Below are 288,358 nucleotides of genomic sequence, written 5' to 3'. Positions count from 1 at the left end.
GGCCCTTTGCAGATGACATACTTTATTGAAAAAAATGCTCAATTCATCTGACAACAGTAAACCCGCTGGAGAAAGTTTCCTTTGAGTCTGTTTAGAAACACGCACCAAAATATATCTTGCAGAGAGGGCCAATAAGTGTCTTAGTAACACTGATGACCAGAGAGAAGCCAGAAACGCTACATGGTGACAGAATGTAAAAATAATCTATAGTGGGCCTTCAGCTGCCAGACATAACCCTACCTGCTCTGCCAGGCAGCCAGCTATAAAACACTGTTACCCTAATTTGTAAAAATATTTTTACTTCTTCACCAGTTACAGAGAACAGAAGCTTCTTTATTGAAGCCTCCCAAACCACTTCAAACGTACTGGCAGAGGTACAGCAGAGAAGCACAAGTAAGGACAGTGTGGCAGCTTCCCTTTAGACACCTCTTTGTCTTTCCATAAGGATTTAAGCACAAAGAACTGCCTCAGTGAAGTGCCTTACCTTTACCAAGGCTGAGCCAGGCACAGGCAGAAGCTGCTTGTTGCAGGGCTACAGACAACACATGCTGATTTGATTAATCTAGCACAGCCCAAGGAGCACAGGGCACAGCATTGACCTGGCATGCGTGGCATTCCCTCTGTTACACCACCGTTTTCAAGCACTGTGTGGTCCGTCAATGCAGCTCTTATCTTTATGTGCAGGAAGCCACCACGTGGTCTTTCTGTTTTCGTCAATCTGAGCACAGATTTGAGACATAACTCCAGTAACACAGGATGAGAAACAGGTACCTGCCAGTATTACCAGGTGACTGCATCCTTGCTGGCCGCACAGCTTTTGGATTCAGTGGGCATACGAGCTTAAAGATCTAAAGGTCAGAGCAGTGTTAAAACACATATATATGTGATAAATAGAAAGGACTGAAATCTAGTACTCACATCTGACAAGTCAACTGAGCAAAAGTGAGCAAAACTGAGCCAAGAAACCAATTAATGCACAGTGGAGATGACAAAGCTTGATGCAACAGATCTTCAAGCATCAAGAACAGCAGCAGCAGTGGTGGGAAGGGACATATGGAGGTCCCCAGTCCACCTCCTGCCCAGAACAGGATTGCCACTGCCACCATGAGCTCAGGGCATGCGTGGCTTTCTCCAGCCAAATCCTGAAGCTCTCTAAGGACAGAAATGCTCTGCATTCCCGCCGCGCTGCATTAACCTGTTGTTCCTCATCTCCTACCTGAGTTTGGCTGATCCCACAGTTTCACGAGAGAGCTTCAGCTGAGCTACAGACAGAAAGAAGCACCACTCTATACCAGTACATATGTTTCAGTACAATTTCCACCATGGTAAAACAGGCAGAGTGGAAATTCAACAGTTCTCAACATTATTCTCTAAAATTATGCTTGCTCCTTTCTCTTCAGAACTTTCACTTCCAGTTTCTTGTTACTTGCTGTAGTAAAATGGCTATGCAGCACAATTTATAATGCCTGAAAGAAAAATCCCCTAAAAGCCCAAACAGCAGGGGCTGAAAAGCCTCAGGTGTCTCAAGGCAGAATTTCGTACTATCTAGCTGATGTGGAAATTACTTATGATATTTTGACACTGACAAGAAGTGCCCAATGTACAGCCTCTGAAAACAGAGTGGATGTCTCTAGCCACACTAGAGAACTCAACAAACATATTTGTCAGACGATTAAAAAAAACACCAGTTGTAGTGAGCTTTATATGACACAGCCAAATTGCAAATTACAATTAATGACTGCAGAAATTCCCCACTGCTTGAGTAACTTCTTTCTGTGGTGGAAGGGAGATCAAGAATGCCAGTGAGCATCCCTCATCTCTGATATCTTCCATACTTGCTCAAATTAGCAAAGGAGTCCCTGTGTGATTTTACTCCTTGCACTGCTCTCAGAATACTCCTCAGCTACAGCCTCAAACTACAGCAAACACCATTCAGTATGATTATTTTGGCCAACATGCTTTCCTTCTCAGAGGAGTTTCATGAACACTCCTGTCACACGTGCAGTTTTTTCACTGGGAAAGAATGAGAAAACTCCAGGCTAAGAGTTGGAAGGTAGCAGAGCCTTTCAGAAAGCAGCAATCCTGACCAATGTAGTCCACTTTTGTAATTCAACTACCATTTTCCCGTACTCCTAATTTATCAGAATAGAGATCAACAGACATCCACAAAATAAAGGTTTTACAGCCTGTTAAAGCAAAATTAAAGTTATTTTTAGCATTCAAGTGTGTGCATTCATCAGGAACAGGTTGTACACGAAGGTACACAAAGGATCTGGTCAACCGTGTTCAGATTCCAAAATAAATGAATAAAGTAGGAAAAGGTTGGAAAGAGCTAGAAAAGTTACCCTGAAGGCTTGGACGCATCTTGTTCAAGGAAGCCCCCGTTCATCAAGGTACACAGACTCACTTCATTCCCAGTATGAGTATTTTCAGTAAAATGGATAAAATCATAAGTGCACTGTGACAGAATCAGCCTAATATCAAATAGTCTACACCTTGAATAATAGTTTCATTAGTAAACTAAAAACAGAAGCCTTAGGAAATCCCAATTTGCATGTTATCTAATGGAAGTGCAGATGTGATATCTGCAACTACACATCTGTTAGGGAGCACTAGTTTCTGCCAGCCTAAATTAATGCATGGTTCCAACCTGTAATGATAACAATTACACAGAAACATCCATAGGGGAATTAGCAACAGCAGTGTTAACTAACCCATGGAACGCATATCAGATGCGATGTGCTGTACGATATGTTTCAGGCTAACCTGGCCCATGCAGAAGAGCTCACATTTCCTGTTTCACTGACATATCATCCAACGGCCTCACTGATTAAGCCAAAGGAAAGCTCCCACTGTGATGTAAAATCACTTAAAATGATAACTCTAAACCAGAACTGTACGTTTCTCTTTGTATACATGGCACCAAACCAACTCTCCCATGCCATTACTTCCTTCGATGCCGTATGTTTCAGGACATGCTGCATTTAAATTAATCATGCCAAAGAGCAAACAGTAATGATTTGTCAGGACAAAGAAACACTGCATGAATTTTATTAAAACAGCTACTTATCACTCCAGACATCCTGTAGATAAAGAATGAGCTTCCCACCCCTGGGGATCATACTGTTGCCACTTTAAGCAAAGTCTTGATTATTTGCCTTCCCTGGAGAGAGACAGAAAGAGAAAGAAAGAGAGGGCTGTCCCAATTAGACAATGTGCATGGACCATATCCCTATGAGGTAATTCAAGCCTATTTTTAAATATATGGGCATATTTGTATTTCAGAGGTCATATTTCACATTTTAAAGTGTTCTGTGCCTGGGAGGAAGAGTGAGAGAAAAGTTCAGGTCTTTGTCAGCGAGGCATTCCTGAAAATTTAGCCATAAGCTGCAAATCCAATCTGGCCAGTACTGTATGAATTCCTCACTAAAGAGGATAGTCTTGAAGAGCCACAGCCTGTGGGCATTTTTCTTTAGAAAGGTAGCAGCTAGCTACCTTTTGTAGTTGCTGTAGAAAGCAAATAGAAATCAGACTATTATTTCAAGATTCAAAAACCGTCTAAAACAAAAACAAAAACAACCCAGGATTTTCTTTTGTTGTTGCTGTTCACAGAAATAGGATTTCAAAAACTGTCGAACAGAGCAGATATTGTGACTCAAATCATATACTTTAACGTTGTTCAAATTGTTTGATTAGAATTAATAGATAGCTTGCTAAACTCAGCACTTTCAGGATTTAGCTAAACCTGTCTGCTTTATAGAAAAACAACTCCTATCCATGAAAAAAAAAAAAAAAAAAAGCATTCTTCAATATATATCAAAGGTTTCCAGGTTAAAAACACTACTAGCTCACACTGAACGTGAAACACTTTTTACACAACACTTCCTACATAACAAAAAGCAGTGACAGCAGGAAACGTTCAGTGAATGACGGCTACAAAAAGGAGAAATTTCTACTTCCCTTTACTTCAGACCAAATCAATATTTGAATTCTTTAGTCAACATTTAGCATGTACTGGGTTATCACAAGCTTTCAGGCACATTTTGGGGAGTCGCTTCATTTGAAAACCTATAAACGTCAGCTGTGATCAACAAATGCTTGAAATAACAACTCTTCCATCTCACCCTGTCTTTAATACTGATTAAAAAGAATAAAGAGAAGGGCCTGACTCACTCCTTGTGCACGCACATTTACATGGAAGTATTTGGCTGGAGTTGTTCGTGGTGTAACTTGTTAAGATATAAAATGATCAGAACTTCAGACATTTGTATACTATATAAAAACAATCCATCAAATTATGACTGGCAAAATAATTGAAGGCTTCAAAAATGTAAGAGTAGAAGAGGAATCTAGCTTTTTTTTTTTTAAGTGTTTTCAGCTGTCAAGGAACCTTCTTGGCTTTCCTGGAATTCAAGATAAGTGGGTGGAAAAATGGTGAAATAAAAAAGCAACATACAGAAATGGAAAATCTAACTCTCTAACAGTCATTCTTATACTCGACACAAAATATAATAGCAATGTACTTTAAAGACACTTCAGTCTAATGACACGTTTCAAAAAAGCAATGTAGGGAAGATTAGGGAGGACAAATGCTTTGCAATGCTGTCTGTCAAGGGTACAGGTTTCTAGCATGAAAACCTGATATGCCTGAGGTCCTGCATTACAGTGATACCTTATTGGTAGGTGATGATTTTGAGCAGTACCTGTTACACTACAGTGCTGAAAACTTGACCTGGCACTGTTATTATATACCAGGAATTCAAGAATAGCTAATAATCATAAGTGATTCTCTGCTCATGTTGTGCAGCAAGAGATTTGTAGTTGACAGTTATTTGATTTGTGTATGTTATCCAAGTAACTAAATGCCACATATGAATGCATAGTACCTCCATATAACATAAGTAGAAGTTTAAAAGCTTTGCAATGATTATCAGTCAAGACCTACTTACAGCACTGGCCTTTGTCCTGTACCAGCATTAGAGTTACTGAACATGCAAAGTTTGCATAGGATTATAGCTATCACAAGGAAAATTACACTTGTCAAAGTCTACCAAGCTGTCCAAGACACCACTGCTAAAGAAGAGAGAGGCCTGGCACAAGAAAACAATGGTTCCTGCAGAGGTTGATAGAGTTTTTGAAATCAATTGCTTCAACCAAACAACTAAAAGGGTAGAACCATTACAGACCAACATCTGAAGGGGTTACTTTGCCCCAGGAAACAGTTAATTAGGTGTCTGTCCTCCCACACCCTTCAAAATGCCAACATAAACATTATTACATACTTTAGGTAATGGGAAAGAAATACAGAGTGCATTCATGCCTGCTTCAGAGCAAAATCTTACTGCCAAATCATTCAGTAGTGTGTAACCATTCAGCAACTGCAGAACCCAGGAACCCAGTGCCTTTCTGCAAAATAGGAGGTTTACTCATGTTCTTACAGCATGCTACAAAAAGTTCTCTTACAGAGCATGCATTAAGTGCCCATCAAATTAGCAAACGCCAAGAAATTACACAAAAAGAGCTGTGTTTGTTTTTGTTTGCATTTCACCCTTCTTTCAGTAACTGCTTTTTATCTCATACATTTATAGCATCTTACAAAATCTATTTTCTGCCAGCTTTCCTCATTTTGCAAGTACAGAATCAGGCCCTGCTGTTACAACCAGCTTCCTCAAAACATTGTCACTTGTCTGCACAAATTTCCCCTGCCTTGCCCTCATGGCAGGTGCTGGGTCACACTCTCTTCTTCCAGGGTTTGCTTTCTGATGCATGAGTTCTTTTAGCTAAGTTTGCTCTTCCTAACTGGCTCTGCAGCTAAGCAAACCCGCCCCTTTTCTCCATCGCTATAATGAGATGAGTGGCTCCTCCTTTCATCTCGAGATTTCTTCCCCATCTGGGGTTTCCCATTGTTCCTTCTCCTATTCTTTTCCACCCTTCCTTTGTCAAGCATCACCCTCTGTAGTGCTCTGGCAGTTTCCACTTTCCCTCATCAGCCACCTGCAGAGAACCTGGGTCACACCGGTTTCCTTCCCCCACACAAAGCCCCCAGCGTGCCTTTTGTCCAGCTAACACACTGTCATTAGCTAATAACGCCTCATTTCATCTACAGAACGAGAAGAATGCACTACAGAAGTAAGAGCTAAGGTGCATGCACATTCACACGCGGCCACCTCAAGCCCCAACACCTGTTTTTATGACTCCATCACCTCCACAGCTCCTCACTGTAGGTGAGACATCTCCTCTTAACACATCACAGCTGGAACCCTTGAGGGCATCTCCCAAACACCAGGTTGCAAGGGTTTACTTACAATCACCAACTCAGAGAAACTGAGCAGCGTTGCTTCTTTGGGATCAAGAAGCCATTCTTTTAAATACAATATTATTGCTCCCTTACATAAGTGTATTACTAACCTTGAACAAGTGATAGTTTCCTCATCTACTGACAAAAGATAGATTTTTTTTTCCAACAGTAAATGATTAGTACCTTACTGTTTACTCAGTCTTCATCAGTAAGACAGTTGTCAAATAAAGAGGAAAAATATTCATAGATAATTTTAACCATAATGTTACACTTACACTAGTGCTCTGAATAAAAAAACAAAACAAAAAAACAACCAAACAAACCAAACAACAAAGATTAGCAAACTGTGCCAGGAAACTTATCTCACAGACAGACATTTCCTAAGTGGATTTTTGGAACTTGGCATATCAGACCAAGTTTCCATGAATACTTTGAGCCTGTTACTAGCCTGATGCTGCAAGTGCTTTATTTAGATACAGCATACTACCAGCACTTTCTGGAATTCTGAAATTCAGAACTAGCAAAAAAAAGTCTGTTTGTTAAGAGACAAAGCAAGTTGGAAGAAAGTTACTATTGGGCTGCTGTAATGGAAGGTGGATCTGTTCACAGAAACACATAAAATGCTGGGGCCTGGGAGGTTAAAATAATGTTTGTGAGCTTCTGTGCATTTTCTTTTATAAAATCAAATGAATAATACCACAACCAGTGATACATATTTGTGGATCAAATGTGATACCAGCTGAAATACCTCTGTGATTTGTTTATTTGAATGTAGGGGACAGATAAAACAAAATAAATCTCAGGTTCCTATTTGAAAATAGAGGAAGTACTATTGGAAACATACACATCTGCATTTTGAACAGACAAGAGCATACAGAAAGTGCATGATCTTAGTGAAAAGATAAACAGCTGGATTGACTGGCTTCCATTAACCAGTGACCCACTTGTCAAACATAAGCTTTTGATTTAGAAGAGTGATTACACGAAGCCGCTTATATTAGACAAAAAAGATCTGAGTTATGAAATCAGATCAAGTCTGAAAACACTTGAATGCAATCAATAGTGTTCTTCTATAAAGACACAAGGTGGGAACCAGTTACTGTTTTGAAAATGTCCAATGTAATGTAACAGTATTTTCTACAGCACTATTCACAGTGTGTTTATTCCATGCAGCCCACTCAGGTCATTAGCGATGAGCCAAATCCAGGCCTCATGTAAGAGGATGAAGCTGATGGAAGCCACTTCATAAAGCTCAGCTTGAGGGCACCACTGTTTTCCTTGTACTGTGGATATTTATTGACAGAAAACTCGGACTGGCACTCCCCACACTGGCACTGTGATGCTCAGCCAGCCCAACTGCTCACAGCAGACTTCTAACAGAGCTGTACCGTTACGGTAGGGTGGCAGGTCTCCAGCTGAGGCTTTGGAGGCTGAGCCACTTGGACTTTGTGTAGGCTTCTGCCTCTACAGGCCTCCCTTCTGCTCCTGCACCACGCTGAAGGACAAACAAATGCAGGAGAAGATACTGGTAATCACAAAAATTGGGCTTGGGTGTAAGCTCTGAGTTAATAGCAGAGTAAACATAAACACAATGAGGGCAGAAAATTACTAGGTCCTAAGAAACTGAAAACCTCTAATTTTACCACCTTGTAACGCAACAGCGGAACACACAGCAGCAGCTGTCCCACACCCTACTTCTGGCTAATCAAGCCTCCAAGAAGGCTGAAGGTGACATTATTATAAGCAACATTTTTAACCTAAGGATAACTCCTTGAATTAAATACGCCTTGCATCCACCTGACCTCATGAGCCTGCTGTGCATTGCTGGCAGCTCATGCTTTACTGTGACTGCATACAGGGTGATTTTTTCTGGAAGCCACAGATCATGGGGCAATTCACTGACATCAGAGACTAAGAAGCCAACTAATAAAGCATAAGTTTCCACCCACACTGATTGCAAAGAAATACTGAAAATGCTGAAATTTGAATTAAAAAACAACAAAAAAAAGAACAAACCAACAAGCACCACAACAACTAATTAACACGAAAACAAAAAAAAAACTAAGAAAACTACCTATAACCCAGCCCAACCATTAAACCTAAAAATCCCCATCAAAATTCTCTCCTCGGTAGAGGAAGAATTTTCACATAGCTTTTCTAAGCCCTTCTTTGGGCTCCTGGCAGGCACCGTGCTCTTCAGGGACATGTCCAGAGGTCAGAATCCTTCCCACTGGATTTTTCTCGGCTTGGGGAGGCCCTAAACACCCCGGCATTTGCTGCTCAGGTTCTTACTTCAGTCACAGCATCAGAGAGAAGGCTACCTGGCACCCAGCACATCACAGTACAGGTCCACTTCACACAGAATGGGATACAGGCAGAAATATGGCCACAGCACACAGCTTCACACTTCTCACCACATCTGCAATAGTCCGCAGGCTTTAGAAGCAGGTCCTCTGTTGCCCTAACTGAACCTGTCTGTCAGCAGATGCAGGATGACTGCATAGAGCCAGCTGAGGTTCTACTTACATTTGCAAGACTATATTTATAAAATCCAGACATTGCTCTGAAAAATGAAACAGCTATTTTACAGCATCTGGATGCACTACAAATACCTCATATTTGACACATCTGACAAGGTTTTGTGTTTTTGTCTTTTATAAAGGTACTACAAAAAAAAAAAAAAAAAAAAAGATTGTTGGTAGAATAAAACCAGAATCATACTTGAGTTATTCTTTATCAATTATTCACCAATTTATAAATGAGCCATCATTGACAGGCAAAACACAGAAGGCAACAACAACAAAAACACAAATAGAGGTATCATTCTTATTTCTGTTGCATACAAAATACAAAAGGTTGTGGCACAAAATAGCAACACTCATACTGTGTATAAATGAAAAAGGAGGCCTCTGTAACATTTTGAGCACAAAAGGTACTAGTGGCATAAAAACAGCATAATATCCTCATTACAATAGAAAATTAGTTTTCTATTTAATAAAAACTCCAAGCACAAGCCTCTGTGTTATCGTGATTGTGAATTTATGTCACTGCTGTTGTCAGCTTCTGCATTTGAAAGGATCTCATTATTAAGTCTTAGCAAACCCACGTGCTATCGTTCAGAAAAGCTAAGTTATATTCCTGATGAATCACTGCTTTGCTGTGATTCTGTGGGATAATTTTTGGTATGGGATGCTGAAAAAATAAATATCACCCCAAAGTTCATAATATTTTCAGACAATACCATAAATGGCTATTCAAACTAACCAGTTCCCAAGTTAAGAAGGGAACAAGGACTGGTGCTTACAAAGCCATACGCAAACATTCCACTTCAGTTAACTTTTCTCCGTTAGGTTCAGAATTTAGGTCTCCCGTTTTCTCATGTTGGATCAAAACAACATTATAAAGCAGCTGTGTCCTATACAGAACTGACTCCCAAACAGATGTCCTCCACTGCTTTTCGGGGGACCTGACATTGTTTCCACAGGATGAAAAGGCTTTCAAAGCTGTCCGCTCAGCCCAGAAGTTCAAATATTTCATACATCTGAATTCTTTTGGCTGAAAGTTCAAAGCAGCCCTTAGGGAAGTCAGGTCTTCTGTGGTAGGAATTAAGGGGACCAGTCTGGGGAAGCAAGCAGGGTTCCTACCGAGCTGGAAACAGAGCTCACTTATCTAGAAGCAGCATTTATTCTACACCACTGCTGGTGCTGGCATGCAAGGAGAATGAAGTGAGAGGGAAGTGCCTTTATTCTTCACAGTTTACGTAACTCAATGCAGCATTTGCATGAAGAACCAGGGAGTATTTGTTTCTGCACAGGAGAGGAATGAGAAAAGATCATACAAGACTTTTTGTTCAGGTCCCCCCCTGAACAAATCACAAATCAGTAGTTCAGCCTATGTTATACATGGATGTGTGTTTATATATAAATAAAATTTGTTTTCTGTTCTCCTACCCACAATCCTAACACCAAATTTCTGAACTCATGTGAGAACTACAAAATTCTTGGATGCTCCAACATTCATTCCTATGTTATTCTCCATGTAACTTAACTCCAGCAAAAAGTATGCCTGTTTGCCAGCCTCAAATGCACCAGAACATGATTGGAAGGTTTCCTGAGCAACAACTAGCATATAGCAGTATGTTACATGGATTTACTTTCTGCAGTTCCAAGTTCAGCTAATTCTCTAGCAATAAAAAGAACCTCTGGTGTTAGAGGCTGGTGGATACACTTTTATTTTGACCATAGGTCATAAGAACTAAAGGATTTGGAGAGGAACGGTTGCACAGTGAGCAGCAACTCATGGAGAATACACTGGAGAGCTTCAAGAAGTAGGGTTACTAATTCTAGGAAAACTGCATGTTTCAGATAACTTCCTATTAGAGAGACAGTACATGACCACCAAATGAACATCTGTATGACCAGACTACATCCTATCTCAGTGCTCATAGCATTCTTCAAATTTCCTGTAGCTCCAAAATACTTGTGAGAATGCAGTATAGCAACAATAATGAAGCTGCATTCCTGCAGGAATAGAGCTAGATGAAATTTGCCTCAGATGAGTACAGGGCACTGCCCCACTGCAATTCCATCTGCCACACCTTCGAGGGAAGGAGCATGTCCACATTACATTTTCCTGGCTCTTGGTATCACATTTCTCCTGTAGTTCATCCCTGTTTCATCCTTGCTGCTTACAAGCCTCTTTCAGCTCCAGAGTATATACTGTTCTTTTCATGAGGATTTCTGGGTGCTCTTGAGACCTGAATATCTTGTAATTGCTCTGAAAGCAACCTGATGATTCTGAGGCTCCTGTTTTAACTCTACCAGTGTCAGCTTCCTCAAGTGTATCTGTGCCAGTTAACACAGGCAATTGTTATATTTCCCATAGAGTTTATCCTGAATAATTACTTGTGTTTATTATGAATCTGGATCATTTTTGCAAACATTTAATTTTTTTTTTTTTTCAGGACACTAAATAACTTGGAGCAAATCCCCAGTTTCACTGTGAAATGAGGCTTTAAAATAGCCGAGACATAAACCTCTTACTTTCAACTTAACTACATGAAAAAGTATGAATGAAAGTACCACCACAAAGTGCAACGTCTCCTACCCCCATCCAAAGTTAGGCTTGTAACAGCTTTTCAAGCACTAACAGAAGCAAGGTGGTCCATTTTAAAGATGAAAGTGCTTCATTATACAGCCTCAGGATCGTTTCAGTGCTATACATATTTTCAGCACTAGCTACAAATAACCACACCCCCAGCCCTGTACTGCAAACTATTAATGTTGCCAAGAGAAAAGGCATACACAGTACACACCACAGCACAGTGTGCAGTGCCACTGGCTCATTTATTCCAACAAGAATTATATTACTGGGCATCCTGCGCTGCATTTTGACAACAGTTATCACTTCTTGTGTAGCTGCAGTAATGCACAGCAAGGATAGAAAGGGAGCAAGTGATAGTAGTTGGAAGGAACAAAGATCTGCTGGAGGAGCATCCTTTCTAAACATTGCCACCTTGTGGGCCTTGCATTTCTCCACAACGTTCATCTCTTCACAGGTGACTCACTGAGAGGATTTCAGAGAAATCAAGTTGGAGGCTGGAAAATTTAAGTTTGCATCCAGCTTGGATGGGATGTGGTCTTAACTCACATATAAGGGAATTTAAAAGAAAGAAAAAAAAGGACAGTACTTCAGATTTCATCTGAATTACTAACCCTGTACAACAGCATTTGGTGTGCTTTTCCATTTCATGTCAAAGGAAGCACTAATAGTGTACAGAAGTGTAAACATTAAAAAAAGGCAACAAATGAAAATAAGAATATGATTTTCTTCAGTGTTCTCAGTAGTAATAGTAGTTTTCTCCTTTTATTCCTTTCTGCCAGCATCTCCTTCTGACACCAGCCAAAAAGACAAGCTACATCCAAAATGTTTGCGGCACCTAGTTTAGCTTCCATCATTTCTGTTGCATGAATGAATAACTCTTAATGACTTGAATCTTTTAATTACGTGGTCAAATGCATTGCAAAAGAATATTACTAACTATTGGTGTCAAATCTATTTAGCTACTGCATTAAGAACACAAATCAAGTGCAAATTCTTGAATATTTTATCAATCACAAACACAGTAACAAACACATACAAAGAAACAGTACTTACTTTGAGCATCCAAACACTTTGCCTGTTTGCTGGCTTGAACTACTCCTTGCAGCAATTTGGTACTGGAAAGAAAGCATGAAAACATTTAGTTCAACAAGCAAATAGGAAATAAATAGATACATCACTGAATGGTCTTTGTCCGTATTGGTTGGGCAGCGACGCAATAGCCGTATTCTAAAAATGAAGCAAGAGGAGAAGTCCCCCATTACAATAACCCAATTCAGCTGTGTACACAATAGTTCAGTGTCTAACACATCTGCACAACAATCAGATGTCCCTCTGATATAGTAGCAAGTCTATGAGCTCCCTTGTGCAGGGCTACATTCACAGTTCATTCTTAATTGTTGAGCACATCGCTGATTCTTCATCTGACCATGCTTCTGCTGAGCACAGACAATCAGTTATGACCATTGTGTCATGCAACCAGGGCCTTGCTACACTTGCCTTAGCAGATTTACAGAGGGGAAAAAAAAAAACAAAACTACCATTGAGAAACACGAACCAATACCCAGGAAAACCTATGGTTTTGCTAATACAAAACTAAAAAAAACACTGGCAATCCTTAGAATTTTCTTACTTAGGAATGAAGCCATGATGCTGCCCCCTTGCAGCAGACAAATTCATGGCCCGATCCTTTCCATATTCTTTGGCACTGTTTTCTACAACTGCTGGATTTGTCCTCACATCCATTTTCTCAAGTGCTACGTCACAGGCTACAGAAATACAAGCAGGAGCAACCACATATGGCTTTCTTATATGGTTTTCTGTTCGTGTTATGAATTGCATACCAGGGTTACGTGGCTAGATTTCTTAATTCACCTTCTCAGTCAGCAGGAAATATCATTCCTAGCAGGTAAACAATGATTTACCCAGATTGAGGCTTTAGTTATTGCTTGTTTTGCATTGATGGCCAACTTGTTGAGACACACACCAGCAGGAAGGGGTATTCTGAAGGCATCCACCTCTGCAGAACAGCATGAAACTACATTAACTACAGATCCCAGTGGTGCTCAGGCTGAATCCGGTCTGAGTGATACAAGAAGCTCCAGCAGGTGAATTTACATTCACCCTAACCTCTATTTTAAGAGGAGGAAAACAAAAAACAAGTCTCTCTCCAATACGTTATTATCTGAGAAAGGTAAACAGACCTCTAAACACAGCTTGTCTGTTTAGAGGGCTGGATCCCAGCTCCAGGAGCTGTGAGTCATTCTGGCAGAGAACTTAGGAATCCTGCTAGCAGACTGGAAAGCTGAAGCTACCTTAAAGCCAAACCAGAATAGGAATTAGCTATTAAACGTGTTATTGTTTCATTTCTTTGAATCTCTCCAAGCCTCTTAAGCTTTGCTTTTCAATGTACTTTTTTTTCTCCATTTGTTTAATGTGGAAAGTGATTCCAGCACAGCTGACAAACCTCAGGCATCCTACTGGCATAGGAACAGCAAATCTGACATGGTATGTTAGCTTTTATTCAAATAGACCCTCTGAACTGAACTTGGGATCTAACAGCACTGCTTTGAGAACTTGTAAGGATAGGACAACATCTAAGACAATGCTGAAGAGAAGTGATCTTGCATCAGAAGTTGTTGAGCAGAACGAGCAGGTAAAAGCAATGGAGAAGCATGGTTATTCCCTTGGAAATACAATAGACAATCTGATCATGGAACAACTTCTCAGCTACATTTTCTGAACAGAGTGCTATTCATCAAAGGCAGGTAACTATTTCATTGTCTTCAGTAAGCAGACAGCGATTTGAGAGTTCGTTTAATGATGCCACACTGAACTTCACCCATAAACAACATAATCATAAAAAAAGAGGAGGGAGGGGGAAAAAAAAAAAAAAAGTCATCATAACAGAGGTGACTAATGCCTGAAAACTGATGATTTACAGACAGGTCAAACCAAGCATGTACACCTCAGCAGCATCTCCTGACTTCTACCTGCATGCAGGTGCTCACCTGAGCCACAGGTAATGAGCAGCATGGTGGCTTTGGCCTGGTGAGATAATTGGCATTCATTTGCCGCCGTGTGCAGCAGCACTCCCAGGCCTCCACCTGCTCCACAAGTCATGCCAACACCTCAACCTGTACTTCTAGCTTGAGATGCCAGAGCAGCATCCAGGCAAGGGAGTGGTAGGAAACACCGGGTCATTAAGGTAGAATTTCATTTAGGTGGACAAAGGAATGCAGAAGAGGTCCTAGTTTCTGAATGTGAGGGAGCTAACCATGGGGTGCTGGAGTCCTCTTTAGAATGGTTGAAGGATAAAGGCATGCAACAAAAAAAAAGGGAGAGGTAAGGATGCTCCTTCCCTCCTCCACATGCCAGGCCACACTGCTCACAGCTGCAGACTCAGGCATCATAGCACTGCTATGCATGAAGCAGCAAGCACAATTCAGCCCCTTAATACTCCCCAGTACACACACAGGCCACTCTAACATTAAAATAGGTGCCCACCTCCTAAATAGTTAATTTATCAAAACATCTAGAGAAGTCATTTTTTTCACTGGTAAACGTGGGGAAAAGGCCAAGAAGTAAAAGTGGAGAGAATAAATACCTAGAGGATCTCAAAGTCGTGAGTCCAAGCCCAGTCAAAGGCTGTTGGACTGGCAGGCCACAGGCTTCCAGGAAGGAGATCAGAAAGAACTTTGCGGGGCTCCCCACTTCACCAGCTGTATCCACAGCCCTGCACCCTACGTTTGTCTCTTTCTCAGATGTAGATGACTTCCAGAACATGATCTTCATGATAGTGCATGTTGGTGGTAGCCTTGGACAGATTCAAAAGACTTTTGCTCTTGGGTGTTTGTTGGATCTCGGGACAGTCAGTTGATTCAACAGGACCACTGCCCTCCAGGGCTGATCTGCTTACCTCAGGAAGCTTTCACAAGCTCTCTCTCAGTGCATGCTTTTCCCCTCTATGAACTTGTTTTCTGGTAGCTATTGCTACATCCACAAACAGAATCATCTACTGAAAGCATTCACACAAATCAACTCAGAATATGTTTCTGTAACAAAATCCCTTCAAACACAAAAACTTAACAAAACAAGGAATGAGCAAGATGGATTTGAGAAAGCAGGCCAAAAGCCAAGATACTAAGCCAAAAATAAGATGATAAAAAAAAAAAGGCCTCTCCAAAAAGCAAGGCACAACAATTTTTAGATGCACCTCACATACTCATACTAAGAGAAGAAGTAGCCATAGCTGTAAGCTGAAAGGATCAACAAGGAAAAGTTAGAATAGAATGGTTTTTAAAAGTTCTTTCAGCCAAATGCCTTCTATCACATTTTACTATCTTTGCACAAGGCTTTGTCTGAGGGAGATGTATTTCCCCTGGTTGCACAGCCCTGTGTCCTGCCCCTGTGTCTCAGTGACTGCATGATCTCTGCTACTCTGCATATATATTTTTCACTCCTCCCAGTGATGACTGGGAAAGTGATGTTGCGTGAAAAAGATTTGTAATATAGGCTAACAGTCACCTATTATTGCTTCAGATATCTGCGGCATTTACAGAAAACAACTTCAAAAATAACTTATTTTTAGCAGCTGAAAGAATTCGAGCAAACCCACTGTGGCTGCTATCCAGGCATTTACTGACTAGAGAATAGTTTGACAAAATTCAGAATGGATAAACTCAGATTTTAACTTAGAAAATAGTGTTTATCACTATTTTTGTATACTTTCCTGTTCAATAAAAATGAACTGAAATATTAACTTTAGGACATCTTGTGTCAAAGGAAAGAATTCTTTAGTTTTCATGATCTATACATGAATTCAAAACATTAAAAAGTAATAATAAAACAAGAAAAGATCCACATATTTAGCAGTTGGATTTACTATTAATTTACTACTAATTACCAGCCCAATGATCTGTTGTCTCATCATTCTTGGGTGAATCCTCTGCACTTGCCCACAGGTTTCTGCAAAGTCAGATTCTTGCACAAAGACACAGATTCAAAGCAAACAGATTAACAGAGTTGAGTTTAGTACCGTTCACAATTCCAAAACCACGAGAAATGCTGTTTTGGCTCAGAGCTCTCAAGAAGGAAGGCAGCTACAGAAGACACAAGATGCCGCTACTGAGCGCCCATCCAAGCTTCCCACCTCTTTTATTGTCGCCATTTCTAACAGGGCTTAGTTCCAGCGGTTCTGCTTCTCAGTCACTGCTCTGATTTCAAGTCACATACTGGCATGAAAGAAGTCTAGAGACTTCCTTTAGAACTCAGCTCCCTCCCTCTCATTTATAGTGCAGCCAATCTTTTTTTGCTTGTTTACATATAAAGTAAATCCAAGCACATCCCGTTTAACAACTTAGTAGCAAAGGACATGCATCATTTCTCCAAAAGTCTCCTTCCACCCTACTTTACTCCCCAGAGAGCAGTAATCATCTTCTCCTGTTTCTGTTGTCTTCTCCCCTCCATTCTGGAAGCTGGAGTTTCCCAGATGCAGATGTCTTAAAGACAACATTGGGTTCAAAGCTGTGGCCAGCTACAGCAGAACATCCGCTTTTTGCAGCAGCTCACCTGCCCTCCTCCCATCAGTAAACTCCTCTGCCTTCCTGCCCATGAAACTGAAGATGCAATAATCATCTTCTACATGATTTTGGTTAAAGTTTGGCTTTTTTTTTTTTTTTTGTTATTTTTTTTTTGACACAAGCAATGCCAGGCAAGTGCATCAAGCAGTAGGTGGCAGACTTAATAAGAAGAATACAAAGTGTGTCATTCTCTGTACTTAGCAGCAGGCTGCCACATCATACTTAGCTCTGTTTCAGCCTAAAAAAGATCTTCCTTTACTTCTTATCTTACTTCAATTATTGGAGACACATTCTTGTTAAACCTTTACCTCAGATTCACTGATGCCTCCATTTCAACTTCTATCATGTTAGCTGAAAGTCTGTTCTACTTGCATTGTCAGTGCCTACACCTGTTGGTTCCCACAGCCAGCACAGCCACCAGTTTTGTTAAGCACCCACTTACATTCTGCACAGCTGACTGCAGTTTGCTACTGACTCACTTCTGTGTGCAATAAATCTGCTTTTTGATTTCATTTCTGGTAGAGATTATACCATGTTCTTGGCTTAAGAATGGCTGGAGCTTATCAGCATTGTTTCATACACCAGAATCAAAACACACTAAAATAAAGTCCAGGGAAAAGCATTAAGTTTAAGTGTACCTTTTACCCTTTCACTTCTAGATGTGCCCAAGAAAAATGCAAGTGGCTTGGTAGGGGATAAGATAAAAAGGGTTGAATCTTTCTTTCTTGTGACATTAATTTTTTGGACCTCTGCAGCAAGTGAAGGAAAATAAGCGTATCAGAGAGTATTCAGCATTAATCAGGTAGGTGTTCCCAAGGAGGGGGATAAAGCTCCTACCAATCTTCTGTTCTAAAACACCACTCTGCTGCTGGCATGTCCATCTGATAGAGTAGCAACCTCTGTTGAGGTGAGCAATTCAGTGTCTTTCTTCAGAAAGTAAAAATAATCTCCACAACAGTACAGGATTCACTACCTGTGTCTATTTCATCACAGGAAAGAAGCAGGCATAGCCTGGAAAGCAAGTGCACAGATGTTTGTCCCTGAGAGGGAAACAACCCTGATGGACTACACAGGCTGGGTGCCAGCCAGCTGGAGAGGAAAAACAAAACAAAACTGAGGGCTTTGTGGGCTGGATTTGCAGATCCAGAGCAGTGATTTTTCCCCTATAATCAGTCCTTGCGAAAGCAGCATACCTGAGTCCTGGGCAACCTCAAACCAGAGACAGACAAACTGGAGCCCAGCCCACTACACCCAGGTGGTGTAGGGGCTGGAGCACATGGTGCAGGTGAGGCTGAGGGACCTGAGCTTGCCCAGCCTGATGGAGAGAAGGCTCAGGGTGTGGGACGATGTCCCATTGCAGCCCACAGCTACCTGTGGGAAGGGCACACAGAAGATGGGACCAAGCCCTTCTTAAAGATATGCATTGGTAGTGAAAGAGTCAACAGGCAAGTTTCAACAGAGCAAATCCTGATTACATGTTAGGAAAAGTGTTTTTAGCATGAGGGTGGTTGAATATTGGGTTCAGTGAAGCTGTGAAGTCTGTTCTTTGAGACATGCAGAGCTCAACAAGTCCCTGAGCAAACTAATCTATTGGGATTAGGTTCAACAGGGGTTGGACCAGACAACCTCCAGAGGCCTCTTTCAACTTGTATCATCCTATATTTCTGTATGAAAGTACTACAACTGCAGGCTGCTCGTGGCTCACTCAGGAAGCAGAGTCCTAGCTGGAGTGCTAGACTCCATGACACATCACATATCTCTGTCCTTTTAAAACCTTTGGTGTCTCTCTGCCTGAAGTTCCTCAATATCAAAAAATTATAGAACTAACTCAACAATGTAAAGATAGATTCCAGTACCTGTGGAGATGGCAAAAACAGAAAAAATCTTGTATCAGAATTTTTATTTTACTCCTTAAAAGTCTAAATACGCAATGCAGAAGTATAGTTATAATACATAATGCACAATGTACTCATATGTAAGATACCAATCTGAAAACAAATCTTTGCTCTCTATAGCACTGGTCAAACAGCTAAAGAATTCTTGGACTCCTCTCTCACGTGAGTGGAATGGTTGGCTCGCAATAAATTACAGATGTACACACTTGTAAAAGCAGTCAGGCCACAGTTTGTGGAATTCTTCCTGTGAATCCCTGATTAGATAAGGTACATAAGAGCCATTTTTCCATAGATATGCAAGGGGACTAGTGTCCCTGAGTATCAAACTTTTTTTTGAAGGACTGTGCTCACAGCCAGGTGGCCATGAAACTCCTTGGATAGCCATGTTTTAAGCCTTCTCCAAGCTGCTCATGGGCAGATCCTCAACAGTTTCTCATGTTTTGAGTCAGTCCTCCATCCTCATCTACAAGGATGAAGACTGGCACACCATCACTCCATACCCTTCCATAAATACTTTCAATGAAAGCAGTCACTGATTGCTATGTGGCACACAAGTAACATGATCTGAACATGCTGATAGGACTGGACCCCTTAGGAAGAAGGCAGAGAAACACTATTTAGTATCTAATCCACACATCACAACGGTGAGTTCTGAGCTGCTCAGCCCTCCCAGGTGGCAGTAGCTTTGATCACTTGAAGAAGCAAAACTTCACCAATGAGTGCAGCTGCCTAATATTCTCAGTAAGACCTTTTACAAGTGCAGGCTTCTGATCTGATTAGCAAGTGGAGGCAACCTCACATCCTGCCTGCAAACTGGTAAAGCTAAAATGCATGGAAAATTGAGTGCACTTGCATTACGATAATGACACCATAGAAGTAACTAGTATAGATGAAATTGCAAGACCTGTATATTTGACACAGGAAGCACAAATAATAGTGACAGCTTGTTATCTCATTTAGTTAGACTATGATATTACACACGGTTAAAACAAGTCACATGGAAGGGGGCTCTCAAGGCCAGGTGCTAGGCTTCATCCTTTCAAGTTAGCATTGCATTGTTTTGAAAGGGCAGTTTGTATTTAAATTTCAAATGAGAAATTTCTGGGCTGCATTTGTGAGCTGTAGTATTTCCTCCAAGAAGCTACAGTACAAAACTAAGTGGAATTTTTACTTTTCTTTATTTGTTCTGCTGACAAACGCCACAGAACAAAGCAGACTGGCACATTAACTTGAAGACATGCATTATTTCTGCTCATTAGATAAAAGCTGACTGGGAAATTTCCAAGTTGTTCTATCATATCAGATTGAATTTGAGCTTCCACGGTATTTTGGCTTTGAAAAGTCTTTGCCTTCAGCACACTGCATGCAAATATTGGTCTGGAGGAGTACTAAACTCCTTTTAGTAGCATATACAATGTAAGTGTGGATACTTCTCATACTGCCTTTCCCAGACACGCTTTGTTTTCTGTTTGCTGTCCAAACTAAGCAAGAAAAGCAACAACTTAACCAGAGAAACAAATACTGTGGATAGATTCACCATTTACATATCTACTATTTCTCTAGCTGACAGAACTTCCACACTGGCTGATTTTTCACACCTAGAAGGCAAAATCTTTTAGCTTGGATGGAAAAACAAAACACTGGCAGTTGTTCTTCGTCACTCCTGTTTTGTGGAAGACATTATGATGGAGTATGCATATATCTGAATCAGTCTTACTGGGAAATCCACCTCTCTCTCAACACTGTTTTTAGTAGTGCTGCCCTGGTCTCAAGTGTCATTTGAAGGCTGCAGTAGGCTACACTTGAGTTTGAATACATGAGACCAGGCAAGGTCATTTCTGGTGAGACATTCAGTGGGACAAATTCTAATTCACCCAGATATTTTGTTCACATACAGACAGCTGGCAGTCTTTGCAACGCTCTCAAATGACAATGTTTGGCAACCTACCAAACAAGCTAAATGCCTTTTGCTTGTCAAAGCACAAGCACATCACTTTACTTCAGTGTAACTCTGCTCTCCCTCAACACGATGTGTCAGCTTAGACAAACTGCTGTATCCTAAAGATGACTGCCAGGATTCAGCTTGCCTGCTCTTTTTTGATGACAAATTGATGTTGAATTTCCAGAATATGAAAATGACCATGATAATATATTTTGACATACAAGATATGCAAAGAATAACACAGCTGAAGCTGTCTCAACTTTACTGGACCGATGTTTAGTTATATTTGGAATCCAATTATTTTTATTCCCAGAAATACTTTTGCTTTCCTCAAAGCAGATGCTTATAATCTCTTCTTGCTGAGGTGCTGTGCTCTTTTTCCTACTGTTCCACAGCAGAAAGCAGGCCATGAACGAGAACCCATAAACTCACAAACACCAGTTGCTGCCCCTTTCCCCTGCCAGTAGATTTATTGATTTGCAAGGAGATGATGGAAGTTTCACTGCTTTCCTCCAGTGCAATTTTGCAGTGAGACACTGACAGTCACCAACACTCTTTAAGACCAATCTCCATGCCTGGGATTGTGAGACAGGGAGAAATACACCATGCAGTTCTATCTCAGATATTGCTCTCATCAAACTTCCTTCTGCAGTTTCAGATTTTAGAATTCAAATGTAAGTAGATAACACACACACACAACACCATTAATAATCTATACTGCACAGAGGGATACATACAGGAAATAACAGCTCCTGCACCACTGTCTTGGAGGATTTAAATTGATGCATTTAGGCAGCAGCAGAACCTATACATTTATCTTATAGTGCATTACCAAATTCAATAAAACTTCAATAGGATCTTCATGCAGAGCGAGGCGATACTCTGAATTTTTCACACTAAAGCACAGTGAACAAAGTGGTGACAACTCCTCAGTGCCACATTGTTTTAATGGACAGACACTGTACCAGTAGCTACGCGTTCCTTTCAAAGGAAGACAAAAGACATCACTGCCATCAGTCAGACAAATGGTTCTTGTTGGCCCACAGCTACATAATAAGCTCCCTGTCATTTGACAAGCCCATCATAGCATTTCTCTATCTGGTTTTCTAACATGATCATGTGTTATAGTCCCTGCATCCCAATGAATGATTATCGCTGCTGCAGACAATGCATCACCCTAAAAACATAAGTATAGCACTAATCACATCCCTTGCCTGATGTGGCCTTCAAGCATTTAGCACACTTCACAAAAGCTATTTCAGGTCAATAACATCTGGCTGGGTGACTGGCAGTTACATTTATTTCTCAGTTTTATCATACACAGACAAATAAAACCTCTTATGATCTTAATTACTGAAGGAGAATTTTCACTGCCTCTGCTACAATGCACAGAGAAGCTAAACTTCAGGCTCCTGCCTCATGATGAGAAATGTTGCTCATTTGCATGATTGTCAGGTAGATAAAGAGATAGCAAAATTTCAAATCCACTAGAGGCAGCATCTTGTTTAACCTTTGCAGCTTGGCTTGACTTGAACTTACCCAGGGCAGTAGAGGCCAGCTCACACTTCCCTCTAACAACACCCTGAGAAAAACTACTACTAAGAACATCCAGTCATCTTGAGGAAACTGCAGTGACTTTAGAATCTGTAAAAGCCTTCTAATTTCAGGTTCTTAAAATCTAAACAAACCAAGAGAATCAGGAGAATCCATAGAGGTTTTCTTGTTCTCAAGGTAACAAGGCACCCAGTAAGCAGGGCCAGCTCAGGTCCTCTCAATGGTATATTGAAAACTTGCTGACCCAAGAATATAGATAAAATGCATTTCCATCCTCATGCAGGAGTTAGAAAGCTCAGTTTCTTGGTGGCAGCAGAGCACATTATGGGAAACAAGGAGAGTCACTGGAGACTGTTCAGGGCCAGCAAGGCTTAAAAGCTGGGCAAAGTCCCAGAAGACACCATCGGGATGGGGCCTATCTCCATCCACTTTGCCCTCTTCATCCCATGGGGCTACCCTTCCCTTCAATCATCTCTCTTCCCACTAGAGCTGATACCTGTAGGCAGCCCCACACTTCCCTCAGCTTGATTTTGAATGCTCTCCTGCTGCCATACGAGGACAAGGAAGGGAGAGCCAGAGGAAATTTAATTTTAGCATCCATCAAGATACAATGAAGTTTTATGCTTTAAACTTCTGATAACGAAACTATTTAAATATGACAGGACTAACAAAACACCAGTCTGGAGTAATCTAACTGCCAGTGCCATTCGTCACTGCAGGGAAGTTGGACTAGATGACCTTTAAGGGTCCCTTTCAACTCAAAGAATTCTAGGATTCATACACCACACCAAATAAAATAAGTTACTGAAAGGTTTTCATCATTCGTCACTTAATTACACAGCTTACTACCAAGAAAGTCCATCTTTGTGAACTTTCTGCACTTAGTACTAACACAGCTCCAAAACATAAAAAGAATCAGGAGAGAAAAATGACATCCTTATGTTTGCAGTTTGGCTACTCAAAAATAGTCTATTAAAATTACCTAAATTTGATCAAATACAGAAAATAATCTGTGATAGGATAAGTGTCCTTTGACTCATTTGTGTTGAATAGTAGGTGAGCGTCATAAATACATGGGCTTTATTCCAAGAGTATCACTCTTCAAGTCACAAAAAGACAAAAGTCATTTTAATTCCAGTTTAGAGAGGCGACAGAATGTACAGACACATTAGGCATTGTATCAATATCCTAAATAACTCTACATTGCTCACTTGAAAAAGTTCAGACTTTCTTTCTGATTCAGAAAACCCATCCAAAAGAATTCAAGAGCAGGAACATCTACAATTCTCTGCTGGTATTGAAAGTATCAGGCTGGATATAAGGAAAAATTCTTCCTGGAAAGAGTGGTGCAGCATTGGAACAGCCTGTCCAGGGGGCTGGTGAAGTCATCATCTCTGGAGGTGTTCATGGTTAGTGGGCATGGAGCGGATGGGCTGACAGTTGGACTGGATGGTCTTAGAGGTCTTTTCCAACTGTAATGAATCTATTTTATGATTCTACTTTCCTCTTTCTTCCTCCCGTTTACTGTATTAACAAAACAGATAGTAACAGCAAGTATTTTTGAACAGTTTGTTAATATACCAGTTAGCAACAAAACTTAAAATAAATGCAATGCACTTAAGAATATCTATGAAGAATCCAACCACAGCACGTCAAGATATTGGAAGAATGGCATTGGCTAAGGCCAAGGGACTTCTCTGCAGGATGCTGCTCTGCTTTCAACAAGCTTCCTCCCACCACAACCAGTTTTGTCACATATCAGTAAAAACACATTGTAAAAAGTGGAAATGACCACATGGCTTAAGCACCCTACAAGTTCAATATTGACAGTACCAGCTCCAAAGCAAAACCACAGCATTATCATGGCAGAAAATGTGTCTCCTCAAACTCAGGATGCATTCATTTTCTCATGTCTACCAAGCACACACTGTCAAAATGCTCTGACAGCGTCTCTAACTTGCATCATACCATTTTGCCCAAGGGGCTGTCAGTCAGCTTTTCTTGCCAGATACAGTTTTGCTTACAGCTAGGAGGAAAAAAAAAAAAAAAAAAAAAAAAAAAAAAAAAGAGAGAGAGAGAGAGAGAACCCATAAACAGCACCAGCTCTGTGGAAACCAAGACTTCGGCTATTTTTGTGGCACTTGGTAGTGAAACTTAGCACTTGGCAGAAAAACTTGTAGACTAGTGATCCTCAAATACTTCCCATGTTTTGGGAGCAATGACTGAAAACAAAATAAAATGTGACTTCATTCCTTCTAAACTGGAAGGTCACAAAAGAAAATCTGGATGGCTACAAATGAATTGATTGGAGGAAAAAGTTAACTTTTCACATACATGTCTCTGGTAGCTTATTGCATTTTTTAATAAGTCCAGGCTTTCTTCCATTTTGCCAAAGGCCTGATGGGAGCTCCAAAAAAGGCATTTCCAAGGTTCAGTCCCTTCTTGCTAGTTTCTTGCAATTACACTTTACCAGCAGTAAGCTCAGCTAGGAAACCAGTGCAAGAGAGGTATTTTTATGCTGACCATTACTCTTGATATGTCCCAGCTGCACCCTCTCTACGTTGCTGTGATCATTTCTTAGTTCTTCAGTAGAAGATTACGAATGTTTTCACCCAGGCACCTTATAAACAAATACAGATGCATCTAGAAAAGCATTATGCCAACAGAAGCACCTATGTTGAACAGCAACAAGCCTTCATAGCACAGATTTTCATTTCAGGACATTCATAGTAACTCAAGAGACCTCTGCTGAACAGAATAGTTTCTAAGCATTTACGTGCAGATGTATAAAAGGAAACTGTGATACAATTCAAACGAGAATTATGACAGGATTCCTGGGTGTATCAAAGAGTTCTGACTAAGCCACAGTAATTATGCAATTAAGCATAGCATATCTTTTATTTGTACATTTGAGAAGTTAATATTGGGGTGGCTAACAAACAGCAGCACCATAACAAAAACCACAATAACCTCCATGTTACAGACAGGTGCCACAAATTAGTCTTTAAAGCCATCACTCTTAAAGACCAGATCACCCTATAGCCAATACTAACCTCCCCAAAGTCTACAAAATTTGGGGATATTTAAGGTTGTTTTTTTCCCCCACTTGAATTAGCATTATAGGAATGCAAAACTACAGAGAACAAAACTTCAATTATACACAGCAAAGAAAATACAGGCCTTTGAAATTACAGTAGTACTCAGGTCTCTGCCTCAGATGTATTATGCACAAAAAGGATCTAAGCTAGTAAAGCAAACTCCATGACTTACCTTACTTCGCTGTTTCAAAGATGTATTTGGAGGTCTATCCCCATTACGTGAGTCTTTATGAAGCCTTGACATATTAACAATTGAAAACAAACAAACAAACCTGCTAAATAAAACTGACAGTTGCCAGAGACTAGTAAATAAAAAAGAGCTTCCCTAGAAACCTCCTTATAAACCTCACCATGGGTGTAGCTAAATGTCTGGCTCCACCCTTCATCCCACCCAGAAACTCAGCCTGTAATAAGGTTTGAAGCAAGATGATTGTGTTGTCAACTTCTTGTATGCTCTGTTTACTAATGAAAAAAAAGAAAAGTAGATAGCTAGTTGACAGCTTTACCAGATAATGGTAAAATGTAGATAAATAAAATTAACCTTGTCCCAATATTTGCATTTTCTGCCATATGGTCTAGAAAAGCTAAGTGGGTGAGCTTGCTTGGTTGCTTGCCTTTTAGAAGCACTGATGTAGCAAACTGAGTGAAGCCTAAGAGCTTTTAGTATTTATTTGTATTGGAAGTGCATCAAATTTTAAGCCAACCATATCTATGAAGTTGCAGCAATCTCTACTTACACCAGCACAACCTATCAAAAGTCTCCACCACCAGTGTAGGCTCCTTTCTTCATCACTGCCATCATGAAGATGATGCAAGATTAAAAACCTTTGCAAACCCCATTAAAACACACGCATGCCATGGATACACAGGGACCAGAGCTTCTAAAAATTAGATTCTGTTCCTTTGACTTCTAACTACTACAGTTTTTAAAGAAAAAAACAACAAAACTTTTTCCTCAAGGTCTAATTCAAGGGAGTGAAGAGATGCACTAGGATGTTTACATCCTTAGTGGTTATATACTGCTTTGGTGTGTAGTATAAACAGATCAAGAGGTATATGTTCCTATTTCTTACTCAGTATTTTGTACCCTCCCAATTCATATTTTTTTCTTTTTAAAATTGCAGGTATAAGGAACTATAAATTCACAGCGGTTAGGCTCTTCTTCCGTGAATAATTGAGGTTATCCTGGCACTCCTGCAGGAGATTGGGTGTGAAATTGGAGTTCTTGAGTTGCTTGGCAGGAGCCCAACTATGCTTCTATTATCTGAGTTTGCTGTCAAGGGAGTGATTAGGAGATTATGTTCTTGTTAACAAGATCTGTGCGAGTAATGGCTATTATGCCCAACATTTCCTGTATTTAAGTTGAAGTGATTGCCCCATCTTGATATGGAGAGGTATTTTCCTGAATCATCATCATAGAATGGTTTGAGGTGGAAGGGAACTTAAAGCTCATCCAGTCCCAGTGCCTGCCATGGGCAGGGCTGCCTCCCACCAGCTTAGACTGCTGAGGGCCCCATCCAACCTGGCTTTGAATGCCTCCAGGGATGGGGATCAAGTCTTAACTTTAATAAGTATTAAAATAACATGCATTCCTTCTCACAAAACCAGTCCACTTCTGTCAGAAAATGCTAATTGGCCATTAAAATACATGTATCCATATGGAACTTTTGCTATAACATTAAAATATAAGCTTAATATTGTCTGTGTTCCTCTTCCAGTCCTTACGAAGTATCAGATGGAGGAAAAAAACAATCAAAATAAAAGATATTACTTAATAAGCTACAGCTTTTAATTTTCATTCCTTCCGAACCTCTGCAAGCAAGAGAAAGCATCTTTTGCTTTAAACTCAATAATTAAAGGACAGATACCTATGTCTTCTCCTGTGGCTGAAAGAACATAATCTCATGTCATACCACATGTGAATACAAAATTTTCCAGGGTCAATAAAAGCATTTCATCTTTAAAGAAAGTCTGATGATTCTGAGAAAAAAGATACAATCTTGGTGAGTTCACAAATTAAGCATAGCATGCAAGAGCAAAAAAAAAAAAAACACAGTTATATTTAAATATCAAGTTGGAAGAAAAATAATAAATTGCATTTGCTTTCCTACCACTCTAAGGTCCCATAGCAGGCTTCCTCTCCACCCTTTGCTTCAGCAATGACAAAGCAGACTAGCCATGACACCCATGGTTGAATTCTCCCTTATTTTGGGCTGATGTTCTCAAGGACAGTGGAGGAATCCAGAGGTGTGGGTGAAGGAAGGAGGAACATCACAAGAGATGAGTAAAATCAGAAATCATGAGATAAATACTGCTGTGCTTTGGGCAGTGAACCCTATACCTAGGTTAGGACTTGGATCTGGCTTCTGTTAGAAATACTGGATGGTAAGATAACAGAGAGACTTTAATTTTTACAGGTACTGCTGTCTTGGCTGGTAGAAACTATTCTCTATTACTAAAACATGAAATGGTAAAATGGCATGGTCTGGCAGCTAGCAACTAAAACCAAGGGAGAAAAAACTCTGTGCTTCAGATTGGCTTCTAATAAACCTTGCACATGAAAAAAAAATAATCTGATTTTCTGAGTATTGCCAGTGCCTCTTCCAACTACAAGAACCCACCTGCACTGCCTGCTAGAACTACTTTATTACATTTCTAAAGGCAAACAAAACATTCTGCAGCTGTTCAAGCAGTCACACTTGTTGCTGTTACAGCCATGAGAAATTGGTAAAGCTCAGCTGACCAGATTATATGTTAGCATCCAAAACTAGAAGAGATGAATGCAAACAAGCAAGTAGATGTCCAGTGGATCAACACTTACTGGGAACTCATCTCAGCAATATCCACCTCCATCAATGCCATCTGGCTTTTATCAGCAACTACTGTGCAAAGGCAAGACTTAAAAACACATCTACTTTCCTGGGCAATGGTAATTACAGGTGCTCCCCAACATGTGCAACTTGGAGCAAGTCATAAGTAGGATCCCACCACAGTAGTGTACAAACTAGAGATGAAAAAAGGAGGTGGCCCATTGCCCCAACAAAGCCAGAGATGGGAGGGAAAAAAACAAGCTGGCAAAACTGAGGAATTGGTGCAGTCAGGATGCAGTTAGGAGGAAGAGAAATAGATACAGAATGTGAAAATTACTCAAGAGGGATTGTATGAGAAAGGAGCGCAGCGCATGAAAAGGCAGCAGTGAATGAGAGCCGGGCTCCTCCCAGGCACAAAAAAGAGTATTAAATGTAGAAAGAGCTGAAAGCTAAGACCTTTCATTTATTTATTTATTTATCTTAATCTGGAATTATTTAATCTATACTTCAAAAAATTTCCAAGAGACTGCAAACTAAGAGCTGCTGTTCAGAACTTCAGCAAATGCAGTTTTCCTCTGACATTCCCCAGACTGTTTTCAGCTGCACTTTGCAACCTTTGCTTCTTACAGAATGTATATTCCTAACAAGTTTCCTGTGGCTTGCTAAGGTGACACAAAGATCTTCACAAACAGCTGTCAACGTATCGCTAACTTCTCATTTTCTTCGCAAGCATTTCTCAAGATGATGATTGACACCAAAGCACATTAGGCTGTTAAAGGATTAATGGAGTTGAAAGAAGTGGAAGGGAAGTGCCTATAAAAGCTATTGCAACTAATAATGGCTGAGAACTTAATTCATGAGAAGACGCAGAAAGTTTGTGATAATCAATGAACAGCTTTAAGGTTTAATCTGCATACATTGCATGCTACAATTATGTCAGAGTTTTTAAATATTCAATCATTTGGAAATAATGGGTATTGGTCATATCTGTACAGCAGATACGTGAAATAACACGTTGGAGTGGAACACAGCTTCATGAGTGGGTCATTCCATCCACTAGGGTGCTAGGAAAATGCACTGTGTGCCATGCTGTGTGGGACACCAAAAGCCAAGGCAAGTGTTGCTCAGTTGGCACAGTGCAGTAGCTGGGAACTGAAACAACAATTCTGAGTAAGTATGAGTTACCCACTGCCTCTCTGATTAGTTTAATTACAATCATAAATCACCTGTTTTCCTTTAGTGTATATGCTTCTGTTGATACCAACCAGATGCTATTTGCCAATGAGTTGTTTCTAATGTGAGAAAGCAAAGCAAAAAAATATTTGCAAGTGTTTAGAAATGTATTTATCTGTCCATCAAAATCCAAAAGACCCAAATACTGCCAAACCATACTTGCATTTGCAGTTACTCCTTCAAGATAATGTCCTTAGCATTGTCAGGCCTGAAAAACTCTGGAATCTGATGGACATCGGATAGGACCCTTGCTACAGGAAATACACTGAGGTGCTGGAGCATGCCCAGAGAAAGGCAGCGAGGCTGTGAAGAGATCGGAGCACAAGTCTTATGGGGAGAGGCTGTGGGAAATGAAATTGTTCAGTCTGGAGAAGAGAAGGCCCAGGAAGATCTCATTGCTCTCTCTGCAACAACCTGAAAGGAGGTCGTAGCAAAGTGGGGTTCAGCCTCTCCTCCTAGGTGGAAAAGAGATAGCATGAGAGATAATGGCTTTAAGTTGCACCAGGGAAAGTTCAGGTTGGATATTAGGAAAAATTTACTCTCAGAAAGAATGGTGAGGTATTGGAACAGCCTGCCCAGGGAGGTGTTCAAGATCCGTGTGGATATGGCACTGAGGGATGTGGTTAGTCAGCACTGTGGGGATGGGTTGACAGTTGGACTAGGTGATCTTAGAAGTCTTTTTGAATCATGAAGTCAAGAAAAGTGTTCTCCTATTGCTTCTGTTTTGCTTCTTAGCCTGGGTCTTTTCCTCTGGCTTGCAAATGTTCTTCAATTTGGATTCTTGAGCTCTGCAAGGGATGCTGCATTCCCAGAAGAGATGAGTCATGAGATCCAAGGTTAGTTCCAAGTGCCACATTGCAATGAAAATTCAAGAACAAGTTTATTCATAGCATTTCTATTCAGTCTGAATGACAAAGCCAAACTAAATATATTGTTTTTCTTTGATAAAACTGTCTGAAGAGACTGTTACTGATCTATATTCAGTTTAATGTTAACCAGGACATAAAATGGTTAGTAGATCAAAGCATACTTGAATAAAATTCCTCAAAAAGGAGTAGCCTGAGAATATACTTGTCTATTTCTCATCAGAAGTTGCACAACCAAAGTCTGTGATGAAATCAGAGACAGCTTCTTCTCTGCCGACTTTAACAAGTCTATCAAACGTACAAACAGATTAACTAGATTAGAACAATTTCACTGTCTAAAGATTACATCTAATAAACCTGCATCTTACATCTTCCTTTCCTTCCCACCTGTCAAATATAGGATTTGTATTTTCTAGCAACTTGTTATTTTTACTTGGTCTTTGCTAGGCATTGATAATTAGATCAACCTGAAAGCTTGCTATTTGTGTGAATGGTATTTTACTTAGTGTTAGGCCCTTATTAACTTTATCCCTTAATGAAAATTTACTCAAATTTGTTTAAGTACTGAATATCTGAAAGCATCTGAGTAAATATTTTTTACTTCTTCTTATAAGGTAGAAAAGTCATATAGTCAGCTGTTTTCAGAGGGGATTTGGTTAAAGATTAGGCTCCTGTAAAGCATTAGAACTATTCCTAAGCTTCAAACAGAACATGTTTAAAATGGGGTCATTCAAGGCTCGATGGAATAAAGCAGGGAGAAAAGAAATGTTTTCAACATAAGACTCAGAGAAGATTCTGGGCCTGAAGAGGTGCTCAAATAGGATCATCTTCTTCATCACCCCTTCTCCATCATCCATCTTTACCTGACCAGTATGGACCATCATCCCTTCTTCAGAGCAGTAATGGCTGATCAAATCTGAGCATGCTTGCCCCATCTAAAGCCCTGCTCTTGCTACGGGGACTGTCAGACAGCGGGGCAGGCTTTCTTCAGACTTTTTAAAAACTCTTTCTGGACATGGCCAAGATAAAAATAGCCCAGGGCAGCCTTGCAGCTAGGCTGCTGATGCTGGCTGTTCTCCCAGAACTGCCCTTAATCCTGTCTATCCCACAACTGTGTGCTGGGGATGTGGTTCAGCCTATTGATGACAAATGCAATGTGAAACAGCTCCAAGATCCAGCTGCATTTACAGCTAATCAGACTTGTCCTGACTGCTTTCCTGGAGCACTCTTGTTGTTTTCTGTATCCTTTACCTGCAGTTCAAGTTCTGCCTTCTATTTTCCTCATTCTTTACCCTGCTTCCAGTCTCCTTTTCCTCATTTGACCTCCCCAAATGCAGATTAGATTTTCCTTACCATCCATGAAGCCTTCTCAATCCCTTTGTAAGAAGATGTCCTGTTCGAGGTTTTCCTCACCCACCCTCCCAAGATGGCCAACCATCCCCATTTCCCTCACTCCCCTTACAGTGCACAATGTTCCCAGAGCCTGGCAGCAGGAATGGTGCAGATGCACCTCATGGCAGTAAGGACACAAAAGCTGTGCACTGATTGCCCAGATCACATCACCTTTTCAGCAGTGAGAAATGCAGCCCCACTGAAGCTGCAAGGAATTCCTGTGAGGGAGTTGGAGCTATCCTAAGCTTAGTGCTTTCTAAGCAAAAACACTGACTTTTGCACACACACACACTATGCATTTATAAAATTATATATATATATAAAGGTGCTGAAAGATTCAGGATCTCATTGAAGCCTCAGCCAACACCAATACATGTGCCATCATGCAGTGACTGGACTTTGGGCCACCAGTGACTCAGAGCAGTGCTACTGACACATTCACCACTGGCACTTTCTGCACCATCTGCATTTTCCCTTCCCATGCCTCACACAAACACTGGCCCAGCCCAGCTCTGTGAGCCACAGCTTACAGTTTTTGACACGATATTGTATCACTCTCCAGAGGTGCCTGAGGGAAAAATTCCACTCACCTAATTGTGTTAGTCTGAAGCTTCTCCATCTTGGGATTAAGCTTGTTTTCAAAACACTTAACCATATTAAAAACTTTCAATGTTGCAAGAGAAAAAGGGCCAGGATAATGGCTATTTAAAGCTAAATTGGAAGGATGTGTTTTAGCAAAATTTGCAGCAATTCTGAAGGCTCCTTTTTTTTTTTTTTTTTTTTCCCTCCCCAAAATTTACTGAGCATGAATTCTTGTGATTACCCATTTGGGTGTGTGTATGTATGTGGCACTGTTCGTGGTTTTTTCAAGGTTTGCTCCTCCAAATATTTCACTAGCATTTGGAGAAATGGTCAAAAAAATAATGCCAAAATATCTGAGCAAGGTTTTACAGTAGCCAGAAGAGACAATGCTAAATAGCTTAGAATACTTGAGCTTGTAAGAACTGAATGAAAAAAAAAAAAAACCACATGATTTGACATTCTTACTGTCAATGAGAGGACCTAGATATAGAACATCAGAAGTTAACTGTGACAACGCAATACATATTAAATTCAAAGAGCTGAAATATCTGCGCAAGCCCCCCACTGCCAGACAGATTTGTCACTGTGGTTGTTTCCAGTACATCTTAGAGAACCAGGAATAAAGTTTATGTGCCTTAACCTAGCATGGCTTGAGTTGAAAGGGACCTCAAAAACCCAACCTCATGCCTTGGGCAGGCCTGCCACCCACCAGCTCAGCTGCCCAGGGCCCCCATCCATCCATCCATCCATCCATCCATCCATCCATCCATCCATCCATCCCATCTGGCCTTGAACGCCTCCAGGGATGGGGCACCCACAGCTTCTCTGGGCAGCCTGTGTCAGTGCCATCACCTTCTGAGTCAAGAATTTCCTCCTAATATATAGTCTAAATCTCTGCCCTTTTAGTTTAGAACCACTCCCCTTGTCTTGTCACTCCTTGTCTGTGTTAAAATTGATCCCCCTCCTGCATGTAAGATCCCTTCAAGTACTGGAAGGCTTTGATGAGGTTTTCCCAGAGCCTTCTCTAAGAACAAACCAAAGTCTCCAGGTGTCCTTCTGCATCCCCTGTTCCTGCTGCCCTTGTGGACAGGCTTTGAGGAACAATAGCTTCAGCACAGGCACCTCTGTTTTCCCTAGGGAAACAGACACTACAGGAAAATTTAACCTTGAGGAACAGGCATGTGGTAAGGGGCCAACTGCCAAAACCTTCAAATAAACATAAAACACTCCAAATTAGTAAACCTCACAAGGACACACCAGAAGTTCTTTTAGTCTGTTACTGCAGATGGCTGGCATGTGCCAGCCCACCACATCACACCCCACACAGTGACATCACAGAAAAATACCCACATTTTGTCTCTCTTTGAAACACATCCAAAGGCCGTAGGTATCTCAGAAACAGGCACCAAGTTCATTAGATGCTAACTGCCCCACCTGCTGCTGTCCTACCAAGCTGATCCTTCTCTCCTTGTTACGCTGAAGAATGTACAGATCCAATATGCTGGATTTGAGACTGACTGGGAGAAACCCACACTTGCCCTCAGGACAAGTCGGATTCATGAGCTGTTTGTCACTTCTGAAGCCCAAGGTTGTATTTGAATGGAGTACGGTCAGTCAGCCTTTCCTGCCAGAGGCAGCAAAAAGCACATGTGCACTGGGGACTTGGAGAGTGCTCGATCCGTGAGCTGGGCATCCTGATGTGACAGCTCATACAGCTGCAGAATGAGAAATACCTAAGGATGCCCTTGAGATGCTTCCTCCAAGTACTGAGCACTTCACTGAAGCAATCAGAACCCTGGCTGAGAGATCTACCCTGCAGCAGTGCTGCTGCACAAGTTTTTAAGCAGTTCATTTCACCTTTAAAGACAATATATTTTAAGAGAGCAAGCGCATCTTGTAACCCGTACGCCGTATTTCAAACAGAGCACCACAATGTTCTGCTGCTCCACTCCGGAGATGACACTTCTGTCGGCATTTATCTTCTTGCAGAACACGAAGATTGCTGCGATATTTCTTTTTTGGAAGTTTCTACCTCCTTCACCACCGCAGGTCTCTCACTATTGGAAGTCAGGAGCTTACACCATCGGCCTCGTTCCATCCGCTACCCAGTTTGGGGGCAGAGAGAAAGCTAAGATCCGCGTGGGAAGCCAGGAAAGTACAGAAAGGACCGTAACTCACCACAGAGGGCTGTTACCGGCAGACGCCGTTTAACACGAGTGATGCACTGATGCTTGCTCCGGACAACTGATGCTTGCAGCCCGGCGGCAACAGGCGTGCCCGCAGAACCGAGGGAGTTCGGCGCTGCCAACCGAGAGTCACGGAGAGAATCACACTTTCCTCTTCCCACTGCGGAGAGCCGGGGACGGCCTCTCGCTCCCCTCCACCAAGTACTTTTGGGCCGACGGTGACGGCGAACACTGTACGCAGCCCCCGCCGCGCTACCTGCCCCGGCCGGCCCCACCGCCCCACCGTGACCGAGCGGTCCCGTTATCCCGGGCCCCGCCGCGCACAAAGCCGCCCCCGCCCCGCTCCGCACCGCACGGTTCCGCTCTGTTCCTCCCGTTGCCAGCGCGGCGCGGCGCGGCGCAGCGCTCGGGCGGGGCCGGGCACTGGGCTCACCTGCTCGGCTCCGCGCCGCCACCACCGCCGTTTTTCCTTTCTCCCGCCCGCCCGCTGACAGCGCGGCTTTGTCCGCCCGCCCCGTTCCGCTCCGCCCCGCCCGGGAGGCGTCGCGTGAACCGCGCGGGCACCGCTCGCAGCGGCGCGGCTCGGCACCGCCGACCTCCCTGTGCCCGCACGCTCACGCCGTGTTTGATTCCACACCTGCTCTCCCACACGCGGCAGCCCGGGCCCTGCCTCAGTCCCGAGCCGCAGATAGGCTGTTGTTCCAGCCCTGCCCACGTGGAGCCCCGTGTTTGTGTTTTCCAGCTCTGTCATGCGATCGTGAGCGCCGGGGGAGGAGAGCCGTGTGGGATGCGCTTCCTATTTTTGTGGTGGTAACCGTAAACCGCGGCTTGGAGGAGAGGAAACGGCGCGGATCTCTCCCTCCCTGTTAATGCAACCTGATCGTTCCCACTGAGTGTTAAGTCTAAAGTTGAAAAACTAAAAATACGGGGTGGGAGCGGACGAGGAAAGCTCAGAAACCGTGACATAAATAGGCAGGATTTGCTGCGGCCTCTTATTCTTGACAGGGGAAAGCAGCACGTCTGCTCCAGGAGACTGAGGCTTCTTCCTGCACAGCACTGTGTGGGTCCCAGGTTGTCCCCCAGTGTTTCTGGGACTTCTGCTGTGTGTGTTACACGATCCCATGTCCTTGGGGATGCATGGATCACGTGCAGACCTGGCACAGCTCTGCTCTTCCTCTGAACCGAGGGAAAGGATAGTCCAGCAGTGGGTATGGAGAACACAAGGGTCTCCAGGCCTTCCCGCTGCCTGAGCCTAAGCCAAGGCCCAGAGGACCAGGGCCACCCATTCTGTGGGGTGCGGGCAGACTCATCACCAGCAGATGATCCCAGTGGAAAGGCAGTGATGATGCCATGCTCCCATCACTGCCCCACAAATGGATGTGATGATGCGAAACAGGGCCCAGAGTCCTAGTGTGCTCATGGGCACCCCTACATCTCACACATCTCCCAGAGGGGAAGAGTGTCCCAAATATGAATACTCTCACTCAGCACAGAGTGGCCAACACGCTGAAAACCTCCCATTCAGAGTCAAAAGGATTTCCTGTTTGTTTTTTGATAGTGTTTGAGAACTGCCAAATTTCTTCTTAGTCCTTATATGAAATGTGTTTTTGTATCTATGGAACAAGTGACGGATTTTACTGCATCAGTGGGATTTGCTTAGCAGAGTGTTTAGATGAAAAGATTTGCTATTTTTGTATGATCTTCCTTGGAACCCATCACAGCAGTGTCAGAGCTCCTGGTGCACTATTTTGTTATCAGCATGTGCCTGAATGGCTCAGGAACTACAATTCCTTGAGCAGAAGGGAGCCTGTACAATGAAGCAATGAGCAAAGAAAGTTAAGCCTAAAAATATCCCTTCATTTTTAAGCACGTCCTGTCTAAATGCCCATCAGGAGACCTGCCACCTGTGGAGACCTGTATTCTGCAGATTTAGCTGCAGGTCACCGTGTGGCCCCTCTCTCCTGCTTAAGGCAGCACCCGAGGTCAGAGGTGTGGATATCACTTATGGCCACATGCTCTCCTGTATGCCATGGCTGGTCATGGTGAGCATCTTGGGTCACACTGTGCTTGTACATCACAGGGAATCATGGCAGTCATTTCATAGCACCCCAGAATGGCTGAGGCTGGCAGTGCCCTCTGGGTCCATCAGGCCCACACCCCTTGCTCCATCAGGGACACCAGAGCAGGGACCCAGGCCCATATCCAGGCAGCTGCTGAAGGTCTCTGAGGAGCAGAGCCCACACACAGCCTGTGGGCAGCCTGTGCCAGAGCTCTGTCACCTGTACAGCACAGAAGTGCTCCTGGTGCTCTGAGGGAACACTCTGTGTTCCAGGTTGTGCTCACTTCCTCTTATCCTGGCACTGGCCATCACAGGAAAGAGCCTGGCTCTGTCCTCTTTGCACTTTCCCTGCAGGTATTTTTGCACATTCATTAAGATCCTTCCTTAAGCAGGACTCTACACTTCTCCTTGTTGAACTTTATGAGGTTCCTGTCAGCCCTTAAAACAGCCCTGTGTGGTGGACACTAACTCCCAGAGCCTTCAGGTACTTCAGAATGCAAAGTAATGAGGATTTCTACAGAGACTCACTCTGGAGTCCATGGGAACAGTAGTCACTTGTGCTAATGCAGAAGCTGCCCTTTCTGTTGACATCCTGACATGGATTTCCTTCCCTCAGACACTGTCCACGACTCCGTTCTACTTAGATGTCAACATCAGCGTAAGGGACCATGCATGCACAAACAGTCATTTTTTGTTGTAGTGCCTCTGCAGTAGATTTCACTTCACCTAGTGGACAGGAGTTTGGGTCACATAAATGGCCAGTATTGAGGGGTGCTTGTGCCAGCTTAACAATCTTTTTCTGGCCAGTGAAATTAAATTGATTGGCTTTGTTTAACTTGTTTACCATGTTCCACCAATGATGCTGATATAGCAGCACCTAAACCAAAACTGTTTAAAGAATGAACATTTGTCACACACCTAAAACTAGTTGCTTGTTAGTTACTCCTTAACAAAACTTGCTCTGCATCTTACATATAGATTCCTGTTTAGCAAGTAATGACTCCAGGAAATGACTCCAAATTGAGAAAGCAAAGGGCAAAGCAACACATTTGTGCCTTAACTTTTCTCCAAACACAAAGGGAGAAGCACCTAAAGATGTGGCCGTGACCCAGTCAGGGCTGCCCTGACACAAAAAAAGCCACTGCGCTCACAGGGGTTGGTGAATTATCTGTCCCTGCAGAGCACAAAGGAAACACTTCCATCTTCAGCCACACTTTCCTCGCAGGGAGAAGTAATGACCTTTAGTTTTTTTAAGAGTTCTTTACATTTGATCTTTAATCACTGATGGAATAGTTGCAGTTAGGTTACGGGACATAATCTCAGTGTAATTTATTACCAAAGGCTTTTTCCTGAACTCCTTTGACCCTGCAACCCCCCTGATGTTAATCCAGTGCAGGGTCATGGCTGTGGAGGTAATATGCCTCTCCACTTTCATTCTTCATAGCTGTAATTAATTATCTTAATCATTTTCATCAGAGAGTGCAGTTAAAGAAAGGAGAAACAAAAGGCATGTCAGTCCCTCTAATGCAAAACTGATTTAGATGCTCTTCCACGAGCATTAAGCGCTTACCCAAGACACAAACCATAGGAAAAGCTGATTCTTCCAGCAGACATACACCAAAGCCATCTGTCTGAGTAAAAAACTTAGCATTTCCACTTGTAGTCATTTCTCTGTTTCTTCAATTATTACTTCATTAACAACAGGAAGAGATTTCTGATTTGTTATTTCTTTTTACAGTAGCCAACATGTGCGATATATTTTCCATTAAAAAAAATTGGAAGATTTCAAATGAAAAGACTCTTATAATATACAGCTGCAGCTTTTCTTTTGGAAACACATGACAAAAAAATATCTCAAGAGAAGTAAAAGCACTTCCTAAAAGTCACAGTTAGTCTAGGTTAACAGTCAGTAGAAACTGTCAGAAGACGGGTTTTTTCCTCTCATACAGCATTTCCATCTAAGTTAGAATAAAGCTTTCCAGTCTCTTTTTTTTCCCCTCCTTTGACCAACTGCCCTCCAAACCCATAAGAGTTTCCCACAAAACATTGCATTCAGTCAAAACTTCAAAATTAAATATCTAGGAACTTCTGGATTTTCTTTTTAAACCAGTTGCTCCCAGTGTGCCTATAGCTCTGGTCAGGCACCCCCCCTTCCTCCCTAGGAGGCACAATGCAGTCACCAGGAGAGTATGCTCTGCATGGTGTGGCAACTGGTATTGAAGTCAGCCAACAGCTCTGGCTTAACCTACAGACTTCTGCAGAGTGGTCTCATCTTGAGACAGGAGCCAGGAGTTGGAATTGGTGATCCTTCTTTGGTAGGGGGTTGGACTCAGTGATCTCTGGAGATCCCTTCCAACCCCTACAATACTGTAACTCTGTGATCTTTGTGAGTCCCTTCCAACTCAATATGTTCTATAGTCCTATGATTCTATGGTTCCACGATAGAATCCACCACTCATGCTGTGTGTGTAGCCTTGCACGCTGCTGGGTCCCACAGGGCATACAGCACTTCAAAACACACATAGCCTCATTAAATACAGCACCTCTATTACCTCTCCCTTACAAGAGTTGTGGTGCACAGACCAGAGCTTCAGGAGGGAAGGAAGCTCCAAAAGCTTTCATTATGTCAACATGTACAGTACTTTTATGGAAGTTCTCCCAGCTGAAACCTTGAGGAAAATAAAGATCCAGAAATTCATTAATGGTAAGCTAGGTTATTAGATTGTTCGCTTGGATTCACGTAGCCCATTTTACATGGCATGTGTGGAACAGAAGGGATGTGATATATCATCTGTCATTCTTAATATTTTATAGTAAAGCATAAATCAGCAGGGGGGTAATTCTGACATGTCTGACTCAAGGGCATGCTGATTTCATCACATTTTATGTGATATTGCTCAAAGGTAAGTATGAGTAGAGCAGTTTAGGGTCCATGCAGGATATAATCATTGCTTCTGCTGCTCTCCTAATATGTAATTTCTAGCAGGGCCAAAGCAAGACTTTTTGGTGCAGTCCTCCCTTCACATATTTTACCTAACATGTTTGCCATGGGGAAGAACAGCGTTAAGTGGTAATTACCCTAGCCCTGTCTCAGCTTAAAAATTAGGTTCTCATCTGTATCTACATATTTGCCCACTCTGCAAATATCCCTGGAGAGCAATCCCTCTTATCTAACCTTACTGTGGCCCTGGTATACCATATTACTGGTATGAATGGATGAGTTTTAAGAGCGCATTTAATTTAAAGGGCAACTGCCATGAGGTCAGGCCCAAGAGTGGCCTTTTAAAATGGTTCTCTCTGGGGTGGGGGGTGTCTCATTGTGGAACATTCAGATAGATAGTGGTGAGAAATGCATTCATAGCTAGTGAATCAGCAACATTTGAAGAAACAGATGCTCTAGGCAAGTTCTTCTTTGTGGGTTATGCAACAGCACCTGCCAATCAAGGTCCTTTACAGGAGAGTTCCAAACCCTGCACTTCCTATTAGGCCACACCTAAGTACTTTTCTGACTAGGATGCTTTCTTGAATATGTTCCAAATACCTGATTTACACAGGGATGCCCACGTCTGTTTTGAGCAATCTTTTCCAATTCATTTTTGACCTTAAGCTTTCAGGATTTGGGAATGTTCTCATTCATTTTGCAGAAGATGTTTCTGTCAGCAAGAGCTTGGCTAATTATGTTGTTTCTGTGCTGAAACTGGGGTGGTTAAATCTTTCCAACGTGAAAGGTTTTTGTGGGGTCTGGTGCTTCTTTCCCAGTGCTGCAGGATTTCTGGATTGGATTGTCACTGCCCAAGTCAGGAAAGAAGAAAACCTTTCAAGATTAGTTTAGTCTTTGTCATCATATTAGAGAGGTATTTGCAGCAGTCCAAGCAGACTGTCAATAGACTGCATTGCAAAGGTAGTAGTAGTGCAAAAAGGAGATAGGTCCCCCTTTTTAGTGAAAGCAGACAGTTGTACCTCTGTGGATGGGGACAGTCCCCACCTGCTGGGACCTGCCAGGTGACAGGTAGGGCAACACACTGTGAGAGTGAGGAATGGTAAAGTGAGGCTGAAAGTCTCCTTCCCTTGGAAGCTTCACCGAAGTGGAGGTGGGATCATAGCAATGTGTGTGGGACTGAAGCAGATGACTGAGCAGACAATGTCTGTGGCACCTCGCAGCACAGATAGTACCTAACAGAGTGTGAATCTTTCCCCCATTCCCCATACCCCTAATGCACCACTGTGGTTGCTGAGTTGCCTGAGGAAAAGCAGCAAAGATCTGACAAAATTGTTGCTAATTGCCACGTGGTGCCATCATGCAAGGTCTACTCTTTCCGCAGGTGTCTCCCAAACCCTGTAAAAGTCAGGAAAACTCCTGCTTTGAAGAGCCAGACTTATCCTTATTACAACTGGAAGAAATTCTGCTCCCTGAAGGGATAATTATGAAGCTGAGATGAAGCTCATGTTGAACACATTTTGCCTTTACAGTGTTTTTCCTTTGCATCACCTAATCTGACTTAAAGGGCAATGTTTCTTTGAAAATATTGTGCACATCTCACTGTAGCAGAAGCCTGAGTATGCCAATGCTGTACTTCCCATCGTCATCGGAAACAGAAGCAGTGAAACAAGGAGTAAAGTGAGGAACCATCTATTCTCAACAAAATTTCTTTTCCTCCTAGGCCAAGGTTGTTCAGTGTAATCAGAGCAGCAAGAAGCATTGTGGTAACCAGATGCAAAGTGACAACTTCAGTTAGCATAGTGGGTCAAAATGGTTCAGTTTATGACATCTGACATTGGCATTTCTAAATAAGGAATCACAAGTAACTAAAAGTCTCCTGTTTTAGTATTACCATAGAAACGAGCCACGTGAGGAGTAAATGAACTGTGTTTGCAGAGCTGTATCAGGTCGTAGTGAATCTGCAAAGAGTAAAACTAACAATAGAGGAAGAGTCCAGGGGGCTGAATGTCCTAGTCAGCAGAGCATTGAAAACCCCATCATTGTTCACCCTGCCACCATGTGTTCCTTTGTTCTCTAAGAAATTAATTCTGCACACTATCCATGTATGCACATTTGGCTTTGTCACATAATAGTTACTAACAGTAGAACAAAAATTAACACTTTTTCCTATTAAGCTGTAGATCTTCTGTGAGTGTTTCACGGATGATTTTTTTTTCTATATGATGGGTGAGTTTTTATTAAATATTACATTTGAAAATGTGTGTTCGAACCAGTAACTGCTCATCCATTACAGTGGGTAATAAATAAACGAATGATGAGTGCCTAAACCATTTCCCAGAGGAATTAACAGTTTGAATTAGCAATGCCTACCTCCACAAGTGACTTTCTCTCTTACAAGTCAATAAATTTTTAAGTTAAACATCATATGTGAGGAGCCATAAAAGAAAATCAGGAAGAAGTACCAGTCTCCTGAGCAAATACAATCATTGCTGAACTTAAAAATCTCTCTGCTTCTCATTTACATAAAATTATAATATTCATAGAGTCTCAGTAACACAAGAAAGAAGAGAAAGTATGTATCATGACCTCCTGATTGAAGTCATGTCTTCAAAGTTTGACTGGAACCCTAGGCATGCTGCTTATAAAAGATGGGAACTGGTGTACTAGCAACTCGTGTATCAGTACAGGTAAGATGATTTGAGTTAAAAAGTGATTGTATTTAAACAGATAGCAGAGTTCCTTGATTAAAAAAAAAAAAAAAAAAAAAAGATTGACTATAAATGTAGTGCTGCTTATATGGGGTGTAACATATGCTTTTTTTTTAATTTAAAATTTATTTTAGTTATTAGATATGTTTAAGTGGGCATGATGGTAATGGGTTGATGGTTGCACTAGGTGATCATAGAGGTCTTTTCCAACCTTAATGATTCTATGATTCCATGGTTATCCTTGGAACAGGTTTGATTCTGTTTACGGGAGCAGGCAGAGGGAAATGTTGGTGTACCTGACAGACATATTACCAATCTGAGCTGAAACCTCCATCTCACTACATCCTTTGTAGATGAGTTGGCATCCCCAGCTTTTAGTGACAGCAGAAAATGAACACACATCTTCAAACAAACTGAGAAGAATCGGCATGCTCCATGTCTGCGGAGTTTCAATAAGAACTAAGCTCCCAGAAATGAAAACCCAATTTGGCAAGTGTTGATTAAGCTTACTTCAAAAATAATTAGATGTCCAACATCCTGATATTGAAGGAGACACCTAAATAACTTGAGAGTTTTCTTAAGATTTGGCATAGCCTCCAATCTCTGATGATGATAATAAGGAAAGTCAGATTATGATTCTCATCTCTTACAACCACCATACTGTTTTTAGTTATTTATTTGCAGGCAAGGAAATATAACTCTTCTGTGGTATTGCTTGTTGGGCTGGAGGTTCCAATGTGAGTATAGCTGTCCTGGAGACAGAATGCACATTGTAGCCTCAAACCAGGCAGGAAGAAAAAAAAAATATTGTAGCAAATGTTTTTTTAGTTGTTGTGATGTGATGTGATGGTTCAGGCTTGTAATAAGGGACATCTTCTGTGCTGGAGAGGAGAATTGTCTGGGAGCAAAGCCAGGAGTGGCAGGGGTAGGAGGAAGGAAGAGGAGAACCACACAGCTATGTTTGTTACAAATCGTCCAGAAAGGGGCTGATTGTAAGGATTTAGTTAAACAAATAGTACTCACAGCTCTCTGTGCCACAGACGCCCTGATACTAATGAGGCCCCCGTAGAAAGATGCATAATAACAGTAGCTGTTGCTTTTTACTGCTTCGTGTGCTTTGTGAGAAGTAAACATTAAAAAAAACAACAAAAAAAAAACTGAACGACACAACAAAATAAAACCTCTCAAATCGTCCTCCCCATCTGACCCTATTATGCTTTAAAAATCAGCTGTCCACAAAAAGAAGCTTTCCTTCAGGGTCACGAGGTGTGAGCGTTGTAAGGAAGATAAGACTTGTCATGGCCTGAGATGCTGTGTCAGGGCCAAAGTAGGCTGTTTGTCCTTTACATGCACACATTTGTGTTCCTTCTGCCCTGCAGCTCCCTATGTGTTTAAAAGAGACAACAAACCAAGAGAGAAGTATAGGTCACGTATGTGTGTGTCACTGTCAGGCTGCTCGATGCACTTGAGGTTAGAGAGTGGGGCTGACACAATCCCCGAGAAAGGAACACCGCATACCATTTTAGGGGCTGGCTCAAAGCAGAGCAGCAAAGTCTGGGGTTTGGTAACCAAGGGATCCAGATTTCATTTCAGCTGGCCACAGCAGTGGTGGTAAAGTTTGCAGATATCGATAGCAAGGTCTCTGTATGACTTCACTATCACCCACAGAGCAGTAACACTCCTGTGCAGTGGTACATCTCTTGGCTGATTTAAATCAGTCTTGCAATCAGTCCTACCAAAGAATTCAAAGACCTTTTCAGTAATTGGAACTACTCCGTGACGAATCTCAGCTTTTGGCATGGAAGGACTACGACTGTACAGATATGCTGAAAAGTTACTGAAAACATTCTGGAAAGGAATCTGTATTTTTCCATTTTCCTAGTTCTTACATTTGAATTGAAAGGTCAACGCTGAAGCAGGAACATTTCATTTAGAAACTTGGGAATATTATCTAAGTTTGTCGAGCAGAAAGCAAACATTAAGACCAAGCGCCTAGTTAGCTGATCATTGTGGGCTGACCTATGATTGACATGTCAGACTGGAATTTCTGACATTTTTGACATTTCCATAAGGTTTGTAATTTCTAAAACATGTGTAGTAATTCTCTCACAAGTGCACATTTTTTAATTATGGTAGGGAAGTTGTAAATGCAATTAAAATTTTTTGTACAGCACCATATAAAGCAGATCTAGTGTTTTCTCCTCTATTGCTAATTGGTCTGCAGTACTACTTCCACTCTCTGTTGATAACTTTTGCCATTTTTGTTATGAGTTGCACTCTGTTCTGTTATTTATCATTATGACGTGATATATGGTGCATCTAGACTTGGTTTCTCTCCCACACTTCCCACTGGAAAAGTTTAACAGCAGAGGAAGATCTACACAGAAAAGCGATCAGGAATATGAAGGATGTGGCAGCTTTGCTCGGTTTGTGATGCATAGATGTTTTCTACAGCCAGGAGAAAAGACAAGTGGGGGCATGTGACAGATACCTCTGTTACATCCTTTGTGGCACTGAGGAGGTCATTTGGGAGTGATTGCTCTTTCTCAGAGCTAGAGAGATTGGGATAAAACATGCAGCCTCTGGGTGTCAGACTGAGAAAAAATGCAAGAACAAATGTGCTCTTTGCCCAAGAGGTATCTAAATTATGGATCTCACTGCCACAGAATGTTATGGATCCAAATGGCTTGAAAGGGTTAAAATTGTCAACGTAGATGAATGGAAGAAAAATCCTCAGGGGCTATTGAACACAAAAATGCCATTTCTGGTCCAGGCATTCCCTGCAGTTGCAGAAGGCTGATAACTGTATTAGGAGAACGTCACTATGTTGCTGTCTATTTTTATATTCTTCCCCAAACATATAGTATTTTTTATGGACAGGGAAAGGATCCTGGGCTAGCTGGACCTTGAATCTGATTCAGTGTATCTGTTCTTGTGAACTTAACAGTGACATTAACTGTCAGTAAGAGAAAGAAGTGGGGATGTTTTAATACTAAGGACTTTTAGACTTTGAAGCTTGTACTTTTACTTAGCTACTTCCCAGAGCTAAGTAAAAAGAACTCTAATCTTCCAGATTTCAAACCAAGATTATGATTTCTGAGTGATTTGGGTTTCCCAAACGGGACTATTGTGTGTATTAAACCAGCATTATGATAACCCAAAGGAGTCCAAAAGAGATGGTAGATAAACATATTCATAGCTGTTCTGTGACAATCTTGAAATACAACTGATGTTACCATTCTGATTTGCAGATAAGCCTCTGACAGCATTACAAAACAGTGCTTCTTTCTTTACACATTTTTCTTCAAAGGTACTTGAAGGTAAGGAGCTTCCTTGATAGTTTTTACAAATTGTCCAGAACCTCCCTCTGCTAAGTGTCCTGTTTGTGTTTATGTATTATCAAATGTAACTTCACATGAGTCAAATTAAAACATGCTAATTAAAAGATTAGGAATGTCATTTGCTTTACAGCAGTTCTGAATCCAATGAAGAATCACTGAATGATATTGTTGCGGTAAACTGCAATATGGGACTGTATGTAGCGTTATTTTTCCCTCCTCTTTCATTTGAAGCCCTGATTAATAAGTCATATTCACAGTGGTCAGAAGGGAGAAAGGAAAAAGGAGATTATTGCTAGAAATTATCAGGCTGGATAGGAAGCAGAACTAACCGCCTCTTTGATTATCTCCCCTGGCCACGATGAGATATGGTCTACAGCTCATGGTTCGTTCCTCATAACCAGTGAGGCAGAATGCAGTGTAATGAAAATCGATCTATAGAACATACGCGATTAGAGAAATATGAGAAAAGGAATTACTACTGAAGAAAGTGAAAATTAAGAGGGTATACCGGCACCAGCAGACAGACAGACAGACAGATAGGCATTGTTTTTCCCTCTGGAAAAGGAGATGGGGTAATTACAGGACAAATTCATCAAGCAGAGTTCATTACTAGGCCTACATCTGAATCTCACCCAGTTCAACTGTAGAAATAGAAAAACAAATATGCCTCCCTCCCCCAAATACACACATATTTATGAGTGTTCTTTCATTAATGATCAGGAGGCAGAATTTTTGGAAAAGTAAAGAATGGCTTCCCTGCTAAAGAATACTCTGTTGCAGCAAAATATGCCTTCAAGTCTTCACTGTTTCTTCAACTTCTGTCTGTTAGGCTAAGGCAAATTATTTCTTCCACATCTTTTGTTTGTAAAATATGGGTAAAATACACCAGAGTTCTGAGAGTACAGTGGAATTCTGTGAGAATTAGTGTAACACAGAGAGTGTTTTGACTTCCTTGAGCAACAGGTTTACGACATCTAAAAATATGTTGGGGAAATACATGCATTCCTTCTTATCTGAAATGTGGATCTACTATGTGGTCACTTGTACGTTCTTAGCAAAGCAGTACAACCGATCTTTCCATCCATGCAGGCTCTCTCTTATGGCAGGTACAGAAGAAAAATAACTTCTGTTGTTGAGATGAGCAATGAGAAAACATGGAGGAAATCAGGATAAGCAAACACTGAAGGCTACAGCTCTACAGCACTCGAAAGCATGCACATGCTGAAGTGGGTTCATGCAAAACATTTATAGGCAAATTTAAAAAAGGAAATCTTAAACAATTGAGTCTATTTGTAGAGAAATCATGGAGAGAAAAGAACTGTTAACTGTTTGAAATATATTTTTCGTTGCCAATATCTCAATAATTCCCATGCAGTACTTTGCCAGGAAATGCTGAAAGCATTCGTTGTTCCCTTTGAGTCTGTTATGCCATCTCTAGGGACTTCCCCTTTCCACAGTGCCCCTCTCTCTGCACCTCAATGCGCTTACAGATTTTTGCTACAGCTGCCTCTTGTGAGTGTCTTTATCTGCCAGACGGCAGCAGCACGAGCACCATTAGTCCCAGCTCCAGGATCAGCTCTCATTGCTGCAGTGGCCTGCTGGTCCTGTGCGGGTCTGCGAGGCCTGAGGCATGCCCCACGTGGAGGTTGGGGTTGGAAAGGAGGGCTGCCGAGGAGGAGAGGGGTAGGGGGCACACAGCAATGGGGAAGGTAACACCATCTCCAGCCCTTTCTGAGATCTGCAGGCACTTTCTTGTTCTCCTTTTTTGTACACAAGGTCAGAAGATTTCATGTTCTCCTGTCACCAAAATGATCCCCTAACAGCAGAAAAGCAGTGCACTTCCTTTGATAGAGCGTGTGAACTGAATTTCCAGGATGAAAGTACTTCATCTAGTAGTACAGCTCCTATAGAGGGCAGTTACTGCTTTGTGCCAGAGTGAATTTGGTCCAAAGATCTCCGACTTGGGCTGAGCCTTTCCTTTGTTGTCATGCTCCTGTCCAACAAAAATCAGTCAGCAGCCAAGGGATTGAAGGGCAGCTTCAGCCCTTCGCTTTCATGCTCTCTGAAGGGGAGAAATGTCTGTCAACCACAGAGATGGGGCCCATCAGTAGCAGAGGACAGCCAAGCACACGGTCTCAGGCTTACGGTTTTTGGCAGTGAGATGTAATATGATATATAATTCGGTGAGAAAGAGTACAGAGCTAAAAATGCTGCAGTGGAAGTGATGCTTTCTAAGTGACCTCCACTCCTGCAGGCATAAAATTGTGCATTTTCCACCCCTAGACGTTGCAGGAGCATCCAAAGGAATATTTTCTGAATAAAAGCACAGATTTGCATTAATCTAACACATGGCTGAACACAGCTAAAGAAACCTGGATGACTTACACCATCTCCATGTTCTTGAAGTGGCAGATGCTTGTTGATTCACATTTCACATGCCACATGCCTTAAGTTAACCTCTGTGGAAGTCAGTGGGGGACCTTCCACACATTCAGTCAGCCATGAGACAGGCCTGGAGAAACTCTGGAGTGAGACTACCTCTGAAACACATTGATACGTGGCAGGTTGTGTGTTCCTTGTAGAAACAGTAATGGCTGACAATATGCCAGGGTATTAATATCCTATATTATTTACAGACTCGCTTGCAGGGCCAAGTTAAACACTCAGCAACTGAGTCACCTCAATTTGAACTCTCTCTTGCCTTGAAACTGTTCTCATGGTATCTACTGCACTGCTGTGTTTATTCAGTTTGCTGTGTGCTTCAGATTAACCTACAGTTCTGTCTTTTTCACAGTTAACGCAGCATCATTGACAAATGTGGGCTTCCACGCCCAGCATTACTCATCGCAGAAGAATGACTAGAAGGGAGCACAGAGGCCAAAAGAAGAAGTGCCAGGCCTATTTTCTAATTTGTTTTTATTCAAAGTGTTTCCATAGATTCTCTTTCACTTGCAAAACTATCGTTGTCTGAGAATTTTGCATGAACTAAAAATAAAAGCAGCAGAATCATCTCTAATTTCTAAAGAAAAGATGCTCGAGGTAAGCACAAAGCCATGCTCCAGGTGCAGTGGTACGCTCAGCTTCACCACCAGTGGGATACAGAGGGCAGATGGGGACAACTGTGACTTTCTCAACAAAGCCCCCCAAATCCATGTTGCGATCATACCCCAGTTTTCATTCAAGTTTGGATTCCTGCTGTATCTTGCAAGAATGCGAGGGGGGATTTTCTGTTTCACCTGCCAATCCTGATCTGAACATTTTCCCTGAAAATCTCTGCTGGACTTCAATGGCTGCATTTATGTTACAGAAACCGGAAGCACTTTTGAACCTTTGGAGGTTAGATTTTTTTGGAGCCCAGCTGTACTGTGACTCCTGTCCAATCTGAGTGCAGGAAACAGAAGTGTTTCCTCTCTCCCATCGTAGCAGTGGTGGAACCAAGCATGTGCTTGCTTCAGAAGGTTTTTCATCCCCTACAGTTTCTAATCTGGACAAGTAGATTTTACCCATGCAAAAAACCTGGCATTGTAAGTCCAGCTTTAGAAATTTTGATGTCTCTTCTATTTGGGGCTTTAACCTAATCTTGGCTTAGATCTGAAGAGATGAAAGTGCAGACATAGGCATAGAAAATTTAAAAAAAAAAAAAAAAAAAAGTAGAACAGTGCAAACAGTGGTCACAGTGTAACATGAAAAATCATGCAAGTTTTAGGGTTGAGAACCATGTTTGAGCATCATGATATAAAGACTGAAGTTCAGGACAGTTGGCAGTTACACAGGTACCAAGAAACCAAAAGAGAGAAGGAGGAAAGAGATGACAGACCTCTTAAGTACTACACTGTGTTGTTTATAATTGAATTATACTGTAGGAAGAGAAAAAGTGAAATTCTCCATCTTGCCAAGGGGCAGTTGGTGTATGTGGAACTTCACTGATATACTCATACAGCCCAGGAAATCAGCATCACATGCAGGAATAGCACAGATATGTACCTGGGATATTGAAATGGTTTTAACTTGCTCGATGCATCTTTTCATGCTCTGAGGATATTACTGTGGGTCAGCAGCACTCCATCACAGTCTACTGGTATGTCTGAGATCCTGGGCATGGCTCCTGGATGGTGAGACCCCAAGACCCCAACAGCCAGCAGCAGAAACTGCAGCTGCAGCTGGGGGCAAAGCCTCACCTTGCTCAAGCTGGGACCGAAACTCACCTGGCAATGCTTTGACCAGAATGTTTCCTCAAGACTTTGTTTTGAATGCACAAGAACATATATTCTACCTCTAGTGTAGTACACAACTGGGGCAGAAAAGTACATGTTTAGCTTCAAAGACTTTTCTCTCCTTACCTCTCTCCATCATCTCTGTTTGTCTGTCACCAAGTAGAAGAAATATGCCTTTGTACTGTATGTCATGGATATATTTTTCCTTACTATATATATTCTGATATGGTACATGAAAAAAAAAGAAGCATTCCAAAAACATCACACTATTACAAAAAATACAGAAAAAAGATAATTACACTAACAAGATCTTTCAAAAGAAGATATAATTCATCTGTCAACATCATGTGCCAAAAATTCCATATTTTTACCAAAAAATTTACACCTCCTACGAGCTCAGAATGTTTCCGGACCCAGAAATGAGCAATGAAGCCATCCACCTGCCACAGAAAACTGATTTCTGCATCAGACAACAGCTAGAGCTGCATATTAAAGCCTGATACAATAACCTGAACAAAATATGAAACGTGTCAAAATGAGAAGCTGAGGTTCAGCATAATACCTTCTCTGAAAAGCAGAGCTGAGTATCTTGAATTAATGAAAGTTTCTCATTCCTACTTCTTCAGCTACTTCTTCCGCCCCTACTTCAACCAGAGCTAATGCTGCTGGTTCACCTCTGCAGAGAACACAGTGCACTGTGTTTGAACTGCAAGTGATCACTGCTTAAAAAAAAAAGATCTCAAATCCAGAAGGAAGGAGGAGCAGCCAGGTCTCCCAGAGGCACCTCTCATAAAAGGAAAGCTGAGGATGCTGGGAGAAGGTCTCTTAAAAAAAATTAACCCTTGTCAAACTTCCTTCTCACTGCCTTTTGTCTCTGCAGGAAAGGACCTGAAAGTTAATGGCTGCCCAGCAGTGAGGAAAGTTGTGCTCTGCTCTGTTTGTCTGCTTTCAGCCCCATTTACACCGGCTCACACTGGAAAGAGGGGAAGGGAGCATGGTTTATTCTGCTAATTTTCCTCCCTTGGGTGGTAATGATTTCTCAGAGCTAATATGCCCTGACAGATGCAGTCACACTGGTGCCCGCACTCTGCATCTGTGTTGGCCAATTGGGGTCATGGCTGGGAAAGCCGATCTCCTAATCATCATATCTGATAGATGTCGCCTACTGTAAATCGACAGTTGTTGGAGGTGTCGGTATTGACAGCGGCTGTTCCCATTCACACTGGAGACAGGCTTTCTATGGGACTCATTCAGCCAGACACCAGGGCAGATGAGACAGCACAGCTCTTTAACCATTAACTTCTATGTATGTGTGTATATATTACGGCATTTGATGATTTTGGCAGGGAGGTAATTGGCAGAAACCAAGGCTCTGCAGGGCACGATGCCCACACAGCACTGCATGTCACACCTCCTGCAGGACTTTGAACTAGGTGAACAGCAGCAGCCCTGGGTGGGGTTTGCCTTTCCATGCTTTTAGCAGGCACTGGGTTCCAATCACTCGGAGTGGGTAACAAGCAGTAAAAAGACAGCATTTTCCAACAGCCCAGTTATTCTCTGCAAATGAAATCAGTCTTCACAAATTATGCTGATTTTTACACATACGTGCTACTCATGTCTTTAATAACCATCCAGAGCACTGCTACGTGCAGGTCAGTAGCTAGAAAAAGCCTTCTTGCCTTATTTCATCCCACGGACAGTTTGATAGCTGGCTGTTCAGAGCTGAGTGCCTTTGCTGCCAATGGCAGCATGGTGCAGCTGCTCTGCTCTCAGGGCTGAGGGCACAGGGCAGGGTCAGGAGCTACCCATGAGCTGCAGAGGCAGAAGAGATGTCCTGCATGCAACAGGGCTGCAGCTGGTAACAGTGAGGAGATCCACGGGGAAGGAGGAATTAGCAGAGTGTGGGGATAAGGTTGATCATTGCAATGGACAGTGTGGAATGTTATGTGGCATGAGCAGATTTTATATACAAATCAAAGTAGTATCTGGTGTCAGTAGGAATAGATCAGAGTTTAGGTAAGAACTGTAGCAAGGTCAAGCTGTTAACAAGGCAGCAGGGCTCAAAGGCTCAGCCTGGGCTGAGGGGTGTGCTACATGGTCTGTCCTCAGCCGTGTGAAAATGGTGGAACTGTGCCTGAGAACGCAGAGCCAGAAAGACCACATTTATGTTACTGAAGCAAATTAAGCTAGAAAGTGTTTTCCCCTACAAACAGCCCCCAAGAGATTGATCTAATTAATTAGCTTTCAGTTGCACAACCCCGACCCTCTGCTTCCAAGTCACCCAGCAGGGCGGCTGAGCACAGGGGCCAAAATAAACAGCGCTGTGCTGGGAGCGTGGGGCTGGAGCTGTGCCGAGTGCCCCTCCTGGGAGCACTAAGGATGGGGTGCAGGTGGCAGCGGGCTCCCTAGGGAGAGCTTAGGGGAATGAGACCTGAGAGCTGACAGAAGGGCAGCTGGCACAGCAAGGTGTAGCAATGTGCTCTCTCTCCATAAAGAGCGCTGTTCAAATCATAGATCTCTACTGTGATTCTGCAACACAGAAATCAGTGCATAGAATAGTATAAGCTGTAGGCTGGCTGAAAAAACGACCAACCTTTGAAATGGTCAAAATAAGCAGCTGCCTTGTGTTATGGCAGCTTTGCCTGCATTACCCCTCATTCTGAGGAAACAGGGTTCGATGTGGTAACAAAAGAATGGTGGGAGCAGGGCAGCCACGCTATTGTTACTGACAGCACACTGGAAGTATATCTTGGAAGACCGTGTAAGGGCCTGAAACACGAGGGGCAGTTTGGATATGTTCTGTTTGATGTGAGATCTGAAGGGGAAAATGTGGCTCTCCTGCTCACCTTACCTAGAGAGCTCCACTCTGCAGAACCAAAGGCAGAGGTCTCGCAGCAGGGCTGGGGCCTGCCAGGCAGAATCATGATGCCATGCTGTAACATAGGAAACTCCACTTATTTACGCATATTGCTGAGAAATTTTGATAGAGACTTCACCATTTTTGTCTCTTTCTTTGACTAAGCTGAGGTGAGAGCAGTTCTATCTGTGGTGCTTGGAGGTCTTACTCAAGAAATGAACAAGAAATTTCCTTCATATTGCCCTTCCATCCCATTAAACAAGCTTTTCTTTTTACTAATTACAAAAAAGCTCTCTGAAAAGAAATATTTCTGTCTTACAACCGCTTTTCATTTGAATAAATGTTCAGTCTATAAAACGAAAAAAAATCCATAAATTTTGGCGCTAGAAGATACAAATTGGAAAAGCAGAGTAATTAAACCTTGTATTCAAATAGGTCTCAATGGTTACCTACGAGAAGTATCTCAAAGTGGTGTTGTGGTTCTTTGTGACCATCCATTCTGGTGCATTGTTAAAGGCTTAAATGGAAGTTTCTGAAAAAGAAAAGCGCTCTGTGATTTTTCCTTTGCCCTCAGAGCAGCAGTGAAGGTGGACCTGCTTCCCTCTGTTCCTGCAGGTGTGAGCCTCAGCTGTCACAAGTGCCAGTGAGTGCTGTGTACCCTATAAAATGCAAATTCATCACTGCACTACAGCAGGCACTTGTGAGAAGAAACAAGCATACAAAAGGCTTTTTTACATTTGCACCTCTGCTCTTTTGTACCACTGCTGTGCCACAAGCGACTCCAAGCCTGCACAAGTTGATATTCTCATGGCTGCAGCCAGCCCTAGGAATTTACAGGCTAGCTAAAGCTCTTCCCTAATTGCTTGGCCTTGAAGCTCTTGTGAAGCTGTAATTTTTCCAGCTTCCAGACATCAGCATTTTCAAGGCTAGACAAGAGATAAATGTCTCAGGCAGAAAACAAAGACACTCTTGAGGGAGAAACACTTCAAAGCCATCAAAGTCAAGGCCTTTGCTGCATCACATAAATATCAAAAAGCATAGGGAAAAACAATTCATCTTTTCTTTTCTAGAGGTCGCAGTTCACGTTGGTGAGCCTCACTGAGCTTTGATGTTAAGCTAAATGCCACCTTCTTGAGAAGGATTTGTCCCACATGAGGGGGGAAATGAAAGAGTCCCCTTCAAGAGTCAGGTGGTGAGCTGGGAGGAAGAAGTTCCCTCTCCAACCTTCGGGGAATGCCCTGAAGTTTTAGTCCTGGTTATAGCTATCGACACAGCCCAGCACCATTAGATGGAGAAGGAAGGGGAAGCGGCCACACTGGGGCTGGTTACTGTCCCCCAAGAGTGAGAGTACTGCTCCTGCCTAGCTGTGTCCCACCAGTTGTGGTGACCAAGATGAAATGCAAGATGTGTACACTGACCACAGCCTGGAGAAGGACAGGAGGGACGGATTCTGCTCAGAGATGCTGGAAAATGAACAAATATTAAATTAGGAGCATGAAGGAGAAGAGGAAATACAGCCATGGCAGCGAGGATACTTTTTGGCCACAGGCTGAAAGTTAACAGAAGGGCTTTATATAAGACTGTCTGACCAAGGATGTTTTCAATATCCTTTATGCATGAATTCACAGGTGCCCATGAAAACTCAGGGAAATGCTTCAAAATATTTCCAAAGAGATTTTTATTCTTTCCCAGTCTCCCTTACCACCACACCTTAGCTCCCCTGTAGGAAGACAGAGCAAATTAAGGCACCAAGATTTGCCCCTGGGTTGTACAGTGGCTGAGGTTGCGCAGTGAAAAGAGATGATGGCTGAAAAACTGTGCAGCGTGCCAGGTACTTGGCTCACACTGTGCTAGGATTATTGTCTCTACATGCAGTGAAAGGAGCTGTTCAAAATCCCAGCCTCACATCATGCCAAAAATCTGTGCATGTCAGGTTTTTTGTTTGTCATGGAGAATGTGGCACTACTCTTCCATTCCTATTATTCCTTTCTGTGGGAATACCCTTATCTACAATAAATAAACCCCAGCAGTTTGAGTGTGCTTTATGGAATATTTATTTTTTTCTTGAATTCTTCTGGTTTTACAACTTCACTACTTAATTTCTGATCTGCTAGCAGAAAAAGCCAGGAGACAGCGGTTGGTGGGAACACAGCTGGCTGTTTTAGGAGGCAGATGTGCCAATAACTATGTTAAGATGTGCACACATGTTCATGTCTCCCTGTATTTTCTGCAGTTATTTGATGGGTTTTCCATGTTCTCCACCTTCCATGGTTGCAGGTTTGTACTTCTTTAAACAAAAAAACAACAAAAGCAACTATGATTTCTACAGTTTCAAGTCTGCAGAATGTTGCTTTTTAGATTGTTCAGAAGTGAAAAGCTGAAACTTTCTCCACATTCTACCAACCAGCAAACTATCACAGTAGGCTTGGTCTGTGCTTCCAAATTCTGTATTTTAGATCATTGGTACCAGATCAGCCCAATGCTCCTCTGTGAGGACTGGACTTGTATTGATTATTTTTTTGCAAGTGTTACTATGTCACAGGTAAACAAGAAATAATAATGAATAAACAAATTAACTATGTAAGCGAGGTTAATTTCAACTAGATAGAAAGTTTAACCCCTGTAAACAGGCACACCTATTAATAAAAAGAAGACTTTTATCTTCAGTAGATCGTTGTGTTCATTTCCAAACGAGTAGGTTCTTCCTCTGATTTGCCCTTCCTCAGTTTAAACGTATTTGTGTTCTTGTAGCTGCAAAAATTTTGCAGACAAAGAAAGAAAGTTGTAAGTATTGAGAGATTACCTCTTGTGTGATATGTTGCTACCTAGCTACAGATCTTCAGGGGTTGTAGGTGCTGTGAGATTCCAGACCTTGTGTGACTGTGTGACTTCAGGCAGAAAATACGAAAGAAATGGGATAGGTGGGAGCAAGGTATCCCCAGCATTCACACTGTGACCTGACTTCTGAGCAGCGCCAACTTGGTGGTGAAAATGAGTGCTTCCAGAACAGCAATGTTACAGCTTCACAGCGGAGAGAATTCACACTTTCAATCAATGTTGGATTTTGTAGAATACTTGAGACCTCTTTCAGGACTGCATTGTATGAAGAAGACTTATATTCACACATGCAGAATCATTCACTCACAGAATGGTCCAGGTTGGAAGGACCTCAAGGATCATGAATTTCCAACCCCCCCACCACAGGCAGGGCCACCAACCTCCCCATGTAATACCAGACCAGGCTGCCCAGGGCCACATCCAATCTGGCCTTGAACACCTCCAGGGACGAGGCATCCACAGCCTCTCTGGGCAGCCTGTTCCAGCACCTCACCATTCTCTCTGTAAAGAACTTCCCCCTGATATCCAACCTAAATCTTCCTTCCTTATTTAAATGCCCATCTACTCTACTAAAAGCACTTAATAGGCCTGTATTTTCTGTGCCAACATAACCGAAAACAGAATATGGTTACAATAATGTACAGTCCTTTTAAAATGATTGTGCTCTCCAGCATTGCTCTTGTTAATAATTTCCAAATGGAATTTGCATAACAATCTTTCTTTTCAAACTGCTGGTCCAAGAAACCAGGCTGCAACACTGCCACTGAAGCTTTGTTCTGCAAGTATGCTGGAACAGTAATTTAGTTGTCAGCTTTAGGTTGCATGAGCACAATTAGCTTTATGCAGCCAGAGACAAGTCTGCATGCCTCTGTGAGGAATCAGACGAGGAGAAGCACTGGGTCTGGCTGAACTTGCTAGAATTCATCCCAGAAATTTTAGAGCAAGCTTAAGTATCTCTGTAGATATAGGATATACAGGTTTCCTCAGAGTTTCAGCTACGTACCACTAAATGGTGGTAAAATACATCCCTGTTTTCATTATACTATGCCCTGTGGTCAAATGAGGCTGAGAGGCGAGCACATATGGCTGATAACTGCTGTCTATTGAGATCTTAAAATTAAGTTGGCCTGAAGCTCCCCATTAGTTGTACCATATGATCACATATATATTTAATTTTAATAAATATTTCCTTCAAATTTTTCTCTTCATCCCACCTCCAGAGGCAGTTGGTGTGGTGGCGTTCTGACATCTCCCACAGCAGCTGCTCGCTCCAAAGATACAAAGCCAAGGCCAGAGGGTTTGGTGGTTGCCAAGTGGTAGAACCAGGTCCCTCACACCACTGGGTCTCACAAGTCACACAGTGTCGTCAAGTGCCATGAAAGCAGAGACGGCACCTTGCTGGAGCTGTGCAATTGCCTTGGGAGCTTGGTGTGAGGGCATGTCCAGCACAGCTCTCCTCTGCCCCGTGGGGAAGGCTGCTTGCACACCTTCCTTTGCAGTGGAAATGAGAGCAACCCAACGTATGCAAACGGGGCAGGAGAGCTGCTCTGTGACTCACACATTCTGAAGTGCCGCTTCTTGTTCAGCACTGCAAGAACAGACGCACAGTGCACACGTGCCAGCCGTCACGCACAGCCAGGTGTGCAACGCTGGCTGAAGTGAGCCAGGGAAATGCTGCTGCAGGGGATCTGTGCTCCTGCACCATCACCAGACAATGAACACCCACATCAGTACTACAAAGTGAACACAGCAAACCAAAGCTGAGTCCTCTTCCCTTTAAAACAACTTGGTTATTTCTGCAGCTTATGACTCCTAGAAACAAGCCCCAGAATGTTAAACATGGATACCTAGGCAACAGCAGCTGACAAAGATGCTTGGTGAAATCCTTGCCTTCCTGATTTTTTTTTTTAATTAATGCATTGGCTTAAGTTACACCGGCCGAGTTCAGAGGTGAGAAATAATTTTTTCACATCTGTCTAGGAAGGCTTTATGGCATAGTCCTTCTGAATGAAATGAATTTATTTTATTCTCAGTACCATGGCTGGAGAAAAAAAGAAAAAACAAAAAAAGAGGACTGGCAGGACTGGGTGAGTGTTTTGGAACAACCACACTGTGCTTGCCATTCTTCTCCAGTTTCACTCCCTTCACGTGGGAAGGTGGACACCCAGCTGAACAGAGGAGTCTGATTTTTCAGTCTGCAGCCTTGCAGGGCTGTGACGGCCATTTTCCTAAGCTGACCCAACAGTCAGCCAAAGGCTTGGGGGAGGTACAGGCAGAAGGCTAAGCAATGCATGCCTTACACCCCCAGGCTGGAAACCACATATGTGTTTTTTTAAGCAGCTGATGCACCAAGAGGGCCCCAACCCAAACCACACAGCGATAAGAAAGCTGCTCAAAACACATACTCATGGAGCACTACTCTCCTTGTAGACCAGGCAGGTTACACACAGGACCAGGCAGTTAGAGGCAACAGAGCGGGAGTGGTAGTGAGAGGCCTTCCCAGCTGGCAATTAGCATAACGAGCGGCAGGCTTAGCACATCTGCCATCTGCCCACCGCTAAGTGTCTTGTAAAAAAACTCAATCACGAGGAAACCAATTTGCTGGTGGTAAATCGTGTTGTATGAAAACAGTAAGCCACACTCCATAAGGTTACATGCCAACGGCAGAATACATCATGGCCTCCTCTGATTCCTTCCAAGGTGTGTAACAGCAGCTACTCTAACACATAGCCCGTTCTTTTAGTCTTTAGCAGTAATGACCTTATCTCAAAGCTTGCACAATCGACCTGCAGAACTCCTTCTACTTCCCTTCCCTTCTATGCTAGCTCCGTTTCTCAAAATCAGTTGGAAAAGATGTGAGATTTCTACTCCCTCCCTCACTGAACCCATTTCTGTGATAGGCTTAACCTCTTATTCCTCTTACAGAATACCAAAGGCTTCACCCCACATGAAGGACTGTTTATGAGGCAAATGCTGAGCTACAGGCCTTGGAGACATGCTATGGAAGAGCATCCATCAATTCCCAAGCTGCTGAATGAAACTCCCAGATGCTCTTAAGAGACTTCCAGATGCCTTCAGTCATCTAACTTAGAAATGATGCGGACAAGGTTACACCTTCCCTGACATAAAGACAACTATTCTTATTCTTTTCTTATTCTACTCTACTCTCGTTCTATTCTACTCTTACTCTCTTATTCATTTCTTTTAGCAAATGAAACCCATTTATTCCTTCCTATATAAGTCTATTTTTCTCATGGGGAACAGAAAGTAGAGTAACCAAGAGGCACCAGGAAAACAGCCCGTACCTATAAATTAGTTTCCAGTGGCTCCTCTGTTCCCCACAGGCCATAGGCTGACTGTGGGTTAGGAAGAAATACAGCAAACTGAGATTAAGCATGGATAAAACAGAGTTATCCTCGTGAGCCAACAATATGTCATCATATATTAAAATCCTGAGAATATGAATTTGGACTGGGATCGTGGAGGCAAAGTTCAGACTATCTGGCAAATAGTTTAATATGTAAAATGATCACCTTTATTGAAGAACACCACCGTGCAGACAGGGGAATTAGGGCAAATAAACCTCACGGATTTATAGGCTACCACAGCAGGCAGCTGGGAAGGAGGAGACTGGGTTTTATCCACTTCCCAGATATCGGGATATTTCTCTCTATGATAAGAATTACAGGATATTTTTGATACACTGATAGCACTTTTGTTCTAAAGGAGCCCACTCTTGTGTAATTAACTAGACAGTTAGAAAGGGCTGCTTGCAGCACCACAGGGGAACTATAGAAAACATCTGTCCTTGGGCTCCATGGGCTTTTGAAACCAAAACAAGCCACAAACATGATGCTCCATATATTACTTTTAAAAATCTTTTTAATGAAGAAATAATTCCATTCCAAAATATAGACACACAATTAAATAGTTTAATCACTTCAAAATATAACATGTCCCCAGTAGGTTCCAACACACACACACAAAACAATACTTAACAGCAATACAAAAAACCCATACAATAGCAGTTCTGTTACAATACCAATGAATATTGTGACATCTTTAGTGTCTCTGTATCTGTCTCAAGTGGTGTCAAGTACAGTAGTTTTAAAAATGTCTTGCAGTTAGTAGCCTCAAGATGTAACTCTTCATACATTTGTTTTTGGTTCAAAGGTAAAAATGCCCTTTGCCTTCAGGACACAGTGGAGTGCTTGTTGTTCACAGCTCCGTCTGCTGAATTGAACCAACATGATTACAGCAACCCGAGGTTGCAATATTTACAAAATCTATCTACAGTAATTGCCAAGAACCAATAAAGATGGGAGAAGATGACCGAAAGTAAAGGCAGACACACATGATAAATCATGATGCAACACTTTGGCTCATGCATATAAGAAAATACATATTATATCACAACAAAGGCCACACACCTTTTTATGCAGTTTAGTTAACATTACTACTTACAGACAACCCATTCACCACCTTCGCTTTGGACATTCGAGGACCCTATACATCTTCACATCCCTGTCTCCTGAATCCAAACCACTGGTTCCCTCCAGTGACAGTAAAACCACCCAGAGTTTTGACTGCTGTGGTGGGCCATTGGGAGCTAAGAAGAGGCCCCCGCTGAGGACCTCTTCTGTAACTCTGTTTGCTTTAATGACCGCAAACCACAATCAAAATAATATTCAACAAGCAGACAAAGACCAGCTGGGTGAATATGTAGCCAGCTTGACAGTTGGGAAATGCTTAAAATAGATATTTGGAGAGCTGAGTGAAGGGTGCTTCATCTCGGGGCTCCGGGGAGGCAGGGACCTAGAGCTCGGCTGGGGATGGCCCTGCTGACACCAGTCTGACAGAGAGGCATGCGATCCGCCAGCTTCCCTCATTGCTCCTAGTCTGGAAGCTCTCGCAATAGAGTTATTCTATTGTGTCTATTTTAAGCATAGTGATAATGATCACACAGACATGAAGATGATGGGAGGGAGCTACTACTCTGGGTACAGTTAAACATGACATGGGTTGAATTAGTCAGCCATCGCACGTAGCTGTGTTCCAACTTGTTTGTTCTGTCTCTGTTCAGGAAATGTTTGACTGGAATCCTGAGCTGACAGCAACATCTACAGTTTCTCTGGAGTAGCTCTAAATGTGGAGTGCTAGGCACTAGTGGAGGCTCACCCATTCCTGAGAGGAGGCTGGAGGAGGGGCATCAGAATATGGGGCCAGCCTTGCCAGGCCGGTACATATCCCAGGGAAAGGACCTGTGGCTGCAGAAGTGAAAAGTTTACATGAGGGTATCTGGATACCTCAGAACCTGTTTGGATGTCTGAGACCAAGCCCAGATACGCAAGGAGGTATGGATAAAAGATCTGCATAAGCAATAATGCGATATGAAAGTGAAAAATGGCAGCAGCTCTTTCATACAGATACTCATCCCCTAACACACTGTGCCCAGGGAAACAGCCATAAGCCTGGAGAGTGCATGCAAGCATCAAGTGAACAGAGTTGAGCTACACAGCAATCTCAAGTAAATACGGCAGCGCACATCCACGTAACCACAAAAGAGAGGACAGACAAACCACGTTCACCTGCTCCACATCGGTAACTGACCACCTGCTGTAGGCAAACTGTGCTGGTGTGAAATACCTGTATGAAACGCTACTGTTATCAGGGCTGCTGGACGGCATCAGTTTGGAAGCAGCAATGTCGTATTGGTGCAGTAAAATTACATCTGCCCAGAGGTCGCCCCAGGCTAACGCACTGCGCTTCTCTACTGGGCTGTGCATCCAATGCACTGCCTTGTGTTGACACGGCCGTCCTGCTTCTGGTCTAGCTGTTCATGGGCTGGCTCCAGAGACGTGGCTCTAGAACTAGCCATGGTATGTGATCTGCCATACAGCTGTAAGCTTTATTTCCAAGCAATACGCTGTGTGGGGGACATTCCAGCTATTTTGCATCCGTCCCTGCTCAGAACTGTCCCTCGGTTTGCAGTAACAGTGAGCAAACAGTTCTTAGCTAGCAGTCTCACTTCCTAATCCCAAACAGCAGGATATGTCCCCTTTCTCCTGAAATACCTTTACACTTGAGTTACAAAAATGCACAAAGCTCCAATTCTGTAATTGTATGCCCATCCTTTCGAGAAAACCCACCGCTTCTCTTGTGCTTTTCACTGATAGCTAATTCTCCATCCAGCTCTGAAAGAGTCTCACCACACATTTCCAAGAGTGCATGCAGAACATCTGGTGGCTGGCTAAGGCAATACACATTCAGAAATCAAAAGAGAACAGTTGCAAGCGCACTTTAAGCCTGTACATTTAAAGCTGAAGGCCTCAAAAATAACGTAATGGAGTGGGTGAGACGGAGGGGCAGAGGAATGGAAAGAGACGATTTGTTGAACACATGCTTACTAAAGCTAAAACATCAATGAAACAATACCGTGGAAGATTATACATAACATCAGTCAGTTCAGGGATCTTATGGCACCTGTGGTTTATAAACAGCTTTAGTAACGAGTATTTCAAAACATAGTTCACAGTTTTAAGAAGATCTGTGCTGATTTAAAAACTAGATTCTATATCATTTGAATGTCACCTTTTGTATATGATATCTATTTGGAAAAAAAATATTTACACTAACTTCTATGGCTGATTTGTTAGATTATTCTGAAAGAAACATTCCTAAGTTACACATTAGCCCTAAATTAGAGATTTTTAAAATTGTTATTATTAATTATATTATTATTATTGTTTTAGTACATTTTGTATAAGTCTCAATTTAAAGACTCGCAAACAAATCGCAAATATAAATCCGGTACTTTGATTTTTTGGGCTACTAGATATATACACTCAGGAGTATAATCATTCAGTGTTAATGCGTAATCGCTTTTTATTTCTTCTGTGGAAAAAAATGTACAGTGTATAGTAAACCAATCTACTAAAATCTCAAAGTATTCAGAAATCAAATTTCTATCTATAAACAGTACTGTCATTGTAAACTGAACAGGTTCAATATCATGTGCAAAGGGTTTATGTGAGTTATTAATACTGCCATCCTTTGTAACAGCAGTATGCACTTCAGTCTGTATTCTTCACTGGTAATGAGCCATGTTACAGAAGATGTAGCTAATATAAGTTAGCTTTAAACGAAAGTCTTTTGTCAAAACACACATCTACAAACTACAACTCTTAGAACAAAAGTACTGTGCTACAGTCCTCAGAACTTAGTTATGTGATTTTTTTGTCAAGAGACGCTGCACCTCTTGGTTCCATTCTTCTGTGAAGTTTGCAGCTAAGCTTTCCTCATCATCTGTCCGAAAGCAGCTCTCCTCATCATCAGTTCTTACGTAGCTCTCGTTGTCTGTCTGGCTGCAGCTTGCCTGGTGAGAAATGTTGAGGGAAACTTTTTAAAAAAGAGCCAGTGGAAGACACTGCATGTGTGTACACAGCCACGCAAGCACACCCACAATGGAATGAGAGCAGGCTGCTTGACAGAGAAAGGGAGGAGCTGGCCAACTCTTGTGGCTATGCCTGAAACAATCAAAAAGAAAAAGTAATTGTGCCCAGGTGAGTCATAGAATCGATCCTAGAGTCATTAAGGTTGGGAAAGGCCACCAACATCTCCTAGTCCACCCACAAGCCCACCCCCCCCATATCAACTAACCCATGCCCCTCAGTGCCACATCCACACTAACGCCTCCCTGGGCGGCCTGTGCCACTGCCTGACTGCTCTTTTGGAGAAGAATCATTCCTAACATCCAACTTGAACCTCCAGTGGGACAACTTAAAGCCATTCCCTCTCATCCTACTGCAGTTAACTGGGAGAAGAGGCCGACCCCACCTCACCATAACCTCCTTTCAGGTCATTGCAGAGAGCGATAAAGTCTCTCCTGAGCCTCATTTTCTTACCATGGTGAGAAGACTGCTTTACATGTAGGATACAGAGGTAACTGACATTAACACAGATTAGCAGATTTTTCATTTCCCCTCCCTTTTTACTCTTACAGCTTTCTCTGCAGCTAGACTACTGGCAGCCAAACCATGGATTATTCCCCTTAAGCACAGGGTCCTGAGCCACTCCATTAACAGCCACTTGCCAGTTCCCACCACAAGCCTCCATTTGTAAAAATGTCCTACCCTCATTTAGGCTTGGGTATATTTTACTATGTCTAAGAAGAAATGCAGTTACTTTGGAGGGCAATTCTGGGAGCAACACATCATAAACATCCCAGTTCACTGGCACACCAGTTCATTCTTCTGTTGTGTCCTGAAGAACAACTAAACATCTTATTCAGCTGATAATGAAAAACGCTTAATAGGCAACCTGGCTCCCCCTGAACTACATCAGGACCTGCAACCATTTTCTTTTGGCATATCTACCCTAAAGGCACTGTATTCTCATCCCTTTTCAGAAATAAGGAGCTCATCCTTTTTCTCTTGATCTGTCTCAGAGCACCAGTTCACACTGCATGAGATCTGATAGTAACAGCATAAAAGACCGAACCCTACTGACATGAATTCTTTTCTACTCAGTTCAGGAATAAAGCTGGTCTACCAGATGAGAGAGGAAATGCAAATGGTTTCAGCAAAGAAGGATTAAATGAAATCTGATGAATCAAGAAAGGTCAGGTAGTTTAGCTTACTTCTTCTTCCTGGCACCATTTGATTGTATTAATTATTCAAGCACAAATGCTTCCACCCGATTCCTCAATATCTAAGCGTGTCAAATGGTATGATGATCTTAATTTAGTATCTCCGTGTGTCAGGCAGTTACAAAAGACCTAACATTAACATTCTGTTGATGAATGAAAAGGAAACCTGCATTGCAAGTCTAATGAGGGGTTCACAAAGAATTTCTGACGTGTATTTTAAGCAACTGTTTTTAAAAATCAGGCATGCATCCGCACCACCTAATTGTGCAAACTAATTTGGAAAGCTTCATAAATGAACATTTTGGTCTTTACAGCCAAAAAACACAACCAAAAGCCATGGCATAGGTCAGTTCTCAGCTGTGTGAGACTAATTTTTATTGAATCAATTTAAAAGTTATGTAAATATAGGTACATTTCATACTTCGTGATGGAATCATTATAACCATAAGCGCAAAGCAGGAATGGCTTGTGGAATGTTGGATGCATGAAGATGCATTGATAGTACTGACGATAAACTGGTTTTATTTCTGATTTTCTGGATAAACTACTTTTTGAGTGAGTAGAGGGTTTTTTACATTCTTTCATGACTTCTCTCTGTTTCACATCCAGCATTGTGATAGAGAGGCTCCCATAAAAGTAAAAATGAGCACTGATGAACCTCACAACTCTAATTTCATGGCAGCATTTTGGATATGCCAGAATTAATTCCGATTTGTCATATTATAAAACTGTTTCTCAGTCTTTTTTATAACTGAATCCTCAAGTTCTTAACTGCTACATATCATTTGAAGATTTTCAAGAAACATCCCTGCCACTTGTGTGATTTTAAAACTAAATTAAAAGAACTAAAGTTGCTTCTTCACAGTTAACTTGGTCACAGTCTTCTTGCAGCTTTTCTACACCTACATGCTAAGAAGAGGAGGATTTAAGAAGAAAAAATAAAGAGGAGACACAAAATATAGCTCACAAAGTAGCACACAGTTTTAGAAGTGCTGTGCTGCCAGCCTCCTGTTATTTTCAAGTGGGATGGATCACATAATGCTGTTTTTAATGCATTTCTTCAGTAAGAAAAAAATCAAACCAAAAAAAAAAAGAGACACCGAATCAAATGGTTTCACTAGTGGATTATGCCTTATTGATGTGATCAGTTCACCCAGGGTTTGTAATCTGCATCTCCATCACTGCATCACTGACTTATGAAGACAGGACTGAAGAAACTGGTCTTGCTTACCTCTAGGCAGGGGCAGAAAGGGAGGTTTGGTTAGCATCTGTCTGAAGGGTAGTTGCATGATAACAAAGACAAAATCCCCTTGATAGTGATAGAGTATACACAAAGACAAATTGCATTTCGGGTGGTTTGGTTGGATTTTGGGGTAATCATGAGGAGGGAGATGCTGCACTGGCACAGGATGCCCCAAGAGATGATGAAATCTCCACCCAGGGAGGTCTTCAAGTTTTTGATAGACAAAAGTCACGCCTGATAGGAGCTCATGCTGGAACTGAGCCTCCAGAGGGCCCAACCAAACAGAACACTTGCACCTCCATGAGCTCCTGAGCTTCTGGCTTGAAGCCCACGCTAGGAATGAGCACTAATGCATGAGCTTTAAATCACAGAACCACAGAATGGCTTGAGTTGGAAGAGACCTTAAAGATCACCTAGTTTCAAACCCCCTGCGATGGGCAGGGTTGCCAATCACTAGAAGCAATCAGTCAGCTCTGACTGGCAGTGTTTGGGACCCTGCAGCTGAAAACAGGTCAGGGCACGGATGGGAAATGTGGTGAAAAGCTCAGGCAGTGGGCACAGCAAATGTGAAAACTAGACATCCATTAATTGTGGGCCAGTAACCTAATTTGGACCTTGGGCTACAGGTCCTTCATTTCATCTTTCCCAAACAGTAAATGGCCAGATCTATATCAAAGGGCTGAAAATGTCAATGGCCTGTGAAATGCAGGTTTGCTCTCAAATCTTACATCTTGCCCTGAAAAAAAAGATACAAAGCTGTTATGCTTCCATAGCACTTAAACAAATAATCTATCACACTGTGTCCCTTGGCTTAACCAGCAACCCTTCTCTGGTGAGCAACAGGCAGGCTGAACTGACACACTATCTCCCAAGACCCGTGGGTTTTCTCAACCGGTGTTCAGCAATATTTATAATCACTGCTGATAAACATGAGAACAGAGTTGGAAAAAAGGGGAAAGGTGAGAAAAATTTAATAGTGCTACTCACAAAGAATTTTCCTGTCCTGGAAAAACAGTGAAGTTGAATAAACAATTATTCTTTAGCAATGTCTTCTTAGCAAAAAGTCGAGACAATTTGGGGGTTTTATATTTGAGACATTTCTGCCTGTTTCCATACTAACCATTCAATCACCTCCACAATGGAAAATGTCAACCCTAGTCACCCGAGCGGGTAAAATAATGTCGAAGTTGCATTTTGAGACCTGCCTAGTGCTGGCTCAGGACAAGCTTAAATTCATTCTGCTATTCTATTAAGAACAAACCAAGTGCTATTCAAGTGCATTTAACATACAAAATGATCTCAAAAACATGATTAAATTATATTTTATGTATTACCCGAACCACTTATCTCTTGGGATCTTATTATACTAGATTATACTTATTATACTACTATATGCTTTTTCAAAATCAATTCTGGAGAATTGAACATTAGCACTTTTAAAAAATCAAATGCAAATAGAGCACAAAAAGCCTTTATCAATTGACATCAACATTGCTTATCCATGACTGATAAATAAAGAAATGAACAGAAGCCCGTGGCTGGCCATCAGTGGCAATGCCACTCATATGATGCTATAATAAATTGACATGGTCCCCTCCCAGTTGGCTTTCTGTCTCATACATACAGGCAATACACTATTGACTGTGTCATTATTGATTGAACAATACAATCTTTGAAGTAATAGTCTTGCTGCAATTTGTAAACTTCAAGTAAGAGCCCAACACAAACAGCATAGGCATTTCAGACATTCTATGTGGTATGAACAATTATTTTTCCATAACTACGAAATACTGCTACTGAATAAAATGTGCACGATACAAAAGTCAGTTATTCATAATTGCAATTAAACCCAGCTATATATAACATTTCCATTACACACACAGTTTATATGTACATTATTTCTGAAAGACCTATTTCCCTTTTCAAGCAACATGATCTGTAACTGGCAAGTGCAACAAAATAAAAGAAGAAAACTTGCTTTTCTGTCTGTCTGTGTTTAGGAAACTCTACTCAGCTCACATTTTTTACTGGACTACCAAAAAAATGAATGTAACCTGAGGGGCAACATCAGGAGAAAATTTTACATGCAGTTATTTGGTGTTTATAGCACTCTGGGTATTGCTGTTTGTTTTTCACGTTCGTTTATTTTGCTTTAGCTGTTAGAAACACTGAGACAGATGCTTCAGAAATACCTAACGACTTTTAACACTCAAGACTGGTGGCTGCTTTACCAAGGCCCACAGTTTCACATTCAGATCATAGTACCACCAGAACTTGTAAAACTCTTGAAGTAGGGTCAAATTCTGCTATCAAAACTGCCATCTAAAGAAGAAGAGTTTCAGTCCTTCCTGAAATTCTGTCAGCTCCAGCATAAAACACAGCAACCAAAACGCAACAAGATGAATTCCTGCTATAGCTGGCACAGTGCAGCCTGCTGGTTTTGCTGATCTGAATGTCACCCTGCTTCCACCACCGACTGATAGGGGACCTCTCACTGCAGGGGACTGCACTTTTCCTTGGAAGTCAGAAAAGCAGACCACAGCTTCAGATGAGGCAAGAAGTTAGCCTGCGGTCTCCCATTTCCCAGGGAAATGTTGAGAATAAGAGGCTCCTTCGTAAAAATAGTCTTTGTCTGAGTTTCCAAGTAAAAACACAACTGCTGAATTTGGCATTAAACTCAGTGAGGCTGACGTGTGAAGAACATGACCTGAAAATGGGCCAACAGGGAACTTCTAAACTATCCTGCTTTATCTCTGAATTGCCAGACTTTAGCTAGTACGTGGGTACCTTGCACTTTGTATCAGAGCACTTTAAACCTCCACAACGCATCTGAAGACACCTCTACAGTTAAGCAGCTGGTGGATTGCTTTCTTTGATGTTTGCCTAACTCCTGTTTCCCACGCTACAGCAGATGTTCTGGTTTCGCCAGAAATGATTTATTTTGGTTATACTAGGAAGACTCAACCTTTGTAAGAGTTAAACTCAGGTCTCCTGAAATGTACTCTGATTTCTTATCTTCTGTATATACTTTCTCTGCACTGGCTAGTATACTTGTCATCATCCCCAGAGATGAAAACTCTGCATTCTCACTCCTGTGGCCAACAAATGGAAAAGATGAAAAGTGTGATGGTGTAACGTGAGTCTTTGATTCCACGACCATATTTCAAATGAGTTATTAGAAATGATTCGGTGACACTCCTAGGCATTCTAATACAAGTTAAAAGAAGAAAGAAACAGCATTATCACATACACTCAGTAGTATACAAGGTGTTCTGCAACTAAAATACGTTAGGAGGATTCATTCCAAACATTCTTCTAAATTATAATGATACTTACTTGAGAGGAGAGAGAGAAGGATATTGCACTCAACTTTGCAAACTGACCTGCATAACAAAGGATAGAAAACAAGAACATGACAAATTAAGCCAGTGAGCAGCCAGGTAGTGTATTATTCTGAAGAAAGCCATGCACAAGCCTAGAAATAAAGACTGTAATTACAGACTTGGAAAACAAACCCAATGAAAAGTGCCTTACACAACACATTCAGCAAAAGACTTTAACAAGAACACAACTGCTAACAGATGTGGGAGCATCAGCACTGTTAGCACTTACACTTGTGCACTAAATGTGATTTTTCTGGTACAAATAGTTGTTATTTACAACATGCTTCGGAAAAAGAGAGAAAGAAGCCTCCTTTGAGGTTCCCTGCTCCAGATTCCCTTGTGCATCCTGAGTGTTCTGCTCACTTTACTAATTTTGAGTTTTGCTTGAAAATGTTGCTTGAAGACAAGGTGACACAAAATAACAAGAGTGGGTTTTGACCAACCGTTTTCCATGCAAGGCTACATCTACACGTTTTTCTAAATGTGCTGCTTTTACAAAAAGTGAGATATTTAATAAAGTAAGAACAGTTGCCATATTGTTACTGAGGTTACCATTCTGTAACCTCAGTAGGAGTTCTCCCTTGCAGATTATCTCAGCTGACAATTGCATTATGACAGCTACAGCCACCACTTATTTTTTTGCTATTCAGATTAATTCAGTGTACACATGAGTACAAACAGTAAAATAGCCTGCAATAAATTTCAACGGCTGGATGCACAAGGAGAATAGTTCACCTGACCACTGTTCAATAGGATACCCTAAAACAATAATTTTCCAGCTTTCTTTTATTTTTACAAGTGGAAAGCAAGCCATGGCTTTGTCTTCAGGAAGCACCAGAGACAACAGCGGAAAAAGGAATAGCATAACAAAATACCACAAATTAACTGCGAAGCACAGAGAGCAAGCCAAAGCAAAAACGCATGTCTCAGGAGCAATACATGATATTATTCAACCACCTCCCAGTCATCCTAGTGGTTGCTACTAACTTCATACACAATTTTGCTTGCTTAAACATGTTACATAATCAAGAAGGCATCAGATATTGTAGAAAGGATTTCTCACACACACTGGATCCTTCGGACCTGTGGTTATCAACTAAAAATAGTTTCTACTTATAAGTTACTGCTATCAAATAATTGCCTGATAGCAGCTGACAACCTGATAGACAGTGGAGTACAGTATGAAATTTCTTCTGGAAAGATTTTCTTAAATGGAACATGTCTAGAGTAAGGATTTTCTATTGCCTCAGTGAACACACTTCTGTTCATCTTGGTGTAGTCTTGGCTCACCTATACTCAAGAGGAGTTTTATTCTGACATCATCAAGGAGATCTCCTCCCCTTCTGTCAGTGTTGTTGAAAGACAGTAGAAAAACTATTTTTGACTGAAGCAAGAGTAGCATCCAGGTCTATTTAGCAACATTTGCAACTCCTACTACACAAGGAATACCCTTATTTTGCATTATACTTGTGTATTCAGTTTTGTGCATATACAAAATGTAACTTATGTGTCATGTAACACTGTTACTGTATATTGTACTTCCATAGTGTAATCAAATATCAGTCAAATTGGCCTAATTTCCTACCTTGGATTAAAACACAAACATGACAAAAAAAAAACACCCATATCATCCACTGTTGCCTTAGCATATATACCCCATAACAGTACTGCTGCTGCTGCCACCATGTCCTTAGCAACCTTTGCAACTAAATGAGTTTTGGCAAGTTACCATGAGCCTGTAGCAGACTGAGGTAAACAAGCCCCCAAAAGATGCTCATCAACCTCAAAATTACCTGCAATTTTGATATGAGACAATGAATTTTTTAAGAATAATTAATTCTAGCAGCTTTGCAGAAGAGGCAACTACAAGAACTGCCATTTTTTATTAGACCAAGAGCATGTGAGTCCCAGAATCTTGTATCCAAAGTGACCATCAGAAAACAGAAAATCTACCAGCACATCTCCCATCTAGAAAGTGCTTTTGAATATGATTTCTGTACAGTTGGTCTCTCTGTATCAGCTAAATCCTTTTTTTTTTTTTTTTTTTTTTTTAACATTTATATTTCTGGTCTGTGTTACACTCTATAGGTGAGATCCAAATTTTAATTGACCACCATATGGGAAAATACTTATTCTTGCTTGCTTTAAACCCGCTCCTTAGTAACTGAACTGGGCATGCCCTAATGGAAACATTACTACTATCATTATTACAAGATATGAGTTTTATATTAGTATAACCCAAATCAGAATAACTTAAAAAATTGTGATAGTTTATTACAGCAGGCAGAAGTGGAGACTGCTGCACAGGCAGGACAGGATATCTACGGAATTCCAGGCCCCTCTGTCAAATTAGCTTTTCTTGGATTCTCAAACAAACGCCCTTTGAAAGCTTCCTCAGGGGGTATTTAATGACAAGTCCCCAGGCTCCACTATACTAGATGCTTGTTGAATACTCGGTTCTCTAGGATATAATTCATTCCAGACCCTCTCCCTCCCTTCCAGATTCTGAAAATGACAATGACACACAGACTGTATTTAAGCTTCAGTTCACAGTGGAGAAACCATTATGAATGTTTTCAACTACTGGAGGAAAACAAAATCTAAATATAACAAGAGCTCGGCTTAATGCCATGAACCAGCCTCTGTGGTATGGAGTGTGGAGGTCTAAGCGACGTAGGGGGAACTGGCAGAGAACAAGCTGAGAGGTAATTCTGGCCCACCTGAGGGCCTTGGTAAGGATAAGGGCTACTGTTGTGTGCCTCAGGTGTGGTCCTTCTGAGCATGCACAGAAGCTAGATGCACACATGCCTACAGGAGAGAATAGCAGCAGTTTTCAGAATTTTGTAGTTTTTGGAAAGGCTGAGAGACCTGAGTCTACTTAGCCTAGAGAACAGAAGACAGGGAATCTGATCAATGTTTACAAATATCTAAAGTGTGGGAGTTATCTGGATGAGGACAGACTCCTTTCAGTGGTGCGTAGTAATGCAACACGGAGCAATGGTCAAGAATTGGAACACATGAAGTTCCACACAAATATGTGGAAGAACTTTTTTACAATGAGGGTGACAGAGCACAGGAACAGGCTGCTCAGAATGGTTGTGGAGTCTCCTTTGGAGATGTTTGAGATCTGTCTGGATGCCTACCTGTGCAACCTACTGTAGGGAACCTGCATTAGCAGGGGGTTGAACATGATGGTCTCCGGAGGTCCCTTCTAAGCCCTGAAACTGTGATTCTTTGAACGTGGCTGTTCTAGTAACTGAGAAGAGATTACACCCTAGGGCCCAGGACAGGATAAGAAGGGCTCTGGGAAGCTCTGGTATATAATTATTTCTTGTTTATGGAGAGGTATGGTCAGCTCCTTTTCCCACCTGGTATGCCTCATCCTGCAGCTTCTGCTTCAGGTACTCTTCCATCTTCAGTTCATTCTCCAGCTGGCGGACAGAATCATTCTCATAATTTTCATCATCTGCTCTGACAAAAGGATCTCCGTCTTCTGTAACCCTAAAGACAATTATTCATAAACAAGCTCCTCAGATGAATGACATTCAAAATGAATACAACCTCCCTTTATTGTAAAGTTTGAGGACAGCAGGATACCTTTGCTCCAGCCACATGCACCACCAGGTAATAATAATGTCCTGGAAGTGGAAAACATTGCTGTTGTTTGCCCTCTCCAGTGGTCTTGTATTGATGAAGTAGACCAAAGGGCATATTCAGCTGAAGGTGTTTTGGGGATATGGAAATCAGTCTTCAGTAATTGCTTTGAGAGTAAAACAAAGAGTAAGAGATTGAACTAAAAATAACTGGAAAGATGCCTATTGATAAGATTCTGGTTCTAAAAATAAATTGGTTTGTTGATCAATTTAGTCGGTCAATAAAAAAGCATTCTGTCTTCCCCAGAAAAAAAAAACAATTTCTTTTGTCATTGTTCTCCAATAGGCTCTTAGGTCTCGATAAACAGGGATTGGGACTGCAGAGCATATATGATTAAGGGACACAGCTGTCCCACAGTCTCCACACTACCTGAGTGTCCTAGAGTTGACAGGAGATAGCTCACACCTGAAGGCATCCTAAGTTCTGGCCTTTCAAGTGTACTTGAAAGCAATAACTTACTACTGTCTATTCATAAAGCTGTCCTCATTTGGATTTAGGCTTTTTTGTGTATTCAAATAGTTGAGAGGGTGAGAAAATATGCTGCATTGTCTTCAGCAGAAAAAGAGCGAGAGAACAAAGGTGAATTGAGTAGGTACCCACATGTCACTGCGCATGGATCCAGTGGCAGCAGCACTGTGGATGTACCCTGGCTTCCGGGCATGGATCTGTGCAAGGAAAGCCTTCTCGGATGTTGGAGATGGAACAAGGTCATCAAAATGAGTCCGTCCAAATTCAGAATCCACGTTGCTTTCTGTCTCGCTGCCCACTTCTGTGAAACCAAATTTGACAGATGTTTCCATTTAACTTTCACAAGATCAAGTCTACTTCCAGTCTACTTCTCTAAACCTTTCTCTGTCTCTCCAGCTTAGGGTGGTCATCTCATCATAGTGAACGCAGTAGAATATAGTAGAATATGTTTCTGTAGACTTAATGGTCTTCATCTTGTGGTGGGACAGGATAGTGAACCTTTTGCTTATTTGGCTTATTAGGTAGGATATTTTTATGAGTACACTACATACCGCATTTTACAAAAGTTCCTATACATTCTATATTGAATGAAATTTCCAAAGACTGAAATCTCTCTTCAGTGCCACCCCAGTCATCTCTCTAAATGCAAACTTCTGTTTATGGAATAGAAAATTGCCATCAATCAGGGTGCTTTCACAGCCACTGATAAAGTTTCCTCTCAGGTACAACAATTCCCTGAAAAGGCCATTTCCTTAAGAAACAAGGGCCAAACTTCTCCATGAATTTTCGTTGCATTCAGCCGTATGTTTACAACCACGGCTTTCAAAACCCCTGAATTCTAAAGCTGTTATTTGGAGACTTCTTTTTCTATAAGCAAAAAAACCTTTGAAACTACCTTTGAAACTTTTGTACTGCTTTCTTTATTGGTCTATATGCTCCTAGCTCTAATTTTTTACAAATATACACAAAATATCAATGTGTTGACTATCCACCCTCTTCAGCCTCACTCACCAGAATTTAGTTCTTTTACCAAAGACGACATTGTGTTGGTGATTGAATCTGCTGCTACCAGCAAATCATTTCTTAAGTTTCGTCTTGCACCTGAAGCAAGAGACAGACAAAACAGTGTTAATATTCTTCACAAGACATATGTTTTCCTGTTCAAAGCAGTTTTAACCCTGCTGAAAGCTGCCATTGTGATGATTCAGGGTATCAAAGACCTTACGAGGGACACGTGCAGAAGAGTTCTCTGCAGAATGGCCTCATTTACTCATGCTGTATGCAAGAGCAGAAGCCTACCCTCATGCTTCATTTAATCACAATGCCAGATATGTGGAGATTATTCATTGCCATCAAGCTTGCATTTGTGCAGTGACACCAGCAGACCAGGCCTGGAAGATTAAATCCAGCGTGAACTCATTTAAAATGTCTGTGGGGAAGGAGGAAAGAAATGAAGTGTTTTCTATAAGTTCCCACAGTTCTGTTTCATGACACCATTATTGCTAGGTATTTGCCAGATAATTACGGCAAATGTTGAAGAAACACACTTGACCTCATCAAGATTTATATGGATTTTCCTTCTCTGCTTCCTCTCAGCTTCTGCTCTAGCTGAAGGATTTTTCTGTACATTTCATAATTTACTTTTTTTTTTTTTTTTAATAAAAGAAGCACTATTGCCTCTCTTAACAGCCCCAGGCTGCTTTTAAACTCTTTTTAATAATGAATCTAGAAGTGCTTCCCTGCTGGACCTGGCAATATTCCCTTAATCATCAATCATGAAGGATTCTTGTGAGCTGCATGAAAAACTCCTTCTCTAGGAGCAGGCTGTTGGTAACGCATGCTTCACTCCCCCAGATCCCAAACATAGCTCCTATTGTGGCTGTATAATCAGTATATCCCACAGAACCTCTAATCTTCCAGACTGATTTATTCACAGGAACTTGCAGGATTCAATTGCTGTAGATTCTTCAGAATGGGCTGAATGTAAAATAATACCTTTTAAAAACTCCAAACCCTAAGGTTCTTTCCTATTCCTTTTTTTTTTTTTTTTTTTTAAATATACTGTTGTTAGCAGATGATTCCTGGAGTGTAAATCAAAGTGGTTAATCTCTCTCACACACACACAGGAACACTCAGACACCCACTCCCTCTCTAAAGTTGTCTTGGATTTGTATCTATAAACTATGGCAAACTCCACAGTGAAAAAAAGCAAGAGAAATGGTGCTTTAACCATGGCTTGTGTGCATTACAAGACATGGATATGGACACAGGTCTCTGCTGGTGCAGTGCAGAATGGAGCACAGTATGTCAAGATGTGACAGAGTGGCTGGTTTCGGGTTCTGTGGTTTTGACCTCTCTGCCTAGGGAATGTGGTCAATGACATAAAGCTAGATATTCATCAAATGCTGCAGTTTTTGAACGTGATCACTTAACTTTTTTTACTGCTTTCTTTCTTGAATAAAACACATTTATGTACTTTAAGAACATCTGCCTGGGGCAAATTAGTGTTATTTATGGATAAATTACTGCTGCCACTATCTTATTTCTCACAGTCTTAACTCTGGAAGAAATTACTTAACAACATCATTGGAGTTAGTGGCCAAATTTTTGCCTCTGTCATTTTTTTTTAAATTTTTTTTCACAGCAGAAGAAGGAGAATATGTCTTGACTGTTTCCTTTCTCACAGAAAATGAGATATCCATCAGCCTGGTGTGCTGGAATTAGGAATTACACCTAAATAAAACATGTTCAATATATGAACTGACTAGCATTTTAGTAGAAAGTTCTTCATTGCATTATAGATTTGACCTTGCTGTAAGATACAGAGAGATAGTGCTCAGAGAAGTGCAGGGGTAGGGCTGCATGAGTGCTGAACTGGGTTCTTAGGAACAAACACACATTCACTCTAGCAGGGGAACTAGAGAGTCCTGCTTACAATTTCACTTATACCACTGAAACAGGGCAAAAGAATTGTTTAAATAAAAGAACTGCAATGAGGTAAATATTTTAGAATAAAGCAGATTTTTAAAAAAGAAGGAATTATTTCCTCATTTGGGTCACATGGGCTATTTGCTTTCTTTTGCATTCAACATAATCACTTAACCTGTGGCCTTAGAAATTCGAAACAGTTGAAGATGTATTGCCACTTGACAAGACAGTGGAACGAGAAATGAGAAACACGGTGTAGCCTACAGCAGTATTAAAAAAAAAAACAGAGGAAGGGCTCACTGAGATTTCCCAGCTCAGTTCCTGTTTAGTCTAGTCAGACCTTCTTAGAGGCACAAAGCAAAAGGGCAAGGGACAACAGCCATAGGTTGCATCAAGGGACACTCAGATACAAGGACAAAATATTTACGTAAGAGACAAGGTCAAACGCTGGAGCAGAGGCTGTGGAAGATGCATGATGGGAGCTGTCTGGAGCTCAGCTGATAAAAGTCCTGAACAACTGCATTTTGCTTTGAGGCTGGCTTTCTTGGGGCAGGATGTGTGGCCAACAGAGCTCTTCTTACCTGAACTAATTCTATGGTTGTAGCATATATTCTTCAGCAGTCTTCATGTAAAAAAACCATACTGAAAATATACCTTGCTGAGGTCAGTGACAACTCTTCTTATTCTGGTTAATAGAATTAATTGAATGGCATAGTGTCCAGTTTCTGCTTACCTGCCTGCCTGGAAAGCAAGGTGTGACAGCTGACAAAGTCAATATTTGACAGTGAAACACAACTGTGGATTCACAGAATCATAGTCTCATTCACTGAGGTTGGAAAAGAACTCTAAGTTCCCCTAGTCCAACCATCAGCCACCCACCCCCACCATGCCCACTGACCACATCCCTCAGTGTCACATCCACACGGTTCATGAACACCTCCAGGGACAGTGACTGCACCACCTCCCTGGGCAGCCTGTGCCACTGCCTCACTGCTCTTTTGGAGAAGAAACTTTTCCTAATATCCAATCTGAACTTCCACTGGGACAACGTAAGGCTGTTCTCTTTTCATCCAATCCCAGTTAACTGGGAGAAAAGGCCAACATCCCCTTCACCACAACCTCTTTTCAGGGGGCTGCAGAGAGCAATAATGTTTCCCTTAAGCCTTCTCTTCTCCAAACTGAACAATCCCAGTTCTCTCAGCCACTCCCCATAAGACCTGGGTTCCAGACTCCTCACAGCTTCGCTGCCCTTCTCTGGACACACTCCAGGGCCTCGATGTCTTTCCTGTAGTGAGGGGACCAAAACTGAATGCAGTACTTGAGGTGCAGCCTCACCAGTGCTGAGTACAGAAGGGAAGAATATTTGTTTTGTTTTACTGCATGCAACTTAGAAGTCCGTCATTCATTAACCACACAAACAGCCATTTTCAAATAATTTCCAAGTACCTCAGACAAGCTCCTAATGAGACTTACTTTGTGCAAAGGCTTCCTGCACATCTCCTCCCACCCCAGTCAGAGAGTCCTGAGGTGTGTGGGTGGGTGTGGAGCAGGCAGAGGCAGATCTGATAGGCATCGGGATGGGTCGGCTGATGGTGTGGCTAGGCGAGGAGCGGGGGGAGCCTGCCCCTTGGGTCTGCAAAACAACCAAGCACAGAAATGGGTCTTCGTGAGAGCCCTTGTCCTCAGCTCAAAGGCATCGTGCTCTTTGTAGGCGGGCTGTGTAATGCTAAAAAGAAATGCACTGGAGTCAGTTGTTTGTTTGCAGACAGCAATGCTCCAGTGTAGAAAAATAGTAAGTAGGAAAACATGAGTGAAGATCTGACTTTCTAAAAACATGGGAAAATGCCAGGCAGCTAAATTAAAAAAAAAAAAATTAAAAAAAAATCCATATTAATGAACACCAAAGCATAGGCCCGATCTCTGCCCTGACACACTTCCCCCAGTTCACATGCACGTGTGGTAAAACATAACTGATTTGCACTGTGAGAAGGGGAGTGATGCTGCACAGAGGACAGCAGACCCTCCACCTCCTCACAGAGTCCCATCAGGCCTGGGCAGCCTCTCGGCCACATGGAAGCTGACATGCTCAATAATAAAGCCTCAGGCCTTTCATTTGGGTCTAGAGAACTATTTTAAGCCACATAAATCATACACCTCTAAATTGTTTACTGGAAGCTAACATGTTTTCACACCAGCCATATAAAATGTCATGCTGTTAGCACCTCGCCGTTAGTATCACTTAGTTGAAATTCAAGCAGACTTTACAAAACAATAATTTTTATCAGGGTGAGTGATGCCAAGAGACACAGTGCCCTTTTCTCTGACTGTTTCAGAGCCCCTGGGAATGCACGTCCACATAAGGAAAAATGAATGTCCAAGCCCACGCCAAGCTGCACACATCCTTAACGACTGAAATCCTGGCGGATGGAGGTGGCTGGAGAACTTTTACACAGTGACTATAACACGTACGCCAGTTTACAGCAAAAAGTAACATATGTGCTGTCTCTCCCTTCCCTCATGTTCATTCCGAGAATTTAAAAGGATTTCTTAAGTATTCCCATGCCATTTCTGTTGACTCCTGTAGTGGCTGCCACAGTGGCCCAGAAAAGGGTTGGCAAATATATTCTAAGAAAAGACAGTGGCAGTCCATAATGGAGAGAAGGCAGCATTGCCCTTGAGATTTTTATAAATTCCTGCCATAAATTATGTATCAGAATACTAAGCTATTTGTTCATTTCTATCACCCCCTTCTAAGAGACATTATCACCAGAGAGACATCAAGGCTTATGAGGAATAAGCACATTACTGATGGAAGAATAAAGGATTTAATATATAAAATTTCTGTAATGATCGGTTTTAGAACATTTAAATGATAGATGAAAGAGAAGTCAAATACATAATGGCCAGATGCTCTCCTGTTTCTGCAATCAGCCGTCCCCACAGAAGTAGCAATACTGATCTCTGGTCCAGAAGGAGCTGAGTAAAAAGCACCCTTGAGATGCTTCAAGGTTCTTGGAGGTCACACACCCTGCACGACAGGCAAGGCACCTGGGAACTACATCTTTCATGTCTCAACTCCTCTATCAAACAGATCTGCTAAAGAATTCCTTGTTCCCAGTTCCCTCCTTTGCTTGCTCTTTTTCCTCAGCTCCCCATGGTCACAGTTCTGGGAAACACCAACAGTGGAACTTTCAGAGAATATGAGAAAAAAGGGATGAGATTTGTTTCCTATAACCAAGTCACATTTAAGGAATGAAGTTCATAATAGGCATTTTATTTACTAAAAATAACAGATGCCTGCCAGTACTTCTTCACTGGAATTTTCCCACAAGGGAAATGTAAAAGCTGCACACCAGTGCTTAGCATTGCATTTGCTTTACAGCTATGGCTGACACCTTGTGTTTATGTAAAACAGTATTTTCTTATCTGAAGCTTTCAGTTTCTGAACAAAGTGTTTGTGAAACATAAAGGAGTGAAGCTTTTGGATCTCACTGTCTAGCTAAAAACTTTTCAATTTTTATATTATTTGGGCAACATCATACAGAAGTAATGAAGACAATGCTGAAATAGGTGGGTGCTAGGGAATGCCTGATGAAAGAGAAATAAACGCTTATTCTACTTAGTTTCAGCTCAGCCCAAATTTGTGGGATGGAAGCGCTATTCCTACTTAGTGGCTATCAGACAAAATGTGGTTTTCATGGGCTGGAGCTCCTGAAACCTGCAGAGACCATCAGCAGCGCTAATTTGACACAGAAATGTAGCACCTAATTGCTCCCGAGGTAGCCAGCCATACCAGCTGAGGTCTAGGGCATGCTGAAAAAGAAGCTAGGACAGCGACCACCAAATTGTAGATGACTTCAGGTTTTATGCTGTAATTGGCTGCAGTTGTCACTGTTTTGGTGCCTTTTAGGAAAATCTGTGTTTTAATTAATTCACCACCTCTAGTTAATGGAGTAAGGATTTGAAGCTAACCCTTGCTAGACAGGGGAAGGTTTCCCATCATTACGCACTACGCATGCTTAGGATAAAAGGCAGAGAGTGAAAGCAGGATCTTTGGTGCACTGCTCCCTCTGCCGGGGCTAGCAGTGATCACAGATGTGAAAGTGTCCTGCAGCCTCATCAGGTGGTGAAGAAGCTACACAGACATTAAGAACTCATTATCCTTTCTCAAGGAGGGGCAGCAGAGAAATAGAAAGTTCATAAGTGTTAGATGATTTGCCAGATGGCTCATCCCAATTGAATTCATCCAGAAATTAATTTAATCTTGTTTCTCTCAACAGATCATGAAATGGCACAGTGTAATGAGTATAATTGCATGGAAACTCAGAGTAATTCCTGAGCACCATCACCTCGTATTCAGCATGGCTATTACTCCGTGAAGAAAAACTCATATCCTGTAATAACCCAAAAATGAGCTTCCACTTACACTGTCCAGTGAACATTCTATATGATAGGGAAACTCTTCATGCTGGGAGCCTCTCTTTTGTGAATGGAAGATCCTTTTAACACTGTTACACAGAACTATATTGATGGCTCTTAAACAGAGGTGATATTTCATAGGATGGCTTGGGATGGGGGGGCTTTAAAGATCAGTATTTGGTCAGATTTTATTTTTGGGTGCCACAGATTGATGCTTTATAAAAATTAGCCAAAACGCAAAACACTAGCTATATGATAAGTATTGCCTATGAACTCAGCATGTTGTGTCACAGACAGAAAACTTCAGACTTTTAACTGTATTTCTGCTGATGAAACCTGGAGGAAATGTGCTTTGTCAAAATGCAACACTTCTTTATTAGACTTATAAATCAGACTGCTGTCTGAAAAGGGTGTTTTTTAGCCTAATATTTTTCCAAGACTATTTCCAAATATTTTTCAATACTAAAAAGCTCCAAACCAATGAAATCATCTAAAGTTTAAAACTGCCCTTTCAAACTTAGCTTACAGAAAACAATTAGTTTTCAACTGAATTTCAAATGAATTCAATTAGTTTTGAATGAATTTCAAATTCACTGTTCTAATGTAAAATCAGTTACATTTTTCTGATAGTCCCAAAGTTATCATTACATTTTCAAAACATTTTCTGTGGTGGAAGTGTTCTTTAATTCATGTGCAAGGTCGCTTTCACATCCTGTTTTTTTATATAAAATAAATGTCCTTATTTAGAAGAGTGAGAAAAAGATCAAGACTCCTTGTAGTCATGACTCACATTCTAAGGGGTTTGATTATGAAAATCGCTCCAACATACTTGAAAATAATGTGTGAAAGAAATGCAAGATATTAATTTTGGTCAAAAGAATATGCACACATTTCAAGCAGAGGAAGTAAAATAAATCAGTAAAATAAATCACAAGAACACAATCACATTCAGGAGTTAGTGAGGTCTCCAATAAGTAGGCAACTTACTGCCTGTTTCAATTCTTCTTCCTAAAGAAAAAGAGGATCAGCACATTAGATTAACCAGCACGTAAGTGAGGAATAGAAGAAAAAATGTGGAGTACAAAGTTAAGCTAAAGCCATAGTTGCTGAGAAAGTGGCCAGGTGATGGTCTGATCTCTAAGCAGTCTGAAACACAGAACAGTGTAAAGTGTGCAGAAAGCTACTGCAACCTCCTGCTCTATGTTCCTTTTGTTCAGGCAGTGCAATGACAGCAGGCTGACCTGACCACTAGTTGCAGCTGCGAAGCATTTCACGGATGGAGGGAAAAGTATCTCATCTAATCCTGGCTTGCAAAAATCTGCTGGGTGTTCGGTTGGCCTCCGTGCTCACATGTCACCAATGCACTGTGGCTGCAGAAGACCATGTGAGGAGAGATGCAAATAACTCAAGGGGTCCAACATCATTTAATGCAAATACATGCTGCTTAATGGATTTCCTTGAAATTCTCTCTGCTTTTATCAGAGCCACATTTGACCCAAGCTGCACTGGATTTTCCACGTGCTCATTAAATCTGGCATAGCAAAAAAGAAAACACTCTCACGCCATTTAGAATTCTTCCTTTCAACATGAATTTCCAGCATTGTTTGTGCTGAGGCACAGCAGAAAAATGGAGCTAGACTCAAAGAAAGATGCACTTTCAACCTTACTCCAGCCTCTCTTAAAAGTGCGTATGTTTTGATATTTTGATACCTCAGCTTTTAAGTGAGATCCTTTCTTGAGGTATGTTTCACCTCGTTAACACAGGCTTGTTTCTACATTTGTGAAGATGATCAAGTGTTACTTGGGAAGCACTTTCAGAGACTGATAGACTGAAGTCCAGAAATGCTGTCAAATCCTTCTGCAAATGAGCAAAACAGGACTGTATAGCATTGTGCTATACTGTTATTCAAATGACTGTGTTATTTAGTCCATAGTATGGAGCCTATCTCTACTGTTTCATCCATTTAGCAGTAGATGACAACGATGATCTGTTATTGCAGGAACACTATTTTCTGGTCATCATTTAAAAGCCTTGAATTTGAAGAAAAAAGAAAAAAAAAAAAAGCAAAAAAAAAGGAAAGAAAGGGAAGGTCAAAGAGCCAAGCTGCCAAATTTTATCATGAAAATTGCCAAGTTCTGCAGAATCCTGCACTCATCTCTCCTCTCTGTCAAAGGAAAGGGCAGTATCAAGTGTCAGTATCAAGTGCAGTTCCTTACCTTCAGCAGTTTCATGAGGCCTTCTAACTGAACCATAAGCTCTCTTCGGCTCTCCTGGAGAGCAGACATCCTCTGTTCCAGCTCGTCCTTCCGCTGTCTGAGAAACAAGCAGATACAATCAGACCTTAGCCCTCAGCAGCTTTTAACCACGTTCAGTGCCTAGAAAGCAGGGTTATGTGTAGGCTATGGAGATCCCTCATACTGAGAATGTTCGTGAGGCTGAGTACAGAGATTAGGAAAAAGACAGATATCGACACAGATCCTTCTCCAAAGAGCAAATGGGGTTCAAGATTGTGTACATTTTCCCTTGTGGGAATGCCTGGCAGTGATTTCATTTTTCTATCTGTGAATCTCTCTAGTCAATAACCTCGCTAACTGTCAGGAGAAATTAAAGCTATGCCCTGAAGGGCAGGAAATTACAGCAGGGGCACTGCACAGGGCAAGATATGTGTTGTGTACTATAAGAGTTCAGAAATTCAGCCAGAAAACCACAGTGAATTGCCTTTGTTCCTATCTTTTCAGAAGCAAGCATAAGACTATCACACAGCAGAACTATAATTGCTTGAAAATAGCTGTTTGGGCTCTAAGTCCAGTGCTAGTCCTGTGGCACTGTGAACACTGGGCCACCTCATGTGTGGCAGCCAGTCTGTGCCCCACAGTCAGCAATAGTTTTGATCCTGCATAGCTCCAGTGCATCGCAGGGACGTACAGCACCACATGTTTCACTGACACAGCATTGTATGAGAGGTCCCCAAATGAATACAGTATGGAATTGCTGCCTGCTGGAAGCCAGGATGTAACCAAAACTGTTACTGTTGAAAAAGGTATATCTTGGGTATATCTTATACATTATCATGCAAATCAAATAAAAACACTATGTTGTTATCTTTGTACTACCTGTAAAACATGACTTTATCCTAAAGGCCTCACCTAGAGTACTGTGTGTTCAGGGCTTGACAATACAAAACGGCTGTTAAGTTACTTAAAAGTGTCCAGAGAACAACAAAGCTGGTAGCAGACTTCTAAGGCATGTCCTGTGAGGAGAGGCTGAGAGCAATCTGGAGAAGAGGAGCCCTAGAAGTGACCTCACCACTCTCTGCAGCTCCCTGAGGAGGGAAAGCAGAGAGGTGCTGGGCTCTGCTCTTTGGGAACTGATGGCAGGATGGGAATGGCAGAGCTGCTCCAGGAGAGGGTCACACTGGGCACTGGGAAACATTTATTTACCGTGAGGGTGATCAAACACTGGAACAGACTTCCTAGAGGTGGCTGATGCCCAGTGCATGTCAGTGTTGTAGAGGTGTTTGGATTATGCCCTTGTTAATACGCTTGAACTTTTGGTTAGCCCTAAAGTGGTTGAGTAGGACTGGACGATCTTCGTGAGTCCCTTCCAACTGAACTAGTCTAGTCCAATTCTATTCTATTCTATTAAGGAAGAACAAAATCAACAAACTAAATATGTTTCCTATATTTAAGGAAGCATGAAATTCTGATTTGAGACTTCTATTTAAGATATGCGAGCAGATACATATCATTCATTTCTACAGGTTAGCATGTGTGCTATCTCTCACCTGTACATTAAGACAACAAGATAACAACTCTGCTAGTTTGTATTTCCTCTTCTGGAGGACTAATTATCTGTGTTGGACCTTCTTTTCCAAGAATGTAATGGCTGGAAATGCTATGATTTGTACAAAAGCTACTGAGTTCAAGAAACTGCCATTAAAAAGAAGATATCCACGTAATCCAAAGTGGCACATCCTAGGCACATACCTCTGTGGGTTTTTTTTTTTTTGTTTGCTTGTTTTTTTTTTAGATTTAATCTGCGTAGAGAGAGGATCTAAGCAGGGTACAACACAGTGTACAGATGCACAGATTTAAAGTTACTTACTGCTTCTGACACTGCATATTCAATCAGAAAAGATACTGTAGTCAAGGAACTCAGCACCACTGCCCTAGGGACATCCCACATCAGGAAATTTAAATAAGGTTATTAAGGTTTTATTAAGTGTGGCAAAATTGAAAAGATGTAAAATTAAGTAGTCAATCTGCTAACATTGCACAATCGTTTTGTTTTTTTTTTTAAAGGATAATTTTATTTATTAACTACATAGAAGAAAGCTGACCTCCTAAAACTGTTTAAAATAGAGGTTCAGCTTGATACACAGAAGGAGCTACATCATTAGCATGTTTTGTGCAGCGTATCAATTTTCACTGTGCTCAGTTTTATACCTTAAGCTCTCACAAAATTATCTTTTGCCTGTGGATATCTAGGAGTAATTACATACTAAAACCACTCAGAAATCAAGAAGCTGTTTGTTTCCAGATTGGAAAGCAAATGTAAGTATTTGTGAAACAGAAAAATATTTTAGTGTGGAAAACGTAGCAATAAAACTGTACAGTATTTGTAAAGAAAGAATTTAGCATAATTTTCTACAGTAATTTCCTTCAGTTATGAATTAGGGACCAGAAGTATTTCTAGTGCAAGGAGGAAGAGCTACATGGCCAAAAATTTTCTTTAGTCTTCTCATGAGAGAACTGCTGTTTGGGCGAGGGGAATAAAACTTAATCTAGCATTGTTTCACCAGAAAGAAATGATTTACACTCTATTCTCTAAATAGATTAAGTGTTTTGAATAGTTCCCAGCCTGATTCTCACTACAGGAACTTTGGGACATACAGGGAGCCTACAGATCTGTACCAATTGTTCTTCTTCAACTTGACATATATGGCAATTAGCACACTTGTGTAGAATACCCTAATTAACAAGCAGACACATCCGTATCAACGTTTTTAGCTTAGTGAGATAATGTGAGAAATGATTCTCTAGGTCCTCAGCTGCGGCAGATGTCGTTATTCCTCCCCGCCCTCACATGGCATGGCGCACAACTCCGCAGCCTGGTTATGCACAATGAAGAGAACTGACCTTTCCTTCGAGTTCAAAGCATGGGGAATTTTCCAAAAATTAATGTCTAACTCTGGCTGTATTTTCATGTAACTCTATATTTACTTTAGCACAGATGAGAAGTCTTTGTAGAAGCATTTGCTCTGACAGAAGAACATTTTCCCCCATATGATTAATGACACTTGGACAAGGCTTTGGGGACCTATTCCAAATGACCTAAGGGCCTAACTCTGCAAACACTAATGCACAGGCTTAATTTAATGTAGATGAGTAATATGTGAGATTCTTCATGCATGCTGCTTAAAGCATAAACTTAATTACTTTTAGGACCACAGCCTGCACTGAAATAGGAGAAAAAATACAGTGTTATATTTATATAAAAAAGGTCCCAAATGCATAAGCCAGGTTTATCTCATACTTCTTCCTCAATTGCTACAAGTCTGTCTGAGGAGCTGCTGGAGGTTTTACTGCTGTGCACTTACCTGAGGAGCCGCAGCTCTGCCAGGAGGGTAGGATTTTGTTGTGCCTTCTCTGGTGTGGGCTGAGATGCCTGCTCATGCTCAAGTCGCAGCCTCTGGATCTCCTGCAGGATTTCTCTTGGGAAAGGGAACAAGCAGAAGACCACAAGTCAGTCATTTTCTGCAAAACCAGCTCATTACACACAGCTGGGGGAGAAGAAATGTGACTGTACACAGCTTTTAACCAATGTGGATTTAGTGACTGGGCTCCAGCCAACAGAAGCAGCTCTGGATATTTAAAAAAAAAATAAATTCAGCACTTTGTAATAAAAGGGAAGCATTTCTTCAAGATCCCCAATGCCAGAAGCAGACACAAAATAACTGTATGCTTAATTAAACTGCTCCTTTCTATTTCTTCCCCAGGAATATTTCTAGTACCACATCAACTTAACAAATAATAAAATAATATCTGCCCATCTTGAGTATATACATATATATTGTAGAGTAAGCACAGATCCAAGAATGGTCACTGATTCATGGAGAAGCACATTAACAGGACTTGTTATGGCTGGCATGCCATCCCTGGAATGCTGTCAGAGATCGAACACAAAGCTTGACAGCTGAAGGTTGAAACCTTTGTGATTTTTTTCTCTCCTGCACAATGTGTTGGGTACCAGACGGTCAGGAGGCGGACTCCAACTATGAAAGACAAATCAAGACTGGAGCTGGTGGCTCATTATACCATGACAGAAGGCCATGCAGGGCTTGCAATAGGAAACCATCTGGTTTGGGCTGTCCTGTTTTACAGTCCAGCAGTAAAAGCAGAGCTCTGCTGTCATACATCTCACGACATCGGGCAGTCTGATACTTAGGGCCAGACACTCTGCTGACAGCACATGGGTGTCACTCCTGTTGGAGGTGGCTAGCCCATTTCTCCTGGGCACTATCCCTCAATCTCACTCACATCTGAACCCAGTGTCTCATTTCATCAGTGCCCTCACCTGCTGCTAACCTTTCTGCAGGCCTTTCTCAGGCAAATTGTGTTCTGGGGAGCTTTAACCATCTTCTTCACAAATAAAAGCAGGGGAGCATATCGTTACCAGGAGGACTAATCCTTTTATCGTTTTGTGTTATAGCTCTACAGAGGATCCAGATAAAAATTAATGTGGTTTTGAAACAGAACTGGGCTTTTTTTTAAGACCTGAACAAACAGCAGCTGTGAAAAATAAAGTATCAATGATTGTATCATGTCATTTGACAGGACATTCATTAAAGAAGAGGGTGGCTGGGGATCTTAAAGCCTTTGTCATGTTCTGTGGACCTTTTTGTGCCCTCTGCTTTTTGCTGGGGAAGGCACATAAGTGTGTTTAAGTACAAAGCACAGAAGTGGTGGCAGAAAATAACACACAACACATGGGGCTGAGCAAAACCAGGTACGCTGTGGATCCTTACCGGTTTTTATTCTCAAGCTCTGCAATCAGCTGCCTCTGCTGCTTGTTTGCATCGATGGTGAAGGAGATGTCTGCCGCCCCTCTCTGCTGTGCCTGCTGCTGCTGTAAAAAGGAGGGCTGCTGAGCAAGGGATGGCCAGCGGGCACCCACAAGCTCAGCACAGAGAACTGCTCACAGAACACACAGTACCATGCATGTCCACATACAGAGAGCATACATGTTTTGCTTCATACCAGCATGGCTCCACTGCTAGCGAGTAGTGCAGGTGCTACAGAAAATAATGGAGTGTTTACCATCCTGTCTTTCCACCCTTCCTTTGGGAGCTTTCTCAGCTTCACCATCTAAAAGCTGAGAGAATGGCGCTGCAGCAGGCAGCTGCTGCAGTACAGACACTAAAGACAAGAGAAAGGCACTGACAAAAAAACAGCTTCTCTCTCCAAAAAGAAGAGGATATGCTTCCACTTCAGCAGTGCTTCCTTCCCTCGAAAGTTGGGTTTTGCTCTCAGTTTGAAGGCTTTTGCATCCAGGTTTCAATCTGTCTGCACTGCCCACTCGGCCAAGTTTTCCCATATGCTCCTTGATACTTCTGAAAGCTCACCCTCCAATCCTGCAGAAATAAAAAGCCCTTTTTTTCCCAATAAAATGAAGTGGGAATTGAATTACTTCTTACTAACCTAAGCATTATTCACTTCAGTTTTATTGGACTATGTTATTTTCTTGTATTTTTCAGCAGATGTCAACTACTGGTTTGTTTGTTCGTACACACACCAGTATTTCAGCGCTGCATCAATGACAGTGCAAGGCAAGAATTCACACTGACATACAAAGTTTTATAATTTTGATCAAAGACATCCATTTATGTGACTCTGGGCAGCCTGGTCTGGTCATTGGTGAACCTGCACACAGCAGGGGGATTGAAACTAGATGATCATGGTTGTCTTTTCCAACCCAGGCCATTCTATGATTCTATGTCTAACACGAGGGTGAAAGAATCAGACAATGAAGGTTCCTCTGCTGAGCTGCTGCTGCGATCTGAGCGTTTCTCACTGTCCAAACCCTGTGAGGCCTGGACCAGCTCTGTGTGATGCCAGACACCCCTCCTGCAGGAATGGGCCCTCAAAAAGGATGAAGACAACCCAGTGGTCAGTGGGCTCTGTGCTATCTTTTCTGTTGTGGGTGCATTTTCAAACTGACACTGCAACAACCAGGGAAGGCAGTGCATAAAGACAGGCTGGTGGGTGTCTGATATTGAGGGAGCCAGGGTCACTTTCCTCAGTGTCCAGTGTTATGAGTACATATGTTTTCTTAAAAAGCAGAACGGCCACCAGCAAAGCTTTATACATTCCTACCCTGCTCCTAACTTGGTTCTACTCTTGTGCTCTGCTGAAAGATTTTTGTACATGGAAACCTTCATTTTTTCTTTTGTCTCGTCTCTTCAAAGAGCACAAAGAAATGGGCACTTGGCTGACAAAGAGAAATACATTGATTTTACTCAGACCAGCTCTATTTAAAAGCTACTTAAGTACTGTTTCCTCAGTTCTTCTCCCTTCTATCAAGGAACATGTTATGTACACCTGATTTCTACCAGTTCCTACTCAGAGACTTTACCAGTAGGGAATTTTGTCCCCATGATAAATTACTTCAATAATAGTCCTTCAATAATAGTCAACTGCAGGCTGCCTGAGAGCTGAGTGCTGTGTGTCACACCATGGAAAGGAACTGCTGTGGGATGGCTGGTCGACCACAACCCTTGAACCCACTCCTCGAGACAGAAATTGCACCAACCAATGATGGCTGCATGAGGTGGCCTCACATCGAGAGCACTGCCTGGCTTCACCCTTCCAATTGACCCCACAGTGTAAATCTCGGTGTGAAAGTATGCTTCCTGACATCCTAGACCGGCTGCCTTTCACTTAACTATCATTTATGATTCCTTGTTCTACCAAATGTGCTGAGATGGAAAAAAAGTAACTAGGCTGACCTTACTTATGCCATTTAAGATTTTATATACCTCGATTAGGCTCCCACTTCCCTCTCTAACAGAGTTAGTGAGGTTTCAGCCTGTCACTACCTTCTGTCTCAAGATACACAGAGCAGAATAATCACTGCTCTGAAATGAAAATGAGAGCCGGGGCTAATGCAGTGGGTCATTATGGCCATCCTGCTGGAGATCACTCTTTAAAATCCTGAGCACTTAAGGCCCTGGTGGTAGTGATATTTGAACTAAAGAGTAAAATGGATTCATCACTCATTTTTCCAATGCAGTAAATCATTAACCTTTAGCCAAAGCTTGTCCAGACAATATTTTCCAGTTTTGCCTGAGTTTAAAGTGTCAGATTCCCTTTGATGTACTTATTTAAGTACCATTACATTAGTATACAGATTATATGCATTAACATGTGAATTCTTTGACTTAAATAAAATGTTACTCATAAAATATAACAACATCTGATGAGAAGGATAGTGAAATACAACCCATTAACCATGGAGCTTGTCAAACATAATTTCCCCGATCTTGCCAAGCCCCTGGAACACGACAGAAGGAAAGCACCTCCCTTTAATTAAAACACTTACTGATGAAGAAGTTTCTGCTGCCAGCCTTGCTGCATACCTGGCGATCAGCTTGTGCTCTTCATCCAGGCGACTTGCGCTGTCGAGCACGCTGCTCAGGGTGGGAGAGGAGGAGGGCAGACACATTAGCGCACAGTACGCACGGCAGCTGCTCTGCCACTTTGTCCACTCACACTCCCCCATCACAGAACTTAGAAACAAAACATCGACAACATGTTTACAACAGCAGATGTTAATTGAGCCAAGGAGAAATGTGGGAGAGTAAATTCGTAGGGGCAGCTTTGCAGGGCACTTACCAAGCTCTCACAGAAATCAGCTTTAGAACCACTGATCTAGGAATTTATAATCAGACTTTTTCTTTTATTTTTGTTTTCTTGATATTTAGGAGTAAGTTTTCAGAAAACCACATAAATGTGCCCCACTGATCCTAGCCTTGCACTGGCTTTATCATGGACCCAACTCATGCTGCCAGGATGCAGGAGTTTAGTAGCACCAACTGTAACAGTCTGCTTTGGTCACATACAGAACTGCCATAAAAATTGCTAAGAAAGTGTAAGAACTTCCAGCAAATACACTGCATTTCTTTAAAATATTGCACCTAATTACAATTCGTTTTCTAACAATATCAAAGGCAAATACTCCTCACAGGTTAATCCTTTGCCAGCTGTTCTTATTTTAAATGGAGATTATTACTAAGTTAGAAGACCATGAAAAACTTAACACAGTGAAAACATCTACTTCTTCTAAACATTTTAGAAGTTTGCAGAGAACCACCAAAACTATTCTATATTGCATGATGCCCACTATATACAAGAGAAATGAAGATGAAGCTGCTAAGAGAAGGTAAGAAGAATTGCCGTGTGGAACATGACAGCCCTGCAGATGATCCTGGATAGAGGCAAGCCTGCCCTCTCTTCTGATGCCTTGGAAACTGTGTGATGTTTTGGCTGAAGGGAGACAGGCACGTGCCTCTCTACCCATGTACCAATTACGACATACAGCTTGTTGCTGGAGAATGAGTTTCACATCTCAAAGGAGTGCACAAAACAAGGGCATGGGCATCCTATCCTGTTATTCTGCTAGAAATTTTACCTTGAACCTGAAAAGCCTGCCAGATGAAAATAACGTCTGAGCAAGAAGTTCTGCTTCTGAAGAATCAGCAGATATAAAAGAAAACAGAAATATTTCCCCCAAAAATTCTCAGTGAGTTCATATCCCCAGGTACCTCAAAGAAATATAGTGTGCATCTTTTGGTTGGCTTGATTAAGTCCACTGGGATCTAGAAGTTATGTTGGAAAGATGAGTAACTGTTGACATTCATTGATCATTAAACTAAAGCTGGGAGTCATGTGGATTTGTTATGACTTGCTGAGGTAAGGGAAAAGAGATAAACATCTTTCTCTCATTCTGACAATAACCTGTGAGGCCAAAAACATGAAGTACAGAAAAACACTAAAGCTATGAGAAGTCAGACATGAGAGGGTCTGTGCAACCTAAGCTTGTGCTTTTTTTTTGTTTCAGTTATCCAACTTATTTTATTGCATATGTAGCTTAACTCTGCTCTTACTCAGATTCTTGCAGGATGACAACATACGACGGAGTTACTTTCTGAAAAGTCTCAAGCCAAAGGTGTTTTTTTGATCTTTCTAAATCCATAAATAGTGCTCTTCTTACATACTCGTGCCTACTGTACCAGTATGTCATCCAGAGAAAGAAAAGGAGAAGAAACTCTTACAGACACAAACGATCATGCAAACCAGGTAATAAGGATTAATTTCATGACAATAAAATTCATTTTTAATTTTTCCTTAATGACTAAAACATAACATTCTAACAGATGGCTGTGAAAATAGCAAGCATTGAGCATCAATTTTCTTTTTTACAGCAATGTGCAACTATACTATCCATCCTGGAAAAATAATAGATTATGGTTCTGCTTGCTGGCACAACACAATATGCAGCACAGCTCTGGGATGTGAGCTAACTCCTAAAACAATGACTTCACTGAAAGAATCAAGGCTCTGCTGCTTTTTGATTTTTACTCCCTATTTATGTCTTTGATATACAGTTATGTGTAGGCTGATGTCATCAAATTTGGCCTATGAATGCCAGAAATCAGTGGCATCAACTCTTTGTAAATTAAATTTCAATGTCTGAGAGATATTTAATTCCGAAATATACCTATTCTATGTGATCATTAAGCACAGAGGTCTGTACAGCAGCATTAGCCTGCCAATACTTTTATGTCTTAGATTTCAGATTTGCCATAATCCACTTCTGTTTTTATTTCAGCAATTTCACGGAATATGATACACTGAAAACACACAAGCTTTAAAATGTTACGAATATGTGTGTAGAATGTGGGATCCTCAAGAGAATCTTACAGGCATCCTTTCAAAGGAGACTCATCACATAAGAACAGTCTGCTGACGAGTCTTGTGCAAAAAAAGTTACACAGTTGTTTTAACACTGCTCCTTCATTAGTGACCATTTTTCTAAAGATTTGATAATTATCAGCAAATTGGTCTGACAAAAAACCAGTACTATTCCCTTTACAATAGGACTTTCTGTTTAGGCTTTTGTTCTTCTATTTGATACTTTACAGGCTGAAGGATATCCACGAGAAAAGATCTCAGAACTCCAGGCATAGGAATGATAGCCTGTGGATGAGGAGAGACACTCAAGCTCCTTGGCTATTTCCTATGCTTTAGATGTGCTCAATTAGCCTGTTCAACAGCAGACGCTCTGCACTGGGTGTTACGGATCCAGTGATCCCTGGCATTCTTAAAATTATGCCATCAATGGTTTGAAAAGTCTTTGAATTGCCATTCTCTCATGAAAGTTTTGCAGTATTGGAATCGGCAGGGCCTGCACGGTGTGCTCTTGTTCTATAAAATGCAAACTTTCACTTAGTTAATAAATGAATAATATACTATGAAAAATGCTGACAAAAGCAATGTTAGGTTTCTAAGTATTAGTGCAACAAGAACAATGTTCTAATTGCAACCTATCAATGCACTTTGATGCTTGTTACCTGTGAGACTTTCAAAACTGTTCTGGTCTACAAGCATTTAAAGCTGAGATGTATCATCTCAGATTTACTTTAGAATCACCCATATTTCACCACAGAAATGTCAGTATCAATAAGGTATGCAGAAATCAATTCCACTCGAGGGAGCCCAGTGTCTATACATTTCCTCTGTCATCAGAGCGTCTCTGATTATTTTCTTCTTTCATGGGAAGACTTAAAGCAGAAACCCAGCTCCAGTATTCTGAAAGCCTGTGAAGCTGAGCTGATCCAGAGATCCGCTTTACTTTCCTCCCAGCTAGCTCAAAGTGAGCCCAGCCTTCCTAACTAGTTAGCTCTTCTGCACACTTCTGTAATAAACATCTTCTAAAATAACATGGAATAACATGGCACTTTTATAGTACAGAAATATGACTCACTACATTCCTATACAGCATAACATAAAAACCATAAGCCAGCTCTCTACAGAATAAAAATACCCTCCTCCTCATAATGTATCTTATCTTATTCTGCAACTAAAAGGAAAGACTGGAATATGTGAAATTGATATGCAAAACTAGGTAGAAACTCTAACTTATGAGAACAAAGAGGCGCAGCTAAAGGCTTTTCTTTCAGAATCAGACATTAAAAATGAACACAATTAAATATCATCTATTGGTTTTACAATCTAAAACACACTTTAAGAATAAAATAAGCAAAGCATCTGGGTAAGGGGTGCTATTTTTACCCATACAGTTACTATAAATAATGAAATAGTCTTTATCTTGCTTCTTAATTTGCCCTGCAGTACTGGATCTAAATAAAACCTGAAGTAGCTTATTAGCCTATGAGAGATGGAAAGGAAGCTTGTACTTCTCTTGTTTCAGTGTCAAGTAACTGCAGATGGAAGACAAAGATAAGCACTGAAAAATAATTCAGAAAACCAAATACGAATACTAGCTATGCTTAAACAGACAAAAACACTAACTGGACTATACTGGATCATTAGCTGATCGTTAGCTACTATAAATTAGCCAGAGTCGTTATCTAAAAAGCTAACCTGTTCTGTTCTGAAACACAACTTACAGCTGTCAATAACACTGTTATGTACTGTGCTCATGAAGTGTATTTGTATTTGTCTTTAAGGTGGAGGTCCACCTCCAATCATTTCTCTTTTCAATAACAGATGCCAGCAGCACCTGAAAGCATGCTGTGGCAGATAGGGGTTTGCATACACACTATATTGCAGGAAGACTCAAAGGCTGAGCTGGCTAGCTGCAGAGCTACCTGATTACAGTTAGCTGTGTGCTTCACTCAAGTGACCACATGTTGAGCTGCAGTATCAATGATCTTGAACTCAACACCATCCTGACACAGCTGCATGGGTTTTGAGCAAGATGCATCAAGTCATGTCGGGACCAGGACAGAAGGAATTTCCAGTTTCCTGAAGATGCTGCCCCAGACGATGCAGAGAACTCACCTTCCTCTCCTGGTGACATTTTGTTTGTTCTTCCCATCTTAACCAAAATGTAACCATCCACTATTATCAGTCTCACTGCAGCTGAGCAGAAAACGACAATGCAGCATGGTTTGATGCATGACAGAGACTGCTGTTCCTCTCGGTTATGTTTCTGTCAAAATCTAATTGGTATCTCATATAAATGATTGAGATTGTTCCTAGTTGAGGATGTTGTGACTGCAGTGATTTAAAGTTGGTAATGAGATTGTATGTACTATACTTTGCATCAGTTATTCCAGTAATTAATGCCACTACCAGTCACTGTCCATTCATTCTTTTAAAAACATGACGTTTTAAGGATGCTATGGTACATACATTTTATGTGCATATTTGGATACAAATATGTACTGTGACTTGGTGAGGTGGGTCCACATGCTTGAAGGAACAGGTTGAAGTACTGGAAGTACTGAAGTACTGGATAAAATTTAGAAGTTGAAGAAGGTAAAGATGAGGCTGGACGCTCAAATGGGATCTCACTGGTGATCCTCTCAGAAGCTAAATCAATCACAGGCATGGCATCAGTAGCACACCACCAAAAATGACTCTAAACCAGGTCCAGTCTATGTGGACCTCCTGAATCACCTTATTGAGTAAGTCACTCATGGAAGGCAGGGCAACATTTCCTCCTTCCTCTGTCAAACTAGACACAATGGTAATCTCCTCCTGTTCTCTTCAATCGTAAGTGGGCAAAGACCGCTCTGAATGCCCCAGCACCTTGTTTTCACGGCCACTCTGTAAATATTATTACATAGGCTTGCTTTCTGCAAGTGCTGCTGATCCCCTTTCAAAATGTTTTTGTTTTGAGGAAGTGGTTTTCATTTTCTTCTCTAAAATGCAGCCTTTTTTTTTTTTTCTCCCCTCTGGCAAATTCTAGTGGGATACAGAGTAAAGAAGCAGATCCAGAACAACAAATACAGATTCTCTGCTCCACAGGGCACAGCTGCATGGCAAGTTACCATTTTCAACAGGAGCTACACACAGAAATCAATTTTCTAAGGTTGCAGAGAACCACTGCATTCACCCTCTCTAAAGAAGCTGTTTATTGCCTTCTCTACGTATAACAGTATACAGGGAGTTTCTAACCTGGGAAAACCTCTGCAGTAGCAGTAGGAACAGCTGTGAGGCCATTAGCCACCAGCATTAGGACAGCACATGACTTTAGAAATAGCATGGAGCCCTGTGCTCCATAGTCATAGGGAGGCCTCAGAAATAATGAACTACGTTCAAGGCACCCATTTAAAAACCTTTCATACCTGAATCTGAATGAAATATAAGGTGTGTGTATATATATATACAAGATACATATAAACAAAGCAGAAATCAGGTAAATGTAAAAACAACGCCTAGCATAAGTAAAATTTGAAATTAATTCCTTCACCAGGCTAATAAGCAAATTCCAATTATTGGCATTATTTACATACTACTGCCATTTGTACTATCAAGGTAAGCTGAAGCTACGAATTATGTATCATCTTAAAAATTATTGTCTTGGAAATACAAATTCAAGTAATTGTGTGAACACTACCATCGTCAAGTTCCTCACTGACTGGAGTGTGGCATTCCAAACCAATCTGTAAAGTCACTTTTTATTCAAGTACTTATTTGCAATACCTTGCTACCAGCAATATCTTCAGCTGCTCCGGGAGGACATACCCCACAAGCATACACGTTCCCTTCAGGTTAGTGCTCATAAAAAGCTGCTTCATGGGTAGCCACGAGGAGAGCAAGTGGCCGAACAGCGTCCCTTTCCTGGATCACCCCAAAGTGCCAAACCTGCACTAACCGTGCGGGGTTGCTCTGCAGCATGTTGACATACAACCCAATGAGCACATGTTCATCGGCCAGCCTGTCTGCAACATCGAGGCTGTACTGTAACCTGGAACGGGGTCGGGGAGAGAGGGTGCAGTCCGGACAGACAGAGGGAAATAAACAGAGAAAGCAGGAGCAAATGAGATTGCGAAATGAGAATGTAGGAATGAAAAATTAAGAGCTCTTAGAAAAAAGATACCAAGTGCAGAAATTATTTTGTTATTGCTGTAAGTTACATATTAAATATTTAATGGCTTAGGATGGTAGAACCCAATTCAGGTACAGAGCCAGCCATGGAAATTGGTGAAATGCCAGATCAGGCCAGGAACTGGGGCTATGCAGAACCATTTATTTTAAAATAAAGCAGATTGCAAGGTCAGCTCTATTTGTTTCATTATATTCTGTGGAGTTTAAATACATCAAATATATCTGTGTTACACAGATTATTAACATACTGAAATCACAAGCTGGATTTGCTTGGAAATGTCTGATCAAGACCTCGTGCTCAGGTGCACACAAATACACTTAAGCATGCCCTATAGAGCTCACAGGGTTAATCGGTTGCTAGCATCTTATCAGGAAATATATTTACACAATATATTAAAAACAGGGGGAAGTAAGAAGAACTTTTTGTTTTAGCTGTGTTAGTGCAAGCTACGAACATACTCTCTCTTTAACTTACCCTTTGCCTTTCAAGAAAGCTGGAGCAGCCCTAGCCAGCAGTTTGCTCTGCTCTACTTCAGTGTTCTTGGAGGGAGAGCTAGTTAATAAGACAGGAGAACTAAGAAGAAGGTAATCACTGAAGCCTACCATTTATTACAGAACAATCTGGAGGAACTCATTCAAGAAGCCTAGACTGAATGAAAGAAAAAAAACAACAAACACAGAGCTTTAAAGAAATGTTAGAAAACTTCAGAAATGTGAAGTCAAGAATTAGCTTTCCCTCCTGTTCTTGAAAAGCAAAATTATAAAGCCTTCACTATAGACAAGAGAAACAAAATGTACTTCTCTCAGTTTGCAGGTAGAGTATGATGTAAATACTGAAACGCAGCCTCCAAGTTGGTAAAACTTCCCCATAACAGCTAAATTGTTTTTCTCCATGCCTGCCATGAGGCAGATTCAATAACCTATGGAAATCTGCTTATTTATATGTAGTAATGGGACACAACAATTCTGTTTTCAGAAGTATTGTTTTTCTGTTGATTAAAAAATATACAGTTCATCAAAGCTCAACTGCCCAATTGCAAAATGCCACTTTTTTTCTTAATTACTGTATTCAATGGATTGCAGTAACTGCATCTTTTCCAATACAAAAATATCCATGTTAATAACTTTATAAGTTAGTTCCTTCCTTCACCAGGCTAATAAGCAAATTCCTATTATTGGCATTATTTACATACTACTACCACTTCTATTATCAAGGCCAATAAGACTGGCCAAAAGTAGAGAAATTTCAATATTAGTTTTTCTTTTTACGGCACTGCTGGCTGTAGGCAGCTAAACAGAAATATATTTTACTTTTTTGCCTTTAAAATCTATTTTGGGGTTTGGCTACCATTACTGTAAGTATCTTTGATCAGAAGACCTGTGTGTTAGCATGTATGCACCTGTGCTTCCAGATGTGTGTGTGTGTATAGGCAGATCATTTTGCATAAATATGATACATGATGCTCTGATGGACTGAAGAGCAAAACTTTAACGCTGGGATAAATAAGGAATTCTCGAAGACGAAATGTTGTCCTTCTCCCACTGCTATGGGAGACCAAGGTTATTCATGGAGTTTTGAAAAACATGGCAGTAAAAGGTGTCGCAGGAATCCAAGCCCTACTGTTTTATACTAAATCTGAAAGAGAGCTCAGTGAAATGCAATATAACACAGAACAAGCAAACAAAAAACAACAAAACAACTTGCTTCTAGTTTCTATGTCCATCAGCATGCTGTTTATGTGTGCTGTGCTTCTACAGAAGTAATGTGCACGCAGGAAAGTATGCTCCATTTTGTCTAGAAGGATACATTTTTTCAGTGTTTTATTCCCAGTTACAGAAGGAAAATGCCTTAAGGAGATACAGAATGTGTTAAAGATAAATTTGTTGCCATAATCGGCAGGGAAGATTTCAAGCTTTGCTTTCTAACAGCACATTGTGATGTCCCCTCTATCATGCATAAACTGTCCTATGCTTCAGCAGCAACTTAATTAGGGTGGAGGAACCGATGAACAAACATGACAAATGGCCTCACCTTGTTATCCTGAAAGCATGAGCATCCAATCACAGAATTGTAGGGGTTGGAAGGGACCTCCAGAGATCATCGAGTCCAACCCCCCAATCCAATCCTTTCTCAGGAGCTGTATTTTCTAAGCTTTTTTGATACTTGTGCATCTCCGCTGGACTCTGACATGCTCAGTAACACATTTGTTCCAGTACCATGCCCTACGTAGGGCGCAACCTGCCACCACCTCTGGGTAATGACTTTTCAGTCCTAGTCCTAGTGAGATGCATTCTAACAATCATATTGCTGACCCCAATTAGTTTGTGGTTCACTGCAACTGTAGATCCTCTCTCAAAATATTTCTGTCCATTCAACTATGCTCCATGTTTTATTTGATTATTTGCTTCCTTGCTATAGCACTTACAATTACTGAGTTTCCTCTAACTGATTTCAAATCATTTGGACATCAGTTACTACCACTGCAATTGAGCTGCTTTTTTAATTTAGAAATGGCTCTCTGAGCACTCCTCTCCGTAACTGTTTCAACCTTTGTACCATCTACAAATTGCATACACTCACTCTATTGCTCCAGGTAGGTCATTACAAGAAATAGTGCACAGTGTCTGACTGAAGATAGAACTTTAAGAATCCCAGCTGATACATCCTCCTAGAATGATAGCAAACTTCTGTAAATCTAATTACAAATTTTCAACCGCTTGTGCACTGACTTTATACTAATTTCCCTATGTTCTTATTTCCTTTGGGTACTTTTGTGTCATACAGAGACTATGTCAAAAGTCTTTTTAAGGTCAAGCTGTATCATATCTGCTGCTTCTTTTTCACCCACTAGACCAGCTATCCTTCAACGAAATACATCAATTTGGTTTGACATAATTTCTTCTTGACAAATCTATGCTGGCTATTTCTCATCAGTTTATTATCCTTCAGGAACTTACTAATTCTTTCATAATTTCAGTATTGCTGGATACCAAGGTTAGGCTTCTACTTGCATAACTCTTTGATTTTTTGTCCATTTCCACCTTCAGTTGTTTCCTTCTTTGGAAGAGATTACATTTGCCCTTCCCTGTCTCCCACAGCCTCCTACATACCCAATAATTTCCCCAAAATACAGCTAATAACACAAAGATTATTTTTACCACAGTGAATTTGTCTGGATCCAACAACCTAGAGTACATTTTTCTAAGATACATTCCTGTTGCAATGAGCTGCTGAAGAATGTTTTCCTACCCAAACTAAGAGATAAGGCCTTCATCTCTGGGCAGATGTTTATAAAGATGTACACCTAAGGAGATTTGTGAAAAAGTTATACTCTCTTTAAAGCCTACCCGATCACAGAACACTGGCCAAAAAATCCAAGAAGGATTCTCATCTTTTCCTGAAAACGACATGCAAAGGCATCTAACAGTTCAAGTTTACAACACTCTTCAGACATAGAAATGTGGTCAACAAAGGCAACCAGTATGCTCCAGAGATACTGTACAAACATCTCTCAGTGCTCTACATCCACCTGGAATTCAAAGAAGGCACCATCTACACTGACTCAGCATTAAATAACACTCAATTTCTCATTGGTTATGGGCATTTGATATCACAGTATATTCTTTCTGTCTACCACAGAATTACTGACTAATTTCAACTTTACTGGAACGTACTGCATCACTTCATTTATTCCAGTTGATTATATCCTCAGAAGAACTAAATGTATCAGCTGTGAGGGGGCACTGAAAAACATGCAAGAAAAGCCATTCTGTGTCACCTTATCCTACCTCAAACTCTGTAATTCAATAGTTTAAAGAAGACTGAAAGTTGTATCCATTACTATGCTAGTGATAGACTGCAGCTGGGGAACAAAAGAATCCAAATAGGGAAGACATTGTCAATTCAGCTAGGGATAGAGTTATTCTTCTTGACTAGACAGAAGTTTCTACAATGCTCAATCTACCTGTTTTGGCTTGAAACATTCAGCTCACTGAATTTCTAAGGGCAATGGCTACTCTGCAGCAGTGTTCTGCTGCCCTCTAGTTAATCAGACATCACAAAAATAAGTGTGAGATTAAGAAAAAATAAAAATATTAGCCAGGGTAAGAACAAATCAGCTCTTGCAGTGTTAGTCACTTATTAGCTGTCATTACAACAAACGTCTATCATTTGGTATTTGGGAGAAGATCGGTGATTTTTTGTTCCTTCTTTACTAAGATAAGTGCTTTAAAGTTCTTAAGCTGTACAGACAGGGGTAAAGGACTCAGCTGAGCACGCTGTACTGTTGATACCAATTTGCACATGGTGTAAATTTAAAAGGAAGGCAATTGTTATGCCAAACTTCTCATTAACACTCACTCATGGACATCATAGCTCAAACAGAGCAAGCAGACTGTGATGGAGAAGTGGACTGAAGAAACTAAGAAGCATCTCAAGGAAAGCATAAATCTGACTTCCTTTGTGCTTTGGAATAATTGTGTATCCACCCAAAGCTCAACTAAACTGCAAATAACATCTCACGTTTAGTCTCCTTTCAGCTGTTCCCACAATTTATCATTATACTTGCTAGTTATCAAAGATCTTCTCTTTAATAAGATTCTTCTTCCCAGTCCTTTTCCCTTGTCCACCCAAGAATTCAGAAATGAAGAGCACGGTTTGCTGCATTTATGCTACCATATTCATTTCTAGCAGCAGAGTGACTTGGTGCTGTATTCAGCATTTCCTGCTACAGAGAAAGACTGGCGGTGAATGGCAATGCTCTTATGTGAATGCAGCTATCTGAAACAAATACCACAGGAATGCTACAAATGAGAGTTTGTGCCAACTCTCTTTTGCATAAACTATCCAATCACATAAAAACTTTCTTCAAAGCTATCTGAAACCACTAAACTAGACTGCAACACACATTAAAGTAACCATAAGTTGTCTGCAGTGAAAACAGACAGCAGATTTACCCTTGATTATGTTCAGCTAGAAATTCTACCCTAGGTTTGTACAATTTTTATTATAACATGAATCACTGAGCATTTAATATGAAATCAGCAGAACTGCAAACAAGGCTGTCAAAGTCTGTTTCTCTGATGTATGAGAGGATGAGCTTCCACTAATGAGGCCTGATTCTCCCAGGGCAATAATAACAGTAAAACCTACAAGAACGAACGAAGATACTGTTATTAGTCTAATACAGATTGAAGAAGTTGGCATTTAGGAAAAAAGTACCTTTGTCTCAGTACTTTCTCATTGAATTATAGCTAATCTCATGCACTAATCAAAGAAGAAAAAAAGAAAGGCCGTTACACTCCACAGTAAAAACTTGGGAAATTGTTCTTATCCAGTTGGGTACTTTTACATAACATGAATTTGGCTCTCCCTACAGGTCACTACAGTGAGAGAGAATGTTGGGAGAAGAGCATCAGCTAGAAGCACTGGTCCTCCTCTAAAGCTCCCTGAGGAAATGGAAGGTTTTCACTAACTTCAGGAGTGGATACACACCTGCCTCTCTTTGGCCATTTTGAAAAGCAAAGCAAAGTGGTTCAGGGAGGGTTACTGGCAAGCAGCACAAACTGCTGACCGCTAACTCTCAGCAGCAAGAGCTGTGGACAAGGGAGGGCAGGCTGGCTGTGGGACTTGGAATCGCTTCCAAACTCTTCTGCGAGCCTCTTTCATGCCTCTGTCAGGAATACACCCGGGAAGTCATGCACTGAAGATGCAAACATAGAGGTGCATTTTTTGGCTTTCAAAAACAATGTGTCCAACTTCCTCCAGATGCATAATATTAATCCTATGTGAAAAGGTGAAATGAAAGATTAGTGCTGTGCGAAAGCAAGGAAAGTTGGCAAAGCCCACAGCCAGCAGGAAGTCTAATCAAAAGAATAATTAGAGCCATAAGAAATCCTCCAGCCCGCCAGAGCCCTTCCTTAAAGACTATCTTTAGTAATTGAGCAGAATTGCTAATGATTTAGTGCATGAGCTACAGAACTACGGCAGTTAGTGGGTTAGTGCTCTCATACTGACCGTGAATTGTTGTGAAGCTGATTTACATACAGCTTTATAAGAGAATGCTCATCAGCCACAGGACTGGCTACATTTATACCCCCAAGTAACCTGAATGATTCAAACAATGAAACCTTGTTAATACTCCAAAAAGTAAGCACAGGCAATAGCGTGTTCACAGTGAACTCTTCAAAATAGATGCAACTTATAACCACTTAGAAAGAACACTGACTTGATAGCTTGTAGGTGTTTGTTACTTTTTTTTCTAAATAAATAAATGCAATTGAAATGTATACGAGTTAAAATAATGACAATAAGGTGAAGCTCTTAAATTGCAGTTAGGGAAGTGAAACAAAAGTTACAACAGCACTTATTACACAGAATTGTTTAATATATCACAGTATTGTTAGCTAAAAAAAAAAAAAAAAAAAAAAAAGCCAGAACCAACCATTGTATCATGGAAACTTTCATGGTATAAGGACATCATACTGCGTGCTTAGTCTGAGTACCAATGGTTGTGGGTTTTGCCTCCTGCCTTCAGAGGATTCTCCGTCAATCAGTTCTTCCTCCAGAAGGAAAATAATTCTAATGGCCCAGATATTACCTACATTTAATCCTGACATTTAGGCAGTCAGCTGAACTACTGAAGAAGACAAAAGTAAAATTATCAGGAATTTTTCACGTATAAAAAAATAAATGTTGCACAGAAAACTGTGCTGTAATTATTCCTGCAGGTTGCTGACATACATGGCAAAGCGTACTTCTTTTGAAAGGGACTTCCTGGGCATAAATAGAAGCAACAGCTATATACTCTTAGAGAGCACTGATTTTAATGACCTGTCTTGGAGAAGCTACAGATAAGATTATTCTGCCTTGCTCCAGAACATAAAATCCCACATATGCCAACTCTAGAAACAAATTTGCATTTGCAGTCACACTGTTTGTGCAGGCAGCAGACTAAGGGGCTGCTTTGGGACCGGCTTTCAAAAAGCATTTCAGATGTACCCAGCAGCCTTCTGCACTAAGATAACAATGACAGTTTACAGTTTATAGCTCCCAGTACCGAAGTTCATAAATCGAAGTAGTAACCACACATCTTTACTTTGACATTTCAGTGTTGTACTCTAAGGATTTCTATTCTGTTAGAAAAGGTATCCACGCATACCCAGAGATTGTGTTTGGTTATTAGGGAACACTGAAGCACTGACAAATACAGCAAGGACCAGGCAACAAAATGCACCTGAGGAAGACATAGCACTCATCTTCCCCAGTATAGCAAGATGTTATTTTTCTGCCACTTTTTCATCTATGTACATTGGTAAGCTTACACAGAGATTGGGTGAAAAAGCCAGCAAATGCTACATATGTATTTTGGACATAATGAGCCAAAATACTGGGCCAAAATGTACACACTCAGCTACAAGCACCTTTTCTTTGGGATTAATGTTGCTGACTGCCCCTCTCTGTACTGTTCCCCAAACACTCACCATATTCCAAGACAGTCTTTTCTCTCCTGTAATCTTTAGAGAAAATCTGAATGGCTTAACAGAAGGATGCCTTGCGATGTTGTAAGAATCAACACATTTTCCCTTTGTTTATATCACATCTTGCAGTATGATGCAATCACTCCTAGTAGGTAATGGTATGCCCCAACTTCTGTACCCACATTACTTTAACATCTACAAAATGTCTACAGAGGCCCATTTTCAGCCTCTGTCAGCGGATTACTGAGTTGCATTTGAGCAGATTTAGTAGAACTTGAGGGTCCAAATAAGAACCAGAGCTCTGCACTCAATTGTGAGGAGTTTGGAGTGCCCCTTCTCCATCTCTCCACTTGGATATCTGCGTATTTTTCTGCTCACATCTGCTAATTTTATTTTGCCTTCTTTGAGGAGGGAAATCAAAAGTGGAAACCTCTACCACCCTCATCTAGTGATTTAACATAAATTAAAATAACAACTCACCTTCTGTTGGCAAAGGGACTTCCTGAGGGAACAGAGTGGGAGAAGAGTGTGTCGTTCATGCTGGTTACAGGTCGGGGGGGCCTAAAGGAAGGTAAAATATCTAGTTGCATTCATTCGGTACAGAACAATCAAACAGCAACAGTATTTACAGAGAATTACATAAGTTTCTTGTTTAAATTAACAATACGGCTGGCATCGTCTGTTTTAAGTATTAATTCAAAATTAATGATGCTGTGTTTTTAACGAAAAGTTGATAAAAACACATTGTTACTTAGGTCCAGCAGGAAATAACAATTTTATGTGTTCTGAGGGAGTTTTAAGCAATTCTCTTGATTTTGTTCCTGATTTGGCAAACTGACTCTTTCCAGAGCTTGTAGTTTGTGATGCAGACAGTGCATTCAACTAGCCAGGCTGAGCACCAGTAGCAGGTTAGCTGTTTAGAGGTTTGCACGAGGCCATTGCCAATAAATTACACAGCTTTTCTCAGATTTATCCACAGCACTGGGCTCCATATCCCCACAGTGACCACAACGTATCCATACGCCTCAGTGTCCCATAAAATACTTGCAGTGCAAAACTGCCTTAAGTGCAAAGCTTTTCAACTGGGGTTTATTAAACCCCTAAATCAAAATTTCAAATCAGTTTCTAGTTTAAAAGGACCTATTAATAATGATGGTTTTATTATTACATTTTTTATTTCCCACTCTTACTAAAAATGAAATGAGAAAGAATATTTCCTCTGCTTTCTTTTATTGTCTCCTCTTAAAAATATTTTGTGCATAATCTTTTTTTTTGTGTGTCCATCAAAGCAAATTTTTCCCTTCTTAATGGACTTCTCACACAACACTAGGCAAAAGACAAGGATGCTTTGGAAAGAACAGAAAATATGATACTAAATCACAGGCTTTTCAGATATAAGCAGAACATGAAGCCATATACAGACCAGGCTGTAAACTGCCTAGATTTCAAGTTGGTCATGATTCCCTTTAAGCTCTGTGGAAGATCTGTCTTGCTTTCTGAATTTTGCAAATTCAATTTTTTCAAATTTTTCAAACTCTTTGTAAGAAACAAAGAAAAACAGTTCTGCACAGAAGTGAACTATTAATATATATTTTCATTCTTACTTTGTAACCGTTCAAAAACAAGCACAAATACCTTTTCGATGAGTATCAATGGATTTCTTAGCACGAAAATACCACACTGATTGGAAAGAAATTTGAAGCTGGAAATAGCAAGATGTAGAATTCTGCATATTATGGGACAGCATAGTTTTTAGCCAGTGTCTTCAGACCCATGGGCAAAATTGCAGATCTAGTCAGTAAGAAATTTGCTTTAGGAGCAATTGTTTTGTGGATGCCCCGTTCCTGGAGGTGTTCAAGGCCAGATTGGATGGGGCCCTCGGCAGCCTGGTCTGGTATTAAATGCGGAGGTTGTTGGCCCTGCCTGTGGCAGGGGGATTGGAGATTCATGATCCTTGAGGTCCCTTCCAACCCTGCCCATTCTGTGATTCTGTGTGTCCTACGTAATTATCTCTGGATGAAAAAGTGTTCAGTATTATTTTCTGTAAACTGCTTCATCAGAGCTAGGAAGAGTTTGGGTGAGGCCATGGTGTATGATTCCATAATAATGGCAAGGTCTCTGTAAGATGAGCCCTGTGATATAGAGATTTGAAAAGAAACTTGGAGACAATACTTGGAAACTAATGGGTAAGCAACTGGTGATTTGTTGGCTGGGAACTGTAATTATTTAGGAGCAACTACTGATCTGCTGCTTTCTCAATTTTCACAGCGTAACCACTGTTCAGCAAATACATTCAAACTCTTAACTGGGCAGCCTTTCTGAAAGATGGGTCTAGCCCAAGGCTATGCAGTCCTAGATGCCAAAGAGGACAGGAGGAGGGGCTGTCTTCCAATGCTCCTCTAGAGAGGAGGCAGGACAGGTTTGGGAGAGCTTGAGTTCCACTCTTCCTGGCACTCCATTCACTCCTTCTGATCATGTGGAAGTGCGTACGCTGCATCCATGAAATTCAGCAGATCATTACACCCATGCTTCAGGTTCATGTCTTTTCTAAGTTTTATCTCAAAGCCAGGGTGGAAGGGAAGGTTTCTAAATCCTAGCAAAGTTCTTTCCTTTCAATATGTCTTTGCATTCAAAGACAATGATTGTGTTGAAGACTCTTATAAAAAGTTAGAGATTGGTAATGAGATCATGGAATTTTTTCAAGCTATTTTCCTCCAACAAGTGTACTAAAGAAGAAAAATACTCACCAAGTATCTCTTTTGCAGCCAAAATGAAATGGAAAAGAGAAAATTAATTAAATTGCTAGTTTGAAAAATATGTGATTTCAGTACAGCATTGGACAATCTCCCTTCCTATGACCCTGATTTTGTACAAACCAAGATAGCCGCTATGCATAAAAGGTCACTGATGCTGCTAATATATGCAGAGTTACTCTTGTGTACGGATGTCTCTAAATTCTAAGGCTTTGCTAAACTTTTGTGATTAACATTTGTTTGTCAATTCTTATATCAAGAAAACTTAAAATGAATCTGACTTTCCCAAGTCATGTTTCTGCAAGGTTGATGCCCACTGTCACATTCCTCAGGTTTAGCTTCAAATGGATGTTCAAACACAGCTACAAAGACCTATAAAAGCTGGTGACATGGTAAAACAAGAAGAGCATCCCTTGTGGTAAAACAAAGGAAAACTATTACCTACTGATTATAAATGCAAATCTCTCAGAGGTTATTTCTAAACTTTTGAAAGTGAGTGATTATGCTCTCTGATAAAAGTGAACTGGTGACACTCAATCAACTTTCTCAAGGAGGCAAAAACACTTAAAACACTACAACTTAAAAATGCTACATCACAGTGCATGCAATAGCCTAACATGCGACCATAGTAAAAGAAAAAAATAAAAACAGGAATTTTACAAAGTGCTCCTTGCTTCTCTAATCTATTCTAGCGATGTCAAAAATAATGCTCCCACTGGCTTGGATGCAAACAATGTTAGGACACTGCAGAATGTATTTGAAAATCCCTCTGATCAAGCCACTTGTCTGCAGACTATGGTGCCTTTTTTGTTGCCAATCTTAGCTATAGAAAAGTAAAATCCTCCCTTAGTAATTCCTCCATCAGATTAACTACACATTGAAAACTATTCAAAATGAGCCTTAGATATATTACTTAATTGAAAATCTTGTGTGGCTCCAGTAAAAGAGAAAAATCCTGCCGCCCTTCTGTCTGCTACCACTTCTAAGTGAAAGAACGATAAACAGCAAAGATAGTATAGTAATGCAGAGAATATTTGTCCTCATTTAAGGAAGAAACTACTAAAAAAAGGATATGTTCTGTTGCCAGAATTCTTCCATTAAATGCACGTATAAAAACCTTTTTGCCTGGATTCTCGCCCAGAGCTGTTTCTCTCAACTTCCATTATGTTTAAAAATAAAAATCACATTGGCAAGAAGTTATTCTCAATGAGATACCATGGCATATTTCTCCCCTCAGTTAATTTATGTGAATTATGCTGTAGATCATGCTACCTCCACAACTTAGAGGTTTTTCATTCACATCCCATTATAGCCAATACAGCTATATTGCCTTCAATCTACAGATAAAGAGAAATTCTATCATAAAACAAAATAGATAGTGGCTCATTCTCACATCCAATCACTCTAAATTATGCCTATATAGCTAGGAAGAAGGGAAGGTGTTAATTTCGCAGCAAAGACTTGGAACAGACCCTAATCAATTACAGTACCTTCTTCTTCCCTTACCTAACTGCACTCAGCCTACTCACAGCAGTCCAGCTTTTACTTGCTGCCATCTTCCAACACGCCCTGAGGCCTCAGAGGCCCTCTGCCACCAGGGAATAGAGGCTTCTGTTTTGGTTCCATGCTTCCTGGCTTTCCAAATCTGCCTTGAGACATGAATGGCCCAATTCTGCCCTGTGACATTACCGCTGCCTCAGCCAGCACAGCCAGGCTTTCACACCAGGCAGGGCAGAGTGATAGTTCAGCAAATCCATCTCTGGCTGATGTGCTCCAAAGAGCACCTCCACGAGGAGCTGTGCAGGCAGTAGGTGACAGCTGAGCCTTACAGCAACTTGGCACTGCCTAGCTGCTGGAGCACCTTTAGTCTAAAGAACTTTTAGGCCTTGGAAGACTTCTAAAACCACATCATGCTCTGAGCATGAACACATCCCAAAGTGCTGAAACTGTACGAAATTGCATCTTCTCTACTTCTGAAGGGAACATGGACATATCACCACTGTGTCCCATACTTGATCATATGTACATATTTCACCAGCCTTCTAGTGAAGACACACCAGAAGCACATTTTTGTACTAATTATCTCTATCAGCAGATTTGCACTTGTGATGCATTGAACTTGGTAATGACACAGCTGCTTCCTGCTCTATTGAGAGCTATACCATCTAGACTAGGCGTAAGCAAGCCCCACAACAAAGCTTACTTTCTCTAGAGCACACAGATACTTACACAATATGAGCCAGGTTTAGAGGTTTTTCAGGCTGGTCAGGGAACATTGGGTGCAAAGGTTCACGGCTGGAAGCACAGCTTAAAGACTTGCTAAGTGCATTAGTTAGCTTCTTAGCAGGTGATTTCTGGGAGGAACAAGGAAGGTAGAGGTAATGTGGACAAGTAAGGTGCAAACTGTTTCTGCTGTAGGATGCACAAAACAACAGGAAGCTCTACTGCTTACATCAATATGACTGACATTCTCCCGTCTCCTCCCGCCCCACTCTGGTAAGCCAAAGACCGTTCAGATTGGAAAAAAGATTGCTCTTACCTTCAACTGCCTTCAGAGAAGGCTCTGGGGGGGTTTATCTATACAGACAGGTGCAACTGCCATTGGTCCCTGCAACGCTGTGCTCAGGAAAAACTGAAGGTAGAGCAGTACAAAGGGAGGTCTCTCAGGCTGGAGCTGGCTACACCTCACCAGCTGGCAATGTCAGCTGAACCCATCTGTTTGTGCCTGTCTGTATAGTACTGTACAAGACACCATCCACTTTCTAGCTGGGGGCCAGCTACAGAGTTGATACACTCTTTCTCCTTTTCATGAGTGTTTCCCTCCTCGGCTCAGCATCTTATTGCTATAAAGCTTATCTTCACCTCCCTGGTTACACAGGTGAATGAACCAGGACATGGGAAATTTCACACAAATCTGGCCAGAATCGTACCAACAGCATGTGAGAAGAAGCTGACATACTGTCATTGCCATCAAAAGACTGAAGGGCTCTGTGCAGAAAGCATGAGTTCCAGCCTCAAATCTCACTTGTCTTCAACAGTACTCATCTAAAAAATCAACACACTCTGCTTTAGTTTTGTTTGAGCACTCCTTGCAGTTGAACCCTTTCTTAAAAATGAGCTTGGAGACTGAGGATCCCTTTTAGGTTTTGTGTGAGATTTTTGGGGAATCCAGTTCACCTCTCTGTGACTCAGCTTCTCAGCCAGGTAAACCCGGGCTGATGATCCTTACAACCTTTCCTCCCCCACAAAAAAAAACAGCTCAGCTGGATGAAATTTAAAAGTGCTTTGAGAAGGTAGCAAGAGAGGTATATATATATGCACGTGTACATGTGTACATGCATGCCACATAAAGTTATTACTGTAATCAATGTAATAATGAAATATTTCTGTTACACAATTTCAACCTAAATATATAAAATTCAGGCTTTTTCTCTCATATTATAAATGAAATTTTACTCTGAATTCAGATCAGTTGATCTCCACCATATATATTAAAACCTTTAACCTGCATGTAGAGCTTGATATAGATTTATTATAGATAACACTAACCTGTTTTGAATGAATGCTAATGATCACTATAGAAAGGCTATTTCATACTTGCAGGAAAATGTTTGTTTCTGACTATGAGACATTTGAAATCATAAGGTATAGTCGTGCTTTCTCTTCTGTTGAGCAGAAATCTTACGTGTCAAAATGATTTCTTGCCTATAACTACAGTTCTCCTGCTACAGCCAAAAATGGTTTTATAGCACAGATTGCTGTAAGTGGAGCCAGAGCTAGGTAGCTGGCATTCCCTTATTCAGAGACCAAGCTCGAGTCATTGTGTCTATGCAAAAAGCAGCAATTAAGACCCACAAAAACATTCACAGACCCAGATCTACTCTGAGGCAGTGCAGGGCCATGTGACTGGCATGCAGAGCAAATCACATCAGATTTAACCCTTGCTGGCTCCATCAACAGTAAGACTGCTGCTTTATAGATGTGAATTTCAGAGCTTTGTTAAGAAGCATACAAAAAGCACTGTTTGCGTGTAAGTTGCTGCCTCACTTATCATTTTCTTTTATAACGATTACGCTTTTGTTGTATTAGAGATCAGCCAGGATTTGTCTGCTGGTCTCTGGCTGAGCACCCTGAAGGATAGGGAGGCTCAGGGACCAAGGGTTGTCTCCAACCCCGGGACAGTACAGCCACCACACCTGATGCCCTGAAAAGGGGAAGATAGCTGTCAGTGCTTCTATGCCAGCTTAGAAAAAGTATTTAATGATAAAAAGGCCGAAGTCTGCTTTTCTCCACAATAAACACTGCCATGGATGGATTTAAGCCTGCAACCACGCTCAAATCTACCATGCCAGGACTACCCCAAAATCTACGTATATGCTGCAGCCACTTGGCTTAAAATACTGATGAGCCAGCATTAAGCCACTCCACCCACAGAGAGCCAGCAGTGCCCAACAGAGACAGCTGGGGACAGTCCCATGGGAGCAGGAGGACTTACTGTGCAGCTGGCGCTCTGCTATGGGCCCCTGGCGCTGCAGGTCTGCAGCACGGCTGTCACACACCCACCCTGAATGCACACTCCAGAAAGTCTGCTCCTACCTCTGTGCTCTCCCACCAGCTCCCTGGGTGCAACTTCCCCGACAGGCTGCTGATCCCAACCGGCAGTCCCTGCCGGGAGCCCCCACCCAAGGCAAAGCGCCCGCGGCCAGGCACAAGCCTCCCCTTACCCATGACGTGTACTCTTTCATTTGGTGCTGGTTGCTGTGGGAACCGCTGGCATGGCCTCTCCAGAAGCAGTCCTGACAGAGCTGGTAATTGTGGCATTGCTGGCAGCGGTAGCGGAACCCCATCATGCTCTCGCTGTGGCAGTAGGAACACTCAACGGGATGGAAGACTGTGGGAGAGAGATGCCAAGCTTTAACCCCAAGCAGAGGAACCCAAGAAAAAGCAGATGCGAAAAATCTCTGAATGGAAGAGTGAATCTTTTTTTTTTCCCTAGGAATCTGTGACATCAGGTGCTGTCTGTGCTCTGACCCATTGAGCTCTATGTACAAAAATTCATGCACCCTTCCATGAATCTGGCCTGAGCCGTGAGCCCTAAGCCTCTGACTTTTGCTGGACAGGTACCTGTGTCTCTGCTTGCATCAGCAAGAAATACGTTCAAACTGTATCTAAGAGAATATAGAGGAAATACACAAGTGAGATAATCCCCTGCAGCCTTCGGCTACACTGCTGGGGGAAGCTGAATGTTTTGCTGTGCCATCAGGAGGTACAGCAATGTGTCCCAGAGAATATGTCAGGCTCCCTGCCCAGTTACACAGCAGTGTCCTCAGTCATAAAGTTGCCCCTTATTACCTCTGTCTCATCTGTACAGCTGATGTCACTTAGGCATACAGAATTGGCTTTGGATGTCTTATTTTGGAAATGTGGCCATTAAAGGGACCAGCTTGGTCCTGCTCTCTGCTCCCCTCAAAAGCAGGCAGAAATGAGGATTCAAGCACTGAGTACACTAAGGCACCAGTCAGGACATTCTGAACCCTTCTCCTGGCACTTCTGCTATGTGTGTTCTCTCCTCACTGCACCATGTGTCATACTTACCATAAGACACTGTACTTCTCTTTCTAACCAAACACCTGCTCTTCCCTCCTGAGGTTCAGTCTGGGAGGATTTAGACCAGTCTAAGTATGTCAGCGTTTCATTTCCTTGCCAGAATTTCGCAGCAGGAAGGGTTTGTGCTCAAGGCTGGGAAACGGTGCAAAGCCAATAAGGGACAGGGATGGATGAGGAGAGCAGGAGGAAGCTGAGGGATGACAAAAACTGGAGGAAGGTGGGGTTGTCTGCTGGCTCTGTAGCCAAGGAGGACTTAAGACTGTCACCTCATCCACCTTCATGCCTTTAAGTGGAAAGGGGAATTAGTACAAGAAGATGTACAAAGTCCTCTGTCTCTTGTTATCACCAAAATGGCTGGAGATCTCAACTTCCTCCAGGCTCATTTACTTGTGAGAAATACGTGACAAATACTTTTATTTCCCAACAGTGTGAGTATATATATGATTTGTTCTGCTTTCAGAGCCTTGCTTCTTCACCCCTGCACTGTCTCAAAGCTTTAGTTATGCTAGAGGCAAACCTTTTGAGAAGCAGGAACACAGGAATATTCAACAAGCCCCTTACATAGCAACCTCAGAGGCAAAACACTGGGCTGAAAAATTATTTACAAAAAAATCTATTTATAAAGCATAATTAGTATTTTAATGTGGATTTTGTTTTAGTATAAACTTCTTCCTCTACATTTCCCTTTTTCTAGGTTTAACAGTACTGGAATAATGCCTGTCAGCATTGATGCCAGTGAGCAAGAAATGCCCCTTTATTAAGAACAAGTACACCTAAACAAGACAGGCATTCCTTGTATTGTCTTTTTTTGGTCTATTTAATATTGGCAGTGTTGGTCATTCTGGACAGCAGCAGCATGTTGGCTTGGAGCTGAGAAACTCTTCCAGAAGCACATGAGGAACTGTACAGTTTGTGGGGTGCAATTTAGTGGCTGCTCGCTGAAATGAGAAGGCAGACTTTCCAGTTCTGCCCCTGCACTTTCAGCATGGCAGCACTGTCTGTGCCCTAGAGAAATCATATATGAAGGGTTCGGCTGGAGGACTCCTCATTTGTGAGCATGGACTATTGCCAAGGTGCTCAAGGAGTTTTAAGTCTGACAGATGTTTCTGTCCAGAGATAAGCAATGTGTTCAATGCAATAACCAAAGTAGCCAATCTTCACGACTCTTTCCTGTCTTAACGTCTGTCATCTACTCATTTTGGGGAAGGACAATCCTTTATGGAAAAAGCCATCTGACAGTTAATCCTCATCTTCCACGCAAAAAAAAAACCAAAACGTAAGGATGAATCTGCAACTTCCTTGCTCCTTTTCATAGTATATTGCCTGGCAGCATAGGCCTCTTGGTATTCTGCACTGCACTGCCCTTCTGTTGCCAAGAATATCACATGAACAGAAACTGCCAAGATGTTCCTCCACTACTGCCATATGTCACAGCTAATAAAAGCTGTGGCCTTGAAGTATGTGAATGGATCAAATCCTATTATCCTTTGCTTATCCAGAGCACAAGACGAGTGGACAAAATCAGGATAATTTCCGGAGCACAGCAAAATGTCTCCACAAAATCACAGGACTTTAGGGGTTGAAAGGAACCTCTGGAGATCAACTAGTCCAAGCCCCTTGCTAAAGCAAGTAGAGTAGCCTGTTTCTGGCTGAAGGACCAACAGGATTCTTCAAGTATTTTACCAGTAACTGTAAAAATAGCACATGGAATTAATGAACACAGTACAGTAGCTCCTATAAAATCAACCACAGAGTGAGAAAATCCTCCCACAGAAGCTTACTCTAGTAATGTGTTGTTTTTTTTTTTTGTCAACAGCTCTTACTTACCATTTTCCACATTTGCCAGCCGATGCAGAAGTGGTAACCACACCAGACACTGTGGCGGGGGATCAGACATAAGAGTATCCAAGAAAGTGTTTAACGTGACTTTTTTCTGCTCAAATAAGAAAACAAACATGCACAAAGAATCAGTAATCGATGTATCAACACGATTACATCGTGTTCTTAGAGAAACACTTGGGAACAAGCTTCAGACACTCTTGTAACCTTGGTCTACTGAAAAAAACAACTGACACTAGGAAACATGGATTATTTTTAGGAGTCAGAATTTGTATTACTAATGACTTTCATGAGGCTGGGTTGGAGATTCCTAGTTCCCACTTATTAGAAGAGTCTTCTAAAGTCATCCCCTGAAGATCCTTTGTGAATAAAATTCACAGTTACATTCTCACATGCTTTGAGTACCCTCTAAAAATACAAATGAATGTAGGGTATCGCTGTGCATAGCTTACAGTCAGCAAAGAATGGCTGATAGTCCAACAAAGAAAAAAAAATGACAAGGGAGTATAAGTTCAGAAAACAACGTAAGATATGGGCAGATCATCACAGCAGATTGTGTCATAGCCTTTGGGCCATGGTAAGTGGCTGTGGGAGAGCTCTGACCATGAAAACATTAACTCTCTATACCTATAAGCACTACAATACTCTATCTTTCAAAGAGATTTCAACTCCAAAATATCCTTGTTGATTTAACAATCCAATATCAGGCCTTAAGTTTCTCAGATGTCTGGAGTCACACAAACCTTAGTTCAGTAGTTTTTTCAGACCTACAGGTGATATTTCAGCTTCAGGTATCTCTTCCATAAGTCCTTTCACTTTCCTATGTAGTACATTAGCTATAGAAAGAGTACTAAAGTACACAGTTACTGGTTGGTCCAAGAGAGAGAGTCCTTAAGAAATCAGAAACTGAGCCTTCCTTTAAAATAAGGTTAAGATAAAAAATATTGAGTCCTCTTGAGAATATGTGCAGGTGTAATTTATAAACCTACGTATTTAAGTGGCATCCCAAATCCAAAACGATTGCTAAGTTTTCATATTTGATTGAGTAAGCACAGCCTTAACTTGCTGGAGAAGGGTGGTAATCCTCATCAGAAAGGACAACAGCAGCTATGCAATGACCTATATTACCTTCATGCGTAGTGGAGTGCTTTTAGGAGTTGAAATTTTCAGACGGAGTGCCTCAGCTGCACTTAGATACAATTGTTGTGAGATGTAAAGAAAATCAGTATTTGTCTTATACTGAGTGATCAGTGGAAAACTGCACTCTGGAGCAATCTCGAGGTTGAAATATTGCAAGATATTGGGAAATATATAAGGGCTTCTATCCCTAAGACAAGAGAAAATACCTTAGGCTATTTGTGAAAACAGTCTTGATTCTTTAAAGAACACAAGTAGCTGGAATATGAGATTTAACTCTTAATGAAATACAGCCTTTTCCCTGCCATGCTTGCAGTATGGAAGTCCAAACATACAGTCTAGTAAGGGTAATTAAAGCTCTGCCAGTCCCCCAAGCCAGCTTATGTCAATGCGCTATCACCTTAGGTACCACCTGCTTGTTGTATGGATGACCTCCCCAAAGTGGATGAACAAATCAGGGAATAACGGGGTCCTCCAATGCCTCAGCTGCAGGGCCAAGCAGAACCTGTCTGCTCTCTGCTCTTGCTGGGAGGTAAGTTGACATTGCATCCACAAGTGTTCTAAGCAAGCAAATAGATGGGGAGACAAGAACAGCTCTTCCACAACAGATACAGCTTTTGCATGCAACTATAATTTCAAACAGTGGCAACTAAAACAAGTTAGCTTCACCGACAGCTTTACGGCCTGGAGGAGCCGTATGGAGATCATCATTCCTCTGATGATCACTGGTTTTATGGATTAGAGAGAGCAGTGGCCCTTGAAAGGGCACCGGCAGAACAATTTCCATACATTTTAAAAGACATGCTTCCTTCTGCAGTTTTTATCAGCTGCTAGGAGAATAAAAAGAGAAAGCTGTTTTCTAAATATATATCACATGCAGATGGAGTCTGGATTTGTGGAATAACACTTAGCCAAGTGATAAGAAAATGAAGTTAGTGCCTATTTTTTTTTTAGTTTGGGATAAAAAGAGAAATTAAAAAATATGCCTTTAGCATCATAGCACTTTTTAATATGAACACAATGTAATATCACATTAATCCTACCCATGGGGGAAAGTGGTAAAATACAAAAAAAAAAACAAACTCCTTTTTGAGCCACAGATCCACATTCTGAAACACTAAATCATTTCCTCTGCCTGGCATTTCCATAAATTCCATAAATTTGCTGATGAGGAAATGCTGTTTCTATTTTGATCAGTCATTCCCTCTAGCAGTGGTTCAAAGACAGAGGAATGCACATGGTTTAATCAAATGAATGAGTACAATGGAGAAGAAATAAACATTTCTGCAATAGGTAAATTCCTTTCAGAGGCAAAATGAAATGGATTTGGCATCACAAGCAGAAGATTATTCCCAGAATTTTTTTATTCCCACGACATGTAGGAATCTGCTTATTATGGGGTTGAGCTGCTTCTGGTAGATCAAGATGAGAACAAATGGAAGTGGCTAACTGAGCACCCCAGTCCCCTGCATTATCACTCTGGGGGTGTGGGGAGAATGGCTAGAAGTAAACAGGCACAAAATGCATTGAAGTACTATGGAAAAGAAAAGGTGACTCATGTAAATGTGTGCGAGGTCTCTCTTCTACAGCAGAATAGGTGTACTGAGTCAATAATACACCTGAATGCTCTGACCTAGGGAAGGCAAGGTCTACGCTAAGAATTAGATGTGTGTTTCTACGAATAAACAAAATACCAATTATTTTTTACACAAAAATGTTCAGAGACAGCCATCATACCATCAACGTAACTTCCTAGCTGTGGATAAAAAGAAAACATTCATATTGTTTGGAATCTGCCATCTCAATTTTTTTAGACAAGAAGGAGATGATCGAGGACTGTATTTTTTTGCAGTGTTGTATGTACTGCAACGAAAAACATCAAACTGTTTGGAAGGCACTTAAAAACTGTTTTCGAAGATGAGTCTGATTTATTATTATAACTTTAACCAGAAGCAGTAATCTTGAAGCTGGTCTCTGCTGAATGCTAAGCCTGAATTTCTTAACTACCACATGATATTCCAGTAGCTGAAACTTAATGTTCCCATTGGTTGCTGAACTGGTTGGCTCATGAAAAAAAATATAGAATAGGAGGGTCATTTCTGCAATAACATTCTAAGAATTTTTTTTCAAATTAATAGTTCAACCTAATCATGTTCTTAGTGAAATGATCAGGTTTGCTCAGGAAAGTGGTATTTTGAAACACACAACTATATAACAAAAAAAAAAAAAAGGAAAAAAAACAAATACAGCAAAAATGTATTGGAATATCAGGGTGAACATGTTAATACATCGATCTCCTTGGATATACAACCTAGTGGGCATAAAATCAAACTCCCTCACTTGAAACTTTAAAAACAATACTGAATATAACATATGGTACTAATACATGCAAACAGCCATTGCTTAAAAATAAATGGTAATTGTTTCTACTTATATAGCTTATTAACTACAGTAGAAAAAATATCTGAAGTTCAGGAATGCTTAAAACAACAGAAAGAACGTTGAACTTATCCCCAGGTACACTAAGTGTAATATGAGATGGTGAAAGAATGACCTTTGGTGTGACAAAGACTGCGGCTACCATTTATCACAGTGTCACAGGGATACATTGCTCAGACTCACATTTCAAAACTCCTGTTCATTCTTAGTGATGACTGAATGAGAACTGCATAAAGTGAACATAAGTGAATTACTGGACTAGATTTACAAGAACACTTGGCTGTTTAGAGATGCAGACTTTGTAAATCTACTTCGTACTGACATTACTCAGAGACCTAACTCTTGATGGCTTTAAATGGAGTCTGTTTAGTCTGGAACTAAACCTTCTAATGACTGTTTGGAGGATCTATCTTTCTCAGGGTAGCTTAATATGCCTGGTCCACTCTTATTTGGATGCAGTGTCAATGAAAGCCCCATTGCCCTCATGGCTGCTTGAATAGAAAATGAGGCCTAAATTACAATATAAGGAAAAAGAAGAAACTAATTTTTGATCTTCATAGTATCATGTTCAATGTTCAAAGCTTGAATGCTCTGTTGCCATGCAAGAGCACTTTTTTATTATTTTAAATCAAAACTACCAAAAGTCACTTTCCTATTCTTCAAGACAATATGAAGTGCTGTTCTAAATCTCCCACTGTGAAACAAGACTATTTTCACATATGCAAGCATTATCATTTAAAATCATTTGGGAGATGATTCAATAAACGAATTTCAACAATGTCTTTCAGTTTATTGGAGAGCCTACTGATTAGTGATGAAACTGAAGGAAAATAAAAAATGAGACTGTTTTGCATGGAAATGACACTATTCCTGCTCCATTTGTTCAACAGCATTCAGTTACACTTTAGTAATGAATGTAACGAAAGAAAATAACATTTTATTTCTAACATTTTCCTAGTTTCAGCATCTTGCCTTATGCTAGATTTATGGCATTACTCAGTGTGCTGCATAACAAGTGCCAGAGGATCTCTCTCCTTCCACTCTATTGGAGAAGTGGATACCCAGCCCTGATTACGGGAAATAAGAGTTTGATTTTAGCTGCTGCCAAAGTGGTGTATTCAGTGTGCCTACACAACCTGGTGAAGTGTGGCAAATCTTGTGCTCTCTTCAGGATAACCTCACTGTTTTCCTGATGGTATCTGTATGGGACTAGGGATTTTCTAGAACCTACAGAATTCCATTTTCAATACATGCTGAAGGCAAATATTTCTTCTACTCCCTTGTAAACTTTTTGTGTGCACACCATCACTTGGAAAGCATATAGTTTGATTTTCTGATGAGAGTTGTATGGTGAAGTTAAAGTTTCACATATGTTGCAGCAACAACAACTAACTGCAGTGGGAGACAGCATGTCTTGGGGTATTCACATTACGTAGGACTTCGCATTTAACTTCAGTGATTAGATTAGGAATTTAGTCTCTACAGGGTCTCCTGCTCTGAATTACTTTTTGGCAAAGCTGCTCCCTCCTTGGTGACTATGTAGGGAACCTATAGAGACTAGATTCCCACTATGTGTAGCTAACCTGCATGCCAGCAATAAGTAAACTGAATCTCCATCCAGCCATGTGCTCCTCTACGTAAGAAAGGAGGAAAGCCTCAGCCTGCTCTGAGGTGTGACTGAAAGCCTGTGTTGAGGACACTCGTTCTTCATTTACCTGTTGTGAGAAACAAGATTTTGCTGATTGCTCAGTATAACCAAATGAAGGCCCTTCGAAAACAGCTGTGGGCAGCTTGAGAACTTCCCGCAGAAACAAGTCGTATTTGCCATAAACCATCACTCCACTGGAGTCTGAAATCATTGAGAATATATCTGAGGAGAAAAAAAGACAAGAAAAAGACACAGCAATTTCAGTTTGAGCTTCAAATTTGCTCCTAATTCAGTATTATCTGATCTGAAAAAGAAGTGCTAAACAACATGTTCTGCTTATGGAAACAGTCACTATTACCGCATTTTTAATTATAATCCTACTCAGTAGAATACAAAGAGAATGATTTACATATAAAAAAAGAAGCTGATATTGATATGAAAATATTCCTGCTTTTTTTTCATTGTGTGTGGTCATCTTCTAAGTGGAATCTGATGCATGACATGAGGCAGCAATTTAATCAGATAAGAAGGATCTAATTTGACAAGATACGCAACATCAGCTTTTTTCCTACTGCCAGCTTACCCTGTCAAATTTAAATCTTCACAACAAGCTCATTAAGTTAATTAACATTGTTTTGGACACACAAAACAGTGAAGCTCTTTCAAATACATTCCTTTCTATTCTTTTTTCTGCTTAACTTTTTTGTTCTTGTAGAAAAATATTACATCGTTTTATTGCTCCAGAGATGCAGGTTTCCGTTTTCTCAGCCACCACTTTCCGTCTGGCTTCAAAGGATCCTAAGCCAATCATGGGATCATTGACTAAGCAATATCTATCATTTTCCAGGCTGTGATGTCAGCTGCTTCATTTCTAGGAAGCTGGAATGAAGATCCCGGTGACAGAATCTTGAGACTGCTACTGGAAAAATTAACATCATTCCCCAATCTTCCACTGGATGCACTCTGCTCCTTATCCTTAAAACAGCCTAGAGAATACTGCTGAATTTACAGTGGCTCTGTATTTGAATCTCTACATAGAAACTGTATACTAAAAAAATGGCACCAAATCTGGCAGACTAAATTTGCATCTGGAATTTCTACTGTCCTACTCTAACCAACAGCAATTTGTAAATTCAGTTTTCTTTGGCTGTGGTAGAAGGCTCAGAGGAAACTGGAGGTTAATCTTAACCCCCTGGTAAAAATGTTTGGAAAATGTTGTTCTGGATCTGAATTACAGACATCACATCACTGAACATGAAGTTTTTCCTTGCTGCTGCATGTAAAATGTATCTTAGCTGATTGGAAACTGAAATAAGTCCTGTGAAATGAGAATCCATTCTGCAGAATAGATGGAATTAATATGTGCCCTATGGGAAGAAATATAGTGAGTAAATATATTGTACTTCTAAGTGTGAAATGAGATGTTCTTTTTTTTTAAAAAAAAAAAGCCTAAGAAATTGCTAAATGATGCTTCATGATGAACATTCATTTGAGGCACTTGACTATACTCTGCATTTAATCATCCCAAAGAAAAAAAATCAAATGTTCACTGATCAGAGCCTGAATATATGCAATGTGGTCTCAAAAACATGAAATGTTCTGTGACATTCAGCCAAACTTTTAGCGGGATTTTCATGCAGGTGCATACAGTGCAAATCCCAAACCCAGCAATGAAACTATTACCTACCCTAATTCTCCTTCTCCCTGCCTGTACTATTGTATCTCTAAGTAAAACAATGATTAATGGGTAAAAAATAAGACTCAAAAGACTTACATCTTAATTTGTCCATTATCTTTCCTCCACAAAGAGTTGCCAAGGCCATTTTGACTGCAAAAACGGAAATTTTACCATGTCCTTCCCTGTTCAAAGATAGAAAGTAGACATATTTTGTAATATGTTATCATTCACACAACATATTGTAATACACACTATAAGGAAATTCACACACAAAGACTTTTGAAGTTTTGCAGGAGCAAACATCAGTACGTTGCTCTGTAAAGACCTCAGAAGTGATGTACAGAGTATGTGACTCTCAGTATTAAACTATTTATCTCATTATGCATTAAGGAGATCATCATTACCGCTGTTTACGTAACAGCAGTACTGAAGGACAAATTCATGGCTTCCCTCTTCTTGTTATGTGCTTGATTTAGCACATTAAATGTTATTACATGCTTTACAGCTATGTTCATTTTTTAAAATTGTGCTTTTTGTCAGAAAATCAACAAGAAATGCAGACAAAAAGAAATAAATTGACTACTTCAGTATTTAAGAAGTAAATCTTTAATATGTTCTTTAGTGCTGGCTTTGGTGCACATCTCCTTTTTCATCACATTGTGTTCATCACATTGTGCACATTGTGCCTGGCTTCCTGAGATTAAATCCCAGTACATGACATTCAGAATCTATTCCAGTTTTTTGCATTTCCACTCTTCATTGGTTAGACTCTAATTTGTGCTAACAAATTGTGGCTACAGCTGCAAATTTGATCGTTTTGCATTCCACTCCTTTTTTGCATTACACCTTTCAGACTTCTGGGATATTTTTTCTGCAGTTTTTTATATGAGGTTTTTACCTGCCTTGGAAAGAGTTGTTATGCTAAAGAAAAATAAATGCTAAGTGAAAGCAATAGCGTTATTAAGAAGCTACGGAAAAATCTGAACAAAAAATGAAGCCCATGCGGAACTGCTTCAGGTTTAGATATTTTTCCCAGTAAATTTAGTTATGTTTACTAACACGATTATACTCTTGAGTGGCAGACACATCAATTCACCATCAGCTCTCCATCCCAGAGCCACTGGCGTTTCCCACACTCAAATGGTACAGAACACAGGAACAGAAAGAATAAGATTTCATTTATCTCTTCAATCTCTCAGTTAGAGTTGATAACTTCTGACACCGTGTTTTGTATCGGTCATTTGTATTCATAAAAGCATCACTAGACCCAGTATAAATTCAATTAGCCCTCCAAATATATACGTGCATGTGCGTGCATACATATACACACACACATGCATAAATAAATATGACTGATGAACAAAGAGGATAATGGAGCCTAAGACTTGCCAGTATCAGTCAGATGCAGAAGTGCCCTAAGCTATTGCTAAGCACTGCAGATGCCCTTGACTGGCAGCAGCAGGGACTTGCATGTTTGTGGCATAAAAGCCAATGCTGGAGCAGCGGCTCACAGCAGCATGAAGCCCTCCACTGAACGAAGCTTTAAGCTGGATAGAATCATAGAATTGCCCAGGTTGGAAAAGACCTTAAAGATCTTCAAGTCCAACTGCAACCTAACCGTACTACCCTAACTCTAACAAATAATGCAGGAAGATATAAATTTCACTAGTGGAAACAGGACAGGGCAGAAAATGTTGTGGCTTTATAAAGCACCCTTCTTCCAGAAGTTCCTCTTCAGTTCCCCGCAGAAAAGTGCTGGGAGCATTAATGATGGCCAAGGCAACCCCTGAAGCTGACATGCACTTAGCACCAGCATGGGAGAGTACTTAGAGAAAGCAATGGTGGTCAGGTAAGGTTATCTCCTGCAGCTGGGAGGAAAAGGGCAAAAAGTAATACATGCTTTTAGACACAGAACAGAGCAGAAGGTTTCTTCATTCACTGCGTGGCTGGAGGAAAAGACGGCCTCTCTCCATAGCAGGGAAGTCCCCCACACTGCCTGATCAACTTTTCATCAACTCCTAGTAGCAAAACTTCTGTACTTGTGGACTCCCTATCATCCACCTAAATTAGGGCAACAGAAGCAGTATTGTTAGAGGCTGTAATTACAACCTCCGAGGGCTTTTCCAACCTCGGTGATTCTGTGATTTTCACAAATGGTTTTCAAGGACGAAATTATTGGAACCAAGCAACATTCTTTCATTTAGGAAAGAAAAATTCGTAACAGCCAATTCTCTGTCACGCTTCTTTTTGCAGGACTTGCTCCATGAAATCCAGTCTGACTGCATCACTTTCAGTGATTAGCAAAGATGGACAAGAGGGCAGTTTTACACTTCATAGCTCCAAGTGGATGATCAAGCAAGAATTTATATATCCAAACAGGCACTGAACATTTCTACATGTTGAACTCAATAAGGCTCTAATATACGTCTGATTAAAACCAAGCATGACTATTTCTTCTTTATTCTGCAGAAGTCTAACCCCTGCAATTAGATTTAGTTTGTTCATTGCTCAGAGCTCTCAGATCTATTCATGAGACAAACATGTCAAGGGACAGAAATATCTGTGATGTTCCTGTCACTTAAACTTTGCAGGGAGAACAGCTGTACTGCAATACTGAGCAGATGCTGAAGATGACCTAGAACAGATTATCTTACAGTCTGCTTAATACGAGTCTTTTTAGGAGCTGCTTTATTGAATGAGGCTGACATTCCACCTAGTTGGCTGTCTGGGCTTTGACATGTCTTGGGATGAATTTTTCAGAGAGGTTTGAACTTGTCATGTTGTATAGTATCTGTGTGCCAGTGAATGAGGTATGCTATTATTTCATAAAGTCAGCTAATCACCTGAGCCCTTGAAGCAAAACTATAGCCTGGTTTCCATTTGACATTAAATAGCAAACCAGGAACAAGCAACTTTCATATGCTAGGGGCAAATTAAGTGGAATGCTCCTTGCACAAGAGCAGAGAATCCTGCCAGATTTTAAGTGGGCTATAATTAAAAGGAGCAATGTATAATGCTTGGATGATCTTCAACTTGTTGCTAGCAGGCTGCCAGCATGGTCATGTGGGACAGTATATATTGACCAGAGTTGAATAAATTAGAGGTATATTGGATTTTAAATCACATATTGACTTGTCCCTTGTGGTCCTTTCTTATACACTAAGTGATGGACTCCACTACTCCACTCCTTTCCTTCGCATTTCAAATAGAACGTGAGCAACTGAGCAATCTCTTCTGAAACTACCCTTGGAACAGCAGGAGCAGCCTTTGTTCTGCATAGCCACAGACACCAAAACACTCTGTGATCACTTCTCATTTATACTGAAAGAGCTATGTTGTCTTAGCCTTAGAAAGCAGAGTGTTTTTTTTTATGGTTTGGGTTTGTTGTTGCTGCCTGTGTACATAGAATCAAATGTGATCTTATTCATTAATAAACACATCCCTCACAATTTGGATTTGGCATTTTGGAAAGGCCAGCCATTTCTTGAAAACATGGCTACAAAACAGGAGTGAACTCAGGTCAAAGACAACAGGACTATTTTAGGAGTGACTATTTTTTTTCCCATCAGACAAGACTCCAGGCAATTTAGTTTAACTGTCCAGTTTCTCCATAAGAGAGGAAGGAATTGGAGAAAAAGACTTCATCCAGAGCCTCACAGCTCCCTTTATGCAATGTATGAACACGTATCAGTGCAGTTAGGAACGCAGACAGCTCTACACCGCTCCTCTACTGAGCAGGAGCTACTCACATCAGAATCAGGGAAATCTGCACCGCAAGCGGTTGCTAAACAAACACTCAAAACAAAACATCAATCATCTGAGTCATGCTAAAGGATTTTGACACCAGTTTTGAGAATCAGACGTTTGACTTTCATGTCTATATTTGCAATAGGTGGGCAAACATCCATCATATTAAAGAGACATCTAGTTGACATAGATGTCTGTGAAGCCTGAACTTAGGTCTCACAGACTGTGCCTGAACCTTGTGATTAGATGAACCACACACACAATGCTTGGTGCATTCAGCACAGGGTTATGTGCAGCCAGTCCTCACCTCAGGTTCTAAGGCAAAGAGCATTTTCCTCAGGATGCTCTGTCTGTCTCTGCCATAGGAAATGCACCTTGTGTATCCTGCCTGAAGGCAGCAGCATGAGGACGATGAGATGCCTACAGCCTCCTCAGGTCCTCTGGGAGCCCAAACCAGGTCATCACACAGCATGTAGGAAGCTGTGCTCAGCGGAAGACAAACCCTGCTCTCACATTCTGTTTCTGTACAGAGGAGTTAAACCCTATCCTCCATTTTGCTATGACTGGCCTTGACATCCAGCTGACAACTCCACCCCCCACCATGGTGAGCTACAAAACAAGCACGTTATCACAGTTCCTGCTCTCATGGTCCTGGGGCTGCTGCTTGTCAGCTGGGGAGCAGTTTGCGTGCGGCGTGCACCGATGTGTGCATCCGGCCATTTTCCTTGTCCTTTTGTGCTCTTGTCACAGCCTCAATGGCATACATTAAAATGCTTGTTCCCTGCCTTACTGCTGTTGAGAAGGAAAAAATATTCCTGAAGGCTACAGTTCTACAACTGATTGACTTCTTGTTTTTCCCTCAGAGGGACCGGAGGGGAGGCTGGGTGCAGCCCTGTCATGTGGAACAAGTACTTTTTCTCCCCGTTGCCATGGTGACTGAGCCGCCTGGCTGGGCTGCCTCCAAAAGGTGCACAAAACCCAGCCCCGATACCCAGCACTGGGACCATGGAGGGAGAGGGTGGAAAGAGGGAGGGGAGAAGGGCAGCACGGCCAATGTTTGCAGCTGGTGAACTGCCATAAAGAGGCAATAGGCAATATGCAGACTTAACAGCTGTTCTCCAGTAACGTGGGGCTGAGGATTTTGAACACAGCAATGCAGGCTGATGTCTACTCATTCAGTAACTAATACGTAATAACTAATACGTACACAAGGTACACTTGCTACAGCAAGCAGCTCACTCTACCTTGAACCTGTCCTTTTTGCAGTATGGGTCCCATGCAGTAATAAACAACACGAATTTCAGTTTCACCTCCTGGTCATTATTCTATTTCTGTCATGGTCTCAAAATCATACTGCATTGGGAAGAGCCAGAAAAAAAAATGCTTACAGCTGCAAGAACTCGCAGTAAATTGAGCTCCTTCCAAATAATGAGCTATTAACCCCTGTCACTGCCGCACAGTCATTGCAGTGGTGTCAGAGACTGGTCGTCAATAAATAACAACATAAATTAGAAGTGAATGTGAATTTGTTTCTGTAGATAATTCCTCTTTGATATGAACAAATTGGAGAAACTGGATGGAAACACGCTTGTGCTGAATTTGGCTCCACAGAAAGGAGAGGCCCTTAATTTTAGGTTTTCTCCCTAGCGAGCACTATTCACATGCTCATTATTTGGGTCAGAATATAGCTTGTGGGATTGTTTTCCAGAGATATTTTCAGAGCAAGCGAAACCCTTTCACCAGTCAGGGAAGCAGGGAAGCCCGTGGGGGTATGAAAGCAGACTTACGGATCAAAGGCTGCCAGCAAGAAGTTGAGCAGTAAGCTGATGGACTGCTCCACATTGATCTGGTGGGTCGTCGGCATCCGTTTGTTGAGCTGGTAGAAAATAGTTGAAATCACAGCTTCCAGGCGAGCCACGTTCAGTTCGATGCTGGGATCCAGGTTGTTGAGGGCATTTTCCCGTAAGGCTTCTATCACATTCCAAATGTCCACCAGGTGCACTAGGGGACAACACACAAACAGTCAGGGGGACACGTTCCTGAACCATCACGCAGGAGGTGCTTCAGGAAACATTAAATGAATGTATGCATGTTCCATCTCCGAGAATTCAACTTAGTGGAGGGAAGAGCAAATAAAAATCAAATCCATTAATAAACAAACCATATACTGTTACCACTATCTGCAACGAGTACAACTTCAGCTCAGGAAATCACTCCTCGTTGTATGAAGTGTTCAAGCAAAAATTTGTATTTCACTGAAACCACTGGAAGGAAAACGCACGCTAATAGTTTTTCTAAACCGTGTCTCTATGGATACCCATTCAGAAATTACTCTTAGATATTAATTTGCATAGCATATGGGCTTTTCAGAAGAGCCTATGAATACTAAGTGCTTAACACACACTGACATTTTGAAAATGCTTTTCAGCAATTTGAACTGAAAGCAAAATATTTTACAGAAACAGAGTTGTAATTGAGTCAGGGCAGAGAAACTACATATAAATAAAGAACATGTAATGAGTGATCCCGAAGTCACATTTTGGTCTTCTAAATATATTTTCCAAATGATTTGTTAAATCTCTCTCTTGATCTCCTGATCTAGGCTGAATTTCACAGGGGCTGGTTTTGCCTGCAAGGACAGCTGAAAGGACAATCTCTGCTCAGCCCTCATATTGTATCCAAACAGAGATCTTGTTTGCATAGCAGTGTTACAGTGACTGTGTGATTGGCTTGCTGCAAATTGGCAATTCTTGAAGCGGTGGACCAAAAATCAAAAAGAAACACAGTCATTCAAAAGTTAGATTTAGTTTAAACACAACTAAAATAAATCATCTTTTTTTTTTTTAATCTTAAGTATTACCTTCTTTCCTAAAAATTTCAATAAGAGATAAATCATGAGATTCAGGGTGCAAATTCTTTCTTTTTACCAGAGGAACTACTGTACAGTTCTTATTAGTTAGCATAGTGATATGTCTTCATATCGAGAGCTACCTGTATCTGGATGAAGATGCATTTTATGGCAGATAGAAATGAGTTTTAATCCTCATCATTATATTTTCAGTTGCTTTGCAGGCAGTCTCAGACTGCAATGTGGCATGACGGTCTGATGGCAGAGAAATGTAAGCCAACACTAGTTAGATAAATGAAACTACACTGACTCTGTTTACTTAGTCTAGAATTTTGCCTATTATGGTTTTTTTTTTTACTTCTACCTCAGGAGAAAAAAAAATATCATCTCTATTGCCCTGCTACTGCATATGTAAGCTGCAAGCCCAAGGAGGAACAAAGAGCGTACAGGCAAGTGGCAACAGCAGTAGCAACTACTCAGGCATTATACAAGGTACTTTTCCCCTTCTTCTTGCTACTCCCTAGCAAATAATTGGGAAAAATTGCAAGATGTAGTTCCATTGTTACACTAACTGCTTACTTGGCCTTTATACTAAAAGGAAGCTTCTACAGCCCACCTTGTCTGCTTGACCTTGTCAGGAAATTGTCTTCAGAGAGCCATCCTTAATGAAGGCAGGGGGGTGAACACAGCCTCTCTGAACTCGTCCTATCCATCTTTCAGAAGAGCACATTCCCCAAAACAAATCCAGTGTAAGACTCAGATCCTGTTAATGCAGCCATTCCCATTCAAGCAGTTTTCACTGCCAAGTTGCCACTGAGGTAATCTCAGTAAACAGGAGATGAACAATCCTAGAGAAGACAGGCTGTACATAACAACGTGCTAGGAAGCTTCTCTACATAGCTCAGAAAACAGATTAGACAGGGGACAGAAGTCATCACCAAAAATCAAGCCACTGTCTGGTCCAGGAGAGAAGTTAATGAATTTCCCAATCTGGGTCACCAGCATAAGGTAGCAAAGCAACAAACACAGAGCAATACGCTGGAAGACGCAGCAAGAGGCTGGCCCTGTTGCACTTATTCTGTGGCCTTACTATGAGGGAAATGGCAGGCAGAAAGCAAAGGCTGACTGAGAAGTTTCCACCAGGGTCCAGCTGCTGCATGCCATGAGATTGGCCTCTGGTAACAGACAAAAGAGATGAAGAAGGTGCTGCCACCAGTAGTTTTGGGGTGCTGGGGTTTGTGTGCAAACTGTCAAACTTGGGCTGCAGCTACACTGAGAGGTGGCAGTGTCAGCAATGACAAGGCATAATGAATAGGAGAAAGGGAGAAATACCCACACAGATGGCTAACCTTGACTTGAGGCTACACTAGCAAGATAGCAAACCCAAAAAAGCATGAACAGGGTTACCAACTGAACAGCACTGCTGACCAAGGCGGAAATTACTAGGGCAATCTAGACATAAATATGGAATAAGGATGTAAAATCAGCAGCATTGCAGCCAGTAAGAAAGGGACAAGCAGGGAAAGGCTGCTCATCTGAGAGGAGATGAGCATAAGTGAAAAAAATCCCACAGTGTGATGGTGGAAGAAGGGAATATAAAGGACAACAAATCATGTCATTGGAGCTGCTTGGGGTACTCCTCAAGCAGCTCTGCACCTGATCAGTGCAGAGAAATGAAGACAGCAACAAGCCTTCTCCTGCCCACATGCATATTTGGTTCACTTCTGCCCCTGCAGCATTTCTTCTTTTCGCACTGATACTACATTTCTCATAACACAGTCACATCCACAGTTAATTTTGATGATGGTTTTCAGAAGGGAAATATCCAGAGGCTAGCAGAGGTGAGACTAATATCAGCACGCTAACACATTCAAGTGAAAAATATTGTTTTTAGCATTACCTCTAACCTGAAAGCCTCACAGGCTGTCCTGATGTTCATTCGTATGCTACAAAGGTAGGGCACACATCTAAGAAAATGATTTAGTGGAAACTGCATAGCAGCAACCGTCCCCCACCTACCATAAAGTATTAGTCTCACAGAACTGCTGTGCATTTGATATTATAAATAATTTTACTTGGCTTTTTTTTTTTCTTTTTTTTTTCCCCCCAGAAACGCCTTGGTTCCACTTGAAGCCAAATAATCAACAATCCTATTGCACCATTTTATTTTTCATTTTACTCATGAATTTTAAATTTATTTTACAGAAGCTCCTTCCTGCAGGAAGAAAGGAAAGACGGATAAGATCCAAACTTTTTAACATCTGCTAATTTTGAAAACATCTCTTTAAATCTCTAGCTCAAAATTACAAATAGAGTTTGCTAAATTGTTGTTATGAGGACTTCCCCAGCTTTTACTCAAGTTGGTTGTTATGGGCAAGAGTTTGGAACTCACCCACCTAAGCTTAATCCCTCAAAAACTGGTAAACTGAAAGGCATCTAAAATCAGCTACTAGAGACAGATGAGGTGAACGATGCTTTGAAGGTGCTTTTCTATTTCTTTATTGACTAGAAAGCATACAACAACAAGCATACCTGAGATGTGACCTCAAGGCTGGCAAGGTTAACTGATATGAATCCCACACCTTGTTCTTTAAGTAGTAAGGAAAGATGCCTTTTTTGTTCTGACCACTATGTGGCCTATAATAATTAGGTTTTATAGAAAATACAAATAATAAATAATTTAATCTCCATAAAAAGTTATCAGATCTTACCATAGCCACCTCCTCTGCATCCCTTGACTTAGCACTGAGTGCATCTGGGTGGTACCGATCACTCAGAACCCTATTTTTCAAAAATGTACTTAGGCAGTAAGCAAGCTTAAGTATTATACCATGTTGCCTGCCTAGGGTGGGAAAAAGCAGAGGCAAACATTGGCCTTTATAAGCTCCATTCTGTCTATCTGTACTATTAGAAACTTACGTCAGTTTCAAACTGCAGCTAATAAGGTATCTGTAGCGTCACACCCTTTTCAATGCAAAACCAGAATGATAACCTTGCAAACTTCCCATAAGCTTGTTTCCCTCCCATTTTACTTTTCATCCTCTCCACCATTCCGCTATGCCCAAGTATTCATTTGCCCATCCCCTCAGATTGTCTTAATCTCACTGAAGAAGGCATTTCTCCTTACGTCGTAAAACACGTAGTGCAATAAAACCTGAATCTGATTTCTAAGTACTGTGGTGATAGGAAGTTTTCAGTATAACCAGCTTACAAATACTACCCAACATTTTCTCTCAAAAAATCTGCCCCAATTCCTTCAACAAAGTTAAACTGTAGGTTTGTCTCAGATTCTGTAATGGCTACTGTGGCAGCTGTTGCTGCCTTGTGCACTTATACTTTTATACCTTCAACATGAGAAAAATGCCCTTTCTCAGACAGATATCTGCTAATTGTTTTTACAGAGTCACCAGACTACCACTACACATCAGGAGCAAAAGCTGCTCACGTCTAGCATCTGTGTGGAGTTAAAGTGATTCAAAGATACACAGCCCAGCGAAACGTCAATTGCAAACTGCTGTGGTGGGTTCATCTGATGGGCAGCTGAACTCCCACTGCCTTTCTTCAAAGGTATAGGAGAAACTAAGAAAAAGGGCTGAGATAAGGACAGGGAGATTGCTCAACTATTATAGTTATGGGCAAAATAGTCAGCATAGGGAGATCAATGTAATTTATTGCCTATTGCTAACAGACAACAGCAGTGAGAACTAAAAGCAAACTAAAAGCACCTTCCCCTCATTCACTTTCTTCTCCTAAGCAGTGCAGGGAATGGGAGCTGAGCTCAGTCTGCTACTCCTTCATGGTCTCTCCCTTCCCCTGCCCCAGTGTGGAGTCTGCCTCATGGGATGCTGTCCTTCCCAAATTGATCCTGTCTAGGCTTCCCACAGGCTGCAGCTCTCCAAGCACCACTCCAACTCAGGTTCATTCCACAGCACCCACCTTTAGGAGTTGCTCCAACATGGCTTCCCATGGGCAGCAGCTCCCCCAGCCCTCCTGGCCATCATGGGCTCCTCTCCATAGGCTGCAACCCAAACGCAGGGCTGCTCCTGCAGAGGCTCTCTGCAGGCTGTGCCTCCTTCAGGCCTCATCCACCACACAGTGATCTCCTCCAAGGCTGCACATGGAGATCAACTCCATGGGGTACCCACGGCCTGCAGGGGACTTCTGCACTGACCTTGGTGCCTGCAGGGCTTTTCTCTCACATTTTATCACTCCTCTCCCAGCTGCTGCTGCAGTGTTTTTCCCTCTCTTAAATCTGCTCTCTCAGAGGCACAAGCTCAGATCTGGCCATGGCAGGATCCTTTTGGAGAAGGCTAGAGCTCTCTCTGATCTAACATGGGACTCTTCTCACAGCTACCCACCCCTGCCACGTAAGCACAACACAACTACAGAGCGCACAAGGCAGATGAACAGCACTACAGACGGCTGCCACTCACTTATTTTACACAACAATCATTAGTAACAAATGCATTCTTGGAGGAGGCACAACCCGAATCACAGAGAATTAAGATTAACGTATGGAAATACACTCCACATAACAAATGTTATTTTCTTCAGTGAAACTACTTCACCTGGTAAAACAGCATTTGGAGAGAGAGACTATTGCCAGTACATCGTAAATGAATTGGTCTCTCTCTGCAGCATTTAAATGTGGATGGAAGACCACCGTCTCAGTCTGAAAAGTGTTTTGCATTTTCCTCTATCCAAAAAAGCTTTTATACATTCCTGAGGATTTACATCCTGCCATTCTCCCTTTATTTGTGTTCAGAACATCCTTTCCTATTGCTTTTTACTGATTTGATACTATGAAAAATAGGAATTAGAAGCCACAGGGCAGAAGTCCACCATTCTACAACTCTGTCAGGAAGTTGATTTTTGAAGGAGGTATATTTGATACCATTGGAGAGAAGTTTGGACAAAATTATGCTGCTTACTATAAATGCATATGACAGTTTTACCAATTTTGATCTTCCTTTTCTCTCCCAAGAGTTCTTTAGCTTCTACATTAGGAGGAAATCAATGCACTTTTATTTTAATGGCTATTCTTAAATAGTAGCTTTCTGTTTGGTAGATTACAGTATAGACAAAGTCTGAGATAAGAGATGGACTATCCTTTTTTACTCAGCTTAAAGCAAAGAAATTAAAATTTATTTATAAGGTGAGAAATGAAGTCTTCCTCCCATCATGCAGTTTATTTATAGTTACCATGAGATACAGAAGCTGTCAGATAATCTTGGATATATCACTAATCTCAAAGGAGGCAGATTACTTCAAACATCAGCTGCCAAGAAATGCCGTTGCCTGAAGCAAGCATAAAAAAGAAAAGTGTAGTGGAAGTTATCTTCTAAGTGGAAAAAGCAACAATAAAAAAAAAAAACAAAACAAAACAGAGGAAGAGTTTGTGTGCTTAAGCCTTCTTAAGATTAAACCAATTTACTTATGCAAAAAAACAAATCTTTTCTACAGTATTTTTTGTACTCCACATACACCATGAACTCTACAATGTTATTTTTCCATTTATTATTAAATGAACATGGAACACTGTGTTTAATCAAACACGGGAAGCAACTAAATTATGGCTTTAATAATCAATTCAAATTTGCTTAACTTACAGTAGGCCTAATTACATCTAAGGTAAATATGCCCAACTGACAGTTACCACAGAATTCCACCTTGACAGTGTTTGTTAGTGAATATAAGAAAAACTTTTAAAGCAGTATTAACTTAAATCATTTCAAAAATCTAAGGATACATTTCATTACAATTTTAGTTCAGCACAGTTCTTACAGATGTGCCTGAGTTTAAACATACCAGCATTGTAATTTGAAATCAATGGCACTTGAATGTATTGCAGGTATTCAATGTGGATCTCATTAGAAGTGAAAGACCTATGCTTCCTTGTCTAGCAATCTCCCGGATATTATAAAATGCTAGATGATTCTTCTCTTTCAGATTAGAATCCATGAACCCATCACCAATGAGGGTGTGCAGCCATTTGTCATCATCACTGTTGTGAAGCCCTGGGAAGTCACTCACTCTTTCTGCTTGACTCCTCTTTTCTGCTGCCAGGAGGGTAATGGAGCACTGAACAAGGTATTTTCTCACTACAGAACACCTGTTTGTGGCCAAGCTGCCCCTCATACCAAGCAGCTGCAGCATGCTCAGTAAAAGCCTTAATGTTTGTCCTACCACTATGCAGACCAAAGTGCCAACTATGATGGCTTCACGTTTTCTGGTGCCAAATTACATGAAAAAGAAAATGTAACAGGGTGTTAGGTCTGTTTGGCTAAAAATGAGGTATTCCACCCTTTGGCTGGGTATGTCTGGCAACAGATGCCACCCTCCATAGCCTGGCACACCCAGGCTACGCTCACTACCCAAATATCTGAACCTGCTCCTGGAAATATCTTCTATGCTTTGCCTCTACCTCCCTCACCTGCTTCTGCTTCCAAACACAGTTTATCCAGCATAGTGACTTCCAGCACAGCTGGGCACCCACTGGGCAGCTAATCCAACAGGCATGGCATGTCCTAAGCTAGATTTGAGTGCTCTGCAAGCTACTAACAGCTCTTGGGCTGGTCATCATTGCTTACCAAAAACTCAAGAATGGTGGACATCCAGGTTGTTGCCAAACATGAGTTCTTTTATTAAACATATATATTATAATTTGTGTGTATGTATATATATGTACATATACACATATATATGTATATGTATATGTATATATATACACACAAATTATAATTGCATCTTCCTGCTACTTCATATGATTTCTAGTTTGTAGATGCAGTGATTGCGAGTAAATATTTACAGACATGCTATTCTGATCCCCAAATGCTTTAGTTTTTTTGAAATATGTGTATTCCCATATGATAGTAAGAAAGGTTGTAAGAGGATGATACACTGAGGTACTGATAATCTAGAGCAACCAGAGACAACGTTTCTGTATTTCTTTGTAGAAATCAAATTCTCAAAAACTGCCCCAACTCAAGCTGAATTTGGCAAGGGATGTGAAGGGTAACAATAAAGGCTTTCAACAGCAGGACAAGCTTAGTAGGCTAAGTAGGCTTAGTAGGCTATGTAGGCTGAATGGGGTATGGCACCCAGAGACAAAAAACATAGGGAAGGCTGAGCTACTTGAAGCCTTCCTATCCAGTCTTCACTGACAAGCTTCATCTTCAGGAAGATGCAGATCCCTGTGATAAGTGGGACAGTCAAGAAGAGGAAGACAATCTTGGTTGAGGTGTTTTGGAGCTGGTTAGAGGACATTTAGACAGACTGGACACTCACAAGTCCATGGTACCTTATATGCGATGCACCCACAAGTGCTGAGGGAGCCAGGTGATGTCACAGCAAGGCCACTCAATTACCTTTCAAAGGTTGTGGCAACAGGGCAAGGTTCTTGAGAGCTGCGAGAAAGTTGGTGTTAATCTCTTTAAAAACAAGCAAAAAGATCCAGCGATCTAAAACTTCATCTCAGTCCACAGAACAGGGAATGGAGCAAATCCTCCTGAAGTCATTTCCAAGCACGTTAAGGACAAGAAAACAACTGGGAGCAGTCAGCATGGAGTTATGAAGGAGAAGTCATGCTTGACCAACCTGTCTGCTTTCCACAATGAAATGACTGCCTCCCTGGACAAGACAGAGCAGTAGATATTCTTTATTAAGGCTCTAGAAAGGCTACTGACACAATTTTCTATAATTTCCTCACTGAAAAAAATAGCTACAGACTGGACAAGTAGAAAGTGAGCTACACTGAAAACTATCTGAATTGCCACGCTGAAAATCTTGTTAACAGCAGCACCAAGTCCAGCTGGAGGCCAGTCACTAATGGCATACCCTGAGGCATAATACTGTGGCCAAAGCTGTGGAACACCTTCATTAATGACCAGGATGATGGGACAGAATGCACGCATAGGCAGTATTCCTGAACTGCTGCCAAAGCTGGCTGCTGGATGCCTGGAAATCTGTAGGATAAAATGTATAGAGCTGAGGTGACGGATTCCAGGGGAAAAGTTTTAAACGTTCTCCAGTCCAAATTCTAGGCTTGCATTCTTGTATCCTCACCTACTGTTCTGCCCAGAGCGAAAAGAGAATTATTTTAAAGCCTTTTGAGATTCTGATCACTCAGCACATTAAACAAATGTGGCCTGTTGGACGTGTCTGTCAACTTGGCCAAGTGCTATTAATGAGGAAGAACTGCGAGGATATCAATATGCTGAAATGTGGTCTTTTTATCCTTAATATGGCAATCGACAAAGCCTCCAATGTGTAAGATCACATGGACATCTCCAGTAAAATTATCTATGCTAATTACATTTACATAAAAGCTCCTTCTCCCCCCTGCTGTCTCTTCCTGCCTATTCTATCTCACCTGTACTGACAGAAGGGCTCTGTGTGGGTGGCTGAAGAGGCCAACAGTCTCCCCAGCAGGCACCGCTAATGACAGTCGATCCTGTAAGGGAGAGCAGGGGGCAATGCATCCCACAGTGCTGGGCTGGGGAAACGGCTGCCACTGCTTTTCACCCAGCTGCTGGGAAAGGGGTTCCTTTTTTTAAACACTCTTGGAAATTGTTTATTTGAAATGCTGAATAAAGTACGACATACATAAATTAAAATAAGAAAAAACATAACCCTAAGCTCCTTAACGTTTTTGTGACAAACAGGAGAGAGAGAACATTCAGTTAAAACACTGCTCTGTTACTAGAAGTCACGTAGCTTAAATCCACACATTATATATCACTTACCTGTTTTAAACCTTGAACACATTCATAAGTCAAAGACCAGCGTGTCAACAGCAGACATGCTGATATCTATATTCCATATCCAGAAACTTTGTAAATTCTGCCCAAAATGACAATGGTACCCTTAGATTATTCATCTCCCTTATTTTTTAATAGCTCTCCCTAACACCATTCTAGTAAGAAATGCCTCATTTGAGGCACTGCGTAGTCAGGCCTGAACGTGACTAAGTATTTCCTTCAAATGGGGATATGAGGTAACAAAACTTGGTCAGTAAATATGGATGATACAGAACAGCTTTCTCATTTCTCTTAAAACAAGGGCAATTTGCCTTACATCTGAGTTTGTATTTCATCAGCAAAACTACAGCATCAAAATTTTAATTAGATATAATTCTTCTGTAATATACTGCAATAAAAATATTTTAGGAAGATGTTTCTGCACTCCCAAAAGGAGGTAAAACAACCTCCAGCATGGGTGATACCGTACCTGCAGCTGATTTGCAAAACACCATCTCTGTTATACCTAACTGGTGACAGAAAATGAATTATGGAAACTTTCAAAAAAGTGTTTCCAGGAAAAAGACATGGTCCAGCACTCTTATTTATGAGATTATACTAGAAGTTCAGAAATGACTGAGTGTCTGAGAAGAAAGCTATAATTTGACAGCCTGGCACAACTCAGCTTCTGTGCAATAATCCAAGGCAAAATAGCTTTTAAAGAAAAGGCAGAACAGAGTGCACAAGCCTTCTGTTCAACATAGCCTTGACCACAGGATGGCACTACTGGGTGCATTTTAGTAAATGCAGCACACATTGGCCATTAAATTTTAACTCTGTATTGGCACAACATCAACCAAACTAACACGAATCAAAGGTTGTGTATTCCCACTGCTGTCCCCAGAAAACGGCCTTGTCCATGAATTTAGCTGAATATGTGCTTGGAGATTCAACAGTGTGAACAAACTATAAAGGCTATCACATTTGATAGGCAAATAATGCTAAGAGGTAAAAAAAAGGGCAGAATAATTTTCATGTTGGGTGTCCTTTTTATGGTAATAAAATCTCCTCTGGAAATATGTTTCTTCAAGTGCCAACTCTGACTAATACCGCATCTTTTTCTCCTAAATATCTCCACTTTTTTCTTTTCTTTGGTACAGCTGCTCCCAGCTGCCCTCTACCCCTCAGAACCTCTCCATACCACAAGAGACCTTCACCACAAGAGACCTCTAGCCACGTTACCTGCAAACAGTAAGTGTAAAGCAACTGCAAATGCTGAAAAGCTGAGTTACTTACATTTCCACTAATCTTGAATTAATATGTGTTACCAGCTCTAATGATACAAAGTGTTAGCCCTGCTCTTACAGTAACTGCTGCTTTCCTTAAAATCCCTGACACTGGAAGCTTGTGATGGCAAGCAGATATTCAGCTTAACAGGTCTTTATAACCCTTTCCTCCCTCATGGCCATAGAAAAAAGTTGACATTACGTTGGCAACCTTTAAAGTTCAGTCGTACCACGAAGGTCAGAGAAAAGGAATGAGCACTTATACACTCAAAACTGCTTGAAGACAAAGCTCTGCTCGGCTCATCTTCTGCTTTTCAGAGTTTGACTCACGCCATTTTTTTTGTTCCTAATTTTTTTTTTAATCATTCAGGGTTGGCAAGACTGTAAACAACATCACAAGGTGCAGAATGCTAACGAATGAGGAACTGCACATCTCCCTGAATATCAAAGTAGTATTTTACATATAAGCATATTGTTAAGCTGATCCTTTCTATATTAATTTATTTCTTATGTAACATGCAGTGAATTTGGCCTACAAAATTTTTATCAAATAACTAGAGAAATATTTAAATTCATCTTAATCCTTGAGTAAACTTGCTCATATCAGAATTGTATTTTTCACCCCCTAGAACAGAAGTGACACACAAAAAAGAGATGATATACATCCCTCTCTTCTGTTGTCAGGAGTTAAGACCAATCCAGAGAGTTGTAGGAGCCCTTAATTTATGAGGACAAAATTCCAATATCAACCTCAGCTGTTAATAGCAAGAGCCTTGAGATAAAGTTATATGTTCCTGTAGCATGGGACGTAAGTGAAAAAAAAACATCTTATGGCTAAAGTCATAGGGACAGTTCAAACTCCAACCTGATTTAATCCCTTGCTGAGATTGGTAATGAAAGTGCTCATTACTGCTACAGGTTCAAACTTTCACATTTAAACATCTATTACATTTGAAAACAGGATGATTTATGTGCCTAAGAAGTCTTTTGGGATCTGAGTTACAATCAGCTCTGAGATGGATCCTGGTATCCTGAAGATCCTTTTCTTTATGTTGAATTCTGTTGATGAGACAATGTCTAATTCATGCAAACTATACAGAACTTTTGACCAAATCCTATCTCTGTGTTCACATAATCTTTGCGCATTTGCTCTCCTGCCATACCCCAAGCAATGCCTTCTCCAAGAGCCAGCACCCCAGTCTCTGGCTGAATCATTCAGAAACCATAACTCCAGAACCAGGTGGCAATTACAGTGGCTCCTACTTCAGTGATTTGTGGTACCATGCACTAAACCATCACATTTCTTAAGGAGAGATACTTGAAGTTTAAGCCAGGAAAAGGAGAAAAGCTCCAGTTAACACAAACATTGCTTAACAATCAGAAATAATGAGAAAGGAAGCAAAAACATAGAATGTAAAGTGACAGATAATCAGGATTTAGATGAAGCACCACACATCTATATCCCTTCTTTCTGTGACAGAAACTCTCCAATGATGTTTCCAGGGCCTCTAGATGGAGTAAGAGCCTCAATGTACATGGCCACTTAGCTGTCATCCTTTACACACGCAATCCTTCAAGATATCCTACAGATTCAAGACTATTAAAATAAAGAGTTTCAAGGTAAAATGGGCATGAATGAAACAGGGAAAACTAAACCTGTGGAAGATCAGCACCTTTACAAGAGACATACTATGATACTAGCATTTACTTCTTCTTACTACTTTACTACTTTATTGGAAACAGAGTTCATCCTCTTCACTAAGAGACTGATTCACTCCTTTCCTCATGACAGTAACGTCAGTGGATTCAGCAGACTTTCAATTTGTAAAGGCTGAGTATCCCTAGAACTTCTGCTGGAATTAGCCACACTTCACACAGTGATGGGTCTGAGACTCCTGGCAGCTCCCCTGCTACAAGCCTGTTACAGCCAACAACAATATCACAGGTATAACTCAGCTTGAATTTGGCCTCACAGTGGCTTAATTCAGCACAAACAAAACCGTCTCTGCAAAGCTATTGTACATCACAAACAAGTCAATGACGGGAAGCTGAACGTTCATTGTGTAGCATCCCATAATCATAGTGAGAGCAGCACACACTGAGGACATTATATTATGCAGTCTCTTCACACTTTTAAAGGTGGGAAATTATTTTTATGGCCAACATCTTCTGTTCTCACAATTTGTCCTGGCACGCTGCATATATGCTGTATGAAATCTTCCACTAAGACTAACAGAAAATGATAGTAGGTACAGCTGGTATGGAAAAATAGGTAACAGTTAAACTCAAGCTTCTCTTTGAATATTCTAGGCATTATGAAGTTGACCTTTATTATTACAGGTACACAAATTGCCCTTTGGTGCAACTCTGAATACAAATGAATCACAGAATGGCCCGGGTTGGAAGGGACCTCAAGGATCACGAATCTCCAACACCCCCAACACATGCAGGGCCACCAACCTCCCCACGTAATACCAGACCAGGCTGCCCAGGGCCACATCCAATCTGGCCTTGAACACCTGCAGGGACGGGGCATCCACAACCTCTCTGGGCAGCCTGTTCCAGCACCTTACCACTCTCTCTGTAAAGAACTTCCCCCTGACATCCAGCGCAAATCTTCTCTCCTTTAACTTAAAACCATTTCCCCTCGTCTCGCAGTTATCAACCCCTTCAAAGAGCTGATTCCCCTCCCCTCTGTAGGCTCCCTTTAGGTACTGAAAAGCTGCAATGAGGTCACCCTGCAGCCTTCTTTTCTCCAGGCTGAACAAGCCCAGCTCCCTCAGCTGAACATGGTTTTAGAAGGGAAAAAAAAAACTTTGGGAATTTCAGAAGCAGTGAATTACAGTAAAAAACAAGATCAAGGCCTACATTCTGACTTCCTTTCTTTACAGTACTTGCTCTCTTCACCCTAAAGAAGCCCACATTCACCACAAACAGCCAGCATGCCTGATGACTCCGCAGCAGTTATATTTCCAAATGGTACTGGAGATAGAGTCTGAAAGGGAATGAAGAAGTATGAGATGCATCAGATCATCTAGGAAAAGACTGCAGAGGAGACAACTGGTCAGGAAAGTTGCATAGTGCCTGGCCATTATTCAGAGCTATGTGACAGCATCAAAGCCAAAAAACAGCAACAAACCAACCAACCACGAACCCTCAACAAAATCCAACTCAGCAGATGCTGTGGAAAAGGACACTTTTAATGCAATACTACAGGACATGGACAAAATGCTGGAGCTTATCTTCTCAGAAAAACAGTTTTCTGCAAGGGCTTCAAAATTGTACACTGCTCTCAGGTATGGATGGAGTTCACATGTAGCTCCTCCTTCCGCTCTGAGTTCAGAATAGAGGCAGAGTAGGTTTGAAATGATGGTCCGGATCTCCCTAGGAACAAAGTACTGCAATCACCCAATTTACTGATATCTGCTCCAAGGAAAACTTCTATTTTGTTTATTTCCCCTTCCCTGGATAAATATGATGTCAAATGATAAAAACTGAGAGAATGACCAACATGTGACAGGCATGAAGTCACACTGCTTAATGCATTCTAGCACCTTATGGAGGTACTCGCATGACACTGGGAGAGTCCAGCAAAATACCCATGTGGGTAGGACAGTCTCAAGTATAAGAGAGGAAGCGCCTGAAGACAGGCTTCTTGCAGCCAAGAGGGAAGTAGCAGAAAGAGCAGTTAAGAGCATCAGAGTCACAGAGAAGTCAGAGATAAAATGCATGCTACAGGTAATGAGGTGATGCTGAAGAAGGGGCAAAGAAATGATGATGGAGGAGATTTAAAAATATAGCTACAGTTTGAAAGAAAAACACAAGAGGGCAAAAGAAGTAAAAGCTCTCACATGAAGCAGAAGCAGCTCCCAGACAATACAGCAATTCTATTATCATCAAGATACCCATTTGTTTTCATGAGATTGCATGTCTGCATGTATGTGCATTTTGCAATTTTCAGAATGTCTAGAACAGTACTAAGTTAATAATTGTTTATTTTCTTTCATTGTGAATTTTCCTTAGGAGGACCAATGTGAAATAGGATGCATTTTCTGGTTTTGGATTTCTAAACGAAAGCATCCTGGGTCGAAGGCAACTAATGCCTGACACCAGGAACAGATGTTCAGAGACAGCAGCTGGTAAACTGAACAGACTGCCCAGTCTCAATCTCAAACCTGTATCAGAACAGCCATCAGAGATAATGCAGTGAATGGCAGCTGTAGCAGAGTTCAGGAAGTCAGTCAGAAAAGATTTTCAGCTGTGATCCAATTACAAAGCTGTCTGCATAGAACTGGGGCTGAGTCACTGGTGTCGTGGAGGGCAGCCTGTAGGTGTACTGAGGATGTGGTCTATCTATGTGTCTGCCAGCTTCTGACTCAAAGGATGCCAATCCAGACATCTTCCTCTGCAAGGGACAAAGTAACATGAGCTGACAATTTTCTGCAACTCAGTTCTTAACAGGAGCTACTTGGAATAATGGGTGTGGCTGAAAAATCAATCTGGGAGCACGCAAAGAGCTGAGAATTTAAGATACGCAGCCTTGTTTGGATCACTCTTTTTGCCACTGAAATGAATTCCAAATGTCCACTGACAGTTCTTATGCTAATCATGTATGAGCTGGAATTGCGATGGCAGCCTTTAAAAGCAAATAATCAGGGATCAGAGACACTGCAATCCCTCACGTAATAACAGTCCACTTTGTGCCAGCATCGAAGGAAGGCTGAACTGCAATCAGTCCTGTGGAACATGTTAAATATAACAGCTTATATGACAGGTATTAGGATCTGTCAAGCACATTAACAAACTTTTACAGTTAAGAGAAGAAAATCTGAAACCATTTTCAAGATACTGTGCTGCGAGTGAACACTTACAGCCTAAAATCTTTATGAAGGATTTGTCTGCAGGGAATATGCTAAATCAAGCCCTTTTGAACTTTTGATTAAATAATTGATGCATAATGCAGAATGTATAATATATGCATCCTTTTCCCATAGTTGCCTGGAAACCCATATGGGATGGTACTAGCAGTTCCAAGAGCATTTAGCCTCCAAGTCGCTAGTAAAGACAAAGGAACAAAAAAGTTTTCAAAATCATTAGCTCATCTTTCTTTTCATTATCCAAGTACTGCAGGATACCAGAATTAGTAACTTACACAATGCTCTTGTAATACAGTAATGTAATATAGAGTGCTATTTCTTCTTCATTTTTTTTTAAAGCTATATCTTCAAGAGCTACGTGAATGACTAAGTCTCAGTTTTCTTAAAAAAAGAAACCAAAAAAACCTCAGGCCTCTACATTAACTTAGTAATATTAATAAGCAGATTGTAGAATATCCAGGAGGGTCAGCAATGACAAAAACAAAAATATAAGATTTCTAAGCAAATATCCCAGGCGACTGCTACTGAGGGTTTAGAAGAATATAAGGGTGCCATGGTAAAAAATTCAAGAGGCAGACTGTTTTCCCTGGAAATAATGTTTCAAATTGCAGCCAAGAAGACCTTTTACACTTCTCAAGTAGGCAACATCACTTGTCATTCAGCTTGACTGCTCTGTGACCCAGCCAGAAACCATCTTGTGCTTTATTGCTTACAGGATGGAATGAACAACATGATAAAAACCTACAATGAGAACAGAACACTAACCACAGAACCTGACAATGATGGGGGATTAAGTTATTTAACTTAAACAACTCTACAATTATGATAATTTGGAGGCTCTGCTTGTGGTGGTCATCTGAAGAGAAGAAGGAATGAGGGGCAAGCACAGAAGCACACAGGCTATACAGTCCACGAGAACTATTAGGCACAATATTGCCACAACAAAGATCTTCATGGGATTCTTGCACACTATCAAATATTTCTTGTGGACTCCATTTCATGTTGGAGAAAATGAAGTTACTGAATCAAAGAAATAATAGTTTTCTATTATGGTGGCAAGATTCTATGATTCTATGCCTTATTAAAGTAAAGAGAAGCAATTCCTGCATCAATTAAAATATAAAGATGAACGATCTGATGATGTTTATTAACAGGCCAGACCCGGACACTTCTGAACACCCTCTTGCTGTGTTCCCCAAAAGAGAACTTTTTAAATAGTTAAGACCAAAGCACATTTTCTCATGCAGAACAGAAAGTTGAAACTGTATCTAGTAACGCCTTCCTAGGCCACAGGGGTAAAACAAAGGTCACAGCACCATTCCCCCTGTGGAATCAAGACTTGCGTATCTTCATACCCTTTCCTCTTACCACAAGGACCAGATACTGCAACACTTCATTTTGTGGGGAATGGCAAGTCGAATGGGAAAGCTTAAATACTTTTAAGTGTTAGTCCAGTACAGGAAAACAAAGAAACAACAGCATTCAGCAGTAATTTCACTTTGATTTAATAAAAGCAAAGCTTTCCTTACAAGTGATTGCTATCCTGACAGGGGCTAGTAGCTCACAAAGGCCGATTACATCACTTTATACCCAAATTGCCAGTTTCTAAGACAAACCAGCAGCGTTACAGAAGGTATAAGAGCACAGAAGGTAAAAAGCTTTAAGAAAAGTATCTAAAAATAGTGTGTTTACAATAACTGTCACTCATTTTCAGTGGGAAATTATTGTGTTTCAAGAGGGTGAGAAATGATTCTAACTTAAAACAAATGTAAAAAGGCAGATCAGATCAGAGAAGCACCCAGGAGCATGTATGGGTATTAAGCTGACATGCCTCCATGCTTGGTGGTGATTGCTTAAGCCCAGAGGAGGTAGGAGGAAGAGCAGGGTAGAGGTGGAAAAGGCTGCCCTGGACATTCACAAAGTCTCCATCACAGCCAGAGCAGCTACACTCCCTGTATGGAAACAGCCCTATTATGACTTGGATAAGACAGACCAAACCAAACCAAATTCACTCACACAGAAAAATATTGAAGGCAAAGAAACAAAGACTCCAAAACCCTAAGGTGCTGGGATTAAACGACAAGAGGGAAAAAAAAGCTTCCTTTTTGTCTGAATTAAACGTCTTATAACAATCATTGGCAAGGCTTCAGGTTCAAGCTTTCAACTGCCAGTGATTTATTCTGATCTATGGAAATCAGCAAAATTTGCTCTCTGCAGCCAGAGTCACAGAATAACCTTACAACACATTCAGAAGCTCACCGAGGACAGCAGCAGTTTTCCAGCTGTACAGTTCTGTACAAGTGAGTGATGTGTAATTGTGTAATGGCTTTGATTACGATATGTTGCTACGTTCTACTCCTGCTGCCACCATAGCCCAGAGGGAATCTGCATGTTAACATGACATTCCACCTCAGATTGTTTCTCTCTATAAACAATTGGATTTTAATAAACCAACAGAACAAGGATGACTGGGGATTACTGTGAATCATAATTTTTTGGTGTTTCCTGAAGACCAGTGAATGTTGAAAGATAAATGCAGCTGCATTATAACTGGACACTCACGCCTTCTTTTAGGAAAGCATTATTATTCTTCTGTGTTTGATTGTTATGGATAAACAGCTTTAAGTCAACACTGTCAAGGTGGCATTTTCCTTACACGGTGAGAACGCACACTGGACGTTTCAAAACCTGCTTCAACACACAGAAAGCCAAGTAAAGGACAGTACCCTAATGCCCAACTTTGAGAAACATCAGTCTGTAGGGTTTGAGTTCTGTGACTGCTACAGACCTCACAGTGCTTACCTGTGGCTTTCCTATCTCTGCCCTTGACAGTGGGCCTCCTTCACACACTAGGAAACATAGATGAAGTTCAGCCAGCTGCATTTTGTACATTTTGTACAGCACAGACATACTGTACTTTTGATCAGGTTTCCACACCTGCTTCCTCTGTGTTATCATCATCCCAAATAATGAAATTTAGCCTCAGATGATTAGAGTATTGCTATTCCTGAGACTATATCCAACATGAAGATCCCTGACAGCAGTCACAGTCAGCCATGCTTTACATTCTTAGATCTGAAGATAGTGCAACCTCCAGGAGGGTATTCTCTGGGGTCTGTATCTCCACGACTCGTGTAATTCACTTGAAATTATTCATGCCCCCATCGTAAGTTCTTAAGATTTCTTTTACTTTTTCTTTTTGTACAGTAGAGGTATCTCCATCTTGTGCTGGTCTTTATGATTAAGAGAAGACTACTGCTATTGCAAGGATATGTGCAAATTAATAAGCAAGTAGCACATACTCATCTCTTTCTATACTGAACATTATCTAGAGTTTGTCTTTTCATTACTTATATGCTTAGAAATTGTTACCAGAAATAGGGAAGCACAAAATGAATTCATATTTATGTTGCAGTAGTAAAGCTTCCCAGCTTTCAGAATGCATATGTGCAGAATTTTGTACGTCTCTTGTTTTGGGATGTTTGCATCTCACATTTGGGTACTAGCAGGTACAGAGGTGTGCCCCAATAGTTTGTCAATATTATTGTTATTTATTGATAGTATCAACACAGGAAAAGAAGAATACTTAAAACTGAAGGAAGCTCTCCTTAAAAAACAGCACTGCATTTTTTTCATATTTATGCACATATTTTCTTACTTCTTATGAAGAATTTGTTGCTTCTCTGAAGAATGAAGCTGGATTGGATTCAATTCTGTTCTGTTTGACAAATAACAGCAATGACTGATATTGATTTTTTTCTCACACTGCTGATTTTATTTAAACTGGCTGTTGGTTTAAGTGCTCAGAGAGATTTTTATGGAAGGAATATTTTTCACCTTTTTTTTTTTTCCCTAAAGTTTTATAGAATATGGACCATTTTGAAGGATGTTTTTAAAACACCTTTAGAGGTATCTTCCTCTTGAGAAAGTGAAATAATTCAATGATATAATTAATTCGATCAGTAAGTGCTAGTATTCAGAGCACAACATACGCAGTGATGTTCTGGTAAATGGTGGTAAACTACCACTTTCTCTATAACTTTTGGCCACATCATTTGAACAGCATAAGGAGAAATACTGCAGAGAACAGCTCTGAGATTGCCAGTGCACCCTACCCCATTACAGAGTACTCACATCACCAGTAAAAACCACCCCAATGATGTAGGTTTCAGCAAAATACTCTTTCACAGTGAGAAGACTTCACAGTGGGTGGCAGGGAGATGACCTTCCATGTGTCCCTGCTTTAAAGGATGCAGAAACAAGCACTGCATTGTTTGTGATAAGCACAGCCACCTGATATCCTAGGACTGTCACACTCTGTTCCATACTAATGTGCACCTCAGGGTAAAAAAAGCCTGTGTTAATAAAACCTCTGCTCTGCTTTTCTTGGAAGAGCTACTTCTGGCACTTAGAACAGCTCTTTGCTTCCATCCTCATACATCTCCAGCCTGCAGCCAAGAGCAGCTCCCTGCAATTTATTAAATTAGTTCTCTAAAAGAACCCCTTGCACATACTTTTTTCCAAGCAATTCTTTTTCCCAGTGACTCCGGGCCACAGTGACTGAGCAAGAAGCTGGTCAAGGTAGTGCAGGAGAGCACAGCTGAAAGAAGATAAAGATGGCTTGGGTGACAGGAGGTGACATGCACAGGAGTGTGACTGCCTTTGAGCTTTTCCTTCTTATATTCTCTTGTATACAAAAGAGCTCAGATACAACATAAAGTTTTTTCCCTATGTCACTTTTTTTTCCTCCTGATCTTATTACTGAGTAGAGCTTAATGGCGATTTCTGTAGGAAACAAGAGTCACTAACATGAGGCAGAGGTCAGACATTAACCACTTCAGACCAGTACTTGGTTCATTGGCTCTATGTTTAGAAGCTCTGCATTGGACCACCACTGCACAGTGAATGAGTGACTCCTCTTCTTCCAGTGAGAGGAAGCTATGTGGGAGAGCAGCAGTTGGACAGAAATGAGAAAAAAATTGTACTTTATGGTGAAAATACATGCTCAATTCAGCCTGATCCAGAGCAAGACAAATTATTCCTTAAGTTGCACAGAACATAATTCCTAGGATATTTTTGTTTAAGACTTTTTTTTCCTGGAAAGGGCTGATACTGTGTAACTCTTGATGTAAGGCCACCAAACCACTTATCAATGCCAGCCAGAAGGCAAGTACCGCCGTGAGGGACTCAGCACAGACTGGTTAACTGAAGGCTACATGCATTGGTTCTCTAATATTGGATGTCAGGGGGAAGTTCTTTACTATGACAGTGGTGAGGTGCTGGAACAGGCTGCCCAGAGAGGTTGTGGATACCCCATCCCTGGAGGTGTTCAAGGCCAGGTTGGATGGGGCCCTGGGCAGCCTGGTCTAGTATTAAACGGGGAGGTTGGTGGCCCTGCCTGTGGTGGGGGGGGTTGGAGATTCAAGATCCTTGAGGTCCCTTCCAACCTTGGCCATTCTGTGTGATTCTGTGATTCTAATACAAAGAACAAAAAGAATAGTTCCACAGAAGCAGTTCACACTTAGGAGGAATAAAGTTGAGATTAACAACCAATATTTTTATCCAGTCAGCCACTCCCAACAATGTGGCTATCTCATTCTTAAGCCTTTTCATTTGCTCTGTATACAGTTACCAAAGCAATTAGTCTGCATCTTTGCTATCACTGTCAACTTAATTAGTTATTTTGGTCGCTTCAGATTATTGAACTGTTACCATGAAAACAAAGTGGAAATTTCATCTTTTTAAACACAATCTAAAAAAAAAAAAAACAAAAATGAACAACTGAACACAGCATAATAGTGTCTCTCAATGCACTGGCTCTTGTATGGGTAGCTGCTGTGTAGGTACTAAACCCCTCCCAAGTTTTGTGTCTGGCAGTCTGCTTGTAAAATGGTACTAATCTGTCAACTCATACTTCAGCTAACTGCAGATTCAAAATATGAGAAACATACTGCAGAAGTGATTGAAAGACCAAGTAGTTAATAATCTACTGAACACTCTCAAAAGACTTCTCTGTCACAGCTTGGTCCCTGTAGTATGTATGGACAGCATGAATTAAACATTTCTGTAACACATACATGTATAACCTCAAAACCAGGAACTCCCTCTCAAGAGGTTAATCCCTATCAACAGAACATTTCTTAATGCATTTACCACCGTGCATAGCACAAGCGCAGCGCAGCCTGTCATTCTAGTTTAGATACGAAGACCAAAAAAACTTGGTCTCCCTACATTAGTCCTCCTCCTTCTGTTTCTGCCAACAAGAGCTTCCACAGATAGGATGGGTTTCATTAAACTTAATGTAGAAAGATTCAGTGAAACACATAAGCCAAAACTCATCATTCTACATATTTGAACAATATTTTAGATGGAGAATAAATGATACAATCTGTAACAGGTTTTATATGCATTGAAATCCATTAAAGTTTATAGGTTTTCTCATGAATGTGCTAATAGAAATTGAAACAGTAAAGGAAGAGAGACCAGATCTCAGAAGAAATGCTAAAAAGATCACTAATCAAGTGGGAAACTTCTTGGGAATTAGAAGTTCTGGAAAAAACAGAGCTGACTAATACTGCACATACTTTGCTGCACCCCAGACAAGGAACAGAATCACCTTTACTCCATCACAGAGTTACTATAACACTTAATTTGCATGACTGCTGAAACCCCGAAGTATTACTTAAAAGAAAACTGGAGAACACAGCATTCATGTTAAAGCTGCAGCCTGCATGAAAACCAGTGCTTCTATGACTGAATCATGGGCACGTGAGAGACAAGCTCCTTATATGAACAGGCCAGTATTTGAAATCTTCCCAGGTGCTCTGATTGGTGCCTTTTGCCATGCCAGATCCAACAACCCCTTTTGCGACTGATCTGAAAGACAAACTGTAATGTAATGGAAATACACTATCAATAGTATAGGAAAGCTGACATACTTACAGTTGCATTTTTTCTGAACAAATCTAAGTTTACATGCTGTTCGGTAGGTGGACAAACGAATGCGATCCAGATCTTGAGCCCCTAGTGGAAGAGAATAACAGCAACATTTGTATGGAATATGACCTATGTGCATCTTTCGTAACAGGGAAAGCAGAGAACACAAAGATCACAGCAGTTGAGTCATAAATTATTTTCAAGGCTATCTCATTTGAAGGGAGGGTAGTGAGGGGTGGGCAAGAAGAGGTAGGAGCTACAGTGTTAACAGACTTTTGTGAGGGAAGGCAAGAAGTAGCCCATTGTGTCTGTCACTTTGAAGAACAACCTGGTCAAGCTGCAGGCTAAATGACAACGGCCAGGCTCCAACACAATGAAAACCTTCATCTGATTTTAATACTTAACAAAAAATTTTGGCTGACATGCCAGATCACAATAACGTACTGCCAGCAAACCAAATTAGAAACAATATTATGCCCTAAGTAATAGACTGATAGCAATCCGCAGAAGGGAGCAAAAATACTGCAAGGTGAGGCATCCTCCAATTCATAGATGCGCGTTCTCTGCAACGGAGATCTCAAATAGTCAGCTCTCTGGCTCACACACTGCATGGTCCGGGCTGTTACAACTTAAAGATTCAGCAAGATTTCCAGAGCAGTTATCCAGGAGATACAGGTAGAAGCTGACTGATAGCTATTCCACACACAAAAGCAACACAAAGGGACCAAAACGGGGGCAGGATGTGACACAGTGCCTTTAGGCATCTTGCTGCTGTGTATCACTCATAACATTTTCAAAGAATCTCAGAAAGTAGATGAGTAGGTTGTTAATTAAATGTTTCTCCTTGGCTGGTATGTCTTACCCAAGAAGTATTGTTGCACAGCTACAGTATGGCCTATTAAATACAAGGCTGATTATTAATTCCATTACACATTTCAAGGAAATGTTCAATTGAATCTTTGCACATTTTCTTTTTCATGATATTTTGGCCCTAGAATAAAAGAGTAAGAACTATCCTGTTCAGCTGAGCAGCCTCCTAGGCAGGAAAGGTACCAACCTAAAACAGAGCTCCTTAAGGGACTGCCCACACAAAACATGTCTATACAAGATATACTTGGGCTGTAAGAAAAGTGGAGTGAAATATCACGGAATCATAGAATAGTTTGGGTTGGAAAGGAACCCAAGGGTCCCAGGCTTCCAACCCCCCTGCCACAGAAGGGGCAACCAACTTTCAGGTGTGGTACTAGACCAGGCTGCCCCAGGCCCCATCCAAACTGGTCTTGAAAACCACCAGGGAAGGAGCATCCACACCCACTCCGGGCAGTCTGTTCCAGCATCTCACTGCCCTTTCCATGAAGAACTTCCCCCTGACATCCAATCTAAACCTTCCATCCTTAAGCTTAAAACCATTTTCCTTTGTCCTATCACTGTCCACCCTTGTAAAAAGTTGATTCCCCTCCTGTTCATAATCCCATTTTAAATACTGCAAGGCTGCAGTGAGGTCACCCCGCAGCCGTCTCTTCTCCAGGCTGAACAAGCCCAGCTCACTCAGCCTGTCTTTGCATGGTAGGTGATCCAGGTCTCTGATCATCTTTGTGGCCCTCCTCTGGACTCTATCCAACAGCTCCACATTTTTCCTGTATTGGGGGCCCCAGACCTGGACACAATACTCCAGATGGAGCCTCACGAGGGCAGAGAAGAAAGGGACAATCACCTCCCTCCCCCTTCTAACCACCCCTCTTCTGATAGAGCCCAGGACAACACTGGCATTTCAGGCTGCAAGAGCACACTACTTACTCACGTCCAGTTCTTCATCCACCAGAACCCCCAGGTCCTCCACAGGGCTACTCTCAAGGAGTTCTTCTCTCAGTCCACATATGCATCTGGAATTACTCTGACCCAAGTGCAAAACCTTGCACTTCGCAACATTGAACCTCAGAAGGTTCACATGGACCCACCATTTTAGTTTGTTGAGGTCTTCCTGGATGGTATCCCTTCCCTCTAACGTGTCACCTGCACCACTCAGCTTGGTGGCACTGGCAAACTTGCTGAGGGTGCAGCCTATCATCAATGAAGATGCTGAAGAGCATTGGTTCCAAGACAGACCCCTGGGGGATACAGCTCATCACCGGCCTCCACCTGGACATAGCGCTATTCAACACAAAATTCTGCATACAGCCTTCTAACCAATTTCTTGTCCATCAAACAGTCCACCCCTCATATCCATATCCCAATTTAGAGATGGCCCTATCCAGCTTTTATGTGTTTTCCAAATGTTTTCTTTAAGATTCATCATGACATTATTTGTTGTACATATAGCCATATTGGCACCATCCACCCACACTCTTTTAAACAACCTAGCACCTTTTCAAAGCAAAGTGAGACTCTGGCTTATAGTACTGTCTAGGTTGCAGTATCAACAATAAAGCAATTTTGTAGGCAGTAATGTTGCTTTTTTTCCCCCCTACTATTTGCACACAATTACTTTCTGACTATGTATTTTTGTTGATAAATCCTTGGAACACACTTATCTAATTCTGACACAATTCACATTTTACCATAGTCTGAAACCTATTTGTCAAATCACTTCTGTAAAATATTGCTTCTCTTACATGGATAGTGCTCAAAAGTGGAAAGATGTGTGGCAAGTGAGACTGAATTTCTAACTTGCCTACAAGGACTGCCAGTGGCTTCCCATTCTCTTTGACTACTAGCATTGTTTCACTATTTCTTTTGAATGTTCTTCTCTATGTAATACTCTTGACTGTTTGCAAAAAGAAAAAAAAAAGAAAGAAAAAGAGATGCACTGCAAGCTTTGGTTGCCTTTTCCACAGTAGATAATATGTGCTGGCAGCACAACAACTATGTTCATTATGAACTCCCCATCAGAGCAGTCTGGATACATATGAGCATGTCAGGTTAGACTAAGGGTAGCCTATTGATCCGACATCCACTGGTGCATTTTGTGAGATAAGACAATCCAGACTCAGACTCTACAGAGTACGATACTAATTCACAAATGTTTGTAATTTGGAACCAGAAAAATGCCTCTTGTGAAGTCAAATCAAACTAAACTCTCAACACAGGGAAAAGCACAGACCACCCCAGATTTGAAGTGAGGATAAGTTCCTCCTTGTTAAGAGCAAGTTTCCTACTTAAAAAGAAATGAATAGAAGAATTTCTTTTGTTACTATCTTGTGTAATCTTGAGCACAATCCACTTTCCAAATATACCATGGAATTTTAACCACAGACTTGCCAGTATTACCACTAGAAACAAAAACACTAGCAAAGTCCTCTATATCATTTGTTTTCTTCCTCTAAAATTGTAGAGTTTAAATTTTAACCAGAAGTGCATGGTTTTTTATTTTATTTTTTTATTTTTATTTATTTTTTTTACAGTTTTCAGAAACTTTGTATCATCAAGGGCATGTAGGGCACATTAAGTACATATTTACACTTAAACATGGATTGTGTGGGCTTACACACAGCTGAAGAAACTTAAATGCAACAACAGCAGGACAATCTGCTGTTGTACTGAAGCACACCCTTCATACTAATGCTAGAATTGAAGGTACTCTCAACATGCAAAACTGGGCATTTTCTGAATGTGGACATTTCTTCACCTATAACATATTTAGTTTATCAGTAGAAATTAGTGTTTTCCCCTCTATCTTTTACTCTAGTTGAAACCTGCTTCTCTGGAAATACATGTTAGAAAAGAAGAAAGAGAGGCAGGCTGTAATGATAGGAGACAGCAGATATAATTGCCTTTAATCACTTTCACATCACCCAAGAAAGGTACTCGTCACAATTTAGTAATAAATAGTAATAAAAGGAATAACTTACCCTCCCCTTTCCAAAGATCAGAGAACACAGAAAACTCCTAAAGGAGCTTTTCCTAAAGGCTAGAGACCTTTTCCATGGGGCTAGTGAGGGGTGGACACACAGGGTTCAGTCCCACAGGTGACCTGACCTGTTTCTACCTGTGTTCCCAGGGCTGGCTATATCCCTTCACCAGGTGCTCAATCACTGGTTTGGGCCACAATCTAATGGCTCCCATATCAGGCAAATGGGAAAAGGGAGGAACACCTGGCACAAAAAGTAGACAAGTAACATGTTAACACACTGAAGTGCGAGGAAAAAAAAGTAGTAATCAATGAGTATTTGTGTATTACATGGAAAATAATCCCTCCTTGTCCTCCCAGTGCTCACTGCATATTTTAGAAACATTGCCTCAAAACAACAAAGCCTTCAACCTCATGGAAATAAACCACAAACCCTCACTGGAAGTTTGTAGAGAATTATCTCCTGGTTTAGGAGTTCAAGACCATGTCAAATTGACTCAAGTTAATGGAAGCTTTGCCACTGACTTGAGCTGATACAAGCTCAACTACTCTAGATAAGCTGGAGCACCTCCCCTATACAATCAGGCTAAGAGAGCTGGGGCTTTTCAGCCTAGTAAAGAGAAGGCTCCAAGTGGATCTCATAGCAGCCTTCCAGTACTTGAACAAGGCCTACAGTAAAGCTAGGGAGAGATTTTTTTTAAGGGCAAGTAGCAACAGCATGAGGGGAAATGGCTACTATAACAATCAGAAAGATCAACACAATAGAAGGGTGATAAAAGAGGTGCAATGACTGAGAGACTGATGCAACAGAAAGGTGTTAAAGATGAAAAAGGACTGCTCACCAAATATCTAAGCTCAGAGGGTAGAACTCCACAAAAGAGAGACATCCAGAAAGAGAACCTTCCCTCACAGAGATCAGCCCTTCAGTGGGGTTTAAGAGAGGTGTAGCCAGGCTCCACCCCTTCCAGTCACACAGGAGAACTGCCTTCACCTGTGTTCCCAGGGCTGACTGGGTCCTTCCCCCAGGGTGCTCAATCAGTGGTTCAGGCCATGACTCAACAGTTATCCTACAGCTACAAACTTGAAGAAGGTAGATTTAGAACTGGATATTAGGAAGAAATTCTATTGTGAGGGTGTTGAGGCTCTAAAACAGGTTGTCCAGGGAGACTATGGATGCTTCCTCCCAGGGGATGTTCAAAACCAGGCTGGACAGGGCTATGAGCAACCTGGTGTAGAGGGAGGTGTCCTTGCCCATAGTAGGGAGCTAAAAAGTACAGCTGGATCCTGTATTTTGGTTACAAAAACCTCATGCATTGCTATAGCTTGGAGCAGAGTGGCTGGAAAGCTGCAGGGAGGAAAAAGGACATGGGGGTGTCAGTTAGCAGCCAGCTGAACATGAGCCATCAGTGCATCCAGGTAGCCAAGAAGGCCAATGGCATCCTGTCTTATATCAGAAATAGTGCAGCCAGCAGGACCAGGGAGGTGATTGTCCCTTCCTACTTGGCACTGGTGAGGCCACACTTTAAGTACTCTGTTCAGTTCTGGGCCCCTTACTACAAAAAAGACATTAAGGCCCTACAGTGTGTCCAAAGAAGGGCAACAAAGCTGGTGAAGTGTCTGGAACACAAGTCTTACGGTGAATGGCTGAGGGAAGTGGGATTGCTCAATTTGGAGGAGGCTCAGGGGAGACAACGACCTGAAAGGAGATTGTGGTGAGGTGGTGGTCAGCCTCTTCTCCCACATAACTGTGACAGAACAAGAGATAATGGCCTAAAGTTTCATCAGGAGAGGGTTAGGGTGAATATTTGGAAAAATTTATTCTCAGAAGGAGTGGTGAGGTATTGGAACAGGCTACCCAGGGAGGTGGTGGAATCTCTATCTCTGGAGGTGTTCAAGAAAAGGGTGATGTCGCACTGAGTGACGTGGTCTAGAGTGCTAACAGGCATAGGCTGATGGTTGGATAGATGATCTTATTGGTCTTTCCAACCTTGACAATTTTATGATTCTACAGTCAAAGCTAGTGGATACAGTGGAATGGGCCAAGCCTGTTCTTAACAGGCTAGCTGAATGGAAAGTCCTTATTTTGCAGAGCTCAGTATTGCAGACATACACCATTCAGTGCACCTGAGCTGATCCCTGGAGAACAGTACTGACCACATTTGATTCACCAGGATAGCCCTGGCCTTTCAGAGTGCACAGCTGCTCTGGACACATTAATGATTTTTTTTTCATTAAGGCCTTGCCTTTAAATTCAGAGAACCAAAGTCTTGATACACAGGACAGAAAGGGCAACCAGCTCCTCGTGCTAACTTGATCAAATATTTTGAGGAATAAATATTCACAAAAATCCATTTTCTATATTTCTATATTTCAAGGGGCAAATAATAGGAATCTTAACCATCAAACAAACAAAACGTTGGTAGATCTAGCAAGAAGGTGCCAGTCTCAAACTTCATACACGATACGAATTCCCTGTGAAATGGTGGATTGTAAGAGAAGTAAGAGGGGACTGGCAAGAGAATAGCAGGAGAGTTGTTAGAACAACACATCCATGACACACAGTTCTGCAGGGAACACAAAGCTTAACTAGACATTAAAAAAAATATACTGAAGTGGTACCTGAGGTACATGAAACCCTGTACTGGGTATGGCTAGGAGAGAGCTGACTTTCTTTAGAGCAGTGTGCGGAGCACTGTATTTTTGACTTGTGACTCAAACAGTGTTGATAACATACCAGTGTTTTAGCTATTGCTTGCACACCATCTAGGTTCTCTTTTTTTCCTTTCTCAGTCTTCTGCACTGTGGTGCATCACTTGCAACAAAGATGCCTTGTCCTTCTTGACAGCAGCTTCTAGCATTATGCTGTGGCCTTTTAGGTCTACAAAGATGCTCTATATAGAGCCCCTGGTGGGGTGAGATCTGGATCTGAGGGCACTCAGATGGACACTGGAAGGATCTACAGACCTGAGAACAAACAGACACTGTGGCTAAACCAGAGACTCAACTCTTGACTGTTGGTGAGGGACAAAGAGGTTCGCCATGAGTAGCATGGAGGGAAGCAGAAGGGAAAACCATGGCAAGCAGCCTGCTCCTCAGTGGGACAGATGTAAGGACATGGAAGGGAAGAGAAACATCACAGAAGAGGCAAAAACCACCTCATCCCTGAATAAGCTGTGGGATATGCGAGATGCTTGTGGCCATGATCCAGGAGAGCAGCTGGCTGCTCAAATGCTGGGCCAGTGGTGCCAGTGGTCTGGAACTGGAGGGCAGGGAAGGTCAGCAGCTGGGGTCCCTCTCTAGGGACCACCTAACCCACAAAATAGCCAGAAAAGGGCCAGATGTCTGCAGCCTCTGGAGGCAGCTCATGTCAAGCATGAAGGTGATTGCTTTCAAAAACAAACTAAACTACCATGGGCAGTGGACCACTGCTGAGGAAAATATCTGAGGGAATTAGCAGTGGTGGACAGGGTCTATAGCAATGTGGACAACAGGACACCAAAGATCCAGATGCTGTACAATGCACACAACCCATGTGGTGGAGGCTGGTATGCAACACACCAGAGTTATACACCTATACTTTCGTGACAACTGGCCGCTCAAACAGACTTCAAGGCAGCAACCACACAAAGACTGTCCTTCCAACTTCATGGATTCAAAGAGAATCTCTCTTCCTCATTCACCCTATGGGCTGCATCTCAGCTGAGGAAGCATTGTCCCAAGAGGATCAGTGATTCAAATTGAGTACCAAGAGCATTTCTTCCTTCTTATCACTACATACTATTGAAGGAGATAAGGTCTCCACAGTACATTCTCCACGGTGATGTAGAGAACTGGCTGGGAAAGATGGCATGGGTTGTTCTTTCCTTGGGAGAAGGTAAATATATTTGTGGGATTGCTTTCACCAGAGGACCCAGGCAAACTTGGTGGGTAATGTGTGAAGATGGTGAAACCCAGTATGCACCCTAAGGAGCTTTAACCTTGGGGGGAAATAACCCATGATTTGAGTTCTAAACATCGTAATTATGCCCAAACTGTATGTCGCTGTTGTATGCTATCCTTCTATGTCAAAATACTACAGCAGGAATCACCTAAAACAGCAGACGATGAGCCTTGTAAGGAACTGGGCATGTTCAGTAGTAATCCAATCTAAGCTAGTTTCTGCACACAACACAACTCACCGCCTATCCTATCCTTAGTGACCACCACAACAGATGGTGCTCAAGTTATGGTTAAAATTAACTGAACACACTTCTACAGACATTTGAATGGGTATCTTATGGACAATTGATGGGAATGGCTCTTAGACTAAAGGAATTGTATCTGCATATGCGCTAAAGGGCTGGGAGAATGGTGGACCATATAAGACAGGAGCATGATGCAAGTGATACGGAGTAAAACATAGTGATTATACTGGGTTTGGCTGGGATGGAGTTAGCTTTCATAGCAGCCTGCACAGTGCTGTATTTTTATCTTTGGCGAGAACAGCGTCAACAATACATCAGTGTTTCTTAGTTACTGCTGAGCAGAACATCAAGGTGCTCTTACTTTCCCACTGTGCCCGTGCAGTACGTTGCCTTAGAGTAAGCAAGAAGCTGGGAGGGGATACAGTCAGGATGGCTGATCTGTAATAACCAGAGGGGTAGTCAGTACACAGTCATACAGCATCATGCTCAGCAATAAAAAGCCGGGGTAGAAGAAGAGGATGAGGAGTTTTGTCTTCCAAGGTGGGCACTCTTCAGAGACTGGCTGGGCACTGGTCTGCTTTTGGAAACATTTGCCCCCCCCAGTCCCCTTTCACTGCTACCTGTGTATTTCAGCATATTTGTCTCAAGAAGGCATTAATTTAAATAATATCATGTAGTGTAGAAAAAATACAAAAGCCAGTATAGGAAATTCATTTCTCCTGATATTTGGTTAAATCAGCCCATTTTCCTGTCGTTTTGTTTTCACAATATTAAACTGTTTGTGAAACAAAGGTATCAGTTACTTGAGATGGAAAGCTTACATAAATTTTACTGACATTGCAATGCAAGTGGCTTGGTCTAATACAGTGAAATTTCTAGGAAGTACTTACGCATTTCTGCAAACAGCTGCCTTCTTTCTGCCATGGTATTTCCTCTTTTCCCGCAATCTTCAATCATTCTGGAAGACAAAATCATGTGAAAAGTCTAAGTACTATTCCCAGACAGAACATTCACATTTGAATATCCATAATCGATCCCGGAGAACCTTTGTGGATGACTGGTGCTCCACATGTATTCAGTGCCTTTTGCCAGCCTCTTTGTGGCATGGTTTGGGGGAAAGCTGGTCCCAAAATTGCCCTCCATTCCCTAGACTCAGCTTTCAAGCATTTGTTTTCCCCCTCTCTATCTCCCAAAGGCAATGTTCAGTTTTTCCGCTTGATGTAACTAACTGACTTACATAACACAAGCTCTGAAATTCAGTTTAGGTTTTCTTAAATAAGGAATCTTCAGTTTAAATTATATAAGAGAGAAGAAATCATAAAAGATTCAGAAATTAGTTTGCAGCTTAGAAATTGCTTTTCTAGCCAGTTCTAGGTGGAAGACAGAAAAAAAATCACACAACAAAATCCACACTCCACAACATAACACCTCTATTTACTCAAGCAAATACACTCCAAATATTCATTCAAACTCAGGACAGCATGTTTCTGATTAAATGAGTTCCAGAAAAAGGCTCAGAAGTAAGAATATTTTGTCCTGCAGTCTTCAGAATATTACTAAGAACACCACTGCTGGATAGAGAATAGAGAAAAACTACGGCTTCCCTCACAGCTGGCATTCAAACTGTAAAAGACTAAAGCTTTCAGAATAAACATCTTTAGAATCACTTAAAAAAATGGAATCTGTGTCAGCTTCACCACTTCCTATGGATAATTACTCTAGCAAAACAAGCCTGGTTCAGGCTTCTGACCCACATTTTAATCTACATCCTTATTTCAACTAGATCATGTCAAATAACATTGGGCCATGTGGGATGAAAGGGAGATACTATGTAGAGGAATAGAATCCAAAATACTCTGCTGTTTTCAATAGCAAACCCACACATGTATTTAATAGGAAGGATAAAAGTATTAATTGCGAAGTCTACTATCTGCCTACCAGAGGACTCTGGGTGGAAGACTAGTTTCCTTTTATTTCTTGGAGAAAGGAAAGCAGTCACATAAGAGATTTCTGATTATTATTTTTTTTCTCTCCATAATGCACTGCTCAAATGAAGTGCTGGTACATTACAGCTGCCTTTTCCCAATAGCCTATTCAAGTCTGAGAGTACTGATAAAGGTTCCACTAAAGTGCTGTTTATGGTGGACATTTTGTGATGTGAGTAGCAGTCTCATTACAAAGTGGACAAAGGGCATGGCTGTACAATGTTTATAGGTATATTCAAGTTCACTCATGCTCTGATTTGGCTATGAGAGATACATATGTGTGTACCATGGCATTAAGTTGAGGAACTAACATATCCTGCCTTTCTCTAAAGATAAAAGCCTTCAGTATGATGCCTTATTGAAGTGGCCACACAGCCTCTGATCTGGAGCTAGTTTGTGTCTTGCTGGCTGGGAGGCGTCAAGGTAGGCTCACAGCAATCTGCAAAATGAGGTAAGCCTTAAGATACCCATTCTACATTCTAAGTAACAAGATTGTTTGTACCTGGACCAGCTTTACATCTCCCATAAAATATGAAAAATCATGTAATCCCACTAATCCCAGCTCAAGTTCCCCACACCTTTCTCTTTCTAATTGAACTTACTGTAGCAAACAATTTTGCTTTGGGAAATTACTATATCTCCTACAACAGGTGAGTTAATAAAGGCAATTTAAAAAATAACATTTTTTAGTCAGGCAGGACAGCTGAGCGAACACTTCAGAGCAAATACAATTTTAGATTAACATTTATTATTTGTAGAGTGGTTCACAGAGCACCATCTTTTTTCTTTGACTTTTACTATATTCAGAGTTATTCTACCAACAATAAACATACTGTTCATATTAACTGACCAAGCCTGGGTTATTTTCATTTTGGCACAACAATTACATCACCTTTTTCAGTTTCTTGATACAATTTATACTTATGGATAACACAGATTCTTCTCCATTGATTAATTTGGCATTTCTTTCCAGAAATGTTCAATACAGTCCATCTAATAATCACTGGATTTGCAAACATTCCAACCTCTGACTTGCTTCAGTGTTTACTGAAAACAAAAAGGGTGCTACTTTATTCATGCTTTCCTTACAATTCCTTGTAGATAAAAGCATTCTTTAGTCACAGCTTTTACATACAGACAGAGCATTCATTGAGCATGGCTTACCTGTGACTGTATTCACCGTGTGAAAGAATTTTCCCAATCAAAACCAAATGAAAAATGCATTTTTCAAATAATGCTAATTCTAAAGCAAGATCTCATGTTCCTCCAGGAAGCCTTTTGCTGAAGTATCCTTATACAGTGGGGTAAAAATCATCAACTAGTTTTCTCTTTTGTGCAGTCCATCCTTATTTTTATTTCACTGGTGGTTATATCTCTTTATATGAAGGGTTCTTTGGACATGGTCATCATTTTTCAGAATGTCCCATATATACTGAAACACTTCATTCACAGCTGTGAAAACGGGAGTGTATGGAGATTACCAGACTTGACAAGGGCCTCTCCCTGGAAGCCTGAGTTACATGTATATATATACAAGTAACTTTGTAAGACTCTCACTGCAGTAGCTTTTTTTGCAGATTTCTGAATAGCCTTCATCCAAAATACTCCTAAAATTCTCTCCAGTGGCATATATACCATTAAGCTAACGAGAACATTAGCACCGGCAGTATTATCAGAACTATCTTCTGTCCCTCTCTTGCATCTTTCTGATAGAACTAACCAGCCAACCAAATACAGATGATGGTGATCAATACTATTATTTTTGGGTTTCTTCTGATAGGAATTCTAGAATGTGTCCAAGCCAAGGCTCAACTAACACCACTGGTGATGAGTGCTGCGCATCTTCTTTTTACCCCTTCACCTTGTTCCAGCTCACAGATATGCAGCTCAGCTCTTTAACTCAGATTACAGAAACTTGTACTTGAGGATGCCCTGAGCTCAGCCCTTGGAGCTGGCCATGAGCATAACTGACTGTTGTCACGTTCCAGTATCTCTTGCCTGGCTTAAAACAAATGCCAACTCACAAAAAAAGAGGTATCTTATGTTCTACAAATCACAAAGTGAAGTTTAACATATTTAACAAAACAGAATAAATTTTTACAAATATTAATTCTTGTACAATCTTCTCCCAGTAGAAGAGACATATTTCTCTTCCCTTGATGCCTTCCACTATCTTTTTTCCTTCTCTTTTCTCCCTGGGAAAAAGCTCTTCTGTACACAGGGAGAACACCTACTGTGCATCTAATTAAAATTCTTGTCATGGACTAATTAGTGAGGTACTGATTAGCAAGGTATTAAGGCTTCAAACATTACAGGCATTCTAGAGCAGAAATAATTAAGCATAAGGTTTCCAGTTACTGAAAAGGATACCATGAATGTTTCACTTCCACTGGTGCTTTGAGCTGAATGCCTTTATGATGTCAGTAGAGTTGGAGGGAAAACAATCAATAAACAAATGGCTTAGCCCAATTTGAGCTGTTTCAATGACAATTTAATCTTCATGCTTGTTATGCATCAGAAGCATAGCTGGTCTATTTTTTAGTATATTTTATTTGTTTATAAAATCTGAGAGAAAATACCATACATACATAAGGTGAGAACTTCATGCCTTACTTTTCTTTCCTTTCCTTTCCGCCACTTTGATTTATGAGTAATATAGCAACCTCTGTCTCACATAAGTGTTTTTTTGGCTTTAGTATTTCTAGGATAAATAGCTTTTTATTAAATTCTGTTTTAAGTCATCAATTAGTATATTACCAGCTTCTTGAACTTGGCAAAAGCAACACCTGCTAGCACTAAACCATTTGCTCCAAAACCCAAAAGGAGCTAACTGCCTGTCTAACTGGAAAAGGAGCTCTCTTCTTGAGAGCTCCATAAATTCAGGAAGAGACTGTAAGAAACTCCTAACGTGACACTCACATACGTGCACAGTTTGATGACTCTGAGAAAAGCCACCCCCATTAACACTTTGACAAATCCCTGTGTTGTTTATCAGTGACAGATGAAGTGCCACAGGGAGTCAGGAAGTGTGCCAGCGAGGAAATTTCATACACTGAAATTGATTAATTGTGGCATGGAAAATTTATAAACTCCTACGTGATGGCTGTGACGCAGCTGCGCGTTTTTACAACCTTGACACAAGAGCTCCAAACCCAGATCAGTGACATTCCTGCCTGCCTTGTAGATTGGATAAAAGTTGCTCCTTCCATTGCAGCTGGCACAAAAGAAAAAAACAAAACAAATATTTCTGTCTGCCTGAGTCTTGTCTACTTCTGGTTGGGAATACTTTGGGATGTAACATCTAGTTGTATGTTTTGATCCAGAATCTTGGTAAAATCAACAGTGAGTGTCCCGAGATCACCTCCGGAAAGAATAACTTCATTTGGTAGAGAATATCAACAGGGCTCAAGCATCTGAGCAGCATGTATTTCCCTGGCATGGAAATCCCCTGATCTAAAGAGCTACTTCTTGATCTAACATGAAATGTCAAAATACTTCAATCTAAAAATTTGCTTAGGTATCTTTGGGAGTTGGAGGAATTAGGATGAGGATTAGGAGAGAACTGCAGGTTTCTCAATGGCCTTTCTTCATGCTGCTGACAAACCAGATGCTATTTTCTACACTGTTGGTCAAAATTTAAAGACAGGTTTGACTAGACAATAGTTTTCCTTTTCAGTAGCACAGGCTTCTTTCTGTCACTGCTTGGGCCAGTTTTATCAAAGTGCTGTTGCTCCTTTTTAGGCATTTTCAGCTCCAGAAATTCCAGTTTATGGAAATGAAAGAGCCTGCTAAGGTCCAGCTTACAGTGATCTGATAAAGTAGTGAAAGAACTCCAGACAATACGTGGGTTTGAAGCACTATTCACTCTGGGATCACAGCAACCTGAAAGAACAGATTTTAAACCTACAGTTCTTTTCTCCCATCTTCTCCAGAGTCAGTCCAGTTAGATGGGGGCTGCCCGTTTAACTAGAGCAGAGTGATAGGTGCTTATTTCAAGGAGAATTTGGACCAGAGAACAGAGGGTTAAAAGGGACGCCAGCTAAAAGTGTATTTGCAGTCACCAACTTCAGCAACCTCAGCAATTTTAATAACTGAAATCATCAAAGGCCATTTCAGAGTCCTCTGTCACTTAATGGATTTATTGGTGCCTTACAAATGTCTTGTTCCACATCTTTTAATGAAGCAGGTCCGTAATAGGACTCTTGCAGCTTTACATTCCAGGATTAATCTTTGGCACTATAATAAAATTGTTCAGTGCTCTTTCCTGAGGCTAGGTATAATTGCATTGCACTTACAGTGCTTGTTTGTATTTTTATCTGGATGAGATTTTTACATTGAAGGAGACAAAATGTAAGCTGTTGCTAGGCTTACATTCTGCATGAGTCTCTGCAATTCTCCATCTTCTTTTATTTTTGTCATATTTTTGCAATTTTAATACTATATAAAAAAAATCTCTCCTGATTTATTCCTTCAGTAAAATGTGCCGTTCATTTTTAAGAATTTTCCACCGATTTTTTCATCAGTTCCCCTTCAGGAGCTTCACATTCTTAGAAGGAAACTGCCAAAAATGCCCAATAAGGCACCTACTGCAACCCATTTTTGGAACGCTCAGTATCCAGGGAAGTCTAGAGTGTTACCCAGATCTTATTCACAAGGTCTAAAAACAAACTCTGATGAAATTTGACAGTATAAGGTGAAAGGGACAATATGCAGGTAGAAAACATGAGAGACAAAGCATTTGAATTTCATATGTAACACTGTACAGAATGAGAACCGTAACAGAGAATGTCATGACTGACAATGTACTTGAGGGAACAAATGAGCCACCAGTCATTTTCCATGTGCACTAGACGTTTAAGAATTCAAAAAGTTATTAATTAGGCCAAAACATATCCAAAAACCTTTCTATGGGTGCCTGTAGAGTGTAGATTCCAGCTTTTCCCCTCAAAACTCAGAGAGGGACTTCTCTCAACAGAAGAGACCCTTACCACTTGAGACAGGAAAGACATTCACTCTAAGAAACTACTCTGTTGGCTGAAACACTGCAGGAAAACCAACGTTCAGTGCTTCAAATGTATCTTCACCCTCTGAGAGTATAAAGCAATCCAATAAAATCATTTTGTTCAGCTCCAAAATCTTTTTCTCCAGTGCTCCATTGACATAACTTCTGATAAACAATTCTGATAAAGAGCAAGATTGATTTCAGCTAAATGGTGCAGATTTAAATACAGCTCTTCAAAGTTCTATTCAAATGCTATCTTCAAATTATACTTAGTCCAAGTTCATTAAATATTTTAAAACAAGTTAAGCGGATATTGATTTTCTTTATACTTCACAATGTTTCAGAGCCTTTGTACAGCTGAGGGGTTGTTAGGAATAACTTCTGCTAACAGCCACATCTTTTTTTTATTACACTAAAAACGCATTTCAGAAAAAGAACAAACTCTCAAAACTCAGACACAGAAATTGACAATACGCAATGCCAAATCTGCCTGTCTGATGTGTTAATCTGTTAGTGGAGCTCTGCCATGCCCTCCTCAGGGACCTGGATTTTACCCAAAATGTAGTTTTTCATTCAACATTTGTTTGGCTTTTATTTTTTCTTTACTATTTTTTCTGAAAAACAGGATCGATATTGTATTGATTACCTCTGAAAACTCAAGTTTGCAATTCTACTTCTTTCATTTGTTTAGACAAAGAATAGCTTGTAGGGAGAACCTTCATGAAACTCAGGGGATAAAAAGCTATCAGGACTTATATCACAGAAAGTATGTAATTGATACACCAATACTTTGCTGCGATGGTCTCCTCTCAGATCTTTTCATTTGCCATTGTAGAGGCACAAAGGAGGCTACAGGATGTCAGATATAATTAAACTCCTTCTTAGTCAAAGATTTCTTTCCACTTCTTCTTGTGCTGGCATAATTAAACTCAAATTCATTTGAGTAAGCTGTCAGTGATTGTGTTGGGAAGCATTTCCTGGCTTCTGCCAATTTTAATAAGACAAGTTGTCAGTTTTTGCAAATAGGGATTTGATGATTATTTGCTGTAGAACAGTAGGTAGAATTACAAAAAAACCATCTAAATAAACCAAATATTAGCTGTGGGTGAAGATACACTCCCAGGTAACTGAAGTTATTAAGCCTCACTGTGCACGTTGTGAAAATCTTTCACTGAATGTATTGTTGAGTAGTCAAATTAGTAAAGAGGGAAGCTGCTGTTTTTTGTCACCGCATCTGATCAATAGTTTCAGCATCCAAACTATTAACTGAATGGCCATTGATTTAGAGAAGACGAAACAACCCCATCAGCTAAGAAGAGTTTTCACTATTCAACTGAGAACCACGAACTTAAACTTCTTCATCTTTATGCATGAAATAGGCCCCTCTGGACTTTCTCTATTTTCTATTTTTCCAAAACATTTGTAAAAAATAGATTCATGAAGACGTATTCTCAATTCTACCTCAAAAACACAGCTAAGAAAAATTCTTTAAAGTCATTCCCATGGAAATCCAAGTTGCTAAGAAGACCTAATTCAGGGAAAAGTGGAAAACAAATTACAAATGAAAGACTAATGAGGCACTGATGAAACTCTTCACATATATTTTTTCATAGTCGTAGCTGTTAATTTGTCTTAAGTATTAATAGCAGTTGCTAGAATAGCAGACTGTCAGTAGGATGACAATTATTGAATTTATGAATATATTTGGAAAAAGTATGCCTTCTAAGCAAAATAAAAGCTTTGATTACTGCATCTTTATGACTCATGCAGAGAGAAACCAGATCTTTAATGCAAGTAGATTATCCTAGGAGCTGATCAGATCAATATCTGAAGAAGGTATGTTAGCAATTAGCTATTGTCAGAGAATAAAGATGTGAGATTTTCTCCTTTTTATCTGAACGTATCCTTTCTGTGAGTGGTCTGATGACTTGGGTAAAAGTAGCACAACTTCACCATTATCGTAGCTCAAGCTCTTTTAAAGGAGACACCATCTGGTTGCTTTTAATTCTGCTTTCAAATACCAGAACACATTTAAGGATGCAACTCTAAGTCTTACAGCCTTAGAAGTTATAAGTTTGTGGTGAAATACAACTGCCATCACAATTATTTCATTTGGCAGCCTTAGCTACAACAGTTCAGTCCTCAAGATACTCAGCTAAAATACTAACTATACAAAGACAATGCCTGAAATCAGCATTTGTACATTCTTATTCTGTACCGGCCTGCATACTCATGAATAATCTCATAAGCAGTACACCAATACAATCTAGTTATATCCAGAAGAAACATAACAGGTAGCCTGGCAGTACCAAGTGTTAAGAGAAAAAACGGCAGAAAAAAAACCAACCCAAGCAATAAGACATCTAAATGTGTTAAAAGGTAGGTGATCAGAAATCATAGCCAGATACGAACATTTCTGTTGCCTCCTAAGAGTGAACACAAAGGAAAGGCAAACACAGACAGACTCGAGCTCAACAAAAGCTGTCTTTAATATGTTCTTATTCAGCAAACCCTTCATACACACATTAGGCATAAAGGATATGCTTGAACTCCATTGTGGTGACTGAGTATTAAGTGAAAAGGAATGGACTGCTGAACTAGACTCAAAGATTTTTCTATTTTGTTCTCAGTAAACATCTAACAGAAAAAGATGTACTTGGAAATGGCACGCTGAGGAGTCAAAATAACTTTCAATACATGACTGTCTTTATTCACACGCAGAGAGGTATCTAACAAAGAACACACCTCCATATAGCACGTAGAAGTTTACAGAGTACTGAGGTCACTTGAAAAGCACAAGGAATTAAAGAATTAAAGAGAAGAGGATCAAACCCATAGAAATCTTTTCCTCTTTCATCCTCTCCATTATCTGGGTGTATGTTGAGATGCTATTCAGGACACATATAAAAGTGAGCTGTGGAAAAGACCTACATTTTATGTCAGTTTATACATCAGTGGTTATTCCTCAAGTATCCCAGCACAGAAGGCTAACATAAGCTTTTCTGTTACAAAACTGCCTTTGACGCAAATATATTCTGTCTTTGCCTCCCAGCAAATTTAGGCCTCCCGTTGCTGAACTACTCTCATGCAGTATTATCAGATCCTTTCTTGTTAGGCTGGATAACTCACTTCAGTGATTAATAAGGTGCAGCTATTTATTCAAAGCAGAAATTTCTGCGAAACTAACCATTAAATAAATAATAAATGCATTTAATATTATGGCAACTTCCATCCTCACAATGAAAAAATAGATATAAGGTGATGAGGGATTGTAATAACTTACATAAGAAAGAAAGACAACAAAAACCAACCCCCTCTTATCTCAACAGGTTAAGGATGACACGAAACCTAAACAAACATAAACTAAAAAATGGCTAGTCTGATATGCACTACTAGCTAGTTTATTTTCTCAAATAAAAAACCCAGTACGCCAAATTATTTTTAACCTAATTAAAATCTGACATTATTTTATTAGGCAATATCATCATTACAACAGTGTACAGAAGAAAATGAAATACAATATAATTACGTAGCAAATAATCTTAGACATTAAGCCAGAACACACATCTAATGTTTGAAATATGGGTTGCAAAGCTAATGGCTAGTGATGCCTGTAAATGGATAAGCAGAAATATCCTGCTTTGGATGATTCACAGATCCTGGTCTTTCTTAGATACATGCAGTAACACTGTTTGGACCATGCTAAACTTGAGTTACTGCTATATATACAAAATATACTTGAAGAGGAACATTTTTAACAAAAAAATATTAATTGTATTGTGAAGGAGTATTTAGGTTATAAACACCCCTCCAATGCGGAGTAAACTTTTCAGCTGGTAGAAATAGACTTGTAAGCAGACATTCATCTGGAGAAATTTCAGTGTCCTGAAATTACCTCTCATATGGCAAGGAGAGAATGAGAATGTGAAGAAAGCAAAGGGGAGAACAGCAACGTGGAAGAAGAACAGCTCACCAGGCTGGCAGCTACATTTGCAGGGATTCCTTGTGTGTTTTGAAATCCCCCAACAGCTGTTAAAGAGACTTTTGTTCATGTAAACCAAGTAGATAGCTTCTTAAGAATGCTAATGTAAGGGCAGTCAAAACACACTCCTATGCAAACATAGCAAGGGATGCACAAAATGCAATGGCCTTTATGGAAAACTTAATTTTGAAACACTAACTACAGGTTAGTGGAGGTGTCAAAATTGTCAAGATACTGTCACACAACAATTCAGATCTGTACATGCTTCTGTCACGCTTAACAAAAGATTAAACTTCCTCAGACTAATATCAGTACAACTAGAAGTTATTCAACAGCCGCACTGGACTTCCCCATCCCTGTTCTTAGGTCACAGTCACATTTAGAAGAGGGATTTAAAGCCCCAACAACACACTAGCTGAACTGGCTCAAAGAACACCCAGTGGTGCAATCCCAGCCACTGAGCTTCTAGCTCTAAAAGTGTGATTTCCAAGACCCAATACACTTACGTAGGTATTTTGCAGACTGGTGACCAAAATTGGGTGGCCGTCAACTATCAGATAGGCTCACAGATGATGAAGGAAAGAGAAGGGATGATCATGTGAAAAGAAGACTGCTTGCAGCAGTGTGGAGGGTGCTAGGGCCTCCAGCAACTTGCAAGACACGATGTATTTTGGAGAGAGATATTCCAATGCTAAATGCTAAATGCAAGTGAATTTGTTATGTGAAATACCATGGTTCTGTGTAGGTATAACATTACAGAAACACTAACAGTAAAATAACAGGTATTGATCATTTGTACCTGTTTCTCCTCAGCAAAACTCACTGGAGTATTTTGTCTACCATCAGGGATTTACAAATTAGGCCACAAGAGCATGAGGATGGCATGAACCCTCTGGGAGAGAGATAATTTATCTAGGCTTGAACACTGACCAAAAAATGTATTTGAACTGACTGTGACAAGCAAGAAGCACACTAGTTTGGTGTGCTTAAGACTAGCAAGTAGCTACAGAGCCCTTCCACCTCCTGAACCACCACTCACAACCTCCAATGAGGCTGCCAGCTTCTTGGTGCAATGCCCCAACTGCACATCAAACATCAACCTGTTTACTTCAAAGAACAGAAACTGAGACTGACGAGAGCTCCATGCCAGTCTGAAGTCTCTCATCACCACCTTGACAAAACCACCTCCAAAGAGAATCCTGCTGAAAGATGCAGCAGATACACTGGTACAGAGGCATCTAACTGGAAGTAGTTTAAGCAGATTTAAACTAAGCTGCTTAATGATACTTAAAAACAAGAACAAGTGCGCCTCGAGTGCCATTTGCTTAATAATCAGATCATGTCTAATATTCTTCTGAGCATTCCAACGACAACAAAAAGGCAGCAGTGTTATCAAATGCATCAAATCAGAGCAGGAAGGAAGAGACCTTCTCCCTTGTTTGGCTCTGATTCAACCTCATTCAACTACTACACTCTGGTTTAGGCACCAAGTTGTCTGAAAGCTATTGACAGAGTGGAAGGAGCGAGAAGGAGACATGGGGAAGTAATCAGAGGATGGAGACAGGACAGTCTGATTTCTAGGAAGAGAGTAACATCAAACCTACACAGTTTTGCTGAATGCTGATGAACTGCAAATAAAATAGTTGTATGCTATTGATGCTGAGAGCTGAATTATTAGGTATGATACATAGGGTTTAACTGGGAATAAAAAAACTGATACTTAAACAAAGAAACTGTCATATCTCAAAAGGGGAACTCTGAAGTGAAAGATGCATTAGGCTTGGGCAGTCTCTCAGGAAATGTGGAGAATGCCCTACAGTCTGTCTTAAAATTATCCCAATAAATCTTTATCATATATATTGTAGGCTCAACTATATTTTCAGTGAGGTGAAATGGAGACTGTAGAAGTGTTTCATAGAAAGATCCTCAGATGGTATAAAATAGAAGAGAACCATCTTTCATTCCCCATGTGTATACTCATTTTTTCATCTTACATATTTCATCATTTAGTTTCTGAAACAGTCAGTCTTTAAAAGAGGCTAGCTCATTAGCCACATCCTATTCCCTTATTGCTATTTCTGCCTTCACTATTACCTTTTTTCTGCTGCATCGCTCCCAAACCATCCACTTTGCCTCTACTGATTCCTGCCTCTCAGACTTCCTGTGTTGTACCACAAAGTTGTGATGTCCTACAACAGACTGCTTGGTGACAGTCAAGCACTTTGTTCTTGCCTCAGACTGCAGTGTAAACAGAGAGTAAAGGAATGCAAAGAACTGCAGAGCTGGACTTTGGATTCTGGGCTCATCTTTCATTTCTTCTGAAAGCTCAATGGCTGAAACATGAAAAGGACTGAAGAATGACCAAGCTTTCCTTATAGCTATGAGAAAGAAGACAATACACACTATACATGAGCAAAATGCATTAAAATCTTACAAGATGACGATGAGTAGTGCTAGAGCTGTGAAGAAGCTGCTCTTTCCTTCAGAAAAAGGAGCAGGTGAAGCCCCTTTGTACCAGTGACTCCTTACATGTTCTTCACCTTCTACTAAAACAAGTTCTGATGGGTCATTTTTAGGACTGGGCTCAATTAACCGATACTTTTCACAAGGTGCTTGAGCTACATGCAGAAACTGAGTATAATGGAACTTTCTGGAGCAAATTCTACCACTTCACAGCTGGCAAACTCCTACAAGGTCAGGGGTATGCTATCCCAACATTCTGCAAGAGAGTACACCCCATCCTCCCACCTTGGTCTCCAGTGAGAGCCTTTGAATCACACAAAGAGGAAAGAAAAACCTGTGTGGTGGGTGGAAAAACACCAGTGAGCCTTGATCTACCATCACAAAGCGTTATCATGATGTACCTAGCTCAGAGGAACTAAGGATCAAACTGGAGACTGGTAGCCAAGTCTCAAGGGTTTCTAGAGGCCACAGGTCTAGGGGCACAGTAAGAGATGGGGCTCCAGATCAGGAAATGAATGACTCCTGCGTATTAGGACCCTGGGCCAAGGCAAGACAAAGCTGCGGCAAAGTCAGTAAAAGAAGTAAAGGCAGAGGAGAACTATGACGGTGTAGAAAAAGTAGAAAAGGGAGAGAATGAGTAGGCGTGCTGAATGAACACAGTGTAATACAATGAGCAGTGAAGAAAAACAGGTGGGCCTATCTGCTACATGAGGCAAGCAGCTATCTTCTCAACCCGTGCCTTAGTTGTGGGGGCTCACTTTTGCCAACTAGATGGAGTACAACCCATTGCAGGACTGCAGGGCCTTGCAGAGACTCTCTGAGCCGATCTGGGATTTCTACTGTCCCCTGAGAAAAGCAATTCCAAGCAGAATTCCTCAGGTCTCCCACTGCAAGGTGGTGGCACCTCCCCACAGCATTGTTTTCTTGAGATCCAACCTGGGAAGGGCTGGAGGCGACCTGGAAGGCACAGGAAGACTGACAACACGCAGCTCAAAATATCTCCAGCACCATCTAAAGGACTGAAAATATTCAAGTCCAACTCAGTTTTTCAGCTAAAAAATTTCCAAACCCTAGAGAGACAAAAAATTATTCTGTTTTCTCAATCCATTACTTATTGACTCAGTTTATCAGTTATTTCAACTCTATTTCAGCTCTTCTAATACCTGCTTTCACTACAGATACCCAGAGGCAAAGGTTACTTAGGAATTAGAGGTGTGAATTCATTTCCAGAGGCAATGAAATAGATTTAACAAAATCTATTGGGTAAATATTTAGCTGCAGGCCTGGTTTTAAGCAAGGCTGTGGAAGTGTGGTTTTACAACAAAAACGAGTCAGAAAGAGAATTTTGAAAAGGCAGACAGGACTTTTCTCGTTATTTACAACTTTATTTTTTATTTTATTTACAATTTTGCCACTCAATCTTATTCATATAGAAGCCAGAGAAGACAGATATCTCTGCTTTGAACAGACTTAGATGCTGTAAGGTGTTGAAATATTTGGCAAAAAAAGGCCTTTTGATGGTGTTCCTTGCCTACGCTTCATTCTTCTTCAACTGGGAAATACTGAAAAGATTTCCACTGGCAATCCCCAACGCCAGGACCATTCATTTATATCAAGTGCAGTCATTCCTCACTATATCAGCAGCAGGCTATTTAAAGTAGTATCATCAATTGCTTTTTTTTTTTTTGCACATCACAGAGATTTGAGTAAGGTAGAACAGCACTACAAAGTAACGCTTTTGGAGGTAAGCATTCGTATGTCAATTGAATGAATTGCCTATGGGAGGTCATCCAACAGATGAGGGCCCACAAGAGACCAGTGTGGAACAGATCTTCATTCAAAGCAGCAGTGATCCTGGAAGCCTTTCAAATATTCAGCTTCTGATAAAGTCAGTCCGCTCACAAAGGTTTTAAACATAGCAGTCACTGAGCTACAAATAACCCACGGCAGTAATAAGGTCAAAATAATGAGGGAAAAAAATGGCATGGAATTCCTTCAAACTTCATTTTTCCATCTATTTTCTCATGTAACAAAGAAAAAGAGTAGATAATTTTGAAAGTCGTGTTAGCTAGTAAGGAAAATTCAAGCCCAAGACAAAAACAGCTACATTTCCTTTCTTTTGAATGATCTACTGAAACTGTACTGTCTGAAAAGGTGACATTGTCTTGGGGGGAGACTAGAAATGTGTGAAAATGCTGCAAGACTATTAATTATAGAAACATAAAATGGCCCAGGTTGGAAAGGACCTCAAGGATCATGAATCTCCAACCCCCGCCACATGCAGGGCCACCAACCTCCCCATGTAATACCAGACCAGGCTGCCCAGGGCCACATCCAATCTGGCCTTGAACACCTCCAGGGACGGAGCATCCACAGCCTCTCTGGGCAGCCTGTTCCACCACCTCACCATTCTCTCTGTAAAGAACTTCTCCCTAATATCCAACCTAAATTTCCCTCATTCAACTTAAAACCATTTCCCCTTCTCCTGCTATTATCTACCCTTTCAAAGAGTTGACTGCCCTTCTTTTTACCCTTTACATATTGAAAAGCTGCAATGAGGTCACCCAGCAGCCTTCTCTTCTCCAGTCTGAACAAGCCCAGCTCCCTCAGCCCCTCTTTGCAGGGGAAGTGCTCCAGCCCCCTGATCATCTTTGTGGCCCTCCTCTGGACCCTCTCCAACAGCTCCCTGTCTTTCTTGTATTGGGAGCTCCAGACCTGGACACAGTATTCCAGATGGGGCCTCATGAGCACAGAGTAGAGAGAGACAATCACCTCCCTGTCCCTGCTGGCCACCTGTCTTCTAATGTATTACAAAACAAATTTATAAAACCATAAAATGAACTAATCTTTTTTTAAAAAAGGGAGAATCAATCTTTTCACGTGCGTTGAAGTTGGTACAACTGCCAGCGTAGTTAAATGACATCAGCCAAACTCTTCAACAGTGTTGAAAGCTGATATCCTGGAACACTTTTATGTAAGCTACTCTGAAAAGGAAAAATACACAAAACCCAATGCTTCCTATGTTCATTTGCTTTCCTTTTAGCTTTATCATGCAAACATATTGAAAAAAATTCAGTTAATCAAACTTGAATGTTTGCTAGTATGAAAAATACACATAATCTTTGTCTTGCCTGTTTAGTTTTTGGTATAGCAAAGGATTAGAAAAGAACAAATACAGCACTCTCAAGTGTCCAAAAGGGAGCGAATTTTTTTTGCCCCCCTAACGGTCACAAATACTCCTCCTAGGTAAGGAGAACCCTCCTACCACTCATCTCTCATCAAAACAATGAAGTTATCCCACAAACTCTGTATTTCTTCTGTTCGGGCAATTTTCTGAACAAGAAAAAGAGAACAATTCTCTTTTCTTTTGTTCCCATTCTCCTTAAACACACTGAGCAGAGATTGCATCTGTGCACCTCTGATTATATCATGATAAAAGTCAGTTTGTTTTGTATTTGTTGTCCCAGTATTGCAAAAACTGACTGCAAAATTGGCAGCAACTGAATGTATACAGGATAGAATAGCTTTTAAAATTAAGACTTTTAGGCTTCCTATGGGCAACAGCTACTCAGAATAATCTTTTCTTCTCTATCTTTACTTATGAAAAAGATTTCTATACAGATTTCCTGTTCTTCTAGGGGAGATGCAGCATTTGAAATGCCTCTGTCCTGTTACAAAGGTTTTTCTGCTTGTTCTGGAAGCCAGGGATATACCTGCAACAAATGCGAACTTTAAAATACATGTATCTGTTCATGCTGATACTTATGGGATAAAAATACAGACTTGGAAAAAGAGGAAATTTAATTTACATTTCTCATCCTTCTCAGAGGGTTGCTTTAAAAAAGAAAAAATGTCTTTTGTTTCATTTTTTTCTTAGTAAACAGTTCTTCTACGTTCCGGTCAGGTAACTGAGAAGGTAGATGTCAGCTCTTTAAAATTAAGGTTTTAGTGGGTTTTTTTTTGGGGGGTGCTGGGTCAAAATTTTGCCTACAACGATAAACAGCAGACACTTGGGGAGACTTGTGCCTGAGGGCGCCTGGCCAGTTACCATGAGCACTTGAGCAAAATATTGTGGCAAATTTATCTTGGCTGGAACAAACACTGCAAATTTTATTTTGACAAAATGGCATCTTTGTACAATTCCTGCTTCTTAAGGAAGTCCATTGTAAAATGCATCATTTCTTGTTTCATTGCTTCCAGGCCCTCAGGCAATCCTCAGATTAAACACCTGGAACAAGCCAGGCCTGGCAAAGCTCTCTGCTCTTCAGATCACTGCCACACAGAGAAAGGGCAGAGCTGACGTCTGTTAGTGCAAACAAACATGCTGGAAAGTGAAAACTCTATAATATTGAACATTGATATGGCTTAGATAGCTGCAAGGTGGATATCCAATACATTGTTTTAAGCTGCTCTAACAATATACTTTCACAAATGTAGCCTGCATAACATTTTCTAGAAAATGTAATACACTGAATTTGAAAATCCATAAGTATGCTTGAAACTTTGTTTAAACCTCAGATGAAGCCTGCTGAAATCTACTTGGAGCTTTTGTGCTGCAGCACAGTCAGAGGAAATGCCCTCTCTTTTTGGAACAAAAAGAACTAACTGATGTATACAGCTACGCTTGTCCTTCACTCCTTAATGCTTCTCTGCTGTTGGCATGACATCTTTCATAAAGGTTGTGAACTTTTAAGTGGCACTTTCCCAGTACAGTACGTTTATACCAGAATAAGGAATAGAAAATGTGCATGTGTATGTATAAAAAAAAGTGAGAGCTCTTCATCTTCTACATAAATACAGAGTTTAATCTTAGTTCTATTTAAACCAATAGAACGGCTTGCACTGACTTCAATGATAATGAAGTCAATTTTGTCAGGATTTTACTCATGTTTAGTTTCATCTATAATGGCTTATCTTTTCAAAAGTAACTTGTGATTTAGGACACCTCTATTTCTGGCAATACTGAAAGATATCCGTTAGGCGTCTGCCCTTCACAGAAAGAAGAGTTTTCATTCTCCCTCTGGGATCAAGCTGGGCAATGAAAATAAACATTATCTGAAACCAGAGTCTAGCATGTTTGTATTTTCTGTAGTGTTGTGGTGTTAAAATTAGAATGCTGCAAGGTTAAATTGTAATGTGAACAGATAGCAATCAAGAGACAGTCAAGACAGCAGAACAGCACCATCAAAAATAACAATTGATATACAATGAATTATGGCAATGTGTATGTTAGTAGTTTAATTATTCTAAGATTTTCCATAGAAAAGGTGGCATTTATTACTAATGACAAAATCTTCTTCAACCTCAAGTGGCAGATGTGAAACACTCACTGATGGGAGATGCACATCATCACACCAAATCATTTTCCCACACCTTTATCCACTTCAGATAATTTTGGATTTAAAATTAGCAGCTGTTTTACAAAGAAAAGAAATTAACCAAATGACCTTGAAGGATCAATTTCAGTCACTGATTCTAATGAAAGCAATTTATCCCATAGTTGTCCAGAATTTTGATAGTAAAGTGTTTCTACCCATATGTGAATAGATACAAGAGAGGATGCAAAGGCATAAAGATTGAATGGGATACTCCCAGAAGGGAGGCAGGCTTAAAATATTAGCTACTTTTATGCAACAAATCACAGTGTGGGGTGGAAAAAAGTTATTTTCAAATGCAGGCATAATCACTTAAAATGTTCCTCCTGGCCTGTAGGTATTTTCACATACCAACATTTCATCTGGCACAAAGGCAATTTAAAGGGCCAGGAGTCCAGTTAGCAACAGTTCGCACAGCTGCCCTTTGAGGCCAGCTTCAAAGATGGATGGGAGATGCTGCAGACAGTTGAGTCACATGTCGCCATGTCTCCAGCACACAGGTGGGACCAGCAGCAGTAGAAGGGAGCACTGATCACCATAATCCCAACTATTCTGATTTACACATTCCCACTTCTCCAAAAGAACAGATGTTCGGAAACTGGGATGTCAAATTTTCATTTTCTCTTTCCAAGAGATACAACTGCATAATATTTATGTCTGGTGTGGGTTAACTCCTAACAAGAAATATCACCATGAAGACACCCTCTTATGTGATATTAGTCACTTTAAAATACACTGCAGTATTTTATTTCTCTTAGAAATTACAACTCACACATAGAACTTTGGTTTGTATTATAAACAAGGACGAGACACAAATATACTGATAGAAAACTTTTTAAAATGAACTGCTGAGCTCATTGCAACATTGTCCTGACTCTATTTGCAACTTCGTGTTAGCCTGGGTTTTAGTCAGAACTCAGACACACAGATGTGAAACTACCAAAAGCCAGTGAAAGCATTTTCTGCCCCTTGTCTCACTATTTTCAGATCCGTAGCTGTTCTCTGCATCACCAAGTCACACCCTAAACTGAGGAATGTTTTCTGAGCTAATGCTAATTGTACCGGTGGATCTTGGATCGAGCTCATCCCTATTACCTATGTTATAGAGAGAGTCACGGGAACAGGATGGGCTGGCTAAATTCGGCATTGTCTTTCTGGAATTATTTTTTGAACTTCACTCAAAATTTAAGAGCCAAAGTTATTCAGCAACTCAAAACACTTCTGAACTGCAAGACCTACTTTTGCATCTGTCTGATACATTTTCCATCTTACAAAAACAAAAAAATGAAGTAAAAAAAGCCCCTACCATGTCAAGAGCGATAAAACACAAGTAAATGGAGGTGAAAAGCCCAATTGCAAACAGTTTTCCTGCTGTTGATGGAGGCCATCACAGGCTCCCAGGCCTGCACAGGTCCCAGGGCAAGTGGGATGGCGGTGCTCTGGCTCATGGTTCAGGGCCTCACTGCTCAGCCTGGCGGGTTTGAAGGCAGAAGGATTCCTGCTGCAGCCAGCTCTGCTTTAAAATCACGCTTTAAAACCTCTCCTTTAAAACCAAGGTCCCTTGTGCCAGAATAATCACACTCAGGCTCTTAAAAAACAAAACCTGACCCAAAATGAATAATTATTTCATTCTGCTTTTAGCCTTTTAGGTTATTTATGTCATTTGCAGACTTACATTGCCAAATGGGAGAAGAACCCTGCGCTAATGGCTAGCTTAAAACATCCTCCTTCTTCAGCTTCTAATCATAGCTCAGGATTATATTTTCCTGCATTCAATATATCACTGTAATAAAACCACTCTGAAAAGGAGGCTCAGCAGTGAGGTGCAGCAACAAGAAAAAGGCAGCATGGCAGGAGGTGGCTTCATCTCCTTACACCTGGTGTAGCTGTCTCAGGTTTCTCCTTTAACATGCAGGCAGTCCGTGTCCCAGTGACACTATCACCTCTGTTCATTCATCCATAGATTGTCCTTTCCAAAGATCATTGTTCACTGCTAAAGGTGCAGAAAATAAGCTTGCTTACTCTTTCACCTTACCTCATAACATTCCTTAGCTAGAAAGGAGCTCCCAAGCACACAAGGATACCTCAGAAATAAGTGACTTTATAACTTTGGTGTTTTTAGGGTATGCCTTGAGCTCCTTTGGAAGCCTCCTTGAGGCTGCCCTCTAGATAAGTTTCCGCACAAGCGCAGACCTGGCACTTTCAAAGGTCTCCTTTCAGATGAGGATGGAAGGTCTGATGCTGACAGCTCAAAGCTTGCTTGGCACCCCGATGTGCATGCCTGGAGAAGTCATGACTCCTAGGCAGTCCAGTGCACACAAGGCAGCCATGTGAGAGGCAGCTGGACAAGGAGCAAGCTTTGTTCATAACCTCAAATCATCTCAGCTTTGTTCATCTCCTCAAATCAGCTCAGGTTCTCTTCAGGAGTTACGTGAGCTTCACCATGGAAAGGGTCTACCATGGGCACAGCTTCTCTGTTACAGTACTTTTCCCATAAGTAACAAGTAACTGCTGAGTTCTGGTAATACCTAATCCCACTAAGATATGTAGGACACCAATTAGGAAATGTTATCAGACATAAAGCAAAGATGTACAGGAGTGTGGCTCAAATGCAGTTAATATCTCTGAATACATTTGCAACTGACTGTACACAAAGTGTAAAAATAATTGCAGTGAGAATTCTGAAATCAATCAGCATTCACAGGGAATCATACATGTAACTTACATGTTTTACGAGCACAAGAAAAGCTTGCCAACAACGAAGACAAGAAGAAAGACATATAGAAATTATTAAAGGAACTGAAAAAGAGCATGGATTATTGATGATGAGAGCTAAGAGAAGGGACTCCTTGCATAAGTGTTGAAAGACAGATGTGAAGAAAGAGCATCTGGCTATTAGAAAATGTAAGTTTGAGGCAGTGAGTAGTGTGATGGAGACAAAAAAAAAGTACATATATGTGGTGAAGAAGGAGTGAAGAAGGAGGAATGGGATAGATCAATAAGAAGCAGCAAAGCAGGCAGGAGAGGACAGTAAAATGAAGTAACAGAAGACAGTGAACATACAGTCTAGATAATAAGGGTACCCTTTATTATCAATGCCCTTCACACAAAGGCACTGGAAGCTTTTTCAAAGTTCACGGAAGTTGGTGAATCATACCTTTGCACACAGAGTTTTCAGAGGTCAAGAAATATTTCCAACATGGAGTAAACTCACTACACTCATGGAATATAAACCTGAATAACAGGTATTTGAGGTCAGCCTACTTGTAGAAGACATCAGCTGGAAACAGTGCATTAGAGAGTCATTTAGGCACTTACTTGCTCTGCTGAGTGACTGCTAATGCAGGAGCTACGTGTGCACAAAGAAAGTCTTATAAAAGATGACTAAAGTCATCTTTTATATCATCACACTTTGAGCAAAACAGGATGCATTAAGACCTTTTTCTCCATCTACCTTCTGTCTCCTCTCTTTCAGTGCAGCTAGCAAGATAAATAAACTCATAAACACATGTTGGGGTTTTCCAACTATAGCAGACTGGTGGTTTTGGTATGCTATTGTCCCCTCATACCCATAATTCAGGCAGATGCTCAAATGGGCAAAACACCTCCATAAAACAGAACAGAGGTTTAAATGCTATAAAGCCAATGAAGTCTAACTGGTTACTTGCTAAAAATTACCACAGTGCTGTTAATCAGGCACCTGGAAAAGCCAATACAAAAACTTACTTCTTTCAGGACAGCAGGAATGAATTAGTTTTCCTGTACTTCTACCTGAAGAGACCGACCACCTCTGCAATTAGGGAAAAGAAAAAGCTGGTATATTTCTCTAATAACTCTTCCTCATGAGTATCTTGTTGGACAATGTCAAAAAAGCCCTCAAAGAAGAAGAGAATTATATAGTTGGTTGCCTTCTGTCAGGCAGAAGACCTGCAGGATATCTGTGGGTCCAGTCATTGTTCAATAGAATTTGTATTGTACCAGCACAATATTTAATCTTCAGTTAACCTTTTAATTTAATGTTCATCTGCTTGCTTTCAATATGATTTAAAGCTGGTAAAAATCCAGGAAATCTTCAATATACGTGAAAGACAGCCTGACTGGAATGATAATAAATTCTTAGGTGAGATGTTAGCAGTGATTTCCAGAGCAAATTGGCAATAAGGAAGCATGATGCATTTATGAAGCCTAAGGGTTATGAAAAGGAAAAAAAATCCTCTCTCTTTTTCAGTTTTGCTCTGCTAACTTCAGCAGAATTAACAATCAAGATGTTCCTACTTTTCCAGTATTAGCATTCCTCGGAGCACCCGCAGTTCACTGTTGTTGTCAAAGGGTTCTTGAAAGCCTAATCTGCCACTCTAAATTCTAAGCAGCATCCCACACAAAAATATCCATAGCCAGAGAGAGTTAACAGGCATTTAGCTTTCACCTCATTACATAAATGTGTAAGAAATACATACTTAATTACCATTAGTAGGTAGGTGGCACTGTTCCTCTCAGCCCTGCAAATCCAGTTACTTTCAATCCAGTATTAGGTTGCAACTCACATCAAGACTAAAGTTCACCCTCAGAGACAGTCAGAAAATCACTTCACCATCCTGGATCAGCACATAATTTGGCAGAATTATTAGGCAACTTGTGCAGTAAAAGGAAGGAGAGACTTGCAGATTGCGCCAGTTTCACTCTGCCTGACCCAGTGTGATGTTAGAAGTGGATGGCAAGGACATGCGGCCAGGGAAGAATACAGGGATGCTGTCCAGATATGGAGAGATGGGATCAGGAAAGCCAAGGTACAGATGGAACTGAACTTGGCAAGGGATGTGAAAAATAGCAAGAGAGATTCTAAAGATATGCTGGTCAGAAGAGACGGGCCATGGAGTGTGTACCTCCTCTGATAAATGAGAAAGGAGAACCAGCTCCAAGAGACATGAAGAAAACTGAGGTACTCAAAATGCATTGGGGCCCAGGGAAACCTGATCTGGTGGGCAGCAACTCTGCTTACGGCAAGGGGAGTGGAGCTGGATGATCCTTAAGGTCCCTTCCAAACTGAGCCATTCTACGATTATGCCACTTATTTTTGATAAAACAGCTTGTGGCACTCAACATCTTCAGTTTTTTTTGTTTGTTTGTTTTTTGTTTTTTGAAACCAGGAAAATGAAAGTAATTAATCCCAAAGTCATTACTTTGTGTCTAATAACATACAGCAAGGCTACGTGATTTATTTTATGTGTGATTGCGTGTACATGTACACAAGCAAAGCATATGAGAGCTACATTATATGAGACAGGTAGGGAGTGAGGAGTCTTGTAGATTATTTACTAACTTAGCACGGTCTGAAGCTGATGGAGAAAGTAGTAAAATCATGAAAAGGAGCTTTTCCTTGGCAGAAGATCTGGACGTTGTTTGACATTCAGAGGAAGAGATTATCTCAGTGCAGGTTTATTGTGAGACAAATCTGTAAGAAGAAACTGTGCTCTCTTTCCACTTCTCCAAGGTTCATGATTTCATCTTCTTTTCTGCAACAAGCCAGATTCAGAAAGAAGCTTCAAAATCCCATGATTGTCCTGTAGCACTGACTCATGACCTGTGAGCATTGAGACGTTAGTACTGAAGTCAAGTAAGCGCCTCAGAGGAACAATTATAGAAAGCTTGACCACAGGCAAATACAGCTAGGTGATGGCTCTACAACTCTTCCTGAGATACTCATGTACAAGGGTCCCTTATATGTGGCACAGAAGCCAGGGAGCTGGAGCTTCATTTGCTGCAAGTTGGTGCATGTGTTTGTTTCGGTCTGTTCTAGTGCACCCTTAAAATGGAAATGGACATTGGAACTAGCTCCGCAGACACCCAAGGTAAATACACTGATACCACAATCTCTTGTGCTCAATGATAAAATGAATCACCTTCTATGACGACTTCATAGTGGACATTTTTTCAGAGAACGGATTTCTTTAATTCACCATTGCTTAATGCTTTTAGCTAGTTGGACCTTTTGGAAATAGCTGGCCCCAAGTGCACAGGTCCTGTGTGGAAGGACAGCCTGGACTGCTACAATCCACCCACTTGTGATCTGAGGTGTTGCCCAGGAGATGTTTACTCTCCCTTTAGAAATGCTTTTGCCCATTTTCATTTGAGCAAGATGAACATTTGGATGTGGAGCTCAAGCTCTTAAAGCTAGCGTCTGTTGCTGTAACATATTTATCCCTGGAAAAATATCTCAGCCATCTGACAGTTGAATGAAGGACTGGCCTGCTCCTCCTGGTACACATATTCTGGCATCAATTAGTCACTGCAAGTTGTTCCCCACTGGAATTTTGCCCACATTATTATTTGCATACAACACATGTACACATCATATTAACCGGCCTTAAAATGTTGTGTCTGTTTTGATTCTGGGTAATCAGGACTCCAGATTTCTTTCTTCTCAGAGATTGAGGCAGTTATGCTAGTCCAACAGATCAATGTTTTCCTTCTCAGTGGAATCATTTTTTGGCTTTTCCACTGTTTTCCATGAATCCAAAACTACCAAAAGTTGATTATACTAGTAAACCATGTGATTTTACTTTATGGAAGTGGGCCAATGAGATTTCTCCAATAACTTTGTCGATATTATAAGTGAGTTACGAGTTTTAAAACTAGCTAAAATCTGAATAGTAAAATCTTGTAATGACTTTAATGTTGGTTGATGAGACTCAACATGAACCAGCAAAGTGTGCTTGCAGCCCAGAAGACCAACTGTATCCTGGACTGCATCAAGAAAACACCAGCAGGTCAAGGGGGGTGATTCTGCCCCTCTACTCTGCTCTTGTGAGACCCCACTTGGAGTACTGTGTCCAGTTCTGGGGCCCCCAGTACAAGAAAGGACATTGATATGCCAGAGTGGGTCCACAGGAAGGCCACGAAGATGATCAGAGCACCTTCCCTGTGAAGACAGGCTGGCAGAGCTGGGGCTCTTCAGCCTGGAAAAGAGAAGGCTCTGGGGGACCTCTTAGTGGCCTTCCAGTACCTGAAGGGAGCCTAAAGGAAAGCTGGGGAGGGACATTTTATAAGGTCAGGCAGCAAGAGAATGAGGGGAAATGATTTTAAACAGAAATAGGGAAGATTTAGACTAGATATTAGGAAGAAATTCCTAACTGTGAGGGTGGTGAGACACTGGAACAGGTTGCCCAGAGAGGCTGTGGGTGCCTCCTCCTTGGAGGTATTCAAGGCCATGCTGAATGGGGCTTTGAGCAACCTGGTCTAGAGAGATGTGTCTCTGCCTGTAGCTGGGGGCTGGAACTACATGATCTTAAAGTTCCTTCCAACTCAAACTATTCTATGAAATTATTTTGATGGCACAGTGATACATTTTAGCAGTCTTCTGAGTCTTTCTCAGCTGTCCCATGTACAAGAGTCGCCTGCAAAGAATTCTTGTTTTACTCCTCAAAAACTACAGTTAGCCCTGGCTATTAAAATCTTGTGCAGTCTACAGGCATAAAAGACACCATCCCTTGTGCAAAAAAATTTTATACCAGATCCAGAGGGATTAAGGAGACAGCAGAAAGCAACAGGGACAAAAGTCCAAGGTAAGAAAGTTTATATGTATAGTTCTTAAAAATGGACAAAAGGTGGCTATTTGAAAATAGTGTTCTTCATCAAAACATGACCACATTTCCAAATCAAGTTGGTTATCTTTAAGATCATCTGCACAGCCTAGCATGGTTCTAGAGAAACCACACAGCGGAACACCTGATTAGGCATAGGAAGGTTTTTTTGGACAGTGCTTATACTCCTTTTGTTCACCAGAATTCACTGAGGATTTTCCATACCCATACTTCCATAATCTCTTACCTTTTTGCAAAGATGACCAGCTAAACACAAACTCTTCTATCTTGTTTGTTGCTGAGGCTTAATAATGAAGGCCCTTACCAAGATTCTCACTTCTAATTCTCCCTCTCTTGTTATAAGCTATCACAGCTCTGACTTCAAAGACGAAATTCTCAGAGAGGGGAATATTTATAAGATGGTGGTTTATCTCCTTTCATCTAAATTCCTTAATTTTTGAATCCCCACATCTAGGGTTATCTCTGTGACAGTCAGAGGAGTGTTAGTGATACTAGACTATGAATCACTTGCTCCTGTTGCCTTATGCTTTGAGTCACAATGGATGTGCTACAGTTGTGATAATCCTGGGTGTTTCAATTAGATTCCTCATTCACCGAATTGAACAAGGTCCTTAAATCTAGAGAGATCAAACTTCTTTGATTGCTTGGATAATTTGATCTGATTTTTTCTTGCTCTGCTTGAACTGACGGAATCAGAGCTAAATCACAGTCCTACTTTGCTTGACTTCTTCCTCATTTGGCTAATCTTCTCCTTCAGAGAATTCCACTGACATAAAATGCTCATTTTCAAGAATCCTGATTCAACTCATTGTAAATCTGTTGCATTCTGGACTTATAAATGGACTGCTTAGCTTTGCACTTCTTTATTTCACAAATTCTATCTTGTAAGCTGACAGGCAGGGCTGGCTGCTTTTCTTCACCTTTGATAAAATCACCTAATTACAGCTGAGTTGAAAACCTGAGCTCTGAGCACTTACTCCCTACAGCACAGCATAAAGAACACGTCGTCTTTGCTTGTGGCAAAGTTACCTGCCTCTCAGACTTGGTTTAGTTACACCATAACTTGAGCTGCCACTGCTCCCCACCAGCAGAGGGACAGGCTGACCTTCACCAGCCCCACTGGAATGCTTCCAGTTTACCTACAGTGAGAACAAGGATTTTAAAACAGCCTGTCCTATTTAACCTAGTCATGCGTAAAAGTAAAAAAAAGAAAGAAAAAGGGTGCACAGAGAAAATAATAGGGGGATAAATCTCATTTGAGTTTGTTATAGGCATGAATACACAGATAGAACCCAATGCTGATATTTCAGTTCATCTGTATGTAGATAAATGGTTAATGGGGTAAGAAACGGAATATTCTGTGGCACTGCTTCCACATTCACATCCCTATAAGGCACTGAAGTTTGGTTTTATGCTGCCAAACTTAAGGAGGCTGTGTAAAATCTGTAGGAGGAAATGATATAGATACTCCTTTCCTCCTTCATCAGAGACACTGATTCCACTAATCAGGAAAGAGAAAGGGAGACATTAATAAATATTAAAGACTAAAGCAGATTCTTAAGAAGTATTATTAATAAAAGAGTAAGTAAAACATTGGTTTCTTAATGACAACAGATGTTCCCAATCATTAAGCAACAATGATAAACACAAAACTAGTTACACACCTTGAGGCAAAGCCAATGGAGTTGTAGAAACCCGCATACGCTTTTCATTGATTTGAAGGCAACCACTTCCTAAATGACAAGACTTTCTTTTTAGAAGTAGGGGAGTCCCTCAAACAGTTAAACACCTGACAAGGTGTTCACATAGCCACATGAGCACAGTGACTTTACAGAACTTGGAAAAATGAAGAGAAAACACTCCTGGAAGTTCTGCTGACCCAGAGAGGAAGGCAACACTTCAGCTTAATCGATGCTTACCTGCTTCTGCAGTTTCATGCAGCCACACACCGTTACTGCTTTCTGTGAGCACAACACGTGCTGGGAACCAGAGCACTTGACCTTACCCAGCTCTGCACCAGGAGCTCTAGAGCAGTTTCTACCTTCAGCAAAAAGCTGAGCTCATTTCCCCTCACACCCAGCACAGAGCAACCTAATACACCTCATCATGTGGTGTGTTGCCATAGCAGCGATGAATCCAGCTGCTGCAACACAAAAGACTGATAAAAAGTTTTTTTTTCTTCCTTTTTCTTTTTTTTTTCCTTGTCCACCCACCCAGGAAAAGTCAGGGTTATTTTCTGGTGCAGCAAATCTAATCCAGATAGATTCATGCCACCTATGAAAGCTACACTGTGATGAAGACTAAAAAGAAAGACACAATTAACGATACATTTTACTTCAGGGGATTTGAGTTTTATTTATAAAAGAACAAATGAATTAATCATATGAAATCACCACTGATCCCTCAAACAGCTGATCATTGTTTTTCTGCTCCTGGCATTCACTGGTTTCAAATTTAGGTCACTACCTCCATGGGAAATGAAAACAAATGATTGTACTTAACAGAAGTATAGCTGCACGATCAGCACAGGTAGCAAAAGCCAGATTTGCATCTTCAGAAAATGCAGCAGGTACTTCCACTCTCCTGGCCTGGGAAACTCTTACAAGAGTGTTTGCTTTTGGAACATGACTGTATCTATCTGGAAAATGCTAAATAACTGTTATGCTACACTGCATTCTACATGAGTATTAATCACAGCAGACGTTTTGGAGTTAAACACTGATGCTTTCCAACTTCAGAATGAATTACTGCACTGCTTAGATAGATAGTATAATAATATCACTCAAAGTCTGCCTCAGGAAGCATACTAGACTACATAGGCTAGCGCCTCACAACTGCACCTTTGAGAACAAAGTTTGACTGGGGAGTAGGGTAGTTTCTCCTTCACAAGCAGTGATGGAGCTGACAGAACCTGATCCATGGCACAAGACCCACGCCAGTATTTTCAGAAGGGGTTTGCCCAGCAGCTAGCCCACCCCCAGACCTGCTAAGCTTTTTAAATCACAATAATCTCTCTCATCTCTGAGACAACAGTTTAGTCAGTGTGAAAGACACCGCTGCTCCAAAAATGACCTAAGTAGTAATGTATTTCTGCAACTGTGTCACCAAAAGGTCAACATTTCTACTCATTTTTCTATCTTTCTAAATATGATGAAAAAGTCAGAGAAATTAGCTTCTGCTATCATGGATTTTGATACAAAATAAAAATAAAACCATACCTACTAATTAATTATTTTGTACTGCTTATGAGTAGAGTCATACTCTGTTCAAGTCAATTTGTAATATTTTTTCCTATTGCCATGAAGTACCCGCTTGAAGAATCTGTAGTTTGCTGTAACTGCCACAAAGGCTGGCTATGGAAGACACAGATCCCTAGTTCTGCAGATGTACACAGCCACAGCTGTAAGAGACCTCTGAAGACAGAAAAAGCCATGCAGGCTGCTGGAACAGTTGCCTTACTTGGCCTTGAAGTAGACATCTATTTATTAATTTTCAAAATTCCATCTATTGTTCCAAAGAGAGGGACAAAACACACGGTGCAAGACAATGTTCCTCAGAACTATTTCTATAATTACTATATTATATATTGTATATATATTGTATATATATAGTATGTATTGTACTTCTCCAATAACTTGCATCTCCTTAATTGTTACCTTGCTGTGAATATTCTCCCTGCAGATTCTCTATCAGAACAGCAGATAATGTGATGCAGTCTTGGTTGCTGCATGTGCAAACACTATAATAAGCACTTTAGAAACAAACAAACAACAAAAAAAAGCAAAAAATAACAAAAGCTGAGAGGCAAGCAAACATTCTGTGCACATCCTTTAATATTACTGGCTTTTCTGTATGCTTTTAATGACTCAACTCTGCTTGTGTGTAGAGTGAAATATATATATATAAAAGAAAGAAATCCTGTCAATGGAGCCTCATGGACTAATAAAGGAAGTCATCTGCTCTGAAAGAAATGAATGCAAGCTTTTGAAGAGGGATGTCCCCTCTATCTGAACCAGGAGCCAGCACAGCTCATAGCTGAGGCCGCAGGCTGGAAGCCCAGCACCAGCCTCCCTGTCCCTGACCAGCAGGACCCCAACTAGCGAGACGTGGGACAGGCAGCACCTGCTCACTGTTTATGGCAGGGCTGACAACTCAGCCATTATCAGAGCCAGAATATCAATAATTCATGCTTGCTCAGGTGCCCCAAGGCTAAAGGCAGCCTCCCGTGTCGCTCACAATTTAATGCTTTAACAGGCTTTCTCTCTTCCGCTGTGCTGCCCCCTAAGCCCAGTTCTATGCACTTGGGGGTCTGCAGCGAACTCAGGGCACCTGCAGGGCAGGCAAGCTTGATAGTAATAGGGAATAGCCTCTGTATTTTAACAGGAGCAGGCACCCAAACATACTCCTGAGGAAGGTTCCAGGTGGCGTGCACTTTTGTGTGGGAAGGGCTGGACACGAGCATGCTTTTTCTTCTGGAACAGTTAATGCACACCTGGAAGTCATAAGAGAGACTGTGCCAATGTCAAACATATGCAACATGGAGGTCACTCTGCCTGGCTTTACATGTCCTGTGGCCAGGGATTGCCTTACGCAAGCAGCATTTGGTCTTTTAAGATGAATGGCCACTTTGCCTCGAAAATATCTTCTCATCAGAAATGCTGCTAACCTATGTAAAGCTTTTAGAGGACTCTTCTCTCACTATCATGGGATAATTGATTCTCTTATGCAAAGCCCAAGCCATGCAAAATAAAGGCAAAGCCTAGCTCCAGCACGAACTGGCTCTATTTGGAGGAGCCCGGCAGCAGCAGCTGCCAAGACTCAGATGTCCTTGTAAAATGCTGCCCAGGCAGTGGGGATGGAGCCACGGCACCACTCCAGCCCTTCCAGCACCAAGCAGGAGTTGATAGAGGGAATCAAATTTCTTCCCTGTGTCCTCGCTTGTCTGAAAGAGAAGTTTGACTTCCTTCACACTGCCATCATGGCACCCCTGCCTGGCATGTCCTTTAGATAGAGGCCAGCACTTACACTTGCATTTTTCCCCTTGACTGCATTTTCTCTCTTCAGTGAGACCAGGGTGTTTCTTCAAACTCATGGTTCCACAAATATTTTGCCCTACTACTGCCAAGGAGACCCTGTGCAGCAGCAGGAGTCACCAGCTGTGGGCTGGGTACGTGGGAGGAACAGTGAGGCAGCATCTCACACAGCTCACACTGAGGAGCTGTGTCCCTAATCTTTCAATAGCCAAAAAGAGGCTGTGGCTTCCAAAATCTCCATAGCCCTTCCTTCCCTCCTCTGATTAGGCAGAACTCACAGGCTGCCACAAAGCAGTACCGGGGTCATGCTATCTCTGCCATAACTGTCAGACAGCCTTTGTGGCACACTGCGGCTGGTCCCGCAGCCCTCGGGCAGCAGCTTCTACTCCAGCACCAGCAGTGCTGTGGTACCTGTGTGCTTCTTCATTTGTATTTGTACATGTTTATACAAAACACACAGCCTGAACTGCCTCAAAACCAATCTGTGCAAAGTCAGCCCCACATCAGCCTCTCATCACCCATCCAAAAGCCTCATGCATGCTTCTGGGCCCCAAGCTTCCTTCGGCAGGGAGATGGCCAATTACGCTCAAGACACAAATAGATGGACTCGATGAAGAGAGCAGATGAACTGCATTTGCTTATCTGCTATTTTAAGCATCTAACTCAAATGACCTGAATTGCCCACATAGAGACACCTGCCTCTCCGCAGTGAAATCGCAGGGAATTTCTTCTCCTAATGCTGTCCTCTGAATTGTATCCAAGTTGGATGTATAAGGCAGATGGTATCAGTGCATCTCCTAAGGCTCTGCTTCGAGTAGACAAATGCTACCCTCTTCAGAAATGCTAAAAAATCAGTTCCAGGAGCGCAGATCACCATTCGCATTAGCTGGGGGCTAGAGAAACACTCTGTAGTATCCCTTATTCCACTGGCTCTGATGAGACTCCTGTCAAAAGCTCTAGCACCACTTCACCCATTTATTTTCCCTCACCTCAAATACCCGGCATAAACTGAGGTTGGTACAGAAAGACAGCCCTCGGGAGAAACCAAAACCAAAAAGGAGGGTGAGGACTGGAAGGTGCTTCACTCTGAGCTGGTGGTAGGGGTGGATGGAGATGCCAGCAGACACTCTTGAACATAGGGCTCTCAGGCAAGAGGCCAAGCAACACCTCTGACTGCCCGCCATGACAGATCCTGCAGTCCTTCTTCGTCATGTCCTGGCCTGAAGCACCAGCCAGATGACACTATCAGTAAGTAATTCTGATGGCTCCAATTTTCCCTGCAGTTGCAATTGGACACAGCAGCCTTTCTCACTTTCCAACCCTCAAAGCAGGTTCTTCTGCTAAGATTTCCATAAATACAAAGCCTTATGCAGTCTTCTGGAATGCTTAATCCCTGTGATTATTAGGGATATATTTACATATCATTGTTATCAAACCTTGTGTTGTTTTACTGTTGTTTGGGCTTCTTAAGGTTGCAGCTGCCAGAAAATGTAAAAATTCTGCCTTATCTAAGGATCTAAGGATTTTCAGTCCTTAGCTTATCATAAACTATATATGGTGATGTCTTTCTCTGAAGATAAAAGTAGGAATCCTGTTATCCATTTATATATGCCTCCCTAGATACTTATTCCATGCTTTAATTAACCCTTGGATTTGAGTCTTTCATGAGACAAGTAGGGCCACTGCGGTGTCATTTAACCACTCAGCCAGAGGGGCATAAGAATATTTTAATTTCAAAATGACTGAGGGTATACCAACAACATTTTAACAACAGTAATTTGCTGTTAAGGTCACCATAACAGAAATAAAGTTATTGCAAACAGTGCCATGACATCACTAGCTGAAAAGCTAAAATTGATGACAGCTAAAACTGTCTGGCACTGGTTAATTGCAGGACGTTGGGGAAGCCTGTGTGCATCAGGCAGAGGGAAGCCACGGTGGCAGCATCCATGGGCAGTGGCCAGGAAAGAGCCAGGAGCAGCATCCACCTTAAGTGAAGTAAACAGTGTCCAAACACAATGGCAACAAGAGCCAATTCCTACCTATCTGCTCTTCTACATGGCCTCTCAAGCTTCCTGCAGTGTTACTCTGCTAGCAGGCAGCATGAGCATTCTGCTGTGGGGAGCAACAACATGCCTCTGCAAATGCTATGGAAGTTATTTTGCCTTCAGGCAACAAAAGTCTGTACAGGGCTTCTTATGACTGTGTATTTTCTATTTCTTACTATAAAGAACAGTAGTCTCTGTATGTTCAGTCCTTAAAAGATACAACCAACCTGTCTTTTTTTAAAAATCACTCCTCTGACTTTCAAATGTGCTATAATTAAGTGATACTTAAAATAACTTCAAATAAAACCATTCTGGAAATAAATAATTTTTGAATTTGTTGGTTTGATTTATGGTTTAAGTAGCACTTTGAACTTCTGTTTGTGGAGCTTTTCAATACAAAAGCAGAAGAGAAAGGCATGAGAGAATAAAAGTGATTTTGAAATAAAAACATGGACAAGAGATTAAGGGAAGTGCAATAACTGAAAATATTTTTAACTCTTACTTGAATATTTGATTATACGTTGAATGGAGAAAATGAGAATGATCCTGCTGCAATTTTCAATTTCGCCTTTCTATCGTACCACAAATACTTACAGTGCCTCGTCAATGGCTTCTGTGCTTTTTGCTAGCCTGCCTTAACACGTCTGGAAAATCGGTGGGAGGCAATAAGGAGTCAGTGCATGCATGTCCCTCTATACCAGCCTTAATCTTTTGTCATTTAACCCCTTACATATTGTGAGGCACCACTCGGCTGATTTCAAGCAGAAGCACTGAATGTACACCTCAACTTTATAAGGTCCTGCATCCCTGAACAGACGTTCCCTGATGTTGCACTGCCCCCACACAGGCAAACCCAGAGCTGGTGATGTGAAGGCTCACAGTAGCCAAAACTCAGCCCGCTCCTGGCATTCTGCTCCACAGAGTGCAAGAAACACTGCTTTTGAATCCAGTGAGTTCAATTAAGCACATTCATAAGTGTTGGGAGGACTAGAAACCAATAGATCTTGTATTGACAGAGGCGTAACTATCAAAAGAAACAACATTTGATCTTCATTTATGGGCCTATTTGCATTTTTTTAAATTAGTGCACTGGGATGTAGTGGTTTCCCTCTCCCCCTGTCTCTTTGAAAACATGTTAATGTGTTTTGTTTTTTTTTACTTTACAAAAGCAAAAATGGATGGACTCGGCAAATCTAACACTACTCAGAAAGAAATGACATTAAATAGGGCAGCATCAGCACCAATTACAGTAATGTCTTAGTATTGCTGTATCTGCTATTAGCATGAACAATAAGCATGAGGAACAGTACTGTGATAAATGTAAAAGCCTTTGTAGAGAAAGCTTTAAGGAAAATGTGATTACACACAGTGGGTAAACCACAGCAGTGGTTTTTACATGACTTTAACCAAAGCAACTTTCCTGTTGGAACTATGGTGCGATACACAGCGATACAGGGAACAAAATGAAGATGGAAGAAGACAGAATGAGACAGGTCACCTGAAACCGTTAGCTGTTGTGAGGTAACTCCTTTGTTAAAGTGAATTCTGTACAATAGATGAAGCACGCTTCCATTGTCAAACATGGGCAATGCACTAAGACATCTAACACCCTCCATTAGACCTGCTCTCTACTGACATTTCTCCCATTGATTTCGCCACAAGCATCCCACAAAGAGTGTAGGCAGAAGGGGCTGTGACTGGAAAGGCTGTAAAGAGTTAATTGATTCTGTTCCCAGCTCTGGCAGGCTGAATTCATTTCCTGCTTGTATCGCAAATAAAAATAAATTCAATCTTCACCCAGTGCTTCTCCATAAAAAAAAAAAAACAAACAAGTTCCCACTCCATCTGAGAAGATAAGCAGCCTTTTGCAGGAAACCAAAGGAGCAGTGTTGATTGCAGAAGTGGCAGAATGGTCCCTGCCTTCCTGAGGAGACCCATACAAGCTTTTCAATAAGCCTACCACAGCCACATGGTCCTTCAGATACGAGACGTGATTCTCAGGTGACCTCCCTTAGGTCCGGTTCCTGATTGTTTATAAATACAGCATCAAGCTGCAAAAAATTCCAAGCAAAACTCTGCACCAAACAAGGACATTTCTTCATTAATTTTTGAATGATGTGCTCAAGTGATTTTTAGTAATTTCACTGTGCTTAATTTAAGTTCTACTTTTATTGCCTGCTGGAAAGTTGAAAAGTATTCTCTTAAAATTAGTTTATCGTCTTTGATTTGGCAATATTTTCTTTCTTTCTTTTTCAATCTAAAACAAACTGCCTTTGTTTCAATAGGAACATTTGTTTCAATAGGAACATTTGTTTTTTACACCAGACAATCACCATAGGAAGGAGGCATCTTTAACTCTGAACCCAACAGAACTGTTATCAAAATAGTTGCAGAGACAACGTTTGACAATTTATAAGATGCCACGTATAGCAGAATTCTTAGGTCCCTACTTTTCCCTGAAAACAAAAAGAATTGTAAGCTAATTTCTGGCTCATGTTACAGATGAGCTTCAAAACCTAACTGACCAAACCCTCTCTGCTCTTCCCCCAAAACTCCTCTGCCCAAGATAAAACACAGCTAAGTGGCCTCCCAGCTTTCATATTTTGAGCCGAAAATGACATACAGGATTGGTGTCCACTGCACAAAAAAAAAAAAGGTGAAACAGAAGTGATAAAATAGGTTTTTGATTCGACTGTTTATGAAAGAGACACAGATGTCTGGGAATCCAGATCTGCTTGTGCCACAACATGCCACAACACCTACAGGTGACTTAGAACACGCTGCTGAACACATGGATGCTGCTATCTTCCTCCACTGTCTGTCCATCTTCTGGTATATGAACTATGCCTAATCATGAATCAGTTCAACTGCATCCTCAGATTTCCCAATCTAACTCTACCAAAGGGTGCACACCAGTGAGTAACCTGTCAAAAACCCAAGAGCTCTGTAACTGCAATATGCATGCACTACAAAAACCCACACAGCTTCTTTCCTCCTGATTCTTCCCTTAGAAATCATCTTTTATTTCAGTTGTACCTTGCAAGTGGGAGGAGAGGCCAGCACCCTGCTACTCACTGCCTGACATTCAAAACAAGAGGCTGTAGTCCTGACTTTGAAGGAGAGCTGGATTACATCTGACCTGCTCCCTCCCAGATGCAGCCTTTTCTGAAGAAGGAGCCCTGAAACTCAGCAATTTGACTTCTGCATACCTTGCATAAAAATTTAAAAGGTGTTGTGGAATTTCTGCCCAACGGGCATTGCTACATTCTGGAATTCTTCCTCCTGTTCCTGCCAAGAACCTCTAATCTCTCCTTTCTTCTGGATGTAAACTAACAAAACATCAAGCATGACAGGAAGGATTTCTTCCTTCTACCACTCACTGCAATGAACGTCTTAAAGTGCCCCTGTAATACCCTCAAATCCCATACTTATCCCAAGCTTCAAAGGATCTATTTCTCCTTAGCCAGCTTTGAACATCTTAAAAGCAGCATCGGTCCTCATCCCACTGTTGAGCTGCACTTCACTCATTGCCCTAAAGCATCTCTTCAGCAGTTCTGAACAAAAGAAACCCTGCATCTCTGGACATTTGCACCAGGGAGAGAGGATGGTTATGATGTGTAAGAATCCCTGCTGTATTTCCAATTGCCAGCAGAAAGGACAGAGCCTTTCAGGTCAGCAGCAATGGGCCATCGTCAAGACAAAACCTCTGTGACCTGTCAAGGTAAATGAACTGTGGCCCAGGGGACAGATGTGACTGAACTTTTGGGATTCGAGCACATTAGAAATGACTGACCAATTACACCACTGATCTCCAAATGAGGCACCTGCGTAAGTATGTTTAAAGCAGATATTGTACTTATCTATTCTTCACAGTTATTACTAATATATCTACAGATAAATGTTGGGGGAAGACAGCTAGGAAATTGTATTTAAAGTAATCAAGCTGAAGACAGCTGCATCTGATCAAAAGAGTTTTAATTTAACTAGCACTGAGAGAGTCAGCCAGCTCTTTGAGGAGGAATGCAAATGAAGTGTTTGCTTGTCAGCCTGACGGACAGCTGAGAGTGCTGGCCATCCTGCCCATGCAGACAGGGCAGTGGGTCTGCAGCAACTGCAGCACTTCCGAAATCCATGCAGGTCATGGAGCATCCGCAGTTAGCAGGAATATGACAGATCATTCAACTGTGGTAAAAATAGGCATAATGAAACGGAGCAAGGCTCCTTCCTGCACTTTAAAATGGAGCCTTGTGGGGTGAGGGAAATGACAACCAAAATGCAGACTACATAAAGTAATAAATTTATCTCATGACGTTGTTAGAAGAGGGACGAATCTGAAGGGCATCAAGTTATTCTTACCCCACAGTGTGTAAAATGTCATCTACACCAATCCTGGCTACTCTCATGTAGCAGCTGCCCACCAGAAACGTTTGCCTATTATGGATTCTGATAAACTTTCAGAGATATTTGCAACAATCTAAAATTTGTTTCCAAAGGAACTGTGTTTGAGCAGAGTGCACATTTACCTGGAAAACGTTGTATTCGCCTAGTTTATTTAGTTTAAAAAAACAAACACAGTGAAGTTATATGTGCAGTCAACACACTGAAAGGCTGCAAGCCAGGGGGGCCTTGACAGGGCAATCCCAAACACAGGCTGAGTGGATAATGGAATGAGAGTAGCCCTCAAGAGGAGGACTTGGGAGAGTTCATTGATGGAAAACTCATCATAAGCCAATAACCACATGTCAGTTTGCAGTCCAGAAAGCCAACTGGGCTTCATCAAAAGAAGTGTGACCAGAAGGGTGAGGGAGGTGACTGTCCTCCTCCGCCCTTGTGAGGCCCCACTTGCAGGACTATACTGAATAGCTCTGGTGCCCCCTACACAAAAAAGGTGTGAAGCTGTTGGAGTAAGTCCAGAGGAGCCACAAAAATCTTAGAGGGCTGGAGCACTTCTGTTATTAAGAAAGGTTGAGGGAGCTGGGCTTGCTTAGCCTGGAGAAGAGGCAGCTCTGGGGAAACCTCACTAAGGCCTTCCAGTACTTCCAGGTACCTTAGGATGGGGAGGAACTTTTTACAAGGGCATGTAGTGATAGGACAAGAGGAAATGACTTTAAACTAAAAGAGAGGAGATTTAGATGAGATATTAGGAGGAAATTCTTTACTCAGTGAAGTGAGCAGTGAGGCAGTGGCACAGGCACAGAGAAGTTGTGATGTCCCATCCCTGGAGGCATCCAAGCTTGGGTTGATGGGGCCCTGAGCAGCTGTGTCTAGTGGGAGGTGCACATGGAAAGGAGGTTGGAGTTGGATGACCTTTAAGGTCCCTTCAACCCAAACCACTCTATGGTGCCATGTGCAGGAAAAGCAATGGATTTCTCCTTTACATTCTCATTCTTCTTTCAAACGTTCTGATCCCAGATTTATCACATCTGACACCAAAAGCATTGTTTGTCTTCAGCAATGAGGTTGGTGTCAGTATGGAAATTATTTTAATTGTAAAACACATTGAATCCTTTGCATAAATACTTCAGAGTGAAATGTGACTTCTACATTAAAGCCAATTATTATTTATATTTTAATATCACCGACAACATTTTATTTTAAAAACTGCTCCAGCAAGCTACAGGAGGCATGCAGTAAAGTCTGAAGGAATACAATAAAAGCAACATCATTCATAACTGGGTACATTACTTTTGGCTTACGGAAGGAAATTGGTTTTACAAAAAAAAATTATCACCACATAGACGCATAGTAAGAGCAAGTTTCAGAAAATATACTAGGCATCTGGACACCTTATGTAATCCAGAGATTAAATGCCTTACAAATCCTGCATTGGAAAGCCTATGTAGGTCTGATTTTCCATATACGAAACTCTACTAGGAGTTCTTCATTTGGGACCACGTTTCTTCCTTAACACAGGTGAGAAGAATAATGAATCAAACAAGAGAAAGGGAATCAGGTTTATTCTCCATTGTACAGTCAGCCCACTCCTCGCACTATGCGGAACTCAGTACTGCAACCTATGCATCCCTTGACAGCATCTGAAAATCTACGTTTAACCCTGATTTATTCCCCTGGGAGGTCGGAGTTGGATCTGAGTTCTCCCCAGCAGTGATAAACTTCACTTGTTTACTTCTTGCTACAGCTAAATCAAAGTACCTTGAATTTTTTTTTTCTTTTTCGAAATAGAACTAAGCTGAAAACAAATAGAAAACAATCAATTGAAAGATAATTGAAATCAGCTTATCTGCTCAGACACTCAGCAAGCATGTATAACAGAGGTCAAAACTTGCACACAAAAGAGGAGAACATTTCTTACAGCACCATGTGAAAAGCCAAGCTGGCTGGGACCTTTTCCAACAGGAGTCTGTAATAAGCAAATGTGGATTTATCAAACACAATATCTACCATCAGCATACTCTACTTTTATAACAGTTTTGTTGGAAGTGTTTCTCGAGTCTGTGGTAGAATTTCTCTTGAAAGGCCAAAAGAAGTAATGCACAATGAGAAGTCAGGTCATCCTCTGATGACTGAGAAGACACATGTTTGGATCTCTTACTCTGTCACTACAGCTACGGAGCCCTGAAACTGGAATGCCACCAGGAGAAGCAACTGTCCTTACCTCTGGGCTCTTATGACGTATGTTTCTGGGAATCCATCTCTGCAGGTTATCTTGAAAATAACTTAGCTTTGAATCAATGGTAAACGGAAAAAATCATGTTGTCAATGCTGACAGATTTCAATACAAGGACAAGATTCTGCACGTCCAATAATAACATAATTCTGTGATTCCCTGACTCCTCCCTACCTCCTGTTTCAGCAGCCTTGTAACTGCTGGTTCACTCCATTTTTTCACACTCTTTTGCTTTCATGCTTAAAAAAAACTATCCAAATTGAAACAAAGAGTATATTGCTAAAAAGGCATTATTATACCGATTTGTAATTTAGGTTAATTTCCTCTTTGTTCTGACCTCAGCCCCTCGCCTACAAAATGGGATGAACAGCACATTCTATCTCACTGAATTCTTCTGAAGGCAAGAAAAATTTCCAAGCCTGATGTGATAAGACAATCACACCAATAAGAAGCTTGGAAATACTCAAGACAGATATTTAGCAGACCACTCCTGCTAGAACTCTTCGCACTGACATCAAACAGCCCCACCACCAGCCCAATATCTAGGAGGTGTCTCAATGATATTTAAGAGGACTCTCTTAAAGCTCTCCCAGAGCCCCACACCTCCTGGGAGGAGAGCAAGCCCAGCCAAACCAGAGGGCAGTGGCCAAGAACAGGAGACTCTCAGAGAGAAGGGCATGGCAAGTCAGAAGAAAAGAGAGAGGGGAAGAAGGAAAGAGGAGAGCAGAGTAACAGGTAAATAAACGGTAAGAGTCAGAGCTGAAGAGGTGGGATGCAGTGGAGGCAAAATCGTGGTGAAATTAGAGAGAGAGAAGGTCTAAACTGCTATAATAGAAACTTTCTTGCTCAAGGCATGTTTTGCCTTACTTACAAATCACAACAGTACTGAATGTCATTAATTGATGTTCACATGAACCTTTCTATCATTTCTGGAGCTGCTTAGAAAACCCAGCAGGATTCAGTTCAGGTTTTAATGCAGGTTTTCTCTGAAGTTTCAGTTCATATATTCCTTGCGTCATAACAACATCTGCAGTGTCTGCTCCCAGCAGCCTGAGTACTTCACATTTCTCACATCAGGCAAACCCACAAATTGACAATTAACTTATCTCAAATAACACACAGAATACATCTCCCTGCAGGGTTGCTCCGTACTGTCAAATACCACTCCTTCTTAACCAAAGCCATCACTCCCTCCACCAGAACTAACGTAAATATCTGCTGTGAAGAGTGGGAGAAGCCAAGGCAGAGTTGCCTTTCCCCTATCACTCATGATACACAAGAGCGACCGCACTGTTCAGCCCTTAATCCTTCACCAGCTGCATGCCTGTAAGCTTCACTCTAAAATGCCTCATAAATAGGGAGATAAGAAAATAGCAACCAGTATTACAACATGCCTTCACTGCTCATTGTGGAAGCCCAAATGACCGGACATAAAGGCCGAGTTGGAGACAAGGGCATCTTCTTTCTCTCCCTAATTCACTCTACAGTATAAAAGCTTTCAAATGTTTCTTTCCCAGACACAAAAAGGCAAAAGCAGCTGCTAACACAGGCTGTTATTCTGGAGGCTGCTAATACAAATCAGGAAGAAATGTAGAGCTCTCACTATTCACACACAATTGTTGGGATGCAGTCAAATAATTGAGCAATAAATCAAGTGAGCTGAAAGTCTAAACATCTCTCCAGCTCCCTAAGGCAACTGCGCCAGTCTTCATCCTCGTGGTTAATAGTGCTTAACCCTCACCCAAAAGACAGGAAGGCTTAATTTCCTGATGGAAGGCAAGGATTTCCCAAGCAATTCTTGCAGGTATATGCAAGACCACTACTTATATGTAGAAGGTTGGGGGAAGAAGGTACTCTCCCTTGATTATTTTAACAGCTTGAAATTTTTTTTACTAGAAGAAAAAATACAGCTCTGAAATTGTTGGATTGAATCTTGTACATCACAACATAATCTTATAATATGGAATACTGATAACAAAAATCACAAAACCATGACAAACCTTTAAACAATACAGGATTTTGTAGTGACTTCCAATGTGTCATCATGATTTCCAGTCCACCCACCTCAGTAACAAAATGGTGAGATGTCAACAGCCTGAGCCTGTATCACCCATCACAGATAAAGAAGACAGCCTTACAGATTACACTTACAAACTGAGCAGCTGCAAAAGCCTTTGTTTACTGTCAACATCTGTATTTGATTCTTCTCAGATGCTCTGTTTTTCATTGGCTACCAGGTACCTCAGTACTTCAAACTTAAAGCAAGTAGCACTTGTGATGTTTCTTAAGGCTTCCCTTTTTCCCAGCTCGAGTTTCACAGAATTACCACTCAGAGACCTGCTATTATGTTCTTGTTACTACTACCAAGCATGTGGAATTCTAGTAATCTTTTGCCCCTTTACAAAGGAACTAAATCTCTGATTCTTCTCCAAAGGAAAAAGTAGCACTTAGCTGTAGTACATACTGAGTCAATGTACACTGAGTAACAAATGGACCCTGCTTCTGAACTCAGTGAATTCAATGATATGGCTGCTGGATGTTTCTGTACCAGCAGGACTAAAGCCAGGTTTTCTAAAGACAAAGTAAGTCAGATTACGAATGTCTAGGTTTATCAGAATGATTATTCACTTCCTTAAGGTAAGCCCCATATGAATAAGGGATGGATAGAGAAAAACAGACACTGTAAACTTGTGCACCACAGGAACAGCAGTGCTGAGACACAATGACTTCTGTGTGATGCTGAAGAATAGAATTACAGAATCATACAAAATCATGGAAAGATTAGACATGAAACACTAGCATGCTAATATCGGGGTAAAAAGTCTTAACATTAAATGGGAGGTGACATGTTTTGACTCTGGTTTTATGACCCAGGACAAGATGAGATGAAAGCCTTCCAGTTGCTTTTTATATTTGACACTTCTGTTGTGTATACAAACCACGCTCAAAACCACCCATTCCACTCCTAAGCTGCAGCTGCAATGCCATGATCGTGAAAAGCAGCCTGGGTCTGATGGGCATAAACCTCACCTGCAACTCAGACTGCCACACAGTCATGTTTCTGACAAAGTAGCGCAGCACGCAGAACAGGGTTTGGGTCATCTTTACACTAAGCATGAGAGGCTCCCTGCCTGTTCTCTTTGAGAAGCCCTGAGTACGTGGTGGTAGGTGCCAGGTGCCCCAGGATTGGCCCAGGAGCCCATAGGACACTGCTGGCCAGCAGCAGCCTGGAGACTGTTGCCAACATTTGCAGAAGGATGAGCCAACGCTGCATGCTTTCCTTGGCTGTGGCTTTTTGTTTTTTACGCTTCATCCAGGATGTGTTACCAACATTCTCTATGGCCAGTAATCAGAGGAAGCTTTTTTGTCACCGGAAATGACAGACTACAATACTCGCAATAGAGATGCTCCCCCCGTGTCAACATCTGTATGGCTGCAGCTGCTTTGGTGCTCTCCTCTTCAGTTCAAAAAAGACAGGGATCTCCCAGAAGGAGCCCAGTAAAGGGCTGCAAAAATGACAAAGGGCCTGAAGCATCTCTCGTATGAGGAAAGGCTGAGTAACTCATGTCTCTTCAGCCTGAGGAAAAGAAGACTGAGAGGGCATCTGATTAATGTTTATAAATATCCAAAGGGACATGGGAGGCAAATAGATGAGGCAGGCTGTTCTCGGTGGTGTGCAGAGATAGGACAAGGAGTAATGGCCTGAAACTTGAACACAGGAAGTTCCATACTAACATGTGGAAGAACTTTTTTACAGTAAGAATAATGGAAAGCTGGAGCAGGTTGCCCAAAAAGGTTGTGCAGTGTCCGTCAATGGAGATATTAAAGACTCGTCTGGACACCTACGTGTGTGACCTATTGCAGAGAATCTGCTTTAATAGGGGGGGTTGAACTTGATGATCTCTTTAAGTCTCTTCCAACCCCTGTGATTCTGTGCAATTCTGTCCTCCCTCTAGCTGTCAGCCATGCAATGTTAGAGGTGCATTTATGTCAAATTCTGCCAAATTAGCCAGATCTAAGCAGTCATGTTTGCATCACGACCAGGAAGCACATACAAACACTAGATGTAAGTTCCAAGTTCCAGACCTTCCTCCCTGTGATGCTGACGTACTTCACACTGACCTGCTGCACTGCCTTTATTTCCTTGTTGCCAATTTTTCCTGTTAAGCACAGATCCACATTCACAAACAGCTAGGGCTGAAAGGATAAGCTGCATGTGCTGAGAAGCTGTGGCTGCCAGTAGGAAGGTCCCACTTGTCCCGTGGTCATGCAGGTTTCTGGTTCTTCTTTCCTTTCCCTTCACCTCTCACATGGGTGAGGGAAATCTGTCTTCTTCATACACGGTTTTGAGCAACCTCCAGTCTAGACAAGGTGGACTGTGGAAACTTGCAGTGCAGATAAGGGTTTTCCTTGTAAACAAAGCACTTTCTCTCCCACAAAATCAAAACAAGGCCCTCTCTCTCCCAGCCTATTTATTATAGGTAATAATTTAAACACCAGAAACTCATTGAGTTTCTTTGTAGTTTGCTGGAGGGAGAAAATGGAGAGGAAAAGTGCCAGTCACAACCCAGATCAACAAGCCTGACTATTGGGAATGTTTGTAACGCCATCTGATCATACGGTAATGCTGAAAAATGCAGAGACCTCACTGCTAGCTCAGGAAGTCCTCAAGCCATGGATACCTCTGCACTGAGAAAACATTCTGAATTCGTGTCAGCATGTTACCCACCTCTGGTACCTCTGTTGGATCCACATGCAGCACCCCATGGCTTTGTGCAAGCTCTTAAGATCACACAAAGCATTGCAGTACACAGATCTCCTCTGGCAGCAGAACTGGCTTAGGAGTGTCCCAGCAGCCAAGCACATAAATTGCTGTAACCTCTGGCATGAGCTGGGATAAGGGGACTGCACCAAGATTTGCGACAGCACAGGGCAGTTTTTCTCCCCACTCTCACTCTGAGGACGCAACCCCTGTCTTGGGATGCTCTCTCAGCTGTTGGCGGCCGTCGTGCAGCACAAGCAGGTTCAGGCTGTTGAGCCTGACAGATTTCCCCATGGACTAGAAAAACAAATCCTTTCTTTCCCCTTGCCAAGTGACTTCATGTTCTCTTTGTTTTAAAAAGAAAAGGAATTCTTGTTCTTCCACTGAATAAGATACCTGGTATTCGGCAGCTACGTGTTTGTTCTGGGAGAAGCAGAAAGAGCGCAGTGTAAGCTTACTGTGCTGTAGCACAAACGAAAACACAAAGGATGCCTCTTCAAAAGCTGTGCGCAGAGCGGCCAATGCTTGTACATACTAGTGTGTGTTTTCCAAGGAGGCAGTGTCTACTGTGGCTGCTAGGAGGCCTATCAGCTAAGGTATGAAATCAGAATTATTTTTAGAAAAAATACAGGCTGATGTAGGAGGCAGCATGCAATCAGAGATGAAAAAGACGTTCTTGGCTATGGATCTGGTCTCCCCGGGGCTTAAAGGATATGGCTGTAACAAGACCTTTTTGTGCACAAAAACAGGAAGAAATCTGGCGCAGCCTACAGCCTTATTTTCCACAGCACTCTCCTCTTCTCCTTCTATGGTCCAGTTTGATAGTCAGTTCAGGGGGCAGCTAATGCACTGTTCCCTTGGATTTAGAAGCAGAGACTTGAGCAATATTAATTTTTAAAACTAATTTGCACTTTTTAGGCACCACAGTCTCAAACCTTCTTTGTCAGAAGGAAAATTTTCTCATCTGTTTTTTGATAGGGAAACCTTCCTTACCTGATTTTTAAGAGATGCACACTGACAGAGTCTGTTGTGTGATCCCGCTCACACAAACAGGAAAAAAACTGGGATAAGCTACTAAGCTGGGCAATTATGCACTGCCACTAACAGCTAGCTCACAATCCACAAATCAGTTCTGTACATCCCTGAAAGCCCTTCTTGCTGTCCATCCAGGAGATGCCAAGACTATAAGGAGGCTTCTGCATTACAGAGAGTTGACACTTAACTTGAAGACAATGCACTGGGACCTGGTCCCTGCTTCTAGATCAAATCTGAAGAGATTATAAACTATGTGGCTTGGGAACTAACTTCAGACACTGAAAGACTGAATTTTCTCACTATTAGAATAACTACCTACTTTCACTGTATAGAGAGAAGTGAGCTTTCAGGGTTACCTCAGAAGGCTAATTTGCACCAGATTTCTGTTGTAAAGTTGGCTCAGGCTGTTTAGACAGCCCAACCGACTCCAAAGCTTTCCCAAATCTGAACCCGTATAGTGGCCACATTTAAAAAGATCTGGTCACTGCCTGTCCACCACAGCTTGGAGCCCATTCAAATTTCCACCCCTTCTATACCACTGGTTTAGCCAACAAAAACTCTTTTTTTTTCAGGCTCAAATGCTCCTTTCAAAGCTAAACTTGGACATCTCATTTAGACTGCAAACAACAGGCCCAGCAAATTCAAGCAACCTTTTTAGCGGACTGAGACGTTACACTACCCAGATGTCCTGAAGAGCAACGGGCTCAGCCTTCCTCACTCCTGCAAAGTGACTACAGGCTGGAAATACATCCCATAGTAAGTTATCTCCACTTTGAAAATACTACTTTCAGTCTCATGCTGTTTGTTGGTTAGGCTCAATTCAATTGCTAGCAGTGCTTAGAGAAGGGCAAACCCTAAGGAAAATGCAGCCCAAGTAGAAATTTGCAAGTTAAAACCCAGTACTGAAGTGCAAAAAGTAACAAACTAAACCAGACCAAAGACAAATACAATGTGCTTGCTGTTTTTGTCTGGAGTAGCTCAAGTTTTACTGGCCATATATAAGCAGAGTATGTATAAAGGCAGAGTAATGCACTGATACGTGCAAGACAAATCCTTTTTATTCTTAAAGCTCCTCCAAGAGCCAGAATGTGGTGAAGTCAGACAGCTTTACCTACTGGATGGTTTTTACATAGGTAAGTTACAAACAATAACAAGGGCAAACAATACAGTTTTTATCCTTCACTATGCAAAATCAAGAATAACCTCAACTTCTAGGTGTAGAAATTGAAGTGGAACTTCAGGCATACATACCTGACTGTAACAAATCTAGGAGACTGCACCTTAAGATGGATTCAGGGGAAGCATCTTGGTGCAAATTATATCTCCTTTCTGGCAACACCTGAAAATAGATCTGAGGGGGAGTGCAAACTGGGGTGTCTCACGAAGATTTGCCGCCAGACTTTTGTTAGTACCATTTTTCATTCTAGTCTTAACCTACACAGTTCTAGGTTTAATCTAACTGCATTTTCCAATCCTTTAAAATTACAACTACTGTTTTTTAACTGTACGTATGGCTTTCAGTGCACTGCATGGCAAGAAATCCTGTCACACATCCACAACAGAGTCTCTGATCTCACAGCAGCTTTCTGGGAAACGTCATTTGGGATACCAGTAGTTGCTATATTCATTTTGTTTAGCAAGAGTAGCAAGAATTAAAAGAATCATAATGGCATTTCTCAATCTCTGGTCCCTGTGATCAATGCAGAAGCAAGCGTGAGGCAAGTCTCATGTCTGGGTTGTTTTGCTTCCTTTGCAAGATGGGTCCTGGAGAAAATACTGGGCAAACAGAGGGCTTGTGAAGTTTGGTGGGCAGTGGGCTCGTGCGCAGTGGCAATACCAACTGTAGTAGATCCCAAGTGGGTAAAGCCTGCACGTGTCAAGTCATCTTGTACAGAGCAGGATAAACCTGCCAAGAGGGCCAAGAATGTTTGTATTCAGGTACTGTCTTTAGCCCACCTGCTAAGCTGCATCTCTGTCACTTCTCCATGATTAATGTCTAGATGGAAATCCCAGTAAGTTATTTTAGATGGAGATTTTTTTCTGTCTGTATGAAGATGTACAAGAGTAGACAATAAACATTAAATCAAGAAGTCTTCTTGCTTTTACACCCTGTATGTTCCCTGTTCTGTTCACTCGTCCTTGCTTTATTTGTAACCTTTATAAACAATTCATTTTACAATGGAACAGCACAAAAAGTCACATTTTTACCATTAACTTCTGATTTCACAGAGATTACTTTTCATTCCCATTGCTCCTGCATGCAGAGATCCTCTCACATTATCTGAAGCACTGCATCCTCCCTTCATGTCTCTTTGCTTTGCCCTTTGGCAGGTGAGACGCCCTAAAATATTCTGACGGACGGAAACACAATTGCTTTTACAAGCACAATACTTCATTATGTATTTGTTTTGAAAACAGCTTCCAGAGCCTACAGTATGTCAGCAAAAGCCAAAGAAAGAATGTTGATGCTGTTACAAGGTCAGCCTGTCAGAGACTGTAGGCAGCACTGCTGGCATGCCATCAAGTTATCACCATGGCAAACATGGCAGCTTGCAGGCAATGATTCAGCTGCTCTGTCAATACTGAGGCTCTAGCTAAATGTGAAGATGAGTTACTCATACTGCCTCACACACACATGCATGCACACTACCTTGGGAGTTTCCTAATGACTGTTTGTGTTTTTCTACATGGCCATGGGGGTTAAGAAGGAATAAAAGCAGCATGCTTGGGTGACAAACCACACAGTTCCTTCTCTTCATACATATATGCTGTACACATACATGCAGACATGTATGCAGACGTGCATGCATACATATACCTCCTGATGATTGTTACTACAAACAAGTTTTTCTTTAAGCAGCAGAAACAGTGAAACCTTATTCTCAGAAGACTTCCTCCACTGGATGCAATTTCCAGCTTTCTCCCACTGTAACACAACTTCTGCATGTTGAGTGGAGCCAGCCATGCTGACCTTCCCAGCAGTACCAACATGTGCAGGGCTGGAAAGAGCACAGGTGATTTGGCTCCTACCGCCAACAGGCTTTAACTTTAACTGCTGAGTCCTACTCTCCTGTTGCTCCAGGAGGACTTTGGTTTCTTCCCTCCACTCAGTTGTCAAGATTCTAATAACAGCAGTTTAATAATTCTTGAAATCTTGCCTTTTAAACTTACATTGTTATCCTGCCAGTATACAACGAATGTTAACATTGGTAATGTTCACAATGTCATTTAATGCACTTGGAAAATATCCCTTATTGGGATATATGCTTATAGGCTACTTATAAAGTGCAAGTCCTCTTAAAACTATGACATTTGGCAGGGTGCAGAGCTGCTCTGTTAAGTGTACAGCTTTCACTTCTTTTTTTTTTTTTTTTAATTGGGATGTGGTGTTATTAATACACTGCTTTAATTTTGAGGGCTTAGGAGGACAATTTAAAATAATCAAGAATGGAAAGATGACTTGAGATAAACTACATCCAACAAACACTTCAGGGTTGTTAGGAGACAATGCCAGCAGTTTGCTTTGAAAAGTCTTTTTCCAAGATGAAGCAAGCTATAAAGTCTGTTTTGCTATATGGGGTATTTTGTTCCAAGTTTTAATATAATAAAAAAAAAAAAAAAAAAAAGCTTTTGTATCCGGGTCTGCCCTACAGCCATGTCCTCACTCCATGTTAGGGCAAGAACTGTGCGTACATCAGCTCTCTCATCTGCCTACTTTGGCCTGCACCCAGCAGCCTGCAACTCTTTCGGAGGAAGGGAAACCAGGGACCGGGAGCTCCTGTGCACCCAATCCAGCCTTACTGGGGCCCTGTGGGGAAGGAAGAAATAAGCCTCCATATACTACCCAACATCTCCTTCAGCAAAAATGCACTAGTCTTTCTGCATGAGCAGATTCTTCCCCAAGAAAAGCCTGGGGTCGCTGTTCACCTGGTATGGCGATGCATGAGGAAGGGCCAGGACCAGGGTGATGGGCAAGCCCACACAACAGAGTCACACGGGCTGCAGCGGGGACCGTGCTTTCACCTTGCCCAGAGGAGGCTTCCCAAGTAAGGATTCCTTGATTTGTAGCAGTCCTGAATGGACTGAGCAGTCCCTGTGAATGTGGTCTCCCCTGCTCTCACCCTACCATAGCTCTCAAGCTCTGCAGCGGATACACAGCCTGCAGCAAGAGGATGCAGAAGCCTGGCTGCTTAGGAAACAGTAGCATTAATGGGTACTTCCTAGTAGTCTCTAAAAGGCAGTACAGGAAGTCTACTAATTTTTCTAAGGGCAGTGAAAGGGGGAACATTAAAAAACACAGTCTTTTGACACATAAGGGTTTTTTTCTGGAAGCACTTGGGTCTTTGGATGCTTCAGAGCTTCAAGACATTAGACCAAATCACGAATGACCTGTATCTATGTGTATTTACTCAGTGGACCACAGAACCATAGAATATCCTGAGCTGGAAGGAACTCACAAGGATTACAGAGTTCAGTCCCTGGTTTCACACAGGACAACCCAAACTCTATGTCTGAGAGTACTGTCTAATGCTCCTTCAACTCCAGCACTGGGGGCTGAGTCCACTGCTCTGTTCCATGCCCACTGCTCTCTGGTGTAGAACCTTTTCCTAACCCTGCCCTGATGCAGCTCCACGCCATTCCCTCGGGCCCTGTTGCTGTCACAGAGAGCAGAGCTCAGCGCTGCCGCTTCACTCCCTTTGAGGAGCTGCAGCCTCCGTAAGACGGCCCTTAAGCTCCTCTGCTCTGGGCTGAGAAAACCCAGAGAACTCAGCTGCTCCTCACACACCTTACCCTCCAGATCCTTCACCGTGGCCCATCTCTGGACACTCTTTAATAGTTTTATGTCCTTCTTATATTGTGATGCCCCAAATGGCTCCAACGCTTTCATGTGGCTTACTGCAAGTGTACACCTTCACAATCAGAGATCACTCAGTACACACCTTGGCCACCTTGTTCATTCTTTACAGTTTCATGGTTATTATTCTCAGGATCAGAACAGGCCAGTGATGAGCACAGGATATCCAGGCTCAGCTCTGGTCTGGCTGCCTTCACCCACGACTCTTGGGGAACCCTCTCCATTAGGGATGCATCTCCCCACAGCTTACAGCACTGGCTGCAGGGAGGCCTCTATTTGGTCATGCATAAAAGCCCCACAGGGAATTCCACATTTGGCTGTTTTTCCCAAGGAGAAACTATCACCTTCTTCTCTTACAAAAACAAACTTATCCAGAGAATAGTGGTGGAAAATAAAAGACAGAAGCCTTGTTCCAGTGCTGAATGATTACAGAAAGATAAATTTACTTTCACTGAGTACAAGGGATGCTGTCAGAGCTGGAGGAAATGGGGAATCGTTAGCCCATTAGGGGACTACACAAAAAATATGAGAAGAGAGGTGAGGCAGGCAATGTTTTCAAAATGAGGACACACATATGGATGAAGGAGTCTAATTTTAATCACCCACATATGAAATCCTTGGCCCAGCTCCCAATCTCCTCGGAGCGGGAGCAGTTGTTCAGGATTCCCTTTCTTGGCAGGTGTGCAGCCAGCTTCTGCTCCTCCTCTGCAGAGTCTGAGCACGCACCAACTCCTGCAGGGCACAGCCCAGAGCAGAGGACTCACTACATGGCAGAGCAGTGACAGTCCCTCTCTGACATCTGATATCAAAAGGAGGCATTGATCAGCTGCCCCTGCTTCCTCCTGTGTGGGTTTGCTTCCTGCCACCACCTGGCAGTCAGGTCTGGGTTCCCCATCAGCCTGCTCAGCATGAGGATGCAAGTTTCTTTAGGAGGGCAGCAAGTAATGGCTGACTTTATAATCTAGGGAAGAGCCTCTGAGAGGTATATCTTCTTCCTTTTTAGCATTGCCATATATTGCCTTTACTCAAGCAAACTAAGTGCACAAAAATCACAGAATCACAGAATGGCCTGGGTTGGAAGGGACCAAAAGATTATAAAGTTCCAACCCACTTGCCACAGGCAAGGCCACCAACCTCCAGATCTGGTACTAGAGCAGGCTGCCTATGGCCCCATCCAATCTGGTCTTGAAAACAAAATGGCCATTTCTTCTTTTGTATCTCTCATCTATTTATCCCAGTCACGCTGCTCAATATAAGCAGCAATGCCAGGCCACTGTTATTATTCTTAGAGGTCTTAAGCCTTAAAATAACAACAGCCCATGCCATAGTAGGGGAAAAGATACTACGGATAATTCAGAATTACACTCCCCAGATGCAGAGCTTCTCCTTTTGCTAGCATTAGGAATCAAACTGAAGACTGATAGAAATGCATTTTCTAAAAATTAATAATCACCGACTTCCCGCTTTCTTTTTACCACACACTTAGCAGGCTGTCTTACCCACTAAGGAAGATCACAGCTCTCATTTCTTTGCTGCTGGCACTGCTCTGCTACTTCACAGAAGAGGGAAATAAAAGCAGTCTCACAGGAAGGTTAAAGATGCATCAGAAGCACTCGTTGACCCCAGAGTCCCACTACTGACCAGCAACATCTTGCAAGCCCATTCATTATCCTACTGCTGGAAAACCAAGTATAATAAATAATTCATTGATTTTCAGTAACCTAAAGCATGAGCAATTGTACTGAAGTTCAGAGAACAGGGAGGAGTAGGGAGGAAAGAAGGAATCTTTTTCAGAGCTTACTGTAACTGAATAGTTTATCCCATCTCTGCTTAGAGATTTAAGGCTTGGTCCAGCAATACTATTAAAGTCCCAGACAAAAATATTCCTTTAGAAAAATTTAAGTAAACACACTATAAATAACTTAATGGGAGCCAAAATCAAAGCAAATGGCACCACAAGCAACTCAACAATAAAAATGTGAAAATGCTTATGACTTCCTGAGAGCAAAATGCAGCCACTATACATTGCGAATGGCAAATCGCTGCCAGCAGCAAAGTGTTTTAACACTCCAGAGTTCAGAAACAGTTCTAGTTAAAATTTTATAGTGAAAACCAATTTCAATAATATCCTTTTGGGGGAATACATTTTCAGAGGCAGGAAAGTCTTGGGCTAACCAGCTCCAAGCCTGCAGATCCTGCTTTAGTAGAACACTTTCAGAGATGAGACAGAAAGGAACATTAAATACCTCTTCCCTTGCAAGCTAAAAATAAAGCACGTGAATGCCTGCTTCCTTTCAAGATAGTATAACAAGCCCACAAACAATTACTTGAGACAGGGTTTCACTGGATTGTGCTACAAGCCATCCTTCCCTCTCATTTAATTTCCGTCCTTGGCAATTTTTACAGAAAGCTGAAAAGAAGACTGGCCTAGACTTTGGTTCCTCATGGAAAAACATGGTATCTCTTAGCTCTACAAATAACTAGCTATGCTATTGCTCCACCCTGACAGCTCCAAGGAGACAGATCCAACTCCCAGGCTGCTTGGGGTGCCAGTGGAGTGGGCAGCAGGTGCAGGAGGTAGAGGTGGTACAGTGCTTGGGGGAGACAGAGCCTCTGTCCTTCACGATGCACAGCACCAGAAGCCTTCTGTGGCTGAATGCCAGTCAGAGATGATTTTGCTAAATCACCTATTTTAGCTTTTTAAAGAACACTGCCAAGAGAAAAGGCTCAAATACAAAAAAATCTGTGTTTTTTAAAGATGTCATATTTTTACTAGTTAATTCAGCCTTTCACTCTGAATGTGCAACTAACTTGGCCCACTGCACCCCCAAGACAAGTACTTAAGCACATAAAGTGCTGTGCTTGAACCCCAAACTCAACAGCTTTTGTAATAGTCTCTAAATAGTCTTTAAAATTTAAGTTAAAAAAAAAGCAAAGAAATTATATTCATTTCCAATTGGATAAGGCTTTAAGAAGATGTGTCATGAGACTTTAATGCTTTACTACTTACCAATAACAAGTAGCAGTAATATTAATGATACAATAATTCCTCAAGTTTACTTGACAACTTGACAACTACATGCAAATGAGAGTATAGGACATTCATCTCTTCTACATTCTCAGTAATTACTTCGTTTTTAGCTAACTTTTTCCCTTGTTCATCAGAAAAACTAAGAATTTCATCACGTACCAAAGGAGTTTTCTGTGAGGAACTTTCCTTCAGTTACAGAACCTATGTGTTACAAGACCACTGCGGAGAACAAGAGAAAAATGAAATAACCTACAATGCTATGGGTACCCTCACAGTTATGACCACACAGGCAAACAAACTGCACTAATTTCTTTAAAGAAGCCCTTTTTTCCTTACTAGTTTTCAGAATAGTCTCATGCTCTTTAAGGTAGTCCAGATATACCTCCAAATTACATAATTGCTACTCATTCATCTGTCCAGTGGTGTCTCGTCTGAGCCCAAATGATGAAACAAAAATCTAGGAATTAATTATGCTTTACAAAAATCCTACATGCAGCTCCTTGCACCAAATTATTGACTCCTCAAGGGTTAATTAACTACTTTCTTAAAGAAGATGAAAATTCTATATGAAAAATCACTTTCCCACATCTCCAAAACAATTAACTTGGATAATTCTGTTGGGGATAGCGGCAGAAATAACACATTTTCTATCACAGGGAGCATCTCAATCAGAAGAACACCTATATTTTCAGTCTGAGCTGGGGACTTTGGTTTGCACATGTTTGGCCTTGTAAGAGTGAGGCAAATTAAGTAATGATCCCAACGCTGTTACAAATAAAATGCTAAGGCTGCCAACAGGTATGTGGTCAGTAATTTCATGACATGAGAAAATAGCAGAAAGCAAGTACAATGTTTAAGCACCATTATTTAATATTATTTAAATACTAATAATGGTCACAGAAGTCACCCACATTAAATTATGGAAGAGTTTCTTACTGTCTAAGATAGCCAGGCAATTACATGTAGGTAAGCCAGCCTTCCAGAAAAAAACAGCCCGTGTAATTCCCCAGTGACTCTTTCATTCAATACAGTGGAGCAGAAAAGGTGAAACCTGATGAGTTGGTAACTAGCTGTGGTCATCAGTGACAAAACTTAACAAGATAATCCCTCCTATCTAAGGGCATTGAGTACAACACAGAAACCAGTTTCTTCCCTCTAGACTTTCTATTGAAAACAAACAAACAAGGGCTAGAAATAACATTCCAGAGGAAATGTCTTTCTCTCTATTGAACTATATTTTAAAATAAGCAGAAAGCACTGGGACCCAGGAGGACTTTTTTCTACTGTTAATATGACTTATTAAGACCACCATTGAGGTGGGTTACTGTGTGACATCCAGGTCTCCTACCACCACCGCACAGCCTCAACTGTTTGGGAACCCAGATCCAAGGTTTCCCATTGAGAAAACTTCACCATGCATTTCTGGAGAGGGACCAAAGAGATTTTGATTTTAAATCAATCTTCCTGGTAAACATAATGGAAAAGTTGAGCAACCTAGCCCAGTAGTCAGAGTTTAGGTGGCATCTATTACGGGAACTGAAGCAGTCTTACGGAGACAGCAACTGGATTACAGACTGGTTGAGGTTGGAAAGGACCTGTGGAGGCTGTTGGGTGCAACATCTACTCACCCAGGGACACCTAGAGCTGCTTGGCCAGGATCATGGGTGCCCTAACAAAGAATAGCTCAGCTCTTTTTACCATAATAGTTAAAGCTAAATCAAAAATAGCATTTTCAGGATGAACTTTAAAAAAAGGGAATTTGTAAATGCTAAGACAAATATCAACATTAGAAGAAAAAAAAAGAGTAGAATTGATCATCAAAGTTCAGGTTTTTTTTAGTAAGAAACAACTGTGCTACATAGTGCTACATAGTGTTCTGCTCTGTGGACATGCATGGATGCGACAAAAATCTGAAATATGAATTCTGCTTAGAAAAAAATGTTGTTATTGAAGTTAAAGAAACAGTTGAACCACAAAGAATCCAAGAAACAGAGAAGTCTATTTAGAGCATTAACCACATTTTGTTTACTGCTTAAGATGAATTCATCATACAAACAGTCCAAAGTGAGATGCTGGCAGGCTCTGAGCATGCTCTGAAATGCAGAGGCCAGAAACATTCTACATCCATATTAGGCTGTCCCGAGTCCTGAGCTGGATTCAAACCCTTCTGCTTTGCCTGTGACTTGAAAATTCCAGCGATGGCATCTGACATGCAGCATCACCACAATCAAAACATCTTAAAAAGGTGTTAGAATACACCAGGCTGGTACTAGCTACAGAAGCACGAAACTAGGAACACAAAACTGGAACCAAGAGCTCCCACATTAAAAGACAGAGGGAGAATGTGGGGAAGGACTCGTCTTGAATAAAAACACAACTGTTTATTAATTAAACAAGAAACTTTAGCCTAAAGCAGCATAAGTCTAACATATATGTCAAATGAAATCTATGTTTATACTAAGGAAACTACACAACTAGCTCACTTATTCAGCATATAATTCATTTCTAAGAAAAGAGATGTGCAGTACCAGTCCTTTAGTTCACCTCCTGACCGTGATTCCTCACACACCTACATACAAGAACATTTCAACACAATATGGATCAATCTGATTGAAGCTGACACTCCCTGAAAGCTGCAACCAAATTTTCCCATCTGAACTGTTTGCACACATGCATCAGTGATCTCTGACATGACTGGACAGGAGAGCTACATGCTGCTACTTACAGCACAGTAACACCACCACGTAATGCACACTGAGGTACCAATACAAATACTTCTTTGCCAGCAGAAGAAAACAAAATCACAAATATAGAGAAACTACGAAAAAAGAATAAGTCCAGAAACAACTGCATGGTTGAATTCCCTTTCCTAAAAGCATGTGTAAAAGCAAAGATTCTGCATTAATTTGTCCACTGTGTTTCAACCAAGAAATAATGCCTGGAGAACACAATGCACAAGGCTGTCTGAAAAATGTCTTGGGTAGGCTAAAATCAAACACAGCATTGGCAACGTGCAGCAGCACACTGACTACACGCAAGGCACAGCAGACACACTTTTCTGTATCCAATGCTGAGACTTTCCCACAAATATTTTCACTGATTTTGAAAGCAAATTTGCAACATCTCTTGAACATCTCTGCTGCTAGCAAGATCCTGCCCAGCAAAACCTACAGTGGAACCGGGTTCTGGCGCTTCCCAGGAAGATTTGGTCCAGCTGAGCTGGGAAGCTGCTATGGAGGCAGCTTGTCCAGAGTTACTACATAATCTGATACAGCCTGCAACAGGGTTTGCAACAGATGTGTCAAACATGCCAGCGAGTGACAGGAACCAAGTATTTGCCTTTCCTTTATTTGGTCCTATCTCCTGATAAGACCATGTCTACATCAGTGAGAGAAACCAGAGAAGGGAATGCTTCATGTACCAGAACCGCGCTGTCTACACCACTGAAGCATTACAACAGTCCCCGGGGCAGTTTTTGGTCCTAAACAGCCCTCTTTCTTCCAAAGAGCTTCTGGGCACAGACTGGGAATTTGCACAGAACAGAGATATCTCCCACAGGCTGCCTGTTTCTGACTGCCCTGCTCTGAAGACCGAGACTAAGAGCATGGCAGGGGCCAGAGGCATCTGTACCACAAAGATGATAAAGGGCCTGGAGCATCTCCCTTCTGAGGAAAGCCTGGGTAATATAGGTCTGTTCAGCCTGGGGAAAAGAAGACAGAGGGGAGATCTGATTCATGTTTATAAATATCTAAAGGGCATTGGGAGGCAAATGGATGAGGTCAGGCTGTTCTTGGTGGTGTGTAAGTGACAGGAAAAGGAGCAATGGCCTAAAACTTGAACATAGGAAGTTCCATACAAACATGTGGGAGGAACTTCTTTACAGTAAGGATGATGGAGCACTGGAACAGGTTGCCCAGAAAGGTTATGGAGACTCCTTCTGCGGAGATATGGATGCCTACCTGTGCAACCTACTGTAGGATACTTGCTTTAGCTGGGGGGTTGGACTCGATGATCTCTTGCGGTCCCTTCCAATCTCTGTGATTCTGTGTGATTCTGTGACCTCTGCAGCACATGCACTACTGGAAGAGACACAGCCCCGGGGCCTCCATCAGTGAGCTGTTAAATGCAGCAAGCTCCTTACCTCTTCAGCTAGATGTATTAATCTGCATGCTTGAGCTCCTTCCAAATAATGTAAATCCAACCCACTGCAGAGAAAAGCGCATGTCTAAAATCAGCTTTTTCCCTTTCAAATTATAATAGCAATGGTAATAATGATAAATCCCAGCCCAGCTGATTTACCTGAGAGATTTGCCACTTCCCTTGTACTCCTGAAAGAATGCCCTCCACAACTACAAGTGAGAAGCCTGATAGAGGCTAAGCAGACCTAAGATTACACTGATAAAGATCATACATTTCAAACTCACCATTTCCATGCCAATTCTTTAAAACTGATATGTTCTCAACAGACAGAATCTGATCCCATCAGTGCAAACTTGGTCCAACTTTTCCAGTAATGACCCTTCGCTAGGAGCAAGAAACAAAGGTAAGGTGCATACCTGCCCAAGGAACTGTCATCCTTTGGAACATGCACAAGCGAAGCAGAACTCTCTGGCAAGCATTGACAGTGGGTAAACAGGACAAGTAAAAAGATGTTGAATCTCATAAAAACTGCTTCACCTTCAATGGTTTCTCTAAGAATCAGTATTTAAAGTTCAAGTATTCCTATCTCCAAATCGAGGTTATTAAATGAACAATGGCAGAAAAATAACAAACAAGGAGAGCACGAAAATAAAGACACTCTCAAAAAGCCTAGCTTGTGCTCCTGAGCATAGGAGGATTAACAGCAGCACGCTCCTCTAGCTAGAAAGAAAAACCTCAAACAAGACCGCATTTCTCAAAGCTGTACTCTTGGTTTATGCTGTGCTGTGCATTAACTGCTGACATTAGTGATGGCCTGTATTGTGAATGAATCCTATCCATTCCATCGTTCCGTGCCTACAAGGGAGCGGTTTTTCTGCTCTGCTGCGTAAGGTGAGAATCCATGGGATGAGAGGTATATCTTGTGGTATCACATATCCTCTGAACTACAAATGTCAACTGAGAGCGGGAGTTTCACTACTTCAGCACTCAGCCAGAGGCAAAGTTTCATCTCCAAAGCTATGTTTCATGTTAGTAGAGTGAGACCACTTGAGCTGACATCCTAAATCAATTTCCCAGCTGATCTAGCTGAACGATTTTGTTTAAATCAGAGAGTAACTGTCACAGATGTTCCTAGTGATTACACAGCCAAGATTTTAAACCTTTTTGGAATATAGGCTTTTTTTTTTTCTTTTAGCCTTTCTTTCTATCCCATTCTTACACAGAAACCTGGATTTTGCCCACAAATAGCACTGAGGTAGCTTTTCAGGCTGCTCAGAAGGCCAAACAAAGCAGCTCTGGTCTCCTAAGTGGCACTGGGCCTTTTGTCAGAGCACTGGCCCAGCATGGAGCAGGCAGGCCTTCATCCACCCACCGCCTCCTGTCATGGGCACACAGAGACTTGACTGCTTGATGCTCCTTCAGTAAGCCTCATTCCTGTGTCTGACAATGATACAAAGGGCTGTATTTCAGGCAGCAAAGTGACTACGAAGAGCCCAGGCTTGTCCCAATAGCAACATCAGGTTAGGAGCGAGTGCTGGCAGCCCCAGCAGCAGAAAAGGCGACTGGCACACAGCCTGATTCCTATACACAAAAAACACTTGCAATGGCAGTATAAGCTCACTTCACATGTGTCTGCACATCAGCTGTGGCTCCCCTTCAGTTCAGCATCTTTCAGTTTTGCAATGTGAAGTTCACAATTTTTCTGTGCCATCTTAAAACTGAGAATTATATTTGTCCTTCATAACAAGTCTTACTCTACTGTCTTAATTAGAATATTTGTATCTGAGCAGCTGGTTATCCACTTACTCCAGAATGAAAGCCCAGAGCATATTTAAATAATGACTGAGTTCTGTATAGCTTTCTCTGCTCCTTAATATGTTGTTATACTGAGGACTATGGTTTAATACACAAATTACAGTGTACAAAAATATTGAGTGCTCCCCTGAAGAAGTCAGGAAGGCAAATTTTGTCTGGAGCAAATTGCTGGAATATAGGCTATCTTCTTTTTATTTGTTCCCAAACATGCATTTGCCTATAGCGGGAAAGTCTGCCTTGCAATAATGAAAGGCCATGCGTTTAGTACGTCACCTAACTACAGATTTTAGTTGAGTTTTCCTTTCGATTAAGTATTCATTAATTTTGGAAAGTGTTTGTTGTGGTAGAATTACTGAGATGTACCTGTACCCTCTCCACATTACTTATACAGTCAAGCAGTACAAGGCCCAAGGGGCTGAAGGGCAGAAGCAGTGAGCACTGAAAATCTTGTGGTAGACATCAAAAAATTTCCCAGGCCTGCTTATTGCTTCTCTGCAAGACAACACCTCACCTGTTTGACAGAAATTTGTTAATCTTTCCAAGATGAACAGGTTGGCTCTATAAAAAACACTACCTCTGGCGAACTGTGACTCACCTATTCTTACACCACTGCCACGAGAGGGAAAACTGGAGCAGCTGCACTGAGTCTGAATGCAAGAAAGAACTACTTCCATCAGAAGAAGATTCGCCAGCAGGGACAGGGAAATGATTGTCCCTCTCTATTCTGCTCTCATGAGGCCCCATCTGGAGTACTGTGAGGCTGTGGATGCCCTGTTCCTGGAGGTGTTCAAGACAGATTGGATGGGGCCCTGGGCAGCCTGGTCTGGTATTACATGGGGAGGTTGGTGGCCCTGCATGTGGCGGGGAGGTTGGAGATTCATGATCCTTGAGGTCCCTTCCAACCTGGGCCACTCTGTGATTCTGGGATATATAAACAAGATCTTTTGAAGAGAGAATTGTCTCTCAGTATTATAGACTGCAAAGTTCTTTTCCATAACAGAGAATTTATTTAGATGGACCTAAGAGGACCAGGGGAATCATTAGAGAAATGTATTCCAAAGAACCATGTAGTCCAGAAAAAAAAATTAACTCTTTGCTCCTTTCCTCATGCAACTTTCTCGTTGTTCTCATGCAAACCTATTCATGTGGATAAAATACAGTAAATATGGGGCACTGAATAAACAAACTGGAAATAATCTCCATCTGACTAGACCAAATAAACAGAAATTCAATCAAAAGTCTTCTTCTGAAGGGAGATAGCTGAAGAAGTTCAAAAAATAAATAAGAGCAGAGGTGTGCTCTTAATATGAGGCACAATGATGATGACAGGAGGATTATTTTCTTCTCAATACTGGCCAGTATTCTGTAACCAAGGTTTCAAATTGCTCACGTATTTGTTTTCACTGTGTTTTACTTTTTTTCCCTGTGAGATCTGTTTAACTAGTGCTTGGCAATATGGCAGAAAACTAGAAGCTTCGAAAAGCAGTTCTTCATAAATCAACACTGAAATGAACTTTGATTTGTAAGACCCTTTCTCTCTCCTGAGACTGTACTGTCCAGGAATAGGAATGATCCTCTGCCCTCCTCCATCTGTTGCACAGCATAGCCCATCCTGCCCTACAACTGCTCCCTGCCAGGCTGTGCAGTCCTCACTGTGCTACACCTACCTCATGGGGTAATAGGTGAAGCTTAAAAGCACACCGAGATCTTGGATCAGAGCTGTTTTGAATGTCAATTTATATACACTATATTATTCCAGAGGAATGAGGTAACAAGAATGTTACAAATCTGCTTAGTTCAGCAGTCTCCACGTTTAGGAGCTGTGAGATGACAAAGTTCAGGTTGCACACTGCATCATCCTCTCTGTGTGTAAGATCTACAAATGCAATCTTCAACTCCTCATCTTCCGGTTGAGCAGCTCTGTGTCTACCTAAGGCACACGAAGACAAATGCAGCAGAAAGTCTGCCCGGTGTTAAGGATTCACAAGTGCTCTGAGTGCCAGAAGAAGGCACAGAGACTCTCTAGCATGTGCAGATGAGCTGGATATGTCAAAGATTCAATTGGTTATACTCATAGAAGGGCCTGGATTGAAAAGAACCACAAGGATCATCTAGTTTCAACCCCCCTGCTATGTGCAGGGTCGCCAACCACCAGACCAGCCTGGCCTTGAATGCCTCCAGGGATGGGGCATCCACAACCTCCTTGGGCAGCCTGTTCCAGTGTGTCACCATCCTCTGTGTGAAAAACTTCCTCCTAATATCTAACCTAAACCTCCCCTGTCTTATTTTAAAACCAGTTCTCAGCATATGTGAGCAGCTCTGGAGTTTTTTTGCCCTATGGGGTAAAGTATAGGCTAAACACGGGCACGTCTGCACAAACCGCAGAAATACTCCTCACACAAAGGTCAAGGGGGCCTACCAAAGTTTACATCCTTGCTCCAAATTACAGGAATACTGAAGCATACCAAAGACAGTGTCTGAAGTTTTCTTTTAACATGAAAAAAAAAAAAAAAAAATTATGCCAGCTTTGTTCTCAGTCTTACTGAATCACTTAAGCTGAAGTATTCAAAAAATTCTCAAGCAGCTGCCCTGAAAAATTTCATCTCAAATGTTAAAAGTTTTCAAGAATACCCTGAAAAACAGGGTACTATAATGGGAGCAGCTGGGCAACTTTCCTAATTGGCAGTGCTATTACATCGTTAGGAATTTATGTGTTTTGTTTATCACAGACAATATTATCAACTGCCCTCCACTGAGTTGATAATACGCAGAAAAATAAAGAGAAGAAGGGCAGCTAAAAGGCATCAGAGCTGCTGGCTGAACTCAAGTCCAGAAGTGTCTTGTTGCCAATCCGGGCAGTGATAGACAAAGAAGGACAGCCTCTGCCCCTCCCAAGGTCATGTGCCTCAAGGCCACGGCGAGCCAAATGGGCCGCCTAGACACATAGGCTGTTACGGTAAAATCATCACAGTCATATTTCTGCAGATGAAAAAGAAATATGAGATGTGTGCCAGTATTAGAAGCAAGAAAGAAGATACCCAGATAACTAGCATGCAATTCTATTTGTGTGCCAAAAGGAAATCTGGAGCAGTTTTTACGCAAACCTTCAAGCCACAAGACCTTCAGAGAAAGAAGAGCAAAACAGAGCCTTCTTCACAGAAACTCCACGGCTGGAGAAGACCTACAAGGTCATCCACTTCAACCACCCACCTAACACCAATAGTTCTCATTAAACCATGTCCCTCAACACAAAATCCGGAAAAAATTCAGAGCAGCAAAGGACCATTTCCAGAGCCAAGCAGTGACAGCATGGTCAGTACCATGCCTCAGGTCTGCCTGTTGACTACCAGGAACCCCCTAGAATTTTTAAGTAATACTGTTCATAAGTAATACTGTATCTTCAGTTCAGGCATGGAAAGACTAGATGTAGAACTGCAATAATGCATTTAAGTTGTGGGGGTCAAAAAGTTAAGCCATAAATTTCTCACATCATGTCAAAAGAACTGGAACACTAGAAATTCTTTACTTCATGATGAATCATAGACAGACAGAGCTGTCATTTGGAAGATGACAATGCAAATGTCTTGCTTAATAATCACTCTCATACAGGATGCTGCTTTTACACCTCTTGCCTTTAATAATGTGTGATCCTATCTTAGGACTTCATACTAATATGAAGTGACACTTCTTTACTAAGGGTTCAATGTTTAGTTGACCTTCCATTCTGCCTGGACAGGTCAATGAACAGAACTATCAATTCTGTAATAACCAGCTGAATTTTACTTGTAATAAGAATCCCAGTAGAGATCGCTTTCCAAGCAATTCTACTCATCAATTTTCTGCAGGGTCAGGAGAACCACTGCTGTTCCAGATCACAAATTGTATGACAGCATAAAACGAGGGCAAATTACAAGTACAATATTTACTAAATAAATGACAAAAGATGAGACAGAAGATAAGTAACCAGGTGAGCTGCAAGTGCCAGAAAGCAGCCACCAAAAGCCAGACAGGACAGACTTGGTAAAGATAGCTACACCATAACAGCGTGATTCCAGTGTAGGGTTTCTGTGGATTTCATTCAGAGATACAGCTGCACAGCATCTCCAAAAGTCAGACACAAATGGTAACACTACATTCAAAGCTCTGAAAGCTTTATGTGTGCAATGCAGCCTCCACTACTGCTCTATTTCCAGAGAGTGAAATGGGGTTATTTTATGAATGAAGTTATGAATGAATGGGTATCCTTTCCCAAAAACCCATCTGGACAGCAGACAACAGGGCATCAGGAAGGTGTGGGTTTCTTTCCTTAACTCCTCAGACAGGAGTGCTGTCTGCTGGGTGAGAAGAGGAAACTCACTTCTTCTCTCATCTCCCATCAATCACAGAGGCTGTGAGGGGCACTCAAGTACGGCACTTTGCCCTATGGAGGGCTCATAGACAAGGGAGAAGCAGAAGGTTCTCTACAGATATATCTGTAGAGTTCACTATGCAAATCTCAGTAGTGGAACTCAGATTTAAATATATCTTCTGCTCTATATACTGCTGCAGGCATCACAACTGATGTGTTTTCCAGTAGGAAAGGATTTAGGTGAGAACCAGCTACTCACGAAACAGACTTTTCTTCCAAAGAGAACTGCGATGTCTTTTGCTCAAACTTTGGCACTTCAGATAGAAGATAATTTACAAGTGGTAGATGTGTCATCTCCTGCTGCTTTTGCCACTTCCTCCTGTTTCGGGAAAATCCCATTCTTTATTTAAAAGCTAAATAATCAGGCACGGCTATTCATCCAAAAACCACTTTTCTTTTCTGATTTTTTCCTAAATCAATACAAGAAAGTGACTCAAAGTGACCCAGACTGTAACTTACATTCTACCAATGCAGAGCAAAGACACTATAAAATAACCAGGGAAACCGAAGAGTGCTCTGCACCACTGCCCAGTGGTGAGAGGTCTTTTAAAGATAGCAATGACCTTACTCCAAAAGGCAGAGTCAGACTAGACCCTGCTAGTTTCAAACTCCAAAAAGTGCTGCCACGTTCTCTTGTCCCACTACCTGCACTGGGCATAAGTGCCATGCATGGAATGAGATATTCATGGGCAACACGGACAGACTGAGTTTCTCTGCTTTCTGAGTTGCTTCCTAGAGGCAGCTCCAATTTGCTGTCAGCTCCAGCAGCTGCTGGGGCTCCGTGTGGTGCTAATAGAGCTCCTCAGCTTGGTGTTGGCATTAGAGCACGTCCTGCCAGCCTGGGGAAGGGACCACACATGGAACTGCCTTCATACAGGCAATCCAAAGCAAGGTTGCTTGAAGCTTTCCACATTCCTTCCTCTGTTTTATCAGTAACAATTAGAAATATGTAAGCCTGAAGCCAACCCAAGGGATAACACCCTCTTAAGAAATGATAGCTCCCTTGATTTACCAGAGCTGAGTTCATTTGAGAAACGCCCTACCAACGACCACAGGTCTGCACTGTGAATGTATCCAGCAGGGACAAACCCCTTGTCCACAAGGAGTCCTGTTGAAACAAAGCAGTACTAAATGCACCGTGAGATTGTCATAAAGAAAAAAGCTTGTAGAAACAGGTCCAAAACACACTATCCCATATGTGTACAGACACACAGATATGTATGTATATAGATACATACACACCCATCAATACACTCAAGGGGTAACTTAACCTGGAGCTTTTCATTTTCAAATCTGTAACAAGAGAGTGCTGATGGAAAGTTAAGAAAAGTAAAGCAAAAAAAAAAAACAAAAAACAAACCAAAACAAAAAAACAGAAAACATTTCAAAAGCCCATAACAAAAACCTTCTTTTCCCTGAGAAGGTTTTTCACATAATCTTGGTACTGAATGTACTGTATTAAAAGAATTCAGTTAATAACTGAATCCTTATACATGATTAATGTATTGTATTGCACGTAAGTACTCTCCTGTTTCTAGGAACATCCAGTTGGGTAATATTCTCATCTGTGATTTATATGCATGTTCTCTTATAATTACAGTGAAATAACAGTTTGTGGGGAAGTGGTTTCTAAAAGCATGCTGGGCACGACAGAAGATCAAAGTAAAATAAAACTTACATGGAAGCAAAAATCATGCATGAATAATAGCATGAGCTTTAACAATGGTCTGAATAAACATATGTAATCTGAACAGGAAGAACTGGATTTTTCGTACTAGCAATTGATCATGTAAATCTACATCCAAATGAAAAGGCTGAGTAGAGAAGTTTGCACGTATCACCATGATTACTGCTTCAAAACTGTACATGTCTACATGCCCAGGTTCCCACACACAGTGAGATACTTGCTACAAAAAGTCAGCATGGATTTGTACATATAGTGTTTGGGATCCTATGAATACACTAAGCTCAGCAGTAGAACCAACCTCAGCTAATCCTAATACCTAAAGCAGGCAGACTTTTATTTCAGAGAGCAAAGGAGCAGTCAGAGCAGCTGAAACAACATCCAGTCCATATCCCTGAATAATCAAGAAGCAGAAAACAACTGCAAAATGTGCCAGATGCGGCACATCAGGGTCCAGCCACCTGCTGCTTGTGGGAGGGAGGACACTGAGGCAGTGGCTGGGAAGGATATTTTGCATGGCTGTTTGAAATAAAAGGAAGCACTCTGTGGGCATGAGGTCAGCAGAGCTCCAATCAACTTCCAGCAGAACTGCTGCTCTTGGTGCCCTGCAGCCTGGTGGGGATTCCAGGTCACGACGACAGCTCTGAAAGCTACAAAACAAGCGGGTTGCCAGCTCAGCCATCTGCATTTTGAACCAAACTGTTTGGTGGCAGGGCTCTGGCATTTATCTTAGCGAAAGTAAGTCGTAAGTGCAGTGACTGACAAATGAGCAGCAGCCTTTGTGGAATTACTCAGCCATACAGACCCCTCACACAACTCACACTCCAGCTCTCTGCTCTCCAGGTATCAGATAAAAATAAAAATGGAAGAGAACAGCCTAAGACTGACTCAAACGACCGGAGCAATGAGCAAAGAACAAAGAAGAAAAGGTATTTTTCAGAACATTAAGCAGCCAGAATAAAAAGGACAGTTGTTCAGAATAAAAGAAATGCAAGTAAAAAAGCATATTTTACCTATGGAAAGTTTATTTTTGAATGAGCGTATTGAAATACTGTGCTTTGGAGGCAACATCCAAATATCACAATGCTACTTCAATCTTGAGCTACAAGGATCTTATTTTGCTAAAACAGAGAAAAGAGAAATCTTGTGGCTTAAAATGTCATGAGAATTCTGTATATCCTCTTTGCAGGAATACCAATCTGCAATGCAATGGGAGAAAAGAAACAAAACCAGGTGGTAACCAGCCCCATGCCCTGACCTTGGGCTGCTATGGACAGAAGTCCAGAAACTCAGAAAGAAGGGAAACACAGTGCATTCAACAGGTCTGCAAAGCTAAAGGACTGGCACTGCTGGCAGCACTGCAAGAGGTACCTGTGGTGCTGCTCACAGCAAGGCTGTGGGATGGCCAGTAAGGCACAACACATCGCCATGTTTCTGCCTGCCCCCCTCAGATCTCTGGGCTCACCATCCCCAGTGTGGTGAGCTGCCTGGGCCTTCCTACTCTACTGTTACACAGCAAAAACAGTGAAACTTCTGGTGAGACAACAGCCAGTACAAAGCATGACCAGAAAACCCTGAAGTAGAAGCCACCCACAACAACAGAGAACTCAGGGTGCACAGAGCACGTCTGCACTGTTAACAATTTTGTGTGAATGACTTCAGAGCTCTTTCTACCTCTCTCCTCTGTGTAGTACTGAAAGGTTTAAGTACTCCAAATGTCTGAGTGTGACCTTAAGAAGCTAAAAACTTGAACAGAAATTGCACAAGGGTTTTTGTTTCTTTCACAAGCTTCAGAAACACATTCTTTGAAATCCCCAGTGCTCATCCATCAAACAATATGGAGCTGAATAAATGAAGCAAAGAGCGAAGGTATTATGGGGCAACCCCGTCTGTCCTTCATTGCATCATACAGCCTTTCACATCTCTACGATAAGCCCAACCTCGAATAAAACCTCTGTCAGTGTCTGACAAAGACTTGCCCTTGCTTTTTATCAAAAGATACACTTTCTCAGCAGGTTTTTTTTCCCCTCTCCAAGAAGAAAGTTTTCAAATGCAGATCATATTTCTCCAAGCTGCTGCTGCTGGTATCAATAGCTCCCACAATGGCATTAACTGCACCCTACCCGCAGAAATGATGCCGCTCCGATTGCTCATCCTGTTCCTTCCTTCTTCTGCCTCAAAGTGCTCAGATGAGATCCTGTCCTAGAGAAAAAGCAGAGTCAAAGGCCTGGCATACTCAGAGCCCAGCCCTGAGCCAGGCTGTGGAATGACGGAGGAGTGCTGTGCTGAAGCAGCACGGAAGGCAGACATACCACGGCATGCTATCACTCACCCATCAAGCACAGGTAATTGAGAGCATCTTAATTTGAAACCACTGGTCACCATCTGGTGATAAAATAAAGAAACCCCAAGTGAGTTAAAGCAAGCTTGTGCATTCCAGAGTACTTTCCCTAACCTACACAATGAAAACCATCATCATCTGCATTCACTGCAGAGCCTTGCCCTGGTTAGAGGTTTAACACAATTTGTACTGCCTTTGTTTTCTTCTCCTTGTGATTGCAAGCTGGTTTCATCTTTCTAAGAGACGATTCGCTCCTGAGCGCATACATGATCTCCTGCTTCAGAACATTTCTAAAATGAAAGTAAGTTAAGTGCAGAAGGGAGCAGCTGAACCCCATGGAGTGGTGCCGCTCCTAAAGATGCAGCTGACAGCCATTTGGATAAGTATGTTAAACAAGACAGAATTAAACGGTTAAAAAGGGGCAGGATTTGTTCTCTCCCTGTTTCACAGCTCTTGTGTGTGCTTTTATGAATCCTGAGATGGCAGCAAAATTAGGCCTCGCTGGCCTCTGTGAATGAATTATTTCCTGACACGGCAAGATGTTTTTCACGTATGTAACTGCTTCAAACAGCTGAAGTGCTCGGCTTCTAATTGTTTTTGCTACATATGAAATATTTGAGGAAAATATCTACGATATCTTTAATTTGTTAATTACCAGCTGGCTCCTACTGTGACTTATTAAGCCACTACCACAGTGACTAATGCTTCTGACAATACCAAGCTAGCAAAAACACCTTGTGGAGGGATGTGACCTGGCTGGCCCGAGAAGGGCTAGCTGCAGGTGTTTATTTGCAAAATGAGATGGTTTACTGATCCAGACATAAGACAACCAACAGCAGTATCACACACTGAGTGCTGCAGCCAGCACAGCCCTGTGCCACCAGGCCTGAGCCAACCTTCCCCTCGCTCTCTGCAACATCCCCAGCCCTGCAAGTGGCCACCACTGCCTCATGGCACATTATGAAGGACCAAGAGATTTGGGATTTGCCTTGTGTGCTGTTACGCCTGCTGCAGGGCAAACATGTGAAAGGAAGGCAGGCCCAATGCCCCTTGCTCAGCTCGCTGCTGCAGGGCTGCCCAGAGGCAAGTGGAAGGAGATGGAATGGCCTCAGGGAGGGCAGGGACTCTGCATCTGGGAAGAGGAAGATGGAAATGTGGTTGCCAGTAAAAGGCTTCTTTGCACACTTCCAGGCACATCCTTTTTCTTCTCACTTCTGAATACAAGTCTTTTTTTTTTTTCCCTCAATCAAAGCACTTTCTGCTGAATTGATTGGGTTAATAATATTATAGCTTGGACAGGAACTTACACTTCTTAGCAGAAAATGTGTGAAATAATGTCACTCATGCTGCCAAACCCTCCTGGCATGGTTAGAAAAGCCGGTCTGCTCCTATGCCACTGCATTATAAAATCGCTGAACAAACCTATTCTGCTATAATGGAAAGGGACACGTTTCCTTCCCTGCTGTAAGTAGGTCAATGAAAACACGACGTTGTGAGGATGAAACAGTTTTCCTCTGTCCTCTTCCCCCTAATGGCAGTTTCAAATCATTCTGATTTAATTACACAGTAAGGTTATTAACAACTGATCTATTGGTGGTCCTAAAGCCCGGGCGTTGTGCTTCTTTACAGGCTGGTTCTATCCTCAAGTAAACGTGTACCATTCTTACACTCGGTGCATCACTGCACAGCTGAGAAAAGCCTGCAAAGAAATTTGGATGTGGCAGTGCAATCATACATTAGGAACACGTGAAATTTTACCTCCCAGCTCAGAGATTAACACTGAGCTTTTACGTCAGTATGATCTGTTTGAGGATGAACTTCCAATTATCTCCTCTAAATCTAAAGTAGCCACACTGTGAACAGAGAACTTGCTCTGAATTAGCACTGCCATAAACAAAGCCAGAGTACTTTCAGTGGAGCTATTTTAGCTCACAACAACTGGAGACATCTCTGCATGAGTTTCATCAGAGGACATTAACCAGTAGTTAGCAAAACATTTTACTTACAGTTACGCCTATCTATTAAATGCTAATTATAGGTTATTGGAAATTAAAAAAAAAAAAAAAATAGACTGGGGGAGAATCCCTCCCCAAAAATGCAAAAAGGACAAAAAAAAATTACACTGAAGAGAATACAGAATGCCTGAAGTCTTAGCAAACGAAATTTTAAAACCCAAAACGGGTTCTGCTTTTTCACTGACTGCCTCTCCTCTCTTTTATGCCAGATGATGTAAATTCATTTTGTTGACATTAACTGGGGAAAAAAAGTAAGAGTAATTGATTCCCCCCATATAACACCTGTTGTGAAGCCTCCCTCACCCCCACACAGGCCCTCCAAAGGCCCCTCTGCACACAGATGCTGGCTGCGCAAGGTGACACACTCTCATACCTCCCAACGCACCCATCCCACACACAGCAGTCTGCATGGGACAGCAAAGCCCGTCATGTACAAGTGGACGCCACTCGGGCCTCAGCATGAAATTTCTGCCCTATAAAAACCCATGACTTCAAAGGGGACTCAGATTTCATCCCAAGAATCCAATTACGTGTTGCAAATTTAGGACGGCTTGTCAAGTGCCAGCTGACAGAGTGATGTCTCCAAGTATTTCAGGATGGTATTTGAGCTGAAATGCAAAGCCAGCTGTTTGTGTCTTAACTACTCACCTAAGGAACATTTCAAAATGAGGAAACAACACGATGATTAAGTGCCTCTGCACCTCAGCAAAAACTGTCCTGCTCTGCACAGAGACCCCTCCTAACAGAATTAAGGAAGCATGTATTGCAATAAGAAAATAATTTCAGGCACAGGATTATCACCAGTGTCAGCAAATCACAGGACAGACAGAAAAGATCTGTAATCTGCCTCCTGCTGCGAGAAACAGCCAGATATACTCATGTTTATTAAAGCCATTCCTAGCGCCTCGGGAGATGGATACTCCACAGCCTCCATCGGCAGTGTATTTCAGAGGCAACATTTTCCTCTAGGGCTTACCTCATCTTCCTTGCTTCAAGTTACAGACATTTCCCTTTGTCTATGGGCAGCCTGGCCTAGTGGCTGGCAACCCTGCTGTGTGCAGGGGTGTTGAAACTAGATGATCATTGTGGTCCTTTTCAACCCAGGCCATTCTGTGATTCTATGATACGATTCTCTGACCAGTCTCCTTTTGGCAACAGCCTGTTCTGTGCTTTCTGTGCTGGGAGAACTGCCTGCCCTCCTGCCCTACCTGCAAGTCTCACAGAATCAAGGCTGGAAAAGACCGCTATGATTCAGCCATCAACCCACCACCACCTTGCTGGCTTAAGGGCACAAAGCCAATCTGCTTTATGCTCTCTTCAGAGGGAATACACTGTTTCCAGCTGGGTGCATACGAAACAACACAAAGTTTAGTCCAAGTCACCACCAACTTCTTATTTCCAGTTGCTTTCCTAACTCTGTGCTTGATATGAAATTCCACATACCAGATATTGCAGTCAAAATGAATGTTTTATGCATATACATTCAACAATCTTTGAAGCCAAAGCTAAAGAAAAGAGATAGTCCCACCTATGCTAAATATAAAATAGAAAATAATCAAAAATAAAATATTTTTAATTCTTTTGCTAAGAACCATGTACTTGTCCACATTCACAAACAAAAACTACTCTTGTTAAAAGATGTATTTTGAAAATGTATTGGAAAAGGGAAAGATTAATGCTATCTGCAGCTGTTATTTGGTAATGAGCACTCAAGGACAAGTTGCTGCAAATGTACTTTTCTGTGTTTTAGCTGTGCTTACTTTAATTACGCTTGAAAGAACTAGGCACTGGTTGTCAATAAATTGTTTTTAATGCCTACTTGCTCACAGACTTCTGTGTGTCTCATTCTTTTTTCACTTTCTTTCTTCTTTTTGGGGTTCCACTGAGTGCATATGTCCTTAGAAATTTACAGGGAGGTATTTTATAGTCAACCTTATCCTTACAAAAGATATAAAAGAAAATAAGAACTTAGGTACTACTTTTCATCCCTTGATCTCAGAGCAATTGCAAACAAGGCAGCAGTAAGCCCTCACATGGCTTATCAGAGATGATGGGCAGATACTTGCTGTCTCCTGCTCCCTTCTGTGCCCCAGGGAAGGCCAAGTTCAGCAGACACCACAAATAAATTAATAAACAGACATTCATTGTGCCCAGCGCTTTCTCATCCCGTCTTTATTACTTAGAGCACATATCTCAGTTCAGGTTTTATAGCCAAATGCAACAAGAGGCCATACAACTGGCTCAGAAACATGGCTTTGTGTAACAGCCTCCTGATAGGAAGGATAGATTTCTCCAGACTGTTAGGTACCAAAAGCTTTCTCAACTACCACTGCCGCAATTAGATGCATTTTTAAGTATCCCATTACTGGGAAGTCTCACTGTATTTCCAGGTAAAGTCACTTCATACAGAAATAATTACAGTAATAATTAGCTCAAGAAGTGCTCTGTTGCTTGATACTCAGGGAGCCAGGATCAATAGTGAGCGCAGGACTTGCATGAATTCCCAGTAAACGCAGCTGTGAGAGCTCCTGGGCTCTGAGATTATATACATGGTTACATAGGACACCATAATTTCATTAGGTATGGTTGGTTTTGTGCGTTTTCTTTCTTTATGACAGTTACAAAATTACAGACTCAAGGCTTTCTGCAGTGTGGTGCCTTGTGTAAGGCACTGCCTGCCATATTCTGCCAAAACAAATTAGCTGCTGGCACTAGGACTAGATTCATTAGGACCCAAAGGAAATTATATCACTGAGAGCTGCTCTCAGGTGCTTGTGAGCTCAGACATAGGCCAGCATCTTCTCAGGGAACCTTGGGGAAAAGCCCTTAAACTTTTACCAAGCAATTCCAGACAACACTCCTCTTTCCTAATCTTCAGCAGAACGATCACTGAAAAAACTTTGAAGATGAGGCTAGAAATAAAGACGTACAATAGAAAAAATGATCCCAACAGAAAGGAAATGGGAGCCACAGGCAATAACTGTAGAGTCTATTAAGGAAGGATTATAAAGTCCTTACGCACATTCCTGCCAGTGCTTTTAGCAAGGTTCACAAAGGAAGAAATGTATAATTTATTAAAGGAAAAAAATGTGTCAAACCCATCCATAGCTTGCATGACTTGCCTGAACTCCCATGACAAAGACACTTAAAATTTGATGGTAACAGGCAAGAGGCTGAGGCCTGCCCGCTCTGAGACCAAGCATGCTACTAGCCATGCTAAAGCAGGGTTTGTTCCCAAGCAACACCAAGAAGGCAGCTCTTCAGAGCAGGAATTCATGGCACATATTGGTGCTGGACAGCACATCAGCATTAGGGCAGCACTGCCCCACAAACACAGCACCCCAAAGCAGAAGGCTCCAATGCTGCAGCAATTGAATCGGTACATGCTGCACTCATTGCCTCATCTACACTATGTCACCCTCATGCTGCTAGGTCACCAAGCACAGGTGACATCATATTTGTCCTAACACAGAAATCAAAGCTGGCCAGGGATTCTCCATCTCAGAAAAATATACCAACACTACAGTATATGAACTATACACCAAATGTATCAACATTTTCTATGGGCAAACAATGGTTTATTAAGGATTTTCCATTTTACCACTAACCCAAATTAAAGTTGTTTTTTCAGAAGGGTTCTGCACCAGGACATATTTTTTGATCAACCCAACATTGCATTGCAGCTTCTTATTCTGGGAATGTCTCTTCCTGGTCCAGATGCCCATTTCTTCCAAGAACTGTTTGTTTTCAGCAGCTTCACTTCCCACAGTACAAAGCGGGTTTCCCTCTGACAAAGCTCTCCAGCACGTCTTGCACATTTAATTAGGAGAGAAGGGCCTCAGATAATGAAAAAGGAACATCACGCTCCTGAACCGATGCTTCTGAAAAGTAATAAACTGTGGTAGGGAAATGCAATTTAATTTTGAACTGACTCAGGAATTTCCCATGAAACATTAATTCTATTTTCTGCTCACCTCTGAGCGTCAGTCTATTTTTCTTACGCAGTTCAGGAAGGTTGTAAAAGGTGTGGTAAAGCTCTGCTTCCAAAGTTGTGAACTCATCCTCCCTGTCCCTTTTTGCCTTAGCCCTGGGGAAGGGGATGCCATCTGAAAACAGAAGTCAACAGTACCAAGCCATATCAGAGGCAATGCCTATTCCCTGTAGGACCTGCTATCTGAATATGAGTACTCCCTTCCATTTTGCAGGGGCTTAGAAAACCTAGCTTGCTTAATGCTGCACAGGAATCCAGTGCAAAAGCAAGAACAACCACAGCTCTGCTAAGACCCACTGTAATTTTTTACTCATCCCAACATACGTATTTTTTCCTCAAACTTCTTCCACTTCAATAGCAAAACAAAAATTACCTTAATGTTAGAGCCAGCTGCCCTGCATATTTTGCATGGGACTGAAGTGTTTAACTAGTCCCAGCTAGTTAGGAAAACATCCTACTACTGTTAACAATCAGAGAACTGGCTTAAATGGCATTTATCACTTCTGTAATTGTTCTTCTCTCCATAGTTCCACTAAAGGTTCTGCATTTCCCTCTCCTTCATCCCCTACATTTAACCACACAGAAGATAATTCACAGCAGATCACAGAAGTATAGAATCACCAAGGCTGGAAAAGACCTCCAAGATCATACAGTCCAACTGCCCACCTACCACCAATGTTCCCCTTAGTCCAACAGATCTGCTCACCCAGGTGTTTTGCAAAATTCTAGAAAGCTGATCAAAAGGTTGATCAACTTGATCAAACAGAAGAAAGATAATAAAACATATCGGATCTATCATCTTTCCTCCAAACGCTTCTATTTTAGTTCATTCCCTTGCACGTATTTTGCAACACTGCATGAGTCTCTTTGTGCTTGTATGTATAACCAGAAATGCTCGGTGTTCCAGGAACCTGCAGGCAGTACCCACTTCCTACAGCTCCCGTGGGCACCACTGACACGTCAGGAATGCTGAATATATTTGGGTGAATGGACACCGACACCAAGGCTAAGAGCATCCCTGTTGCAAATGTGCAGTACTTGTGCCCAAAATACATGATAAAAATGGTGCTGCCATTTAGGCGATTCTCATAGTATAAATCCTGAGGAAACTCACTGTATGAGTTCTTGCTAGGCAACTAATTTTACATCCAACTCCCCACTGAGATGCCAATATTTACTTGTGGTCACAGAAATAGCACAACTTCACCCAAAATGTTTGGGAAGTATACAGAAAATATCACTGATTAGTGCAGAGATGAATCCACTGGATACTGAAATTACTTTTGGTAAGTTGTGGGAAGAACGTGACAGTTTGATTCTTCTTCTTACTCACAAACTCACAATTTAAGTAAAGGGGAATGCATACGTTTTGTCATTACAGATAGAATTGATTTTGCTTAGAGAAAATGTAAAAACCAAAATGTTAAAAAGTATAAATGCCAAAAGCCAAGTATTATCTGAGAGCTAACAAACAAAAAGTTTAAAGATAATGAGTGCTGTGTTGTGATCAAACTCACAGAAAGGAAATAGCAGGTAAGCGAATCCATGGCCAAACAAGCAAACAAATACTGATTACATTCTACATTCTCTGCATTGTGGAAAACAGTTAGCTTTTCAACTGTAACAAAAAGCATTTCAGACAGCACATCTCTCTGAGAAGGGCAAAGGTTTATAACAAAATCCAGCTGATAGGAAAACAGCACTCAAAATTGTAAGGAAAAGATTATTAAAGACAAAGACTCCCTAAGTACATCAAAACAAGAAACCCTGTGAGTTAACCCATTGTTGGAGAATACAGTTCAAACAACTGTATTGGGAAAATAGGGCAAAAGAAATCATGAGGGAAAGCATTACTTGGATATCTACCTTAAAGGAACTCCTGCGCTCCAAAAACTGAGCTCCGAAAGCAGAAGGAAAGCAGAGACACCACTGCAGCAAATGGCAAAAGGCAAGCTTCCTACTTACCCTATGGTATGCACCATGATCCCTTCTGCCACCTCAGTAATTCCACAGAATCCAGAACTATGGTACTTTTTCAAGGAATATTAGAGTCTTGAGAGGAGATAGAGGAAAGCTGACAGGCAGAGCTTTGCGAGGAGCCAGGCGGACAGGGATGAATTTAAGCCCTGGCTCAAGATGCTGTGTATTCTGCGTCTATCTTTAACTTGTAAATGATTTGGTTTCACATTCCTCTGAAGTCCTGCTGGCAGATGCCTTTGTGGAGCTCTTACCAATCACAGGCACCCAGACCCCCTCCCTCCTCTCCCTCTCCCCAGGCCGACATTCCATCCCCACGTCGCCCCCATGCACAGCACATACCTCCCACAACACAACACGCACAGCACACGCACACTCTTCACCTCAACAAAAATAACCCCCTCTGCAAGCGGCTCACACGCACTGCCACCAAACACCGCATTCTGAACATGCTCGTTTACATTCTGGAGGCTCGCTCAGCCTGCGTGAATACACTGAAATAATCCCGTCCTTCCTTGGAAGCTGCTGCAAAACATGCTGTTGTAGCACTTGGGAATAAAAATGCTTTAAGTGGTGCAGCTTATGTTCGGCGCATGGGGACCTGGGATCATTGCTTGTGCCAGAATTACTATCAGTCACAGTCTCCCAGTTCGAATCCTGCAGTCACCGATTTAATCACAGTAAGAAACAGGATCACCACAAAGCATTTTCTGTGAATGACTGCAAATGCCACCAGTTAGGGAAAGAAGGGTGCAGAACAGCATTCTGTCATACCAAGCTCCTGCAGAAATGCATATCTGGATGCTGGCAGCACCTTAGCCCATACAGAGATCTATAGAGAGAAGCTGAGTATAGAATTAAAAAGAACCATACTTGATTTGAAACGTTAAGACTCTAAACTTTCAATCTTTGTAAATTTGTGTCTCCTTACAATACCAATGCATTGCAATTTTGTTCAGAAGTCAGGCTCCGAAATAATTAAACTACTGATTCTTGGCAGCTTTCATTGCAATTAAGTGAACAAGTCCTTCCACAAAGCACAGAAAGTCAGGATTACTATTGGTGACTTCAGGAGTCAATACTGTTGACGCAAACCCCTGGCTCTTGATACCAGCCTTAGGAAACAGCTGGTTTTTAATCTGTAAATGTGCATTCGGTTGAATACTGCTTGCCATCAGGATTTCCTTATCTCAAAGACTGGTGCTAATGGAACAACACTGTATGTAAAACACATGAATTATTGAACGCTTTGTGTTAAAACTGGAAAACACCAATTTACTGTCACAACAGTTCAAGCAGAAAAATACAGTAAATATCTGTTTCACAGTCCTTAGCGTTATGCTGCTGCCAGCACAGGTCAGGGCAGGGGGCGTGAGGCCAAGCTGTGTCCAGCATCACTTAGCTAAAAGCACAGTTTATAAATGCTCTGCCAATGGCCTACTTGATGAGACTTTACAATTTCCAGAGCACCCGTGTTGAGAGGCAAGGCTGATCTAGTAATAAAAGTAAGCATGCATTTACTCCAGGCTAACAGAGAAAACAGCTCAAACTTGGAAAGGCTGAAAGGGCTGTAAAAGGATATTCTGAAGGGCTGTTACGTTAGTGAAAAAGAAGTCTGCACTTCATCTCTGATGAGCTACTGTTCACGATGCTCCTGCAGGAGACAAAGTTGGATAAAAACACAAAGTGCACACCCCTGCTGTGGTCAGTCTTGCAGGCAAAAAAGGCAACAGCTCCTAGCTTGGAGTCAGCTAAGGTTCACACACCTGGAAAAGCTGCCCGTAACATACAAATATTAAGGAATAAACTAGCTGACAACATGATTCCTGAAGAATCAAAAGATTTATTTTGAGTCGCTAATCTTTTCTACTATTAGCAAATACAGACTTCAGTGTGCTTAATGTCTGCTTTGCAGAGAACTTTAAAACTCCAGTAAGCAAAAAATATGCCACTGACTTCCTGCCAGATATTAAGGCAGTCATTCAACTTCTCCTCTGCCTCAGGTCCCAAAACTGTGGCTTGCTGATAGCAGGATTCAAGGACCATCTCTATTATTCAGTTTTAGGAGTTGCTGTGAATTGCAGAAACGATGCCTAGCACTGATTTCCAATAGAGCCACATCTACCATTACAAATCTCTTACACCAGAGAAAGTCTTTCCACTGCAGTGAATCCCATTCAAACAGAGCAACTCCATGCTGTGTATGACAACACTGTACCTCAAATCAGTGTTCTTAAACTATTCTGCAGGGATGGGAGACCCAAAGGGCAGATAAGCACTAGAAGCAAAGTTAACATTAGGTTTTAAGAAGCACAGTGCTTTAAAAGCTCAGAGAGAGAAACAAGAAAGAGGAAGGCAAGTTGTGCTTTTGCGTCTGAGGGCTCCTTTTCATGAACACAACCTGCAAGGACAAAACAGCTCTCCATGGAAGAAAGTGTGATGCACCAATGTGATGGATCGGATGTGAAGAATTAAGACTGAGCTGTTTCTTCGATTCCAATCTACTTTTAGAGAGTGCTCAATTGAGGGGGAAGCAATGGATCCACAAAAGTTTTATCTGATTGGTTGTATTTCCTTTACTAGATACAGGGAAAAAAATAGATTAGGTTTTGGATCCTCTAAAAGAACACTAATTATACACTTCTCATGTCTCATAAAATGTTAATTATAAACATAAGAGTATGTAGAGGTGGAGCTTTGAAAAATTGGGTGCTTCAAATTTCTGGCGAAGCTTGATGGTGATGTAGACAGCAAGATCCCATTGCTATGAATGGGACAGAGAGGTCATATGTCCAAAAACTGTTTCACGTAAGCCAAAGGAAAAGACAGGTGTCCAGTTTCCTCAAATGAAGAGGCATACAGCAATACCAGCGCCTAAGATGGCCAGAGCTGAGCATGGCAGCCAGTACAGAGCATGATTGGGTGAGATTTACCAAAGCTAGGAGGACTACTGCTTTTCCTCTCTTAGCAGGGCCTGTTGCTTATAAAAATCACTAAATGCAACAGACTGGGGAGCACCCAGAGACATACAAATACAAACTAATAATAAGTTGCTGGAGGGGCAGGAGCTGGAGAGGAGAGAAAGATGAAGAGGTGAGAGTAATTTGGTCACGAGTACAAATACGTAACACATTTGAAACCATGTGACTTCCTACCCATTTCCAATTTAGCCCAGTGCCTAAGAGGCATGCTCTGTCCCTTCATATTCAGCTATTTTTAATGTGCATAGAATTTGCTCTTGATCTTCCCTTCTCTGTCAGCATCTTGAATTCATTTCTCTTGACAGCCTTAAGATTTGAGCTTACTGGGACAAGCAACGTTTTTCACCCTACGGGCTCTGTCCTTCTAAGTCTTACTCAGAGTAATTACTGCTCATGGGAACAATCTCTTTAACCTCTACAGCTGATTTCAGCACGGGCTCGTTCAAGAGTAGGAGTTTTGAGTAGAGGACTGCCATTACATTGACAGAAATGCAGTTCCATGTGTCATGGTGGATCAAACACATGGACTTTTTTCAGTGATACTTAAATTGACCCCATTACCCCCAGTCTATCTCCAGACCTCGTGACTCAGCTGCTTGGTTACACCAGGAGTCTTCTCCGGTGAGGTCCAAAAGTCAAGGTTAGGCCAAGAATTGCCCTACACGTTGCTCCTCTCCTACCTACCACCTTTGTACTAAGCCATAATAGTATATCCTGAGTTGGAAGGGACCCTTAAGAATTATCTAGTCCAACTCCTGGCTTCACACAAGAGAATTCAAACTGAAAGCCTATGCCTGAGAGTGCTGTCCAAACACTTCTTGAGCTCCAGCAGCTAGGGGCTGTGACCACTGTCCTGGGCAGCCTGTTCCATGCCCACTGCCCTGTGGTGAAGAACCTTTTCCTAACCCCCACTCCAAGGGTACAGCTGTACCCCTGTCACAGCTCCAAGCCATTCCCTTGGGCCCAGTTCTGTCAGCAGAGAGCAAAGCTCAGCGCTGCCCCTCCACTCCCTGTGAGGAGCTGTAGGCTGCCTGAGGCCTCCTCTCAGCTTTCTCACATTTTGTTATCCAGGCCCTCCTTTGAACACTCTCTAATAGTTTTATGCACTTCTTGTAGTGTGGCACCCAAACCCACACACAGTGCTGGAGGTCAGGCCGCACAGTGCAGAGTAGAGTGGCACAGCCCCTTTCCTCACCCACTGACACTGATGGGCCTGATGCACCACGGAGTGCAGGTGGCCCTTTGGGTTGCCAGAGCACACAGCTCTCATTTAACTTCTTGTCAACCAGAACCTCTAACTCCTTTTTGTGGCATTGCTCACAAGCTTCTCGTCCTCACTCTGTATATACATCCGGCGTTGCATCATCCCAGGTACAGATTCCAGCACTTTCTTATATTGAATGTCATGTGTTTGGTGGTTGCTCAGCCCAAGAGAAAAAAAAAAAAGAGACTGAAAGAGATGGAGAACATCTAGTGAAGTCAGTGGGGATGGGGGCTCTTGGTGTCATCCCACAGCACCCAACCCCTTGCTGCTCTCATGACACAGCACAGGAGACCAACGTGGCCTCAGCCAGGCACAGCACAGCCCCAGCCCTCAGAAGGAGACTAGCTGCTCCATGGAGACCTGTTCTGGCACCTGGGCACTGAGATGAGTCCTCCTAGTGCTCCCAGGAAGCTCACCACTGAACAGTAAGCCGCTTACTTGAAAAATACCAAAGAGAACAACCAGAATAATTCTCCTTCCATTTACCATTAATACAAACACTGAATAAATGAAAAAGACTACTCTTCTTGGTAGACATCTAAATTGATCAGTAAAACAAAGACCTCTGAGATTTAACAAAATCAAAAGAACTTAAATCAGTGAGTCATCATAAGTCATTTTTACTTCACTGAAAGGAAAAATATGTATTTTTTAAAAAAAGAAATAGCACGGGAAAAAAAAAAAGACAGGTAAACTTAATTGCACCCAGTGCTGAGTCCTGGAAAAGTCCTTCCTGGCCTGATGGTGCTTACGGATAAATAAAAAAGGCTGTATCATCCATTATTGGTTCCCTGCCTGAAAATGCTGAACTTGAAAGGTTTGAAGTGACAGCTGTATTTCATTAAAGTTGCTTGGTGAGCAGTGCATCTAATGAAGATTGTTTTCCTAAGGATTTAAGGACCTTGTTAATTACTGCTCCCAATGACAGCAATCCCTGTTTCCTCTAAACTCCCATCAATATTCCTATCCCTCAGGAACTGAGAGTTGTCCATATCTACCTTCAGCTTCCTCTCAACTACCATGCAGTCATGCTGCAACACTATCTCTACAATGATCCTTCGAATTTCCTCAGGTCTCCACAACTGTCCTTCTAGTTGCTGCACTAATCTGGTTTTGAAATCATGTCTAACGCCGCATGCAGAAGTACCAATGAGTGCTAAATAGGAGAGCTCATGGCATCCAGAGCCTGAAAAGAATGGCTGAAACACTTGTCAGACTGAAGACCATAGCATCAAAATTCATCTTATCACGACCTTATCCTGATATTCGTGTCCTTATTCCTGAAATTAGGAAGCAAACAGAGTATTTTTATTAAGAAAATGGCTCTGCTATCCTTTCTCATTCCAGTACCTTCGTTTCATTGCAATGCTATGCTCTGAAGTGAAAGAAGGCTTCCAGTAAATTCTTTCATTAAGGTGCTACAAATGTTAGGTATTTACATTTGCCTAGACAGACAACCACAGGCCTTTCGTGGAAAGCTGGCCAATGTCTGAAGCGCGCGTGCAGGCAGACACGCGTGTGGATGAAGAGACCATACACTTCTTTCAGGACTGGGAGAAAATAATCTATGAAATACATTCTCTGTTCAGTTTGGCTCAACACAAGAACAACTTTCTTTCATTCATCCCACATTCCACCAAAAAATCCTTCCCACTCTAAAATGAATTATAGAATGGTCTGGGTTGAAAAGGACCACAATTATCACCTAGTTTCAACCCCCCTGCTATGTGCAGGGTTACCAACCACCAGACCAGGCTGCCCAGAGCCACATCCAGCCCGGCCTTGAATGCCTCCAGGGATGGGGCATCCACAGCCTCCTTAGGCAACCTGTTCCAGTGCATCACCGCCCTCTGAGTGGAAAAACTTCCTCTTAATATCTAACCTAAATATCCCCTGTCTCAGTTTAAGACCATTCCCCCTTGTCTTATCACCATCTACCCTCGTATACAGCCATTCCCCCTCCTGTTTATAAGCTCCCTTCAGGTACTAGAAGGCAACAACGAGGTCTCTTCTCCAAGCTAAACAAGCCCAATTCCCTCAACCTTTCTACATAGGAGGGGGCTCCAGCCCTCTGATCATCTTAGTGGTCATCCTCTGGACTAATTCCAAGAGCTCTGCGCCCTTCTTGTGCTGGGGCTTACTTTATGCAACTCTCCAGACAAAAACCTGGGCAAAAGGGGAAAGAAAACTTTTTCTTTTTTTTTCTTTCTTTTTTTTTTTTTTTTAATAAAAAAAAAAAATACCTAGCAAGAACACCGGAAGAACCCTAACAATTTTAAAAGTGATGATGATTGTTGGAGCATAATATATAGGGCAGTGACAGGAATCCCACCAGATCAGTTATATAAATGCCATCAGTGTCTGCCTCACACTCTGAGGTGCGGGGGGCTCTGCAGACATTGTGGCGGGTGTCATGGCCACGCAGCTGTCTCCTGCCATCTGCATCCTGAACCAATGGCACCCATGCACCCCTCGGGCTGGGGCTGTATCCTGCTGGGAGAGCAGGGACAGAAGGGGATGCTGCTGAGCCCGGGGGGTGCAAGCTGGGAAGGAGCATGCAGGGCGAGACAGCCTGGGAGAAGCTTGTCCTACTGCTCCCTCTGCTGTACCCATCCTGCAGAGAAATCCCAAATATCAGCCGGAGATGCCAGGATGACAGATGACAGCTTTCAGTGAGAAATCTGCACAGACCCAGGTGGACTCGAGGAAGGGGTGAAAGCACACTGACGAGGAAGGAAAGACCACCACACGCAGGAGATGGCGCGATGCACATCTTCCCATGGTCAGCACATTAAATCTCTTTTGCTCTGTACCTGCTAGGAGAGATGTTATCCTTCCACTTCTAGCACGGCGCGGGGAAAACGGGGAAACAACGCCTCTCCTTGAGCGCGGTCTTCCCACTTTATAACCTATATTTAGCTGATGATCTCATCCTACGAGGACGGGTGTCACGATCAGCTGCACGGCTCAGCCTGCAGAGAGGCGCATGAAGCTCCCCAGGCACAGTTGCTTACAGCAGCCAAATGACAAGTTATGCAATGCTGGCAGCAAATGCCTCACAGACCCTGGGCTCCTCGCAGTCATCAAACAGGAAAAAACACCCAACCTGGGAGTCACGTTAACGCCACATTTTACAAGATGAAGCACAGGCAAAAGAGGTGAAAGGGGAAAATGGGCTTACAGAAAGGCAAATAATGCTTTGTGAATTATCAATTTGATTGTTGGTGAAAGAGAGACTTTTTTAACCCACCACCACCCGAACATTACTCCGGTCAAAAATCCCACCGTGCACACTATTTCTGAGGTCTGAGAAATCAGTAGCATTGAATACCACCTACTAAAGACATCTGCAGCTGCCATGAAAATCTTTCTTTGAATACAGTGAAAACTGGTACCCAAGAAAAATACACACTTTCAAAAGCTCAGACATTACAGTGTGCTTCTTGCATTCTTCAGAGCAATATTTCAGCTACCACAAACTTCCCTTTCAGCCCTGATTTATGGAAATTCAAACCAGAGCAGAGACTACCTCAGACAAGAAATCACCCTCAAACGCTTCTTTTTCTCCGAGAAGGTGCAAACTCATCAGAATGGGAAGGAATGATTAGAAGAATCAGCACCTTCAGGAGAAGCATACATTTTCCATATGAAAAGAGACGATTAGAGGCTGCAAGTCCAAAAGGCTGGAGCGCAGCATTTAGGATGTGGTGACTTTGAACCTCCCATCATACGCTCATCTTAAACCATGCAGAGAATTTCAGGAACTCTACACAACTTTTACTGAAAATAAAACCCTAAATCTTCCTAATACCAGCATGAGATTAAAAAAATTAATTAGTGAATTTTAGGAATTAACAGATTAACTATATTTCCTTTTCCTCCATGACCTAAGTATGATTTCCTTTTATATTACAGAACATCTACCAGCTAATGAAAATATCAGAAACTGGATTTTATGATATAACATGGTGATAGAAGTAAATTACATTTAAATGTCAATGGGATCTATGGAACAGAGCAAATCCAAAGAAACTCATTCAATAATTTTAAAGTTGTGAATAATTAGCATTCACATATAAATGCACTCAGTCATGACCTATTTCTTCTCTAAATGCTTTAATTTTAGCTTTTGCAAAGCTATACAAGTCAAGCAGTACCACAGTAGCAGCAGAACCCATGCAACAGCAATATTGAGTCCTACTGAAAAATCCCACTTTGAAACGAGCTCCAGCAAAACAACAGGAAATGATGATCTGTGGCAGAATCCAGTCCATTCTTTCCAACTGTCCTACTGAAGATTTACATAAATACAAACAAATGCAAACAAATGCAGTTTAGTCTCAAGACAGACATAATTATGTGCCTAACTCGCACTTCCTCAGTTTCCATGAAAAAAGAAGTAATCTTGTCTACATTTATGGCTGGAATAGAATTGAATGCATAAACTAAACTAACAACTTCCAGAGAAAAAGGGATATATAGAAAAATATTTTAGGCATAAATAATCCATCAGTAATTACAAACTATTTTAACATTGCTCTGTGAAGCATCATGACAAACAACCTGCAAACGTACAATGCGTATGCACAGAAGCTGAGCACAGGTCTGGACGTAATCTACTCGTTGTCACAAAACTGCTTTGAATAAACGCATTTATTATTACAGTACCTCCTCCCCTCTTTCTGAATTCATCTTGTCTATCCCCAAATAAAAGGAATTTTTTTTTTTGCTTTGTTTGAAATAGTCCTTGCTTTATCTAGGAACCTCAGACATTACAGCGTAAATTATTTGCACTCCTTGCTACACCAAGTCTTGCTCCAGGACTTCGTGACTGAACACAGAATACCTGAGGGAAATCAAATTAACAGCAGCTGAAACAAGACTATTAAAGGCATGTTTTCCCCTATGTACAGTAGTTTGCTAATGGCATCAAGACCATCCACCAAGGATAAAGCAAGGACATTTCTCTGAGCCCTCACTATATTTCCCATTACTATCTATTTCTCTGAAGAAGCTGTGGACACAGTGATACTGATGGGCACTGGAGCTCCTCGAGTCTCAGTGTGAGCATGCAAATCTCCCTAGCACACATACTATGAATCATGGAATGGTTCAGGTTGGAAGGGACCTTAAAGATCATCACAAAACAAATTAAGTTAGCCTTTGCTCAGGAATTGCTATGTTGTTTCTGGCTTTATAAGTGCAGCGAGGCAAGGAAATGGTGCACCAAAAGCCGATCTTCCCCACCCTCTCAGCCTGCTCATGTTCATGTTCTCAGGGGCTGGTGTCTAATTCCTCCAGCTCCTGCACTGGGTTTCAGATAAAACCTTTCAGCCTCCTGCGCGCCCTGCCAGGGTTAGGTGCTCACCAAGGTGAGCAGGCCAGCCCCACCACCACCAGCCAGGCTGTGGGCTTCAGTGGACTGTGAAAAATAGGCCAGCATGAAGACAGTGTGTATTTTGTCACAGGAACTGAAGCTCCCACTCATCCCTTCCCAGTGAGCTAAGTTACAAATTGGGCCTAAAAATACAAAATACCCACCAGCCACATTCAGTAACTTTTAGTTCCAGTCTAGCCTAGAGCTTCTCATTTTTACTCTCAAGGACGTTTGTGGCACTTGGAAGCAGTTTTCCAACCCCCTCCTTCAGCGAATTTGTTTCCTTTGTTTACCTAGACGGCTGAGGCTGGCAGGGCCCAATGGACCCCAGGCCCAACTTCAGGCAGCTGCTGAAGATCTCTGAGCAGCAGAGCCCACACACAGCCTCTGGGCAGCCTGTGCCAGCGCTCCGTCACCTACACCTACACAGTGCTCCTGGTGCTCTGAGGGAACATCCTGCGTTCCAGGTTGTGCTCACTGCCTCTTGTCTTGGCACCAGGCAACACTGGATGGAGTCTGACTCCATCTTCTTTGCACCCTTCTTGCAGGTATCTATAGAAACTGATGAGATCCTCCTAAGCCTCCCCTTCTCCTCCATGCTGAACAGATCCTCCTAAGCCTCCTCTTCTCCATGCTGAACAGCCCCAGCTCTCTCAGCCTCCTCACAGGAGAGGTGCTCCAGGCCCTTCATCATCTTCATGATCACGTGCTGTATTAACAGTGCGATGAATAGGAAGATATCACCACTGCTTTCAGAAGAAGGCAAAGACAGCATCAAAATGTTTAGTATGATGAGGATTGCTTTGCAATTGGAAAAAAAACACTCTGAAATGCAGTTGTCGGGTGCCCATGTCCCAGAAATGGCCACATGCAGCCCTGTGCTGCTGAAATAGTACCTAACAGTTAGGGCACTGTGGGCCCAGCACAAAGACATGAGCAGTGGGAGAAAAGCAGCACTCCTCTGCTCTGGTTGCTTAGAGCAACTAAAACTTCGAGCTAGTATCTGCCAGCACTGCTGCAGCTAACATACTGTAAATTGCTAAAGGAGTATTTTCATTTCGTTTAGGAAATGGGAAAAATAACTAGGTAAAAGAAGAAAAAAATGCAGCTCTCTTCAAAAGCCTCTTTAATCAACCCCAGAATCTGAATCAACACTGAGCACAAAGATTTAAATTTGGCTTAATGAAAACTGAATAGACCAAAAACCAACAAAAAAGTATCTTTACAAAAGATACGGATTCTACCTCACCAGTAAATAATTAAAGCTCCTCTCTGTTCCCTTCCGCTGTCTATTTTAAGGCTTTTCATTACGTGGGATCAAAGTCAGCTCGAGTTGGAAAGAGTTAGAGACATCCATCACAGAGGCAGGGAGGCTGGGTGATCTCAGCCCTGGTGGCAGCAGCCCGGCGGTGCCACCTACTCGAGCTCCTGGAGGCACCGGCAATGTCAGGCACACAGCCTGAAACCCGAGGCGGGCTGCGGAAGCCCTCTTCACTCAAGCAAACCAAGTGACTGTAAAGCTGGCATAGGGACAGCACCGCCTACAGCCAGTTCAATAGGGAGGTTAAAACTGAAAGGCAAAGCTAAAAGAGATTAATGAAAAGTCTGTTCTACCTTTTTAAACCTGAAATGTAGTTTACCCTGTGGAGCTGTCTGCATTACATTATAATTGGGACCAAAAAGGACTATTAAAAATATTCATTAGATTGTTAATGAATTCCTGCATGTTCCCATTAGAAACTCATTTGTTTTAGAAAGAAAGGATATAATCCTTAATGAACCTTGCTTTCTTTAAGCAACAGAAGACAAATATTTGTATTTCCTGACACTAGCAATGATTAAATGTCAGGGATTAAAAAGAAAATTCCCCTTCTGTCACATTACTTCATAGCTATCCGCTGGCCTGTTCCTGTAAACTGTCAGGAACAATGCACATGGTCAGATCCAACACAATGTTTGCTTAACTCTAAAGTTTAGAGAAGAGATTTCTGCATTAAAATCTCATTTCTGTTTAAGAAAAAAAAAAAAAAAAGATGATAGCTCTGGAAGTGCACCACAAACCTTTGCTTTCTAAAGCATTTTTTCACTCTGCCAGTAGCCAGCAGCACTTGAAGATGAAGGCAGCAAGCATACATCAACTCCAGTTGCCTCAGTGTGTAAAAACACCTTGCCCAGTTCCTTTCTTGGAACTGCTTGACATGTTCCACACAAATGTGACTTCTGGTCTGGCACCATGGTTTTCGGCACTTGCAATTCGGGGAGATTCAGGGGTCTGCCAGCAGATGAACACTGCCACTACACCATGCATGATACAAAAGAGAACTGCAAAACTGTTGCAGATCAGAAAGATATCACTGTGAAAATTATGCATGTCATTTCTCAGAGTCTACCAAGATGAAAACAACGAAATACTTCAGCACATCACTAGCTGGCAGAGCTACTTCAAACCCTAGACTAGGTCAGGACTGCAGAGCAGGACCTTTTCCCAGTGGGGAAATGCTCCCTGGGGATGTGCAGAGGCCCCAAACAGCAACATTCTCCTGTACAGCCTCATTAGTGTCTATGTGTGGGAACAACTCCTTTAAGTATGTGATTCTCCAGTTTACTCTGAGGCGGTTGTTTAATCAAGTTCATGAAATTACTTTCAGCTGGTAGCAGACAAATAAATAAACACACATTATTCAGGCCCAAGTGTTCCTCAAGTGAAAAAAAAAAAAAAAAAAACAATTAAAAAAAATCAGATTGGAAAGGTTTTGATGCTTTATGTGGGAGTTAGCTGCATGCAGAATTGAACTGTATTTCTTGGTTCAGCTGAAGTAAGCTGTACTGACAAGAGCATGCTGAATTAGATCCGGTTGTAACCCGAGGTGAACCTGCAGGATAAACCTTACGTCACCGTGTTACTGCAGTTCTTTCTTTTTTTTTTCCCCACAAGCAAATGTGGCTCGCTTCCCTCAGTCTCCAAAATGCCACATCGGCAGTGCTGTTCAAGGGGTATAAGCTGAAATAGAGCATGTTTGGATTTATTCATTTCAGGCCTCTGGGAATGGAACTGAGCTACAGAAAGACTAAAGTAAGGCTGCAGAAGCGTGAGAGAGGCAGAAGAGAAGACCTCTTATGGATAACAGAGGTTATAAAAACCTATCTTGTGTTGAAAAGCATTCACGCATTCCTGGTTTGCACTGATGACTATGCAGGGTCAGACCAACTCTGCGCTCCCTCTTCCACATGCTTGTAAGGACATTCAGCTTTGCATTAGGGCAACTGAAACCAAGGAGGGCTGATGCCAAGCCCTTTTTGGCTTCAATGTGTAAAAAGTTAGCTAATTTCCACAGCATCCTACACACTAGCTTGCAGGAAAAGATACAGCTCTCCTCAACAGCGAAATAATTCTTTGTGTCTGCTTTCCAGTAGCAGTAAGGACAACAAGGACATCAGGTACTTGGCACAGCGATCTCTTCTGCCAAATTTCCAAGATCACATCATTGCTTCAGAGACATAGCTGTGCAGAAAATACTGCTGCTATATTTGGCCTCGTGGCCATGCTCTATGTTCCTCCTTAAGACACACTTCTGAGCACAGATCAATTTTGTCTTTGTCAGTCAGCTGGAAGTCCAGGTGGCAGAAGGTGAACAGACACTGCACCATCTCTGTACCTGAAGGCTCCCTTCTCTGTTAGGATGATCACTGACTTCCCGCAGCATGGCTGACTGTACAGGAGTCCTCAGATTAACCTGTGTAGCCATGAGAAGAACAACCCTCTGTGTAGTTGTGCTAGCTAGGAACAGACAGACCTCTTCTCCATCACACAGCTCTCTGCCCACAGAGGCCTGGAAGGAATGCTCACCCTGCTCAGTGGGACTGGTAAGACACCATTAAATTGATTCAGTACATAGGTTTGGAAATGGAAGGCAATTACTCAGTGCACACCGCTGCTGACTGCAAAACACTGAACTGCAATCTATGGGCTGAAACACCTTCCTGTCTTCACCATAAAACAAGTCAGCCAGAGTGCAGGGCTGTGCCACACGGGCAGGATGGACAGCTGGCCAAGACCTGCGTCCACCATCACAGTTACAGCTAATGACCATCCTGCAGAGCAAGCATTTCCCTTCCTCCAAATTCTTAAGGAAGATATCCCCATCACTTTCCTTATTTTAAAAGTATTCTTCCTTTCCCTTTGCACTGGCAGCTGTCAACACACAGCCTGCTTTGATGACCTTCCACAAAGTCAGGAATTACCCTTTTCTCTCCTAAGGGCTACGGTGCTAGCTGTTATTTTCCAACCCTATATAACCATTTATTTAAAAGAAATTCAAGTAGATAACCTTGATAATGATTTTCTCATGTATATTCAAGCTCATATGCAATGGAAATGTTCTGGAGACACTGCAATTTTGCTTCATGAAAATATAAATCTCTATACAATTTCATCACCTTAGGCCTTGAATAACTGGAAATCTTCCTCCTACATAATTTGTCATGATTTCCTCTGTATGAGCCTAATCTAAGAAGTGTATAGCTAAATTATGCAGGACTATAAACTTGCTTAACTGTTCTAAGAAAGGGAAACATAAAAAATAAAGAAGCTTTAATATTCAGGAATATAGAAAGGCTCAACATTAAGCTGAGAAAAAGACGATTTATAATTTGTCCTTTAAGTGGACAGGTTTACTAGTATTTAATTAGTATAAATAGAAGTAAATCTGAGAATACACTGTCATTACTTAAGACATATGGAAACCAAGAGCTGGCAAAACTAATTACCAAGCAGCTATACAAACAAACATAAACATAATATGTAGGAAGGTCAAATTATAGTGAGAGATCACACATCTCTTGCCTTAGTTTACCATCTCAGAACTACATTGGATGCATGCATGTGGTTCAGTGACATCACCTGCACAAAACCTGAAGCATTAGGCATCCATTGCAAACATATACTTCCTTTCATTGCCTACCAGGACGTTCACCTACAGTCCCCCCTCTAGGCCTCTGTTAGCTTGCATTACCCTTCTCTTACAGTAGTCTCACATTACATTACATTATGCATACTTTCTTCTTCTACTCTCAGTGTGAAAATCAGAAGGGGAATCAAATTCATTACTTGCCATATAACACCTCTCTCACACTGCCTACCATTCTCTGAGCTCTAAGCTCACTACCTGCAGGGCTCTTCAATCCTTTAGATTCCTATCTGGATGCTTTGGGCATATCTTTACCATAACTCGCCCAAACTGACATTTCTTTTTCTAGACCCCAATAAGGACCTTTGCTCTGACTTTCAGTCTCCTTTACTTCTGCTGAAACAGTAGAAAGTATTTTTACAAGGTGAAATATATATCCTTATCCAGGTGTTCTTTAGCCCATAATGAAAATCCTGGGAAAGTACAAAAGAAACCTAAGGTTCATAATATAAGGCACTGCTGTTATAAATTATAAGAAGGTATGACCAGAAATTAGGATGGAAGCAAACATAATCTTTTCAGAGTAATCCAAATATGTGCATCTGGAAATTCTTGTGGCTGTGTCCCATGTGAATTACAGTTTGAAACTCCCTTGCACTGTTTTCCCTGTAGGTGGATGAACGAAGCATGGAAACGATCTGCTTTATCAACTCCATTCTCACAAAAAAATTAAAATGAGATTAAAAATAGCAATAAAGCATCACCTTTAACAGGGCAGTCCAACAGAACTGTAATGACATCAGGTTGGCTCCTCCCCTCCCACAGTATGTCCTGCAAAGGGAGGGTGGCTGTAGCTCTGCTTGTTATCCTTCTACGAGTTTCTGCCTTGAGAAAAGGCTTAATATGAGGGAAGTCACTGTAAGACAAATGCCACAACCCACCTGTCCTCACAGCCCCAGTGCCACGTGGCTGGATCTGCTTTAGTCTCTAGCAGCCTTTTTTGTGTTCATGCTCTTCTGACATGCTTGCTGCCAATCACTGTGGGGAGCCATTTTCTATACAAGGCTCCTCAATGTACATTAGCTTCACTGTAAATCTAATGCAGGTTGTTATCCTAAATTTTGACTGTCCCATGGGAGGTCAGCAGTACCTATACCTACAGCCACAATTTCTCCCTCTCCTTCCCTACCACACAAGATGTGAAGCCTGTACCTCAGGCCACTGAGGCCACCAGTGAAACAGCACATGGTAATTCTGCTGCTGACGTCCACTTGCTACAACTAGAGGTTTTCAAAAACAGTAGCTATGATTCATATCCCTCCAGAACTGCAAGTACTAATCTGACCTTAAAGAAATATAGACTAAAGACGCCATACTCACATTTCTGTGCAGCGATTTGTTTTAAGCAAATTTTTCTGTGATGCCAGAAGAAGGAAAAATTTTGTCAGTGATATACAGGTACTACTCAGCTAATAAGACTCCTTAGCTGGTCTTCTTTAAGATGTGTGAAACTGTACTTGCTGCTGTATTTCCAAAATGCACAAAAATACACTCGCTTATTTTAGATTGAAGATGCAGGCAAACAGGGAAAAGAAAACAGGGAAGGGGACAATGCAGATAGGATTATTACTATTTCTTTTCTTTTCTTTTTTTTTTTTTTGCTTAACATGAAAGTTTTATACTTAAGAATATATTTGCCTGCTGGTACTTAAGAGATTTCTCAATGGACCACTCATGTAACACTGGCAGTAAATCCTATAATAAATACACAGGTGCCATTTCCACCAGTTCTAGCAGATTTATCGGTGAAGTGAGATTCACCTTGGTTCACAAATTCAGCACAAAGGCCCTCTGCTGCACTGAAGACCGTGAATGCACAAAGGAGCTACCCAGGGGCACTTTGCTGCAGTCTTCCACATGCTGCTCAGCAGAAATCTCTGCCAGCTGCGTGAAGGCTGTCACATAAGGATCCAGGAGCAGGCTGGGGGAGTGGACCCTGGGACCTGGGAGTTCACAAGTCCCCAGCACAAAGCACTTGCAGCAGTAGCTGACTCCAGCTGAGAGCTGCTCGGTCTCTCCTAGCCCTCAGTGATCAGCTCAGCCTTTGTCACACAGCAGAGGTGGCCATTCTTGAAAAATATCATGCTAGGGGTAGGAAAACCAGTTACTTTACTTCCCATAGTTTTAGGCACTATGCCTTCTAAGATAGCTTCTCTATCTAATGCATACGTAAATTAAACTGCAGCTACTGAGAATTTTGTTACTGGCAAGAAAAACACACAATGATACAAGTTTTCCTAATGCTTCTGCCACATGCAGAGTTAGCACTGCTCTGGGAACTGCATGCTCAGGATGTGTTAATTGCCAGGTCCCAGGAGCGTTCCCTTCAGCCTGCTGCACGTCTTCCTCTCCAGCAGCCTTTACTACAGAGTGATGACAGTCACTGACCCGTATTTTAAAGGTAGATTATTATAGTTTACATTTATAAGATAGTTATTAACTATAAGGTCATTTCTCAGTAAAATTCTGCTGTGGTTTGCTATGATTCTGCACTGCTAATAAATATTTACTTACCCTTAAATTACTCTGGAAAACACTTTTTATGTGATTAAATTCAGTTCCCTTTCACAAGAACGTATGCGCCATTCATTCGAAAGATAGACGACAGCAAGTGCAGTTCTATTTGTATCCTATATCCCAGAGCCTTCTTAGTTCCCATTTATAAAAATTATATTTTGAACAAGCCAAAGAACACTGCAAATCCACCCCTTCAGTGTCTTACATCTCTGTTGCACCAACAGCATCAGGACAAGAAAGCCATTAACCTCTTTTGTTGGGGGTCACTGCATTTATGACATGTCAGAAGTACTAGCAGAAGGAGTCACACACACTTAATGGGCTATTTGAACATAAAATAACCCAACAGTCAAATGAAAATAGTTTGCCTGGCTCTGTATCTTTGGTCTCTACATTGCCACACAACTATCAACACCTTGCATCACGATACCTCATTGGCAAGAATTTAGAAAACTATTCTAAACTCTGTCAATGGTTTACAGGCTGGTTCAGCCCAGTGCTGTGACCAGTGGGGCTGAGGGATCCGTGGATCCGCACCTCTGGAAAAGGGAAACAGGGGACCCCAAATTAATTGAAAACAACAGCAACAATCTGAGGTGGAACAAACTAATTTACTAAATATGGTATCAGCAAAACATAATGAGAGAGAGAGAGTGTGTCTGAAAGGTGGATAGGGCTCACCACAGCGCTGAGGGGAGATGTGCAGTCCAGTTGAGCAGATGAAGAAAAGCAGACGGAGAAGAGCAGATGGAGAAGTGCAGGCGAAGAAGAGAGCATCAGGTGACCTTGCCAGGAGTTATATCTCCTCGCTGACCTCAAAGCCTCCTGGGGAAATGTAGTTCTTCTCCTCCGGACAGGCACCCGGAACTTGAGCATCAGCAGTCAAACCCCCAGTGCATTACATGATGTGATGGTGTGGAATACTGATAACCAAAAATCATAGAACCATGACAAACTCATAGAAGCTTAGAAAGGTGAGTAAATAACAAAATGTTTTCTCTGTCCAAGAATGTGGCACATCATTAGTATGGGACAGAATGAATCCCCCACTTTGCTAAAAGAAGCCTGCTTTTCTGAATGCACTCAGCTTGGCAATTGGTGTTACTGTGCCACTGAGCTTCTCGCCCAGCAATTGTTTAAGAAAATTCGGGGCAAACCACAACCAATTTTTCCTTGAACTATTTTCTACTTTAGATTGCAGACAAACATGCTTTTACAACTGCTGTTCTCAACTGGAATCCTTTCCCTACGAGTCCAGTGCTGTCAGTGCCCCATACCTTCACTTCTTACTGCTGGAAGGTCGCAAATCTGAATTCATCAAAGAGGCCCAAGGGTAAAGAGATGACATCAGAACATGACAGCTACATGCCACAGCTAGAAAGCTCAGCCCTGTACACTCTTACAGGCATTTATTGACTTTCTGCTGTTTTCTCTGAATTACTAAATCGGACCCAGAAAAAAACCTTTCATTGCCAACATAAAGTTGCAAGGTCACTCTTTATAGGGCATATAAACAAAGTCAAATTTATATAAAAGTTTTGCATACCTAACTAGACCTACATTAGAAAACACAGCATACCAAAAAGGTGATGATAGTGTTCAGTGGGATTTATGCTGAATGCAAGCATTAGCCCTGCCTGCCCTCTTCAAGGTTACTTGTTACTGCTAGACTTCCATTTTGATTTGCAAAGCCAATTCCTGCTTACTTCCGCTGATACAATTCCAAAAGCAAGGGTCAACTCAACAAGCGTGTCTATTAAAATGCTTTAGAAAATGTATTTGCTCTGTACTAATATTTGTTTTCCATGCACAGTAGCTGCTTCCTACCTAGAATTTTCAAAGGCACTTAACTGGGATCTATCCCTTGGCAAGGGGTCTTATTTGTTAGGGTTTAATTTCTTACAGTTTTATGCATGGTCAGTTATATAAAACAACACTAATACCATTCCATGCATTTTGCACAGCCAACTTTATCAGGTAAAGTCTTAAGATTCTACTAAAATTTTAAAAGAATTACCTTTAAAAACCAGTTCTAGTTAACAAAAGGGACAGTACGACCATCCAGTGACAATAAGATCATATCCCAGGTAAGGAGCCTAGGCAGCTAAGCTATGGAAAAGACTCTTCAAACGCTGAACATTTGATTGCAGCTTTTGTAATATATGCACTGTCACCTTAGCGATGCCAATTAGAGGAAATACTGGGGACAAAACCCAAAAGACTGATTCACTTCTGACTTTCATTTTAGCCCATTGTACAGAATAAAATTGCACACTGGCTCCTGAAAAGGAGCTAAAAAAGTGCATTAAGACTTGTTATCTCAGAAGAGAGTCTCTCTCCCCTTTATTATCCAACTTTTGCAAGTAATCTGGCAAAGACCGAACAAGTTAGGATGCCCACTTTTGCTAAACTGCACAATGAGTATGATTTTTTTTTATCCTGCCTCCTTCACATGGGTTTCCTGAGTATTTAGGAAGGAACACGGAACACACAGAAACCACAACAGATGTCATGTGGAGTTTTCTCATTAACGTCAGTGGTCTGACAATCCATCTACCTAAGATGCAAACGTTTCCAGGAAAAGCAGGAGACACTGAGCAAAGGGCACAGTCATGTTTGCAACCTCATTCTCTGCACTGCAGGTACTTACTTTGTCCTACACAAAGCAGATGCCTTGTCTATGGAATGTATTCTATCAAATCATATTCTATTTATGTTCTTGCCTATGTTTAATCTCAGTTAAAAACATTCCCTTTTCAAAATCACCGAGTTCTATTGAAGTGTTTTCTAGGGAAATACCGTCACTTACTGGGAAAAGAATTACAGATCTAGAATAAAACTGGCAAACTCTAAAACTTTCTGAACAATGCTCGCTTCCAGGGCTAAGACATCATGGCTGAGTCTTTGTTCAAAGCAGAAGAGAGCCCCGTGACCTGGAACTGTAGAGGAACTTCAGCAATAAGGGCACCAGCAGCTGGAACAAGGTTAGTACAAAGCAGACTTGCCCAGACCAGGAGGGAGGAAAAGCAAGACAGATGCTAGAAGCATGCAAGCCACCTGGAGGTTGTTTGTAGGATCTAAGATTTGAAAGGAAATTCATAATGGCAAATTTCAAAGCAGAAGGGGGAAAATAAGACTTGCTCAGTGGACTGTGGAGTAGGGGCAATTAAGTACACACACACAATGCTGTCAAGTTGCACCGTTTAAGTCAGATTATACACCTGCACTCAGAATCCAACTAAGGCAAACTTGATATGTATTGAAAATAGATTTAAAGTCCAGTCAAATGAGAACATCTGAAGATTTCTGACAGATCTTGTACTAAGCTACTGTCCTTTTCCTGAACTAATGAAGTTAACTTGAACAAAAGCAAAGCACAAAGGCATATTTTAAAACACTGCCTTGGCCCACATGATTGTGGCGATCAACGAATGCTCTTCAACCGCATCAGGACAGAAATAACATAGCAGCAGAAGCCATCACTGACTTTGTTAATGTCTGTGCTGATAAGGATTATGGGAGCTCACACGAGCATCCACGGTTGGGAAATTGTAAGTTCCCCATCTGTCTGATGTATTCTACGAATGCTGCAGATAAACATGGAAATTCGTGGCAAAAATCAACATCCACAAAGGTTCTACATATTCTGCATGCTTCCACTCACATAGACCAGCCACTCTTTGCAAAAAGTGGCCTAAGAAATTAACTCTCAGTTGGCATGAAACTGTAAGCCGTTGTTTGTAACCAGTCACTTCTGACACTGTTGCAGAAGTGTATTGCTTCAAAATGAACCAACTAACATTCACAATTTTATTGGCTTACTCCTAAGTATAAACCAATTTTACCTGGAAGCCTGGAAGGGTTAATTTGTATCCTTTTACATGCGCTTATAGGAGGCTGAAAACAAACAGATGTTCGCAGGGTTCAAGGCTCATGATTCTAAGTGACATCACAGGAAAATGCAGAGAAGACAGAAGTTGGTGGAATGAAAAAGTTAATAAAAGAAAAATGAATATGAGGAAATGAGTATATTTTTGACAATATATCTATCGTGCTTTGGAACATTTTCCCAAGGGAAGCAGTGGGAGCCCCATTTCTTCAATAATTTAAAATTAGACTAGCATAAAAGCAGTAAATGTACAGCACAATATAGAATAATTCTATATAGGAAGGGCAATGAAGTAGATGACTAATAAGTCTTTCTTTCTAACAGCTGTGATTCATGCAAGCGTGGCTGAGGCTTGACACTGAAGCTCCTATGCATGGATGGTAATGTAGACAGGCTCTCATATGGAAAAGGTTGGAGGAACCAACTTCCCATATGCAATAAAACATAAATATGCACATATTAAAGAGTTTGCCTAAACTCTACAGAAATATCCTGTAAGGATGCTTTACTCATGACCCCCTCTCCCCAAAACAGTAACAGCAATACCTGCTTCATTACAGTGTGCACACTGGTGTTGTTGGGACAGAATGTCCTTAGCTAAGAGAATGTATTGGAACTAATTTATGAATTAAGCACTTTCTGTGCAACCAGAGATACAAATTTCTGGTCACAGATTCCACCGTGTTCTACTTGAGTTTAATTCATTCTCTGTGCAAAGGCATATGTAAGAAAAACATTTTATTTTTTGCGTATGAGTTCAATATTTTTGGAGAGTAATTGAGAGAAAAAATTCTGCTAATAGCAATGCACGGGAATCACAGTGGATGCAGTACAGGGTAAATCATAAACACTCATTTTTCCTTCTAATGGCAAAACACATACCAGAATCTAGTAATTAAATAATATTTTTTTCCTTCTCACGCTTCACAATAGCAGAAGAAAACTGAAATAACAAGAAAATCACTGCCAAGCCAAAGATGTTTACCCACTAAAGACTCAGGTGGAAATCCACCTCAGCGCCAACAGGGGTAGTAGTTTAGCCAGGTAGGTCTGAAATAATAACTTACCTTGATCCAAATCCCACCTAGCCCTCTTATACTTTTTTAATTAACCCATACTATCACTGAAAGAGCAAGATAAATGAATAAATGCTATGGATTTATTTTGACACTAACAAAGAAAAATCATTAGAATTAGGACAGTACTACTGTGAAAATGTATTTATATTTCAAAAAATGCATTTTCATAACATTTCGAAATAAAATCCATTAGAGGACCTTCAAAGCATTTTAGTCAGTGGACACCAATTCATCATTCAGAATCTTCCAAGTCTCACAACACAGTGACTTCTGACTTACAGAAACTGGCCAAAGTGATCCTATACATTTCATCTAAGTAAAACAGAAAATCATAGCATAGGGAATTTAGGTTTCCTGTAACTACCCGTCTTGGGAGATGACCAGCCAGAGGACACTTTGTAACACTGTGCATAGCACAGCTTACAAAACTCTAAGCATTTACAACTGTCAGAAAATACTTCTTAATGAAAACTATATGAATTGTTTCCATTTTTGCAGTTTTTCAAAAATGTTTGCCTTCAAAACACACTCTCTGCTGACCTGATGGTGATCAAATGCAAAGCATGATCCTGGGGTGCGGTGAGGTTGCAGCAGGATGGGGAAAAGGAGGTGAAGATACAGAGGTGGGATTATTAGAAGCTCCCGCATCAGCTGGGAAAGTCCTTGAAGGTCCACCTTCAGTTGAGATTATCAGGACAACCTTACCCATGCGAGATGCTGAATTCTTCCCATTAAGTCTAGATGTCCCACTACTTTTTTTTGCCAGAGCAGGACCTGTTGATACCTCAGCTCTCCCTCCTAGTGTGTCTGATGCACCCTGTGTAGTTACAGATGTCAGTATGGGCGTGCAACTTTTAAGCAATTGTATGATCAAAGCCTTTAGGCTGTGAACAGTCAGTGGCTTCTCTGCCATTAGCAGGTCACTGATTAACTGTGTTTTCCTTCACATCTGACAGAGGGCTAGACATATATCACTGACATTTTCCTGTTGTAACTTTTAAATCTGATTTAAAAGACAATCTATAGCAATTCAGTTTCAAGCATCTTTAATAAAGCGCAGAAGAAATGATTTGGTATTAGATTTTCACCTGAAGAGGCTTAGGAAAAGCTTTTCTCAAAGCCACTTTATGTGTCCCAGAAGAAGGTAGAAGCGTTTATCCCAGGCTCCGAGCCAGGCAGGATGACACACACAACACACACAGCATAATTTCCACTGAGTTTCACAGCACAGCTCTTTGCATAAGGTTAGTGCCGCCATAGACTGCTAGTGCTGCTCACAACTATCCATTCTTCAAGAGCATATTTCTACTATTCTCATCATTATAGTTAAGTATAGTTGAAATGATAACAATAACTATACATCCTTAAAAATGTCGTCAAGGAAAAAGTAGTTCAAAGGGAACTTAAAAAATAGTTCTAAAACGTGTCAGGATAGCCTTTCAGTGTTATATATTGTGTTTTCAACTGCTAAGAATTTTACTAGCAAAGGCCAGACAGAACGTGATCTCCAATGTGTCTTACCCCCTTCCATTATATTTACAAATCTCATGCATATTTCAGTTTTGCTGCTGTACTCATTGATGCGAGCTCATCCCAGAGGAGCACAGGTAAATGCTGCCCTCATGGCAGGGTCTGAAAGATGAAATCCTCTTTGCCAAGAATGAAGGAGACTTGGAGGCAAGGGAGGAAATACAGAAATAATCAATCCCTTCATTAAGTCTCTCCATTAAGCCAGCCTTTAGCATTTTCTGGAGCAACACTGGGTGTGCTCCAAACATGCGCCAGCCATGTGATGTGTCTCGTGTTTGTGAATAATGACAGACTGGCAATACTGATACAGGTCAAGTTTAGTACAAGCTCTTCCACACTGCTCTGCCCATGCACAGCAGCTCTCCCTGTTCCCTGACTCCTAATCCAGCCTCGGCAAAGCGTGCAAGTCACAGGAGCTTCCCTCTTTGTCAAATACTGAAGAATGCCATTCATCAGACAGACTTTTTGTCCTGATGCAGAAGCTGAGGATAAAGACAGAATGAAACCTAGCACATCAGTTCACTATGCCTGTTTTCAACTCTTTCCTTGAATACGTTTTCCAAACACACTTCTACGATAATTCTCCGCATTTCTAACTATCCTATTCACAACACAACTCACAGGAAGAGTTAGCAACAATTTTCTCTTGCCTTCTAAAATATGATAATCATTTTTGGAGTTTAGATGCCCTGTGGGTGTCCAACGGTCCTTGAAAACCAAAGTGATTCCCATTTTCAGATATACAAGCTAGAAGAAGAGGAAGGAATAAATTCATGCTATAATTTTTTCAGCAAAAATCCGAAAATATCAGTGAGCACTCATTGATATAAATTGTCTCTATCTGTTACACCCCAACTGAAAATCTATTACTTTTGCTCATAAAAGTGGCCCATTTGTTTGGCCATGCTTGCACTGGAATCAGGAGCACCATTCTTCTTACAACTCAGGGCAGGCAACAGCACCTGACACCACAGAAACTTCAGCATGGCAGGAACGATCATAAGGAAGGCCTTCTAAAGCCCACAAACACAAGTGAATTTTGTCAAATGACATATTTTCTGTAATAGACTCAGCAGTTCTAAGAAGCATCTCTCATGTCAGCTGTCCACACAAACCAACGCTCAAAAAGGGTCACACACTTCCAGTCCAGAAAGATAATCACCTTGTAGCAGTGGGAGAGCAGTGAAGCCACAGCAAAATCCTACCCTGGTTCTACTGCAAGAGAACTCGTTGCTTAAAAAGATAGCAGTACATGGGAATAGGTTGGCAAACAGAAAGTACCAGGATTCTTAGGAAAAGAGGTTAATTTTAATACATGGGCAACAGCAGCAAAGCAGAAGAGCAAAATCCAAAGAAGAAAAAAAAAAAAAAAAAAAGACAGATCTCAATTCAAAAAGAAAAATCCATTAATTCCTTCTGTGAAACCCTTCTATACATTTTCCAGCCATCCCAAGCTTTCAGTATATTAATATCAGACTTTTTCTTCTTTGGCTGGAGTTTCGCTTTTCTGCTTTCTTTAATCCTGGCTCTCTATATGCCCTTTTTGGACATTCCTCTCATCCCACTTTCAGCTGCTACTGTGTTGCCCTAGAAGAAACATTCCTTGTTTAACAAGAAGAGCCACAAAACAATTTTTAGCCCATTCCAGAAACAGCACTGCACTGTTTCCACCTTTCATTTTTTTCCCCCACAAATTGCCTTTACAAAGGTCATTAAAAAGTATATATGATATCCTACATCAAAAGAAAGCCATTCCATCAAAGCAAATGCTAATAGGCCTATAGCCACGCTATGAAGACTGCAGAAATCACCACATCCTCTGTGCTTTACATTTATTTGCATGCATTCACTCATTCAGCAAGATTCCCTGTTGAAGCTTCCTGACATTAAGGTGAAAGCTGTGGTACTGGGGGATTTCAAGACACAGGAGGCCAAGACAAGTGAGCAGACCTTTCTGGACAGTCCCCATAAAGGCAGCTCAGCTAGAAGCTGGGGGCAGTTCTAAGAGCCTGTGCGAGATCATCAACTCCACAGGGTATTGATGAGACGTGCTTGGCATCTGGGGGAGTCTGTAGCTGATTCTGCCTTGCAGGAAGGTTCAGCAGCTGTGGTGTGGGTAGGGTCATTAGTAATGCTGCATTCATGACTCATCCGTGGGTTATTCCCTTACCTACTCACATGCAGACAGTGCTTTTTGTTTCTCTGGGCTCCAAGTCGGTCAGGACCTGAAACCCAATTTTCTTGCATTAGACCGCAGGAAAATTTATCAGCTCATTGTGATGCCTTTCTTCCACCTTGAGACGATTGATACTGCTTCCCTGGTTCCCTGCATGTAACTACAGCAAGCACATTTCAGGAGAGAATCCTTCTCAACAAAGATATTCCCAGGTAAAGGTCATGCAAATGGTCAGCAGAACCAAATAGAACAGATGGAGTTTTACCAAGGAAGCACTGTACCTAACACTGAAAACAGAAATTTCCCATCATCAAAATCCAAATAAAGTACTGCATAAAAGCCAGGTTTGATTCACACAGGAAAATATATCACATTCAGAGCAGACTATTTTGTATTGGGATAAGCTGTGTTATCTGAAGCACCACTCTGGACTTCTAATTTTGGTGCCTTGTCGAGTGAACCACGGGGCTGCTTTGGAACAGTGCATCTTCTCAGCATTAAACACAAGTTCCCCACTGGGTACAGAAGCTGCATGCTTCTGACACATCGAGACAGCTGTATCTCTGGACTGAGCAGGCTTACTGGGAGAAAGGAGGAGAAGGAAGAGTAGTTCTTCATTTTCAGGCAGAAAAAAATTTAAGTTCAGAGTGAGGTGAAAGAAAGCATTGAATTTGGAAATGTTAAAATATTTCATTTCTATTATGAATTCCTAGAACAAGTTTTAAGAAATTCCTTAATGGGAAGCCTCAGTTTCAGCTGTAGTTTTTTGCTGGTCAGTATAATGCAAAGCTTTACACAGTACTGAAAATGTATTTTTAATTTCTTTCAGCCATACATATAAAGAGCAGCCATACTCTGCTTTTTGAATCAATTCCTGTATAAACTATGCTACAATAAAAGGAAGCATAACAAAATCAGTCTGCATATTCAGTGACACAACAACCACACTTAGACTGGTCAGTAATGATGCCTCCTACACTTAAAAAGCAGTGCATTTACTTCAGTGCCCATATGACATACCTCAAATTCAGTAGTACTGAAAATAATAGCATATCTTTCTAAAACAGGGGAAAATTCCTTATCCTATTCTCTAGGAAACTCACTAAAGTAAGAAATGCCGTGAAGTACCAAATTCAAATCCATATATTCTTAAGACTCACAAGTGTTTCTGCTAATTGTGTACAATATAACTCTATTTCTGATCTTTTTCAAAGATAAGATGTAGCAAATTGTTGTTTTTTTCCTACCCTAATAATGTGGGTTTGGTTCTTTAAAGCTCTTGTGTTTTCAATGTGGAGTTTTTCTTCCTCTCTTTTCATAACAGCTGCTTTTTTCTTTGCTTTGCTTTTGAGAACAGGCTATGCAATTTTTAGAAAATAAGCACTGCAAATGAATCATCAAATGATAGTAGTTAAGCTCCAGCCATTGTGGATGCTCCCACGGAGGGGAACACAAGGGCTTACTTAGGCGCTCATACCATAGGGGTGGGTGACCTTCAGTACAGGCTGTACAAGCTGATGAGTGCTTCTGCTGCAATTACTGAAGGTTGCTAGCAGGGGCTTAACAACAGCATGGCATCGTGTGGAAGTGTGCTCACTGACTTCAGGCACATTTGGTCACCATAATCTCCAGTGGTGACCGACATCAAAGGACCTGGAAGGAAAGCACAGGCCCCTGGGAAGAGGAACAGAATTACTGCCGGGCTCCTCGGGAGCTGCACATGGTGCAGACAGGATGGCCACCAGCACCTAAGTTGGGATTGTGTTCCTTACTACCAACCCAGCTAATACCTTCTTATAGAAAGAGAAATGAAGAGCCTTTCTACAGCCACGAGTCACTTCTTGCATGTTCTACAACCAAATCCCAAATCTTGTTTTAGCTCAAAGTAAGCCAATGTAATCTTAAAGTCCTGCAGCAAAGCAAAAAAAATCTTATGCCAGTGAAAATCATGGCTGAGGTAAATACATTTGGCATTTCTACTTTCAGACACTTGTAACCTACTAATAAATGCTGTCCTTTGGACCAAGGATTTCATGTCTTGTCAGTTCAAAAGAGTACTTAAAAATAAGCAAAAAATGTTCGCCAGCTATTTTTCATCATCTGAAGTACTGAGAAAACAGAAAATAAGTGGATGAAACACTGGATTAAATATGCAAAGTCACAAATTATTTTTCAGCCAGAGAAGCCTTCTCTCTGTAACCAGAGGCTAACTTGGCATTTGACTCGTGCTAAAGCAGATAGGACTGTATGCAGAGACTGCCATTGGAAATCACCACTCGTATCTGCTCCCAAAGTCTCCAAGATGTCATTTGTTTCTACTTATGTTGACAACATTATAAAGAAAGGGAATTGACAGAAACATTTGTTATTTGACACTCACTATATACATCTAAATCTGACAAAACCAAATCATTACATGCAATGGTGGCCAACATGCTGAGAGATGCAGCAGGTAAATATCAAAGGAGACAATTCCACTTGGTTGGTAAATAAAACAATAAACTCACACCTCTTTAGGACTTGAAGTCCAGCAGTGAGAGAAGAGATGCCTGAATATTACTCATATTACAAGTGGGAAACAAATTCAACGTCAGTCAGATCACCAAGATGAAAAGAACGATTCCCAACACTGTAAATATTCTCCCTTCCTAAAACAAGGATTCATGCAGACGTGAATTCCAGTCCACTTGAAAGAGCTTCTCATCACCTCAATGCATGTTCTTAGTACTTTCACCTTCTGGTTACTTTTTGTAATACAGAGTAATTTCATAAGCTTCCTTGAAATTGATTACTGGTGTGGTTTTTTTGCATTACCATCATCTCCTTCTATCTCTATATTCTAAAATGCTCTCTCTACATATTCTAAAATGCTATTCTCTCTACATTCTAAAATGCTAAGAAGTCATTCTGCCTTTGCACACATGTATGTTTTTGTCTATTCAGACATTTACTTCCCTTCTCCGATGCACGTGTAGTTTGATCCTGCTCCAGCTGTTTGTGCTGGGTGTTTCACAGGGAACACGCTCAGAGTCAGAGCAGATTCTCTAAGAAGTTCAGTGAAACAACATGAGTTCATGAAGATACAACTCCGCTGCTTACACTGTGTGTTACACAGTTCTTTTGCATGAGGAGGCATAGATGATGCTCTAAAGAGGCCTCATGGACCATGGTAGCTTTCTGCTGTACTTCTTGATAGGTGTTCCATGCATTTTCTTTTTGAAAAGGAGATTTAAAAATAGAGTTTGAACGCAGAATAAATACAGAATAAACAAAGAATAACAGAACAAGTTACCACTTACAAATGCTGCATTTTTAGAAGCAACTGCTGTAGGTGCTTCTGCTGAGAATTTGCCAAGTAGAAAAATACAATAATTAAGAAAACAGTTAATACAGATGCACAGACAGCATGGAGCAGAGTTTGATATATCAAAAACCACTTAAACATCTCACTATCTTAGTGACACTAGTGGTGATGTGTGCATAGCATGCAAGAAGATGCTGCCATTTTCCAAAGTCTCATCAAACACTCAGCTCGTTCAAAACAAGGGAGAATTTTCTCATTAGAAAGCAGTAAAGGTCCTCTGAACACTCTAAGATTTCAGTCTAACTGCTCTTGTAATGACACAACATATTCTAACAAATGGTTTTATACTTGAGGACTGCATATGAGTGTATGTTGGAGCTTCTGTTTAAAAAACATTTAATATTTCAGAAATTGCTCTCGTGATTGATAAGGAACTGCGCTAAGTTCTAGACAAACATAGGCAGAAGTATGAAGTAAAGCATAAAAAAAAATACTCTTAATGAATTTCTGACCCCTGGTTAAAAGATTCTATAGATTTAGCCAAGCAGAAGAGCTTCACTCGTGTGGCTGCCAAAGACAAAGTGTCAAAAGGAACACCTCTCCTGGTTTGGGGCAAAGCAACACATTCTTCTTGATTTCTGCATTCCAAGTCCACCAGAAAAATGTAAACTGGCTCAGTATCTTGTAGTCAGCTCTCCAATGGAGACAGATCCACAAAGAACTAACTACAAAAGCCAACACTTGCTGTCAATTCACAGAATGAAGTTGATAAAAACAAAAGCAAACAAAGGAACACTAAAATCAAACACACTTTTCTCTACCTCCCAGACCTCCACGAGAATCATCCCAATGGATGCTGACAGTTTTGGATCAGATCAGTTTGGATCTAATGAGTTGAGTTTATCTGTCTGTAGCTTAGCAAAGATAAATGCGTTGATATCAATTAATTGGGGTGTAAATCACAGCACCAGTGGCGCGATGTTCATTGTATTCTTCTCTCTGCTAAGTAGGGCCAAACCAAATCCTTTTGGAGAAAAAAAAAAATATATATATATATACATATATATATATATATATATAAAAAATTCATCTGCCCTGGACTTGGATGCCTTATAATCAGGTGCTATAATCCCCACTCTCCCTTCTTGCATTTTGAGAGGGTCAGTGTAGCACAAGACCCATGGCACCAGTATATACAGTATGCTTCCTTTCAATTATCTCTGCCTGAAATAAAAGTGAAGCCTTCTGGGCAAACAAAACGTGACAACAGTGACGACTTTCTTGCCAATGTCAAAGGAATGTCAGCCCTGCACCCTGCTCTGTGCTAAGTCTGCCTTTCCCAACATGCGGGGCAGCAGTGCCACTGCTCTCAACCTGCAGGAAAGCCACACATGGACTGACAGCTTCTGGTCAGCTCCAGACAACCAGGCCCAGCTGCTACGTTTGGCAGCAGCTTTCATCTCTCCCTCTATTGCACAATCTCAAGGTCTCGCTAAATGCATGTCCGTGAAGTATGGGAAATTTGGGTTTCAAGGACAAATCTCAGCAGCTGAATAGTAAGATGAGATTGACTCATAAGCATAAAGTCTGTCAGAAGAGACAACTTGGGATTTTAAATATTTTTGCTCAGTTTTGAGCAACAAACAGTAAAGAGAAAATGAGACTACTAAGGTTTCTGCTAGTGATATTTTACTCCTGCTCTTTCTCTTCCCCATAATTTTTTTTATTTTCCAAAGCTACATCCTTAACTGGCTATTTAGACTAAAGTGAGAGGTATTAAAAATACATAAACAGTAGATCATCAGAGTATATGCAAAATGGTAGACTTTAGAAATACTCACTGCTAAAATCTCAGCTGTTAAATGTGGTTTGGTAGGCAAGAAAGACTGCAGCTTTCTTAGGCATGAGGAAATCCAAAGGATTACATCAAATCATGTTACAGGCACTGACAGATACAGGCTCTCAAGCAAAACAGCTGTCACTAAAGCTCCCACAACTGCTTAGAATACACAGCTCCAGCCTTCTTAAAACCAAAACCATGGGGAAAAAGGGAGCACCTTTAATCTATACTCTAACTTCACTACAGAGGCAGTGCACCAAAAGCAATGCAAGCCATTTCTATGCCTATGGTAGCCAGCAAAGGCCCAGAGGCCACAACACAGCCTCCAACAAGTCTGCATGCCTTAGCAGTGACTACAGTCTCAGACATACTTTCAAGGAGAGCACTCGCTGCTGCATGTTCATATCTCATTTAACAGCAAGGTGTTCTGGACACAACATAATTTCCTACCTTCCAAATGTTGATGCTGTCTGATATGAAGGCAGTAAGCTCTGGAACAGCATCCAGTACCAATGCAGCTGCTGAGATGCTGCTGTGTCCCTTCCATGGGCAGCTGTTAAAGCTGTCCCCACACATCTCCTGAGGCAACAGTAGTCTGCCATAGCCACAAAGGCTTCGCTGTTCTGCAGGACAAACAGTGCAAATTATTTACCGAGACTATTTGCATGTATGGTCAACATGCAGCAACAGCTGAAACAGAAGGGCTACTTCCACCCAAGCTCCATGGGCAGACAGAGCTTGAGGTTGCATAGGAGTGAGCATCTCTGTACTGGGGTAGAAGAAGGGAGGCCAGCATCAGAAGTGGCTGGGCTGGGTCTCTGTAGAGCTAGGAGGGCATGGGATGGCGAGAAATAATAAAAGCAGTTGGGTCTAGGATACGCACAGAGATGACAGAAGGAAGTGTCACCTCTAAACCAGACTTTTTGCTGAACTTTGGGCTGCCCTCATGGCCTGATACTGATCAACTTTGATCCAACGTTCATGTCATTATATGGCACAGAGGGAAGAACCCTCACATCTAATGAAACTTACCGAGTCTCAGTCCTCAAAGGTATCTTTCAGGCCTGGTGTAATCTATCCCCGTGTTACAATAACAGTGCTGCCAACTCACATAGTTCCCAGCTTCATTTCTGGCATAATATTTGCACAGTAATACTGACAAATACATATTAATGCCTTTAAAAGCCATTCTCACAGGAAATACAAGACAGAAGACAGATCTAGTTGTACTCATCTTAAACCTTCCCTGTTTGTACCTTGCCCAGAGAACCTGCATTACTTACTGGCAAAAGGGTGCCCCCTCTCCCTGCCCTTCTGAGATCAGAGTTCTCGAAGTCTTTCTTCTGGTCCTTCCATTTGGCTACTTGGTGAACCACAGAGGAATTTGCATTGATGGTGCAGGACTTAGCACTAGATCTGTCACTTATGGTTAAGCTGCTGCTGGGCTAAGCTCCCTTTTTTTTTTTTATCCCAAGTGGTATTTTTGCTTTGAACTTCATGAATTTATACAGCGGTTTATCCTTTCAAATATCTCAAAATTCTTCATAGGATCTACAGCACAGGCAGGGCCTTTTTATGAGAGAAAGACACGGTAGGTTTCCACGCTTCGCAGTCACTGTAATGTAGCCCACTGCCTCACTAAGTCCACTAACACTACATTAATTATATGGAATAGAACTTATGGTTAAGAAGCTGTGGTCATTTGTTCTGATAGTCAAGCACATCATCAAAAATCTGACTGCTCACAACAAATCAAAAGTTTTATTATGCCCCACCACATGCCTTCATGCACTGAAAGGAAAAAAAAAAAGCCACAAATTGCAAAGGAATAATTATCTTTCTACTAGCTTACTTTTAAAAGGAAGATAAGAAACACTTTAGTGTAAATGCAAGCAGTAATCATAATACGGTGCTTCCAGAACATAAGAATTGTAGCATTCCTTTTGGAAATGTAGCGAAGCATTACAAGGGGACAAATATTCTATAAAATGTAACATACCCTTCAAAATGTATTTTCTCCATCAGGAGGACTGCCTAGCCCATGATGCAGAGAAATGAACTAATGAGCTGCACTTAAGTTATCAACCTTGTACAACATTTATCTTTTACAGCGCAAACAACTTTCATGCAGTCATCCATAATAACATCAGTCTCATATGACTAGTTTAAGCAGGGGTTAAGCAAAAATTAGTGAAGTGTCTTTTAGAGTAGACTGATGACACCTTCACGAACACTGATTGCTTTTAAATCTTTTGTAGCTGTCTGAAGGAACAGAGACCACAGAAATAATAACGCTAATATTATGGTATCTGACAGTATGTACCACCTTTCATTGCAAAAGGTTATACAGAGCAGGGTGTGATGAAGTTCAACTTTCAATGTGCCTGTCTGCAGACTTGAAACATACAGCAACTCAGTGGCCTCTTCCCAGTGCCAGCACTTAACTGAGGACAAATACATTTCCACCTCAGCAGACTCAGCAATGAAAAGGAAACCAGTGTCCTATCTGCTGGCATAAACAGATACAGCTTGACCCTGCTACTCTGAGCATACTGGCTTTTTTAAATTTAGACTAGACATTAGGAAGAAATTCTTTACTGTAGGGATGTTGACACTCTGTAACAGGTTGTCCATTGAGGCTGTGGATGCCCCCTCCCTGTAAGCATTCAAGGCCAGGCTGGATGGGGCTTTGAGCAACCTGCTCTAGAGAGAGACGTCCCTGCCTACTGCAGGGGGTTGGAACTGGATCATCTTAAAGGGCATTTCCAACCCAAACCATTCTATGATCATGCAGTAGGTATACCACAGCACTCCTACCGCAAGAAGCTTTGTCTTCTGAAATCTAGATCCTAAGAAATTACCTCATTATGCCCCTCCTTCAAAACGTTCCCAATTGCACAATCTTGCCAGGCAGGTCAGCCTGCACCAAAAGCTGATCCCCTCCTTTGGGCCAGAAGGCCATACCTGGCCCTGCAGACCTATCTGCACTGCTGGCTTACAAATGAACAAACTTGCAGCACCCCACAGCCAGACACAGAAGGCAGATTACTGCACTGCTTCACCTAGGAGTCAAAACAAGCAGTTACTGTGCCTCCAGGTTAAATTCAAAGGCATTTCTTACCCCTAGAACTTCTGCTCATCTGTCTAGTGCAACAGTAATCGAATCACAAAGCTAAATCTCTACTTTTATACTGAGTTGGAAAAAAAAAAAAATCCAACAAATTTCTAACCATATGGATGATCAAGACAGCTCTGAAGGAAGTAAACTGCTTTCAGAGCTCGTTATGGATTTTGCCAAAAGTCACAGATCCTTGTTTTGCCCTGTGGAGCTTAAGGAAAATTATGTCCACAGACCATTCAGAGTTTTAAAAGGAGCTTCCAGTTGAGGATGTGATACCATTCATCTCGCAATCCACTAGTGCTCTCTCCCAGCGTGAGAGACTTTCAACCAAGTACCTGTGTGACTTGAAACAGCAAGGCTAGGCAATTCTCTGGCATGATAACATTAGGCTGAGGTCTCAAGAGACACAGGCTTCTGCAATCCAATCCCTCTGCAGACAAATTCACGTCACTTTGCTTTCCTGTGGTCCTTCCACAGAGATGCAACTGACGTTCAGATCTTTGAAAGACTGCAGGGCAATGATTACTCAGCATGCACACCTGTGGCAGCTGACTGTAACCCATAGAAGGGGCCTGGCATTTACTCACCAGCCAAGCACGCCCAGATTTTGGAAGCATTCAGGCTGGTATCCACAGAGGTTTTGTTGCTTTCAGTACTGTAACTGATTTCTGTGCAACTGAACTACTTTTGCTCTGCAAAGTATTTCCATACCGTAATTAATTCAAAATGAAAAGCATGAAATGCACAGATTTGCACTGATCTCAAGCTGTAGTGAGCATCTTGGTAGAATGTGAGCCGAAACAAGCTTCAAGCAGGTTTGTAAAGCGATTCGCTGCAGTAAAGCGTCATTCTCCACATTCTTGCAGATAATAACAAGGGTGCCTGGATTCAAAAGACTAAATAGCCTCCTTTGTTTATTATATAATCTGCCCAACAGCAAGCAGAGAGTAACAAGGAAAGCACAGATCCTCCTCTGAGTAACTCTAGCACATCCCATCCTCAAAAGAAGTCTCTTTAAAGGCTCTTACTTTTAGAGCTGTCTTCCACTTGGACATCTTTTTCCAAATGGAAAAGATCCCAATTTTTTTATGCCTGTATGTACAATATCTATATCTACGCATATATATCTGCTTTGCTGGCTGCCCACATTCAGGTTCATCTGTTAGGTTGGCACACTGCCTGCTGAGAAGTTGGTAGGTCCATTTCATTAAAGCGTAGCTGTCAAGCCATGATGGGCTTTGGTGGGCCGCCAAGAACTCTGCTTTCTTCAGGGAGGCGAGCCTCGCTGGAGTTTGTGTTGAACGCCACATGGCCACGCTCATTGACACGCATGCCAAAGCAAAGAGTGTTTCAAAGAGGAAAGAAAAGAGGAGAGCTGACTGCTGTTTCAGGCTGCGATCAAGACCTACTCTGTGGCAGCGATTATGGGGGGGACAATGATCCTGCAGCTGAGCACTGGCCAACCATCATTTAACTTCCACTCTGGCACCAAGCAAGTACAACAGTGCAATTGTGAGAAAACTCAATAGATGCAAATTGCTGTTATACAGGACAATTTTGCGAGGCATAAGGACACAAACAAATGGCCTACAAAGACAGCTCCTGCGGGTACCGACACCAGGGAGGAACTACAGCTACCCAAGAACCAAGGGTCAAGATCAGAGCAACATGCATCAGATCCTAAACTCAGCTCACATCTTTCCAGACAGATCATACTACCAAGATGCTCCCACAGTTCCCTCTTACATTTCTGATAGAAGCTGATCTTTCTTTCCTTGTAGTTTTTCACTTGAAAACAGAGGTGAATTGTGTTTTACTTTTGTTTTTAATCTTTTAATAATTACACTCCAGAAAACGTCACATTACCTTCTCTTTTTCCCTTTCTCCAGTGACCATTTTCTCACAACTGAGATGCATAAACTGCTCAACATGGCTCTTCCTTCTGGATGTAGCCAAAGCTGCTGAAAGCAGCTCACCTATTCTGTGAGATGCCAAGGTGAGGTGCAAACCAGTTCCACTCTTCTGCATAAACCAAGATGAACTGTTCAACATGGTCTCACTTTTCACTGGGTCTATGTGCCCATACACAAGACTAGCAAATTCAGCATAAAAGCAGGAAGCTGCTCTATTCCCCACGAATTCCCAAGGCCTTTTGCTCAAACCAACACAGTCAAACTTCTCTATAGAAGAGTTTCACCAGTTGGCTGGGCCTTGAATCTCACACTCCATTGCGAGTGGAGTTGACCAGCAGGAAGAAGTTCCAGCTGAGCTTTTGAAAAGCTGTGGCTAACACTGAAAGACTTCCTTTTCCCTGTTAATTTTCATCATGTCACAAAAAAAAAATCTTACGTTATGATTCTTACATCAAAAAACAGTTTATAGAAGTCACTGTCACATCACGTTTTAATTGCTGCTACCTTTTTAGACAACAAAGCCGAGGCAGTTTGTCAGCATCACAAAAGAAGAAAATCAAGCGTGCTTCTGAAGTCTGAATTTCGTTTTAAATAAAATAAGCAGAGACATCCAGACCACTACATGAAGAAATTCCCCATGATTCTCATACTTAATTTTTGTGGCTCTCCAGCTCAGCTCTTCTACCATCTCTTCTAGATAAGAAGATTTTAAAAGCACCACCACCAACAAAAAAATTATTTGATTACTTCACTTCTTGGCACCATTCTGGCAGAGGATTTAACTGGAAAGAGCCTTTATTTTTGTACTTTGTACATTACAGGGTGGAATTCTGTGAAGCTGTAATCTCTGTTAAGTTGTAATTCCCCTTTACAAGCCGTTCTAGCTACACAGAGCATCCATACACAAAAGCAGCCTCTGTATGATATGAGATGCAGGTGAGGATTTCCCTGCAGGTCCTTGCAGCATATGCACCAGTACGTGCACTGTCAGCATAGAATGGATACCAACGGAGATGACATCAGACAATTAACAGTAATGGTTCTGAACAACGGAACAAGCATACTCTCCAGCACAAACTGCAGATATGCTGCAGATAGGTAGTAGAGTTGCTGTCATCTCGTACGCTTCACTGTGAGGAGGAAAATACACCAGGTCTGGATTTATGCCATCATAAATGATAAAAGGATCTGGCCCCATGCATTTCAGCCATGATTATCCTAAATACTGGGGAAAACCCTGCTTCTGCTGATTTCAAGGGGGCACGATATCAGCTTGAAACTTCATGATGTTCCAGATCTACAGTAACTGAACCCAAACAAAGTGTATTTGAAAGTTTTTCTTAGATCTCTGCATCTCTACATTTGAGATGCTTTTTTTCTCTGGAGCTTCCTAGTTTCAGTCACTTTCTCCATCAGTGCAACCGGTCTCAGGCTTGTTGATCTCCACTCCAGGACACAAAGTCCAATGACATTTCCAAATTCTTGCAAGTGGCTTTGCATTTCATCTCAACTGTTTAGACTGCTCAGCAATCCATGTTGGTATCAGATTTTAGCCCTCCACATGAGACATTCTAGAACATGTACATTTAGAGAATACAATAGGTGCACCTGCTACTTTAAAAACAAATGAAGTGCTTATGCTCAATCAGAATTTGAGGGGATTTAAACCTGAACTGCCACACCCTTCCGACATGTTTTCCATATAGGAGTTTCCAAATATAAGGCAATGTGAGAACACTTTTTATTTCTGCAAGACCGTTAACGCCCTCTCCCAAAGCAGTACAAATGCCCGTGGTGGTCACAAAATGGTGACTGGTTACATTTGAGAGATATAAAAATATACAGATCAATACAGTTCTGCTACACATTTCAGACAAAAACCTCATGTATTTTTTCCAACATACTCTCTCCAGCCGCTTCTGTAATGAAGTTGGAGAGACAGACACTGCACTACACTCTTCCAGCCCATTATGGTTACTCCACACCTTTGCCACCTGCTTACCCAACCTCCCCTCCTCCATCCCAACAGCTTTCAGCAACAGCACAGCTCTTGTGCTGTTTGTGTCAGTGGACAGAATTTCAAGCATGCTCCTAAATGATTATAAATGAAGGAATTTTCACGCTCTGTTAGGTTGAGAAGATGATGTTATTAACGATTACCATTCAAGGAAGCTCAGAGTAAGTGCCGAACTGAAGACACCTTTGACATAAGGCTTTGTTTTGTTCCTGCAAACAGCTGAGCAAGCAGTCTTAGCTCTCACTGTGTAACATATTTGAGGCTGCTGCCTCTAAGAAACTTCATTTTCCTTAATTTAGAAATAACATTGTTTTCCTCTGGAAACAGAAACAAAGATGTCAGTCCACAGCAACGCCCATAGAAGTAATTTGGCACAAGCAGACACTGGAATGTATGAAGGTGCAATGTTGTTCTTACTCCTCTACTCCTGATCCACTTTCAGACGCCAAAAATGCTGACGCAAATCTACAATGCAGAAAGTGAAAATAGAAGTATGAGGTCATACTACTATTGGATTGGAGACAATGCAGGAAATGAACCTGTGTTGCTTGGCAGACCTGATTTCCTCGGCAAGTTCATGCACCGCAGTTCCCCCTACAAATGCAACCAACAGCTCTGCACCTCAGTAAAGGGGCAGGATAAGCTCTGTAAAGAAAAAGCATCCCGCTGTCTGTGAGTTTTTCACTTGTGAAGTGCTCAATGAATGGAGCACAGCCAGAATGTGAATACAACACAACATCAAAGCCACAGTCTGAGGTCCAACTCATCCCTTCATCACATCTGCTTTGTGCCCTCAGGCTCCACATTCCCAAGAATCCATGGTAAACACAAGACCTGCAGTCCGTACAAGGCCTCCCTTCAACAACAATTTGCCCCTCCGCTACAATCCCCATTTGCACAGCAGAACTAACTGGAATGTAACATTACCTCCCATTCACACTTCGTTGTTACACCTAGAGGAACACACCTGCAACTAACATAAAGAATAACAGCTTAGAACACAGTCATTAGAAACAACCTTGTGACACCTGATGACATAAGCCAGCTCCCCTGTTTGAGAGAAGTCTTTTCCCATTGCTAATAGTGTGTATACATGCAAGCTAAGATTAAGACCACAGAATGAAAGAGATTAGTCACTGGAACAAGAACTTCCCAAGAATAGTTCTCATTCTAAGATCGCTAATTTTGCTTTCCTCACCAAAGGCTGCTGAAACTGGAGAAAGAAACTTTCTGGGCAACTCCAAGAGTGGCATCAACTACTTTGTCTGAAAGGACACACTGTGTTCATGGCAGCTATTTCTGACTTTCAGCTGCACAAACATAAAACACCATGAAAGTGCTTTTCCTCTCAGTTTCATGTCAGTATATACTCATTGATTTCAGTGCAGTTATAACTGATTATTTGCCTGCCATGAGAATTAGATCAGTGCTGGCCATTAAAGGCTGCTCTGAACAAACTTAAGCTGAATGAAATGGATAGGAGATCAGCTATTCTCAGCTCTGTGACAGCACACAACTGCAAAATGAGGGAAATCATTAAGGCAGCACTGCATCTCCAAAAGCCAAACAAAAAACTCTGTCCTTCACCTTCCTCTAAACCTTAACAGACCACTATTCACTCACTACCTTCCCATGACGTACGTTGTGGGGTTTTTTCCCTGGTTTTCCACTGTAGAACCAGCAGGTTACCTCACCATACAGCAATCACAGCCACACACTTTGCTTTCACGATTAAGGTCTGAGGGGCTTCCAAGAGAGAGCTGAGTCCACCAGGGTTGAAGTGGCATAGTTGAGGCACTGCTGCACTTTCACAGCAGCACACTGAAGGCTGCCTGTGAAGATGATTACACTGATGGGAGGCACAACATGCATAAGTCACCCACCTGCTCTCATCACAGCACACAGGTGCCCAATTTTGTGCATTAACTATTAACTTTGAATCGATATGAGAGCCTTCATGCACCAACAGTAGGGTAAAACCCAAACACGTATCAGCAGCGTATCGCTTGTAGAAGAAACACAAAGACAAGCTGACAGCAGACACGGCGCTGGCTTTTGTCTCACGCTCACTTACTCTTGGGCAGCCAGATGCCAGCACAACCCAACTACCCAGCACCCACTGCTCTCCAGTTGCCATCGTTCCATCAGCAGATAGGTGCCCAGCGGTGAGCACGCTCTCTGGCAGTGGATATGTGAGAGAGGCTACACCGCACAGGGATGAAAGTAAGGAAAACAGCTCTGCGGCCACGGCAGGGTTAAAATACAGCCTCCAAGCCTTTATCCCCTCACTACTGTACGACTGCACCAGTAAGGAAAGGGGAAGAGCAGAGGTGCAGCGTTTAGAAGTGAACAGAAAGTTACAGAACTTCCAACGTCAAGCTGTATTTAACGCCTAGAAATACTGAGCTTGTGGCACTGCTTGAACACTTCTCCAGCTCTCCTTTCCACACCTCTGAGCCCACCGGCGCACTCCGCGGTTCATCACGCAACACGTACCCCCCTCCAATGCTTTAAATCTTACCTAAACACTACCCCTCCTCCTCCCCCCGCCTGGGAACGGAGGCAGCGGATAAACGCGGGGCTCACCCGTCCCCTCAGCCACCAACACGACGTAACGCCTGGCGGCGGGAGCGCTGCCCGGGATGCCGCTCACACAACTTCGCGGCGGGCGTTACGGGGCGCTCCCTCCGCCCACCCTCCCGCGGGGCCGCACGGCGGGCTGCGAGCCGGTGACACGGAGGACCCGCCCGCCGCCCGCACCGCGCGCAGGCACACGGATATGTCACACACATCCGTACGGCCGCACACACGCACCCGCGGCCGCGCAGCCCCGCTGTCCCCAGCCCCGAGGGCGAGCGGAGACTCGCGGCCCCGCACGCCCCCACCCACCGCGGCCGCCCCGCGCCCGGATCCCGGAGCCCCTCGCAAGGGAGCCGGGCGCCGACAGCCGCACACAGGTGAGCGGCAACAGGCGCCGCCCCGCTGCCCGCGCTCCGCCGGCCCGGAGGGGCGAGCCGCTCCGTACCTGCGAGGTAGCGCCGCTCGGTAAGGTCACGGCGCGCCGCCGGCACGCGGCGCCGGGCGGGAGGAATGCCGAGAGCAGGAGCTCCGCCGCCGCCGCCGCGCACGGCGCCGGAGCGGGGCGGCCGCGCCGCGCAGAGGCAGAGGCGGCCGCTGCCGCTGCAGCTCCTGGCACATGCTGCAGGTGTCAGCGCAGGAGCTGCCCCGCCGCCCGCCCGCCGCGCCCGCCCCCTCGCTGCGCATGCGCGCCAGTCCTACCGCGCCGGCGCGGAGCCTCTGCGCCGGCGCCTTGCCGAGTACGAAGCCGTCGCGACGCCGCTGCCCGGCTGCGGAGCCCCCCCTCGGGGCCGCGCGCCCGCCACCACCGGGGGGCGGGGGGATGACGTCGTGGGTGTGGGGCAGGGGCGCGGCGGCTGGCGGCGGTCCGGGGAACGCGGCCCCGCGTCCCGCGGTCGGGGCCGTGCGGGTGGCGGGGGTCGGGAGCGGCCCGCCGACCGTCCCGGGGCGGCGGCCGGGCCGAGGGAGCGGCGGTGGGGCCGAGCGGGAGGGATGACGTCACCCTTTATCCCGGCGAGGGGCGGGGGGGGCGGGGCCGGGCGGAGCGCTCCCTCCGCGGGATCTGAGGGCGGGGGGCACCGCGTTGACGGCGGCGGGCTCGGAGCCGCCGGGGGCTGCTGCTCCGCGGGCTGCGCTGCCGCCCTGAGCTCCGCCACCGTGGGTCCGCTGCAGGATGCGGAGGGAGCTCGCACCTCTGCGCCACGCAGTGCAGCACAGCGGCACGTTGAGCCGAGGAGATGCACCTATTAACCCAAAGTCAGAGCCTTTCCGCTGCGTTTCGTTCCTGCGGATGTCAGCGGCTGTGTGCGTGCTCAGCCTTACCGTGGCTCTCCTCAAGAGCAGTAGGTATCCTTGCGAGCAGCCCCCTGGACACATGGGGCAGCCGGCTTCCAAAGCCTCCGCTGTTACTGCGCGCTTACCTCCCTGGTGCAGAAGGTCTGTGACCGACCCGTCCCCTCCTTCTGCTCAGGTATGCCGTGGGGATGAGCTGTGTTGGTCAAGCACACACTCAGCTGTGCAAGGGGGAGCAAATGCAGCACCATTCACTGAAGCAGTCTTGCATCTCCATTCACTGTCACACCTAGCAATAAGAGATGCCTGTCTGCATTAGGAGTGCATTGGAGAGTATTTAAAACAATATTTGTTCTCATTGGGAGCAGCCCTGTGAAAAAGGACTTAGGGGTGCTGGTGCATGAAAAGTCAGACATATGAGCCAGCAGTGGCTCTTACAGCCCAGAAGGCAAAGTGTGAAGTGTGTCCCGGGCTGCACCAAAAGAGGGGTGACAGCAGGGAGAGGGAGGGGATTGACCCAACTACTGTGCCCTTGTGAGGTCCCATCTGGAGTACTGCGTCCAGGCCTGGGGCTCCCAGTGCAGGAGAGACGTGGAGCTGTAGGAGCATGTCTAGACAAGGGCCATACAAATGATCCAAGGGATGAAACAACCCTCTATGGGAATAGGCTGAGAGAGCTGAGGCTGTTCAGCCTGGAGAAGATAAGGCTCTGGAGAGACCTCATTGAAGCCTTCCAGTACTTGAAGGGTGTGTATAAGCAGGAGGGGAACTGACTGCTTACAGAACCTGATAGTGATAGGACGAAGGGGAATGGTTTTAAAATAAAAGATGGGAGATCTAGGTTAGATGTTAGGCAGAAACTCATCGCTCAGAGTGCTGTGAGGCACTGGCACAGCTGCCATCCTTGGATGCCCCATCTGCTAGGCCAGGGTGGATGGGGCAGCCTGCTCTTGTGGATGTCAGCCCTGTTCAAGGCAGGGGCTTGGGACTGGATGGGCTTTAAGCTCCCTTCCAACCTACACCATTCTGTGATTCTACCTGCATTTGTAAGGTTATTTTTTCTATTCAGCTTTCATGGATATTTCCAACTGCTTATGAAAACAATGAAGAGTTTTCTGTAGCTACAGCATTTATCTTGAGCATGCATTCAGGTGTGCCATCTTGCCCACCACACAGGTTCAGGAAGGCTGCAGGTTTCAGGGTGTGTTACATTAATACTGTGTTGGAATTGCTGCTTGACCAATTTGAAAACAATATGAAGAGATGCCAATTCTGACCAGAGATAAACAAGAAAGTGAGAAGAGGGGAAGATTTGGTCATTCTGGAGGCTGAAATGTGTGGTGTTAGGTAGTTAGGGCATTAAACTATCCACATACATGTAGAAATTTAAGAATCTGGTAATCCACATCTGTGTTGCCCAGGCAAGGCTGGATTCGTGCACCGGGATGCCGTGTTCCACCAGTTTGCAATTACTGGCCTCTTCTTGCTGCTGGAGCAGTGGGAAAGAGAGGTGATAACAGGATGAGAATGTGATGCAGGAACATTGGGTAATGCAGACCATTGTCTGCTGGTGCCCTCTGGCTTGGTAAAATGCAGTGTGGGAGGGTTGGAGTGCACAAGTGACAAAACAACTGGAGTACAGTGCAACATTGTGGAGGACACAGAGGTTGAAATGGGAGCTTGAAATCAGGTTTGGTAGGGGATGGAGGGGCAGAAGGGAGCTCTCTGTGTCCGCAGACCATACCAGCTACAGAAGTTGATTGTAGCTGCCAGAGTACAGTAACAAAATGCAGGGGAAAGGTAGTGTCACAAGTGAGCCTGCAACAAGAGTTGCTGTCACTGTAATGCCAAGGTGAGCAGAGATTGCATGTAAGCGGGGAGGTTTAAATGACAGTAGCCTTACTGAAAGGGAAAAGCGATGCATAAAGGAGATGGGACCACAGAAGAAACTGTCTTTAGAATTCTGATTCCAGCTCACAAGATGACAAGGCCTGATGCTCACTAAGGATCTAGTGAAGAGGTTAGCAGGGCTGAGAATGTTCTTAGCCCTCCAGGCTGCTCAGTGGAGGGCTATCATTTACATTTTTTCTTTGCTCCATTTCTTGAAACTGTGGGCTACATTAATTGCCAACAGAACACTAAACTATTTGAACTTCAATTAGAGGCAATTTTACCATAATAAACCATGATCTTTCATTCTCCAGAACAAGACTACCAAGGCCTATATGCTTAAGGGACTGCCCACTGTATGGGCAAAAGATCTGGCTGTAATGGTCTTCGCACAGTAGTCTTTCCAAAGGGGACTGAGATTAGTGTTAGCAGCAACTGTTCAACTGTAATCAAATTCCCCTAGAAAAGTGCTTTAGTTCCTGACAGAGTGCCTTAGGAACTGCACGTTTGGCTTCCAGGCTGCTCTAGATCTTGTTAGTAGTCATGGAAAGGGCTGAGCATAACCACCCAACTAAGCAGCCTGCCATAGCAGGGAGGTTATTTTGTGTGGGGAACTCCGAACATCAGTGGAGTTTTCCTTAAGCATCTGTTTTGCAACATGTTGTGGTTTAACCCAGCAGGCAGCTAAGCACCAAGCAGTTGTTCGCTCACTCTCCCCCTCCCCCGATAAGATGAGGGGAGAAAACTGGCAAAAAAAACAACAAAGTGGAACTCATGGGTTGAGATAAAAACTACTTGCTAAGTCAGAAAAGGAAGAGAAAAAAAATAGTAATGATAATTATAGATCTATACATATATACAAAGCGAGTGATGCACAGCGTAATTGCTCACCACCCGCTGACTGATGCCCAGCCAGCCTCCAAGCAGGAGCTACCTCCCAGCCAATTCCCCACTGTTTATCAAGGTTTGGGTTTGTTTTTTTTTTTTTTCCACTTGTTGTCAAATGGTATGGAATATCCCTTTGGCCAGGACAGGTCAGCTGTCCTGCTTCTATGCCCTCCCAGCTCTTTGTGCCCATCCCCAGCCCCTTACTGGAAGGACAGCACAAGAAGCTGAAAAACTGAAATGTCCTTGGCTCTGTGCAGCACTGCTCAGCAATAGCTGTAACATTGGTGCGTTATCAGCATTGTTTTTCTCCAAAAGCCAAAACATAGCATCACACCAGGCATGATTAAGAAAGAGTCAGCTCTGTCCCAAATGAAACCAAGACACAGAAATATTGTTTTTATTGGGTTTGCTTGAATTAGATGAAAACTGAATACCAACAGTGGAAACTGCTAGTAAGGGAAAATCCTGCTTTTGGGTAGGCACATTGAGAGCTGCCTGTAAGATAATTTTCAGGCATCCTTCCCTTGTAGGAGGAGCGTTGGCTTGTGTCTGTCAGAGCAGGCATCTTTCTGCAATCAAGCACCTGAAAACTCTTGTCCTTTCATTAATTCACACACCTACAAAGGAACACATTTTGTTTGTTGATGCTCTATATATGCCCTGCGGAGCAGTTCCTCTGGAAGCTGCCTCTTCATGCCTCTTTCCTTGGAAGCATTTGGATTTTCTCAGAAAATGGGAACACTCTGAGGTTTGTTACCTTCACCTAGGCTTGTCATTAACACTAGTGGAGTGCAAACATTAACCAAATTAAAGGTTTACTTCAGCTTGGCATAAGGGCAAGCTCCTAATTACAAGACTGGAAAATGAAAATGACCAGGAGTCATTTAAACTTGAAATACAATTCTAGGGCAAACTTAACAACAGGTTCTTCCTTTGCTGCCTATTATCCTTCACATTGAGTTTTTAAGATGTGTTTCATCCACAAAAATCATCAGTCTAATTTGTACATGCAATGCGTAGCTTGTCTAGTTCCTTCCAGCAGGAAGGAAGTGCCTCAGGTGTGGCCAGCTGGGGTTTTGTTTGAAGCTCCTTCCTGACCCTGCTTTCTTTCATGCTTTCCAAACAAGCTGTCCTGAGACACCTCCTCTTCCCAGGCAGCAATTCATGAAGCAATTCACAAACCTTTTACTGGCTCGCCTTAATAACATGCAAAGCTATGAGCTCTAAGCCATTGTCTCAAGTTTTCCATGCATAGCTGATGTGCTCTGGAGTAACACAAATGTGCTTCAGCAACAAAGACGACAGACTTGATAGCGGCACTTTTTGACCAAGCAGCCGTCCCACCATTTGGTATCAGCTTATGGGGTTCCCAATTTGACATCATCTCATTGCAGAAGAATGAGAGGAGATCACACCTCCCACATCTAAGAAAGCATGAGGAGGGAGGGAATCACACTAGGCTGTGCTGATCTTAATGTTACAGTTGACAAATCTAATCTTTCCCTTGTTCATTTACCAGTGCCAGCCAGGCATCGTTTTGTATGATTAAGTGCCTGTGAAATCAAATAATGAACTGAATTTGTTCCATTTGGATACATTATCCAAACTGGACTTTTGGGTACATCATCATTACTGTGATCTCTAACTTGTCAGAGATGCCACAACACAGATAATAACAGTAAAAATACTGACACCGCATGCTGGTGGTTTACTTGACTCATTACAGAGAATAAAGAATATCACTGAAATAAATGTAGTGCTTAGCACGGAGATGTCATAGAAATAAATAGAATTTGTGCTGCATAGAAAGAAAAAAAATTGTGGATAATGTACTTGCAGGGAACTACAAACCATTTGAATGCTGTGTTTTTTGCATTTTTTTCACTAAATGCTTTATTCTCTCCTTAGAAGAAGGAAATGCTGTTGGCTTGGAACACCATAGCACTGGTAGTACCAGATTGGGCTTTCTTAATGATCTGGAAGTTAGAATCATGATTAAGTCTGTTTATATATCGGTAGCTTTGTGGTAGCTGCATGAGTTCCATTCAGAATACGATGGCACGCTGTACTGGAAATGCACTGCAACAGGCATGTATTTGCTTGCAAAATGGGGGGACTATCCGTATCTAATGCTTACAAAACGCCTTCTGGGAGTGCAGCTTATTCTATTCCAGGAGGAGTTTGAAGCCGTTTTGGTAGCGGGTGTTAGCAGATGGTCCCCGAAAATGGTGGGACGTCTGCTCAGCCAGGCTCCTGCAGGCTCCCAGCCTCATGATGCGGCCTGGCTCCGCTGCCACAGGAGGTAACAGGCTGAAGGGAACCCAGAGGAAGCACCACTGAGAGAGGGAGGGAGGCAGACAAACGCTATCGCGGGGGCTGTGAGGAAGCAGAGGGATTTTCTCCAAACCGCATCCTTTTAAGCAATCAGATTTCAGTTTGTCTGAGAGGATGATGCTGTAAAGGTCGTCAGTCACAATAGTAGAAAATTTAATTCTCTTTTAGTTTGTATCTTCAGTAAATAGCACAGCAGTGTCAGTCATCTTGTGAAAGAGTGAAAACATTGTGCCGTGCAATTATCATCAGCCTATATGTGCAATTTTATGATTGTTATTTGCATTAATGTACTGCACTGTTGTTCTCTACATCTTGCAAACGTGAAAGCTTGAAAGTGTTAGGAAGCTGGGCATGGTGATGACGCTTTGTAACAATGTAGGGCTTTACATGTACTTTAATTTCATTAGTGCATTGCTGCTGTCTGTGCCAAGCAGATGAGTGGTATCCCTCCTAAAATGGAAAGTGAAGTTAGGTGTATATCAAGACCTCTGTACATATTGAAGGAAGTCAGCAGCTTACCCATGAAGACACAATGAGGCTGTGATGAGGATGCTGGATTCAGCAGCCAGGATTTCCATCCTAACTCACCACCCCAAGTGTTGCTGTGGATGTAGTCCTCACCTTTCTGTATTCTTCTGTCAGACTTTTGAAATCTGCCGAGGAAAAATGGTAGATATCTTTACTGGGATTAGATGTATCCATATCCACCATTTAAATTAATTGCATGGAAAGTTCTTTATAGGAGCACACAGCAGTGGCAAGCACTTCTAACACGGACACGTGCAGGATGTGAATATGAAACCACGCTGCTTTGGGAGGGTGGCATGTCCATGAACTAACCCACTACTGGCTCTTCAGGAGCCAGAACCACTTTGCCAGCTGTGCGCACGCAAGGCTGCATGACAGAGAGCTGGCTGTGACTGCATTGCCTTCTTTGTGTCCTTGTGACTGCAGAGAGCGCCACAGAAATGCCCTGCTGCATCTCCAGGTTCACCTTGCAAAATAAATGACAGGAATCACACAAAAGCAACTGCACAGAAAGGGATGGAAGGACAAAGGACGCCTGAATAGGAAGGACTCAGAAAGGCTAAGGCACAAAATGAGTCACTAGGGACAAACTGTAATGACAGCTTTTAAAGGATGTTAGAAGCAGGGGGAGGCAGAAGGAAAGTCTACAGCTGAGTGAGGGATGAGAAGAAAAGCAGGTGACACCAAGATTGAAGTACTTACTCTGGCTTTTAGTCACAAACAAGGTGCTGGTACCCAGCAACTTAGCAAGCTTCATTTTAAGAGAGGTACAGACAAGCTAAAAATCATGTAAAAGAATACAGTTTAAAATGCCAGGAGGTGTAGATACATTGAAATCAGCCAGGCCTGCTGAGCTTTATGCTGACAAATGTGGAGTGCTAGAGCAGCCTTCGCAGCACTAACTATAATCTTTGACAGCTGCTAGCAGAAAAGTCCCAGTGGATAAGTACAGTACCTGTCATTAGAAGGGAGAAAATGAAGAAAGCAGGAACTCAGTTCTATGGAGATATTCAAGACCCATCTGGATGCCTACCTGTGTGACCCATTGTAGGAAACCTCCTTTAGCAGGGAGTTTGGACTTGATGATCTCTTGAGGTCTTTTCCAAGCCCTAGAATTCTGTGATTTTGTGGCTTTTGGAGGAGTCAGGCTGGGAGTGTTGCTGAGAAGCATTTTAAGACAAACAGATACAGTTTGTCCCCAAACACACAAAATAGAGTCAGGCAACAAAGACTTTTGAAGAACATCGTGTCAAACTGATCTAACCACCTCTTTAGGACAAACTTCCCAGCACCTATTGCTGCTGGTGATGTGACCTCTGTGGGAAGAACACGGGAGTTGCCTTGCTTTCCCCACATGCTATGGAAACATGGTGCCCAGAAAACACTTAATGCCTGCAAAACTCTGTTCTTGTTGCTGCTGGATTAGCAGGGCAAGCACTACAAAATATATATGACTGAGACTTGCAGATGAACATCATTTGCTGTATGCATAGGTACAGCAAATGCCTGGCAGTTGGCTACAAGCTACATGAGCTAACTTGGAGGATATAGCCCATGAGATGTGTACATTGGACAACCCTCGATTATCTGGGATGTGGTAAGCATGAATTATAAGCAAGAGCTTTTAAAAACTTTTGATGTGGTCCCATGTAATGTTCTGATGTTCTGAGCTGAGCTGGAACAAAAATAAGATCACTGCAGCCAGGCAGGTGCACAAGTGGTTGAAATACCGCTTGTCCAGAGTAATTACCAATAATTCACTGTCAGACCAGGAGAACGTTGTAAGTGAGGTCCCACAAGGGTCTGTCTGGGGTCAGCGTTACTCTGTGCTTTCAATAATGACTTGGATGAGTGTAACGGTTTGAATAAAGAGTAAAATTTGTGGATGACATCAAGACAGGAAGGTTTGTGAGCACTTTGGTGAACGAGATTAGAATTTTAAATAATCTTGCTGCGCTGGTGAAATGCCGAGAAATCAATAAGATCAAGTTCAATAAAGAATACAAAGAACTCCTCCTGGGGGGCAGAAGTCAAATGAGAAGTGGAGAATAGCTGGTGGGGCAGCAGTCCTGCAGGCAAAGCTGTGGTCTTACTGCTGTTTACAGATGCTGCTGAAAAAACATTTCTCCCACAATGACTTTACTGCCCCATGAACTAAACAAATGTAGTTCTGGTGACTATAAATGTAATTTTTCTGGTCTACTCAGCACTAATAACTAGGATTGTGTGTCCAGAATGGAGCACCGTAAGAAAAAAATAAGCAAGAAAACAGGACAATAGCAATAGGTGTGACAAGATTTAATAAATCTCAGGGGGGAGGAGGAGAGGGAGAGAGTTTATTTAATTTAGACAAAAGGAAATTGAATGATGACCAGCATAAAAGACTTGCAAAGAAAATAAAGACTTCTCCATGCTGACGACAAATTAGATGAGAAGTGACTTGCAGCAAGAGATATGTGTCAGACAAACCATTTCTCAGCATTTGAAGAGGTTTCTTAAAGAATTCCCATCATCAAAGTTTTGGAACAGGACAGACAAACTTCTTTCAGGAATATGCTAGACAGATCTGATTCTTTCTCAAAGGAGATCTGAGCCATATGTTTCCTCTAACCTTATGTGTCTGTGATTTTGTCTAACAGCTTAAATCACAGGGGATAACATAATTCTTAGCAATCCAATTCTGCAAGTCAGTGTTCAAGTGTGTAGTCAATACTAGCCAATTAATTCAGAGCTCTGGCAAGATAGTGGTGTACAGAGCTGAAAAGCTAATGTGTCATAATATTTTACTGTGGTACAATTTCTTCTACTGGACTCCAGTCCTAAATAACCTCACAAATGTCTTTGTAAAATTATGTTGCCTTTGCTCAGGAAAAAAACAGTGACTCAGATCTATATGAAGCTGAAGAACTGGACTTGTTTACATACTACTAATGTGCAGATTGCAGAAGTATCAACTCGGTAGTATATTTCATTGGCTTGTTTCTCTGGTATTTGCGGGTTGAGCCCATCTAAAACCCATTCTCAATTCAATTACACGTGCAAAAAGAAGTACCTTGAGCACTTACTTTTGTTTTTGTGCAGATCAACACCATGCACACCACAGGTGGGACTGGCTGTCCAGGCAGGCAGCTAGCTCCTGCCTCCATATTTCTGCCGGCTGTGGGATGCTGGCAGCTTGTAGCAGAGAGGATCTGGCCTGCAGTATCTCTAGAGCACTACTCTGCAGCTCTGATAATGGCAGCATGAAAGTACACAACTTATTTTTGCCATTTATTCCTTGTATGAGCATTTTTCCTCCTTCTCGGGATCCTTGGTTTTAGTGTAGAACTGCTGGAAAATCGACATGCAGAAAAATGCTCTATTTGTTTACTGGTTTTCTTGTTTTTCTCCTGTCCCACCTATTTGTTTTTGTAGACCACGTGATTGTAGCAAGAGATCAGATATGCACAGATTTGAGATTTCCAGTTGGTTATGCAGGATATTAAAGAAGATACAGAGTTAGGGAAATGGAACATGGAAAAGCATATGGTGGATGTTGAGGAATTCACAGATTTAGAATGAAGGAAGTGCCAGTGGTTGATAGCTTATTTTAACCTGGTTTGATTCCTTAGTACTATAGCAAATAAGGTTAGGTCAGGAGTAGGAAAAAAAAAAGTGAAAGAGCCCAATTTGTGAATATTCAGTGGTCTACAGGGTTAGGCTGAAGGCTGAGGACAAAAGGAGACACAATTTCATACTACATTTTAGCCATATTTTTCTGAATAATCTTCCCAGAAATGGGTTTAGGAAGACAGTTGTGGGGACACTAAGAGACAATTGAAAGGCTCCTGGTTATGAGTGAAGCACGCAGAGAGAGACAACGAAGTCTGATGCTAAAAGAAACAAATGGCCATTTGCCTATTTCACTAGTGTTGTCAACTGCTTCTTAAAGAAAGGAAGGATGAAAATTCAACCCAGAATAGGAGCAAGGGGATAAGCAGATCTCAGCCTGCTGCTGAGGACCCAAACCATTTGGGGCTGTGATTCTACTCTTTCTCTCTGTTCTTATCCTAAACCTATGTTTTTTTCGTGGCAGGTCCTAAAGTACCATCAGCAAATAATGCCAAGAGAAAACCCTTAGGAAGTAGCAGTAGTAGGGAGTAAAGCATATACACATGAACAGTTTTCCACTAGTCTATTCATATTTCTGAGATGATTAAAAAATACGTTTAATTTCAGCCCTCAGGTGCTCACAGAATATTAAATTAGAACCATAATTATTCTGTGTGTTGCTTATGGTGGAGACAAGTGAAAAGAGAACATCATTTAGGCGTAAGGAAGCTAATAGTTAAGAGCAAACTGTGTTGGCAGCCTTTCAGCTGAATTAAGATTCATTTTCCTGAACAGTTTTGAGACAGAGTTTGGATAAAATAGGTGAAGCTGTGATCTACAGGGAATACTGCTTCTGCATGGAAAAGTCACTGTGGACACAACACTGTGAGTTAAATCTTCAAACACTGAAATAATTATATGTTCCCAACTTCAAGGCAGACTGGCTTTCTAAACCATCAGTTGCAACAAGACCGATGATGAGGTCTTCAGCAGTGTCATGATATCTGGTGTGCCAGGCAGAGAAAATGTTACTGAAGAGATACCTGCTGTTACCAGTCTCAGTATGATATGAAAGCAGGACCTGGTCTTCTAGGCAATATTTAAATCTATAAAGCAACCCCTGGCATTTTCACACTGAGTCACTCTTTGGCCCCAGGATCTCACAGAGGCACAGTGCTTGAGGTGCCAGAGCTGTGGCACTCGGTTTTGGTTCTACTAAGAGCATTATCACACTTGGCAGTGACCTTAGCTTATTTCTGCACTCCTGTATTATTCACACACCCATGGTGGGCCCAGTGGCAGTCAGGGAGCACACACACCTTGTGTTTCACAGCAGAAGTGAGGGCAGCGCTGACCTTGGAGAGCCCCTCAAGAGTCAGCTGAACTGCTCTGAAGGGGGGACAGTACATGCAACAGGGCAAGATTTTGCAGTTTATCAGGTTAATAGTAAAGCATATGGGTTTTGAAGAACTGGAAATGAAATAGTCTTAAGTTGTGGTTTCAAGAGAAATCATGTGAGGCTTTAGACACCTAGCAATGGGGAATTCAAATGCTGCAGCGTGTTGATGGCAAGCTCTGAAGTGGGACACTCACCTGACTGCTTCAGATTTGTTCGAGACATGCTGAAGGGTTAACTTTGTGCAGACTGCATGTCAGATCAGGTATTTACTGTCCTTGTAGTGCTGGTATTTGATGAGGAATAACTTAAAGAGGCAGCATAAAGCACCGTCAATGTGAATCATGTTCTGGATGTTGCAGCTAACTGGACAGAAATGTAATTTCCTCCCTGATCCCGATCAGTTTTCTTTTCCCAAGTGTTGTAGAAATCCAATATTAATAACATGGAACCAGAGCCCTAAAGACAGTGAACAGATTGAGTAAGTGTAACAAATGAATATATAACAACCCACCAGAAATCACACCAGAATATGGGCACAGCAGTATTGATACTCTGATGTGGTAAAATAAGGTTGCAACTGTTTGTGTCAGCTTATCAGTTAACACAATTGATATAAATGATTTTGTCTTAGTTTAACCTTTTCTCAATTACCACTTCTAGCACCCCGGGGATAATTGTATTTCAAGAAAACAAATAAACCTCTCAAACCTTTGACAAAGCACAATCTCTTTTGAAGACGGTCTTTTTCAAAAGAAATCATAGCTGTAAACATGAGGTGGTGGTGGCTCATAACTTTCTTACAAAAAGCCTTTTAAAATTGACTGACAGATTCAGCCCCACCTCAATCAATTATATGGAAGCAAATGGGCTGCAAAGAAAACCTACTTAAGAAGTCACCCGGCAGGAGTTTTGGTTACTACCTAATGTAACTTACAAATTGGGTAATAAGAAAAGTAAAGAAATAACAGGCTTTAGTAACATTAGGCTAAGCTAGTATTAGTCCAATTCTTATTAGAATCATATTAACACAAAGACAAAACTTTAGCACTGTTTGTTTGAGTACATTGAGCTATGTGGGAACATAGACTTCAGAACATTAAGACATGTTGGCCTGTGATCTCTCTATAATAAATGTAACTAATGGAGTCTTCAGCAAACTAGCAGAAATCAGGTGCTTTTCAAAGTGTCAGAACTCAAATAGACTAACAAAACTGATTTAAAGACTGATCTGATTGAAATGAACACTGACTCTTGAGTACAGGCATATTTCATTTAGCACGCATACAAGGCATAACCTTCCTCACCCCCTCCAGCACTTTTAAAATTGAATAAATACTACTGAGTTAAATCATGAATAACCAAGAGCAACTAACTTGGCAGGAAAGGCAGACCTCACAGAAAGCTGTGAGAATCTTCCTGCACACACAGTTTTCCAGAGATTTGTTCAGTTCATGCGTTAATGTCATTTTGGTCATGTTTTCTTGTTCGTAAATACCTTTACACTGAAATAAAGAGAGTGCCCTACTGCTGCATCTGTCAGAGGCCATGGAATCTACAGGCTGGACTGTGCCACATTATTTGCAAATGACTCCTCACCAAGATAGCACTGCTGTGCTATCCCCAGAGCCACCAGTGCAAAGGTACCTGCCTGCGGCATGCTTGGCACTCAGCTATGCTAACAACGGGGATTTCTCATCAAAGAGCATAGAGAAGTGCTCCCGCCTTCAGCACTGTCTGGTGCCAGGGGATGGCTATATGCACAAGTGGCAAAGATGGGGCTAGATGAGTGCAGCTCTTGGTGCTCTCAGACTACAGGTACTGATGCCATGTACACTCTGCAGAGATACACTCTTAAATTACTCGTGTCCTTATTCTTCAGCTCTCTCAGTCTTCCCGTCACCTACAACTTTGAACTGTAAGTGCAGCGAGCAACTGGCAAAAGTTGTTTGTGTTTGCACCACAGTCCCCTGTTTGATTGAACACTTTTAAACCTTTTCACATGCAGTAAACTAGTAGCTTTTATACTGCTCTGTGGATCCAAGGCAGCAAAATCAAGCCTACCGTTAAACTTGGGGTTTTAGCACTTTCACTTACAGACAGCAGTAGCTGTTGGTTTGCTGCGTCAACTTTGTTGGTGTGAATATATATGTCTGTGTAACCCAAGAGACATGGACACAACACTAGGTAGGTAAATAACCTTAGCCAAATATTTGGGCTCATAACATATTTCAAATTGTGTCAGCAGGGATACAGACTACTGCTTAGATTCCACAGATTCTTCCCCCATGTGT

General features: G+C 41.7%; 2 protein-coding genes across 18 annotated transcripts in view; both read right to left on the bottom strand.

Annotated features, from left to right (window-relative positions):
• MAPRE2 (microtubule associated protein RP/EB family member 2) overlaps window positions 1–34,988 on the bottom strand; it is an 88,686-nt gene extending 53,698 nt beyond the window's left edge. The window contains exons 1-2 of one of the 2 annotated variants that reach the window (XM_042869072.1): window positions 34,972–34,988; window positions 12,455–12,516 (exon numbers count right to left, since the gene is read on the bottom strand). Coding sequence is in view for 1 of the 2 variants with exons in the window: in XM_042869070.1 (XP_042725004.1) it covers window positions 12,455–12,516; window positions 25,642–25,713 (134 nt within the window). In the remaining variant the exon portion in view is untranslated. Of the gene's footprint in view, window positions 1–12,454; window positions 12,517–25,641; window positions 25,746–34,971 lie in introns of those variants that run through there. The other variant, XM_042869070.1, reaches the window with a different exon arrangement.
• A 24,372-nt stretch (window positions 34,989–59,360) lies between these two features.
• On the bottom strand, window positions 59,361–274,656 carry DTNA (dystrobrevin alpha). Of its 16 annotated transcripts, none has more exons than XM_042870111.1 (25): window positions 233,581–233,785; window positions 225,601–225,653; window positions 225,392–225,470; window positions 158,312–158,379; window positions 149,397–149,477; window positions 126,493–126,706; window positions 121,055–121,140; window positions 119,348–119,502; window positions 114,045–114,150; window positions 111,335–111,501; window positions 108,840–108,964; window positions 104,338–104,418; window positions 102,395–102,484; window positions 96,854–96,931; window positions 96,146–96,238; window positions 89,840–89,927; window positions 87,267–87,367; window positions 85,839–85,952; window positions 82,456–82,552; window positions 81,226–81,246; window positions 77,293–77,452; window positions 73,903–73,992; window positions 73,024–73,192; window positions 72,138–72,270; window positions 59,361–62,871 (listed from the first exon to the last, which is right to left on the bottom strand). In XM_042870111.1, exons 4-25 carry the CDS (start codon window positions 158,376–158,378, stop codon window positions 62,716–62,718), a joined length of 2,472 nt encoding a protein of 823 aa, XP_042726045.1. In that variant the 5' UTR covers window position 158,379; window positions 225,392–225,470; window positions 225,601–225,653; window positions 233,581–233,785; the 3' UTR covers window positions 59,361–62,715. The 16 variants fall into 16 exon arrangements, with proteins under 16 accessions (XP_042726045.1, XP_042726047.1, XP_042726049.1 ...); XM_042870113.1 differs by having other exon boundaries at window positions 225,392–225,465; XM_042870115.1 differs by lacking the exons at window positions 225,392–225,470; window positions 225,601–225,653 and adding an exon at window positions 231,599–231,730.
• Window positions 274,657–288,358: the final 13,702 nt, after the last annotated feature.

Source organism: Lagopus leucura, unplaced genomic scaffold (genome assembly GCF_019238085.1).
Source record: "Lagopus leucura isolate 7727_CA_CO unplaced genomic scaffold, USGS_WTPT01 Super-Scaffold_100002, whole genome shotgun sequence".
Lineage (NCBI taxonomy): Eukaryota > Metazoa > Chordata > Aves > Galliformes > Phasianidae > Lagopus > Lagopus leucura.
Note: the sequence above shows the minus strand (reverse complement) of the source record. Positions and strands in the feature narration are given on the sequence as shown.

Coding starts and splice junctions, on each gene's coding strand:
- DTNA (XM_042870109.1), bottom strand. Junction 119,503..121,054: donor GATAATGGACAAATTAAGAT/GTAAGTCTTTTG, acceptor TTTTCTCCTCAG/ATATATTCTCAATGATTTCA. Junction 73,193..73,902: donor GGTAAAAGAACTAAATTCTG/GTGAGTGAGGCT, acceptor TTGGTTTCACAG/AAGTGGGCAGCGAGACAGAA.